General features: G+C 43.4%; 7 protein-coding genes across 13 annotated transcripts; 5 read left to right on the top strand and 2 right to left on the bottom strand.

Moving 5' to 3' along the window:
- Positions 1-22,253: 22,253 nt before the first annotated feature.
- On the bottom strand, positions 22,254-41,259 carry LOC133116618 (ubiquitin-conjugating enzyme E2 E3-like). 2 transcript variants are annotated; one of them, XM_061226386.1, is made up of 6 exons: positions 40,756-41,259; positions 39,247-39,453; positions 37,286-37,336; positions 26,281-26,413; positions 24,419-24,566; positions 22,254-23,867 (listed from the first exon to the last, which is right to left on the bottom strand). In XM_061226386.1, the coding sequence occupies exons 2-6, from the start codon at positions 39,444-39,446 to the stop codon at positions 23,770-23,772; spliced, it is 630 nt and encodes a 209-aa protein (XP_061082370.1). In that variant the 5' UTR covers positions 39,447-39,453; positions 40,756-41,259; the 3' UTR covers positions 22,254-23,769. The 2 variants fall into 2 exon arrangements, with proteins under 2 accessions (XP_061082370.1, XP_061082371.1); XM_061226387.1 differs by lacking the exons at positions 39,247-39,453; positions 40,756-41,259 and adding an exon at positions 37,533-37,730.
- Positions 41,260-56,462: 15,203 nt separating this feature from the next.
- Positions 56,463-96,499, top strand: cwc22 (CWC22 spliceosome associated protein homolog). Of its 4 annotated transcripts, XM_061227137.1 has the most exons (23): positions 56,488-56,567; positions 56,677-56,704; positions 56,912-56,954; positions 77,506-77,839; positions 78,133-78,293; positions 79,762-79,817; positions 80,452-80,598; positions 81,981-82,262; positions 83,155-83,283; positions 83,538-83,706; positions 83,970-84,023; positions 84,274-84,409; positions 84,942-85,148; positions 86,027-86,089; positions 86,509-86,607; positions 87,547-87,631; positions 88,810-88,870; positions 92,693-92,770; positions 92,923-93,075; positions 93,430-93,557; positions 93,660-93,761; positions 94,021-94,196; positions 95,249-96,499. In XM_061227137.1, the coding sequence occupies exons 4-23, from the start codon at positions 77,521-77,523 to the stop codon at positions 96,079-96,081; spliced, it is 3,438 nt and encodes a 1,145-aa protein (XP_061083121.1). In that variant the 5' UTR covers positions 56,488-56,567; positions 56,677-56,704; positions 56,912-56,954; positions 77,506-77,520; the 3' UTR covers positions 96,082-96,499. The 4 variants fall into 4 exon arrangements, with proteins under 4 accessions (XP_061083120.1, XP_061083121.1, XP_061083119.1 ...); XM_061227136.1 differs by lacking the exon at positions 56,677-56,704 and having other exon boundaries at positions 56,463-56,567; XM_061227135.1 differs by lacking the exons at positions 56,488-56,567; positions 56,677-56,704; positions 56,912-56,954 and adding an exon at positions 74,980-75,101 and having other exon boundaries at positions 95,249-95,456; positions 95,517-96,499.
- Positions 96,500-101,589: 5,090 nt separating this feature from the next.
- Positions 101,590-186,564, top strand: LOC133116682 (zinc finger protein 385B-like). The gene is made up of 9 exons (XM_061226529.1): positions 101,590-101,783; positions 127,532-127,828; positions 164,235-164,380; positions 172,085-172,195; positions 179,235-179,394; positions 182,122-182,433; positions 182,737-182,918; positions 183,552-183,653; positions 185,049-186,564. The coding sequence occupies exons 2-9, from the start codon at positions 127,534-127,536 to the stop codon at positions 185,262-185,264; spliced, it is 1,524 nt and encodes a 507-aa protein (XP_061082513.1). The 5' UTR covers positions 101,590-101,783; positions 127,532-127,533; the 3' UTR covers positions 185,265-186,564.
- A 12,501-nt stretch (positions 186,565-199,065) lies between these two features.
- On the top strand, positions 199,066-228,468 carry LOC133117007 (SEC14 domain and spectrin repeat-containing protein 1). The gene is made up of 19 exons (XM_061227061.1): positions 199,066-199,303; positions 201,579-201,641; positions 202,401-202,486; positions 205,549-205,657; positions 207,720-207,810; positions 210,762-210,875; positions 215,393-215,506; positions 215,621-215,715; positions 216,366-216,421; positions 217,218-217,435; positions 219,018-219,140; positions 219,926-220,120; positions 220,779-220,893; positions 221,188-221,347; positions 221,529-221,610; positions 222,877-222,999; positions 223,925-224,116; positions 225,651-225,775; positions 226,359-228,468. Exons 3-19 carry the CDS (start codon positions 202,432-202,434, stop codon positions 226,510-226,512), a joined length of 2,121 nt encoding a protein of 706 aa, XP_061083045.1. The 5' UTR covers positions 199,066-199,303; positions 201,579-201,641; positions 202,401-202,431; the 3' UTR covers positions 226,513-228,468.
- A 973-nt stretch (positions 228,469-229,441) lies between these two features.
- Positions 229,442-235,448, bottom strand: plekha3 (pleckstrin homology domain containing, family A (phosphoinositide binding specific) member 3). 3 transcript variants are annotated; one of them, XM_061227062.1, is made up of 8 exons: positions 234,995-235,448; positions 234,454-234,570; positions 234,114-234,269; positions 233,733-233,872; positions 232,590-232,760; positions 231,506-231,549; positions 231,172-231,287; positions 229,607-230,503 (listed from the first exon to the last, which is right to left on the bottom strand). In XM_061227062.1, exons 1-8 carry the CDS (start codon positions 235,032-235,034, stop codon positions 230,418-230,420), a joined length of 870 nt encoding a protein of 289 aa, XP_061083046.1. In that variant the 5' UTR covers positions 235,035-235,448; the 3' UTR covers positions 229,607-230,417. The 3 variants fall into 3 exon arrangements, with proteins under 3 accessions (XP_061083048.1, XP_061083046.1, XP_061083047.1); XM_061227063.1 differs by lacking the exon at positions 234,995-235,448 and adding an exon at positions 234,799-234,906; XM_061227064.1 differs by lacking the exon at positions 232,590-232,760 and having other exon boundaries at positions 229,442-230,503.
- Positions 235,449-240,518: 5,070 nt separating this feature from the next.
- On the top strand, positions 240,519-255,885 carry LOC133116935 (deoxynucleoside triphosphate triphosphohydrolase SAMHD1-like). Its single transcript, XM_061226957.1, has 14 exons — positions 240,519-240,631; positions 242,443-242,603; positions 244,333-244,448; positions 246,641-246,711; positions 246,873-247,028; positions 247,236-247,336; positions 249,463-249,571; positions 250,657-250,748; positions 250,864-250,979; positions 251,264-251,394; positions 251,598-251,690; positions 253,937-254,041; positions 254,207-254,335; positions 255,853-255,885. The coding sequence occupies exons 1-14, from the start codon at positions 240,617-240,619 to the stop codon at positions 255,883-255,885; spliced, it is 1,428 nt and encodes a 475-aa protein (XP_061082941.1). The 5' UTR covers positions 240,519-240,616.
- A 6,778-nt stretch (positions 255,886-262,663) lies between these two features.
- On the top strand, positions 262,664-287,498 carry LOC133116934 (deoxynucleoside triphosphate triphosphohydrolase SAMHD1-like). The gene is made up of 15 exons (XM_061226956.1): positions 262,664-262,708; positions 263,623-263,783; positions 264,248-264,363; positions 266,645-266,715; positions 266,877-267,032; positions 267,347-267,447; positions 270,589-270,697; positions 272,629-272,720; positions 272,836-272,951; positions 273,224-273,363; positions 273,559-273,651; positions 279,153-279,257; positions 279,403-279,511; positions 287,072-287,178; positions 287,364-287,498. The coding sequence occupies exons 1-15, from the start codon at positions 262,664-262,666 to the stop codon at positions 287,496-287,498; spliced, it is 1,656 nt and encodes a 551-aa protein (XP_061082940.1).
- Positions 287,499-288,358: the final 860 nt, after the last annotated feature.

The following is a 288,358-nucleotide window of genomic DNA, read 5'->3' as shown; positions in this document are numbered from 1 at the left end:
GCCAGTGCAAAAATAACAGCTACAGGGGGAGCGACAGCCATCCTGAATATTTATTTTTGTTCTCCTGGAGCAGAATAAAAATAAAAATAGACTACAGGCCAGCTCTGGGTGATGTTCCAGGCTTTTAGTGAGAAACGAGGGATCTGTATCTGCCCTTTACTCACACGACGAAGGAGAAAAATGCTAAATCCTGCCGCTGTGACAACCATCTTAAATTATCCTGTCTACTGTTGTACTTACGCACCCACAGGGACATGGAGAACAATGCAGGTATATAATCACAGTGTGCGCGCACTGTCACGCACCGCAACAATAATCCTGTGTAATGCCCCTGAGCTGTTTAAATAAAGACTCCATTAATCAAGTGAAATGCAGAATCCTTCATTCTGTCAATGTCAGGAGACCTATGCTACCTGTTTTAACGACAGCCTAATGCGTTTACTGCATTCGGTGGGACTGCAAAATGCTGCAGAGGCAGAATCGCCCTTTATTAGCACGTAGGAGCACCTGAGATGGTTGATTAAGTGAAAACAAAATGCTAAGATGTCACCGCACTCTATAAATATAACTTTTTAAGTTGTTATTTTTAAGAGGTTGCATGTCGGTTTGCGATGAAGGTTTAATCTAAGTTATAGCTGTGTTTTCAGGGGGTAGGAGAGAAAGCTGAAATCACAGCTGGAGGGGGGAGGGGGGGGGGGGTCTTTTCAGAGCACAGAGCACATGTAAGCCATAAACACTCCTGCATGTTCCCAGGACTGTGACACCGCTAGATCTCCCCCTCATCCTGTGCGCAGCAGAGATTTAACAATGCAGGCTTGGGTTCTCCTGGGAGCACTGGATTGGTAAGTAACTCCTGCTGAGAACACAGCTCAAGCTAGGTTTTGAAACAGCTGGTAGTTAGTTGACCAGTTCAGATCAGCTCCCAACTTGACATGGTTTGACCAGCTCAAGCTATGTTTTGAAATAGCTGGGAGCAGCTAGTGCTCAGACAAGCTACCAACACTAGCTGGTTGATCAGCTCTTACCCAGCTAGGTCAGCTTTATGACCAGCTTAGCCATGCTGGTAGACCAGCTTAAGACCAGTTGGCCAGCTCAACTTTCAAGCTGGTCAAGTATATAGCCTTTATTCAAGTGCACACCTGTGTTTCCCAGTTCCATGTCCTATCTCCAGCCCTCAGCTCCTCCTTCGTACTGCCTGCTCTGCATTGCCCTGTTTGCCCAGTTCTCAGCCATCACCTGTCCCATCACTAGGAAATCCCATCAAAGGAACAAAAGAGGGAAGGATTGAATCTGTCTTACAGGCTGATTTGGGAAAGAGAGGGAAAGAGAGAATCGGCCTCTGGACTGATTTTGGATGTTGCTCACTCCGTTCTGGAATGAGGGGGAAGGGCTCCTCGGAACTCCATGATTAGACTTAAAAAATTTTTAACTTTTATTTTTTACATTTCCACCTTCTGACAATACCATTTTTACAGCGAATGACACAGACCCATTAAGTTTTAAGGCTCCCTTGGTGTAGTGTCTGTAGATTTATGATGCCGTCTCGGTCATAGGTCTGTCAGAGGGAGGTCTCACAGGGTTATGAGTCATAATGACAGGATGTCCTGGTCCTCTAAACCACACCCGTCTGGGGGACTGAGATTCGTCAGAGTGAACACAGACCCCTCCCACAGAAAGGGCAATGCTGTGGTCACACACAAACACACACATACACGTACAGGTACATACATGAATCTCACAGACACACATAAATGTACATTTAAGTATGAGCATACAGACAAACACATACAGGCATCTAGCCTACTCTGGATCCCTCCATCATCCAGAACTACCGCCCGGTATCTCTTCTTCCTTTCCTTTCTAAAACTATAGAACGAGCCGCTTCTACTCAACTTTCTTCCTTCTTTTCTAACAACAACCTGCTAGACCCCCATCAGTCTGGCTTCAGATCGGGCCACTCGACAGAGACTGCGCTCCTCTCCGTCAGTGAGTCACTTCATGCCGCACGAGCAGCCTCCCTCTCCTCTATCCTCATTCTTCTAGATCTCTCTGCTGCCTTCGACACTGTGGATCACTCCATCCTCCTGTCTGCCCTGTCAGCAACGGGCATCTGTGGCACAGCCCTGGACTGGATTGAGTCCTACCTCTCTGGTCGCTCCTTCCAGGTTGCCTGGGCTGGTTCGGTATCGACACCTCGGCCCCTCGCCACAGGAGTTCCCCAGGGCTCAGTCCTTGGCCCGCTTCTTTTTTCTCTCTACACTCGCTCCCTTGGCCCTGTGATCACTGCACATGGGCTATCCTACCACTGCTATGCGGACGATACCCAACTCTTCGTCTCGTTCCCGCCGTCTGATACGCAGGTTTCAGCCCGTATCTCTGCTTGCCTGAGGGACATCCAGAGCTGGATGGACAACCACCATCTAAAGCTCAACCCAGGTAAAACTGAAATGATATTCATCCCTGCTAATACCTCTCCCCATCTGGATCTCTCCATTTCCCTCGGGGATACCACACTCACGCCGTCACCCAGTGCAAGGAACCTCGGCGTGGTGATGGACAGCAGACTGTCCCTTTCCGAGAACATTGCGGCGGTGACCCGGTCTTGCAGGTTCTTCCTCTACAACATACGGAGAATCCGCCCCTTTCTCACCCCCTACTCGACCCAGCTCCTGGTCCAAGCGATGGTTCTGTCCCGCCTGGACTACTGCAATTCCCTCTTGGCTTGCCTCCCAGCGTCCGCCATCAGACCCCTCCAACTCATCCAGAATGCAGCAGCTCGTCTGGTCTTCAACCTTCCCAAATACTCACACGTCACCCCCCTGCTTACTTCCCTCCACTGGCTGCCTGTCATGGCTCGCATCAAATTCAAAACATTGGTGCTAGCCTTCCAAGCAGTTAAAGGGTCTTCCCCAGCTTATCTACAAAAAATCATCAGACCCTACACCCCTGCCAGACCTCTTCGTTCAGCCTCCACAGGCCGCTTGGCACCTCCCCCTCTCAGAACCTCCACCTCACGCTCACGACTACTGTCTGTTCTGGCTCCACGGTGGTGGAACGAACTCCCCGTTGAGGTCAGAACTATAGAATCTCTCCCCACCTTCAAGCGCAAACTGAAGACGCACCTCTTCAAGCAGCACCTCTCCCCATCCCTCCCTACCTCCCTGTGAACCTTAATTGTTGTCTCTGTGACTTGCTTTGTGTATCGGTATTTTTAGTTGGCTAGGTAAGCAGTGTTTGGATAGTTAACTTTGGTGACTTTTGCTCTGTTTGTTTGTTTGTTCAAAAAAAAAAAAAAAAAAAAAAAATGGCCCTTGCCCTTATCTTTGTTGTACAGGTAGCAGTTGAAATTGTACTTACCTCTAGGGTCTTTCAGCGAACTTATCCCTGGTTATGGGTATGCACTTTGTTGTACGTCGCTCTGGATAAGAGCGTCTGCCAAATGCCAATAATGTAATGTAATGTAATGTAATCTATGTGTAACGAGTTCGATATTTGCCTGAGTGGGATTTGAACCCCAGCCTTTCACTCAACCTAAGATTTCTTAGACCAATGTGTTACCAGTCAGCAAAAGGTGAACTCTCCCCTAGCCATGGGCAACAACCTGCTACAAACCTTCACTGCACTTCACTGTGCTTTTTACTAGCAGAGCTAACCCCGCTACACATGTGCTATATGTGTGTGTTGTACTTGCACTCACATAGTGCAGATGACTTGTGTCTAGTTTTTACACGTTCTCTTTCACAGCAGTCCTGTGTCTGAGCTGCCATGGGTTTCTCAATTCTCCAAGGCTTCAACTTCTCAGACTTCAGACTCATAACTCACCCAAGAAAAACACCAACAGCCTGGCATGTCCTCCTTTTCCCTCTCCCTTATCTGAGCATATTAAAACATACGGCAGCACTTCATAAACCCCACTTGGCACTCGGTGACATATAAAGGAAGCAGAGAAATATGAGTTTCCCATACGTTTAGGGTTCACACAGTTTTTGCCCTGGCCTTTGGAAAGTCAGGCTCTGTAATTCTGGCTCCCTTCTCCACTTCCTGCCGGATTCCACCCCGTCTGCTGCAATGTAAACTTTCTCACTGGCTTCGCCTGCTCCGTCCGCAGTTTTCACAACAAGACCTTAGACCACTTAATTTAATTTAAAGGTCAAGGGTTAACTGCAGCACCTTTGGGAAAAGTAAGAGCGGGGTCTGGTGCCCAGAGAAGTTCCATTTGCTGCCATAAAGAACCAACACAGGAGCTACACCAGTTCCCTGTGAAGATATCCAAACATCCAGGAGGATGAGTGTACGCACCATGTGTACAGACCCATTAAGAATGTGAGTTTATTTTCTGAGTAAGCCCTTTTTACTCACATATCCCAATGTGAGTTCATTTTCCGAGTGAGCGACGCCCTGTCTCTTGGTGCCTGTGGCCACATCGCTCACTCAACCATCCGTCTTCCTGTCGTTCGCACAGCAACACCCACGTCCCATCACTCATCCATCCATCTTCCTGCTGTTCACACAGTAGATTCATGGACGTGGGGTCTTATGGAATCACGATGCACTCGCTAACCCAGAGGCTCATGGGAAAGGAAGCCCCTGACACCACAAAGACAGGCCAAGCAGCAGGTCACATGCCTAAAATAAGGCCCACGGCGCTGAAAATGGAGAAGAACGTGGATAAATCAGCCTGGTAATCCATTGTGAATGAGGATGTACTGTTTATATAAAGTCTTGGATTATATAAAGCTTTCTGGATGCTGAAGAGAATAGAGTACTATTGTTACACTGCTTAGATTCCACTGCTTCAACACTTGACATCCAACCCAAAATGTATTGTAAGATCAACATATGTATTTATATGTATTCATAACATACTGTATTTTTATAAACACATTTATTAATAAAATTGTATAATTTTATTCATACATTGCTTACTTAGTCCTATAGTGTGCTTTGTTGGGGGGACCATGCTGAGGTTGTGTGTTGTGTGGAAAGCTTTAAGGTCAAAACAGGCCATAATATGCTGGTTTACCTATCTGAAACAGGCCCTGGTGTGTGCTGGTTGTATTGTCTGAAATGGGCCCTGGTGTGTGCTGGTTGTATTGTCTGAAATGGGCCCTGGTGTGTGCTGGTTGTATTGTCTGAAACAGTCCCTGGTGTGTGCTGGTTGTATTGTCTGAAACGGTCCCTGGTGTGTGCTGGTTGTATTGTCTGAAACGGTCCCTGGTGTGTGCTGGTTTTACTCCCTGAAACAGAACCTGGTGTGAGCCGTACTGCGTGTCTAGCTTCTGGGTGCAGACTGTGGGAACGAGGTCATGGCGATCCGTGTGGTTTTTGCTGTTGACTTCCTGTTGGTTTAGCCCCGTGTCACCAGCGTGGGGAGGGTGGTGTATGCCGTGTAGGGCAAACTGGGGGCAGGACGAAGATGCTTTGGGTCAATGGGGCTGCAGTAAAGACTGCTTTTCCCATGGGCTTTCTGTCTGGCATGGGTTCCCCACCAAAGAATCTGCAGATGGAGGGGTCCTTCATCTTCCGATGAGATAAGATTTAAACAGAAACACAAACCCTGCCCACATTTAGAAATGTATATTTATATTAGGATCATTTCACAGGCCATCTCATCCAGAGAAGCTTTGAACTTCAGTATGACAAGACAAGGGTGACTGAGCTCTGCATCCAAATATTAGTGAATAAAACCCTAAATACATAACCACAATCGACACCATTTGGGTTAAGCTTTGTTTTTAGGGGGGTAAGTAAGGTAAGTGCAATCAGGGTAGATAAGGGTCAGGGGAGTTTTAAGTTCAAGTTTTATGAATCGCCAGCCATGGGATCTATAGTACAGGATATCTCCTTCCTGTGTGTGGATCCTCTCCTTCCTGTGCAAGGAAACAGTGACTGACAATCCCCTCAGAAGTAATCTTTAAATTCTTTCACACTAATTACTCTCCTGGGACTGATTTTCATTCTGAGCAGCCCAGAAGAAGAAATATGATTTTTCGAAATAAGATTAGGACTTTAATTCCTATTCATCCTTTCACCCAGTGTCCATGCTCCAGTGGCGGAAAATCCAGGTTTAGTCCTCCCCAGTATTTTGTTCCACTCACCAGGATTAGTTAATTAGCAGGAGGTACTAATTTTGTGAAATGTATATTTCATTGGTGGAAGAAACACATGGCAGGACTTTTACTTTCGGACCGCGGGAGACCGGGGTATAACCACAAGTACCCCACAAGAGCTGGGTACTTGTGGTTATATTCTCAGTTTAACCTGAGGCAGGGGTACTGTGGGTTATTGTAACTCAGCTGGTAACATTTTGGAGGTAAGGAATGTGTCTTGGGGCTAATGGCTCATTAACAATGTAACCGTGATTAAACCTCAATTTGTGGATTGAGTCAACAAATAATCAAGCCCAGGGATGTGAGTTGTGTCTGTGAGAGTTTCAGCTCTAAATTGATTCATTTAAATGACTGAATGGCTGAAGAGTTCACATTTTGTTTCCAAGGTCTTAACCACAAAAACCTGCTGACACTGTAGCTGTCCAGGGAGTCTGATAGCCCTGTTCTTGCTAGGTAATTTGAGGAATAACTGCTACGTAGTTTAGCTGCAAGCCACAATTGTGAAATGGACAAAAAGAGAAATGTACATATAGCTGTAGGATTTAGATATTTTTAGTGGTGAACATCGTCACAACCACAACAAAAGAAAGAAGAAAATTGCACCATTAACAACGTTTTCTAATTATTCAAGTCACATTTCTATAACTGTTTAATCACACACGGTAACTCATGTTTAATCATATGTCAGGAGGATAAGTCAAAATATTTATTACAATTAATTTAAGACAACATCCTGATGCCTGGGGCAGCACAGTGATGGCGCTGTTGCCTCAGAGCAAAAAGGTCCTGGGTTGTGATACTCTGCTTTCCTCCCGCAATCCAAATACCTGCAGGCTAGGTTAATTTGATACTCTAAATCGCCCATACGTACAACTGTGTGAATGTATAACTGTCCTTGTGTCTCCATTTTACACTGATTAAGAGCCTACTCGGCTGGTATTTGTAATGTAATTGGTATTTGTAATGAATATGTAATTGTTATTGCTATTCAAATTGGAAGATGATGAAACTGGGCTGAGAATGGTGGTTAGATTACCATTAGAAGAGTGATGAGTCAGTCAGTATGACATCGCCAGAACAGTAAACCCACAGGGGGTACTTTAGGCTGCTGTTATGAGGTCACATCATGAATTCAAAGGATGCAGAAATAAATGATAAAATATAAGTCAGCACTTGGCTGTCTGATCAACATTTTCACCACCACTTGCATGCAAACCCTTTCTTTTGCTTTGCCCATTTTGAGTTCTTTTGAATGTTTCACTGGCCAAAAAAAAGCATCAATGAATATAAGGAATATAACTGAAATCATAACAGAAACCCTGGAACTTCTAACTATCTAAAAGTTTGTCTATTAAACGTGTTCTACAGAAACAGTTTTGGTATCTGATCCTGAAATTCTTCCCTTGCCTCCTGTCCTGCTCTTAATCAGACACGCACTCTCGCTCTCCAGAGCCAATAAACCTCTCACTCTGCGGGCAGAATAAGAGCCTGTCTCTCACTCCGCAGGGAGAATAAAACGCCCCTCGCCCAGTGCTCATCTCTCTCAGAGCAAGCGTCTCATTTGACGGCGTGGCGCCCGCCTTCATTAGCACATCTGATAGGTCACATTTAAGATGCTATTTGCACCTTTTACGCCGCGGCGTGTTAACACTGAGCACCGACTGCTGGGCTGACGACGATGCCCAATCAGGACGCCTTTCCTTATGACTGCAAACGTGAGGGATTATGACAGATTTTTGCCAGTATCGCTCCGCACTCCGCACCCCCACTGAAAAGGTGCCAAGGTTTACACCTCATTTCATCTCCTCTCCCCGGTTCAGACACTCTGGCTCCGACGTCTCGGCCGTGCTGCAGGAGGCCCCGACACTTAGCTTTCACGTGGAATAGCTGTGGATCCTGCCCCGCCATTAGCTCAGAGCCGGCTGGATGAGCCCCTGTCGGAGGTGGTAATTAATGTGATGAAGCGGTTATTTATACGGCAACGCGAGCAGACGCGCTGCTTGTCTTTTTATGAGGCGGTCTGCGCTGAGCGTCGGCCTGCCTGACTGCCATGAAAGGCGTCCATTGTCAAAGTCTGCCCGTTTTTTCTGCAACACAAAGGCTTGCATTAAAGAAGAACTTGGCTGTCTTTGAGTTGTTTAACTCTGTTCAATTCTCTCGTTCCTCCATCTGCGAGGGCTAGCATGAAAGCCGAACATTGTTATTCGTACCAAATGGTTGGCAGTTATATAGTGCCTTTATACAAAGCGCTGTACAATTGATGCTTCTCATTCACCCATTCATACACACACATTCACTCACTAACGACGATTGGCTGCCATGCAAGGCACCAACCACCTCTTCAGGAGCATTTGGGGATCAGGTGTCTTGCTCAGGGACACTTCGACACACCCAGGGCGGGATCGAACCGGTAACCCTTCGACTGCCAGATGACTGCTTTACCACCTGAGCCAATGTCACCCAATGTACCACTCCTTTGCATAGTTTGAATGAACTAACTTAATATAGTTTACAGTACACTATGTTAGCATGATGTATAATTTAACCAGAGAAGAAGGGCCAAAGTTTCTTTTTAACTATTTATCATGGTATGACATTTTTAACCAGGAAAGCTTTAAATATATGTTAAAATTGAAATAAAATATTTCAATGTCAGCAATAAGACCTATTGTCCTTCATAACTATGGGGTGCGTGATGGAACATTTTTCTGGTGCTGTTTGGGCACATTCGTCCCCATAGAAGGCCCGGTTTCATTTCAATCATTAAATTATGTTAGAGAGAGGTCATCTTCACCCCACGGAAAAACATTCCTGTCCTGCAAAGAGGGGTGCATTCCAAAACAACAGTGCACATACTCCTTTAATCACATACAGAGAGTCCCCTCAGGTTTCTACAACAGTGCTTACCGTACTGTATATAACTAACAAACCAACCATCAATTGACCAACCTACTGTGTCAGGGTGATCACCAGGGTGACTGTTGGTGAAGATGGCATTAAGCTGTATGACCTGATTTCAGCCAGATGGAAGTCCAGCTGTGTTTACCTGGAGAACCCAGTAAAGCTCTGGTGATGTCATGGTGTCGATAGCATTTCCCCTAACCATTGAGAGATCCCTGGTGCACACACAGACCACAGACTGCTATACTGCTAGAGCTGATTTATTTCAGTTCCATATGAAGAATTTGGTCACACTTTACCATAGAGTTCCATGAATTGGCATGAACTAATGTAGCTGTTAACTAACTACTACCGAGAAGTTACTTTGTACAGCTCTGTTAATGTATTTGTACAATATTAATTCATGTTAACAACATGAATAGTTATTGCCAATTCGTATTGGATTGAAAAAGTTAGTTAATGTGTTTATTAATATTATGTAATTCATCCTATGGTTTGCTAATGTATAAATATTAATGTGCAAATAGGTTAGTTAGTTACTGTAGTTAACAAATGCATTGTAATGAAATTAATTTTATGTTTAATTCATGGATTTGTCCATGAATTCATGTTAACAACTACATTAGTTAATGCCCATTCCTGAACCTTTATTGTCAACTGTGACTGTGACCAATAATTTAAACTGATTCAAGGAATTGCATGGTTCCAGACCAGTCAAATGGCAAATAGCCATGCGATAACATTACAGTTACAGTCCAAAAACAACTTAATCTATCTCACATATCTGTTATTTCTGATGGTGTTTTTCAGGCCAATACTAATAACTTAATTTGTAGTGTACTGTTTTTACATGAAGGACATGAATCACAATGACTGACAGGAGAAAAATCTCTGTGAGATTCAAAGTTGTGACATCACTCAAAGAGATCGTTTCTTGCTAGAAATAGAACTGAGAAGCCATTTTGGAAGCTGGCCTAGTTTCAGCCCTGATAACTCATCAGCTGACAGTCCAGTCTCAGCATAAACCGACACACTAAAATGTTTAGAGAAAAACTTCCAGACATCATCTTTGTAGTAACAACCTTAAGCGGCGCATGACACCAAAGATGGTCTCTGTAAGCAATAGCCAAGATGGACGAGCGCACTGGCATGGAATGCTGGGCCCTTGCAACATTACAGTTCAGTCACTGAAACATGCTAAACGTGCTAATAGCTCAAAAATGTAAATGGTGACCAGAGCTCCTTTTTAGGAATAGGGCTGTCTGGTCTCCGTGGCGATAAACAGCCCCCCAGGACCTTGTCTTACCGTGACTCATTACACAGACAGGAATGAGCCCCCCCGATCTGAGGAACAGGGCTAAAGATAACCCTGTCCCTTCTGTAAATAAACACATGCTGCTGTTGTGTGGGACGGAGGATCTTATCAGAACATAATCTTGCTGCAATTACAATGACACGAAACAGTAGAATTACAGCCTGTGTTGGGAAGCAGCCATTTTGATGACATACTGCATGTTTAGTGAAGGCCGGCAGTTTCTTAGGAAACATCATTATTGCCTCCGCTTTGCAGTAGATGAAATCCATGTACAGAACTATATTCCTGTTGCTTTGAGAATGCTGCCCAACCCACTGTACACAGAAAAGCCAACAGGGTTTCCTGTGGTCGATTGATCTTGCCTGGTGCAACCGAGCCAACCAAGAAGACCAGAAGGTGAGGTTTACACTTTCGTTTCACAGGTTCCAGTACACCAGACGAGCTCAGTGTGATGTAAAAAAGTATTTGAATCCAAAATAATTACCTATTTGACCCAAGTCTGCCATGTACCCTGGTGTAAAATCCAGGAATTACCTGCTACTAGCTGTTTCAAAGCATAGCTTGAGCTGGTCAAACCATTTGAGTATGGAGCTGGTCTGAACTGCTTTTTTCAGCAGGGTAGATAACAATATTCCCATTGCTTTGAAAATGTTGCCCACTGTACATGCAGTCTATTCACAGAAAGGCTGTCAGGCTCGTTAGAGACAGGGATAGAGAATTCCTGAGAAAATTCCTGCCCCGCTCCCTGATTGTGCTCATTTCCTGCACTGGTTCCTGTTCTTGCAGGACGCAGTGTGTGCATTGTAATGTGTTGTTGTTTACGGGTCTCTGTGCGTTTCTGCAGCCTATCAGCATCCTGATCAGAGCTGCTCTGCATCGCGTCTCCCATAACCGACCCTGCATTGTCCAAACACACAGGAAGAGGAACAGGGTCAAATAAACAATGGCAGAAACAGCCTCTTTAAGAGGCACAGCCTCTGTATTCTTTCCACAATGACTTTGTGTCCTTCAAGATTTTAATCACTCACAGAAAGTGTAGGATGCTGAATACTATGTGAACAGGATTATCTAAATGCAACAATACATTTTGTTTCAGGGTTATAGACTTTTTTTACATAGCCCTTTCCTAATTGCTTTCTAAAAGATTGTTCAGCGTAATGAAGTCCTCAATCGACCACAAAAAAAATTTGCCTCTCCTGATAATTTCAGTTCCTTTTTATTTACTTTTATGATTTCATGAAGTATTCAGCAAAACAAATGAGTCACTCTTTGGCCCATACCAAGTAAGCTTTTGATCAAATCTTGGTCAAATTTAACGCTTTGCGGCGGTTATCTCGGCGACACCAGGCCAACGTTGGTAACCGCGGGAAACCACAATGAGTCCCAGATTTCAGCAGGGAACATGCCATTCCACAGCTGATTGGTGTAAAATGCCAGACCACCGGCATCTCGAATGGCTTGATTGTGGCATTTTGATCACTCTGTTGTGGGGTCTTGGTTGCTCGACTGAGCCCGCCTAGGTCAGACAGCCAGTTCACCTGTTTCTGTTCTTACCCTCTTTCTGTTACGTCCAGTCTCTACCAAACAGCCAAGATGAGACCAGACGAGAGAAATCTCAGAAAGCCTGTGTTTAAATCTCAAAACGTCCGCGAGTATGGACAAGGCAGTCCACACCAAAGCGGCAAGTAAACAAATAAACGACTGTTTCCATCCCGAGTTAACAAATCAGTAATTGTTCTTTAACTCTGGGCTTAAGACTTGACATGCTCAGGTTTGTTTTTTAGAAAACTGGACAGTTCACACAGATAAAACTTTCTTCTAAAGACATTCTGAAACCGTTTCGTCTCATCTCGGCTGTTTGATGGACTTGGACTGGGCTGTACTCTTCAGCTGCCAAACTCCACCTCCAGCTGGCTGCGGGGTTCTGAACAGGCCTCAGATGCAGACTCCTGTACATGTTATCATACATCATCCGAGAGCGGGCTGTTTAACGGTGGGATTTCAGCAGGTTTTCACCACTTCGCAGAACTTCAGAGAAAATATGAAACTTAGGATGTGTTATCGGCATAAAAAGGGTAATTTGAGCTGTCACACAGGGCTGTGTTTACAGCGGGGGTACCCACTTTGGAGGGGCCCATGCTCTGTAGTACTAACTGCAGCAGTAATAACGCTAATCCAACACATAAGCACTTAACACAGCAATCAATGTGCATACAGTACTTTCTAAGCATTAATACCAGCTGTTGGGCCAGGCTCTCACTAAGACCTCTCTAAACTTGAATATATGTTCCTGCAGTACAACTGCAGTTTGAGGACTATTTATAGCACATTAAGAACATTTTGTTTGTAGATCATCTCAGGTGAGATGGAGGTTATTCCGCAGAGAACAGGACCCTATTCAGCACACTGTTTCTCTGGATTATCAGCTGGATTCCCTGTTCTCTCCCTTTTAAATTTCAGGCACACTAAACTAGGGTAGAATGTGCGGCAGGAGACCACTTGACTCTGTGAAAACCGATAAGTTAAAGTGACAGGAAAGATAAATCCATCAATGCCTTCAAACAACATTGTATGGAATTATTATTATGGTATGCATTAAGCATCAGCAACAGTAGAGACATCAAACGGTGGTGCAGTGGATAACACTGTTCCCTCACAACAGAACATCCTGCACTTGAATCCTGACCAGCTCCTTTCTGTGTAGAGTTAGCATTTTGCTATTTTTCAGCTCATAATCCCTCTACCGACCGTATCCCTCTCCCAGTCTCCCACCTTCTCCCTCTCCCAGTCTCCCACCTTCTCCCTCTCCCAGTCTTCATCCTTCTCCCCCCTTCTCCCTCTCCCAGTTTTCCTCCTACTCCAATGCAATTTACTTGTGGGAGGAATTGAGGAGGAAGATGGGGTGACAAGGCAGCCCATAAAATCCAGAATTTCCTGTATTTTCAATACGTGTTAGTTATTGACGTCAGCGTTGTCTTCCTGGTTTTAGTATCTAAAACACCCACAAAGAGCGGGGACGTAGGTGACACTGCCCCCAGAGCCCAATTCCCCCTCCCCTTCCGCCTCCTGTGGTCAGCTCTCTGTTAACATTTAGCAATGTCATCTGATAATTGTACAAAAACATGTTATGTCACGTGGGAAATCTTTTTACCAAAAGCTCAGGAAAATAGCAGTAAGACCCTAAAATAGGCATACATCTACCAAAAGTGCAATTGTTTTACTTGGAACAGGTATGGAACACAAATCTCCACAAAATGGAACACAAAAGCTCCAGAAATAATATTTGAGTGGGCCTTTAAACATTGTCCCCCCCACCTCTCCAACCGCCAGCGTCTCTGCAGTTTCCTGCCATTGTGGACATAAGCCCCCTCACTCTGCTAACTCATCTGGGAGGCCCCACCCCATCTCTTCCTGAAAACCAAACTGTCAGCCCATCAACTGCCACTGCAGAACCGCACAAACCGCTGCCAATGAAAAGGCACAAACCCACGACGTAACAAAACCAGATAAAACAAGACGCAATGAAACCGCAGACAATACAAGGCAATGAAACCACACAACACACGACGAAACAAAACCACTTTTGTTTAAGAGGTTTTCAGACGTCCCTAGAGCTGTGAAGTGTGGCTTTTCAATGCTCATGGGAGTGAAAGCACAACATTCTTAGAATTTTTCATTGTTATTGGATCACATTTCTTCAGCTTCGCACCTAACAGACAGCATTTATGTTTTGAGCGCCACCCATGACAGGGTGCTAAATACATTCCTTCAGCTCCTTACGCAAGCACTCTCCCCAAGGGATTACATTAGGTGAGCAAAATGGCAGGAGCATTTACTGTAACTGTCATTAACCTATGGAAACATTTCATACGAACAGAGACAACTGCCATTTCGACTTTGCAAGCATCCTCTTCAGTCTGGACAAAAATGTGGATGAGTTCTTATATACCCTTGTATTATACTATTCCAGAATTCAGGCCAAATCTACTCATATCATGGAGATTCTTTCCTAGCTGCTGGTTCAGATGTGCAATCGGCTACATCTGGGAAACAACTGTATTAATTGATTTACGTAACAATGGACACTACGATTCAACATGACTAATCTTCCTTTTCTTGATTTTATTAACGTCAGAGTTGACGGGAATGGATCAAAGTATTTTTACCGTAAGTGTCACAACTGTAACAAATTAGAGGGGGGGGGGGGCTGATTGGACAATGGCCCACTGGCCCCCCCTGTTCGGAACCACTATTAGGGATGCTTTCGTTTATTAGCTCTCAGAGCACCAGAGTGCAAAAAAAATGGCTGAAGAGGTTATTCCTGAAGAAAAAAAAGAAAAAAAAACAGCTCAAGTTCGGTTTGAAACAGCTGGAAGCCGGTTGACCAGTTCAGACCAGCTCCCATCTTGACATGGTTTAGCTGGTTAACCTGTTCAGACCAGCTCCCAGTCTGACCTGGTTAAGCCGGTTAACCTGTTCAGACCAGCATGGTTTAACTAGCTCATTAGCTACCAGAACTAGCTGGTTGACCAGCTCATAACCAGTTAGACCAGCATTATGACCAGCTTGGTCATTTTGGTTGACCAGCACATAGCCAGCTAGACCAGTTGTATGACCAGTTTGACCATGGTGGCATAGCTGGATTTTACAGCAGGGTTGTTGTTTGTAAATAAAGGGATTAATGCCTGCTCTATGACATTTGAATCACAGAGCACGTAAACACAAACACACCTGAGGCAGGACGTGGCTGCAGCAAGCTCATTCCCATGACAGGGCCGGTGGAAACAGGAATAGAACAGCGCTCCTGTCTGAGGATGCGGGGCCTTGTGTTTTCACAGGAAGACCGTCGTCATGGAGAGTAAACACCACATTTGAGCCCCGCGCCATCACGAACAGGGAACCGGAGGTTCACAACAAACACGCAACGCATTGTTTCGCTCTCCGCACACGTGAAATAACCAGGGAAGCCCACCAGCTGCCTAGTTAGTACTGTAACCTCACATCAGAAAATTCTGTGTGACATCTGCTGGAACACTTGAAAAAATCTGTACTCTTCTGCAAGATCTGCCCATAACAAATGTGAAACATGCTCCTTTTCTTACTGGGGGGTACAGCAGGCATTAGAACATGATTTATTCATTATCTCACTCATGTGGGAGGGTAGCCCCTCCCATCGCCTCCCATCCAACCGAAGGAATCCTCAAATCAGTCTGCCCTGCTGAGAAAAAAACAGCTCAAGCTAGGTTTTGAATCAGCTGGTAGCTGGTTGACTAGTCCAGACCAGCTCCTTAGTCAACATGGTTTGACCAGCTTAAGCTATGTTTTGAAACAGCTGGTAGCTGTAACTTCAAGATGGATTTTACACCAGGGTGTAATACTGCAGTCAGAATGAGCACCCTGGTCCGTATCAAATCTGAGTACTCTGGAACATTCTGTGTGACACAGCTGAGAGACTCTGCCTCTGTTTGAAGGCAGATGCCAGAGTTCAGCACCCGGGAAGGGATCGGAGAACAAGGGGTGTGGGTGGGTGGGGGGTGGGGGGTGGGGGGGGGGGGGGCAGCCCCTCCTGCCTGGAGCCCCCGCTGCTTCTCAGATAATTGTGGGTGTGGTTGTGTGTGAGGGGTCTGCTAACTGCTAATGGTGCTACTCTTATTCAGCTTTCAGGGAGCCAGGGAGCCACCCAGACACACACACAGGAACACCCACCAAGAGTGTATGCTTTTTCACAAACACTCGCCAATGCACACACACATACACATGCACTAAGACGAATCTGAGGAGTTTCTCTCTTATCTGACTTGCAGGAAAAGTGATCACAGTTGCTGTGTCATATTTCCGCTGCTGTCTCAGCGCCAAATCATTATCCCAATAAAATCCCAGTAACATCCCAACAGTATCGCAGTAATACCCCAATAATATCCCAATAACATCTCAGTAAAATCCCAGTCATATCCCTATAAAATCCCAGTAAAATCCTATGGGATTACTTAGCAAGGCATTTGACAGCATCATGAAGACAGACATTTCATTTGCGTCCATGAGCAGAAATCATAAGGTAAGTAAACACGATAAAATAAATGAACAAATCAAGGACACAGTGTGGATGTGGAATAAATGAATAGATCAAGGCCACAGTGTGGATGTGGGATAAATGGATAGATCAAGGCCACAGTGTGGATGTGGGATAAATGGACAGATCAAGGCCACAGTGTGGATGTGGGATAAATGGATAGATCAAGGCCACAATGTGGATGTGGGATAAATGGACAGATCAAGGCCACAGTGTGGATGTGGGATAAATGGATAGATCAAGGCCACAATGTGGATGTGGGATAAATGGACAGATCAAGGCCACAGTGTGGATGTGGGATAAATGGACAGATCAAGGCCACAGTGTGGATGTGGGATAAATGGACAGATCAAAGCCACAGTGTTGATGTGGGGTAAATGGATAGATGGTGTGCTGTGGCAAGATTGCAACATTTAGAGTAAAGTAAAAAACTCCAAATACAAACAGTGGGGAAAAGCTTAGGCATAATAAATGTGTCTAGAGAGGAGCAGTAGAGAGGGGCTCAACCTAGAGGCGAAATTGTTCCGTGCTTAAATCTGCTTATGCAGACAATGGGTCCCTATGGGAAAGCTTCTTACTTTGTGCTGTTACTCCATACTTTTTGGGAAGGGGGGTGGGGGTTAGTGGTGGTCACAGGCACTAGTCGTCAGACAGCCTCTCCTGTCTTTCAGGGGTTTGGCTTTGATCTTTCCAGAGGACCATCCACAAAGAGAATTGCCCACGGATCACTTCATCTTCATTATCTCTCTGACTGCTACTTGTGAAGGCAATGAAACCACAGGGACCAGAGCAAAGGAAGCTCTATCACACACTACCCCCAGCACCACCCAAACCCCACCTCAGTTACACACTACCCCAGCACCACCCAAACCCCACCTCTATCACACACTACCCCAGCACCACCCAAAGCCCACCTCTATCACACACTACCCCCAGCACCACCCAAACCCCACCTCTATCACACACTACCTCAGCACCACCCAAAGCCCACCTCTATCACACACTACCCCCAGCACCACCCAAACCCCACCTCTATCACACACTACCCCCAGCACCACCCAAATCCCACCTCAGTTACACACTACCCCAGCACCACCCAAACCCCACCTCTATCACACACTACCCCCAGCACCACCCAAACCCCACCTCTATCACACACTACCTCAGCACCACCCAAAGCCCACCTCTATCACACACTACCCCCAGCACCACCCAAACCCCACCTCTATCACACACTACCTCAGCACCACCCAAAGCCCACCTCTATCACACACTACCCCCAGCACCACCCAAAGCCCACCTCTATCACACACTACCTCAGCACCAACCAAACCCCACCTCTATCACACACTACCTCAGCACCACCCAAAGCCCACCTCTATCACACACTACCCCCAGCACCACCCAAACCCCACCTCTATCACACACTACCCCAGCACCACCCAAAGCCCACCTCTATCACACACTACCCCCAGCACCACCCAAACCCCACCTCTATCACACACTACCCCAGCACCACCCAAACCCCACCTCTATCACACACTACCCCAGCACCACCCAAACCCCACCTCTATCACACACTACCCCAGCACCACCCAAACCCCACCTCTATCACACACTACCCCAGCACCACCCAAACCCCACTTCAATTAAACACTACCCCAGCACCACCCAAAGCCCACCTCTATCACACACTACCCCCAGCACCACCCAAACCCCACCTCTATCACACACTACCCCAGCACCACCCAAACCCCACCTCTATCACACACTACCCCAGCACCACCCAAAGCCCACCTCTATCACACACTTCCCCCGCACCACCCAAACCCCACCTTAGTTTGCTGTTAGTCCTTAGGCCAATGAAAGTCATCAAATTATTCTGTAACACCACATAACAATAAATTAAGCGAAGCCTTTCATGTAAGAATCAACAGAGACATGTGAGGCACGGGGTGTCTCTGATAGACCAAAGAATGCCTTTAGGGTTGACACCATTTCCTTCACGACTTCCAGGGAGATGTGAATGTTTTTTGGAGTCACATTTTTTACCTGGACAGCTGCTCCTGATCCTCTGCGTTCACATTAATCAGCGACCTGGCTGTGGGTGGATGGGGTGTGGTGTGTGTGTGTGTGTGTGGGGGGGGGGGGGTTCAGGGGGAGGTACATCCCAGGCGAATGACCTCGCTCACTTCTGACACTGAAGCTGACCTCATTACTCGCTGCATTTCCTCAGACTTCTAACACGCAGGATTTCCCATGATTCTGCGCAAGATTGACTCTCAGCCATCAGACCGTTTCCCAGGTCACACATTGACTGTTATCTTTACAAAAACTGTCAAAAAGCTGTTTTTCTAAATTATACTCTCACTGTAGAATTAGAGATAGAATTACAGTACACTGAAATATGAATGACGTATGACGCATTCAGAGGTGCTGTACAAAAGCTGTGGAGGTCCTGATTAAACGTCAGTGAGTGACCAGAAATTATGAAGTATTATGATTTCTATATATTAAATATTAATATCTTTGGCCTCATGCCATTATGAAATGCTTTGTGTTATCATCATTGTTATAAAGCCTAAAAAATTCTCCTTACTATAATTGAATGATGTATGCAAATGAATTGTAGACGTTCATGTCATAGAAAGTGTTACGCTATTTTCAATATAAACGATCTATTCATAATTTTAGTAAAAGATGTCCATACAAAGATACAATAATAATGCTCTCACCAGACTTCATAACCCAATATTCACAGGACCTGGTTTCATCTAACTGTGATAAATGAATCCTGAATCTCTCCTCTATATGGTTAACTGTGGCTTTGTCCATAGATTTCTGCAGTCGATCAGTCGATCAATTGCCGCCAGTGTTGCTAGAACGATACGAGACTGACATCTAGTGAGCATATGAGGAGTGTTTTAATATTTAATGTATCTGTATGTGAACTTGTTCAAACAACAATAGTAGCAACATCTCTCTATGTGGGTGTACTACCGAAAACGGTGCGTCTTCATAGGCCTATGGGCAAGAGGTTTTTCGTTTTGCATCGTTCCAAACAGGTCCACAGCATGTATCAAGGCCATGCCATTTTTATGATATTTCTTATTCTCTCTTTTTTTTCTTCACTGGCCAACTTCTCGAAGAACAAATAGGCCCATTTATTTGAAAGCTTCGAGCACTTAATAAACTCATAAGACATTATTATCACCCCAAGCATAAAGCCGCCGTAGCCTAATATTATCAGTAAAGAGATCACTTTAATTGAAGCGCTGCAATGGAAGTCAAATGCTGATCTCTGAATGGATAAACGTGCTTGCTTTCGTTGATAGAAATTAACGCAACTCATAAATAAGGGTATTTAAATAGTGCGGGCATTCGCTTATCTTTAAAACCCACTGTGGCTACGTCACTTTGTCTCCCTCATGTGGTAAAGATAGATGGAATGTCTCGTAAATATTTCCTAGATATCCAACTTTTTGTTTAACTGCTCTTCCGCTTATGTTGTCTAACGTAACCTATTACTTAATTAGCAATCAAATAAAATTACAATTATAGGTTGAAAGGCTCCCCCACTACCCTAAACGTAGCTAAACGGTCAATTCCATTTTTATGCCACGGTTCTACCTGGCCAGTATGCATTTCCAGTTTATTCCCACGGACACACTTTCTAAGAAAGAAACACGTAAAACTAAAGGCTGCAGTGCCACTGTAAAAACTTTAATTCCACCCATTGCTCACATAGGAAGGAACACCAACGGAATCTGTGTTCTGTAGGATGCGGTATAGGAGCACCTTTAATTTCCTCTCCGCATCATACAGTTAACATATCTATTATAGCTTCAATCCAGACTGGCTATAATACATACTGAGCATCAAAATAACTGCGATTATTCTGTTCATGCATGTACATTTGAGAGAGAAAAGCAAAACGCTTTGTCAGACGCAACGTCAGATATTGAATTAAATAATTTGACGTCAATTCCATCAGGAATGTGAGTGAATGACCAATTAATCAATTAGGCACCAGATACTGTACATTTAGCTAATCAATATTAAAACTAAAATGGTGTTTAGTCCTCTGAATAACCGGACTTAAATAGAATAGTGCATTCATTTTGATGTTCAGTACATCGCCAACTTAAAATACAACATTAAACGGGTCAAATACCTACTGTAAACCCAAAATTACGCCCAAAGGGAGCTCAGCATCCAAACATTCCTTTACATTAAGAAGCCAATAAATGAAGACAATACAATACTCCTTTATAATACATACAGTACAATAGTCCTTTAAATGTATGTAATGATGCGCTCGGGAAGGCACGGCTACAATGGGACTGAAGACATAGCTCTCATTCCGGGGTTTATGTTAGTTTTAGCGGATGTATTCATTTGGCTCAGAAGGTTTTTGTGTGCCGTGACGGACACTTCAGGTATTTACAGACTATGCCAGTGTTACAGTGGTAGAAAAAGACGTACAGTATATTGCCAAAAGTATTCACTCAGCTATCCAAATAATTGAATTCAGGTGTTCCAATCACTTCCATGGCCACAGGTGTATAAAATCAAGTATCTAGGCATGAAGACTACTTCTACAAACATTTGTGAAAGAATGGGTTGCTCTCAGGAGCTCAGTGAATTCTAGCATGGTACCGTGATAGGATGCCACCTGTGCAATAAGTCCAGTTGTGAAATTTCCTCACTACTAAATATTCCACAATCAACTGTTAGTGGTACTATAACAAAGTGGAAGCAATTGGGAATGACAGCAACTCAGCCACAAAGTGGTAGGCCACGTAAAATCACAGAGCAGGGTCAGCGGATGCTGAGGTGCATAGTGCGCAGAGGTCGCCAACTTTCTGCAGAGTCAATAGCTACAGACCTCCAAACTTCATGTGATCTTCAGATTAGCTCAAGAACAGTGCGTAGAGAGCTTCATGGAATGGGTTTCCATGGCCGAGCAGCTGCATCCAAGTCTTACATCACCAAGCGCAATGCAAAGCGTCGGATGCAGTGGTGTAAAGCACGCCGCCACTGGACTCTAGAGCTTTGGAGACGTGTTCTCTGGAGTGACGAATCACGCTTCTCCGTCTGGCAATCTGATGGACGAGTCTGGGTTTGGCGGTTGCCAGGAGAACGGTACTTGTCTGACTGCATTGTGCCAAGTGTAAAGTTTGGTGGAGGGGGGATTATGGTGTTGTTTTTCGGGAGTTGGGCTCAGCCCCTTAGTTCCAGTGAAAGGAACTCTTAATGCTTCAGCATACCAAGACATTTTGGATAATTTCATGCTCCCAACTTTGTGGGAACAGTTTGGAGATGGCCCCTTCCTGTTCCAACATGACTGCACACCAGTGCACAAAGCAAGGGCCATAAAGACATGGATGAGCGAATTTGGTGTGGAAGAACTTGACTGACCTGCAGAGTCCTGACCTCAACCCGATAGAACACCTTTGAAATGAATTAGAGCAGAGACTGTGAGCCAGGCCTTCTCGTCCAACATCAGTGTCTGACCTCACAAATGCACTTCTGGAACAATGGTCAAAAATTCCCATAAACACACTCCTAAACCTTGTGGAAAGCCTTCCTAGAAGAGTTGAAGCTGTTAGAGCCGCAAAGGGTGGGCCGACATCATATTAAATCCTATGGTTTAAGAATGGGATGTCACTCACATTCATATGCGTGTGAAGGCAGACGAGCGAATACTTTTGGCAATATAGTGTATTTCATGGTTTGTGAGCTAAAGCAATACAATAAATTCAGTCAATTCAGCTAATATATCGCACTGGAATTCTTTCTGTCAGTGTAGTCCACTCAGGTTGCAGGCACCATAAGAAATGGTTCCAATCAAAAAGAATATTAAACATCACATTTATAAAACAGTTTAATAAATGGGTAATATAGACACACACAACCCCTGGAGGTATAACATTGCTGTACAATCAGCTTTGGAGACATGTAATGTGAATTTTAATGCATTCGACAGCTAACCCCCAAATATCCTTTACCTGCCATTGTGAAGCAAGCAGGTCAATGGTGAAATATTTTATATATCTTTATTGCACACAGAAACCAGGCCGGTGGACACATCCACGAAAACTGAAATAAGACACAGAAAATGAAGTATCCCTTTAAGTTACATAACAGTTTCTGTAAATAGCAGTAATGCACCAATCTCATGTTGTTTTTACAGCAGTAAATACTTAAAATATGCCCTGAAGGGTGAAGTCCCTGGTGATCCAAACTCCGTACAGTCAACTGCACAATATTACTCTCCATTTGAGGCTATTAATAAACTGCATTAAATGTAACAGTTATTGTAAAAATGTGGCTGCAATGTGCCGAAAGCTTCTGTTCAGAGACCACATATTAAAAGTTACAATTATTCAAGAAATTAGCCAAAAGTACAACCAAAAACTTAAAGTGAATAGAACGTAGATTCAATTCTGCTCCATAACAATGTAATCAGCATAATCATAATGATAATAGTGTAATGAGGTAGACATTCATAAGAATATCCAGAGTTTAACAGTAAAAACAGTTCGCTGCTCACAGATACAGCAGAGGAAATGTGGGTTAGTATATGGCCTACAACCAATCTGAGAGGTATTTGCCTGGCAGCTGTGACTGTCAATCATCCATGACCGCTCCGCACACCTGACTCTGGGGGAGAAGTTTATTTTGTTTGTGGGAGGAGTTTGTTGTGTTTATGGTGAGGGGCTTATTGTTTGTGGGAGGAGTCGATTGTTTGGGGAGGAGAAGATGGCATTTGGGGGAGTTTGCTATACAGTGGAGGGGTTTGCTGTATAGTGGAGAAGTTTGCTGTAAAGGGGAGGAGTTTGTATGTGGAAAAGGGGTTTACTCTGTTTGGGGGAGTTAGACTTTTGCTGGGCTACAAACGGGTAAATTAAATGTCTTCATTACAAACTGACGAAGGTCAAGCAGAGTTCACAACAGCATGAACCACATAACCGGAAATGGATCTGGCTTTTATATAAATGACATTTCCTACAGCTAGGTTTTTTTTTCTTCTTTTTTTCTTCCCTTAAATTCATACAGATAATGGTTGAGGCTAAAATGCACCATAATATTTGGTTGACTTTAGGAACGGTTTCCTTATTACATCACAAAATACATTTTTATATCCCAAAGAAGCAAGACTTGCAAGTAGGCATTTTTATACACAACTAAATCTACATCTACAAAATTCTGCACCCTGTAGCTTTCACCAGCAGAGGGCGTGTGTCCCCAGTCTTGGCAGGGTGAAAGCACAGGGCGGAATCAGTATGACATGTACACAGAAGTCCGTATCGTAAAGGCTGTAAAGATCTGCTGCGCGGCGTTCAGCTCCCTGCGGCACGCGGGGAGGCCTATGTGGCATATCTCTTGGTCCACTGCCGCGCTATCCTGTCGTGTTCTGCCCTGTTGGTCAGATACTGCGTGGCTATGCTGCCCACCAAGGGGTCCGCTGGAGATGCACAGGGAGAGGGCACACGTTACACACCGTCCCAACACAGGGCTACATGCATATATTCACAGTGACTGGACTGGCATCTGCTGACCTTCAAATGACACAGTTATAAAGTGCATCTCTATATAACTGTTCTGCTTTATGGAGATGAACCAGGTGTGTTCTGTCAATTTATGTATGCACTTCTCTTTATGTATGCACTTTTTTTGCATTAATTTGCATTTTGTGAGACCACCTAGGCATACTTGGCCTAGTATAGTTCACACACACACGCACACACACACACACACACACACACACACACAGGTATGAGGGTCCTGACTGACCAAGTGAGTGACTGACTGACTGACTGAGTGACTGACTGAGTGACTTGCCTGACTGAGTGACTGAGTGACTTGACTGACTGAGTGACTGAGTGACTTGCCTGACTGAGTGACTGAGTGACTTGACTGACTGAGTGACTGAGTGACTTGCCTGACTGAGTGACTGAGTGACTTGACTGACTGAGTGACTGAGTGAGTGACTGAGTGACTGACTGAGCGACTCACCCGGGTTGCAGTCTGTGAGCAGGGAGCAGATGGACAGCAGCACCTTGGAGATGGTGAGAGCGGGGCTCCAGTTGTCCTTCAGGATGTCTAGGCAGATCACACCCTGGCTGTTGATGTTGCAGTGGTAGATCCTCGTGCGGAACGTCACCTGATTGGACGGGGGGGGGGGGGGGGAATACATGCTCCTATTAACCAATCAAAAACATTCTGAGGACTCGGACTGCTTCACTGCTGTCTAACACATATACATATTAGAGTTCCTGGAAAAAAATACAAAGGTTTCCTTTCACAGGTTTCCAAACCACAGAATTATAAATTTAAATACTTTACATACTCCTGAGACTTCCAGGCACATTTGCAATGTGGCCTTTGGGGATTTTTCTTCCATAATCCTGATAAAACCTTCATCTCTCAGAAAGGTAGGGTCAGTACTGTGGTTAAAAGTCTGTTTGTAATTCCAGCGGTCAGTCAGCGTGTCTAAACTTCTAACAACCCCTTATCCAGAACTGCAGAGCGATACTGTGACCCGTGATAGTACAGTCTACCCTCAGCAAGATAACGGCTGTCGGCTGCACGACTGGCAGAACACAACAAAAAAAAAGTATGGGGAAAAGTGCAGTGGAACCATATGTGGGGGTTTGGTAAAAGAGTGAGTGACCTGGTGTTTTATGTGCAGTGTAGCTTTGGTAAAAGAGTGAATGACCTAGTGTTTTATGTGCAGTGTAGCTTTGGTAAAAGAGTGAGTGACCTGGTGTTTTATGTGCAGTGTAGCTTTGGTAAAAGAGTGAGTGACCTGGTGTTTTATGTGCAGTGTAGCTTTGGTAAAAGAGTGAGTGACCTGGTGTTTTATGTGCAGTGTAGCTTTGGTAAAAGAGTGAGTGACCTGGTGTTTTATGTGCAGTGTAGCTTTGGTAAAAGAGTGAGTGACCTGGTGTTTTATGTGCAGTGTAGCTTTGGTAAAACAGTGAATGGTCTGTTGTAGTGGCAGTTTAAAGCAGCTCAGCAGCGCCCCTGCAGGAAACGGGTGGAACAGCACTAACTCCAGGGGCCCCCTGCAGAATAACGTTCCAAAAAACCATTCCATTTAATTCCGCTTTTGAAACAGAACAGGCCTGAGCAAGGACAGTAGTGCTCTTAATTATTTAATTAGCTAAGCCATCAACCGGACTGCTCTTTTTTAAAATGACCCCAGTCATTCACCGGAGTCAGATTCACCTTTTTATGCAGATTGCAGGGCATCCACTATATCAGACCACTGAAGAGCTGAAATCGTGGCTTGATGCCGCAGTGAACCTGCACTTGCAGCGCTTTACTAAGCCAGAATAACCACTTGGAACAAAAAGATACAAATCAAAGCAGCAGTAACACAGGTCAAGTGGAGATGGAGTCGTCTGCCTTTGATTATCTGTTCAACATTATGCCAGCGTAAGACCCTGAAATCGGAAAACCATTTCTCTATCACCTCAAGCAAAGACTCAGCCTGACCAGAGTCATATCTTCTAATGTCATTTTATATTATTTATATCTTTTCATTTTAAAACCAATCCAATTTCCAATCGCTGAATGAGGTGTTCCTACAGGATCTGTTTAACATTAACTCTGACTCTATTCTAACTGCTAGGCCTCACACTTCAAGAGCAGGCTGTCATATTATAGCATCAGACATAGTGTTCATAAATCCACTGTTAGTAATTATTGGATTAGAACCATAATATTCAAATAATTTATTAAAAGATGAGTTTTTGGGCCATTACTTAAAGACGGCACTGCATTTTATGACAGGTGAAAGAGCAGCTCATGTGAGGGGGCTAAGGGCGGCTAATTAAACAGGAAGTCAGAGCCATAAATGAATGCAGGCCTACCTTTGGCGGTTTGAAGGGGTAATCTGAGGAGAAGGTGATGTCCAGGAAGAAGACCCCCCCTTCATACACAGACCCAGGGGGGCCTAAGATGGTGGACCTCCACTCGTATATGTTGTCTCCCTTAGGCCCCGCGCTGCAGAGAGAGAGAAACAGAGGGGTGTGTTCAGGGCGTGTGTGTGTGCGTGTGTGCGTGTGTGTGGTGCATGGCACACAAGAATTGTGTGTGTATGTGTTTGTGTGTGTGTGGGCCATGGCACACGTGCATTGTGTGTGTGTATATGTGTGTGTGCGTGTGTGAGTGTGTGTGTGTGTGTGTGTGTCTGAGTATGTGGTGCATGCATGTGCATGTGTGTATGTATGTGTGTGTGTATGTTGTGCATGCATGTGCATGTGTGTATGTATGTGTGTGTGTATGTTGTGCATGCATGTGCATGTGTGCGTGTGTGTGTGTGTGTGTGCGCGCGCATGCGTGTATCTATGCATGTGCGTGTGTGTGTGGGTGTGTGGGGTCTGTGCATGCTAAAAGATCAGAAGAGAAGTGTGGGCTCACTCCATTTCCCGTTGATAATGAGAGAGGAGCACAATGTAAAGCTGGTTATGTGAAACGCAGCGTTCTGGGCTTACAGCACAACACATCTGACAGAAGCAGTGGAGCAATGCAACATCCTCGCTCATCTACCAACACTAAACAGCTCCGATCTACTCAGGCCTTTCAGCGCTGAAACTGTCACCACCAGCACAGACTCACATGCCCCAGGAGGGCTGATCTAGGATCAGCTCAGTCGTTCCGCTCATAACACTCTTCATGCATAAAAACTCTACACGTGCTGGTCCTGATTCAGTAATGGCGCCTAACACACTGAGCTCATCAGAGTCCATTTCTCAGGCCTAAGTAACAGACTCTAGAGACCCCAGGAAATGGGTGTGCAAGATAAAGTTAAAATTAAATCAAATCAAAATGAATGTACATAGTGCATTTAAAAAAATAACTTTTCACAATATGTGACGTTTCACAGTATAGCCCTGTCTAAGAATTACTGTCTTGAGGACAAGTACCTTCATATGAATATGAATGTATGGTATACTGTATATTAACCCACAGCTTCCTCAATGTACTATAATAACTAAGCTAACGAATTTCGGTTTGTGTTTCAGTTCATCAAAAATAGTTCCTTTCAGGAAGAAGTTTCCTAATTCTTTTAGATGTTACACAGGAAGGAATTTTAAAAAATTGAACAGGGTTTCCTAAGTGTTTAAAATGTTTTTTAGTACTGCGTTTTCCAGCTGAAAATGTTATTTCAGAGCAGAAACCACGTCCTAAAATACCCAAAGCACAATGTTCCTTTATAGACATGCAGCGTCTCTTACTTTCAATTCAGCCCTGTTTCAGTTCCGCTCCCAAAGCCAAACACTTCCTCCTGCATTTCCTCCAGCCAAAATAACTACTGCCTCACAGTGAAACACACACACACCACCCACACACACACACCACACACCACACACCACACACACACACACACACACACCACAGCACCCACAGCACCCACACACACACACACACACACACACACACACACACACACACACACACACACACACACACTCCCCAGCGTCACACACGCACACACCCCCCAGTGTCACACACACACACACACACACACACACACACACGAGAAGCTATTTATACCTGGCGTGTGAGACTCCAGCCCTGCGGGCTCGCAGCACCTGCTGGTCTGTGAGGCGTTTCGGCACTAAAGTACTTCATTTAAGGCGCTGATTGGTTAAAGAGTCCACACTCCTGGTCTCGAAGGACCGTCCCTGCAGGAGTCTGTCAGGCTGCATTCACACCTTTGCCAAGTCGCAGCGAGCATCTGTAATCTTCAAAGAATCTCCCCGCCCCCCAACCTCACAAGACCTAGTGAACTTCATCTTTGAAATAATTACTGTTTATTTACTGACACATTTCCCTCTCTTGCACATGGAGGTTTATGGAAATCCTGGCTACAGTCACACACCACGGGGAGAAACGCACACGGACAGGCAGGCAGGGTGAAGGCTGTCGTATCCGTCCGCAGTCCTTTCCCTCCCCTGGGCGGCGCTGTGCGATTACCGTGGCGAGAGCCCCTTATCTTAGCGCCGGCACAGGGGCCTCATCTCAATTTCACCCATCATTACCCAGCCTTCGGTGATGCAACGGGAGCCGAAATGGCTGCAATTAATGAGCCAGCGCTCAGGGGTTTGGCCAGGAACCCGCTGATACGGAGACAGTTCTACTTCCTGTCTCACCGAGCTATTATCGGGAGACCGAACGCGGCCCTGACGTCTCCGCGTTCAACATCTGGAGCGGAGCCACCATCGCCCGGGTAATTATGTCACAGACACTACACCGATAACTGTAATCCCGGCTCTCAAAATGTCAAAGCCTGCACAGTTTCCTGAAGAGAAACGGAAAAGGGTATTCAAAAGAACAAGCACGGTTCACGCAAGCCCTGTGCCCTTTGGAACCGGTTTATAAAGTACAAATGGTTTAGAAAGTACAACCGGTTTGGGCCTACGAACGAGGCGGACATGTGATAGCAAGCAGGAGAAAAACACAGCTGCTTTTGAGTCATGGAAACTGCAACATGGAAAAATCAATAACCTACTTTTCCCATGATGAGAACTTATGAGAGCACAGAATAAGCATGAAGGCATGAATGCAATTCACCAAACCAAGGCTGACTTCTGTGAATGCTGTGGGTTTGTACAACGAGCGACTCAATCGTTTCAAAATAAGGCCCAATCCCACCATGAAGTGGTGCCTCTTAAATCTTGTACACTTCTAGTTCCCACAACAAAAACCAACAAACAACAAGAAGGCGTTTAGTATCTTAGCAACCACAAACAAGCTATAACATTTCCAAATTTGCCTAGTTCACACAATTTACAAAACTGAAACAACATTTCCATTTATGAAGCTTTGTAGCATGAATAGCTTTCAAAATGCTCCTTTCCCAAGCAAGGGAGGAGGGCTGTAATCAGGTGTGAAATAGTGGTTATTACACAGCATCATTATGCAGAGATTCACATTCATGCGCTGGATTCACCAACATTACCTCAGCTGAACCCAACAGGACGATGCTTAACCCAGTGAGAGCACAGCACTTCACACCAGCTGAGTAAATATAATCTACATGTAGGTCACTAACACAGAAATCTGTGTTTTCCAGTGTGCTGGCAGCAGTTCAGTGTGTGCTAGTTGCATTTCAGTGTTAGCTCTATAGCAGAAAGAGGCTTGGCCCCAGGTGAACCCACAACGAACATACACACACACACACACACACACACACACACACACACACACACACACTCTGAGTGCCACACACACATGCACACAGGACTGTAATAATATCATGAAATTAACGTGCGACAGAATAAAGAAAATCTATGGACAAGCAATCAGCATCTTTTGATATCCTTTACAAGGTGGACAAATTGGGCAGACAAATTAAGAGAAATCAGTACTTGAGGAGAAATTGTACTGACACAAAATGAAGATCAAGCCCCACTAGAAGAACAGTGCATCATGTAGAGACAGCATCAAAGCAGAGCCACGATGCTAACCGCAGTACCAAAGACTACTAAAGGCTAACCCACAGCCACAAGTTAAAGGTGCAATAGGTAATTTCAGACAGTCAAGAAAGGAATTGTACAAACACCCTCATACCACAATACAGTTTATCCCTTCTCAGTTGAAACCCTCCTCCACATTGGCTGTGGTAATTAGAACCAATTTAATACAAATACAGCAAGGACTATAACGCAGGCCAAGGGTGAGTCAACAGGTCAGTGAGCCTTTTTCACTGATAGGAAGGGATTTACAATGGTTTTGTTTTAACACAAAATTCTTACCTATTGCACCTTTAAACCCTCAGTGAGAATAGGGGGAGACAGGTTTCCTGCAGCCTCTCCAATTTTGGCACTGTCAGTTTATACTGTTTATACTGTCATACTGTTTTGTTTGTTTTACATTACAGGTTTTCCAGCCATAAGTTTGAAAACAAGCAACAACCAATTTTCACACTTTGCTGCTAAAAGTTAGCGATGCCAACCCAGGAACATTCGCCGGTGTTCCCCCTGGAAGTTAAGACAGAATGTGCTTTTTAAAAATAAAATAAAAATAAACAATGACACACTCTTATCGATCATTTAATATCGTTTTTAGTGTATTAACTGCTATAACTACATGCAGGACAATAATTAATGCCATGAATTTAATGCAATTAACGACAACACTCTGGAATTAGAAATTTGTATTCAGCCCAAATTGAAAGAACCAATATGCAGGCAGACAGTGATCTCAAGCGAACACTAGAGTGCACCAGGTGGAGAACCTTCTGCTCCTTCTCAACAAGGCACACACTGTTTCTCTTTATTTCTTTCACATTTCTGCACTCTGAACTTCTTTGTGTTTGTTACTGTGAGCAAAACCCCAACTAAACATCCATACTTTTCCAGGTCAGCAAATCAGGAGGTGAAGTCATAATTCCACACATCTCCATACTTTCCAGACGTGGACAGAACCCTATAAATAGTATGTGGAAATGAAGCTCTTTAAATTGAACGTAACCTCCAGGCTGACCAGCTGATGAACAGCCCGCCATACGAAGGAGGGTTCCCCAGTATTTTCAGTAGCCAGCAAGGAGGTGAGAAAAGTAGCCAGTTAGGGGCTTTGGCAGTAGGGAGACATAATTTTTGCTCAAAAAAGTATCCAGCCAAACAGAGGTGTGTAGTCAGTCATTCAGCTGACAGCCGATGCTTGTGGAACTCCTTCCATTAGTTTCAGAAAGATGAGGGCAAAATCCCACAGCATTTTACTCAAAACCCTCTTTAGTGCTATTGCCACAAAATCTTTAGCGATGCTATAAATTGTAGTTAAGTTGTAATTGTTCTATTCAGCTCAAACATCCCCACCATGTGCTCTGGCACTGAGATTGAAATATATCCAAATGTAGTTTGGTATTTAATAATAAATTGTTAAAAACGTAGTGCGACTATATAAATAACACGCTGCATTAATATTTGAGCTTTTCCGTCATCTCCACAGCCAGACTTGACAGAAAGGATAAGCGCCAACAAAAGGAGGCTTGGCAGGATTACATGCCTTCTCTGAGTGCACACAGTGATTCTTTGAGGAACTTAAGCACTCCTTGTATGTGGCTTTGGATTAAAAGCGCATGCTAAATGAGTAAGATGTAAATGTAATCAAATGCACATCAGTCACAGTCACTGGCGCACTGCGGGGCATGTAATTATGATGTCATAAACAAGCGCCCCCCTCCCCAGGTGAGGGAACCCACCCAATCTCCCTGGTTAGAAGACAAGGTGGTAGTGGAGGAAAGGAGGATAGATTTTTGAGTATTGGGACGCACCCCCAATCTGCAATCACGCACTCCTGTCTACACATCCAACAGGGCTTGAGGAATTTAAAATGGAAATATGCATTTAAAATCCCTGAGTATTTCTGGAGTGAGGTATTTTAATTCTTTTTTTAATTAACCATTATTTAACCAGGGAAAACCCCCAACTGAAATGGAAATATCTTTTGCAATGGGACCTGGAATGAAACATGAAGTCTGAAATGTACAAATATCAAATGAGGAATGAGGCAGAGGTGTAACAATGATTAAAGTTAAAATTAATCGTTAAAATATCTACATTATTTCCAGAGGGAAGAACTACGAAGCATTTGTAGACGAAGAATCTTTCAAACAGACAAGAGTAAGAATGATTTAAAAAACACACACACACAAATGTGAAGAAACTGAAATGAACTGGACAGACCACCTCTAACTGGGCTTCCTCCCTGTCAGAGCAGAAAACAGACTGCAGGGGGCTTCCTCAAAGGTCAGAGCAGTATCTGGGACAGCAACACTCACAACTGGGACTGCCCCGGCGTAATTAATCAACAAATTCATAAATTAGAGAAATAAGCAGACCTCCCCCACGTGGATCACCGGGGACAAACAAAGAGATTTTAACAATATTCAAATAGGGGGCAGGATGTAGGCTAGTGGCTAGGGTCCCCGGGACCCTGAAGGTCGATGAGTCAAACCCTGGCGTATCCACAGCTGCAGCCACAGCTGTTGGGCCCTTGAGCAAGGCCCTTAATCCTGCATTGCGCCAGGGGGGATTGTCCCCTGCTTCGTCTAACCAACTGCTTTGGATAAAAGCATCAGCAAATTATTATTATTATTATTAAATACCATCAGTATTTAGTGTGATTGTTTGGGATCCATATCCTGCTCTAGCTTTGTTTGCTGAGGAGCCGTGTGCAGTGTGGGGGTGTGAGGTGTGACCGCTGGACTGCAGCCGGACTAGGCCAGGTGAGGCTGAAGCACACAGAGCTGAACCCGGCCGGGGCAGCGCTCCCAAAGGGCACGCTAACCGCAGGCAAAGGAGGCCAGATCGGGGTGACTCCCTGCCGCGGCCCGTCTTTCCTGTAATCTGTCAAACCACCGCGGTGACGGCGGCTGGCTCTGAGGCCTACTGACTGGTGAACCTGCATCAGATCTGTATGACTCGCTTTGGCTGGGGCCTCCCTTTACGAAGTGAGTCACAGACAATGGCCAGTGTACAGATCAGGGGGAGTGCACAGATTAGAGGGGGTGCACAGATTAGGGGGGGATGCACAGATTAGAGGGGGTGCACAGATTAGGGGGGGATGCACAGATTAGGGGGGGATGCACAGATTAGAGGGGGTGCACAGATTAGGGGGGGATGCACAGATTAGGGGGGGATGCACAGATTTGGGGGGGAGCACAGATTTGGGGGGGTGCACAGATTTGGGGGGGTGCACAGGTTTGGGGGGGAGCACAGATTTGGCTCTGCCTCATGCAGCATCACAGCTCTCTAATGAACAGCGGAGTCCTGCTCTGACCTTGTGAGCACGTCCAGGCCACACTGCAGAACCCCAGACCTGAAACTGTAGGTTTCCACAGTAATTGGCGGTATAATTTAACAGCATCTCGTTTCCAATAAAGCGCACCAAGGGGGAAGTCAACTCACAGAATTTAACTGTAATTGCTGCTACTTCTGACTTTCAGTGGGAATGTTACCGATAACTTAAAAACGCAAGGATTCATTTGCATTACAATATTCAGCAAAATAAATGGGGCAGATGCCAACAGAAATGCAAGCTTGTTAAATTTATGTTGAGTCGAATGTAACCAATGCCTTTTATTGAGTATAAATGTTTAACCTAATTTACTACCGGCACTCTTTCGTCACCGCTCTGATCTGAAAGGCGGCGCGTGATAATAAACCATGAAACAGCTGCATTCACACGTGCAGAGGCCAATCGCTCGCTGCGAGGGAAAACTGCTAATTAAGCACAACAGCGCTGTTCAGATGTTTAAAAGCAGCTGAACTCCACGATCATTATCCAACCGCTAGTCATGAGAACTCAGCGCGACTAGCTACACACCTGAAGTCCTCTCATTCCCGTAAATACAGACAGGAATAGAATCTTAACGAATCCCACTCTTCAAACGCATCGAACCTTTTCGCGGAGATCGGGCTTGTTCTTCATCCGTCTCCTTACTCCCGTCGTTTGGCATTGTGACTGACTGAGCAGGGAGCATAGTGTATAAACATCAGTATTTGCAGCAGGCCTTGATATTACACACCCTTTCTTTCGTTCTGCAAACTGAGTTACCGGGGAAGTAAACAGACCTGATCGTTAGAGAAATATTCCCCCTGAAGCTGATCTGCGTTAATGGTCCCTTCGGCTGCCTTCAAAGCACGAAGACAAAAAGCGCAGATCACACCAGGAACGACAGGACTCAATTAATTAAAGAGATTGTGTTGCTACTGCAAGAAATAGAAAGGCTTGCTTAACCCTGATATTATGTTTGGGGTCTATTTGACCCCATTTAGTGATACAATCACCGTTTTTATATAAGATTTCTTTGCGGATGATTCTGGTGGCACTTTCCCATACAGGTGCCAAACTTTAACTTCCTGTACCCTTGGCTCTAAAATCAGATGTTTCTCACAGATATTTATGAATAAAATGCTAGTCATTTTGGAATCAATAAGAAGGCATCAACCAAATTGTCAAAATATTTCTATTACAATAATTGTGTGTTTATTTAAACTGTTGGGCTCAATTAGACCCCAAACATAAAAGCGGTCATAAAATCTGAACATAATAGGAGGGAATACTGTGTTGTGTGGTTTGAGCTCTGTCGGGTTATTAAACAGGGAGGAAATGCAGGCCATTTAGCACTTCATCAGAGCCCTGCTCTACCGTGCACTCACAGATCAGAGACTCATAACGCAATGCACAGCACTACACAACACATACGCACACGCACACACGCACACACGCACGCACGCACGCACGCACGCACGCACGCACGCACACACGCACACACGCACACACGCACACACGCATTATTCAGCAGCGATTGCGCTTACGTACGTCCTACAGCTCTGCTCTACCCTGCAGTGTGGCGCACAGGCATCCAATCAGCTTCATCTCTCTCCGCCACCACCCGTTCCCCAGGTAACCACGCCCGACAGCCTGGGGATGCCCCCTTGACCTTGCAGGCTGAAGGGAAACACACGCTACACACGCTACACAACATCTACTGTATACACGCCAACACGCTACATACGCTACACAACATCTACTGTACACACACCAAGACGCTACATACGCTACACAAAATCTACTGTATACACACGCCAACACGCTACATACGCTACACAACATCTACGGTATACACGCGCCAACACGCTACATACGCTACACAACATCTACTGTATACACGCGCCAACACGCTACATACGCTACACAACATCTACTGTACACACGCCAACACGCTACACACGCTACACAACATCTACTGTATACACGCCAACACGCTACAGAACAACTACTGTATACACGCCAACACGCTACATACGCTATACAACACCTACTGTATACACACGCCAACACACCACATACACTACACAACATCTACTGTATACACGCCAACACACAACATATGCTACAGAACACCCACTGTATACACATGCCAACACGCTACACAACATCTACTGTATACACACACCAACACGCCACACAACATGTACTGTACACATGTGCCAACACACTACATATGCTACACAACATCTACTGTATACACACGGCAACACGCTTTATAAGCTTAAGCTACACAACATCTACTGTACACACGCGCCAACACGCTACATACGCTACACAACATCTACTGCACAGATGCACAGTAGCAGTGAGAAACTCCCCGTAACATGCCCCGTTATGTGTGTGTAAACAGACCCTGTTTGTACATAATGTACATAACAGAGACTGAGTCTTCCCAAAGCGGCATGCTCAGGGAGCACACGCAACGCTATGATTCATGTCCTCAGTGGCTGCACGAACACCAGCCAAACCGGCTGTGATTTACACACGTCAACATTAACTCATCACACTGAGGCTGTGGGCAGTCACCCATCGCCACTCAGAGGGCTGACACGAGCAGTGCCCTGCGGAGCTCACAGTGAGCTCAACTAAGTGCAGGGAAATTCTCATGAAGAGGCTTATAGCTGAGCCCACTCAGAAAACATAAACCAGCCTCATATCCGACTCAAAGGAATCTGAAAACATAAAAACTGCTTCATATATCTGACTCAAAGGAATCAGAAAATATAAAACAGCCTCATATCCGATTCAAAGGAATCAGAAAACATAAAACGCCCTCATATTCCACTCATAGGAATCAGAAAATGTAAAACCGCGCTCACATTCGACTCAAAGAAATCAGAACAAATACAAGTGCACAACCTTCATGCATTTTAAAGCTGAAATTGAAATCTGGTTAAAAGCAAGGCATATATGTAACCACTAATGTCTCCGCTTCTAAGCACAGTTCTATGCATTTAGAGCACTACTGCCATGAAACGCTGTTCCCCGTGGCATGTCATGGATCATACTGTTCCACTGTGCCCTATTGTATCGTATTGTATTGTGTGCTTGTGGCAGTTTTATTGCCTTTAAAGGTCCCATATTGTGGAAAATGACATTTCTCTTGCTATGTGGATTTTAAAGGAGTTGAAGGTGTTATAAAAACATGGTGAAAGTATAAAAACGTACAGTCCAGCAAATAAATCCACACAGCCTGTACAAAGAAAATGTGCATTTAAACAAGCTGTTTGGACTTCCGTGAAGTTGTCATTGTGAGGATATGGTCGTTTCATCATGGCCCACCGTGTGTTAAATTCTAAATAAAATAAATACTACTCTATAGTAGTTCCTCCATATAAAAACAAATTCCCTATAAAACATCTATATGGAAATGGCTGCATGATTTATTTGGTGAGATTCTATTGAAATGTAGGACACCCAAAAACAACAGGGAACCCATAAAATTGCTGCAGCGGCAACTATCAACTATCAAATCCAGTGATACATGGACTCATTTTAACTCCAGTGGCAACAGGCCAACTAGTGTGCAAGATGCATTAAATTACAGCACGCCACAGTCGGGTTTGTTTACAAATTACCGAAGGCAATATAATCACTGGCTATACAAACAAGCACAAAGATCAACACCTGGCCTAGGATTAACAGACATTTAAAAATAAGATAAAACACCAATATTTTCTGACTTAAATTTAATAATTTGAAGAAACATTTTTCCCCCTAATCTGACATCGACACCTGTTAACCAAGTAAAACGATGAAGCCAATAAAACTACAAATTCAAATGAATAATTTAACAAATAACACTACAACAGACTTGTTACAAAAATTCACAACTCTTTTACCCGGCTTTGAGGCCAAACAAGAGTATCAACCCGTATTCCACGAAGTCTGATAAACACAATCTTGCAGTAGCCCACACGTGTAAAATAGCCTTTTGCAGCGGTCTGCGAGAGATCATTGTCCAGACGCGAGTCAGGTCACTGGAGCGGAAAATAGCGGAGAGGCAGCGACAGCGGACGGCTCACATACCTGCAGTTCGGAGGGGGATCCAGGGTGATCTCCGCCAGCTCCTTCTGAATTCTGCGGGAAAGTGAGGAAAACGTTGAGTTTGGATAGGCGGGGGGAACACACTGCCCTCTATCAACACAGTGTTAAATACAAGGTTTCCCCGTCAGTAGGCTATGGCTAACATGGCTGCTTCCTCTTTGTTCTCCGAGGTGTACCCCGAACTGGAAAACTTTAACTCTCTGTTTTCTCCTTTCCTCCCCACCTTTACCTCCCCATTGACCGCAACGCCGTAAAGTTCCCCCTCACGGACTGCCGTCTAGCCTGTAATCCGCCCGTTATAGTGCCTTTGCCATGAAGGATTCCCCCCATAAAGCTAATATGCAAATAGCAGCGAAAGAGGGAGGGGGTGCACGGGCAGATCGAGCAGCGAAGCTCCGACGCAGTAACTATACAACACTGTGTGCAAGCGCTGATAGTTTTTACATTCGACCAAGTCTATTTCTATTGACCGTTTTTATTTTATTCTTGTTCGGCTTCTCAGGGAGGTGTCTGCAGCTGTGGCGATGTTGCTAATCTGTTTTTCTCCTTGCGCGCCACATTTCACGGCGAACGTCCAATTTAGAAGTCAGGAAAGAGACTTGCCATTTATTTATTTAAAGGTGCATATTCAACTAATTCTATCGTGGTTCTCTATAAACAATAATTGTTCAGTACAAACGCATTTAAACATAAAAATACACACACAGCACTTTATTAGGAATACTATACTAATACTGGGTAGGGTCTCCCTTTGCTCTCAAAACAGCCTCAATTCTTTGTAGGATGGATTCCACAAGATGTTGAAAACATTCCTGAGATTCCGTTCCATGTTGACATGATTGCATCATGCAATTTCCACAGATTTGTCAGCTTCGACATTCATGCTGCGAATCACCCGTTCTACCACATCCCAAAGGTGTTCTATTGGATTCAGATCCGGTGACTGGGAAGGCCACTGAAGAACATTGAACTCATTGTCATGTTCATGAAATCAGTTTGAGATTACTTTTGCTTTGTGACATGGTGCATTACCATGCTGGAAGTAGCCATTAGAAGATTGGTACATTGTGGCCATAAAGGGATGCACATGGTCAGCAACTATAGCGATTGACCGACTGCAGCCTCAGCTTTCTGTTCTTGGCTGGTAGACGTGGAACCCGACATGGTCTTTTGCTGTTGTAACCCATCGTCCTCAAGGTTTGACGTGTTGTGCATTCTGAGATGCTTTTCTACTCACCACTATTGTGCAGAGTGGTTATCTGACTTACTGTAGCTTTTCTGACAGCTCAAGTCTGGCCATTCTCTGTTGAACTCTCTTATCAACAGGGCGTATCCGTCTGCAGAATTGCTACTCACTGTTTGTTTTTTGTTTTACGCACCATTCTGAGTAAAATCCCAGGAGATCCCAGTAGTTACAGAAATACTCAAACCAGCCCGCCTGGCACCAACAATCATGCCACGGTCAAAATCACTGAGATCACATTTCGCATTCTGATGGTTCATATGAACATTAACTGAAGCTCCTGACCCTTACCTGCATGATTTTATGGATTGCACTGCTGCCATTGACTAATTAGATAATCACATGAACCCCAAAATAAATAATAAAATAAATAAATACCACCAAATTGCATCCGTTAGAAACATGCAGGCGTGCCGTTATAAAGCATCCAAGAAAACACAACTATAAATGATAATGAATGACCGGAGGCTAAAAATCGACTTCAAGCACTAACTACAATTAACACAGCAGTAATGACCAAGCGCAAAAACACTGAACATGATTATTTACACCTCAGCAAATCATTTAACAAGTACTGATTGTGTTCGATCTGAACGCAGTTTCTCTGTCATCCCTACTGAGATGCTATCCAATTAACCTCTGTGCAACCGTATAACTAAATCAGCACAAGTCAGAAATACAGGAAATAACATCGTGATACCTTTTAGCACTGGTAGACAGTTTCGCCGTTGTTTTGCTGGATAGTTTGGTATTCTTCTTTTGCTGCTGCGAAGCGGTGGGCTGTTTCCGCTCCTCCTGCTCTTCGGGTTCGGGTACTGGCAGGTCTCTCTGGTCGGCATCGGAGCTGCCGCTACTGGTGCTGGGACTCTCGTCGTCTGATCGTTGTCTGTCACTGGACATTTTCCCACTTGGAAACCAAAAACAAAGTTCAAGTTCTGAACTTTTACTCAAAATTGGTGGCAATCTTGGACCCTGACTGTAGGCTATGCATTTCATGACACATACTCACTCAAATTACTTAATCTATGGCTACACTGGTCCAGGACCGGAGGATGTTGAGCAAAACCGTTAGGTAACCTAATATAGCCTAATTATTTTCTTCGCAATTATTTGTTAGATTAGCAACTTTTTGGGCTAACTCAAATTATCTGAATGTGTCCACGCTATACAGGCTAAACGTCGTTATTGCAAATGGTAGGCGAAATAAATAAATCAAGAATGCACTCCGAAACTTGATTATTTATTAGATCACGTTACAGCGAGCGACGGTGTCTGTTGGTTGGGTTGAACCGTGAACAAAACTACAAAAATCAGCATGTGGTTCGAAGGAACTGCACCAATGACATATTAATAGACAAAATCTATTTTAGTCATGCTTGCAGTATCTCTGAACAAACTGTTTGCATTCTGAAGGACAAGTGATGCACGCGTTTGCCAAAAGCTGATCTCAAATGCATTTTCTAAACGGATAAACATTTAGTTTATCGATTATACAATATGCCAGCGTTTGAATTATGTGGCTCAAAATAAACAATCAATGCTTGTAAACATTTCGAAACGCAGCCGCCGTGTATCAGATTATTTGACAGTAGCCTAATTCTTTTTTTCACGCTTAGGCTACATGCACGGCTGGATGGATAGTCAATTCTCTTTAAGAATCTTTCAGTTAGTAGTTAGCCTATGTTTGTTAACAGTTACCAGTCTAGCAAATGACTGAAATAAGACGAGCTTTCCTCCCCGCTAAAGCACTCGTTTAAAAGACTGTTGTGTAAAGACATTAAAATCCAGCGCTGTTTTATTTCGCCACATCGCCAGCAGCAGCTGAAAATTGGTGAGACAAGCTGCAGGGAAAGCATAATTGCACCTTTTCTCAGCGAGGGGGGCTAGCAAGCAAAATTAATACATCTAACTGTACAGATGTTTCGCTCATTTACGGAAAGGACGTAATTTCACCGACGAATAAGAATATGAAACTAATCTTGTGGGTTCTGGGAGCAAAGCAGACACAGTAGACCTCGCTTTAAACCCTTTGTAGAACGAAGAGGTTTGTTATGGTAGGAGGTGCTCCAGTATCAGCATGGTGTAGGAACTGATGCGTGAAGTCAGTTTCTAGCTCCCTCTTTATCGACGGCCGCTAAAAACACTACGAAAGGATTACATTCCCCCCGCTACCCCGGACTCTTTCCGCTCCTGAAAGCGTCTTCATTACCTTTAGCGCGTTCCTGTCCTGATCTGGGGCAGTTAGAAGATCTGAAAATCCCTTGGATTTGGAGCCGGGAAGACGACAAGCTCCGGCCGAGCTGTGAACATTGGAGAATCGGAAGGAGAAAGGCACTGCAGTTGCGGATTGGGTTCGACAGATGGCGCTGTGAAGCGGACGAGTCTCGGGACTCATGGGGACGGCTGTTCCACTTCCCTCCCCCCGTGAGAGTGTCTCAAACGAGCGGACTCAGCAATAATGTTACAGGTTGACACAGCCAGCGTTCACTTTACAAGACCCCCTTGCGTCCCCGACGATTACAACAGGGCTGTCGGTGATAAACAAGCCTGGAGCCAAATAGATGGCGCAGAAAGCAAGGAACCCGAAGAGGGACTTGCTCCGAGCATGCAGGCTACACACTCATTCAACTCCGTTACATTGGTAACAAATTAAGTGCTGATCGTTCTGATGGTTTCGATCTTGTACGCTCTGCTCCACCAGATAAATGGCCTATTTATGTCCGAAATCATCACGGGTTAAAAAACAACCCAAACGGAAACTTGTAGAGACACAGAGTGGGGCTTTAGTCTGAAAGGAATATACCAACATTTAGGGATGTATACCTTTTTTCGAACTTTTGTGCATTATCTGGCTCGGTTTCCATGTTAGCACAATGTGTTAGCTAACTTGAAGCCTATAGAGTCAGTAGCCTACCTCCTTCAAAGTGAAGAAATACACTTTACAGCAGCTACGAAGCTGTCTTATTTACACAATGTATCATGTGTTTTACACTTGCAGAAATAAAATGAGATGGTTGGAACTATAACCGCTTAACACACACTCTTTCGTCTTCCGCAGGGTGAGCGGTATCTAGCATGTTTAGAGATTTCTACAGTCTCTCATTTTTACCATTTTGTATTTCAAACAAATCAACAAAAGACAGCTTCGGCGTTGCTGTAAGGTGTATTTTTTCACTTTGAAGGAGGTAGGCTGAGTCCTATAGGCTTCAAGTCTTTATGCTAAGCTAATATGTTATGCTAACATGGAAACCGAGCTAGTGAATGAACAAGAGTGAAAATTAAATCGAACATCTGGTCTAAGTCTGGGTAAGTTCGGGAAAAAAAGGTATATTTCCCAAAATGTTGGTGAATTCCATAAAGAAAGTGTAATACTGGAATGCTGTTGGGGCCAACAGTTAATTTCTGCAACAAGTGCATATGGAGCAGGGAGCTTAAGGATACAGTGGAGCATATTCTTTCATCAGATTAGCCTGAAAATCAGAATGAACTTCATACTTAAAGTCATTGTTTGCTACAGTAAGGCTGGCTAACGATATTTCTGTGTCTGCCATGTTCATCTGTTCTGAAGGGATTCCAGTCCAGTGGCCTTTCTTCAGTTTCAGCAGCCCAGTGTCTCTCAAGATGTCTGCTGGAAGAACAAAGGTTAAACGCTTCCCTGTTTTATACACCTGGTTCATTTTGGATGACATTTAAACCAGGAGGGACAGGGTCTTTTAATGAATGGCTATGCAGCAAATATCATTAAACGTTTAGTTATTGACATAAAAGCATATTTTTATTGATCCAAGGTTTAGTGAACAATGGATTTTAAGGGAAATCTGTCACTGCAGTGGAGCATAATTATTTTTGACAGACACATTTGACCTCCAATGATAAGACCAGCAGCTGCCATTCCTTACGTATCATTGGCCCATAGGGTTTGTGTTTTGTTGAATGGTCTTGTGTCACAGAGCTCCAATGGGAGATACTACTCTGTGAAACTAAGTCAGAGTGAGCTGTTTGAGTGACAGTTGAATGCTCCTCCGCTTCCTAGGAGACGCTCTTTGGCAGCAGAATAAAAGAGTGCGGCAGTGTGTGAGACTGGTATACGCGGGGACCAAGGATTACACCGGAAGGGAACTCTGAGATAAGCTATTGTGACAGGGTTGCTTGGGAGCAGAGGTCTCACAGAAATAGGGTGACCCACTTCCCCCCTGTTAAAAAGATGGCGGATGGGAGGGGGGGCTGGAAACAAGGAAGATAGACCTTCTCAATGGACAGGAACATCGAAAGGGCAATGTGCGCTTGAAAGGGATCCAGCTTTAGGGGTGCATGTCACTGCTCTGATGTGGATTTTCAGTGAGCACAGTTGTGTTTGACTCCTTCTGGTCATTAAAGATCCCATGACACTCTTCGCCAAGAGTAGGGGGTTCCCCGGAATCCTGGCTTAATTCCAAACCTGGTTCTCAACCTGCCACCTAATCACCCATTAAACATTGTTCTCTCCCTCTCCACCTCAGCTGTGGTGAGCATTCTGCTGCAAAATGGCTGCCGTTGCATCACCTAGGTGGGTGCTACACATTGGTGGTGGTTGAGGCAAGTTTCCCCCTCATCACTGTAAAACGCTTTGATTCGCCATCTGGTGGGAAAAGCATTATATAAATGCAAGGAATGATTATTATTATTATTATTATTATTATTAATTATTATTATAAAGGCCCATTCACTAGTCTACATGCAATTATATTAGATGCAGAATTTGATAATCTGATTATTTTCAACCTTAGATAGATGATCGTATAGATTTTCTCCCTCAAAGCACACACTGTCGCAAGTCACACTCACAGAATCGTGCAGTAGCACAGGCATATAATCACAGTGACACAATCACACAGTGGACTGCAAGCTGTCACCAAAATATGCAAAAAGAGCTTTATTAGAAAACTGCCCAAATTCATGCTGATATCAGATTATGTGATATAGAAATTAGTCAATGATCCTTTTGAAGCTTTGTGGTTCTGTTAAAAACACTATTTTTAGAGGAATAGATGTCAGCATGTCACTTAAAATTAACAAAGCCTCTCATTTTTAAATTGACTGCATCCAGTTTTTAGCATTTCAGCCACGCAAGTGACCAGATATTACACATAATTAGCATAAGTGCATTTCATTCATTCATGGAGCTCATGAAGCAAAAGCTATTAGCTTAGCATTAAGCAATTTGATTCTCTGTAAAAATAATTGATCCAATTATCCTGTAACCAAGCGCTTAGATAAATTCAGATTACTTTTGGTTAATTTACTGCATTACTCACTGTATATATCAAATCTGGCTCTGCTTTTCATTCAAAGTTTGTTCGGAACGTATCAGGGTTACATAATAAAGCGACAGTGGAGGTATGTTTTTGTTCTTCTAGAATCATACCTGGAAGTACAGTGATGTTCTTTTTGGGTACAAATGAGTATGTTTTCCCAAGCAAAAAAGGTACAGATGAATGATATATTATGCACCTATATGGTACCACCCCAGCAGCAAGCATTTGTACCTTTTTAGTACACGTTTTCGTTCTTTATTTCTAAGAATGTACCCTCAACATCACAGGTCTTTGAAAATATGAGCCTCTGTGCATGTGAACCTGATAGCCACTCTTCAGGCCTGTAGTGCTGTGGTTATGTTCTCTGGTAATTTACTGCACTGGTTATGAATTCTGAGGCTGAATTCACAGATAGTGCTGTTCATGGTTGTCAGATACAGAATGTGTTCCCCATGGTGTTGGAAGCTGTAATGTGCTTGGTGTTGAAGGCTATAAGTATTTGGTAAATATGTGTGTATGTGACCAGCAGTCCGGATATTTATTTTTCTGATGATGCACTCTGCGGAGTGCACTTACTGACTCAAGAATAATAAGGTGAGGTTGTGGCCTGAAGTCTTCAGGCTGCCGTGTTTCAGGAAACACATTTCTCATATTTGAAATGAAAGGTGGGCAGGAGCACGTACTGGTTACGCAGTGTAAATGGTCAAAACTAAAGCAGAGTTTTTGGAAGTCCCCTTTGGTAGAATGCTTCTGAGTTATATTTTTTATTCATTTTGTTTCATTGGTTCTGCTGGAAGAGGAAAGTTCGGTCCTGGGTGGCAACACCCCCACTGTGAAGCCAGGGTAAGAAAGACATTGCGCAGTTAGTTAGTGTGGTGTAAAACAAAGGAAAGGATTTATTATGAATCCATGCCAGGCCTAACTGGAGAGAAAATGCAATAGATTTAGTAGATGAAAACGTTTGTAGCCATGAATGTTCAGAATGCGAATTGTAGTTATTTAAATCTATTTGTTATATCCGAATATGATCCCCTCTCATTACATCGAATATATCCAATCATCATGCTCTGTTATTATGTTAAATAACATATCCTAATATACTTCGTCATGAAATCAAGTATGTCATATCCTAATACACCCTGTCATTAAATCAACATTTATTAATCATGTGGATAACCAAGTGTGTGTTTCCTGGTACACATGTATGGGGTTGTTGAATAACTAAAGGAAAATGAAGGATTCTGATGTGTTTTTACTCAGTTACTATTTATGGTAAATGAACTGTGCAGGGCATGTACTCCATATTAATTCTGCCCTTAAATCCGTCTGTCTGCTTCATGGAGCTGGGCTTGTGTCTCATGATGGCAAAATTAAAAAGCTGTTTTGTGAATCAGGAGAGCCGATGAAGCTGTAACCTTGTTTTACTTGCCCTGAAAAGTCCAAACCATAACAGAGAAAATTTTTCTGTTTTATAGGTTAAAGGAGAGCAAATTTGTAAATTGCCAGCATGTAGAATTTTAGCATAATTTAATATTAATGCAGCCCAGAGTGTATCAACAAGCTGTAGCATGCAACATCCACTGCTCTGAGAGGCACACAGCCCAGATCTGCTACAGCATCTACTGCTCTGTGGATCTTAGTGTGGCTTCACCAGGGCTTGAACCGCCTACTTTCTTGGTTGGATCCAGTCATGTACCTTAGCCACTAGGCTACAGGCTGCCCCTGTAAAGTGGTGGAGCTCTATTGGAGATTAGCCTGTTGTAATCTGGCCACAGTTCACCGTGCCCTGACATTGGCTGGTTTGAAGACGGCGTGGCTCACACACGGCTGCAATGCCTTCCTCTGCCCTGGGGAGCATTACGCTGACACACAGCATCATGGGATACCATCTGGCAGGGATTCCACTTTCTCTCCTCTCACATCAGTGAGACTCAATGGGTCTGTGATGTTGCGCCTGATCCATTATTAATAGCAGCTTCATCGTTGATGTGTTTGTACATGTGATGCGTATTCTATTGCTCTGCTGTCTCTAATACAGTTTCACATACAGACTCACGGCAACAATAAAGACCGCGAAGCAACTCTTTTATCTCCCCCAGGGAAACGGCTCAGATTATTTTCATGCTGTCCGTTCATTAAACATGGTATTTTGGGAAGCAGGTCCTCACCCTACTTATGGGTGTAACAGTAGAGCTCATTTGGGGATCCTTTATGACTGTGCCTCACTGTTGGCTGGGTTTCGGTCTATTATAGAGGAAAGACTAGCTCGAGGCTCGGAGGGCTGCAAGCTTACCCTGCTGAAAATAAACTGCTCAAGCTAGATTTTGGAACAACTGGTAGCTGGTTGATCAGTTCAGACCAGCTCCCAGCTCAACATGGTTTACCTGGTTGACCAGTTCAGACCAGCTCCCAGCTTGACATGTTTTGACCAGCTCAGGCTATGTTTTCAGACAAGCAACCAGCACCAGCTGTCTGACCAGCTCATACTCAGCTAGATTATTTTATAACCATCTTATGACTCAAATTGGCATAGCTGGATTTCACAGCAGGGTCTGCTACTTCCTTTCAGTCAGCAGACCTTGGAAACAAGTTTAGCCAATCAGTCACTAGTATAATTTAGGTACAGGAACACATTGAAAACCAGCAGTCACTGTAAGTAACACCCTGACTGTAGAGTCTGCAAACATCTCAGTTTGCATTTAAGTGCATATGCATATGGATTACAGTGTATGGATACACTTGTAAGGTCAGTTAATTTTGTTATTCTTTCCCAACATTTCACAAAGGTTAAATACTGATGTAGCTGGAATAAATTGAGACTTTTTTCTTAAACGGTTCATGAATTAATTAGAAAATAGGCACAATACGAAGAGCAAGAATTGTCACAAGGCTTCACTGATAGACACGCACATAGAGAGCAGTCTTGTTATCTTATCTGAAGCAGCACACAGTAGCTTTCATCTTTGACTCCCTGCGGTGTGAATGAACCTCCATGGAGGAAAAGCTTGGCTGTTACGGACTCTGAATCAGGAACGATGTGTGGATGGTGTATGGGGTCAGCCCAGGGGTGGAAATGAGGAGAGATATGCTCGGGTGAAGGGTTGTTACCCGGCTACGGTGTTAAACGCTTTACACTTTCCTATCCGGTAGCATCTGACAGAAGAGCGGGAGAGTGACCTCACAAACCATGCACCAGGAGGCACTCAGCGTATCCAGATAAAGACTCTAGTTTCACGCTCCTCTCTCTCTTTCTCCCTGTCCCTCTCTCTCTCCTCCATCAGATGGAGTGGTGCAGTGAGGGCTCTGTAGAAACACCATCAGATGGAGTGGTGCAGTGACAGCTTTGGGCAATGAGTTTAAATCCCTGTGCTCTGTGAGGGGAAAGTGGAATACAAGAGGTCTCTGTTGGGGTATCTCTCAGCTCAACACCTTTAAGCTCCAGATACTGGCACACAGAGAAGCACACTGACCCTGTCTGCCACATCCCACACTCCTTCAGTCACTTTCAGACTACCCTGAGCAAAGGGACTGAATATCGAGCAGAGTGCATACACTCCCTGTGCATGTTAATTCCCCACTGAAACAGCTGGTAGCTGGTTGGCCGGTACAGACCAGCTGAATTCTCAACATTGTTTGACCAGCTCAAGCTAGGTTTGAAAGAGTTGGTAGATGCTCATTTCAAGCTGGTCACTGGATTTCACAGCAATATAAGGATAATGGATATGTCTCAGATCAGCCATCCTGTACTGAAATGCCTCGTAAACATGGGCCCAGATTGCTTCCATCACTATAGACCTGCACATTAACCAGTTCAGAGCTCAGTTTGTCAGTAGCTATGTTTCCATCCAAATGTTTTGCTAAAGTTAAGCGAATTTCCCCGTCACATAATAATTTGTTGGAAAATCTGTTTCTATCAGTTTCCATTTCCCCTTTTGCATCTCCTCTCTATCGATACACCAACCTTTTCTCCTCGGCCAAGCGTGAATTTTTTTTGCCATTTTTTGCGGTTTTGTTTTTATTTCAGGTGTTTCCACTGCTGTTTTCTTTTGCGCAAATTCTAATTTAGAATAAAAACAGTTGGACAAACCCCAGTAATGATGTGTTCTGTTCTGAAAGGCCTCTGCAAATGTCTATTACTTATAATCTGTTGTTCCTTAGCCAGGGACAATTAACTCTGTTGAAAATACTGAATTTTGTCATCTAAAGTGATTACTTCAAAATTGAATGGAGCAATTATTTAATCTGCACTGTGTTGTTTTAATCACAATTCCGTGGTAAGCATGTGTGATGTGTGTGTATGTGAGAGACAGAGGGAGAGATGGGGAGGGAGAGAGAGAAAGAGAATATGATGGAGTAATGGGGTTCCTCTGTTGTTATTGCTCTGTGGAGGGATATTAATTTGTTCCTGCTTCCTGTGGAAGCCTCAGAGGGTGATTTAAGAACACACAAAAGGAGAAAGTGTGATAGATAGTTGCTGCCTCTCTTTGTAAAGCAAACTCTGTTGTGCTGAAGATGGGCTGTTCCCATCAGCCTCCAGCCCGGGCTCTCTGTCGGCCTGTAATGTGTAAGATGACATCACATCAATCACGTCATTATAATGATTCACTCGCATCATAGTCGGAATGAATAATCCGTCTATTGAGAAAACACATCTGTCTTTAATAGGTCATAAATCTAAACGTGCATGAGTTATAAGCACCATTCATCTAAAGGGCACGGTCCCCGTACGCAATCATACTGTTCGGTCACCGATCTGGCGACGAGGGTCAAAATATCTGTCATTACAGAAGTGTAACTTCTGTTGCTGCTCTGGTGAAATTCAAACTGAAAACTGGCAGCATATTCCATAGCTGTTCAGAACTCCTGTTCACCATGAGAAATTAACACATTCAATCTCCATTCAAAGGTCATTTACTGAAGAAAGTATATTATAAGTGTGGTACCCTGCTGAAAAAAACTGCTCACGCTAGATTTTTAAACAGCCAATAGCAGCTCTGAACTTAACATGATTTGACCAGCTCAAGCTATGTTTGAAACAGCTGGTAGCTGGTACTTTCAAGCTGGTCATAGCTGAATTTTACACCAGGGTAGTTAAAGCAAGGCATTGCAAACACCCATAAGAGTTATAGGCTGGGTGTTTTTATACTTAGTGAGTTAACAATGCTCACTTAATGATACTTATACATATTTAATATCTGTTTTTGTTGTATGAGACCATCTGTTTAAATAAAGGAGCAATAAATAATAATTATTCACAGTACCCCTGCACTGCCATGCTAACACATAGATGGCTGCCATCGCCCTGCATATCGCACAGAGATGTAAATGAGTCCACCACACACCACCGTCGGCTGTCTATGAGCCAGATCAAACCACAAGAGCCTGAGAGATACTCAGTGAATGAGATGTGCCTGCCCATTATGTGAGTGTTTTACTCACTATGTCCGTGAGCAGAACATGGCCTTTCAGTTCTGCTTCTGGGCTTTCCTCCAAAGTGCCTAAAGTCTGAGTGGAAAATGCTTTTTGATGACCATTTCTGATACATTTGTTTTGAATATTTATTTGTATTTGTATATTTATTTAAATACGAGCTTGCATGAGCTTTACAGACTGTGGCTGGGATTTAATTAACATTTATCCTTAGCATTGACTAGCAAACTTTTGACAAGTTGGAATTCCAAGCTAGATTCTGGAATCAATAAGCCAACTCTCCAAAAAGAGCAAATGTTTATTAATTCCCAACCACTGTCACCTAGATGCTGTACAGGAAGACAGATTGTGGAGCCGGCAATGTGAGAATATACATGAAAAGCCTTTGTAGCTTTTTATTTACTGTGCCATCAAAGTGTGAGTTGTGTGTGGAGCTACCCCCACAGACCTGTCAGCCGGGCAGTATGTCTGTGACGTTACATTTCGACGTTTTTTTCACCCTGGTGTTTTACGGCCAGAGACATCCGCCAAGCCCGATATTTAAATGGTGTTCGCGGTTAACCTTGGGGGGCTGGCAGAGATGATGAAGATCCGGAGGCTTCGCCTGAAGCCGTTACGATAGAGACGCTTTCGCAGAGGAGGGGAGCAGGAGGCCTTGACACACTGGCACCATGACTCAGCAACCTCAATTTACTGTCAACATGAACGTCTTCATACACTTCATGCACTTTTGTGCAACAAAATATACTGTATGTGTAACACAGACTAGACATGAAGGTGTGAGATGGCATGTTATGTGTTGTTTAGTTTGCTTTCAGTGAGCACTATGCACTGTAAACGGGACTGTGGGTAGCCGCTGCATAATATTTTTGTGTGCGTGTGTGTGTGCATGTGTGTTAGTGTGTGCATGTATGTGGGTGGAGGGTATGTGTTAGTGTGTATTTGAATGTGTGAGAGTTTGTGTGGTGTATGTGTGTGTGTGTGTGTGTGTGTGTGTGCGTGTATGTGGGTGGAGGGTATGTGTTAGTGTGTATTTGAATGTGTGAGAGTTTGTGTGTGTGTGTGTGTGTGTGTGTGTGTTAGTGTGTGCATGTATGTGGGTGGAGGGTATGTGTTAGTGTGTATTTGAATGTGTGAGAGTTTGTGCGGTATGTGTGTGTGTGTGTGTGTGTGTGTTGCAGGGGTGGGGTGGAGATTGTGACAAACGATAGTGATCCAGCTTCTCTTAGACCATTTGTTCAGCATGCCTCGGGGCCCCTTAAGGGGTTAATTCCATAGCAGGGTGCAACCATAAAACTCTCAACCAACCAAAAAAAGACACCCCGGATGGGCACTGCTAATGCTAACTCCAGACTAGATATTTCAGCATTCGCCTGTGGTGTAACTCATTCACAGATATTTATATGTCCAGTGCGATGTGGGTTCATGCTGGCCTCGCGTTAGCAGCAGTGACGGTGCTGGTGACACTGAACCCTCATAAGCAGTTGATTGATGGCCTCTCTGTGCTCTCAGCTGTATATAGTTCAGTGCCAGCTTTGATTCCACTCCTGCTTTAGCTGCAACCATAGAAAACAAAAAGGCCCCTACTCAGACCTCCACTTCAAAGAGATGATTAGTGACCCTATGATTATATGTCACGTACTAATCCAGACCAGGGTAATATGGCCCGTTTTCACAATGCCTAAAGCCTTATAAAAAAACACATTAACTTAGAGGAGACTCTTTGCCATAGGGCGGCCTGTAGCGTAGTGGTTATGGTAAATGACTGGGACACGTAAGGTCGGCGGTTCTAATCTCGGTGTAGCCACAATAAGATCCGCACAGCCGTTGGGCCCTTGAGCAAGGCCCTTAACCCTGCATTGCTCCAGGGGAGGATTGTCTGCTGCTTAGTCTAATCAACTGTATGTCGCTCTGGATAAGAGCGTCCGCCAAATGCCAATAATATAATATAATATAATATAATATATATAATATAATAATATTGCGGTCTGGTGTTAAAGGGCATTTGTTGTGGACGTGAGTGTCTCATTCTGCACCTTGTGTTGTAAATACTCATGAAGACAGAAAGCAGTCTGGATAAGCCTTTTTCACTCAGTGGAGGACCTGACGGCTCCCTCTGGATTCTGTGATGTTGCAATAATGATGTAATTCTGCCCACCACCATTTCACCCAACCCGGAATGTCTCACAGCGATTACTACAGACTGAATCAAACACATCTCACAGCGATTAATTCAGACTGAATCAAACACATCTCACAGCAATTACTACAGACTGAATCAAACACATCTCACAGCGATTAATACAGACTGAATCAAACACATCTCACAGCGATTACTACAGACTGAATCAAACACATCTCACAGCAATTACTACAGACTGAATCAAACAGGGGCGCCCCACCTCTGTCACCGAGGACACAGATGTTGAAGCGTCGTTTGTAATATCAGAGAGAGATAACACATAACGACAAACCAGCATTGAGGGAGCTTTTTAACCACCATTATTATTATTATGCATGTACAGCTCAGTAACGTGAGAGAAACATATACATTCATGGACGCTTTCAGATTAATTTCTGTTCTCTTTGAATAAAAAAACAAGGTTCTGTTTACACATATTGTGGCAGTGATTTGACAGAATTCATTCACTATGAAATTAGTTTGGTACTTGAGCAAAGTAGTGTTTGGCCAAATTAGCAATTTTATAATACTTTGTAGCACATTCACTGCACTTGTTCTCTGTATGCCATGAGGTGAATGAATAACAAAACTACTGAAATGCACTGCTCAGTCATGTTCACTGCCGTAGTTTAATTGCACAGAACATCTGGTGGTCGATGGAAACTCATTCCAGTCACTTTAAATGAAACACGTTGGAATAAGATCAGCAAATGTGGGATTTTCATTGTTCAATATTATATATTCTATTGAAGAACACAAAGTGATGTGCTTTGTGTGTCGCCTGCTTCAATGAGGCTAAGGCAATGTTCATTAAATGTGAATTTGAGAAGGCAACCATGTGCTTCTTTGAGGGTTTGTGACTGTGGCATCCCTGTGTTGTGCTCTTGGGGGGGGCACAAATGCTCACTGAAGCAGAATATTGCTCCCTCCCCTGTAGATTTTTACATTGTCTAAACCCCCTCCTGAACAATGGAAAGATAGAGTAACACTGCACGTAACCTCCCAGATGTGGCATTTAGACCAGAACCATAGTGAGCATTAGTCTCACAGATACAGTGTCTTCTTCGATTAGATTTAACATTTAAAAATCTTTATCCATTAAATGTATTTTACTGTTACTCTTACCAATATGACAATTTCAATGTTCATTGGTTAGAATATTAACCGATGTGTATGTGTGTGTTTGTGTGTGTGAGTGTGAGAGAGAGAGAGAGAGAGAGAGAGAGATAGAGAGAGAGATACTTTTTTAACCCACTTTTTAACCTACTTTACTCATGTAAAATATTTTGGTAGTTCAGGGTACGTTTGCTGCAGTGTGAATTTCAGGTTGACGTTCTGTTTGGTTTGAACTTTAATTACAAAAGATATTTAATAAAATAGAGTTTTTAATTTAGCCTAATTTCTACATGTAATACGAGTAAGAATTTTTTTTTTTTCTTCCATGGCTGGAAAAAATTCAGGTCTGATGGCTAAACAGGTATTACAGTATTAATGTTCTTTAATGATTACACATCAGTATACAGTCTAAACAGGTGTTACAGTACTTATGTTCTTTAATAATTACACATCAATATACAGTCTAAACAGGTGTTACAGTATTAATGTTCTTTAATGATTACACATCAGTATACAGTCTAAACAGGTGTTACAGTATTAATGTTCTTTAATGATTGCACATCAGTATACAGTCTAAACAGGTGTTACAGTATTAATGTTCTTTAATGATTACACATCAGTATACAGTCTAAACAGGTGTTACAGTGTCAATGTTTCTACAGTTCCTCACCCTCACCGAGACGTGGATCACACCAGACAGCACCAACACTCCTGCTGCTCTCTCATCCTCCTTCTCTTTCTCTCATACCCCCCAGCCATCCAGCTGTGGTGCTGGTACTGGTTTGTTGATCTCCCCCCTCATGGAAATGATCTGTTCTCCCCCTCTCTGAACTGCCCATATCGTGCATCAGCATACAGTTGAACAGGCACTACAGTGTTAATATCATTCCCTTCACCATTTGCTTGACTCAGCAGTGAGCGCATGTTACATATGTATTTTCACCCAAAATACACAATACAACTGCCAAGTGCTTTAGATTTTTTATTCTCACCGAATATAATGACACTGTGAGAAATGCATTTCACCATGAAAAGCTTCAACTAGCAGCAGGTTTTAGTGATGTATCAGTCCTGGAGAGAGAGTCTCTCTCTCTCTTTCTCTTTACTCTCTCTGCCTCCCTCTCCTATTTCTGCAGCAGCTGCACCCAGATCACCCCCCCCCCCATGATTCTTCATCGTCATCGTCATCATCATCACCATCATTGTTACCCAAGAACTGGGATGCACTTCCATAAATCCAACGTGAAGGTTTATGGGTGAAGATCTCCCCCTGGAGTTGAATACCCCAGGGGATTAAAACCAGATCACCTGTGAGCCATACATTACACCCACTGTGCAGAATGCTGAGTCTGTCCCTCCTCTGAGCAGAGCATTACATAACGGCTCCAATGGGAATCTGCCTGTTCACAGAATGGTGCCTGTGAACACCCACCAGAACATTTTTGTGTGCTTTAATACTGAGAGACTAGGATACAATGTCCTATGTAACATATACATAGAGTATATTGAGTGTATGGACCATATCTGAACCACAGCCACCATGCACTGCTTTAAACAAGCAGGACACAGGAATGTTCACACTGCCAAGCATTTTAAATATTAACATGCGCTCAAGTCCTACAATAATAGACTGTATACTGTTGTGTAATCATTAAAGAACATGAATACTGCAATACCTACATTATTCAGACTGTATACTGTTGTGTTATCATTAAAAACGCTAATATTGTAATACGTTTTTAGACTGTATACTGGTGTGTAATCTTTAAAGAACATTGATATTGTAAATACCTGTTTAGACTGTATACTGGTATGGAACATTAAATAACATTGATACTGTAAAACCTGCTTCGTCTGTGTACTGTTCTGTTATCATTAATCATAAAAATCAGTAAAGCACAACTATATATTCACATCTGATGAGTTATGACTCCACCATTGCTTCGCACACAAATTAAATGTTTCGTTTCCAGCCCTGAATCGGTTTCAATTATATCACGTTTACCTCTTCCACCCAATGTCAGCATTTAATCATATCATAACAAGAGCCTTTGAATACACTGAGAACTCCTGCTCAGCTCCTGCAGGGTAACTGTGAATTGAAATAATGTTACAGAGCACACCTAAGGAGATGAGACCGGAATTCACATTTTATTAGGTGAATGTATGTACTTTATTAGGTACTTATTAGACTTATTTGTAGACTTGTGCTGCTGTAGCCTATCCACTTAGAGTTATGATGCGTTATGTGTTCAGAGATGCTCTTCTGCATACCAATGCATGGTTATTTGCGTTACTGTCACCTTCCTATCAGCTTTGACCAGTCTGGCCTTTCTCCTCTGACGTCTCTCATTAACAAGGCGTTTCTGGATTTTTAATTTTCCACCATTCTTTGCAAACTCCAGAGACTAGTGTGTGTGAAAATCCTAGGAGATCAGCAGTTTCTGAGATACTCAAACCACCGTGTCTGCCACCAACAATCATTCCATGGTCAAAGTCACTTAGATCACGTTTTTCCACATTCTGATGGTTGATGCATTAACTGAAGCTCTTACACGCATCTACATGATTGTATGCAATGCATTGCTGCCACACAATTGGCTGAATAGATAATCACATGAATAAGTAGATGTAATAAAGATCCTAATAAAGTGTTCGGTGTGTGTATATAACAGTAATTCTGATGCCTGCCTGGCTGTTGGCTTTACGGAAGTGACCTCAGAGTTTTAGCCTTCCCGGGCTTGGCCTACATCATGTGCCTGTGTGTGATTAAATATGAATGTTTCCCTCAGCTCTTAATCGAGCTATGGGGGTCATTTAAGGTTTTGTACATCTCAGATTCTTGAGGAAACTTTTGTGCTTGTAGCATAAATGTGTCCCATATAATATTCAGGCAGCCCCATAAGCCTTCATATGGCTCTGTACTCTACAATTTTACATTTGTAATCAAACAATTGACACACACACACACACATTATGTACATGAAAGTAGTGATGTTTAGCACTTTGTTGCATAACTGTTCCATGCAATGACTGCTTGAAGTCTGTGCCCCAGAGACATCACCAGGTGCTGAGTATGTTCTCTGGTGATGCATTGTACCCCTGCTTGTTTCGGAGACAAGTTGCCTTTAGTTTTCTCTTCAGCATACGGAACGCATGTTCAGTTGGATTCAGATTGGGTGAATGACTTTGCCAATCAAAAATTTGCTTTGCTTTGGATCTGAGGCAGTTCATTTTTGGCCACACTTTCCTCTTGTCCTCACTCAAGTTTTTCCACAACTCTGCAGGCTCTTTTTGGTGCTTCTTAGCAAACTGTTACCTCTGCATCTTGTTTTTGCAGCTAACTAGTGGTTTGCATCTTGCAGTGTAGCTCCTGTAGATGTTTGTGACGTCTTCTGCTGAGAGTAGCCACTGCCTACTCTCAGCATACCTGCCTCCTGAAGAGTGTTTCTGATCTATCAGACAGGGGTTTGGGGTATTTTTTACATTATGGTGACTTAGGTCATCACCAATGCTCTCTTCCATATTAACAATGTTCCAAACATTTTGGTGATCCTTTGGTTTGTGCTATGGCTTTCTCAACAGACAGTAGGCTTTCTCAGACTTTCATTGGCACAATTCTGGACATCATGTTGACAAATACCAAGGGGAAAAAAAGGGAAAAAATTATAATAATAATGTTTGTCCCAAATATTATGGAGCTCCCTGCATAAAGTGTACGTATATATGTTCTGGTGCCATGTAGTGAAATCAGGGTGTTGTCCACCAGGTGGCAGCATCGGCCCTTCATGCAAGTACAGCCTCAGCTGGCATTCATTGCAATCACTGTAGCTGTGGCCAATTAACTCATTATTGGGCTATATGAAAGAGGCCTTGATGTCAATCCTGAGGAGAGAGACATTTTTGGCACTAGCAGGAGGACAGCTGGTGGGTTACCTTTGGCTTCCTAGTTTTGTTTAAATACGTTTTGCTCTCCTTTTCCCCACTGGATTATTATGGGTGAGCACTTTTAGTTACTGTTTGAAAGACATTTTTGGTTGTTTTTCATTAATAAATGGCGGTAAGCCAATCACCTTTTATGTTTCTGTCTGTTCATCCTGTGATGCAGTGGTCACCCCCCAGCCTGGCATCGCAATGTAAGCTGTACTACTAGAGTTCCTGTATTCATATCAGACAGCAGTAATGCAAGGCAAAAATAGGTGGAAATGTATCCCACAAAATGTATCTTTTAAAATTAACCTTGTATGTTGTTTTAACACATTAAAACAACATACATTGTGAGCATGTGCATTAATATGTAGGCACACCATACCTGAATGCCATTTCTTTTCTTTTTTTTTTAGGATCTACAGAAACCAGCCCGCCAACTGATACAAGGTCCGACAGGTAACGCCTTTCCAAAAGATGTTCGGGTTGACTGATAATATGCCCAGGCTGATGTTACTTTACCCCCAAAACTCAACATAAACAGTTGGATTATCATCTCCTCGAGGCTGTCAGTGTTTCACACAGGAAAACAAACAGGGTGTTGCATTTCGGCTATTTCTATTTTTTCACAGTGTTGATTGCATTCGCTGTTTAATTAGTTTACTGTTTAATTAATGGCAGTCCTGTGGTTTTACCTGCTGTGCCATTGCATCAGCATCCATTATGTGCTACATTGTGTGCATAACAAGTTGTTTGAAAGGGGCACCAGAGAATTCCTGAATCGTTTTAATTTACAAGCAAAACCAAACTCGAAAAGGGCAGCCCTCTTTGAGCTTGTCTGTACAGAAGGCAGAACAGAGGAAGGCAGATTGTATCATTAGAGGACAAAGTTTCTCTGAGGCACAATTAAGAGGAAATGGTCACAGTCCCTGGTGCAAATTAAAAATTCAAATTAGTTACTTTTTTAGGCTTAAGGAAGTATTGAGTCTTCAAAAATTACTTTTATATCAACCATAGTACCTGACCATATAATTCAAGGATTTTGTTCCTGTTAGCTGTCAGTGTCACCTGTTATTTAATTTATTTTATTTAATTGAAATCTTAAGTACATAATGGAGCTGGATGATTTTTCTCAGAAAATTAGTTAGCTAATTCATATATTTTAAGGAAAGATACATGTACTTCTTTTTTTCTCTTATTACACCATTTTTACTAGGACATGTGCGCAAACAGAATTCGTATTTGTGTAAAAAAAAAAACAACAAAATAAATTTTTAATAGTATCACTTATTCCTAATTATCTATTCATTTCACCAAACATTGCAATCGGTGTGTCCAGAGCACAAAGTACAGTAAATAACCTGAGTGCATCCTCTTTATATCCCAGCTTATTTCTCGAAGGCAACCAAGTCCAACATAACAATATGCATCATCTTTTATTTAGTGCAAAATGAATCAAATGAATCTGAAATTACCACTAGAAAACAAAACCAATCAGGACAACGATAAGTACATTTACTATAAAGTTACAAAATAAACATCCATGCAGTGCAACCTATTTCTAGACCCTGAGGGAACCAGAACTGTGACAACTGAAGCAAAATGACCAGTCACATCCCTGTTCCACTGAAGCCAACTTGGGCAAATGCACTCCACGGCTCAAACAACACAGGTACTTAGTCATGTGTGATAAAAGGCAAAGTACTTTAACTCTCTTGACCGTATTAAAATTCAAGCAGGTTACTAAGAATTCTCAAAGAAGCATCCATTTTTAACCATATCGCGATCTTTTATATGATTACACATTTTAGTTTATAATGCGTTTAATTAAAAATTCTCATAGAGTATTAAAAAGTAAGTCTTTGAAATAAAATTTGAGCCAGGGCTGATCCAAGCACTTCTTTCAGGTATGCAGCATCTGAGCAAGGAGAAATGAAATGCGGCCATTTAATAAGACAGAAGTACTTTGACTTTGACTTGTGTTGGTTTTCCCAGAAAATAATGGACCAGACCCCTCTATTTGATCCTAAATATTGGAAAGATTCTAAATGAGTTAGTGAGAAGGTTGTGAGTCATTTCACAGGAATACACAATGATTTCTATGTCACTGTCACGATCCCTGTTAGTGGAGGAGTACCTTCACAGAACTCCATTAATAAAATGGCCGACAGTGTCCCCAGAGAGCTATCTCTTATAAGACCAAGACTGCAAGACACGTTCCAGAGAAACGTGAGCCAAATAACCGCAAGCCCTCTTTGCACTGTCTCACCAAACAGGAAAAACAGAAACAACACAGTTTTACTGTATGTAGTAAATAGTTCTTGAAGCCAATGAAACTCTCTCTTTATTATACACCAAGGAAAGACTTGCCAGCATGTATTATTTAAGGGAAAGGCAAAACCAGAGCAAAAATATTAAAAGAAACACGGCTGGGCCTGAGGTAGGGAAACACTGGAAGACCCGTTTCTGTCTGTTGCATCACTGTGAATCACTGCATCGCCATTCAGGAATCACTGCCATTGCGTTGGCAGTCCAGGTTTCGGCCTGTATTAACACACACAGCGGCTCATTTCTTGAATTCTTTGGCAGCCAGGCATTACAAGGCGATATTCACATTGTGCTATTAGCAAACGATTGGCAGACCGGTAACACTTTAAATGTGAATATGGAGACATGATGATTGTGTAATTTCCAGAACTGACAATTTAATTCCATTAGTCCCTTGGCAAACATACTGTAAAATTCAAACGATATTGCTTGGAGTTGTTCAGAATGCATGTACTGTACAATTCAATTGAGATTTTGAATTGAGCAGTGTTCTACACGAACAGGGCACTGCGATGCATTTCAATGGCTTACCAGCTGTCCTGGGAAGGAAATGGAGAATAAAAAATCCATAACTTTTTCAGCACGCTGTCAGCAGTGAACGGAGAGCTTGGCACCGGTCAGTGCTGAAATAGGCTGAATTAAATATTCATGGCTGTGAAATGGATCCTATAGAGGGAAAAATGAAAGTGAGATCATTTAAAAATAATAAACTGTTACTGAGAATTCGAGAACTTCTCCTGCTGGATCGCGGCGGGTTCAAAATGAACACAGAATGGCTCTCCGCACTGGTAGTAAAGGAATGAGCTCCGGGAAGAATCGCTGTGTCTCATAATCATTTATCCATTCAGCTGTAGTCAGGGAATACTAAGAGAGTGGTGACACTTTACTTGAACCCCTCGCCATAAGGCTGACCTAAGGCTGACAACACTATCATACGCATGACGTAATAGCTGTCACAAGATGGCATAACAGATGATGTCAGCTTATGTCAAATTGCATAAATCTGTCATACTTTTATCGGTAAATGTTATGACCGTAACATCACAGAAGGGACTGTGTCACTGTTTGAACACTGAACACATTTACATTTTAGTCATTTGGCAGACGCTTTTAATCCAAAGCGACTTACAAGTGCATAGGTTCTACCATAAGTCAGAGCATCACATCCAGAAACTAGCAAAATACACAGGAAATGCTGTTCTAAACATAATTGTCATCAGAAGTGCATTTGTTTTTTTTGTTTTTTTTTTGGGGGGGGGGGGTTCGACAAGGATAGGGATATCAGAAAGGAGGGGCAGGGGAAATCAGGAGGGAGGACTATGGTAGAGTTTGAAAAGGTGGGTTTTGAGTCTGCGTCGAAATAGGGGGAGGGATTCTGCTGTTCTGACAGTGTTAGGCAGGTCATTCCACCACTGAGGAACCAGAACGGAAAACAGGCGTGAACGTGCAGCTCGACCGCCAGGTGCACGTAGAGAGGGAACCGTAAGGCGACCAGAGCTGGCAGACCGGAGTGGTCTAGCTGGGGAGTAGGGAGTGATCAGGGATTGTATGTAAGGTGGGGCAGTCCCCTTAGCAGCCTGAAATGCCAACACTAGGGCCTTGAAACAGATGCGTGCGGCAATGGGAAGCCAGTGGACGCCAATGAGAAGTGGGGTGACATGAGCCGACCTGGGCTGATTGGTGATCAGGCGGGCTGCAGCATTCTGGACCAGCTGGAGGGGCTTGATGGCACACGCTGGGAGACCGGCTAGGAGGGAGTTGCAGTAATCCAGGCGGGAAATGACGAGCGCCTGGACTAGGAGCTGGGTGGCTTTCTCAGTCAGGAGATGACGGATACGGCGTATATTATACAGAAAGAACCTGCAGGTTCTGGCAGTGGAGGATACAACACCACCAGTGGATTGGATACTTACATCCCAGGCAATCTCAGAGAACCTCATCTGACTATTTAATGCACATTTATTATCTAAAAGTGATGGCTAATCACACACACACACAGGAGAGCGGTGCATCTGTCTGCTAATGACAGTTTGCTTCTGCTCTTTGTGATTGACAGCTCAAAACAGCAGGTGACAGGTGCCTGCCTCACCTCCGTCTCTCTCTGCCTGCCTGACAGATACAATACAAACATCCATCCACATCTGCCAAGTACATTTGCAATAGGACTCATAGCTTAAAGATGTTGGCCATCTTAGAGCCTAGATCACTTCAATAATGAGTAAATGTAGACTTCAATACCTGTGAAAATGATATGAATATTACATGGGAAGGACCTTTCAGTAGATAAGGACAGGGAGGGTGCACAACTCCGGTCCTCGAGGGCCGGTCTGCGTACTGGTTTTTGTTCCAACCAATTGCCTTGTTTTTAATTTGCTGACAGCTCTATAAATTACCCTGGTCTGTACTTGAGCACAGTAAAATCATTAGGATGCACTTGCAGTCTGCAGCTGTAGCCGGTACTCATACACATGTCAGATAAGATATGATTGATGCAAAATATTGTCTCTACTTACGCCTCAATCTTGTTCCAAAATCTACTCTGAGCATAGGCCCAGGGAGGATGAAGATAGTTCTCTGTGTGAGACTGCAAGTTACATTTGGGCTGCAGGACAAGTCGTTCCTTCCTTCCATTCTTGCTCTGACGTTTGTGGATCATTTAAGACTGCGTCTTGTGGGTTCTATAAGAATATCTTATTTTCTTTGCATTTAACAAAAGCAGTCAGAAAAAAGTGCTTCCGTCTGAATTTGTTTTCTAGTGGGTCAAACTGGAGTTTCCTGTAGAAACACTACAGGATTTTTCTCTGGCAGTCATTTGCCCTGCAAAGCAATCATTCAAATTAACTCCCAACGCAACTGAAGTTCTGTAACTCCTAATTTGGGGAAATTGGGAGTAGTGATATTTAGATTAAGTAAATTCAGTCTGTAGATGTTCTATATAATGATTTATGCTGCTGGAAGTCCCCATATGAAATGAGTTCATCATAGCATATGTCACAGTGGTACCAGAATAGGATAATTTAGGTGCTTCATGATGATCTCAATGGTCGTGTATTATTTATGTAGCTTTTTATTACCATATTCCTGAACTTCATTATATTAATGACAATAATACATACTTTATACATACTGATACTTGACAATTGGGTTACATGAATTGGCATTAACTAATGTAAATAACTAACTACTGAGAAGAGTACTGTACAGTTTTGATAATGTTATGATATGATCAGCTATGATAATAATTCATTCTTGTTAAGAACTACATTAGACAATGACAATTCATACTGGAATGAAAGAAAACAGTTAATGTAGGCTATTAATTAATGGTTAACTTAAATGTCAGTTCATCCTATGGTTTGCTAATATATAACTACATGAGATCAAATACAAATACAATAAGTTCAAATACGTTAGTTGTTAACAAATGCATGAACTAATGAAAACTTAATTTCATGCTTAATCACAGTATTTGTCCATCATTAATTCATGTTACGAACTACATTAGTAAATGGCAATTAATGAACCGTACTGTAAAGTGTGGCCAATGTTTTAATATAGGCTATCCTATAAAAGAGAACTTCTTCCCGGAATAGTGTTAGACGATGCTGAAATCTTTTCAGATCTTCACAATATATTTTATTGAAATGTATTGCAGTATTTACCATATATTGATGTATATTTTATAAGGGTAGCCACTAGAGGGTAGTGAGACTAGATTACAAGAGGGAAGACAAAGTATATCTTAATTGAATTCAATGAGCCGTAGTAATGTTAAGAGCTGCAGCCCGGACCAGTGCGAGTAACGACTGGGTGTCCGTTTGCTGTGCATTCATTTTAGAAGTCCCTATTGTGGAGAATGACATTTCCCTTGCTATTTGGATTACACAGGAACTGAATGTGTTAAACGAGCTGTTTGGAAGTTCGTGAAGTTATGACGGAATAACGATGCGCTTGTTTGCTTCAGCGCGGCTCACCTTATTGGAGCTAGCCCGCCAATCAGAGCAGATGTTCATTAACATTAAGACTCATTAACGGCCTGTTCTTGGTAAAGCTCAGGAGAGGTGCTGGAGAATTGACATGTAAAACTGGATAGAGGTTGTTTTTGGTTCTTAAAACCACACAAACGTCTTCTTATGGATATCAGGACCTAAAATAGAACACTGGAAAGGAGTACAATAAGAAAATGAACCTGCTATTGTGCGCTGACCTTCCTTTGCGCCACGGTCAACGTTGCAATTCGCATTCTCACCGACTGGGATCACATTCACAGGTTGTTAGGTAACGTGAAAGCAATGTCAATTCTTCCTTTAAACACAGTTTTTGAGAAGCTCCAAGAATGAACTGCATCCCTGTTGCAGATGGTTCAGCATTGTGCTGTCTTTTCTACTGGCCCTGTTATTTTCCTGACATGCATTTCCTTATGAACATGCCTATGGCCTATTTATGGGGCTGCTGCATTTTGGATAAATGGAAGTCTTTCAAAATTAAGCACCGTGTTATCATCATAATTATGCTGTCACTTGCAGTGTTGAGCAAACAGGAAATTCTGCATCCCTGTGATATTCATCTTATTTGCCCTAATAAGGCAGTTAGAGTCAGCAAAAAGGATCTCAGCTGCAGATATGAGAAGCTCATCTCAGCCCTGGAGCACTCACCTTCAAACCTGCGGCAATATAAACCATTTAAAGGACCATGTCTGTCCTGCACAGCTCACAATGAACACTTTTCTGTTCTGTGTTCTCATAAGAACATGTCACCCCTACTCCAGATACAGGCACAAAATGTAAAGTTTGCTTTTTACCAATACAGAGGGACATTTGCAACCTTTGTTATGTACTTTGTGTTTATTTTGCTATTTTTGATTTTGATATAGATTATATTTTTCAGACACAGGTCTGTTCTTTGGGCTGAGTCACAGACTCACCAAGCCTGCTCTGGTTAGTGGATTAGTAGCTAGCAGATAGTTAATTAGCAGGTTAGTGGCTAGCGGATGTGGTTAGTCCTGAGAATCAATAAGATATAAGCCTCAGCTCCTTCATTACCCCTGTCTGTGCCAATCAGAAGTGATTGGCTCTCACCCAGCAGCTTGTTGCACTGCTGCCTGCTGGTCAGCAGGGGGTCTGACTGCCAGACATTACACAGACACCCCCCCCCTTTTGATCTGATTGAAAGAACAGAGGTTGAGTGTGTCTCCCTTTTCTGTTTGAGGATTAGACATGGGGGGGTTGCTTTCAAACAGGGGCACAATCAAACAGGCACCCAGCATCTTCGAAAGCTGCTGATGACCTTTTATAACAGACAGCATTCTTTCACATTCCTCCTAAAAGCCAGGCACCCATCTAATCGAACATTGTAAAATCCAGAAACGCTAATTCCTGACAAGCTTGGGCAGTTCTGTTTTTATTTTCTTGTTGCTTCCTTTGAATCTGCTTCTCATATCTTAGTCCATAGAATTGAATAAAAGCATGCCTTGCATTCAAACGGCAGTTTCTAACTCATAACCTGGAGAGGAAGATCTATCTTTGTAGTTCAGTTAAAGACACTGCAACAGAATGAGTGATTAGTGAAGTTTGTTTATCTATTAATTAAGTGTCTTGTTCTGTCTCAGTCACTACAACCATTTTCCAAAATGATTCACATCTGTGTCCAGAGTATAATAGTACCACTAAACTGGAGTTTGTGTCAATATAAAATTGTGTGTCAAATAAGCTTGGAATAAACATATAGAAGCTCTTTAATATTACTCATATTGACAGGTGATACTGTGCATGCCAAATGTAAATTTTAAGCTATACTGCAAGATTAACATAAGTCTCTCCGTTCATTTTATTTTTGGTGAGAATATAATTCTCAGTTAGTGGGCTGTAAATAAAAAAGTTATAAATAAGTCAGTCTTAACAAGTATCTTAGTCTTATAATTACACTTATTTCTTGTTTCTAAATTTGACTAAACAACTGCTAATGAGGTGAGAGTTTGACTCATTTTAAGATTAACCAATGGGGTGAGAAGATTTCACTTGTCAAGCAAACGGTAACATCAAACTAGCTAATATTTTCTACTTGAGAGAAAGGACAGACATTTTCTGCAGTGTAGACAGTGCGAGTCGGGTGTGGGCCTGACAGACACCGGGGGCTCGGTGAGGCATTAGGAGGCCAGGGGGGGTGAATATTTGGGGGACAGGGCAAACACTGCTGCTCCCAGGAGACGGGGCGACCCTGCCTCTCTGTGGGCAGAGCGCAGTGAGAGGGGACAGGACCTGCAATAGTTCAGGAGTTCAGGAGAATAAGCTAATTTGTCCTGCTGAGCCAAGCCCTCTCCCCATGGAGGGGGTGCGGGGGGCAGTACAGGGTGCTTCCAGGCTCTTAAGGGCATTTCCAAAAACCCCAGATCTACAGAACAAAGAGAAGCCTATGTAAGGTACACTCATATGGGAAAACTGGCCTGAATCTCCTCCATATTTAACATTTTGTCCCTTCTCTGCTGCTGCTTCCTGCTGCAGTATGTCTGGAAGGCAAGCAGCAGTGAAGTGGTTAATCTCTTCTGAGTGAAGCTGACATAACATCATGCTCATGGACTCTTACACCCCATTCACACAATGTCCCTGTTTGCTGTCAGTGTGAAAGGAAGGGTCAACCCAGGTTATCTGACTGCAACGACTGGTGAATTACCCAGAATGGACACAGCCCGGCTTTGGTGTGAAAGGGGGAATTCCCATGCTACTCCACCCGGGATTCAATGAAGGAACCTCATTGGTTACAACCGGAGATGCACAGCCATGTTCTTGGAGTAGTGTGAGAACACTGACCCTTCATGTATCATGGACATAAGATTCTCACCTTTCCAGATTCCTGTCCCTGAGTGCAGTTCATAGACGCGACGTCTGAACCCAACAAGCCGGGAAGTCAGGCTTGTTCTGCTGTTCAGGCTGTGTGGAGAGGAGGGCTTGAGACAGGTTGAGCAGCTGCACATTAGGAGTTTGAGATTAATTCTGCTGTACGTCTGGCTGGTGCTGAGGGTGTCATCTGTTAGCTCATATTTAATATTGCGTTTATAATAGCAGAAATGACTGTCTAGAGTACATGTCCCACAGGTTTTTATTGTGGTTGATGACTGGCTTTGCTACTTTTTTTAAAAATGAATGTGTTTATTTTTGCTTCTCCTCTTATTTTGTTTCGGTGCTGATGATGAGCTTACCACTCAGGGGGTGGCTTTATGGGGCATTTTGCCTCATTTTGGTTGTGTTTTTTATCGGGGCTTTCCTGTCTTGCTGCAGTTCACATACAACGGGCTCCATAAGCTGCCTCTGTTTAATTATCTCTAATTGAGCTGAAATGTCAGAGGGCTTGACCACAAACTTAAAGGAATGTGGTGTTTGTGCGCTTCAAGCAATTAACAGTTGGGTTTGTGGTCTCACAGGGGCTCAGTTCTAAAATTGGAGTGTAAAGACATGTGGAGTCACAATATTTATTCGCAAGTGAAATTCAAAGCCTCTAATATTATCTCTGATAAATCCGCTGCTGCCAGCTTGAAAATTAAACTGGTCAAGATGGTCATAAGGTGGTCTACCTGGGTCTGAGCTGGTTAACCAGCATGGCCAAGCTGGTCATACATCTGGTATAGCTGGGTATGAGCTGGTCAACCACCTAGTGCTGGTAGCAGTTTCAAATATAGATTGAGCTGGTCAAACCATGACAAACTGGTCTGAACTAGTAAACCACCAACTAAACCACGTTGAGCTGAGAGGTGGCCTGAACTGGTCAACCAGCTACCAGCTGTTTCAAAACCTAGCTTGATCTGTTTTTTTCAGCAGGGAAGACTGCTACAGGCAAACGTTCCAACAGCCTGGTAGTTTTAGGCAATGGCTGAGCTTCAGGGGGAGTGAATCCTGGACCTCTCCTCCAATCAGCTCCTTCCATGGGGAAGCCGTTTAGAGTGTGAGTGTTGTGCGTTTGCCATGGGCACTGGCTGTTATGATCCATTAGCCAGTGTGTGAAATCACCCCTCCCCCCTCCTTATGGCACAAGGGACCATGTCTACTAAACTGCAGAATGAGACAGTGAAATGGGACAGAACCGTTGTGGTACAGTTTCCCCTCTTCCTCTAGAACAGGAATCTATTCTCCCTGTGATGGAGAAAACTGTTTAGATGTGTGAAAGGTTCATTGCAGCCAATTTTTGTTGAACAAATGAAAAGTTACTTAGTGTTCACTATATATAATCGCTTAATTCATTAATGAATTTTATTTGCCATAAAAAATATTTTTATATTTTATAATTGTTATTACTCTTTGCAAACCGGAGTTATATGGGCTATATGAGACTCCACAGCAGGGGTCGGCAACCCTGGTCCTGGAGAGCTGCAGGGTGTGGTGGCTTTCGTTGTTACTTGGCATTAATTGATCAATGAAAGCCGTTGATTACACAGTTAACTTACCTCACCTGGTTTCTTGGGTCTGAATCGGTTGCTTATTTTAAGGTGGAGACGAAAGCCAGCACACCCTGCGGCTCTCCAGGACCAGAGTTGCCGACCCCTGCTCCACAGGTACATATTTCTCCAATGCATTCCACCTTCTGTACAAGCCTTACTGCTGCCCTAGTGGTGGATTGGTGTCCTGCTCTTGCCTTCCTTTGACGCATCTGCGGTACCCCCTGTATAAGATCCCCTGATGGCTGGGAGGGAGCCTGTTTACTCAATCTTTGGGCTGTATTTTTATTTCCTTTTTTGACTAATAAATTCATTCAATTACAATCATCTGTTTTTGCGTGCTTTATGTTGCGAATTGCTGAGTGCTAACAGCAGACTTTCAATACACTCTGAGTTCCCCTTATTTTTTCATTGGTTTTGTTTGTTAGTCAAACATTTATTTATTAAACCCTTTATCAATGTTTTTATCTTACAAAATTCTGAGCAAAGGAAACTGGACAGTTAAAACTGAAGATTTTTTCCGTCGTTTATATAAATGATCAAAACCTTTTTTTCCTCAGCACTGTCCTTTCCACGTCTCGTAATGCAGTAATTTCGTCTTCCTATTCATCGGAGAGTCGGCCTGGGCTTTAAACGGCACACGACGGCCCGTCCTCCCCTCTCACCCGCTATTCAAAATGTTCAATATATCAAAAAAGGGCCGGACAATTGTCATGGTGATGAATTTTCAAATGAAGCATATTCAAATGCAAATCTTCAAATGGCTCTAATCTATTCCTCTGAATGTGCTATCAAAGTTCATCGCGCCAGACGTGATATTTCAGAACGCGCTCATTGTTCAGGTATAGCCGTGAACAGCGCAGGTCATGTAGATGAGAAACCGTCGTGGTGTCATTCTGCATTTAATGAAAACTGTCCGTTTTATAAACGTGAATATAAACCTGGCTAACGTCTCTATCGAGAAGGGCATTGTGCACACATGGCTTACTTCTATAGCAGCACAAAGTAGGATATTAGTCATACTTAAGGGAGGCAATACAAATGGTTGCATTTCTTTTTATTATTTTTTTGGTAGAACTTTGGCAGAGAACAGTTTGTATTTATGGTGGCTTGAAAATACTCAGGTCAACTTCACCTTCACAAATAATGTTCCCAATCACTGGTATACAGACTAGGGATAATTGTGTTCCAGCATAGACTTTTCTGTACGTGCATGTCTGGGTGTGTCTTGTGACTTTGTTTCTGTGTGTTTGTGTGTGCATGTCTGCATGCACGTGTGTGTTTATGTGTTTGTGTGTATGTGTGTATGTGTATGTGTGTGTGTGAGTGCATATGTTTGTGTGTTTGTCTGTGTGCATGCGTGAGTGAGTGTGTGCGTGTGTATGTGCGTGCGTGTGCATACATATGCATGTATGTGTGTATATGTTTGTGTGTTTGTCTGTGTGCATGCATGCATGCGTGTGTGTCTGTGTGTGAGTGTATGTGCCTGCGCGTGCATACGTGTGCATGTATGTGTGTGTGTGAGTGTGTTATAGTCTGCTGTGTTGTGATAAATCTCAGCTCTTCACCTGCACTGCATACAGATGAGCCGTGGCAGTCTGGGTTGCATCACGCTCAGAATCCACTTCAGTTACAGCCATATATCATTCAGCTGCGCTGGGCATTCATTACTCAGTCTCAGCCACACAAGAAGGTCAAGCCTTATACAGGCTGAACTATAAGAGCAACAAAGAGAAATTTACAGCTGTGAACGCAGGTCCTTGCTGAATTGGCTTTCTGTGGTTATAGATGCCTATCCTGCTCGACGTTAGCTAGCTGGCTGAACCCCAAAAAAGTAGGCTACATGCCTGAGAATGCTTAGCTGAATTTCAGTCCCTCCGTGCTGCTTTATTTTAGGACATCCACACCTCCTTATGCATCTTTGAAAGCCCTACCAGGTTATGGTGAAACAGGATGCATTTTATAATTACTCCATCAAGGTAAAATTCTGGATGTGTTGCTCCTTTGGAGAGAGTTCTGTTTTAATTTTTGGATAACACCTTATTTTACAGCCTGTTAATTATCTAGTATTTACTGGGTAAATGCCAGGTACTTATTAGCTGACCTATTTTGATTTCATCGGTAAGTACTATGAAATGGGCTGTAAAACATATTTACATAGTACTTACATATGGTACTTGTTGACTTTATTTCATAGTACTTACCACTGAAGTAAAAGTAGTTCCCTTGTAATTACACAAGTAGCTGTGTATGTACCAAGCAAATGTTAGATAATTGACAGACTGTAAAATAAAGTTTTACCTTTTTTCTAGCTGTTACAAGAGCACTGCCATTATAACATGGGTATGCATATCAATGAAATGTTTCCACCAAGTGAGAGGTTATTACAGCAGACATACAGTGGTGTGAAAAAGTGTTTGCCCCCTTCCTGATTTCTTATTTTTTTGCATGTTTGTCACACTTAAATGTTTCAGATCATCAAAAAAATTTAAATATTAGTCAAAGACAACACAAGTAAACACAAAATGCAGTTTTTAAATGAAGGTTTTTATTATTAAGGGAGAAAAAAAATCCAAACCTAAAAAGTGATTGCCCCCCCTCTTAAAACATAACTTAACTGTGGTTTATCAAACCTGAGTTCAATTTCTCTAGCCATACCCAGGCCTGATTACTGCCACACCTGTTCTCAATCAAGAAATCACTTAAATAGGACCTGCCTGACAAAGTGAAGTAGACCAAATGATCCTCAAAAGCTAGACATCATGCCGAGATCTAAAGAAATGCAGGAACAAATGAGAAAGAAAGTAATTGATCTATCAGTCTGGAAAAGGTTATAAAGCCATTTCTAAAGCTTTGGGACTCCAGCGAACCACAGTGAGAGCCATTATCCACAAATGGCGAAAACATGGAACAGTGGTGAACCTTCCCAGGAGTGGCCGGCCGACCAAAATTACCCCAAGAGCGCAGCGACAAAAACCACTGCTGAGCAAAAAGAACATTAAGGCTCGTCTCAATTTTGCCAGAAAACATCTTGATGATCCCCAAGACTTTTGGGAAAATACTCTGTGGTCTGACGAGACAAAAGTTGAACTTTTTGGAAGGTGTGTGTCCCATTACATCTGGCGTAAAAGTAACACCGCATTTCAGAAAAAGAACATCATACCAACAGTAAAATATGGTGGTGGTAGTGTGATGGTCTGGGGCTGTTTTGCTGCTTCAGGACCTGGAAGACTTGCTGTGATGAATGGAACCATGAATTCTGCTGTCTACCAAAAAATCCTGAAGGAGAATGTCCGGCCATCTGTTTGTGACCTCAAGCTGAAACAAACTTGGGTTCTGCAGCAGGACAATGATCCAAAACACACCAGCAAGTCCACCTCTGAATGGCTGAAGAAAAACAAAATGAAGACTTTGGAGTGGCCTAGTCAAAGTCCTGACCTGAATCCTATTTAGATGCTGTGGCATGACCTTAAAAAGGCGGTTCATGCTCAAACCCTCCATTGTGGCTGAATTACAACAATTCTGCTAAGATGAGTGGGCCAAAATTCCTCCACAGTGCTGTAAGAGACTCATTGCAAGTTATCGTAAATGCTTGATTGCAGTTGTTGCTGCTAAGGGTGGCCCAACCAGTTATTAGGTTTAGGGAGCAATCACTTTTTCACACAGGGCCATGTAGGTTTGGATTTTTTTTCTCCCTTAATAATAAAAACCTTCATTTAAAAACTGCATTTTGTGTTTACTTGTGTTGTCTTTGACTCATATTTCAATTTGTTTGATGATCTGAAACATTTAAGTGTGACAAAATAAGAAATCAGGAAGGTGGGCAAACACTTTTTTCACACCACTGTAGAGCTTGACTGAAGGGATGTTTTACATGTTTAAAGCCCTCTGGCAAAGCCGGAAGCTTCTGTTGGTACCTCAGTAAGCGTTCTGCCTGCCCTGATTCAGGAAGGCCAGCAGAGTGAAGATGGCTTTTCAGCGAAGGCACTGCCTGTTGTTCAGCCAGGCCTGCCAATGCCCTCCTCTGTGTCCGGCCGGATCCATTAACTGAAACTGCTCTTTTTATTTGTGCCGCAACCTTTCCGGGCTCTTCTCTTTCCTGGTCCATGTCGAGGAGGAGAAGCTCTACGAAGGTCTTCTCAGTCGGGCGGAGGGGGGGGGAATGGCTCTCTCATTCGCTCCCTCTCTATACACTACATAGGGAAATGTACATAGAGCACCAGATAGGGATTCAGTGGTGAAAAAAGAAGACGATTTCAGACATGACAGATTCTGAGCCGGTTACTTAGCAATGCGTCACGCTTGCGTGACAGCTGTCAGTGGCTTGCTGAGAAAGCAAGAAACAATATATACAAGGTTTTTTTTTTTTTTTTTCAAGGGTTTGCCTGGTTTCCTTGTTGAGTCCTTGTACAAATTATGTCTCTGTGATTAATTACTAATAAACAATTGAAGAAAAAAGGCATGGCTGTTATATTTGTTCATGTGAGCATGTTCTGCCTCACATTTGTAGCAGGGTCGGCTGTCGCCATCTCTCTGGTGATCCAGTAGTGTACATTGTTTGTACCCTACACTGTTTGTACCTTACATCATTTTTGCATTGTTCGTACCCTACATCGTTTGTGCATTGATTGTACCCTACATTTTGCGGTGCATTGTGGGAAATATTGAATTTAATACCGAAAATTTGGACACCATATAAAATGGCCGATGCCCTAAGTGGTGCACTATGTAGTGTAGAGGGACCCATTCCAAATGCAGCCTTAGTGTGAAGCACACTCCTCAACATGGCTGCTCGACGCTAAAATTGCACCAAACGACCACGGCTCCTCTCTTCCACAGGGACCCGGCATTTGCAGAATCTGTATCATCTGAAGACTCATTAAAGACAGGCTGCTTCTGCATGAATTTTTAAGACAATGGGCCTCACGCAAGAACATTTTCCTATTCTTATTGTAAATTTCTCATACTTTTTTCCTAAGAGAAGAAGGGCTCATATGAGTCTGCCACGTTGGAATCAACAAATGCTCAACTTCAGAACTAAATTAATCAGTTATACGGTACTGTGGGTGGGTTTTTATTCGAATAGATTGCCAATGGGATTAACAACAACTAGTTGATACCTGATTGGGTAGACTGCTGTTCATTGGTTTTAGCAAAACATAACAATATGGCGGACCGTTGATACTCTTTCTCTTTTTCCTTCTAAACAAATAATCAGTGCAGTTGCTGAATCTTGATTTACATTTGATCTGCAACGCCGAGTTTGAAAGTTTCATCAGAGTTCTGTGTGCCAGGAGACATTCACTGCAAGGGTCCCCATAGGAAATTAATTAAATGCTTTGCTTATATGATTTGTACGACAGGTATGGCAAATGTTGTTCGTACACTTGGTTCTTGCATGAGGCCGAATATTTGCTACAAATGGCAACACGTGTATTTTGTGGGTGATACATTTTCAGGCACTCAAAAAACAAGCTTAATATTTTCACTTTGGTACATTTCAAAGAGAACATGACGGCACATTACTTAAGAGCCTGGCGGTCGCTTTACACCCGTATCTTTGACCTGAGATCCCTGCAGTCCCAAATTAAGCGCTATTCCCTTAAACACCATGATACTGCTCTCAAGACCAGGGGTGTCTGAAGCAGGCTCCATTCCAGGTCTACTGGAAAAAATGTCTTCTGCAGAAAGGAATGCAAAAAGGCGCTGACATTTATGTGAGAACATTTTCCACCTTTCAGTTCTGTGCATCAGCGAACATTTCACCAGGCTTTCAACATTCAGTTCAGGCAGCGACTATTGATCTGTGCCGTCCTCTTGGTGTACGATTAAAAATAAGTCTTAACAGCAGGAAATATCGACAGTGTCGTTCGCTGCTTTGAAAGCATGGAATTTTACTTCACAGGACACGGTGTGTTTAACCAAGCCGAAAGCTTGTGTCTACAGATTCCAGGTCGAGTTAGATTTGACCTCTGGCCGTTCAGGGCTACTTCAGAGGTGCTTCTTTAAGAACACAATGAGATGGAGTCCACTGCTTCTGAACTGAGTGGTTATATGGCGGAAACCACAAAGGAAAGCGTGATGTCTTTGAATGTGAGTTTTAAAAGACCAACTATGCAAGTGCTATTGTTATCATATGTGGGAGGAACTGTCAACAGCTTTTTGTTGTTGTTCTTTTTTGCTTGTGGTCCAAACTTTGTAAAAAATCAACTACATTTACTGGGCTACGTGAAATACCCTGCTTTATTTGGCCAGAAGATAACTCTTATGCATATCTCTAGCAGGTAGTTCATGCGCTATGAGCAGAGAAAATGTGATTGTGCTGGACTGAAAATGTATTCCGATCCATTAGTTTTTTATTACTACATTCCACTTGTAAAAATGTAACTTAACATTTTTTAAAACTTTTTTAAATTGAATTGAATTGAACTCAATTGGAATTTTATGATAACTGCTGCAGCTTTTCTTTTTGGCCAGCAGGGGTCAGTGTTGGAGTTATTAAAACTGTTGGAAGCCGCTTTAGTTGATGACTGACATAGGAAGCACCATCATGTGGTCTCCAGAATTATTGGCAACCTTAATGAAAAAAGAAAAAAGCTGTATTTAGCAAACAACACAGATAATAATCCATATTTTATCTTCAAACAAAAAGGAAAAACTATATAGTTTTATTTCAATAATTTAATCTCATGTTTCAATGTTTTTTTATTAAGTAATCTCTTTTTTCTGAAAACCATAGCTGTCAAAATTATTGGCACCCTTAACAATGATTGTAATTAACGGAATTCAGTTAACTTTATTTAATTTATTCTTATTCTCAATAAACTATATTGTGTCTTCCTGCTTCATTTGAGTTTAAAAATGATGCAACAAGTAACAAAATCCATGGGAAAAGCTAAAGAACTGTCAATTCAAAGAGACAGATGGTAACTCAAGTACGGTAATGGGTACCAAAAAATCCATAAACAGTAAAACATTAATATATATTTTTTAAAGTGAAATATATGGAATGGTTGCAAATCATGTTCTGCAGTGGCCATCTCAGTGCAGACTTAAATCCAATCAAAAACCTGTGGTCTGAACTGAAGAAGGGGGAGCATACACGCAAACCCAAGGATGTTAGGCATTTGGCAGACACTGTGGATAAGAGCGTCTGCCAAATGCCAATAATGTAATGTAATGTTAACGATTCTGATTAATTCTGCATGGATGCGTTCTCTCACCTAATTATAGAAAAGATGCATTGCTGTTGTCTTTGCCAGGGGTGTTTGCACAATGTATTAAACCAGGGGTGCCATTGGACTACACAGGTTTTTAGGCCCATGTAGTTTTGCACTGCTGAACTGCCAAACTTTGGTCTGGTTCTGAATTTCTAGTTCTGAGAGGTTGCATAAAAACATTGATCTCCCCTGACATACTCTATCAGGGCCTGCTGATACATTCTGTACTTCCCACACCTTAGTTCACTACACTCCTCCTGGCACCTGGTGAAAGTGTAAGCATATTAAATCAAAATGGATGCAGAACACAATATCAATATGCTTTTAATAAAAGTTATTTGTTGCAGTATTTAGAATGAAATGTCCCCTTTCCAAGTCTTATAACTAAAAAACTAAATCGCAACTCTCGAGTTATAATACCCCCTTATATTGGTGTAAAATTTTAAACTGATAAATTGCTGAGTATTTATTGTCAGATTGAAATGTGTCTGTTCTTGGTTTGGAGGCGTTTTCCGTTTGCGCACCCCGAACGTCAGGAAACTTCGCGGTATCCGTAGAGCAACAGGAAAAATGGCGGCGCAATCCAACGATGCTGAAGTTGAAAATCAAATTAACTCTACTTCAAAAGAGGAGGTAAAAAATAAACATTTAACTGAATTGGATTACTGAATTACACGGTTAACGTGTTTTACAAACTGCACGTTCAGCTATTAGTATTATATATGCAGTATTTATATTCGTATTTTATATGGTCATTACTGAATACTGTAGTCTAATATCCATGTGTTATGGGCCTTCTTAGCTCAGAGCGGAGTAAGGCCTCGGTAGCACCTCTCCGTTTCACACGGCGATCCAATGAAAATGTTGTAACTATGTATTCGTTGTTTTGTAATTATGTATTTATTCGTTGTTTGTCCGTCAGTCTGCTTCAGAACTGTTACATTTTGACTAGCTAGCTATATTATTAACCAGGCTACCAAACTAGCTAGAATACCTGAAGGCGTAGCTAAAATAAATTTGACCCGTTTAGCTAACGTTAAGTTAGTTGTTTAGCTTAGCTAACTATCATCATTCTGCTCCGGGTCAGTTAGCTCGAGTTGGCTAATAGGTCTGTGACGTTAGCTAGCTGGACGGTTAGATCAGTTGTAGGGATTATCCTAGCCAAGCAGCTGTATTTGATAGTTTCAGTGAGTAACGTTGGGATAGTTAACTTCAAGCAAGTTGGGTCTGTGTTATCCAAGTTAGTTAGCTAAGGATGCTGAGTAGGCGGTACTAAACGCTATAACGGCAGTTCCAGCATTTAAGTATTGTATACATCTAAGCTAACATGGATATTAGCAGCATGTAACTTGTATAGTAGCTAGCTAGCTAATTTAGTGACGCTGTACCATGTAAATGTTATTATTGCGTCCATAACTGCACAATAGTGTTGCCTTATTTATTGCTAAGCCATTTTCTACTTATTAGCATACTGCAAGTAGATAACCCTGTATGCTGCTCTGAAGAGTAGTTGGCACTATTGCCACTGAAACAATAACTGCAAAATACTGAATGATTGCGAGTGAGTTTGATTAGGCTTTTCTGTACCGTTAGTTGGCGCTAGACACAGTAACGTTGCTGATGTGCCTTTATGCACAAATTTGTAAATCGAACTGTGGAATTGCGCTTATATTGAAATCCTCTATATTCAGAAATCAGATATTAGTGGTCATACAGCCGATCTGACTCAGGTCAGTTTGCTGAGGATGAAAATAAGTTCGCTCATAAGACCGTTAATAGGCGCTTTTGCCTCTCTTACGAAGTTAATTTTACGAAGGCTAGCCTACGACCTGCTGCAGTTTGTTATGGTTGTGCCCGGATTGTTGAAAAATGAAAAACTCGCTAGCATGCTATGCTTTCATAATTTCGCGGATCCCTGTTACTATGCAGACCAGGGGTCGGCAACCCTGGTCCTGGAGAGCCGCAGGGTGTGCTGGCTTTCGTTGTTACTTGGGATTAATTGATCAATGAAAGCCGTTGATTACACAGTTAACTCACCTCACCTGGTTTCTTGGGTCTGAATCGGTTGCTTATTTTAAGATGGAGACGAAAGCCAGCACACCCTGCGGCTCTCCAGGACCAGGGTTGCCGACCCCTGGTGTAGACCTATGATGTCGTAGGCGCCTTTATGACAATGAATTTTAGGAGGTTTTTAGTGGTCATGCAATGCAGTAGCAATCTATCACCCTGATCCTGTGCTCATGTATTTTACTGTGCAGGCTGCAGCTGTGGCTCTTACCAGTGTAATTGGTTCGAGCATAAACCAGGATAGAGTATGCAGGATTCTATATATATGTACACACACAGGATACAGACTCCTCAGTAATCTTGTCTCTTATGTTGTCGGATCACACAAACTTGTGAAGAGAGACAAAGCTATACGTGAAATTAGGTGAAGATGGTGCTGGGGAGAACAGCCAGGTGGAGCAGACACTAGATGGAAAGGCCAGGTGAATATGACGCTAGGTGAAATTGCCAGCGGCCTGTATGAAGAAGCAGGATGACTTAGTTAGCTGGATAGCTGCTGTGTAAGAACAGCTCTTTTGGCTAAGTCCATGTCAATTCAACACACTTGGACGGCATTGTCACATTTTAATGAGATTTAGCATGCTGCACCCCTGCACTAGTCTCAGATTGTTAATCTGGGCGATATGGTCTTGCAAAGTTGCACAAATAAGCATGACTTCCACCGCCTCCATTACTTTAGGTTGCAGAGAAATGGTTCTTATCTCACTGGTCTTCACCAGCTCTATCTTTTAAATATGTATTGATGTTCATCCCCAAATGAAAGATAATAAATGAGTGATTATATTCTTGTGATCTGATTTGCAAAAAAACCTATATTTTAAAATGCCACATCTGATCGTGGCCCTGGGCCTGTGGGCACTCCTTGTTGTCGAGGGTGGGTATGGGAGTTGCAGGGACTGCAGTGTTTGAGCTGAGCAGTGCACTGAGTATCAGCCGTTTGATAGCAGCTACTGTGTTCTGTGCCTTCCAGCCTTCTTCTGTGAGCATGGAGCGGCCCGAGAGGGACCGGAGTCAAAGTACGGACCGGAGCCGGAGTAAGAGTAGGAGCCGGAGTAGGGACCGGAGTCGGGGTAAAAACAGGAGCCGGAGTGACAGTAGCAGCCGGAGTCGGGACCGGGACCGGAACAGGAGCAGGAGTGGGAGTCAGGACCAGAGTCGGAGTCAGAGTAAGAGCAGGAGCCGCAGTAGGGACCGGAACAGGAGTCGGAGGAAGAGCAGGAGCCCAGACCGGATCCCGAGCAGGGCCCGGAGCAGGACTCCCTCAGAGCACGAAAATGACGACAAGGAGAACTGCAGTAAGACGGGTAGGTCAGGCTACAGAATGCAGGCTGGAGTCTTTCCTCTGGCTGGTCATTAAACTGTCTGTCTAAAATGTTTTGAGTTTCTCTTGTCACTTGGCATGGCTAGTTCTAGTTTTGTGAGTGAGCCCTGGAGGATGGTAAGAGTTAAATAGGGGTTAAGTGAGAGTGGAGGGTTGGAGGGTGAATCCATTTTGTTGTGCTTGCTGAGCTCGAGTCATACCAGCACACAAAGCTGCTGTTTAGATAAGATATCTAAGTATATCCAGTGCTAAATGGCCTATTTTTCTGACTGTCAGTTGCAGAAAGTGGGGAGGGGGCCCGGCCCAGCCCAGGGAGTGGGAGCTCCAGAGGTGGGTCCAGGGACAGCGACTCGGACAGCGACTCCGGCAGTGAAGAGAGCGACAGTGAGGAGGAGGAGGAGGGCCGTCGGATGAAGAGCAGCGTGGCCCAGATCAGGGTGAGCTGAGCCTATCACTGTGCTCCAAGTGGTCACAATTAAAACTCCTTATTGCTGTACTCCTAGTGGCCACAATTAAAACTCCCATCACTGTGCTCCAAGGGGTCACAACAAAAACTATTATTGTGTTTTTAGGGGCCACAATTAAAACATGTCACTGTGCTCCTAGGGGACACAATTAACACTCCCTATGACTGTGTTCAGGATAGTATCCCTGTTCTCTGTGCATTATCACTACCTGTCTTGTCCGTTGAAAGATGTGTTAACGTGGCAGTTCTGTGCTGCCTCTGGAGTTTATTACATTAAACCACAAACTCCCAGGTCCTTTACCTGGGCCATCAAAAACCAGGATATATCTAAAATATCCTCCATTGCACAAGTGGTTCTGTTCTTTTTCTGCTGTCTGCATACCAGTTTATGGCACACATTATCATTTTAGTGGCAATTGGCAAAAATGAATCGCATCGCATGACAGTTACCTTCAGCAACAACCTAATACAAATCCACTACTGTATGGTATCAATTATTTTGGCGATGATTATATTTGCATTTTCCCTGTGCCAAATTTAGAATCATATTTCATGATCACATGCCTGGTTTTTACTAGTGTCATAAGCAGTCTCCAGGTGTACCTACCTCAACAGACACACAGACACACACTCCTGGGAAATATTTATAACAATTTATTTTACTTAAGATGGGGATGCCTTTGATGCTGGACAGGGGTCTCTGAATCATTGAAAGGTTGAAATCCCCTGTCTTGTGACTGAGCTGAACAGGCTAGATGTACAGTGCTATGGACACACAGCGGTTTCCATAGAGACAAGATGTGCTTTGTTTCCATGCAGGATTTGTGCGAGTGCCTTAAAACACACCAATTTAAATCTGCTTTTAATTAACCACAGTATTTATTTAACTTTTTTCTGAATTACTTAATTCATTGTTTTTATTGAATCCCTATTGTATTACTGTTTGCCTCGTTTTGCTCTTGGTGTTGTATTTATTATATAGTATTGTATGGGTTGACCATTTATATTATTTTATTGCTCTGTTAAGCACTTTGAGTTGCACGCCTTGTGTGAAAGGGGTTCTACAAATAAAATGTATTATTATTATTATCACCATTTATCGCACAACACCTCCTTTTCTGGAGCCTGTGAATCACAGCTATTCTTGTGAATTAGTTTCCAGTTTCCATCTGTTTCCAGTTAACACTTAGGTGATTGGTGCTCATCGTTCACATTAAGCTGTGTGGAAATGGTGTTTTAGGTCACTTTTAGCTGTGTGGACGTGGTGCTTTAGTTCACCTCCAGCTTTGTGGAAATGGTGCTTTAGTTCACATTAAACTCTCCAGAAATGGTGGTTTAGCTGAAGGTAGGCTGGTTCTGAACTCTGTACTTCAGGCTAAATACCCCTGTGCTGGTTAGCTGTCTTGAGGTTGTGCTGACGGCGTTTATGTCTTCTCCAGCGCGGTTCTGACGACGGAAGCAGGAACAGACGCAGGAGCTCGTCTGCAGAGCAGAGGTGGGTACCTGGGCTCCTTCCATTTCACCCAGCCCTTTAATCCTGAAACACACTCCGCCCTGGAGCTTCTGCCTGGCTTCAGTGCCATCTATTCCCGTGGTAGATCTTCTAAAAGAACAGAGCAAACCAGAGCTACGGCCGTACTGCAGTGATCCTCATTCCGCAGGGTCTGCTGCTTTCATGTTTTCGCTGTAATCGCAGCAACCAATTCCCATCCAGGAAAGCTGGTGACGTGCGTTAACTGTGTAATCGACTGCTTTGATTGGCAAATTAAGTGCTGAGTAACAACAAAAAACAGCACACCCTGCGGCTCTCTGGGACCAGGAATCACCATGCCGAATACAGCAGATCTGAAATGAGCATGTGATTGAGTGAAAACGTGTTATTTTTCAATCTAGTGGCTCGTGTCTGGGTGATAGTGTGGTGATTGTGACTGGGGGTTCCTGATTGGGTGAAAGTGTGGTGTTTGTGACTGGGGTCTCCTGATTTGCTGATAGTGTGGTGGTTGTCACTGGGGTCTCCTGATTTGCTGATAGTTTGGTGGTTGTCACTTCGGGCTCCTGATTGGGTGAACGCATGGTGGTTGTCACTGGGGAGCATTGTGTTTGTGACTCTGGCGATGGGTGTCTTCCAGGCACAGAGAGCGGGGGCGTTCCCGGTCTCATTCCCGGTCCCGGTCTCATTCCCGATCCCGATCCCGCAGTCAGGACAGGGAGCGCTCCGAGGAGCGGGGCCGTCGCTATGGCAGAGGTTACTACGGCAGCGGGAGAAACCGTGACAGGTAAGAATAAAGATCGGGACTAGACATGTGATAAACCTTACACAGGGCACCGGCACCGTCCATTATACACATGGATGGTCTGCTCTCTACTATAGGGTTTTCCACTTTCGGCTGGGGAGAGGAGAGAGGGGTTCTGATAGAGCTGAGCTGTGCACCGCCTCCGCTATTGCAGCCTGCATACCTCCCACCAGGGAATAATAAGCTGTGTCATATTTTAAGAACACCACAATGTGGTTTATACATGCGCACACACTCTACCACTATTCAGAAACCGTTTACACAGCCTGTTCATGTGCGGCTATATAAATAGCACGTGGAAAATGTTGGGCCCGTTTGCACCATTTGAAAAATAAAGAGAAATGAATCTGGCCCTGATGATAAAGAAGTCAAACCCACTGGAGACTGTTCGATTCTGTTTATTTGTACGGCGCTTTTTAAAGAAAACTAACAAAGACGCTTTACATAGTAACAGAAGGGCTAAAAGGAATAGGGCAGAGTGCAGGCCTGAATGCCCAAATAGCAAGCACATGAGGTAAAATACTCCCCAGTACAGAGAACAACCCTCAATTAACCCGTCCTCCGCTGGCCGGCAAGTAGAGTGAAGGTAGAATGGATATAACAGAAACGTAGTAAGAAATATGAATTACAGCCATTCAAGTGGGTTGAAGTGGTTACAGTTAAGGTTATGTAAGGTAAGCTAAATGAGGGAGAGTGTAGTGAGCAGTTTTAGAGAGGCAGGCTGGTGCAGTTGTAGTTCCAGGGTGTGTCAATTAAGCAATATCACAGGAGAGGGAGTGCTGTTCTGTATATTGTCCCGGCTGTGATTCGGTTGTTGGTCCGAGGCCGCAGGCCGAGAACTGAAGATAATCAGTACCTCCGGTATGATAGTGCTTTTATACAACAACTCTACAGACAAGGCTATTCAAGTAATGGTAATTTGAGACAATAATTTGAGACTTTATTCAGCAATAAAATAGTTCCTTCAGAATTGTCTTGTGTGGCCAGGTAACACTGCTGCCTATCTAGCTAGTCAGTTTTTGCATTTGTTTATGGAGTTACATACCAACACAAGACATTTGGCTAATTGAATTCGGTAAACCGCGCAGATTGATCCCGGATGGTAGTGAGGTCGGGGTGATGTACTGTATATTGGAACTCGTGGAATGCCTCTTGTCCAATCAAATTACTTGAACGGAACTAGCTGTTGTATAACTGTAGGTAAATGACTAAAGTAGGTGGCAAGTTCTCCTTGTGTATTCTTACGTTCTGAGCCAAAAGAACAGAAATTGTACCACTGTCCGAACGGCACTAGGTTCTAGACCTGGCTGAATGGCCTGTTCTACTCTATTCACTGTTAAACTCCCCACTCTCTGTCCAATCAGGTCGAGGGGGCGGTATCCGAGCAGGGAGCGGTATCGGGAGCGGGGTGACCGGGATTGGGCCGATCGGGATTGGGGGCGGCGCTCCAGTCGGGACAGGGAGGCGGAGCCTCGTAGGCGGGGCCGGTCAGCCTCCCCAGCACAGAGGGACGAGCCCCCCGCAGAGCAGCCCCCCGTCAAGAAGAGGAAGGAGGAGCTGGACCCCATCCTGACCCGCACGGGCGGGGCCTACATCCCCCCCGCCAGACTGCGCATGATGCAGGCGCAGATCACCGACAAGAGCAGGTCAGCAGAGATCGTCAGTTCATGAGCTTCACTGTTTCTTAACTGTCATTTCTGATTTCACCAAACGATGAGGCAGCATTCAACACTCACGCTTGCCCACAGCAAGTTCTGCTGTCGGACTTATAAAACTGGCCCCCGTCTTCCCCATTGGCCTACTGGGAATGCACCTCTCCAACTGACTGTGTTTCTACTGTTCATGTACTGTAATGTTGAGCACTGCATTTCCTTTGTGCAAGTAGATTTCCTTCTGAATACATTATTTGAATTATTCAAAGAGGCTTGGCTGAAGTGGCAGGAGAGGTTTACAAACTCCATGTGTTATTAGGTGTTGGGTTGGAATGATATCACACACATATACACACACATACACACACTACACACACTGCACTCACACACACACACACACTCACACACAACCATTTACCATTTCACACGCGCACGCCCACACACTCGCACACACGGGTTTAGCTTGAGGCCCAGCCCCCCAAGAGAATTTAGGTGAATATAATGAGTTTATTCGTTTTTTTTTTCTCAGGTTATCTTTACTAACCGGGGGGAATGGGTTTTTTAAAATAAGCCCCCCGCCCCCCCGCGCTCTCATGAGTGTGTTAAATCGCTGTTAAATGCTGTGCGTGACTGGCAGCTTCAGGTGGTTTGCAGTCACCTGTTTAATCTCGTTCAGGCTGGTAATCAGACCAATGCCGTCAAACAAGGACAAATGGAAGAGCGAGCTAGCTCCATGTTCGTAACCGCGGGTTTTTGAACACTGCCATCTGCTGGCCGGGTGCAGATTAACAAACAGGAAGCAAAAACCCCTTCTGTCAAAAGCAGGAGAAGTGAAACAACGTTGCGTCCGACGTTTTTTGATTGCCCTTTTTGTGGTTCTTTGCAGTCTGGCTTTCCAGAGGATGAGCTGGGAGGCCCTGAAGAAGTCCATCAATGGTCTCATCAATAAGGTCAACGTGTCCAACATCGGCAACATCATCCACGAGCTTCTGCAAGAGAACATCGTCAGGGGCAGGTAAGCACTGCAGCCTCCTTACAGTGCTAGCCCTGTTAGCTTCAGGCTAAATCCCATTCTGCAGGCTTCCTTACATTGCTAGCCCTCTTAGCTTCAGGTGCAATCCCATTCTAAGCCTCCTTGTGCAGTGTGTGTGTTTGTAGGTGTGTGTGTGTGGTACAGTATATTGAGAGTGCAGTGGGTGTAGGTGTGTGTGTGTGTGTGTATATGTGTGTGTGTGTGTTGTAAGTGCAGTGTCTGTGTTCGTCCTGCAGGGGGCTCCTCACCCGGTCCGTGCTCCAGGCTCAGAGCGCGTCTCCCATCTTCACGCACGTATACGCCGCTGTTGTCTCCATCATCAACTCCAAGTTCCCACAGATCGGAGAGCTCATCCTGCGCCGACTCATCCTCAACTTCCGCAAGGGCTACAGGAGGAACGACAAGGTGAGCGCTGACCGCCAAGAATCCTCACTACAATGCACTCCCCGCTAAAACCACTACCACAGGAAGTTTCTGCAAATTCTTCAACCCCGAGTGCTCACTTCATATATCACTACAAAAATTTATAATTCCCACTGTGGAGTGCTCGCATTGAGTTATTACTGCGAATCCGTCTTACCTGCTCCCTGCTCTCACTGCAAAATCCTCAGTGCAAAGTCCTCACTGGGAAACTTTCAGTTGAATTATTTTTCTCTTTCCTTTCCCAGCAACAATGTCTGACGGCGTCCAAGTTTGTGGCTCACCTCATTAATCAGAATGTGGTAAGTCTTATTGGCTTTGTAGTCATCCTTAAATCAGCAGTGTGTGTGGCAGGTTGTATTAGTATTAGCATTGTGTAGCAGTATTGGTATTCGCATTAGGGGAACAGCCCGAATGATTGAATGTAAATGTGTAGCAGTATTAGCATTAGCGAAGCAGCCCTAATGATTGAACGTAAATGTGTAACAGTATTAGCATTGCGTAGCACTGTTAGCATTAGCGGCGCTAACAGCTGTGTCCCGCGGTCCCCAGGCCCACGAGGTGCTGTGCCTGGAGATGCTGACCCTGCTGCTGGAGCGGCCCACGGACGACAGCGTGGAGGTGGCCATCAGCTTCCTGAAGGACTGCGGCCTGAAGCTGACTGAGGTCTCGCCCCGCGGCATCAACGGTACGCCCACGGCCGCCGTACTGCGCCGTTCACTGTGCGAGTCTCACCTGCATCCAGGACATCCACAAATACAACTGTTCTGAAGAGGGCACAACATGATTATGTCATTGAGACTGCTTTCTGGAGGGGAAGCATGTGATTTAGGTCCCTGTCATGTCATCATTTATCCCAAAATGTTCATTTTCGGTCACCTTTTCCTCCTCAGCCTCCTTCCTTCCTCCTTTATACTTTTTTCTGATATGTTTTTCTGAATTTCAGCCATTTCCACTGCGGTTTTCTTTGGCACAAATTCAAATTTTGAATAAAAACGGTTCACACCACGGACATAACATCAGTCTGCTGCTCTGTAGTTATCACAATGGCTTCTGTATTTATTATTCTATCTATATTATTCTATTCTAAAAAATAGCTTTTTTTTTTTGTTGCTGGCATCAGTCTGGAAAATTATTTTAATGAAGTCATCAAATTGTAATATTGTCTACCCCGAAGGACTTGAATTTGATCCTGAGCTCACCCCAGTCTCTCCCCGCAGCCATATTCGAGCGGCTGCGTAACATCCTGCACGAGTCGGAGATCGACAAGCGCGTGCAGTACATGATCGAGGTGATGTTCGCCATCCGGAAGGACGGCTTCAAGGACCACCCGGTGATCCCCGACGGGCTGGACCTGGTGGAGGAGGAGGACCAGTTCACCCACCTGCTGCCCCTGGAGGACGAGTACAACCAGGAGGACATCCTGAGTGAGTGCTGCTGTCGCTCAGCTCTGCAACCCTGCCCCTGACCCCTTACAGCATACAGCAGGGCCAATCGGCTGCGGCCCTGGGCTGGGCCTGAGACCGTCCATCTTGGAGCGAGGCTGGCAAACTACAGTTCCCAGGGGGCTGCAGTGCACGCAGGTTTTTGTGGTTTCCTTTCAAGCAGCTGCTAGTTTAGGCCTTGGGGGGAAAAAAGGTGTCTGGATTCTTTAGACAATCTATCCACTGGTCCCAAAATGACCGTGGGAAAAAGTAGTCAACTGTGCACTAGAGTGTCATCTAATTGTTAGAAATTGTCTGACACCCTAGATAGTGCAGTATGTAGGGAAGTAGTGGGCACTTTTAACACTCAGCCCAGTGGTCCTGCTGGTCTCACTCCTCCCCTGTATTCAGGAGAATCAGTGACATTAGTCAATGAATCAAATAACTACCCGGTTGAAAAGAAATCCTGCAATTATATTCCTTCTAGAATGCTAATCTTTCTTAATAAATGACCTTATGAAGATGAGTATTTACCATGTTTCAGAGTTGTGTTGTTAAGAACCGTTTGAAAATAGACCGACAAACAAGGTGAAGTTCTGATGCTGAGACCCAGCACCCATTAGATTTTATTAGCGTTTGCTTTGTTTGCTTGGTGGCCATTTTGTGTGAGTGGCTCCAAAGACAAACTTCTGTAATTGGAAATGCACATTAGAGGCATTTGGGTCGCGTAGTTGCAGCTTTATGGCCTTATGAATAATGCTAACACATTGCAAGCGGCGTTATGGGTAATTGGTCCTGATTACATCTCGCTTGCAATGACTTAATTGCTGTAGAATGTGTAATTGGGAGAAATGCTCACTGAAAGCACTCCTTTTTTCCAGATGTCTTCAAGATGGACCCCGACTTTCTGGAGAATGAGGAGAAGTACAAAGCCATCAGAAAAGGTGAGGCAAAACCGCGGCTGATGCTAAACGCTCGACATCTGCGCCCGTTGCTTCATTGTCCTCTCATAATTGCAGCCATTTTGTAATTTGAGTTCGAGGCAACCAAGCAGTAAACAATCCTTTCGCTATACGCATGATAATTGTGGCTGTTTGTGGAGTAAATAATGGTGCAGTTCTGAACAGAGGTGTTAATGGACTGAGTGACACAAGGTTCACCGTCCTGACTTTAGCTGCAGCCTTTTTGTAGCCCGATGTTTTCTTTTAAATAATTAGTTGAATGTGTGCGCATTTTGTTTAAATAGTTTTGACCTTGGTAAGCAAAACATGTTAATTTATGTCATTATGGTATTTCATTATGAAATAAAAAGAAATATAAAGTAAATAATATTAATAATACTCTGTGTTTGGGTGATGCACAGAAATCCTGGATGAAGGCAGCTCTGACTCCGGCTCCGGGGACGAAGCTGACGGCAGTGATGAAGATGAGGATGAGGAGGAGGGAGAGGCGGGAGAAGACGGTATGTGCCCACACCGTCACGGCGAAATTGTCTCTCTCTCTCTGCGTTCTTCTGGTTTCGCTGGCTTCGAGAGGGCGCTACACTCTGCTAATTACTTCAGCACAGAAGCCTCCTTCGCAGAGTAAAAATAACTCTCAGAGAGACTAATCTTCCACAGGAGCAGTATCATTGTTCGGGATGAACAATATCGACATTCTGTGGCTGATTTCAGTAACTGATATATTGGGCGATGCAGATGCCTCCCACTTTTACACCGGAGCTCAAATGCTATCTGCAGCCAAAGTTTCCACATTCCTGGAAGAATGAGAAGAAGAATTATTTATATCACAAAATAGTTCATTCTTACTTTCTGACTTTATTGTTAAGGTGAGGTCCTATTGCTTTCCTTGTGAGTTTGACAAAAAAAAAAAAGAATTTAAGTGCTATGTGCTGTTCAGTTGGTTTGGCCGCTTTTCAACTTGATGTTTCCTCTTCATTTATGTCATCAGTGATGCTGAATGCTGCGCCGTCATAGCGGCCATAGTTTTATTTATTTAGGAAATACCCTTAATTTTGTTTGAAGCTCTATTTTGGCTGATACCCGTACTCATATTATGCATCCACAATAATTTCTTCAGCCTTTTCTCCTCCTGGTCTATATTGACACTTCAAGGTACAATAAGTGATTTTGTACTTCTAATGGTCAAGAGAGGTATTGCTCTGGCATTCAGAACCAATTTTCAGCCAATGTACTTGAATTATTGGACAGCTGTACAATGTTTTGGTACAGTGTCGGTCCGTCTACTGTATATTTTGAAACCGGAATTTAAGGACTATAAACTCAGGCAGAGGGTAAGTCAACGTCAGTGAGCCTTTTTCAGTGATCGGAAGGGATTTACAATGGTCTTGTATCAATGATTTAACAGAAAAATCTTACCTATTGTACCTTTTGTTTTGTAGAGCAAGAGAAGATCACCATTTTCGACAAGACTGAAGTGAACCTGGTGGCGTTTCGCCGCACGATATACCTGGCCATCCAGTCCAGGTGTGTACCCGGTGTCGGTTTGGGACGGTGGCCAAAAGGGTGTTATTTCAGCGGGATCTGACGAACGTCCGCTCAGCATAAACCAAGCCTTCAGACTAGATTCGGTGTCACTGCCGCAGAATTTCCTGCCCTATTAGACGGAGAGTCGTCATTACACTGGAACCGGTCCAGCAGATAACTATTTAGAGCATGTCGGTTGGTGCCTGAAAACAGTGCTGCGTTGTACTGTAGTCTGAGGGGTGTATTTGGGTTGTTTTTGCCAAGTGGGCCAATGTCACAGAGTGCCCTTGGACTGCAAGGTGGCGAAGGCCGTTGATGGTTGCCGTGGTTCCATTAACGCGCGCTTTACGGGGTCGTCAGCTCCTGATTGCCGCTGCTTTATGGCGAATTAATTAGCCTCGTCAGAGAGCTCGTCAGGCCGCGCCACCCGATTGTAATCTAATCACCGCTCCCGTAACCGGTGGGGCCGTAACGGGGGCGCTAACGCGGGCGACTAGCACGTTTTGCGCCTCGCTCTCCGCCCATGCCTCTCCACATGTGGCCTTTAGCCTTCCACAGCTGTGCTAACGAGATTAGCCACACCAAAGCGCCCAGAAGAAAGCCCTAGCAGATGCTTCATCAAGTTACACTGCATTAGCCCAGGTGGAACACGACAGGCAGGGAAATATTGTGGGGGGGGGAAATGTATTTGTCAGCGTGTTTGAAAATAAAATGGCATCTGGAAGAGCACGGTCCATTCAGTGAGGTTTTTATCGAGCCTTGCTTTTGTTTGTGTTGTATTGATTCGCTTGTGCGGGCTGGAAAAGATTATACAGGGCCTGAGAGAGTTTACAGAGTTGCAGAATGTTTGCGGAGCTGTAGCTGTGTGCAGAAACTTTTTATCAGAGTGTGTCTGTTTTCTTTGTCTGATCCTCGTCTTAACCTTCTTCAGATGAGAGTAATTTGGTAATTAGGTTTGCTAACTGATTATCTGTAAAAAAAACTTAATCTCAAACATGTTTTGGTGATTTGTTGTCTCTAATTTTTCCATCAGTGCTCCCAAACCATACTTTTTCAATAGCAGACTGTAGAAAGCGGTTTGTAGAGGGAGATGATATAGTCCTTTGGAATTTCATAATGCTGTACATCGTGCCCATAGGGCAAATTATTCAATTATAATTTTGAATTTGTTTCCACAGCTTGGACTTTGAAGAATGTGCTCACAAGTTAATCAAGATGGACTTCCCTGACAGCCAAACAGTAAGTTGGCCTAGCCCTGTTAGCATGTCCACTGGCCTAGCCCTGTTAGCATGTCCTCTGGCCTTGCCCTGTTAGCATGTCCTCTGGCCTTGCCCTGTTAGCATGTCCTCTGGCCTTGCTCTGTTAGCATGTCCTCTGGCAAAGCAGTGTCCTTTCTCCGTATAAAGCGCTTTACTGGAACGGTGATGTCACTTATTAGGGGTTTTTTACATGGCAGCTTTAGCATAGGGGGCTATTACAACATTATGTTACAGCATTATAGACAGAGAGAGAGACAGAGTGAGAGAGCAAAGTGGCCCCTAACAGGCCCTTGACCTACATTGGCCACACTCCTGAACCTGACTGACCAAAGCTGCATTTCAGTACACACTCCATTACCAGGGCATTATGAAGGATGACTTTCATTCCCACATCTGGCATCATCACATCTCTCTCCCCCTCTCTCTCTCCCTCCCCCCCTCTATCCCCCCCCCCCCTTCTCAGCCCTCTCTCCTCCCATCTATATCTCTAATTTGAGGAACACAAGAGCCTATGTGTGAACCCCACGTTGAGGCTATCTCAGTTCTATTTTGGGGAGTGTGTAGTACTGGCTGAGAGGCCTGTGAGCAGGGCACACATGTCGACCTGTGGTCTTATCTCCTACAGTGTGTCTCCTGGGGCCTGCTCCCTGGAGCTGATGGGAAGTCTTTCCTTTGAAATGCAGATGAAGGGATCACACATTCTGCTGGTGGGCTTTAGAGGGTGGGTTGGGTTTAGCTTCAGGAGTGCTGGCCTGAGCTGAAGTGTTGAATCTGTGAATTTTTGCCCTGGAGGGAAATTGGAACCTCACTGGCTGCACTGCTGCGTGATGCAGCTTGAATTCATAAACTGGATTGGTTATGGCCATGCTCTATCCATTCTAGAGTGTGCAGTCCATGCTCTATCCATTCTAGAGTGTGCAGTCCATGCTCTATCCATTCTAGAGTGTGCAGTCCATGCTCTATCCATTCTAGAGTGTGCAGTCCATGCTCTATCCATTCTAGAGTGTGCAGTCCATGCTCTATCCATTCTAGAGTGTGCAGTCCATGCTCTATCCATTCTCGAGTGTGCCGTCCATGCTCTATCCATTCTAGAGCGTAGAGGCCGTTCTCTGTCTATTCTGCAGTATGGAGCTTTTTCCGTTTATGTACGCTGTTGGTTATAGTCCTCTTCCTCACACAAGTCGTTGATTTCTACTGCAGTGGTTCATTGAGAGGCATTGCACGGGCTCATACAGAAACACACAAAATGTGGTTTTCATGGATACTGTAAATATGCATGGAATATCTCTCCAGCCGATGCACTCCAGCTGATTACACCACACGTCCCAGTGTGCCTATCCTTTAGCTGTTACTCTGCAGGGCTCTTCTGCAAACCAATCCGAGGTTGCTGGCCTTGGAGAATTAAAGTGAGTTAAAGAGCATAAACCCGTCCATCCATTCTCTGCAGTGCTAATGGGTAGTAAATGGAGTGCATTACACTTAAGCCCCTTTTTAGCGAGAAATGCTGCTGTACAGCAGGCCCTCCACGTCCAGGCATTAGAGGCGCTCAACAGTCTGCACGAAACCAGCCGCGCTAACCTGAGGACCCTGCTGCCGTTCTCCTCTGTGTGAACGGATGGACTTAGGCAGGCGTAGACCAGGGCCAGGTCACCTCAGCTGGGGCTGTTTGGGTGAGGCAGGCTGGTGCTGATTGGCCCCTGGCTCAGGTAGGCTTGTTGTGATTGGACCCTGGGTGAGGCAGGCTGGTGCTGATTGGCCCCTGGCTCAGGTAGGCTGGTGCTCATTGGCCCCTGGCTCAGGTAGGCTGGTGCTCATTGGCCCCTGGCTCAGGCAGGCTGGTGCCCATTGGCCCCTGGCTCAGGTAGGCTGCTGGTGATTGGCCCCTGGCTCAGGTAGGCTGGTGCTCATTGGCCCCTGGCTGAGGCAGGCTGGTACTCATTGGCCCCTGGCTCAGGTAGGCTGGTGGTGATTGGCCCCTGGCTCAGGTAGGCTGGTGCTCATTGGCCCCTGGCTGAGGCAGGCTGGTACTCATTGGCCCCTGGCTCAGGTAGGCTGGTGGTGATTGGCCCCTGGCTCAGGTAGGCTGGTGGTCATTGGACCGTGGGTCCGGCGCGCTGGTGCTGATTGGGTCCTAGGTCAGGCAGGCTAGTGCTGATTGGGTCCTGGGTCAGGCAGGCTGGCCATTTCACCGGTGGAATTAGGCTTCCTGTCCCCATATGTTTTACACATGCATGAACACGCCCATTTTACTGACCGAAAACAAGATGGAAAATTGTGTATAAGACTATTTTATCAAGACCAGTCTTGTTTGTATAAAAAGCCCAAATTACAAGGCTGTAGAAGCTCTCTTGCAAGTATAATACATGGTGTTTGTCCTACAGTAGGCTGAATAGATGTTATCCTACATTCAGTGTCTGACACTGCAATGGGGTGAAGGGATATTTTAGATGTACGTTTGGAAACACTTCCTGTGTTTGGGCATTAGCCATGTTAGTGGATCTTCCAAAGGGAGGAACTGCGGTTTAAAATACAGAATAGTAGCCAAGTTGTTGAACAACTTTAATGTGTCAGAAAAAGAACCACTGTACTTGGCTATTAATGCAAATATTCTTTCCCCTATCACCAAAGTAGCTTTTTGAAAAGAGGGTACTTCATTATTTATTTATTTTCTTTCATGAAAAAAGTGATTTGATGTGCTGGCTGGCTTGTGGGACTACTTCTGCTCGTTGTCTGGTGCTGTTCTTTACAGAAATGGTAATGAGCCCAGTGCACTCTGGGAGCGGTGTGCTGGGGCATGTCTGAGCCTGCTTCGAGACTCCCATGGGGGGGGGCTGGAGCTCATCCCTGTCGTTTGAACGGGTTTGGGGCGGAGATGGGCTTGCTGGGCCTTCCACAGGGACCCAAACTTGGTCCCGGTGCTGTTCCAGCCATTGGTCCGCTGGTCTTTTTATTCGTATTCACTGCACCCGCTTCGTAGGTCTAAAATGGCTGCTTGTTTCAGTGTGAGACCCTGCGGCTCTCCTGGGCTAGCTCTGCTGTGGTGGTGAGTGTGGTGCGGTGTGCAGCGTTTCTTCACCCAGATTCAGTGTGCAGTGTGGTAATCTCTCCCTTCTCACAGTTCTCCCCAGAATTTTTAAGGGGAGTGGTTTTCAGGCCCTCGTGTCTTCCAGGCAGACATGCGGGTATGGGGTGGGTTGTTTATGCAGGGTTCTTATATTGGGGTGAAATGGAGGTCATTTACTGCATTCTGGGGAATTAAAACCACCCCCAAAAAAGCCTTTCCACAATGAAGATTTTACCAGTCATCATTTAGGCTTGTGATCAAAGTAATCATACATTTTATTTTCATCTGAAAAGGACTACCGAATATAAATATTTAAGAGAAACTTTTAATATAAGCATTAAAAGTGAACGCTGAATCTCTCACATCAAGGTTTATGAACTTTTAAAAAGCTACTTGAAGAAATATTATGAAATTTCAAAAAGTCCAGACTGGGCTAAATGTGTAACCAGTAGGGGTGTAACGAACAGAAAAATGTTGGTTCGGTATGTACCTGTTTTTTCGGTACTGCATAAAATATTTAAATATCAACATCCTTTTATTCATTTTTCATTAAAATTTAAAGAGTAATTCCTTGCTGAAGGCATTAACGCCAAGTTCCCCTTCAAAGGCCTCTTGTATTGCTCTTGCTCAGTCAGTGCTAACGTTATGCATCTGTCCCTTCAGGAAGAGCTAACACATTGTTCGTTATATACTTCATACTCCCCAGACAGCTAATATGTGTTGTGTTTGTCTCCTCAGAAAGAGCTGTGCAACATGATTCTGGACTGTTGTGCCCAGCAAAGGACCTATGAGAAGTTCTTTGGCCTCCTGGCTGGGGTGAGTTTCAGCACTAGTGCCGTTCGCAGAACTTTCCAGACCTTTCCGAGACCGGATTAAATAAAGACTGAGAAACATGTGTGAAACATTTGAAAATAGCGGCAGGTGTCTTCCTCTTTTTATACACCCTCCCTCATGCTTTGTGTTGGCAGAGGTTTTGTCTTCTGAAGAAAGAGTACATGGAGAGTTTCGAGGCCATATTCCAGGAGCAGTACGAGACGATTCACCGCCTGGAGACCAACAAACTGCGCAACGTGGCCCGGATGTTTGCCCATCTCCTGTACACCGATTCCGTCCCATGGAGTGTAAGGACCACCAAAATGTCCAATATTCCTGATCTAACATCTTTCGGGCAATTCCATGGGTATACGCTACAAAAGCAGTATATCTGCATGCTAAAGTCCAATAGAGTTTCATAAGAGACAGACAGGGTGATTTGCTTCTGATGGTTGTAGAAGCTTTTATCAGTCTCTATTATGTAGTTGTATGTAGTTTTAATGCGTATTACCATGTATTGCCCTTACGCATTCTCATCTTTATCTAACTATAGAAATGGAATCACACCATTTCAACCATTTCAACTTCTCGTAAGATCGTTGGTGCTTTAAATATTGCATGGCATTTACAAGCCGGTGAAAATAGTGGTTTCCCTGCTATAGGTCATGGAGTGCATTAAAGTCAGCGAAGACACGACTACGTCGTCCAGTCGAATTTTCGTCAAGATTCTGTTCCAGGAGCTGTGCGCCTACATGGGCCTTCCCAGACTGAACGAGAGGCTGAAAGACCTGTAAGTCCGCTCTCCTTCCGTCTGGTTCCATGTCCCTCGCTGTGTCTGAAAGAGGCCGGGTGTTTGTGACCGATTCCTTCTAACGTTCACTTTGCTTTGCAGCACGTTGCAGTGCTTCTTCGAGGGCCTCTTTCCTCGAGACAATCCCAGAAATACCAGATTCGCCATCAACTTCTTCACCTCCATCGGCCTGGGTGGTCTGACGTAAGTGCCCAACCCGGCCCATGGAGTCTTTGCTCGCTCACTTTGGGGTATTCGCTCACTCACTCACTCACTCACTCACTCACTCACTCACTCTCTCTCTCTCTCTCTCTCTCTCTCTCTCTCTCTCTCTCTCTCTCTCTCTCTCTCTCTCTCTCTCTCTCTCTCTCTCTCTCTCTCTCTCTCTCTCTCTCTCTCTCTCTCTCTCTCTCTCTCTCTCTCTCTCTCTCTCTCTCTCTCTCTCTCTCTCTCTCTCCAACAGCGATGAGCTCCGTGAGCACCTGAAGAACGCCCCCAAAATTATCATGACGCAGAACCAGGACGTGGAGTCGTCGGACTCCGACGACTCCTCTTCCTCGTCTGATGACTCCTCTTCCTCCTCGGACAGCGAGAGCAGCAGTGACAGCGAGAGCAGCTCCGACTCCAGCAGCAGCTCAGGTACTGACTGACTCATCATGCACTGACCGACTCCTCATGTACTGACCGACTGCTCACGTACTGACCTACTCATTTTACCATTTTTTATTATTCCATTGAGGCAGTATTTCCAGTGGTGTTTCTGGTAGTAAAATCCTGAAGATTTTTTTATTTGAAATTCCAATTAATGAATCAATTCCAAAATTGTGGACTTTGACTTGCCCATACGCCTGGTGTCCTGGGCTTTCCAGCGGCTGACTGCAGCAGACTACTGTAGAGCTGGGATTAGGTCCTCTCTGCTGGTTGGACAAGACCTTGCTGCTGTAGGGGTCGCCGCCCTTTACTGCTAACCCACCCAATTATGTTCCCGTTCCTGTGGGGTCAGGGTGTGGGACGGCCCTTTTCCCACAATCCCGCTGTGAGAGGGGTCCCCTGGAGGCCACCTGCTCGCAGGATTATCGTGCTCCTCTTCCTCAGCTCTCCCAAATTCGCTTAATTAACCACCCTGTCCTTCACAAGCCTCGGAGGAATCGATTCTTTCACTTAAAAGTTTGAGTGCGGAGCCCTTCTGTGGGAACCGAGCGTCTCCATGTAATTACATCTCACCTTTGTGGCTTTAATTGGACTGTGTCCCAAAATGGAGCTCCTTTATTTTACAGAATCTCTGCGCTGTGTGCTTGTCTGTGTAGAACAGTTACAGTGTAGTCCTGTACCATTTCTCTGTACTGTCCACTTGATTGGAGGGTATTTACATCCATATTGGTTGATCCGTGTAGGAATTTTTATACATTGCCAGCCAATTTAAGGGGACCAAAAGCGTTTGGACAGTTGGCTTTGCAGCTGCTTCTGATTAGTGCAGGTACAAGAGAACTTTCAGGATCTAGTTTTGATTCTAGGCTTTTGATTGCCTTTGGAGCCCAGACCACACAAGGAAGTACTTCTGCAATAAGGGAGTAATTGAATACACCCGACTCATCAAACTGTGACCGTTTGATTTGCGCTGAAAGTCTGAAGTCTTTTCTTGAGTTGGTTTTCTGGCTGCAGAAATGCATTATGGGTGTTCCTCTCTGCAGATTCCGACTCCAGGCGGAAGCGGAAGGAGGCGAGCTCCAGGAAGAAGGACGAGCGCTTTGGCAGGGATTCCCGTACGGAGGAGCGCCCTGTGGTCAGGCGCGAGGCCCGGCCTAGGGACAGCAGCCCAGAGGAGCGTCACCGAGAGCCCCGCCCAATCGACCGCGACCGTGAGCGAGATCTCCAACCCAGCGACCGCGAACGCCACCGGGAGCCGCACCCAAATGACCGCGATCGAGATCTCCAACCCAGCGACCGCGAACGCCACCGAGAGCCCCGCCCAATCGACCGCGACCGTGAGCGAGATCTCCAACCCAGCGACCGCGAACGCCACCGGGAGCCGCACCCAAATGACCGCGATCGAGATCTCCAACCCAGCGACCGCGAACGCAACAGAGAGCCCCGGCCCAGCGACCGCAAACGGGACCGGAGCCCCAACCTCAGCCGCAAGGACCGCGACCCAAACCACAGCCCTAAGGACCGCACCCGCGAACGTGACCGTAGCCCCAAAGACCGCGACCGCATGCCCAACCGCGAACAGGATGACAGCCAGCCGGATCCCGGCAAACGCAGGGACGGGGCGAAAAACGGCTCCCAGCCCGAGCAGGACAGGGAGAGACGGCGAAGCCGCGAAGACCGACGCCGGGACCGCTCGCCCTCCGGAGAGAGGAGGCGCAAGGAGCCGGAGGGGAGGCGCAAGGACCCGGACCCCAGGGAGGCGCACCGGAACGGGCTGGAGAGGGCAGATAAGGAGAACAGGCACTCGGACAGACACAGAAACTCCGGGAGGGGGGAGGAGAGGAGCAGGGACACCTCCCCAAGGAGGAGGAGATAGCTCCACTCTCAAAGGGAGGCCCACGCGACCAGCCAGTGGCATTTAAAAATCATTTCTCCTGCTGCTCCCTGGGTGATTATGTGAAACTAAAACAGGACCGTTATCTCTCACTGAAGTAATCTGGTAAAGTCTTTCCAAAATGGCCGCTTTCTCACAAGTGGATCCTTCTGGTGGTTTCTTCTTTCTGTTTAGCCTTTTTTTTCTTCGTTTTTTCCCCCTCTGAATAATGTTTTTGTTTCTGTTTATTTTTGGAGTTATGTAAAGTTTATGAGTTAGGAAGGCTTATGTATTTGTAACACAATGCCAATTTGTATCCTTCATGCAAATACGTTTCCAGTGATATTTTTGTGTTTAAAACATGCAAAAAGTTTAACTGCTGATTGTGACATGCTGAATTTATTAAAGCTGAGATTTTGTAGCTTGTCTGTACCAAAAATTCTTACTGGTAAAATCATTGAGTGTGTTAACTTTCAGCATTTAACAGGTATGCAAATAATTTACACGGATTGCTATGTACTGAAGCATTTCAGTTTGAGGACCGTAGTTCAAGGGTACAACTACACAGCCTCACCTGGGGAATTGAACCGGCAACCTCTGACTTACCAGCCAAGTTCCCCAACTGCACCTCAGCCTCGTCATAGCTGTGCCTCACAACTCTTTCAGACCAAACCCTAATTGGTGTGTATACTTTTCCCCCCTCCCTACACTTTACAAATGGAAATCAATGTGTATTTCAAATAAAAGCAATGTTCATTCTTTCTTTGGGAAATGCCTCTCCTGGCCTTTTGATCATTTTAGGTTTTGTGACATACAGATGTCCTTATAAGAACTTCTAGGTGTTGGGCTTCACTTTTTTATTTTTTATTGTTCTGTGGTATTGTCATGAAATGTGGGGAAGAACGGTGCCAGGTATGAGTGTTCAGCTTTCCAAATGGCAGATATTGAAACTGTCAAAAAACATGCATTCATGTTCTGATGGTACAAAGTATTCGTAAGTAGTTTTTAAAAACTGGTGATTCGGCCATCCAGCAGTTAATTTGCATCGGAGCTGCTTGTCACGTGGAATCTAAAAGATCAGGAATCTAAAAGATGAGGTAGTGTTTACCTAGTGGATGGATTACCAAACCCCATGGACAGATTTCACTTCCTGTTGCAGCTGATTGAGAATCAAGTCTGGCCCATCTGAACTCTCATTGGTCTTTGGAAAACCATGAGGAGAGATGCCTGAGTGGATGTAATATTAATGCTGGGTGTTGAACATGAAGACTGCCGAAATGGTGCAGGAGCAGAAGAGTTAAAGGTCAGATAGATAACCGCATGGACTCTACAGTGGATCCCTACATGCAGCGAATCTCTACCTGCAGTGGATTCCTGTATCACTCCACAGCCATATAAACTGAATGAATTGCAACGTCTCTGTTCCATTGTCTGTGTTTTTGTTTTTTTGGAAATTAAATGGTTTCTGTATATTTTCTCTCATTGTCTTCCTCCCTCTCTTGATTATGTTAGAGAAAGTACCCCTGGACACTGAACTAAGCCAGTTCCTGGGTTTTTTTTCCCACAAAATTAATGTTTTTTGCTTTTTTTTTACTCTGACGTTATTGTTTGTAGTGTTTTGTGTACATTTTGCGATTAGTAATTTGGTTACACAGGTCTTACAGCACAGTGTGCATTGTTTTTGTTTTTTTGTTGTGGCTTAATTAGTTGAGTTTCATATGTACAGCTGGGATTGTAGGGACAGTCTGGCATCTTTCCTCTAATTAAAGATGGACGTCATCGACGTTTTCCTGCGAGTTTGGGGTGCCAGTGGAAATGCAGGGAAAGTCTGGTCTGTTATTAGGACAGACTTCCCGGTCGGTGGAATACAGAGGGGAAGTAAAGAGGCTGTTGCTGACAGGGGAAGTCTAGCCCGCTACTCTCCTACTCTTTGAACCGACCGGCATTTCAAGCCAAGGAAACGTCACCCCTCATGTTTATGGTGAATTGATCAGTCCACCAAATGATAATGTGCTAAAAAATACTCTTAGTTACTAGGGATGGTCATGGTTAATCGATTAATGGTTAACCGAAACGGACACTTCAGATTGTACAGCCTATTACGGGAGTTCTAAAAATAGATTTTTAATGGGTTAAATTATTAAATATCGGCAGTTAATCGAAACAAAAATACAGAAAATGGCCATCCCTATTCTTGTAGCAGTCATTCAGATGTCCTGTCATGAACTCACGTGCAGTTACACCTCCACTCTGGCGTACTCCAGACGCGCTGAGTGGCCTGATCTCATTGCTAAACATTAAACAGTAAACATGCGTTGGATGCCAGGGGATTTAGATCTTGGAGCGTAGCAGCTGAATTGGTTATATATCCAACCTGTACAGTGGGCATACCACACACAAGTATAAAGGACAGAAAGCTGGTGGTTTCATCTCTGGCCCAGTAAGAGCTGTCTCCATGCTGGCCCTCCTCAATTATTTAGAGTGTGTGCACTCTGCACTCTGCCCCTGTAATGGTTCTCTCTCTGTGCTACCTTCCCACTCTTACAAGCAGCAGTGGTCTAGCCTTGAAGAGACACCGCACACAAACTTTCTCCAGAAACTTTAGCAGTGACAAAGGTTATTTTACAAGTCCTGAACCCTGCCCCCAGATTCCCCTCCCCCTCCTTTGGTCAGCTCTAACATTTTGCCAGGTCACCTGATAATTATGCAAAAACATACGTCATGTGGGAAATTGTTTTCCAAACAGCTCTGAAAAATAGCAGTTGGACCCTGAAATATGCATGCTATCAACACAATTTCAGTAGATGTACTTGGATCAGTATGGAACTCAAAACTCAAAAGCTCCAGGATGATACGAAAAGCTGGAAAACACGAAGCATGTTCATGTGGGTTCAATTCAACATCATAGTCCGTCCTGACTAATCCTCAGCAATGCAACATCCACCCATTCATTCCCCTCTCCTGCGACTTTCTGAAACGCTTCTGGCGATGTGATGATGTTCGTACCCTGATGTTTTCCGTCTTCGTTTGGATGATTAAAGAGATCGTCTGTGGGCCGAGCTCATCCAAAGTGGCAGAGGAGGGAACTTATCCAACTCTGCCGACGGTCTAAGATTCAAAGATGTTTTCATATCTGGACATAACATTATAGCGGTTTTTGCAGTAGTTTTTCATAGCCGGTTGAACTCAGCAGTGGACATATGGGCAGGTCTGTTCCCGTGTCGTCAGTTTACCGCTGTGCCGGAGGAGGTTTGCCTTCATTGGATCTGTGTAAGGGAAGAATAAAAGATAATATTCCTGCCCTTGATAAAATTTGCAATGTGCCAGTAGGATAAATGCTGTGTACTTAAGCACATCCACTGGCCCTTCCTCGATCCTTTGAGAGAATCCTGATTATCTCTAATGACCAAGGCCGGTCTTGTCTTCCGGCTTATATTGAGCTGTAACTGTCATACCACGGAGGGGAAAAAAGGATAATCTAGCATTGTGGGTAATGGAATATAAAGCGGCCTCCTTTGGGACGGGCAGCTCTGGGAAACGACAGCAGATTCACCGCCTGTCCTTTTGACACTGGCTCACAGTGTGAACAAGCTCCGGCCCTCGTTATTTCTAGCTGAGAATCTGCACGCCCCAATGAGTTGGAGAGATTTCAGAAACAGACTGCGAGAATATTATTTGCTCGTGGATCCATCCGCTCGGTTTTCGTTTTGTTTTGTAAATTTCACATTTGGCCTGATTGTCTGCGTGTTTTCTGTTAACGTGTTAAATACTACAAATAATGACGGTTGATAAAATGTTCAATTAAAGCTTTTAAAGCTGAAAATATTTTGTAACAGGGATCCCTGATATTTCAGGGAAATCAGTCAAGTGAACTTCTTGTCTGGTGAAAATAATATGCTGTAGATTGACGCAGGGAGAAACTTCAATAGCCTTAGGTTATATACACCGAGCATTAAAAGTAGGCCTGGAACAAATCCTCTTTTTTGTACTTGCGAGCCTCGGAGAGGGGAGAGGGATAGAGTGAGCGAGCTGTAAAGGAATGTCACACTTCAACGCGAGGAGTTAATTGCTGTAGCTGTGACCGCTGTCATTCACGCCCATTGTCTAATTGACAACTATGACTCTAAAAATACGCTGTGCTATTTCTCAACTTTCTTTGGTAATAACCAGTTTTTTATTTCTTCACAATTCTGAATATGTTCTCATCTCTCCGCTCTTTTTTGCCACTTTAAATGTTGAATTGAGTCTACTTCGACTACCTGCATAGCCATCCAAAAATGCAGTAATGTTATACATCGAATAGAGTAGTGATCTTGTCTTCGATGCTGTATCGCCCTGTATCACCCTTGTGAGATTTAGTTACCTGAAACCTGGCGTCTCCTGCTGAGGCGTAATGAATAGATACTCAGGCAGATCGGCCCTGACCTTGGGGGGGCTCCGAAGGGGGTGACTCTGCTGCCCGGGCATAAGACGCTCCCCTGCTGCCTGAGAGATTGCACAGCCCTGCCTCCCTAAATCATGCGACCTCCTGCCTTCACTTCTCTATCCCTATCCGTCTAGAACACCATTAGTGCGCTTTTTTAATTACGCCGCCGACTATCAGAACAACTGTTTCACGTCGCCTTTCTCCTGAAAAGCGGCAAGCTGAAGGGATAAGCACTACGGGAAAGTGTGGATGATGCTGACAACAGATTTTAGTTATACATTCATTTATTTTGAATTTATATTGTTTTTGTTGTTGTTGGGGTGGGGGCGTTTGTGTTTTGGAAGTTGTTAAATAAATACCAGAAAGATTAAAGAATGCGGTGTAGTGTCACCACAGGGGGTTAAACTGCAGGGTGTGGTTGGCTTTGCGTAGCCCTTCATTTACACTCTAAAAAGATCTTTTACTGGGTTACCATGACTGCAGCGTGCAATTAAGCGTCCGGAAAAGGGTTCTGCATGCAGAGTAGTGCGTTACAGCTGTCTGACACGAGCTGTAGCGTCAGAAACTGTACGAAAATTAGATTACGAGCAAATCTGCCGAAGTGGCTGGAATATGAGGAGTCATTGGCACGCACGAGGAGAGGGGCCGTTTATGCAAGATCCAATGCTCCTCAGTGTTTTAATGTCCACTTTCGAAGTGTAGTGAATGATTGCTCATTGAATAATCTTAATTCGACTCCCCCCTGATCGGCATATTACATATTTCCCTGATGCTTTGATAAATATCTTGCATCAGCGCTCAGTGTTATCTAATCCCCATGATTCGTGTTAGTTATCACCCTTGCTCACCTCTCGATGAGTAAGAAAAGCAAATATTTGTAATGGAGTATGTTACTTGTTTGTTTACAGCCACGACTTGCTTTAAACTAATCTGTTTTCGGAAATCTGCTACAAAATCCTTCAAACATCGCGTTAGCGGTTACAACTGTATTGGAGAGAGTTGCGCAGACCGCTGCGTAATTCCTCACTGACCAGAGAACTAGCGCAACAGAGCGAGGCTCTAGCGCCGTGAAGATGAGAAAGTAGGACATGTGTGCGTTCAGGTTGCCCCTCAAGGCCTCGGGATGAGCATGCGTGAAGACAACCAAGACTAAACAGAACAGGGCACACCGCTGTCAAACATTCCGAACGCAGTAGCGAAGAGACGCTTCAGTCCACTACTTGGAAGAACAAACTCCGTTTAACTTCTGTTGCCAGTGTTTGCACCGTATTAGCGAGAGGTAAGGAAGCGATATAACCCGATGCGTACACCGTTCGCGTGTTATTTATAAACAACAGCGGTCTGCAGTGATGTTAAGTTGGGGCACTTTGCTACGAAGCGGATTTGGACATTTTTGTGAAACAGAAGTAGGCTATCAGAAACAAAATTTGACAGATGCGCTCTGTCCGATGCACAACAGATGGGAGGACACGGACAGAGCTGTACGGATGCTATTGTTTACTGAATGCTGTTTTCAAATACCTTGTGTATCTGGCACGAGGATATGCATTAGATTTGATATTTTACACGCTGCATAGAACCCACTCAACATGAATGGCCTCTAGGCTAGAAAATAGGTGTGCATAGATCTTGCTTCATAAAAAGAATAGCATTAATCACGACGTAGCTATACACTTGGAGGACTCGTGACTTGCGCGCGGGCAAATCTGTATAAGATAATTAATTAATTTACTCCAAAGTTGTCTTTCAAGTTACGTATCTGCCATGTGCTATTTAAATATTTTATTTAAACATTTCATGTGTCCGGTATGTTGCCTATCCTATTTATACAGTTGTTTGCGACAGAGGGCTTTATTTCATTTTGTTCTTTAAGTTTGAATGCAAGTGAGATATAAAACGTTACACGCGCCGTTCTTGTTGTAATGTTATCTAAAACTCTACGGTGTACATAGTCATATATTAGCATCATGTTACAGATATGACAATACTTTTTCAGTGGAATTACATTTCAAGATTCGCGGATAAGCCTCCCGCGCCTAATCGTAATTCCTTTAGCAGTAAATTCCTGCATTTATTTTTCCATTTTATTTAAAAGCTTTCCATACGGAAAGAAGAAATGTAAATAGCCTATTTAATTTCAAAATGAGCTCTCACTGACTGGTTTCCTACCGCGCTTCATATCTCATCCTCCGTGATCTTGTATCGGGCGTACCACTCTGTCTATATATAGTGAGGGATGAAACAAGACAAAGTGACCTGTCGTTAAAAGCATTCCTGCTCAGCGTTCATACGTTAATGCACTAGGATGTGCAAGCTTGCGTTGTTAATTCAAGAATGCTGATATCGTAGAGTCCGACAATAAAGCGCTTTGTTTGCTCGCTCTGGGTCTCGGTGTAAGCCCTGGAAAATCCATCATAGTTCTGCCTCCACCTGAACAGGCACGTGCTGCCCCATGGACTGAATCGCACACGTACATTTTTCTGGCACCGTGAATTAAGTGGCTGTACGCTTCTATGTCTGCGTTCTCATTTCCATTAAGTGTTGAACAAACGAGATAGGAAAAATTATATAGGCAAATGCCCGCTGCTTTCGCAGTAACCTCTCTGAACGTCCGCTGAGAACACAACCTTAAATGACCTTGTGTGGTTCTCACGTTTGTTTTATATTTTAACACCCTAGATAGGCTTCGTTTCCACTTTCATCTGGATTTATTTCACCGTAGCCTATTAAAATGTTCATGCCTACACACATTTAGTTAGGAAGCATTTCTCTGTACATTCATGTATTGTCATCAATTGTACAAGTTTAAAACAAATTTGCACCCTTCTGCTATATTCGTCATCCTAGTTAGTCAGCAGTGGATGCAGATTGAAATGGTCAAACAAAAATGGGCAATATACACTCAGTGAGCAGCCGTTCTGCAGACAGAATGAGAGACGTCAGAGGAAAAGGGCCAGACTGGTCAAAGCTGACAGGAAGGTGACAGTAACACAAATAACCGCGCATTACAACAGTGGTATGCAGAGGAGCATCGGATAGGCTACAGCAGTGGAATACCAGCAAGTAAGAAAAATAAGTCTAATAAATACAAAAAATAAAGTGCTCAATGCGTATCTGTAGGTTTTAAAATTTGAAAAAAAAGATAAATAAGCTGTGAGTTCCTAGTTGGTTCTGTTTGTCAAAAGAGTCATTAAAGAGACTGGTGTGGTGTTTTCACTTGATTGTATTATACTAATAACTTGTGGGAGGGGCAACGTGATATCTCCCATGTAATCACAGTGACTTTCAGTTCCACTGGAGCTTTATGGGACGGATGCCCATATCATCTTCCATAAGCTTGCCAGCTGCTCCATTTTGGCTCTTTCATACCTCATTTCGCACTGTGTGGGAGCTCTGTGTTCCTCCCTCTGCATTCTGAACTTGTGTGCAAATTTCACAGGTACTTGTCACCTACTCTGCATTTAGCCTGTTAGCATGTTACCTTGAATTGGAACAGAAGCCTCTGTTATTTGGGTGTAAAACTGCACGCAGTAGCTTATGGCTTCTCATTAACTGTTAGGCAGAAGTAAAATGCTTATTTTGACATTTAAGTTGAATTTCATAATTTGTAAGAGGGAATTTTCCATTGCCATCAAAGCAGTGGCACCAGAAATGAAATCAAATTAAAAAATCTACAATGATCTACATGGCCATAGGAAATAGGGACCAGAACAAGTACAATATTCTGGTACTATGTGTGTGTGTGTATGCGTATGAGAGGTGTGTGTGAGAGTGTGTGTACAGACATACTGGTACTATGTGTGTGTGTGTGTGTGTGTGTGTATTCGTATGAGAGGTGTGTGTGAGAGTGTGTGTACAGACATACTGGTACTATGTGTGTGTGTGTGTATGCGTATGAGAGGTGTGTGTGAGAGTGTGTGTACAGACATACTGGTACTATGTGTGTGTGTGAGAGTGTGTGTGTGAGAGAGTGTGTGAACAGAAATACAGGTACTATGTGTGTGTGTTTGTGTAGGAGAGGTGTTTGTGAGCGTGTATACAGGTATTGTGTGTGTATGTGTGTTTGCTTATGAGAGGTGTATGTGAGAGTGTGTACAGGTATTGTGTGTGTGTGTGTGTGTTTGCATATGAGAGGTGTGTGTGAGAGTGTGTGTGTCAGTGTGTGTGTGTGTGTGTTTGCGTTTGAGAGGTGTGTGTGAGAGTGTGTGTACAGGCAAACAGGTGCAATGTAGGCCTAGGCCTTCTCCTCAGTGATGGCTGATACTCTTATGCACGTTAGATACTCAGAAAACTGACGTCCAGTCGGACTGCCCAGACCGCCCAGCATTCAGTCTTTCGACATTTGCTTTCAGCTAATATGGCTGACATGGCTCATTCTCTTGCTGCTGTGAATTATGGGCATGTGTTTCACAATGTATGTTTGTCCACGAGAACAGCATTATGAGCTAAGCACATTTAGTGGACGTAGCCTAGGCTCCTATCCGGTGGAAACTGGTTGTAACTGTTTTACAGTGATTGATTTCTGACATCCAAAACGCACACGAGTGTGTTTATTGGTAGGAACACAGAGCTCTGCGTTTAGGTTTTAGTGGTGCCCGCAGCCACCGAAATAAACACGATGAGTCCTGCTGTTTATTACACAAGGTGTTCGGCTCAGTCTGAGTGGGCACCTCGTAAAAAAAACCACAAAACTGGTATACACTGCCAACTTCATTCCTGGTTACAATATGTTTGAAGGAGGTAGTTCTAATTTTTAGGATATTTTTCAGAAAAAAAGGTTTAGATTCTTGCACCCATCTTTTGAAATGTCATCTGAAAAAACCAGATTAGGGTCAAGGACAATTACATGACATTATTACATGTCATTTGGCTGACACTTTTATTCAAAGTGTTTTACAGTTGATTTAGACTAAGCAGGAGACAGTCCTCCCCAGGAGCAATGCAGGTTTAAGGGCCTTGCTTAAGGGCCCAACGGCTGTGTGGATCTTATTGTGGCTACACCGGGGATCGAACTGACTACCTTGCAGGTCCCAGTCATGTACCTTAACCACTACGCTACAAGAATACATTTCATTAGATACAGTGTCCTGTGAGTGTTTAAATTTCCCTTGAGCCAGAGCTCAGCTGGTATGAAAAGGTTACGCACCGGGACGACTGACGGAGATACAGAATAATGTGCCATGAGGGGATGTTTTGGGGTCACTTCCATTATTTCATTATATTTATTTTCCAGATTTAACTTTTTAGATTGTTGTTTTAGCCCTGTGTGTTTTTGTACCACGAGATTGCTTATCATTATGTGGCTATTAAGGCCCATCCACACCAAGAACTATAACAATAACCATAACCATAAGCATAACGATGTGAGCATCCTCACTGCTGAACGATAGCATTCTGTAAATAGTCTCTCTTCTGCCATTTTTAACGTGAAGCCCCGTAAATTTGGTTGGATTTTGATTGCCTGTGAGTGTTTTATCATTCATGCAGCTGTAAAAATTCAACCCAACCATATCACTGTTGTTGATGTTATAGTTGTGGTGTGGACTCTGCTGTCCACTTGAGTTAGAACTATTTTTAAAACAATGGATTTATAGTTCTTGTTCTTGGTCTGGATGGGCCTTTACCCTGACTATTAGCTGTGATAGCTACCAATCACTTCTTAGATCAGAAAGCTGCAGTTTGAGAGAGTGAGTGTGTCCTGGGTCTAGCCATCTCTCCCCTCCCCCCTCATTGAGGAAGAACACACAGATTTTTTGCAGTTGCTGAGGAGAATTCTTGAACAGAATCTGGGGACATGAACGTTGCCTCTGCTCTGGTGTGAGATTAGTTTGAAAGCAGGCTTTTCAACGCCTGTCTCTCGTGTGTACTACATTGTTAATGATGATCTGAGGAGGCCTGCCTGGTTCACCAGTTAAAGACATAAATGATTGTGTGTGTGTGAGCGTGTATGTGTGTGTACATGTATATGTGTGTGTATGTGTGTATGCGTGTATATGTGTATGTGTGTATATGCATGTGTATGCGTTTATGTGTGTGTGTATGCATGTATATGCGTGTATATGTATGTGTGTGTGTGTGTGTGTGTGTGTGTGTGTGTGTGGGTATGCGTGTGTAGGCGTGTATATGTGTGTGTGCATGTGTGTGTTTACACTCATTTATCTCCCTCTTAGCATCACTCTAGCCTTCCTGTCTCCATCTGAGAGTTGGCCTGGGATGTGTGGATGGTTTGGGGGTAAAACCATCACTGCTGTTTCTGTACCTTCTGTGTAGCCAGTATCAGTGTGAATGCTGTGTATGTGCAGATGAATCTGAGAGCAGTGTGAAAGTGCAGCTCCAAACCCCAGAGTCCCAGAGAGACCAGCTCTCCTAGCACACCTCATCTCTCTCTCTCTCTCTCTCTCTCTCTCTCTCTCTCTCTCTCTCTCTCTCTCTCTCTCTCTCTCTCTCTCTGCATTTCTCTGTCTCTCCATCTCTCTCTTTCTCTTTTCTCACTCTGTATTTGGATTAAAAGTGCACTATTTCTTGATTGAATATCCACATTGAATAAACAGTCAATGAATTGCCTATGTAAGCTGTTGTATTTCTCACAATTATTTATTATTAGTTGTGTTAACTAAAACGGTTTCATTGCTGCTTTCGTTTGGCTATGTCAGCTGTTTATTGTAGTGACTGCACAAGTGTATACTTGTTTTATTACTAGTGTTGTGTTTGCTAAAACAGTTTCATTGCTACTTTCGTTTGTTTCGTCTCACCAGATTAATCTACAAGGTCAAATTTCTTATCTATGTAGTCTGTCCGAGCACTTGGAACTGCACTTCCCTCTGGGTCCTTTGGTGCACTTGTCCCTGGATATGGTGATGTACTTTGTTGTGTACGTCGCTCTGGATAAAAGCGTCTGCCAACCATCTAATCAGTCTATCATGTTGCAGCAACACAATGCATAAAAACGTGGAGACATGGTCAAGAGGTTCAGTTGTTCTTCTGACCAAATATCATAATGAAAAAAAAAAAAACATCCATAGAGTGGCAGTTCTGTGGCCAAAAATGCCTTGTTAATGACAGAGGTCGGATGAGAATGGCCAGAGTGTTTCAAGTTGGTTCAAAATTTGAACACACAACATGTTGAACCTTGAAGTGGATGGGCTAAAGCAGCAGGAGACCAAAAACTACATGCATATTGACTTGCATGCCTTTCTAACTATAAAGGAGACAGCAATTTGCTATAGATATTCATATTGATATTTCCTATGCATAAACACTCTTATTTCCTTCTGTACTTATTAGCAATAGCTTGTATGGAATAGAAATGTATTCTGATTAGATTTTTATTTTTATATTTTTTAATCACAATTTCACTCCATTAGCAGTGAGACTTACAAACTGTTAAAAGTCATGTTTCATTTTCACAAAATGGCCACCCGCATTCGATCTGCAGGAAGCGGGTTTGGACAGTAGAGGCACTTATATCAGATGTCTCATTCATTTGCTATGTATGTGACTGGAGGGGACATAGCTAATTTATTGACGCTGATATTTCCCTGACTGGAAAATTGTACTTTAATTAGCCATACTCATGCGTTAATCTACTTTTGAATGGTGTCTTATTGGAGGAAGCCCATGTCACATTCTGTAATGGACTCTGACTGGGTGTAGTTAACCCTCCGATTATGTTCAGATTTTACGATGGCTTTTAATGTTCGGGGTCTAATTGGGTCTAGTTCGGGGTCTAATTAACAGTTTAAATAAACACACAATTATTATCATACAAATGTTGATTGTACTCTTCAAGGGTTCTGATTATCTGTATGTTTACACTAGGACTCGGAACTGTACTGTCCTCTCAGGTCCTCTTAGCACTCATACTTGTGTTTGATTTGCACTTCATTGTACGTCACTCTGGATAAGAGTGTCTGCTAAATGCCATGTAATGTAATCTATGTAATTTTGTCACCTTCTTATTGTTTCCAAAATAACTAGCCTTTTATCTATAAATCTGTGAGAAACATCTCATTTTCGAGCCTAAGGTACAATAAGTGAAAGTTGGCATCTGTATGGGAAAGTGCCACCAGAATCATCCGCAAAGAAATCTGAGATAAAAATAAAAATGGTTGGATATGTTATTACATTTTATAGATTTATAGAGGGCCAAAAGAACCCCACACAACAGATTTGTATGCAAAGTTGGTACAGGATTTAGCATAACACTATGTCATTTAGTCCCACCAAATTAGAAAGTTGGAAAAATCATACCGTATCAATATGAAAGACGGTTAACTGAGTTTTAAGAGATGTCAAATGCTAAATGGGGTCAAATTCGCTCCAAACATAGGAGGGTTAAGGGAGGATAGGGGGAGAGCTGGTAGTCATTGTTCCAGTCAGTTACACATTTCAAAACCCTTTTATGGGCGTGGAACTTGACAAGATGAGAAACGACTGCACATATACGTGGTGTAAAACTGCATTGTCATGATACTTTTAAATATGATTCTGAGGGTTATAGAGATAATAATAATAATAGTAATCATAATACTTCATACTAATTATAATAAATAATAATGTGTATCATATGGATATGCGTGTTTGTATTTATTTCTATTATGTCATTAGAAAAATTAATGTGATGTCGACCTTCAGTTTGAATTGTGATTTGATGCGTGTTACTCAGTTTTGTTTTCCAATGCATCCTCCGTCTCACTGATATTTTCCTATAGCAGCCGGTTGTGTTCGTACACTACAATCATTTCTGCTCATTCTGTCCCCTGTGAATAAGGACTGCACACTGTACTGAGAATGTGATTTATGGAGGTTGAGACAGAAATCTGTCATTTTTATACATTAGCTCTGTCCAGCCTGCATTAATCACGTCTCAAGAGAGAGTGAAGGGTACTGATTAAGTACATGTGTGAGTATTTGACATGTTAGTGTGTGTAAACATGCTTTAATCTGCACATCTATCACCTATTTTATCCTGTCCTCCTTCTGTTTCATTGATACATTCGGAATGTAAGATGCCCCACTTAAGCAGGCTGCACAAACCTGTTTATGCTTCTGTGTGTGGAGTACATTTCTTCTGAACAATGAAACTTGGAGTTCATAAGTCAGCATAACTTCAACGCAGGCCATGAACATTTGCCTAGTCTTGGTTGCATGCTGTAGTAGCACGTGGACCTTTGCTAGCCTGCAGTAGAGGGTCTTGCCAGTTTAGCACACCCGGGCTTGTACTGGTGCCCATTTGTTTTGTTTGGGAATTAGCATTTTAATTCTTGGAAGAGCCTGGGGGCTTCAGATCGGAACAAGGTGGAAATGAGGCAGGAATAAATTGGCTGGATGTCGAGGGCGTCTCTACGGAGTTAGAAAAAAATGAGCGCTGCAGCCAGGAAGGAGGATTTTGGGAAGGTCAGCTGGCGCTGGTAATTAGGCACAAGGACAGCGCTGGATGGTAGGGGGGGAGAAAGGGAGGCGTCTCTCTGAGAGGGCCATGAATCATCCCCCGGTGTGTTTCTGACAGAACTGGGCCTGTGTCATGGGTAACGGGAACAGGAGAGGGAGGGTGTGTCCCCTAGAATCCACCTCAGATTGTGTATGAGATCCCCTAGAATCCAGCTCAGATTGTGTATGCAGTCCTCTAAAATCCACCTCAGATTGTATATGCGATCCTTTAAAATCTACCTCAGATTATGTATGTGAACTTCTAAAATCCTCCTCAGATTATGTATGAGATCCCCTAAAATCCACCTCTGATTGTGTTGGGATGTGAGATTCATTTTTTGTCTTGGATATCAAAAAGATTTTGCAGTAAAAATATTTCCTAAAATATGAGTTATTTCATTTTTATCGAATGTCCCTTGTAGTGTAGGTTTCAGCACAACCGACACTCACTGAGAACCTTATTAGGAACACCTACTTAGTCATGCGATTATCTAATCAGCCAATCTAATCTAATCATGTGGCAGCAGTGCAATGCATAACATCCTGCAGATACAGGTCGGGAGCTTCACATCAGCCATCAGAATGGGGAAAAAATTTGATCTCAGTGATTTTGACTGTGGTATGATTGTTAGTGCCAGATGGGTATTTTTTTAGTATTTCTGCTGATCTCCTGGGATTTTCACGCACAACTGTCTCTAGAGAGCGAAAAACAAAAAACATCCAGTTAGCGGCTGTTGCCTTGTTGATGGGAGAGGTAAAGGGAGAATGGCCAGACTGGTTCGAGCTGACGGAAAGGCTACGGTAACTCAGATAACCACTCGGTACAATTGTGGCGAGCAGAAAAGCATCTCAGAATGCACAACACGTCGAACCTTGAGTTGAATGGTCTACAACAGCAAAATACCAGATTCCACTTCTGTCAGTCAAGAACAGAAAGCTGAGGCTGCAGTGGGCACAGGCTCACCAAATTCGGAAGAAGCCTGGTCTGATGAATCTCGATTTCTGCTGAGGCATACAGATGGTAGGGTCAGAATTTGCTACCAACAGCATGAATCCATTTACCCAACCTGCCTTGTGTCAACAGTACGATGGTGTAATGGTGTGGGGAATGTTTTCTTGGCACACTTTGGGCCCGTTAATACCAATCAATCATCGCTTGAATGCCACAGCCTGTATCCGTATTGTAGATCCCTTCATGACTACAATGTACCCATCCTCTAATGGCTACTTCCAGCGGGATACTGCACCATGTCACAAAGCAAGAGTCATCTGAAACTGGTTTTATGAACATTACAATGAGTTCAGTGTTCTTCAGTGGCCTTCCCAGTCACCGGATTTGAATCCAGTGGAACATCTTTGGGATGTGGTAGAACGGGTGATTCTCAGCATGAATGTGCAGCTGACAAATTGCAGAAATTGCATGATGCAATCATGTCAACATGGGACAGAACCTCATAGAAATTTTTTCAATATCATGTGAAATCCATGCCACAAAGAATTGAGGCAGTTTTGAGAGGAAAGGGAGGCTCTACCCAGTATTAGTATAGTGTTTCTAATAAAGTGCTCAGTGAGTGTATATTATACAGGTCTTAAGGTTAAAAGGTTATAAAATAAGAGATTGACATTACTAATATTTTCTAAAGTATTATATATTTTATTTTTATTGAATGTCCCTAGGTTTCAGCACAACCTGTATTATATGGCCCTTCACATTAATGCCAGGGACCCATGTCCCCTACAGGGACAAAAATGAATTGGCAGGTCTTGGTCATTAGCCGGTGATTTCTCCTGTGATTTTATTTCGCCCCCTCGGCGGAAGGCTGTGGGTTTTCGGGGTCCGTGAGATCCTCCCTGGATTATCCAAGGTCGTTCCCAGCGGTCGGCGCGGCGACGCGTTCGGCAGGCTGTCTGGCGTGTCGCTCACGCTCAGGCTCACTGGCAGGGCTGGACCCGCCGCCCGCCCGAGCGCTGATCTGGATTCCGCGCACGCTCCCGGCCCCCCGCCCATATTCCCGCCGCCCCGTCGCCGTTTTGGCGTGAATGCCGGAGAGTGCTCCCGCAGCAGGCCAAGGTCACGGCGGGGAGGGAGAAGTGCACCTTCATGTCAGAGAGGGGAGGGGGGGGGGGGGGCGTTGGTTTCCAGGACTTCTACTGTGAAGGAGGTTACATAATCTTCCCTAGTGTGGAGCATTATGCAACAGATTGTGTGTAGCATTTTCTATATTAAAATTAGGGAATTAAACGCTGTTTTACAGTGGAATTATCGTGAATAGCTTATCATTAGAGTATGCATAATAGCTCTTCTTAATTAGGGCATGGTGAATAGCGCTTCAGTAGGGTATGGTAAATAGCTCTTCAGTAGGATATGGTGAATAGCTTTTCAGTAGGATATGGTGAATAGCTCTTCAGTAGGATATAGTGAATAGCTCTTCAGTAGAGTATGGTGAATAGCTCTTCTTAGCTTCTGATTTTGGTGGAGTGTGGGTGGAATGCAATTGAACATATTATAAAGAATTGTTAGTCTTGTAAAGTGTACAAATACTTAGTCCACTGCTGTGTATCGTTTTGCATCAGACAGTTGAAAACAGACTCTTCCTCTAGTGGTCACCACGTTTCCACTGTGGTCTGCTGAGTTTTGCCAGACAGAATATTCCATTGAGCGGCTTTCTGCGAAGTAGGGTGTTCAGTCTCAGCTGTGAAACGTTCTCTTGGCTGCTGGATCTTTCCCCGCTGTGCCGGTAATTAAACACTTTCTCAAACAGAGCTTTTCCCCCGCTGCTAAGGTGGAAATGAGAAAGCAAAATCCCAAAGAGTTGCCCTTAAAGGCTTGCCCCCTGAATCATTCTGTCGGAAATCGTCGAGACGCAAAGCAAACAAGTTGGGATGGTGGCTTTTTTCAATCCTGTCCAAGAATCACGATGACATCATCCCGGTGAACAGCATTTTCGAAAATCTCAGACAGCCACCTTCCCCAACCCCTTCCATCCTGTGGTAACTAGGGTGCATTCTCTTGAGTGACAGGCCCAAACCGAAGCCTGCTTGTTGTTTTGTGACGGGTCAGGCTGAAGCGTTGTCCAAATACATTTAAATTTAAACGCCTTTATCTTATAAGCTGTAGGTTTGAAAATTCCTGCAATCCGCAAATGTAAAAGTGGTCATAAAATCTGAACATAATAGGTCTGTGGCTGTTTAGTCAAACTAAAACATTGACTGTCTTACATATAATTTATTTGCTTTTGGTAATTATTTGGTAATCACGCCCAATATGTTTTTGTAGTTGTCTCATTCCTTAGCCGAATTCTCTGTTAAAAAGGGGAGAACATTTGTATCTGCAGCATCCAGACCATGAGAGGAAAGCTACCTGAATAGTTTGTCTTTGGTCTAGTGTCTTCTGATAGAGCACCTTAACATTGTGTTTTTATACAGTCTCTGGCCTCTGCACTAGGAGACAACTTATGCTCATTAAAAATGAATGCAGAGCTAACAGGGCTATCTGTTCCCATCAAGTAATGACAAATCTGAGAATATGACAGAAACTAGATGCACGGAAGTATTTCAGGTTGGACTACAGTCAGTCCATTAGACTTTGTGGCAGTATTCCTATATTATCTGATACATTCTGCCACTCCTATTGTTTTGCATTCAGCTGATTCTAGTTTGATTTGTTTCTACAGAGCTGAATATGTTTGCATTCAGCTGTTTCTAGTTTGATTTGCTTCTGCATAGCTGAATATGTTTGGATTCAGCTGATTCTAGTTTGATTTGCTTCTACAGAGCATATGTTTGCATATACTGATTCTAGTTTGATTTGCTTCTACAGAGCTGAATATGTTTGCATTAAGCTGATTCTAGTTTGATTTGCTTCTACAGAGCTGAATATGTTTGCATTCAGCTGATTCTAGTTTGATTTGCTTCTACAGAGCATATGTTTGCATATACTGATTCTAGTTTTTTCTGCAACTCCAGTGTGATGGATGGTTGATGAGGTCCATTTCCTTAAATGACTGTAATTTCCTGTAAGAAGTTAGAAATGGATTATCTTGCTAACCGTGCCATTAGCAAAAATGAATGTTCTTAAAATGCATAGTATTCTTATTGAATATTGCTGTGGCAATAACACGATGATTTAGTTTATTATGCATTTTTTAAAACAAAATAATATTTTACTACTTTTACCAATCTTACTATTTTCATCAGCCATTCAAGTCGGTGATGATATTTGGCTGTAATAACTCTACTGATGTGCTAGTGCAACATTATTTAATGCAATGTGGTACTTATACACTAGTGCTGCACGATATGAGGAAGATATGCATTATGCGATAACATTGCTGAATATTGCTATGACGATATGACTTGTGATAAATAAACAAATATTGAAGTTTGCGCAGTTCTATTGTCTTACTGCTTTAGGTACACTGCTAACATAGACCCCCAGACAATGAATGGCTTATGCCTACTGAATAGAAAAACAATTTAAATAGTAGTTCAAGCGGTCTTTTGTGATGTGTTTATTGTGCATGTTCATATCGGGACAGCGATAAATATGCCATATATCGTGCAGCCCGACTATACATCACATTATTGTGAATTATTTTTATTTATTTATATTACTTATTGGCCATGTATTACAATTCCATAAACATAGATCTTGTCCTTGTGTTGGGAGAGGATAGCCTCATTGCTATGACGTTCTGTTCAGCAATTACATCATCCATGGTTACATCATTGCTGATCTCTGATAACTAGCTGCCTTAAAGGGATTAAAACCCTTTAAATAAGATATTTAACTTTTCCTCCGGGGTTGAAATGGAGAATGGTGTGCGCTTTCCTGCAGTGGCTTATTCGTGATGATGTGAATGTCCTGAAAACAATATGGTGCTAGTCAATATTTCATATGTACAGATTTCATCATTTAAAGATGTTTTTGGTATTGGCGGATACACCTGATTTGGTGTTTTTGTCAGGGTAAGTGAAATAAAACCTTGAGAATGTGAGAATTAAGAAAGGATATTATATCAGCTGGTACAGTATTTATCTTTCCCATTCGTTCCCAGTGTCTGCTGCAGAGACACACATGATGTTTAGAATGTCAGAGATAATCGTTTAGGACCGTGCACCAGTAGTCCTTGACGTAAATGTTTATGTAAAAACCCGTGGAACTGGAGTTGGCATTCAGACCGAAATGTGGAACAACTTTAAAATGCAGTCATAATTTAGGCTTCAGATGCCAGGCTGACTTTCTTCTGTTTCTGAAGAGGAGCACAGTGAAGCTGGCTGGCACCGTGACTAACATGTGACTAAAAGGCTGTTGAAGTGGAATTGAGTTGAAAAGCAGTCTGTTATGTGTCCACTAATTTTAGAAATGAGAGAGAGATAGAAAAGATAAAAATGGCACATAGCTTTACGGCTTCGCTCGGATGTGCAGTGTGTGATTCTGTGACACTGCAGTGGGGAAGGAGTGTCCATCACATGACTCCCATACAGGCCCAGTGTGTGTGTGTGTGTGTGTGTGTGTGGGAGTGTCTGTGTGTGTGTCTGTGTGTGTCTGTGTGTGTGTGTGTGTGTGTGCGTGCGGGGTGAGAATGCATTCTCACACCTCACGTCATGGACAATAACACCTCTTGACAGCATGACAGAGCTGGAGATGCAGAGATTTTTATAGACCGTATGAATGACATCAGCAAATAACAGATGAATATTGCCATCTTACTGTATCTACTGTACTTCTGACATCACGACTTGCCGTTGATTCGGGGAGAACATTTCAGATAACCCCTTACCACTGTCTGTTTTCAGATATAAAAGGCCACATACAGTGCCTCCTTTCCTGTGGGTCAGCTATTATCTGTTATCTCCCCTCTCTATCTCTGGCTGTGTTCGAAACTGCATACTAGCATGCTACTCGTATTATATTTCAGCATGCTACTCGTTCATTGAAACGTAGTATGATTAGTATGCTAAGTATGCGATTTTGGGCGCCGCCTATGTGTTGAGACTCTTTTAACCCTTTAAGGTCTACTTTAAGGGCTGGTTGGTGCCTTGCATGGCAGCCAATTGCCGTTGGTGTGGGAATGAATGAGTGGGTGAATGAGAAGCATCAATTGTACAGTGTTTTTTATAAAGGCGCTATATTAATGCAGACATTTACCGTTTACCATCACAAAAGTTATGTGATGAGAATGTTCTTAACAGAACAATCTAATGCTGATGTCACAATCAGTACTGGTAACTGAAAACAATGGAGTTCTAGAGCATTGACTTTCTATATAAAAAACCTACTCTTCAAATGGTTAATTTGCCCAATTCAAAGATGCATTAAATGTACTATTTCCATTTACAGCACGTCTTAATGAAATCCCTTTTGCGTTTTCAAATGCATGTCTCTGGAAATGTATTCAGTTGAATATAAATAAAGGGCAGTGGGACCAGTTTCTCAGAGGGATGATGTTTCGGCCTGATCAGTATTAAAGTGTTACTGCCCGGAGTAACATTGCATGACTTTAGAGTTCATATTCAATGAAGTGCAGCCCTATTAATTATGCATGGCTCTCCCTTAGATGAAAGGAATATTTGTTTAGGAAGCTGACTGTCCATTCTTCCATCACATAATTATTCTGGTGAATAATTTCATTGCGGAATCACCGTGGATTTTGTATTGGTTTGTGTCTTGTGTAACCTCTTAAGTAAGAAGAAATACTCACTGTGTAAACATGTAAATTATTTGTGGCAGTACAGTTGCCTCAGAAAATGGACGTTGTTGAGGGTGTTTATTATTTCTGTTTAACCAGGCAGGGAATGAATGTAGTTATGAACCGCATTCCAAACATGCACTTCTGGGCGTGAAAGGCCAGGTGGACAGAGATTATCGGCTGACCGAGGATGCGAGTTATTTAGATTAATCTGAGTGGATGGAGGCACCCATAACAGCACAAAGAACTGGACATGTGGATTAGCTGCCAGGCTTTGTAAACAGCAGCTTTGAAATGATTGGTCCGTGGAGGATTACGAACTCAGATATAACTGGAGGTCACAGCCCAATCCCCCTGTGTCACAGCTGGTGTTTTTAAGCAGTTGTATGATATGAAAATCATTTATTTCCTGAATTGTATGTTGTTGTTGTTGTTCTTTGATGTGGCATATCAAATAACCCCTGATCTGTCATCCACTGGGTCTTTTTCTACACCAGTGGCAAGTGAGAAAGCTTTTTGCTTAACTTTCATAATGTTTGGGGTTAATCTGACCCCATTCAGTGTTTGACATCTCTTAAAAACCAGTTAACCTTTTAATGTTGATACTGTATGATATTTCTAATTTCCTAATTTTGTGGGAACAGTAAACATGAAATAAACATAATGCTATGTTTTCAAAGGTCATTTACACCTCGCGCACTTTGCATACAAAGTTGTTGTGTAGGTTTAGTTTTACCCTCTGTAGCTGAATAAAATGTTTTTTTCTCTGTGGATGATTCAGGGGGCACTTTCCCACACAGGTGTCAAACTTTCACTTACCTCTGGCTTATCTGATTATTTATATTTATGGATAAAAGACTAATCTTTTGGGAGACAATAAGAAGGTGACACGCAAAGTACGCAAAGTATATTTTTGGGTCAATTCAAACTGTTTGGGTCAATTTGTTCCAAAACATAAACGTGGTCATAACCTCTTAACGGAATATGAGGGTTAAACACCCAGAGCAGTTACCAGTCAGGTGACTTTACAAACAGTGGCATCTTAACCCAAATCAGCTAAAGGAGAGGGTGTTCCGTCCTCCGGTATCTCCTTTCCACTTCTTGAGACCGGAATCATCCGTCAGTGACCGAACGAATAACAACGCTGGGTTTATGAGCTCATTTTACGGGCCTGTGAGGCCGATTGTCTCGCAAAGCCTTGTTGACTTTGCCTTAAAGCCAAAGTTGGTAATCTGCCCTTGGAGTTGGCGACTGGGAGCGCACTTTACTGGTGGAGAGCTCTCTGCGGCTTGTTTGCACTGCACGCTCATTTGCATGAATTTCTGAGGGAATAAAACCAGTGCTGCGGCAACTGAGGCACAAAAGGCATGTGCAGTCTGCGTTTTGTGCGTTTCTAAAGGCATGTGCAGTCTGCGTTTTGTGCGTTTCTAAAGGCATGTGCAGTCTGCCCTTGCAATGCAGTGTTAGTGAATCTGGACAAGAGAGCGTTACCACTCAAAAAAGTTGGTTTTATCTGTGTATCCTGCTGAAAAAAGTAGCTCAAACTCTCTTTTTTTTTACTTAACTACTTCAGACCTGCCAGCTGAACATGGTTTTGCTGGTTGATTAGTTCAGACCACCTCCCAGCTAGACATTAAGTAAGAAGCTCAAGCTATGTTTTGAAACATCTTGCAGGTCCCAGTCATGTACCTTAACCACTATGCTACAGGCTGCCCTTATGGTAATTAATATCATGTTTGTGCATACTTTTGACAAAATGCGCGTTTGTTTCTCTCAGCTCTCCCTAGCTTTGTTCTGACTGATATCAGGGGCCAGGTCCAAAAATAGGTCTTCTTATTCTGGTTTGTTCTGTTCTTCTATTCATGTGCAAAATCTTATGTTATTTTTTCACGTATTTCAGCTTTTCATATGATCCTGGAGCTTTCAATTTGTGTTCCATACTGATTCGTGAGCTGTTTGGAAAATTTCCGATGTTACATGACTTGACTTTACATGACACAGAGAGCTGACCACAGGAGGCAGTCAGATACTAAAACCAGCAAGATAATGTGGCCCATTAATTATGTACATATCTTTACTTGGAACACTTACTTCAAGAGTTATACATATATCCATGGCCTCATGGCCATGTTGTCTGCTTCAACATGGTCATCCTTATTTAACCTTCATTTTCCATCCTAGAAATGTTTGCTATTAGCCTAGCCACCGCCTCTCTGTAATGATGCTGTCCAGATAATTATTTTTCTGGCAGTGGCCATCTTGAGTGTGCGGTGTTTCCACTGGATTTAGCCATGTAGACGTGGTGGCGAGGCTCCGACCTGCTCTGGACCGCCCCTACAAGGGTGGTGTGATGCCTGTTCCATTCTCACTGTTTAAAAATGTCCTTCTAAAGGGTGTCACCCACTTTAGATGACTCCAGATAGGTTGTATGTAGTATATATGTACATCTGAGTGGTGCAAAAGGAAGAAAAGAAAGGAGTCACACAACATTGGACCTGTTGCCCACAGGTTCCCATGCTGGACAGAATGTTCTGGAAGTGATCGGAGGCGAGCTCTCCAATGGGGGCCCTGCCACCCCAGAGCCCACCTCTCTCTCTCACACCATTCCAGCTCACAGGGGCTTCATGTGTACTAACACTGCGAACGTGTTATGTGTACTAACACTGTGAACGCTTCATGTATACTACATATGTATACAGTGCATCCAGAAAGTATTCACAGCGCTTCACTTTTCCCACATTTTGTTATGTTACAGCCTTATTCCTAAATGGAATAAATTCATTTTTTCCCTCAAAATTCTACACACAACACCCCATAATGACAACATGAAAGACGTTTTTTTGAAATTTTAGCAAATTTAAAAAAAAATAAAAAACTAAGAAATCACATGTACATAAGTATTCACAGCCTTTGCCATGAAGCTCAAAATTGAGCTCAGGTGCATCCTGTTTCCACTGTCCCAATGAGCCTCCATCATCCATAAATGGAAGAAGTTCGGAACCACCAGGACTCTTCCTAGAGCTGGCTGCCCATCTAAACTGAGCAATCGGGGGAGAAGGGCCTTAGTCAGGGAGGTGACCATGAACCCGATGGTCACTCTGTCAGAGCTCCAGCGTTCCTCTGTGGAGAGAGGAGAACCTTCCAGAAGGACAACCATCTCTGCAGCAATCCACCAATCAGGCTTGTATGGTAGAGTGGCCAGACGGAAGCCACTCGTTAGTAAAGGGCACATGGCAGCCCGCCTGGAGTTTGCCAAAAGGCACCTGAAGGACTCTCAGACCATGAGAAACAAAATTCTCTGGTCTGATGAGACAAAGATTGAACTCTTTGGCGTGAATGCCAGGCGTCATGTTTGGAGGAAACCAGGCTCCGCTCATCACCTGGCCAATACCATCCCTACAGTGAAGCATGGTGGTGGCAGTATCATGCTGTGGGGATGTTTTTCAGCGGCAGGAACTGGGAGACTAGTCAGGATTGAGGGAAATATGAATGCAGCAATGTACAGAGACATCCTGGATGAAAACCTGCTCCAGAGCGCTCTTGACCTCAGACTGGGGCGGCGGTTCATCTTTCAGCTGGACAACGACCCTAAGCACACAGCCAAGATATCAAAGGAGTGGCTTCAGGACAACTCTGTGAATGTCCTTGAGTGGCCCAGCCAGAGCCCAGACTTGAATCCGATTGAACATCTCTGGAGAGATCTGAAAATGGCTTATGCTCTAGAACCACACCCTCCTCCCCGCCGATTGGCTGTTCTGCTGCAGAGCCACACCCTTCTCCCTGCCAATTGGCTGTTCTGCTGCAGAGCCACACCCTCCTCCCTGCCGATTGGCTGTTCTGCTGCAAAACCATACCCTTCTCCCTGTTGAGTGGCTGTTGTGCTCTAGAGTCACCTTGGGCAGACTGAACCCCGATAAGTCTGCAGGATTCACAGAGCTGACACGGAGGAGGGGGCGCACAGGAAGAGGGGCGTGGCTCTGTGAATCCTGCGGACGTATCAGAGTTAGTCTGTCCAAGGTGACTCTGTGTGTTCGAAACAGTACACCTCGCGCACATATCATTACACTGCCAGCAAGCAGAAAATGGGCACAAGGGCACGGCTCCCAGCACAGCTAACAGGAAACGCTCATCAGTGTGTTTTCTCAGGTTTTCTTATCATTGAAGCTCAACTAATGCTGTGAGGATAGATGCTCACTGAAGTTAGGCTTGCACTTTCCTTTGAGATTAATTCTTGGTGACACAGTCTTGGGTAGTGGTTTTTGTGATTAGTTCTGGGTGACAGTGTGTGGTAGTGGTTTTTAAGAGGAGTTCTGGTTGATGATGATAATATAAGAAGAATAATAATAATAATAATAATAATAATAATAATAATAATCATAATAATTAATAATAAGAATCATGAGAACAGTTGCATTTTAGTAGTGAAGTTTCAGACTCAGGCATATGGAAGTGTTTGACATGATGTTCTCAAGTGACTGTGAAAACTAGTATTATCCCCTTTATGGCTTTTCTGCTTGTTTATGGAAATAAGCTTGGCCTGATTCTCGATGAAGGGAAAGGCCCTCTCAGGCTCTCATATGTGTCTGAGACTGGGACATGTCTGATTTTTAAACAGTGGGGAGTCACATATAGGTCAGTTGGTAGCAGATTCTGTGAGTTTGTTTAGCATCTATGAATTTTAAATTCTGACACCTCTGCCCAGTGCACAGATACTAAAGTATTTATCTTTGACACAAAAACAAATGAAGTGGTGGGGTTTTTTTTAACAAGCTATTTGGAAAGTTGTTGAAAAAGACACAACACTTGTACTGTGTTTGTGGACCCGTATCGATTGAATCCCAGCCAGTGTAATCAGTGAAGTTGCTGAAAGGCCGTTTGTTTAATTGCCTCTAAAATACAGCAGAGAGTGAGTGTTACTGTACAGGACTGCTGACGCCAAGGAAATGTGATATCGAAAGCGGTTGTTAATGCTTGTTGTTGATGTTGTGAGGCGTAGTTTCTCATCACGGTTCTCTCTCTTGTGGTCAGAGGGTTATGGGAATAAGGGCTTCGGTCCCAGGAGGAAGATCGTTCACGGCTTTTACATGCTGCCTGCTGTCCCCCAGGCGACCAGCAGGGGTCGCTAGAGAGTGCTGAAACCATACAGCAAACCGACTGGGTTTGAGTTGATCAACCAGCTAGTGCTGGTAGCTTGTCTGAGCTGGTAGCTGGTCTAACAAGCCAGCTCAGCATCTTTGATTTAACAACACACCTGCTCACAACCTGTGAAGAATATAGAGTTTGCATAGACACACACACACATTCAAAATCCCCCTTTCCTCACAAGCTGATCCTTGAAAAATGTTCCATAATTGCATACAGCTCAACCTGTAGTGTGCTTGTAGGATGCCTTCTATCTCCACAGGTGAAACGCGATAGGGAGCCATTTGCATCAGGGGAAGTGTCTGAGCTACAGAACTGCTGGCCACCCGCAGGGGTATAAATATTTAAGTCCAGATGAAAGACACTTTCTGCCTTAGCGCCTGGTTTGTTGGTGAAGCCTGGTGCCTGCTTTGCTGAGTGGGCTGCCAGGGTAGTTTTACTGAGGCCTACTGCATCAGCCCCAGAACAGGCTTCGTAGCATCTGTTTGACCCGTCTCAGGTCAGCACTGGTTGGTGGTCTGTACCTGTTGGATGTCTACCGTTATAACTCCAGTTTAGTGTGGGATCAGAGGGATTCATTATCCTTCCCTCTGACCTGTAGAAACACAGGGGCGTTCATTATCCTTCCCTTTGATCTATATAAATAAGAGGGCATTTATTATCCTTCCCTCTGACCTGTATAAATATGAGGGCATTTATTATCCTTCACTCTGACCTGTATGAATATGAGGGCGTTCATTATCCTTCCCTCTGACCTGTATAAATATGAGGGCATTCATTATTCTTCACTCTGACCTGTATAAATATGAGGGCATTTATTATCCTTCACTCTCACCTGTGTAAACAAAGGGGCATTTGTTATCCTTCACTTTGGCTGGTACAAAATGCTGGGAAATCCATTATCTTTCGCTCTGACCTAACAATTCAAATGTAATGGCATGATTCATCACAATGACTTTGGATGTTTCATATTCAGGTAATTTAAAAAGGAACAAAAACACAAGGCAGTCTCAGGTTAAAAGCACAGGGATCCATTTGCGTTCCCTGGCAGTTATTATTGATTAAATCTTTAATTTACCTTCATGTTAATTTCCAAGGTCAAACGTGTATCCTTGAATCAGCTTAATAAGCAAAATTCTCTAATCTGAGGGGCGTGTCCAGGAGGCCAAGTCAAGCTGTGTATTCTTATGTGTGTTTGTCAGTCGACAGCAATCGCCATCCCAACCAAACGATGCCCCTCCGTTGGATTCCAGAAATCTGCATTTAATTCTGTCAGTTTTAGCACAATTTACCACAATTAATAATTTTTATGTTTATTTCTAAAGGTATTTCTGATTGATTCTGTCTTGTATTTTATATTATTTATGGAATGCCAGCTTTGTTTGTGATAATTTGGTGCATTTCTTGCCAACGATTTGGAATGTGCAGTTAGTACATAGCATATTGCAACACAGGGTTGCAACTGACAGAATTAAATTGAGGCCAGTTTATAGTCAGAGCATCGCTGCAACCGGCAACGTGCAATGGATGTCACTGGCCACAGCAACATCTGGTTTATACTCTGGCCGTCTGGTGTGTATACGTATATTTATATATTTTAGCAGAGGACAAAGACGACAGGCTACGTCAGACTACAATAGAACTTACACAAACGTTCTACGATTTCAGTTGAGGGACTCTGTTGCTGAACTATAAACTGGCCTTTATTTGGAATGTTTTCTTTGTTGCTCACTGTGCAGCACGTTCAGTAGTTACACAATTATTTGTGCTAGTGTGAAATGTTAGCGGAAGACATGTTGCAGACATGTTGTATATCGTATCAATATTTCATCCTCTTGTCCTCCTGTCTGCACACTCTCTGTAGGCCGGTAATGATGAATTCCCATTGGATGTTGTGCTGATTGACTCGCCCGGACGTGGGTGGCAGTGAGGGGCAGGGACGCACTGGTCTTAGTGAGAGAGTGATGTATGTACAGAGGGAGAGACCAGCGCCGTGATCTGCAGGCCAACATTCACTCAGACATTAAGTAGTCTTTCTGTCAGCGAGTGCCCTTATCTCTCGCTTTCCCTGTCCCTCTACATCTCCCTCTTTATCTTTCTTTCTCAAGCTTTCTGCAACCCAGCTCCGTTTTTCCTTTCCCTCTCTTAATCTATTTCTTTATCTTTCTCTCTCTCTCACTCTCTTAACCTACTAACTCAATATGATTCACTCTCTAAAGCTGTAGTGAAAATGTCCCTGAATGGTCTTTGAACACACTTATTGGACAAAAAGAAATGTTATGTATGTCATAGAAAAAAAACCTTCTGGGGCCTCGGCATGTAAACTATTAATAGTAGCATTCCATATAATGGTTGATATCGATGTGTCACATATGATATTATATGAAAAACATGAGGTATGTTTTTACTTGTCTTTCACCATTGTCTAAGAGTTCACCAACTGATTTGTTCAGAAGCTTGCAACATTGGACTGGCTGTTTCTGTTTCTGGAGATTCAGAAGACTCTTGGTTTGTGTGTCTCTGTAGAAACAGAAGGCTCTTGGATTGTGTATTTCTGGAGAGAGATCCAGAAGGCTCTTGGTTTGTGTATTTTTGGAGATCCAGAAGGTTCTTGGTTTGTATATTTCTGGAGATGCAGTAGACTCTTGGTTTGCCTGTTTCTGGAGATCCAAAAGGCCCTTGGTTTGTGTGTGACTGGAGATATATCCAGAAGGCGATTGGTTTTCCTATTTCAGGAGTTCGATCCAGAAGGCTCTTGCTTTGCCTGGTTCTGGAGACCCAAAAAGCTCTTTGCTTTGTTTCTAGAAATCCAGAGAAAGCTCTTGATTTGCAGCTGAAAGGGAGGCCAACGTAGACACCACTTCTGTGGTTCATTAATAGAGGATGATTATTTATCAAGGAAGCACAGTGCCTGGGGGACCTCTTACATTAACACAACACAAATGACGACAATAGACCATTCAGCCCAACAATGCTTGCCTTTACCCCTAAAGAATACAAAAATTCATACGGTCGATCCCCAAAGTCAGGGATCTCAGGACACTCTCTATACATCTCAACATTCAAACCTTTAATGAAAAAAAGTGGAAGGAAGTAGGGGATGTGAGTGGGCCAGGGAGAGGGTTATTATCCTGTAATCGCTGTGTGTCGGAGCGTCAGCCATTGATCCACTCTACAGCGCACTCTCCCCTCCACACTGCTCTCTGGGCTGGGAGCACTATGACACTAGGTTAGCACTTACACTCTGGAATTATGGGAAGTGGGCTGCTCTTATGTTTGACCTCCCGCCTCGGGTGCACTATTAAAAAGACAGAACACTGACACTAACCAATTCTCCCCTCAGTGTAAAACTATCACTGTTTGACTTTTGAGCAATGGGAGCTATTTGTGGGTAAATTAGTGGTATGGGGAGTTCCATACAATTGATAATTTAGTCTGCAGTGTACCCTTAAAAAAACACTTAATGGAACTTAAAAATTGCAACAAATCTGTTGTAGGAGAGAAAAAAAAAGATCAGGTTTGTGTGGTCCTCAGATCAACCTGGACATTAAATGTAATGGCAGAATTTTCCTAGCTAAAGCTAAAGCCCAGTCTACTGTGTACATTTCTATTGCATTTTTGCAGACCTAGTAATGGCACATTGCCAGTGTCAAGTAGAAAATAGGCTTTTTCTGGTGTCGGTGTTTGGTTTGTGGGCTGAAATCAGTCATTGTGGCATTGTCAGTGTTTTGTACTGTGCTGTCAGAAAAGGGCTTTTCTGCTTCTGTTCATGGTTGCATTGGCGTGTTTTTATATAGATTGCTTCATAAAGTCTAGAACCCATTTCCATCCAGATCTCCTCATGACCTGAGGCACTTGCCATTAATGGAATGTGTGTCAGGGTGTATCTGGCCCACTTAGCAGATGCAGGGATCCTATAGTTTAGCACAGCATCAGAGTGGCCCCACACCAGATAACCCTGTGACTAAAAAAACCCCTTATTATAGTCTTATTTTATTTCCCGCCTATCCCATATATCATGCTGGCACCTAGTGTGTGTGTGTGTGTGTGTCTGAGTGCATCTGTCTCGGAGTGTGTATGAGTGTGTGTAGCATATAGTGTGTGTATAGTGTGTGCGTGTGAGCATGTGTGCCTGTAGCGTAGTGATTAAGGTAAAAGGACCGGGACACCCAAGGTCGGTGGTTCTAATCCCGGTGTAGTCACAATAAGATCCGCACAGCCGTTGGGCCCTTGAGCAAGGCCCTTAACCCTGCATTGCTCCAGGGGAGGATTGTCTCCTGCTTAGTCTAATCAACTGTACGTCGCTCTGGATAAATGCCAGTAATGTAATGAGCGGGTGTGCACGCGTGTGTTTGAGTGTGGGTGTGTGTGTGTGTGTATGTGTGTGCCTGTATGCATGTGTGTGTGTGCTTGTGCATGTATATGTGCGCATGTGCATGTTTGTGCGCATGTGTGTGTGTGTGTCTGTGTGTGTGCGCGTGTGGGCGTGTGTGAGCACAGCAGGTGGCCTTTACTCCATTAGTATGGGACGAGATACACAGGACGTCTGATTTACAGGGCAAAACTGGCTCAGAGATGATGAGGAAAATTATTCAATGAAGACTTGCGGGGAATGGAGGGAAATTAAGCAGTAAAATTATTAGAGTGTGGGACTACCATTGGAGGTTAGTGATAATGTGGCAAGCAGATTACAGGACAGAGAGAATACCATAGTGGTCCGGTCACTGGCTTTACTCTCATATAGAATATTCCAGAGGCCATAGTGCTTTACTCTTATTTTCAGTACTCCTCACCTTGTTTTAGATTGGTACTGTTTGTACCCTGGAAACCCACAAGGAATCCAAACCTGCTACAGTGTATATAAGGTGCCTTTAGATGTTTTATATATAACACAGACCTTGGGTTTTTCCATGTTTCTTTTAGGAGTCCTGTCTGAAATATTCCCACCCTTTGCGGTGGAAATTGCACATCGTTTCCAACCTCAGAACTTCTGAAAATTATTACACACCTGTGTTTCGCTTATTAGTCACTGCCCAGGGGTCTGGAACTTTCTGTTCCTGACCTTCAACAGCCAGACGCAAGGCTGCCTGGGAGACCTTCCCATTGATTAATATACTGCTTATATGATGGAGTTTGGTGTGACTGTAGGGGCTATAGGGGCAGTTTGGTGTGACTGTAGGGGTTATAGGGGCAGTTTGGTGTGACTGTAGGGTTATAGGGGCAGTTTAATGTGACTGTAGGGGCTATAGGGGCAGTTTGGTGTGACTGTAGGGGTTATAGGGGCAGTTTGGTGTGACTGTAGGGTTATAGGGGCAGTTTAATGTGACTGTAGGGGCTATATGGGCAGTTTGGTGTGACTGTAGGGGCTATAGGGGCAGTTTGGTGTGACTGTAGGGGCTATAGGGGCAGTTTGGTGTGACTGTAGGGGCTATAGGGGCAGTTTGGTGTGACTGTAGGGGCTATAGGGGCAGTTTGGTGTGACTGTAGGGGCTATAGGGGCAGTTTGGTGTGACTGTAGGGGTTATAGGGGCAGTTTAGTGTGACTGTACGGGCTACAGGGGCAGTTTAGGGGCTAAACTGCTGTAGGGGCAGTTTTGCAAGCTGCACAGGGTAACAGAGTGGGGTTTCATTTTACATGTTAGAAGAAGAGAGATTGGACAGTAATAATGAATATGACAGTATCAAAAATACTAAAGAAGTAAATATGTTCATTTCTGTCAGTGTTGGAGTCCTCATTGTTGTCCCTGTGTACATTACTTTGTAGGTATGAAGAGACCCCTCAGTCCCACACACCTGCTGGAGAACGGGGGTATGTGTGTCCCATTCGGCGCCTACGCGGAAGGGGAAGAGCCTGGGACTAGCCACGGCCACTCACAGCAGGAGAAGAAGATGTTGCCGTTCTCTCTGTGCGAGGTCTGCAACATCCAGCTCAACTCCGCCGCCCAGGCCCAGGTCCACTACAATGGCAAGTCCCACCTCCGGAGGGTCAAACAGCTGAGCAACGGAGACCCCGTCTCCAGCCCCGGCCCCTGCCCCGCACCCCTCTCCACCGTCAGCAGCGGTAGGTGACGAATGCTAACCACTAACTGCTAACAGAGAACCAACTTCCCTTCCATAAATTCCCTAACACAGATCATGCAGTTTAATGGAGGACCAGGGAGGGTGTGAACGACGCAGGCTGAATTTGCCTTTGACACGTACCCGGAGGGGTAGAGAGGATGTCGGCGGTGGGGACAGGGGATTGTGCGTGACCTACTAATATTCACTTCAGTTAAATTTTATTTGTGTAGTGCTTCTCACAGCAGACTGTCCCAAAGACACTTTACACTGTAACAGACGTGACTGTAGGGGTTATAGGGCCAGTTTAGTGTGACTGTAGGGGCAGTAAAGATGCTGTTTGAGGGTGTGTAATGTTTCTGTTGAAGGTATTGGCTGGTGTAGTGTAAGGGTATTTTTGTAAAGTAGCTGTAAAATGGTGTAAAAAATTGGTGCTCGCTCCGAGCGAGGCCTGGTCTCGCTGTGTCCAGATGCGAGGCTCTATAAATAAGAGATGCTGAAAGGGCCAGTGGAAGCAGGAGGAGAGGAGAGGAGCTTACCCAGGTCTCAGCACCACAGCCTCCGCTCCGGCCTCGACAGCTGGTGCTGCTTTTCTGGGCCGGGGGGGGGTCAGGGAGATGGGCGGCTTGGTTGGGGGAGGGGGAGTCCCTGCTCCAGCCCTGACAGCTGGTGCTGCCTTTGTGGGTTGGGTGGTCGGGCCTCGTGTGGAACACCTATTCCGCAGCACGCTGTTGGTTCGCTCTGCTGCTGCGCTACGTAACCTTGGTAAAGCGCAGTTTGACTCCCGGCTAGCAGCGCTAGCACCTGTAAAAATGCTGCAGCTACTGTTTAACCCACCGGGCTGTGGTCAGGTTGTGTGTGTGTGTGTGTGTGTGTGTGGAGGGCGAAGGGAGGGGGCCTCACATGAAACCTGGCGTGTGTGAAACGGGAGCTCAGGCAGAGATGGAGGAACGCATTGGTGGATACAAACTGCTATTTCGGCAAACCGTAGCCTAATTGTTGCGGTGATAGCGTGTGCTAATTCCCGAGCGTGTTGTAAGATATTTTATCTTTCTGTGGCTGGAAAGGAATGTAAGCTGTTTATGAGCAATGTAGAAAAATGAGGTGTCTTCTTGGTAGTATATTTGTTTTTATAGAAACTGCCAGGTGTTAAAAGAAGAAGATATACTTTATTGCAGTGTTTCACACGCACATACCTGATTAAATGACTGAACCAATCAAACTACAAAAAATGCCCTTGATTAGTTCAATCAAGTGTGTGAATTCCTGGTTGCAACAAAAACTTCTGGCAAGTAGGTCATGAGGGCTATTGAGAAACACTGCTTTATTGAACCCTGTGGGGTAATTTATCCTCTGTATTTGACCCATCCTAGTTACTTAGGAGCAGTGGGGAGCCACCGTGCAGTGCCCGTGAAGCAGTGTGGGGTTAAGGGCCTTGCTCAAGGGTACAACAACTGTGTGGATCTTATCATGGCTACACCGGGGCTTGAACCACAAAACGTCTGAGTCCCAGTCATGTACCTGAGCCACTAGGCTACAGGCTGCCTCATTACATGAGTGTCAGATGAGGAGGCATTATAATCCTGATTAAAACCAGGTGTTCGGTTCAGCTTCTTGTCTGTGTTCTGCTCTTTGGTGTCAGCTGACATGGACACAAAATATATTCAGCTGGTTCTGATGCTCAATATATTCAGCTGGGTCTGATGCTCAATTCACACACACACACAAATGAGCATTTATCACTGTGATAGCCTAGAAACCAACCGCACCCCTGAAGTATGTGAAGAGCTATCTTTTTCTGACATTTTCCACTCAACAGTAATTGTACCTGCAGCTGTATTGCACCGTGCAGTGGATTTGTGTGGCGTTTTGTCTTCCACTAGATGGCAGTGTTAACATTTTGAAGAACTTCCCTGACTGGGTGCCTTCGGAACTCAGCAGGCTTTAGCAAGGTCATGGTAAGGGTACGGCAGAGTTTTACTGCAAAGTGATGAATGTCTGACTGCGGAATTGATTCTGAATAATAACTGAATAGAACTTTCAAAGTGAGAAGTGATAGAGGGATCAAAAAGATTGTATTAACTTTTCCCAGAGCCCAACAGTGTTTCTAAGAGATTATTTTAGAGATGGCACTTTTGAGATGGTTCTCGGGCAGTCTAACATCTACTCAGATTCAAACTGTAAAAGAGCCAAAAAGTGATGTTGAAAAGATCCCAGCTGAGTTGACTGTGTTGAAGATGAAGAACATGCCAACACTTACCAGCTTTTCTCATCCTTTTATCCTTTTTTAAGAGTGACATTGGCTGGGCTCTTTTGAAGCTGAAGCGTAGATTCTTTAAACAGCAAGTGCCTGCACTGCCTTACATTGTGTAGTTACCCTCTTAATGAAAGTTCAATAGCAGCCATTTTGAACTGTAGATCCCCAGGCAGTTCTGGTTTGATGGGAGGTGGAAGTGCTGTGCAGTCACTCTTAATCAACCACCCTGTGCGGCTGCTGTGTCACAGTGAACATGAACATCTACTGACTTGCGGCTGTGCTGATTCTGAAGCTGTGCAGATTTTGAGGCTGTGCTGTGGTTGTGATGATTTTGAGACTGTTTAGAGGCTGTGCTGATTCTGAAGCTGTGCTCTGGTGTATGGTGTTTCCCAAATTTACTTATAGAGCTGGAGGAACTTCACAGTTACCATATTATCTGTTGAAAAAACTAAATATGTGTTGCATGAATTCAGTTTGTTCTTTTTGTTCAAGTCACCAAACCTTCAACAGAGAGCTGATTTATATGCATTTTCTGTTTCGAAGCATTCTGGCAATGCAGCTCTCTGAATCTCCTAACATTTGGAATATGAATGGCCTTTGATGAAGAAGAATGAGCATGCATTATTTATTTAATTATGTACTGTATGTTTGTTTGTGTTGATGTTGTTTGTTTTGCCAAGCTCTCTCCAGAAACGGTTCTGTCTGCTCCCTGCTGTGTGAGACACAAAGCAGCACGTTGGGCCGTGTTACTGCTGAGCACACAGCCAGTGGCAGGGAGGGCTCTCATTGAGAGGCTCAGAGTTGGCGTTTCCGTCTCTCTCCCGGTCTGGCAGACGGTGCACTCCTCAGCTGAGCGTGCAGAGACCGCGTGTGCCAACCGCGCTTTGATTATCTCACTCCCCACCCCGCCAAGTCTGCTGCCACCCCGCTACCCGCCAACCTTGGCTCCTCCACGCATCCTCCTGCCTGCCTACACACCGTCGTACCTGCCCATCCAACACACTGTCCTTACCTGCTCATCACTTACCTGCCCATCCAACACACTGTCCTTACCTGCTCATCACTTACCTGCCCATCCAACACACTGTCCTTACCTGCTCATCACTTACCTGGCCATCCAACACACTGTCCTTACCTGCTCATCACTTACCTGCCCATCCAACACACCATCCTTACTCGCTCATCACTCACCTGCCTACTAACACACCGTCTTTACCTGCTCATCACTCACCTGCCTGCTAACACACAGTCCTTACCTGCTCATCACTTACCTGCCTGTAAAACACACCTTCCTTACCTGCTCATCACTTACCTGCCTGTCCAACACACTGTCCTTACCGGGTCATCAATTACCTGCCCATCCAACACACAGTCCTTACCTGCTCATCACTTACCTGCTCATCCAACATGCCATCCTTACCGGATATTCACTCACCTGCCCGTCCGACACACCATCCTTACCTGATATCCACTTACTGCCTGTCCAACAGGCTGAAGGAAGGAGTCAGATATCAGAGTGAGTCGGATATCAGAGTGTGTGTGAATCAGATAAGAGTGTAACTGAGAAAGTAACCTGGAAAGGGTGACAGAAAATAAGCTGAATTATTTTACAACAGTAAAGACCAGGATTCAATCTTCATTCACCCTTCATTTTCACTCTCAAATACATTTAAGAGTAATTTTGTTTTTTCTTTTGTTATTTTCAGTATAAGCACAGTTCTTCCGATGATTGATGATCACTAAACCCATGTGATTGTGAACCTTGTACTCAGCAATATAACATGATTTTAAGTACACATCAAAAGTCAATGTACTTCCTTTCTTTGGAATGAAATTTGTGAAAAATGTCAATAAATTTGGATTTATTTTAATTATCCTTTATTTATCCAGGATAACCATGATGTTTTAATTAATTAGTTACTACAATAACTAATATATTATAGAGCGAATGTTGTCTTAGTTTATAGATTTAGAGACCTTCTGACTACCTCACTGCCCCACCATGCAACCATTACCATTTGAATATATGTGGGGAAAAAAACACTATATGAAATGTTATGTAAACATTACATAAATCTACCATTAATAAGTGCATCTTTTTACTTACACAAAGACAATAGTACATTTAGGCTACAGATTTGTTGAAATCGACAAAAATAACAAACTTCTGCCCCACTAATTAATCGACGTGATATCCATCTCCATGACCAATGATGATTAGAGCTCTAACTGACTTCAAAATGTTTGGTGGGTTAACCCAATTCAGGTTAAATTGTCAGTGAAAAACTGTAAATGAGCTGCCTGGCAGTTGGCTGCAGACTTCAGTGGCCAGGGTAACAGCTTGCAGATCCTCGTACAGTTCAGTATGCCTGCCTGGCCGTTGACTGAAGAGTGCCATTTTGTACCAGTCATTTCACACTTCATTTGTCATCTCTAATAGCGAGTGTTGTCCATCTGTTACGCTCTCTCTTTTTCTCTCAAAGAACGGCAATCTCATCCATTGCTGCGGTCTCTGGAGTGAGTATTTTGTCAGTCTTTGAATTTATCGCTCAATTATATCAAGTCTTCGATTTCTCTACACATCATTTGTGTGTGTGTGTGTGTGTTTATGTTTGCTGTATATGTGTTTGCGTTTTGTGTGTGTTTATGTGTGTGCGTATGTCTGCGTGTATGTGTGTGGTGCATGTGTGCGTGTGTTTGTTTACTGTATGTGTGTGTGCGCATGCGTGTGCATGCGTTTATGTGTGTTGTGCATATGTCTATGTGTGTGTGTGTTTATGTGTGTGTACGCGCACATGCATTTGTGTGTAGAAGGAGGTGTAACTGGAGGAGGTGCACGTGGAACTACCTCTCCTGCTTTTTTCCTCCCCTAACAAACAGGAGGCGGAGAGTGGCTCAGCTCACCTACAGAGCTGACAGAGTGGGGGGGGGGGGGGCTGCTGACTGTGGTGGGGGGGGGGGGGGGGCTCCTAGCCTCATGAACTGAAAGTGAACAGAGCCTCTGATGATAAGGCTCACAGAGACGCTCCAGCTCTCCCGCCCGCACTCCGGGATTCTGTCACGCTATTCTCAGAGGACTCGAACTCGCACTGCCTCCGCGTTAACACCGTGCTAACACTGCGTTACCACAGCCGCGCTGGAGAAGATGTGGACAAGCCTCCTGAACAGAGGTGAGCGCTCTTCTCCCTTACCCAGTATAATACTCTGAAGTATTCCGTTGCCCTGTGGGTCAATAGTGCTCGCTTCTTTTAGAGGTTAGTCTCAGTAACTTGTACAGTGCAGTTTTGACAACTACAGCGTTCTGATTCAGAATTCCATCTCAGCTTAGATGTGTGTAGTAGAGTTGCACAATAATTCAGCCACTAAATTCAACTGTGGAGTGGTGCTGTTTGTTCTCTTTGTCTCTGTTCTTAACTGGCCCTTTACACTGTAAAACAAAAATTAGATGCATTTGCACAAGAATTAAAGCAGAATGTACCCCGGTGTAAAATCCAGCTATGACCAGCTTGGAATTACCAGCTACTAGCTGTTTCAAAACATAACTTGAGCTGTTTTTTTCAGCAGGGTATACATGCAGGCAAACACACACAAACAGGTAGCGCAAGTACCAGGGGCAGTATGTCTATGGCAGAATGTTCTGGCTGTTCTCCTGTACCCACACAGTGGAATCCCCAGTCCTAGTCTCTGGATCTCCTGGGTGGTTCTGGAGTCCTGGAGTCAGCGTCTCCACTGTGCCATCGCTAACGCTCTCTCTGGGGCGGGAGTCCCAAACGCCAGCAGGGCATGTTTGGACAGAGGGATCTGTTTTTAGCGGCGTGGTGGGGTTTGAAGGGGTGGACAGGCAGCTGGGTTCCTCCTCCTTCTCCACAGAAACGCGTGCGGGAATATTAAGAGACGTTCACTGAAGTTTGCTTCCGGAACGATTGTGGAACTGTGGCCATTGTTGCTAGGGAATTTACCGTGTTTGCATTGTGTGGAACAGAAGCCGCGGCTCTGCAGCTCTAGTCCTGACGGCTGTGGATCTAAAGAAACAGGCATCGTGGGGGATTAAGGACAGGGAGGTTGTCGAATACAGTAACGCGAAACCGTGCTCTTCTCTCAGTCACAGAGCAGAGAGCTAGACCTGACGCTTGGAAATGAGAAAAAGTTGTTTTAGCGTTCGCTAATCTATCTCTAGTCCCCCGGCAGCCATCTCAACCCAAGCGTGAAATTAAATTTGTACCCAGCACGTGCTTTCCTGTTTGGGGTCACTTTTTCATCATAATGAGCCACTTTTGGTCGAGTGCCAAGCTTTTGTCTTCATCTGAATGTTGTCTAAGCTTTCCCACTGAGGTAAAAACTCTAATTACACTGAGAAGAGTGCCTACAAGAATGGCTTAGGACCTTTTTTTTATAATCAATCTGGATGCTCAGAAACACCCGTTTGCTCTTTCCTAGTCTACCATAATTGAATGGTTTGGTGTTGTTATGGTGAAGAAGGTGTGTGTGTGTGTGTGTGTGTACATGTGTGGGTGTGTGCGCATTTATTTATAGGTGTGTGTTTGATACATAACATACAGCCAGGTGACAAATAAATGAGTGGAGAAAACTAACAAATGCAGATGCGTGCATACAGGTGTACTGTGTGATACAATTAAGCAATTAAAATCCCATAATGCTCTGTGGCATATATACAAATTCTGAGCAGGCCCAGTTGACCTCGATTTTGGATCAAGATAGCAAGAGGCAAAGATCAAAGTGACTTTGAAAGAGGGTTCATTGTTGGGGCATGGATGGCAGGAGCTTCAGTCACACACACCAGTCAACTGGCTAGTGTTTCAACAGGAACAGTGACTAAAGTGACATCTGCATTATCTATGGGAAAGACATCAATAAATAGGTGCATTGAAGCCTGTCTGGCAGCTTGTGGTTGCCCACCACCTTACTAAGACATTTTAGGTAGGTTTTTCCTGTCTGTATATTTCATGGTTGATAGTTGTGTTGTTTGTGGAAACAGGTGCAGTAGTTAGCATATGTTTACACACTGGCTCTGTTAGTGTCCACTGCGTCTCTCCTGTGGTTCTGTGTAAACCACAAAGGCACAGTCCAGTAACCACTGCCGGAGGTGCACTGCTCCTCCCGAGCTCTTAATTTGGGGGTGACTGTCCCTCCAAGCGCTGTCATCAGAATGAGGCTCCTCAGCCTGACATGGCTGTGATGTTCACAGGGTGCTTCAGTCCAGTGCTTTTTTTCAGTGCGCTTGTAGAAAATGTAGATCCCAGACCTATACACATCATTCTTTCTGTGAATATTCCTCCTGGATGTACAAGCTTTACTCAAAATATCTCAAAATGTCTTTCCCATATCATATGTGTGACCACTCTTATTTCAGTTGTGTGTTTTCGTTTTAAGTTGAGTTTCGGTTTGTTCACAGGTCATCTCAACATTATCAAGGTTTTTCATGGTTATCACTGGGTTAGAGTTCGGGCTAGGGTTGGGGTGAAGGTTACTGTATGGTTAGGGTGAAGGAGAGGGTTAGAGTTAGGATTAAGGTTAGGTTAGTAAAAAATATATATTTCCCAAGTTGTCCCTTATATGGGCCCCTTGGGAAAGAAAGGTTTTCACTGGCCATTCAGAATACTGCAGAGCTCTGTTTAAGTAGGAAGAATTTGGTCCCTCTTGTCTTGAAGTTGTTTGTGCGTTTGTTCAGTCCTCTTGGGAATAAAGTTCTAGAGTCAGGATTAGGGTTAGGGTTAGAGTCAGGATTAGCGTGAGGTTAGTTAAAAATGCCTAATAATATCCCTTATTAGGGCCCCTTGGGAAAGAAAAGTTTGCACTGCCCATTCAGAGTACTGGAGCCTTTAGGTAGGAAGAATTTGGTCCCTACTGTGTTTAAGTTAAATTTGGTATATATTGGAACCTACATTGCGACGTTGAAGTTTTGATGAAGTGCCTGTTGTCACTGACTCATTATAACATTATACCTTCCAAAACCTGTGAAAAATCATTAAAGCACTAAAAACGGGGAACGACACAGAAAGCCAAACAAAGAGAGAGAAAGCATGGAATCATTGACACCTGCAACATCTGTGACAAACACGCAGCCAAAGGAATAATTACTTGTCTGAAAGAAATAAAAGATGAACTAGATGAACACGATGTTCCCATTCCATCCCGCCAGTAGTCAAGCCTTGCATCATTGCTTTATCTCGCATGTGGATCATTTCAATTGACAATTTCTGCCACAGCTGGAATATCATAGTTGCCATTTTGTCCTGCACTGACAGTAATGCTGGACACAGTCTTACAGTATGTTGCACAAGCAGATTTCTCCACAATCAATGAAGATATATAACATTAGTTTTTTTAACTGCTCTGCAAAATGTGATTAGTCGGCAGTCCCTCTCACTGATTGTGTAATTAGCTGTAGCCTGGTTAATTTCATTCAGACTGCATACGAACCACCATACCCTCATCAGGCAGCCTTTTGTGCTGCAAGTTTTATGTACGTACATCTGGCCCATAGTTGGCCCTTTTTGTATTTTACCTTTAAGCCGTAGAAAGGTTTCTGTGTTTTTAATAGCCCCTCATGTAAAATCTAATAATTAATTGTAATCTAATTGATTCATTGTAATCATTAATTGATTCAGTCTTGTAAGTATTGTAGCCATTGGCTAGTGTCTGTTTAATGGGCATCTGGGTGATTAGAGTACATTAAATAGATCTACACTCACCGAGCACTTTATTAGGAACATTTTTACTTTATTACACCTACTTCTTCATGCAATTATCTAATCAGCCAATTGTGTGGCAGCAGTGCAATGCATACAATCACGTAGATACGGGTCAGGAGCTTCAGTTAATGTTCACATCAACCGTCAGAATGGGGAAAAAATGTGATCTCAGTGAGACTTTGACCGTGGAATGTTTTCAATGAATGGTGCAAAAAAACAAAAAAATCCAGTAAGCAGCAGTTCTGCAGACAGAAACATCTTGTTAATGAGAGATGTCAGAGGAGAATGGCCAGACTGGTCGAAGCTGACTGGAAGGTGACAATAACGCTAATAACAACACTTTACAGCAGTGGTCTGCTTTCGTATTGAAAGCCAGTTTTTGCTTGTATTGAAATAATTTGATTTTGTGGCTGTTGGGGCCTTTGTAAATCCAATTTAGAGTTTAAAAATACATTTTGTTGTGTATTGAATTGATATTGTGTGCAGTTGGATGCGGAGACTCTATAAATTATTTGTTTTGGATAAAGAATGGTTTTGTTTCCTCTGTTTTGCGGTTATTAAATATTATTTAGTCCTTATGTGTGGAATAAGACTTAATAACAGTGAGGCTCTGCTCCTTTTGGCTGGCGGCACTTAAGAGACACTTGAGTGAAGTCTTTGCAAAAGAGACGCAATTTTTATAATAGGGATTTATCAAGTTTACAGCCGAGACCTGCATTTTATCTGTTCCACTGTAGAATAAATAGCATGCATCACTTGCATATTAGTAAATTATTCATCTAATTGCTCACTGCTTTGGCACACCACATTTCATAGTCTGTGATTGGCAGGTGTTATCTTGTGTAGATACAGTATGTAGCAGGGAGATTGTGTATTGAGGGGTGGTGGGCGGGGTTCATACAAGCCTTGATACCCAAGAGCTGATGTTTTCATTCAGAGAAATGTTTGCATCTGTTGAATATCAGGCAGTTCTCAGAAACACACACGTGTGTACAGATGCCAAGCTGAAAACCGGAGCTCCGTTTGTGTCCTGAGAAGTGTCCTGGCGGGGGGCACATGACATCAGTGCTCATCCGGCTATCCTTTTGCTGGGATTCAATCAGAACAAGAGTTACGATGCAATCACAGCACAGCCCTGAGTGTGGTCAGTCACTGTGTCACACCTGTCTTTAATGCTGTGAAACCCAGTAGCCGTCCAAAACAACTGTTCTGTCCTATCAAGGACAATAACAAGAAATGACAGAAACATTTATATTATAATAACATATTTCATTATTAAGGGGCGACGTTTGTAAGTTGCACACACAGAATCCTGCTCAATTTTTCCACATTTAGCATCGCCAAGTATAAAAAATGCAGTAGGCTGCACAATATTCGTTTCAGCTTGCCAAATTTAAAGTTCGTTCAACCTAGCCAGCTAGCATGTGACTACACCTGGGTCTGTGCCGATCATGGCCCAAAATGAGCACTGCCTGGGGTGTATTTCTTCCTGAGACTTGGCTAGCTTTAAATGAGGCAGGCTGAAATTAATAAAAAATATAAATTGTTCGTCTATACATACATATTTATATATGTACAAATGCCCAAGTATCATAGAGGTAAAGCTAATGTTACTTTTGACTCCAAATATTTTTACAAACTATGAAACAAAGGCTTAAAACTAGCTCACAGCATTCACTAGCCAAATGCTAACAAAGACGCTAAAGCTAAGATAGGATATGAAAACATATATTTAAGACATTATTTTGGCATAACATGGAAATGCATGTGTAACATTTCTGAACTGATATTTTAAATATCTAAAAATAATCCAACATAAATCATAGGCCAATATGAACTTCAGTTTTCTGCCAAACTATCATGAAAAATAATAACAGGGTCACAGACAAATGTTATTTTAAAGTTTATTTCATACCTACAGCGCTTACTCCAGCTGCAAACACTCCTTCAATGACAAAGGTAAATCTGCCGAGATGAGCAGCCATTTTGAGACAACTCAATCAGCTGCCGCTTGCAGTTTTTGCATGGGTGTGGTTGAGACTGCCTTCCTCCATGCAAACATTAAGAAGCTTAGTCGATTAGCATATTTTCCAAACATTTTGTTTCCACATTTAACATTTACTTTTACATTTAACATTCATATCTATATATAATATATAATTTAGAAATAATGGATTAATGAAAAACATTACTCATTACAATGCTTTGCACCAAACTTAGTGATGCTAAATGTGAAAAGATTGAGAAGGATTACAGTGTGTGCAACTTTTTACAAACAGCACATCATAAATTCTTCTGAGTGATACAGTTTCTTGAAGCATAGCCCTGTTTTTATGAGGAATACATTTCTTCAAGGTTATAAAATCCTGAATAATAGTAACTAACCTTTTTGTGATGAATGCGTGAAGCGCAATGCTTGAAGCTTTGGTGCGGTTTTGACAGCGTCAGGTCTGTCCTATATGCAGGCAAAGGCTCCCTGGGACTTTTTTAAATGCATTACCATTAAAATGACTGCAGAAACTGAACTCTTATAGCTGTCCTTTGTGAGTGCTACATCACCTGCATGGAATCTATTTTCTGAAAGTGTGTTATGATTAATGATGTCACGTTGAAATCCTGCTGCCCTCAGTTGTTCATCTGAGGACCGTTTGGCAGCGATGAAATCCAAACCCATTTTCACCGTCTCCATCAGAGTGATGCACTGGGAAAGTTATGGCGGGGATTAAACTGTCCAGAGGGCGGGCCTAACTGCACCACCTGCTTTTCATTTGACTGAGTCGCCAAATGGGCTTGATCAGAAACAGGCTGAAGTGGCCAAATCCTCCTGTGTGAATGGGGATATGTGAGTGTTGTGTGTGTGTGTTTGTGTTTGTGTTTGCATGCGTGTGTGTTTTTGTTTGCGCGTGTGTATGTGTGTGTGTGCGCATGCATGGGTGTGTTTGTGCGTGTGTTGATACGTGTGTGTATGCGTGGGTGTGTGTGTTTGTATGGGTGTGTGCGCACGTGTGTGCGCATTTGTGTGTTTGTGTGTGTGTGTGTGTGTATTTGACTCTGTGCACTGAGCTCTGTGCTGGTGTCACAAAGGTACTTACACTGCACACCGTCTTACCCAGCGTCTCCATGCAGTGCTGTTTACTGTTCTACTGCGGCAGTCAAAATGCTTTACGGAGCTCTGTGTCAAAAAAACTCCCAACTCCACAGTGTCTAAATCGCTGGTTGTCGTTAGTATTGTTGCGTGTTCCCTTTGTCTTCCGTTCCAGACTAATCCGTCAAATTTGACTCCTGCTATGCGGGGAACCCACAAATAAGTGAATAACGGATTGTAGTGGTTCGGCGTAGACTGTGAGCTGGGCCACTTGATGAGATTCGCATGTCTGGGAGAAAATGTTCTCTGTGTGCATCATTCAATAATATCTACCACAATTTCACAGACCAGTGCCCACCACCCTACAGGGCCTGGGACAATGATGTGACAGTGTGAGTGTGAGAGACTCTGGTTCCTCAGGCACTTACAGATGACCAAAAAAACCAAGTGTGTGTGGGTTAATGACTGGTTGCCCAAAATAGAAAACAATGATTTCACTGTTTATTCTTCTGTCACTTCTATCCATTTCCAACAACTTCAATATGGCAATATGGCAGTGTCTAGCTCTGGCTTGTCTCTCTCTGAAAAAGCTTTGACAGTATTTTGATTGGCTGTTGCATGAAACTAGTCGAGTTGAGATGTTTGCAACTTGCTTCAAGGGGTTCAAACAGTGCAACTCAAAGCAACAAATCTATAGGGACAAAAGGTGCGCAGAAATTGCACCATGTAAAATCGGCCTTAGATCCGTTGCTCAGTCCTCCCATGCAAATTCACTAGGTGGTGCGCTGCCAGTCAGCCTTGAGAATGGCGGCCATATTTGGATCTGAAGCTAATTAGAACTGGGTGACCTTTTATCATTGTGTTTGAATCCACTACCAACATGTGCCATTCATTTTACTGTTTCGGATTGTATTATGTTATTTCATGTGTCCAGACGAAATTAACCTGCCATCATGATACTGTATCTAACTGTGTATTCTTAAAATAGAGTGGCCTATAATAAGCTAATACCCATGGTGCTGTTCCTAGTTGATGATTTGTTAATGCCACCGGGAGGTTATTTCCTGGCGGTGTTGCAAGTTGATCTGCTGCTCAACATTTTGTGAAGAGGGTAAATGCATGTCTGATGGAAAGTGATTACAGCAGCGCTGTCTGGGAATAACAACACATTGAGGAAGCCGGAGCGGAGACCTGGTTACCCCCGGCAATAGCGGAACTCCGTGGCAGGTTTCCGTGTCGGCGGACAGTAGGAGGAAGGGGCTCAGATCAATTAGGGCTAACTTCCCTTGACCCCTCTGTAGGAATATCATTTCATACACATTGAGTTGGGGGTACAATTAGTTGGGGATACTGTTAGCAGACAGCATTATCCACACTACACACACTGCTAATGCTAACCCATGCTAAACAGACTGCATTATCCACACTACACACACTGCTAATGCTAACCCATGCTTAATGCACTGTATTATCCAAAGTACACACACTGCTATACTAATCCACGCTAAACTAACTGCATTATGCATACTACAAACACTATACACACTGCTAATGCTAACCCGTGCTAAATGGAGTTAACATTAACAGTCAAGACTAATCAGAGATTTCATGGGAAAGATGTGTTTCCCCTGGTTGTGTGTGTGTGTGTGTGTGTGTGTGAGAGAGAGGGTACCCCCCGGTTGTGTGCTGTCGAGAGAGTGTGCTTCTGTGTGTGTGTGAGCACCCCCCAGTTGTATGCTGTCAAGACAGTATGCTCTTCTGTGTGTGAACACCATCGTAGTGCTATAGAGAACATAAACACAAGTAGAAATGTCAGGAGCCCGGTCGATGGGGAGCTGGCAGAACAAGCTCGTGGCCTGACCGTGAGGACCATTCTGCCAGATCATGTGCCCTGAAGGCTTTCGACTCCGTTACTTTTGGAGCGGGCCGCTTTTTCCACATCGGCCGGGTCTGGAGTCCCCGGCACCCGTCATCGCCCCTCTGAATGATTAATCTAGCAGCGCTAAAGAGAACGTTCTGGATCCTGCCAACTGGTGTGGAAAGCACGACCCTGACCTCTCTCCTAATGTCCCTTTGGCCGAGCCCAGCGGTCGGGCAGCCCAAGCGCCCGTCACCACGCTCTCTCCCCCCTGCTGTCCCGCCATTACCGGGCGGTTTGTGTTACTCTAGAACTGCCAGCAGAGAAACTCGCGCCTGACGCTGCAGATCCGTCCACCCCTCCTGTGTACCACCACGATTTAAATGTTGATGATGCATACCAAGGCCTCAGTGGTAATATGAATGGTCCCATCTGAAGACTTAACCTTTGTGTTATTATTTTAAACACCAGTTAATCTTTTTTCATATTGATACTGCATGAATTTTCTAATTTGGTTGGATTAAATATGAAACATGCAGTAAATGTAATGCTATGCTAAGTCCTGTACCAACTTAGTAGTGAACTTATGAGCTTACCACATACAAGTGTGTTGTGTGGGGTTATTTATTTTTAAATATATTTTTATTTCTATCTCAGATTTCTTTGTGAATGATTCTGATGACACTTTCCTATACAGGTGCTTAACTTTCACGTCCTGTATCTCAGGCTCTAAAATGAGATGTTTCTCACAGATTTTTCATGTTTATGGTTAAAAGGCTTGTAATTTGGGAAGCAATAAGAAACACAATAGTTTTGTGTTTATTTAAACTGTTGATCTCAATTTGACCCCAAGCATAAAAGTGGTCATAAACTCTTGAGGGGTAAAGCCATGTGACCCTGAGCGTTCGTTAGCATTCATACCTAATGAAGTCTGAAAGTGGGGCCAGTCTCGCCATTCAAAATGGCGGTTGGCCATTTTGAAATGTGTCTGTTGTGAACTGCGGCCTGTCCTCCTCAGATATTAAAGTAGAGCCCTGGAACACTCACAGAGCCTACGGGCTCTGAGCAGCTCTGCTCACTGATTGGCTGATCGGCTTCCTTCAGTGCTGTGTGGAGGAGCTGTGTGAAATCTGTCCTGTTCTCCTGGGCCATTTTACAGCTCTACCTCATATCCATCAGCTTCCTAAACAGGGAGGAACTGTAATGCTTTGAATTAAAAAGCAAGACCTCTCACCGGTGGATTGTGAAGGCAAATGTATTGGGATTGATGATGATGATGACTGATGATGATGATGATGATGATGATGAAGATGATGATGATTATTATTATTATTGCATCCAGTGGGCTGTGACTGTAATAAGGGACATTAGCACCTGCAGCCCTTCCTTGGGCATGATGGTCTGAGAGAGCTGTGTAAAACCAGCTTCCTCATCTTCTCATATAGGATATGAAATATTATATTTTAAAAATGACACTGTATGTGAAACCTCCTGCTGCGTCCTTAAAGCGGGATACATAACTGCAATATCGTGTGAGCTAACAGTGCAAGTAATAAGCATGTAATAAGTGTGAGTAATAGCCGTGTTATGACACTTATGAATTACTTTGCATGCAATGAATGTCTGCTCTCCAAATTTTGAAATATTTTTTTCATTATTATTGCTTCTTTACAGATAAAAATCTAAATGGCCGCATAGCTCTCAGTAAGACTTTCCATTATCCACTTTGTTTTGCTGACTGGTGTGTTACCACAGTGCACATAGCGGTGGGTATGCAAGTCAAAGTGCATGCACATTATGCTAGTTATATTGGGCCATAACTCTATGGGTTTTTTGGTATAGTGTAGCACACAGGAGTGGAGACCTGGACTCGTAACTCTGTGTTTGCTGGTTCCAAGTGAGGCACAGCGAGAGCACCTTTGAGCCGAGGTACTTAACCGTAACCGCTTCAGTAAAATAACTATCTGTATAAAGGGTTTGTATCTAAAAATGTTGGCAGTGTACGTCACTCTGAATGAGAACATCTGCTAAATACTGAAATGTAATAACATCAAATAGTGCTGGAAGTAACATATGCTCTATAATAATGCAGGTTTATAATCATATCGCAGGTGCTGTAGACCTTGCTTCAGACAGGAAGTATGCAGATGTGTTCAGCATTTGTTTTGAGGTTAAGTCACATTATGTATAATCCCAGTCAGGATTTTGGGAAAGCTAATTTCTCACTGCAGAGCTCAGTGCCATACAACAGCAGCATTGTTGACATTTGGGGGTATGGCAGTTTGTTTTTAATTCTGGATTTTTCTCAGTGCTACAAGAAGGAGGAAGGGTGTTTACTTTGACTTTTAAAATGTTTGAATTTTAAAAGACTTTGTTAGGGCTATGCACTGTACAAAACAAAAAAGACACTAATTAATCTCACGTTTATTGCATTTTGTGAAGGCGTTGTAAAGATTACATTTCTGCTACATTGCCAGCCTCCAAATCTTTTTTTAAATTTTTGACTTAACCAGTGAAAAGCTGTGGGTTTCCTCATGATATACTGTAAAATAAATACTATGCTGACATCATTGCTTTTAATACGGTTATTTAATGACATTAACAGACTGTTACAGTTTTTAATGCTCTATAGGATATTTTGGAGTGTTTTCTTGGCAGGATTTACTTTCCACTCCACGAAAGTCTACTTTTATTGTGTAATTTGCCCAGTGCGAGGAGATTTGTGTGTCATATTGCAATGTAGCGGTGTGTACTTGCTATACTTTGTGACCGTTAATCCATCTCCTTGGCAACTATACTTAGCATAGCGGTTTTAAACCCTGGATTAGAGACACCTGTCAGTCGTGTTTACCTCCGCACAACAGACACATTGGTAATTGACTGAGGAGGCAGCTGTTCTGTGTAGCCATCATATCTGTGGTCACCCACTCAACACCTGGGACAAATAGATTTGCCTTCCGTTCGATTTTTTGTGACAGATTCATTGCTAGTCGTAGTGGGAATAGGTTGGGCTCTTTGTTCAGTGGTGTCTGTGCATGGTGTAACACCCACACACGAGAAACAGCCCTATTTTTTACATCAAGACCCTGGTGTAAAATCTAGCTATGGAAGCTTTACCAGCTTGAAAATTGAGCTGGGCAAGTTGGTCATAAGCTGGTCTAGCTGGGTATGAGCTGGCCAACCAGCATGGCCAAGCTGGTCATAAAGTAGGTATGGTATGGTATGGCTTGTCTGGGCTGGTAGCTGTTTCGAAACATAGCTTGAGCTGGTCAAACCATGTCAAGCTGGGAGCTAATCTGAACTGGTTATCCTGCGACCAGCTGTATCAAAACCTAGCTTGAGCTGGTTTTTTTTCATGAGCAGAACTTTAGCCAGGTGAACAGAACCCTGGTAAAGTGCTGACTCTTCCACGTCCCGCTTGTCTGTCATACGGAGGGTCAGCTCTGGATGTTTACGACCCAGCAGATCAGTGTAATTTATTTATACCGACACCGGGACTGAGAGAAGGTTACGGCGATATTGTGTCGGTAATGCGGGCGATCTCTGTAGCGCTCTGTAAGCCTGGTCCTCTGAACTGTAACTGGAGGAGGCCGTTAAACCCCTGTCCCTGAAACACGACATAATGATGGTGCCGTCCCTGACATAAATCACGGCCTCCCGGCAGGACGAGAGCGGTGATAATCAGGTGGACTTTCCGATTATGAGCCGGCTGATTGATGGATATCCCGTTTGTATCGGAGGGGGAATGATCGTGTATCGTGTTGCGGATAGTCTTTCTCTGAATGCTCTTTCGAGGGACGGCGCAGAGCTGGTCGCTGGTGTTGCGAGAATTACTGTCACCAGTCCAGCTCCGGTAGCGCACTGGGGAACCTGACACCCAGCACCGGCCTGAAGGGTGAGCCAGGATATGGCCACTCACACACACACACACACACACCTATGCATACACACAAACACATGTGGAGTATGGATATTGCCACTCACACACACACACCTATGCATACACACAAACACACATGGAGTATGGATATGACCACTCACACACACACACCTATGCATACATACAAACACACATGGGGTATGGATATTGCCACTCATATACACATACCTATGCATACACACAAACACATGTGGAGTATGGATATTGCCACACACCTATGCATGCACACAAACACGCATGGGGTATGGCTATAGCTACACACACACACACACCTATGCATGCACGCAAACATGCATAGAGTATGGATATGGCCACACACACACACCTATGCATACACACAAACACACATGGAGTATGGATATGGCCACACACACACACACACACACACACCTATGCATACACACAAACATGCATGGAGTATGGTTATGGTCAGCCAATAACAAAGTGAGGACCACAAGGATTACTGTCACAGTAAAACTTGTTGTCTCTTATTTTATTTCTGTGTTTTAATTGGTACAGTAGGGTGTAATGTGATTGGGGTTAACAGAGTTTCAGCCCCATGTCTCTGCTCTGTGCTGTGTGTAGTATTAAACATACAGATGCTCACTTCTTCAGACTGAGTGTCCTTTCTTCTCTCGCTGTCAGTAGGACTGACACTGACACACGCACACACACACACACCCAGGCACACACGCACAGTTGGGTGTGTTTATAGTGAACGTATGCGTGTCTGGACGTCACAAGTGTTCCAGCGCAGTAATTAAGTTAATTGCATTTCCCCTGTGAGTCCGGAGGAAGCACATCACGAGAAAGAGTCTTCTGCCCCTTTCCTACACCACAACTGGATTAGGCACATTTTAATGGGTCTCAAAAACAACATGAAATTACCCAATCTGGATACGATGTGGAAAGCAGTGGACCAGGTCCCTGTTCATGCTCAGCACACATACACACACACACACACACACACACTCACACGCACGCACACGCACACACACACGGCCCCTGTGCATTGTGATCCAAGCTTAGCATTGTGCTTTCTGGCCCTGTGCTTCTGTTACACGCATCCAAACACTCACACACACACACACACACACACACACACGGTCCCTGTGCACTGTGATCCAAACTCAGCATTGTGTTTTCCGGCCCGTGTTACATGCACCCACACACACACATGCGGGCTCAGCACTGTGTTTCCAGGCCGGGTCCGTGACTGCCCTTCACACGGTGCCACGCAGCTGCTAGCTGCACAACTCTTACTAGCGCTGTGGGGCTAGTTAGCCTGCACGGTGTGCTGCACATCGAATGGCCAATCCACCCGCCACATTCCTTCTGGCTGATTCACAATCAGGTGCAGCGTGAGTAAAGCATTATCCCACACTCTAACACTCAGCTGCAGCCCCCCAGAACACACAGGAGTGACCTAGTTTCCCCGGGGTTGGGCTTAGCCCCACAGGGTTAGCGTAGTGCCGCAGGTCTCACTTAGCGCGCGTCTCTCCAGCGCTAGTCGCAAACCGCTAACGTGCTGCCGGGGGGGATGGCTGTGAGTTTGTTGGAGATAAGCATGGCAAGCGATTGACACCTCAGCCCAAACAGACCCTTACGAAGAGGGAACATGCTTCTGGGTGAGTCTTCTGTCAGGAGTTATTCCCGCTTTCGTCTCTTCACACAAGCTGCTGCCACGTGTTGCAAGTGATTCAAAACAGTGTTCAGAGCATGTAGGTACAATTTGTAGACATGTGTTTAGAGAGTGGCTCTAGTTGAAGGAAGGATTGTCCTGATTTCAGGGCAGTAACAGTTAAAGGTGTGTGATGTGGTGAGTCTGAAATACCCTTGGGCCTGTTCTACACATACCTACAGTATGTTATAATGCTCTACACATACCTACAGTACTGTGCAAAGGTCTTAGGCATGATAGATTTATTTTATATAAATTTGATCTTCAATGGCGGCGGCACGGATGGTGCAGTGGGTAGCACTGCCGCCTCACAGCAAGGAGGTCCTGGGTTCGAATCCCCGTCGGCCGGGGCCTCTCTGTGCGGAGTTTGCATGTTCTCCCCGTGTCTGCGTGGGTTTCCTCCGGGTACTCCGGTTTCCTCCCACAGTCCAAAGACATGCACGTTAGGCTGATTGGAGAGTCTAAATTGCCCGTAGGTATGAGTGTGTGAGTGAATGGTGTGTGTGCCCTGTGATGGACTGGCGACCTGTCCAGGGTGTATTCCTGCCTTTCGCCCAATGTATGCTGGGATAGGCTCCAGCCCCCCTGCGACCCTGATCAGGATAAGCGGGTTCAGATAATGGATGGATGGATGGATGATCTTCAATGTTTTTTGTTTTCTGCATTCTCAGTTAGAAAATAGCAAATTTGCGATTTACAAACATTTGTTTTCAATACAAACAATACAGTACATTTTGCTAAAAAAGTAACCTATTAAGTAATAGTCCGATAAATAACTTCTTCAAGGCTATCTGGGATTACCTGGAGAGCTAGAAGCAAGTGAGACAAAATTCTGCAGAAGATCTGTGGAAAATGATTCAATAAGTTTGGTACAACCTACCAGCCGATTTTCTGATAAAACTGCCGGACGGTGTACCTAACTGATGCAGTTAAAGGCAACAGGTGGTCACAACACTTATTGATTTGATTTTTGACTGTTCACTGCTCTTTATAGTACATTTACACTGTCAAATGTATTGATATTTAAAACCGTTGATTTCATTATTGTTGAAGGCATCTTTGCTTTACAGAATTTCTTACATGTACTTACGACTTTTGCACAGTACACACGCCTGTTTTCTAACGCTCAACACATGTGTAAGTTGTATGTTCTAATGTTCTACTCATACCTGTGTTCTAATGTTTTACACATACCTATGTTCTAATGTCCTACACATGCTTTTGTTATAATTTTCTACACATGCATATGTTCAACACATGTGCTCAATGCTCAATGCTTGCACATACTTAGTAGGGTAAATTATCGTGATTAGCAGCTGTGAGGTTTGGACCAAACGAAAGGCTATGGTCAGTTGTCCCGGGCATAATGCCATGGCGTCTCTGCACTAAAACAGCAGGAGGGCAGTGTGAGGTCTCTGTGGAGCTGCTGGCAGCTGGGCTTGGTCTCTGCCTGTTCTGTGGAGGATGTCAGCGGTTGACAGACACGTCTCCAGCTGCGCTACGCTAAATTTAAATGCTAATCTGCCCGCTACATTCAAGTCACTCTTCATTTTCTTCATTAAAGATTAATATTTCATTTGCTGCTGTTATTCAAGCAGGTAATCATTTGCATAATCAGGCTTAATCATTTCAGTGTACATCTCATCAAATATTAAAGCCTACAGGTTGAACGTATTTTGCTCTACAAGGAGGGAAGTAATTCATAATTGACAGAGAAAGAAAGAGCACAAACAGTTGCCGTGTCTGTCCTTCTTTGTTATGTGCCCTCGTCATTTATGCATTTATGCATGGATGTGGAATAGACTGTAAATACGGTCTGTCTATCTCCACAGTGTTGTACTGTGTTATACTTTCCCCTGATCAATCCCAGGATTTCTCATGCCAGACTAAAAGATACTATTTTTATTTTGTATTTGTTTAAAACAGGGGAGTTTTTGTTCTAACCAGTTTAGTTTTCTAAACCACTGTGTGTGCTAGCAGACTACAGTTATATAAACAGCTGTGTACTCTAGAGCTTGTTGCCTCCTGTATCAGACCACTGTTATATAAACTGCTGTGTACTATAGTACTGGTCACCTCCTGTGTCAGACCACAGATATATAAACAGCTGTGTACTATAGCACTGGTCACCTCCTGTCTCAGACCACAGTTATATAAACAGCTGTGTACTATAGCACTGGTCACCTCCTGTGTCAGACCACAGTTATATAAACAACTGTGTACTCTAGAGCTGGTTACCTCAGACCACACATACACTCGCTGAGCACTTTATTAGGTAGACCTGTACACCAGCTTGTTAATGCAAATATTTAATCAGCCAATCATGTGGCATCAACTAAATGCATGCAGACATGGTAAAGAGGTTCAGCTGTTTCTCAGACCAAATGTCAGAATGGGGAAGAAATGTGATCTAAGTGAATTTTGGCTGTGGAATGATTGTTTGTGCCAAACGTTGCACCTTCATCACATTTTTAAATTCAGGGAATTTCAATTCACTGCACTGTGCTCAATTATCGCGCTGACTGTCAACCAGCTATGGGATCCGTGGCTACAGTGAAATAAGCCGTGCCGCTCTGGCAGGAAGTAGAGGATCCGTAGGATATGGGGGGTGAGAGAGGACATGCGAGGGAGGGGCGTCACACAGAGCTCACTCGAGTGGAAACGTCCCCACGTCAATGACACTGCTTTTCCTCTAATCCCGCTCAGCACGGGCGAAGCAACCTGACATCAATACGGCCAGACAAAGGATCGACTTCCTCTTCCCTTACCCACGCACCTATAATTACATGCTCGGGCAGGTTAGGCTGCAGGATTGAGAGAGCAGGCTATTGACCTACATTTACTGTATTAAAGAAAGGCATGTCCTCAGGGAGCGAGACAAGACAGGGGTGTTGGTCTAAATCCTTGAGGCTTTACTCCTTGAGTGGTTCTGTGCCATGTGTCCTTCCTCTCCCTTTTCTGCTCATTTCCTATTTTAGTCTCCGACATGTCAACAACCGTCAAGGTCAGTCAATATCACGCCCTGCTGAAAAAACATCTCAAGCTATGTTTTGAAATGGCTGGTAGGTGGTTGACCAGCTCATACCCAGCTAGACCAGGTACACACGTGGACAAAATTGTTGGTACCCCTCTGTTAATGAAAGAAAAACCCATAATGGTCACTGAAATAACTTGAAACTGACAAAAGTAATAATAAATAAAAATTTACTGAAAATTAACCAATGAAAATCAGACATTTCTTTTGAATTGTGGTTCAACAGAATCATTTTAAAAAACAAACTAATGAAACAGGCATGGACAAAAATGATGGTACCCCTAGAAAAGATTGAAAATAATTTGAACATAGGGACATGTTAAACTAAGGTGTGTCCTCTAATTAGCATCACAGGTGTCTTCAAACTTGTAATCAGTCAATCTGCCTATTTAAAGGGTGACAAGTAGTCACCGTGCTGTTTGGTGACATGGTGTGTTCCACACTGAACATGGACCACAGAAAGCGAAGGAGAGAGTTGTCTGAGGAGATTAGAAAGAAAATTATAGACAAGCATGTTAAAGGTAAAGGCTATAAGACCATCTCCAAGCAGCTTGATGTTCCTGTGACTACAGTTGCACATATTATTCAGAAGTGTAAGGTCCACGGGACTGTAGCCAACCTCCCTAGACGTGGCCGCAAGAGGAAAATTGATGACAAATTGAAGAGACGGATAATACGAATGGTAACCAAAGAGCCCAGAACAACCTCCAAAGAAATTAAAGGTGAACTCCAAGGTTAAGGTACATCAGTGTCAGATCGCACCATCTGCCGTTGTTTGAGCCAAAGTGGACTTCATGGGAGATGACCAAGGAGGACACCACTGTTGAAAGCAAATCATGAAAAAGTGAGACTGGAATTTGCCAAAATGCATATTAACAAGCCACAAAGCTTCTGGGAGAATGTCCTTTGGACAGATGAGACAAAACTGGAGCTTTTTGGCAAGGTACATCAACTCTATGTTCACAGATGCAATGAAATGAAGCATACCAAGAAAAGAACACTGTCCCTACTGTGAAACATGGAGGAGGCTCGATTATGTTCTGGGGCTGCTTTGCTGCATCTGACACAGGGTGTCTTGAATCTGTGCAGGGTACAATTAAATCTCAAGACTATCAAGGCATTCTGGAGAGAAATGAGCTGCCTAGTGTCAGAAAGCTTGGTCTCAGTCGCAGGTCATGGGTCTTCCAACAGGATAATGACCCAAAACACACAGCTAAAAACACCCAAAAATGGCTAAGTGACTATTCTGAAGTGGCCTTCTATGAGCCCTGATCTAAATCCTGTTGAACATCTGTGGAAGGAGCTGAAACATGCCGTCTGGAGAAGGCACCCTTCAAACCTGAGACAACTGGAGCAGTTTGCTCACGAGGAGTGGGCCAAAATACCTGTTGACAGGTGCAGAAATCTCATTGACAGTTACAGAAATCGTTTGATTGCAGTGATTGCCTCAAAAGGTTGTGCAACAAAATATTAAGTTAAGGGTACCGTCATTTTTGTCCAGGCCTGTTTCATTAGTTTGTTTTTTAAAATGATTCTGTTCAAAAGCAATATTCAAAAGCAATATCTGATTTTCATTGGTTAATTTTCAGTAATTTTTTATTTATTATTACTTTTGTCAGTTTCAAGTTATTTCAGTGACCATTGTGGGTTTTTCTTTCATTAACAGAGGGGTACCAACAATTTTGTCCATGTGTGTATATGACCAGATTGACCATGCTGGTTGATCAGCTCATACCCAGCCACACCAACTTATGACCATCTTAACCAGCTCAATTTCCAAGCTGGTTAAGCTTCAGATACTGATTTTTATAAATATTGACAGGCTAATATATTAATGTAGACAAACTGTTGTAGTATTTAAAACTGGAATATGAAATCGGCATCCTTCACTGTAAGCATTCCAGCAATGTGTTGCCTTTTACTAGATGAATTATAATTTTAATATGCCTCTTTCTATACAGTGCACATTATCTTCACATTATTGCATTAACAGCCCTGCTCCCTGGTCCCTTATCAGCCCATTAACAGCCCTGGTGATATTATATATGATATGATATGATTTAAAGCTCTGACATTTTTGCTGTAAACAGTAATGCTTATAGTTCCCATAAGCATTAATGCCCGTAGTTAAATGTTAGTTAAATAGCATCCGGTGAAATTCTCCACTGAAGCAGGCTGTTATAAAGCCTGAGGATTTTAAAGCATGCACCGTAGCTGAAATGCCAGCATGCGGTTTAATTCTAAAGAGGCGGTTAGGGCAACTTCTGCGTCGGTGGAGAGAGGGGTTTTTCCACCAGTCCCACTTCTACTGGAGAAAAACGCCGTTAAGAAATTAACATTTTAAACGGTGTCAGTTTTTCTCTTCTCTGCTGCACGAGGACCCTGTTTCTCCTGTCTCCATGGAAACAATAGAGCTGGAAAAATCAGAAGAGCTCTGGGTAAAATACGTTTATGAAAATAATTTGCACCGGAAGAAACATTTATGGGCTAAAACAAAGTTTTAGCAGCGGTTCGTCTAAACGTTCCGTTGAGTTTTCACATAGGTTAGGTTTCACAGCACGCTCGTTTATTATGTCCCAAGGGCTGAGTTTGAGTATTTGATAATGCATTCTCAGCGCTGTGTTTTTACGCACTGGTCCTGTAATGTGTAATCTTCTGCGTGTATGCCGTTAACTCAATAAACTTGGCTCAAACCCTACTGTGAACCAAGAGAAGGAGCTGTTTTTGCACTCATTCTCATTCTTTCTTGCTACAGATGTTCTACATTTTAGCCAGTGACAGCGATTCACATTTTATTTCCATAACACTGACTGATTTTTAAGCCTCTGTGACTTCGTTTGTCTGTATGCTTTTATAGTCTTGACTTTTTATTTGTTTATGGTTTGAATTCTTGCCCTGCTTTTGATGTTTTTGAAACATCTAACGTCATATTTGTTAGCTTTTTCATGGTGACATGACATTAGCACAGTTGCCTGTGCATTGTTCATAGGCCTGTAGCCCCATTTTGATGTTCACTTCACTGCAAAAACTAAACAAATAAGTCATATTTATTATAAAAATGAAATATGTGCCTACTAGTGTTTGCTGGGCACCCTGAGAGATAATTATAATTGTTTCCGTCTCTTTCAACAGGGGCAGATTGGTACTATGAAAGTAGTTTCATTGTTTTATATGCCGGTTTCAGTACCATAAATTATTTGACTTCACCTCGCTTTCCTCGGGCTGACAGATAATGTGTGTTTATATTTACAGGGAGCTTTCACATATATTCAGAACTGTGGTGGTTTCTCCAACATTCAGACTACACTTTCTCTTGTAACTCAGAGCTAATGAAGTGAGTTGAGCCTGAAGTCTCTGTGTGCGGTAGCAGAAAGCCCCTGTGGACTGTAGCTGAACTCAGGCAGTCCTGTCCTGACAGCCGTGAAGTTTCTCAGGCTGGCTTTGAAGTGCCTCATAAAGATGTGGACATGGCTGCCTGTCCTCATCACCGCCTCCCACACCTGCTGCAGGTGGGATGAGTCACAGGAGGCAGCATGGATTCAACACACACACACACACACACACACACACGCACGCTCATGCAGCCACACACACACACACGCACGCTCATGCAGCCACACACACACACACGCACGTTCATGCAGTCACACACACACGCACACACACGCTCATGTAGCCACACGCACACACAGACGCTCACACGGTCACACACACACACGCTCACACAGCCACACACACACAGCCACAAACACACATGCTCACGTAGCCACACACACAGCCCCACATACACATACACACAAACGCTCAGGCAGCCACACACACATACACACACACACACTCACACAGCCACATACACTCATAGTCACACTCATGCATGCACACACATGCTCAGGCAGCCCCACATACGTACACACACATTCACATAGTCACACACACGGGCAAACTGTAGGTCAACCGAAAAAGTAAGCCCCTCCAAACAATGTCAGCACTTTCCCTTTAGATGTTACATTATAGTTCAGTAACACAATAAATAAAAGAAAAAAAGAAAACAATTGCGGTTACAATGCATTCGTCAGTTCATTTTAGGCACAAGTCAACTTCCGCGATGCTGGGGGAGGGGAGGAGACAGTCTGATTGTTTTCGGGTTTTTGCGCTAACGGAGTGATATGTGCTAAGTTTACTCGTGGGCAGAGATTTTTCCGATCTGCAGCTCATGCAGCCACACACACACACATACACACATGCATATACTTGCACTTGGCAAAGGCATTCCACTGTAAACCAGCTGTAGTTCCGCAGCTGTCGCTGATTATAGGTTAATTTTTCCATGGATTAGTCGGCTAGCAACATTGTGAAGTTAACGGTGAAGTTGTTAACGTGGTAAGTTAGTCGTGTACCACTGTGCCACTTCTTAGCTAAAGGAGAATGAATCAGTGTTTCCATTGCGAACCAGCTACTGTTTCCTTGTTTCCGCTGATTAGTCCAAGTGGATTGTTGAGGCCAATGCACATGTCAAAGGCCTTTCCTGTACCTCAGAGAATCACAGGCTATTCCGCCCAGAGTGTATCTACCTCTGGGGCTGCCTTGAATGATGTACCACTGATGTAACATGTACCATTGTCTGTTTCTATAGGGCAGGGGTGAACAGGGGCCGATCCTTTTCAGGATTTTGTGGTAACTTAATTATTGATTATTAATTGACTCAATCATATCTTATCTGACATGTGTTCAAATACCAGCTACAGCTTGGTTGGAACAAAAAGCAGTACGCAGACCGGCCCTTGAGGACCGGAGTTGTGCACCCCTGTTATAGGGTCAAAGTAGCTGCCCGCCGTGCGGTTCAGTGGCTGTGTTACCAACACCTTTGCAGTCATGGCGTGGACTCTGGGTATGGCTCATCCTTAAAGCGCTGTCCTCTAATGGCCAGGAGGAATTAAAATGAAAAAAAAAAAAAACGGTTCTATGAATTCTGGATGACCGTCCGAGTTCCCTGTCACTCAGAGTCTTGCAAGAAGACTGTAGGAACAGTAGATGAAGTGCGTATTTAATGGGGGGGGGGCTTACTGGCATATTTGACTGTAATTGTGACTTTTTAGTTACAAGGTTTCAACCTGCACTGTCCTCTGACAGTCACCCGGAATTCATAGAACTGTGCCTACAAGCGTAACTCTCGTCTTACACGCTGAGTCTCTAATTATTCTAATGGAAACCTTGGCTCACATGTCAACAGTTCAGAAATTATGGCAAAATTGCAGTCACGTCAAGTTGATGAAAATCTGAGCTGAATCTTTGTTGATATCTTTGCGCTGTGTTCGTGTGGATTCATTTCACATCCTGATGTTTCACAGTTGTTCACATGACATTTGCCCAGAAACCCAAAACGGCTCTCAGTCAGCAGGACTTTGTGTGCCCTTTACGAAACGAGATTGTGTATCAGCGTGTGTTCAAAGCCCCAAATTACGTTGGCTAAAATTGCCAGTGGTTTAATAAGAATGATTATCCGGGATCAAACAGTAATGTGTTGTGAGCAGATGCTGCTGGGCTGTCTGGTGATGTTTCCCAGTGTTGTTTTCCATTCCTCATACTGCCCTCAGCTGGACACTCGGTCCTAAACCAGCGTGTCACCCTCAGCAAACTGGTCCTAAACCACTATGTCACCTCGCACCAAGCCATGTATTACAGGCATAGTCGGGTGAGGCCTTGGTCCTAAACCAGCTCCCACCAAACCTCGTACAGGCGTGATGCTGCTATGTCCAAGGCCTCGGTCCTAAACCAGCATGTAACTATCCAGCCAAACACTGGCCCACAAGTCAAAAACAAAACCTTGCGACGCCCAGACGCCCGTCGTGTCTTCCACTTCTCATGCGGGGATAATTTTTGCTGCCACAAGGACTCGAGTTGACAGGGAGGAGTAATGTAATCTCCGCGCACAGTCAGGTGATATTAATGAAAGCGAATGACCCGGTTTCTCAGACTGTGTTTAAGAGATACAGAATGGCCCCATTCTGTGGCGAACCCCAATGCCCCCGATTGTGCATCTGCATTTAAATTGAATTTCGTGTTTTTATTAGGTTTTCCCAGAAGAGCAGTAGCATGTGAGCGTGTGTATGTGTGTGTGGACATCCTAATGACTGTTCCACAGTGAACACATTCAGTGTTCATACTGTTGGAATTACCCGCATGCTTCAGGAATGGAGTCTATCTCATTTGTATGGAGGGGGTAGGGCTTGAGGATTGATGATTGTGACCGTGTAAGATGGAGGATATGTTTTTAAGCCTACCTTTACCAGAATTAACAGATTTGAGTGACTCAGGGGTCAAAGGTCAAGCATCTTCCCAGTTTTGATTAACAGTCAAACTGAGTCTATGCAAACAGAATGTTGATGTGACAGGTGTGTACACATTCCTGACATATGTGATGATGCACACACACACACACACACACACACACACAGACACATGTGCACACACCCACACATTCACACACCCACACACACACACTTGTGTGCACATCGACACATACATACACATACAGGTGGTGTACACACTCCTGTCAGTCCTGATGTATAGTTGTGCTGCTGTGCTGTGCCCTCCCTCTCTGTATGCTCAAACACAGTGAGTATCACAGGGTGGGAGTACGGTATGCTATTCTCCATGGAAACAGAATCCAATGCCTTTAAATAGCATCATATTAAATATTAATGTAGCAATTCTAATTTTAAAATTGGGCTGCGGTTAGATCCCACAGTTTTATCATCGAATATGAGAAAAGAAAAGACAAAAACACACAAAGAGCTGTTATTCCCTTGCCCCTTTCTTGTCTGTTAATAGCTTGTTATTAAGGGTTATGCATTCCCAGTAATCATATTTCAGACCTTTTAAGCCTCCATTACTGCATTTTGCCTGCCTTAATAAGGTCCAGCCCAGGTTATGGTGTGAATGTTCGGCGCTCTTTGGCATGCCAGGGCAGCATTCCTCCTGGACAGGCTGTGTTGGGATTTCCTCTCGCTGTGAACAGGTTTCCCACAGCTGAAGATGAATTACGACCGTCAGAGCGCTTCCCATTACATCACCTCAGACCCTCATCAGTCCACATCCATTTTCTCCATTCACGCAGGGCTCCGCATTCCCAGCGAACCCCAAACCACTGGAGAACATTCCTGTTAGAATTTGTTATTTATCTGGCGCTTTTATCCGAAGCGACTTACAGTTGATTAAACTAAGTAGGGGACAATCCCTCCCTGGAACAATACAGGGTTAAGGGCTTTGCCCGAGGGCCCAACAGCTGTGTGGATCTTATCTTTGCTACACTGGGGCTTGAACTCCTATTGTAGCGTTATTCCCGTTTTTAACTCTTAGCTCTTATTGTAGCGTTATTCCCATTCTAACCAGCTACTTACTCAACGTGGTTTGACCAGCTCAGGCAATGTTTTGAAACAGCCGGTACGGTAGCTGGTCATTCCGAGCTGGCCATAGCTGGATTTTACACCATGGTCTGGAGAGTGTACCACACTCTTATGGTCTGTCTGGCTGTTCTGATACTGCGTTATGTTTCAGAGATGCGCTATCCTGCAGTAGGGTGAGTGCTGACATGAATACTCTCCTCATAGGAACGACTAAAAAAACACTTCCTGGAACTTATGGGTTCACTTAATGCAAAACATCTGTGGCTTGATTTGGCCCTAGCAAACATTCTGCCTTCTATCAGTGGGGGAATTTCTCAGAATTAAACCACTTAAGTTTAATTCTACTATTTCAACTTAAGGCAAGGACTTATATGGTTCTGTTTTGAACAGTGCACTTCTTAATTTGTGTTGCCAGTTATGCTGAATGCCAGGAGAACAGAAGGAGAGTAATGGCCACAATATCTATTATTCCGTGTGGGAGGACTTAAAAGCATAATATGGGGGTAATGACATTACATTTTGTGCAAGGCTATTTGACATTGCTTTAAAAACCAATTCCAAGCACGTCTCACAGTTGACTTGCGCTAAAGATTGCCTCTCTGAAATCTCAGCTCCTTTTACCAGACAAAACACTGAGGCTGCAGCTTTGCGAGAGGATTAATAGAGCCTTTAATTTGACATTCTTCTTTTAAATCCGTAATGCAACCACAGCTTGCTTTGATGGTTTTTATTTTTTAAGCAGCAGGTGCCAACCTGTGGGTCCTCGACCGGTTGTGCATTTTCTATCTGCTGGTTGTGAATTGCATTTGGGTCCAGTACAGGAAGACAGCCTTGCTGAAGTAAACAGCTCAAGCTAGGTTTTGAAAAAGCTAGTTGCTGGTTGACCAGTTCAGACCAGCTCCCAGCTGTATGTGCTTTAGCTGGTTGACCAGTTTAGACTAGCTGCCGGCTCAACATGGTTTAGCTGGTTGACCAGTTCAGACCCAGCTCCCTGCTTGACATGGTTTGCCCAGCTCAAGCTTCGTTTTGAAACAGCTGATAGATGGTTGACCAGCTACCAGCTCAGACAAGCTACAAGCAGTAGCTGGTTGTCCAGCTCATACCCAGCTATACCAGCTTTATGACCAGCTTGGCCATGCTGGTTGACCAGCTCATTTCCAGCTATACCAGCTTTATGACCAGCTTGGCCATGCTGGTTGACTAGCTCATTTCCAGCTATACCAGCTTTATGACCAGCTTGGCCATGCTGGTTAACCAGCTCATTTCCAGCTAGACCAACTTTATGACCAGCTTGGCCATGCTGGTTGACCAGCTCATATCCAGCTATACCAGCTTTATGACCAGCTTTGTCATGCTGGTTGACCTGCTCATACCCAAAATTGAGCTGGTCAAGCTGGCATAGCTGGATTTTACAGCAGGGAGCTGTGTTTATGAGGAACCTGCCCTCTCTACTGCTACCTCAGCCTCCATTCTCCCAAAGTTCTCCCCCTGCATGCTCGGGGGACAAACTGCACACGTAAAAGTCTGGGGCACCAGGTTTTTCCTGGCCCCTCACAGGACCACCTGTACAGCTCCTGGGCTGGAGCCTCGGCCCTGAAATGGGAACATCAAGAGTCTCTTTCACAAAGCAGCAAGCCTTTGAGCATTGTGGGTAGGATTAAAGGTGGGTATGAAAGTAGCCGCATAAATGACCAGTATGGTCACAGCTATTCATGATCTGCAATTACGATTGGTGTAACGCATCAGTAATCTGTGGCTGGCAGGCCTGGTTTTTCAAAGCACAGATCAAGCAGAGTGGCTGTGGTCTCCCTCACCTTTGTGTAGAATTCATTCACCCAATAGGATCAGTTCATCACTAACAGAAAGGTATTTTCTCACCGGTCAAGACTATATGAATAAAAGGCTCAGAATATATATATGTTTGAAATCCACTCAGGAAAGCTTTAAGTTTGAGATCTGTTTCTGTTAAATGTTCTCCCGCTTATAAGTGTACTTACACAGAGCCACAGAGCTGTTTTCTGACTGTCAGTAAAAGTTTATTATATTATATTCCTGTTCTTCTCTGACGTTATTTGACCTGCTGTGCTCTTTGGTTGATAGTGCTTTTTCACAGGAAGTTCTTACGGCAGCACCTCTCAGAATGTGTCAGAACTGTCAGAAATTACTGATGAGAACTTTTTCATTTTGAAAAAAATGAAAGGCACTCAAAGACATTCTGCAGCTTTCTGCTTCTGACATCTACACGAAGCCTGTCAGGAACAAAATGTATTTGTGTGTGTGTGTGTGTGTGTGTGTGTGTCTGTCTGTGTCTGTATGCATGTGTCTTTGTGTGTGTGTGTGTGTGTGTGTGTGTGTGTGTGTGTGTGTGTCTGTCTGTCTGTGTCTGTATGCATGTGTCTTTGTGTGTGTGTTTGTACGAGGGTGTATGCAAGGGTGTGTGTGAGAGAGAGAGAGAGAGAGAGAGAGAGAGAAAGAGAGATATAGTGTGTATGCATGTATCACAAGAAATTAATCAAATGGCACCTCTAAAGTGAATCATTACTTCCTGTTTCTGCTAAGTCGTGGTACTGGTTTCCTGTACTGTAAGGAACTTTGAGGGATGGGCTCATTCAACTGACTTTATTTCTGCTTTTCACTCCACTTGTAAACTGATTGGTTGGGAGATAGACATTTATTTGAATTATCATGAAACTGAAATGTACCAAGAAATGGTGGCCGCCTGTAGTGTAGTGGTTAGGGTAAATGACTGGGACACGCAAGGTCGGTGGTTCTAATCCCGGTGTAGTCAATATAAGATCCGCACAGCCGTTGGGCCATTGAGCAAGGCCCTTAACCCTGCACTGCTCCAGGGAAGGATTGTCTCCTGCTTAGTCTAATCAACTGTACGTCTCTCTGGATAAGAGCGTCTGCCAAAATGTCAATAATGTAATGTAAAAATGTTAATTGAAAAGGTATTTGTGACTCTAACCAGAATGATCTACGATACGTTTTGTGTTGACTGCAGTCACTGGATTGTAGTCTTCTGAATTATACTACAGCTGGGATAGGAGTAGGATCTTTTACTTTTGGATGACTTGTCTCCCTGATTTGAGTTTGGCTTGATCAGAGTACCTGAAGTATCTGATTTCAGGTGTTCAAGGAGTGAATCTCCAGCTACTTTCAAAGTTACATTGAGCTTCTCCATTTAGTGTTTCTACATAGCACTCAAATCGAACATGACATGTAAGGTCTACGACATTCCGAATGCACTGCCTCAAGCCTCCACACTACACTGAACACATTACACTGACGGTCTGCAGTTTTTCTTTATCTATCATTATTTTTAAAATGGTAGTGTAATGAAGTGGAGAGAAGGAAAATGAAGTCCTTATGGTTTTCATCAGAGGGGTGTCTGTTCTGGATGTGAATGCAATTTCATGTCACCTTCTTTTATGGAGAGCGTAATGAATTTCATGCTTAAAAAACAAGAACTATTCTAATTCAATTACATTTTGAAAATGATTGTACACTGGTATGTTTACATACATAGATGTAAATGGACATGAATTTGTGGAAAGCACTGTTGCCCAGGTAACGGATGAAACGAGGCTCTGCTGTCCTTTAAATCAATAAGGGAAATACATTTATCCAATCAGGGATTTGTTATGGGTTCACTATCCATATGAGGACACACTTAACACACCTGCCACATATGCACAGACATTCACACGCTGAGTGCGCACACACATTAATGTAATGGCATACTATATGCACATGCACACACATACATGCAAAGTCAAGGAAACTCAGATGTAAGCAGCTGCAAACGCGCTGATACATATGTATGTTCACACATGCATACACACATGCATGTTCATATGCACATGCATATTCACATGGACTCAAATGCGTACACGCATGTGTGTATGCACATTGAGTCATGCATACACACACTAAAACATACGCTCACTGAGCACTTTATTAGGAACACCAACTTAGTCACGCGATTATGGAATCAGCCAAGCATGTGGCAGCAGTGCAATGCATAGAATCAGGCAGATACGGGTCAGGAGCTTCAGTTAATGTTCAAGTCAACCAGAATGGGGGAAAAAAAATTTTTTCTCTGATTTCGACCGTGGCATGATTGTTGGTGCCAGACGGGCTGGTTTGAGTATTTGACCAGCCATGCTTACAGCAGTTACAATCATACCCATCTCCATCGCAGCCATATAAAGGTCAGCTCTGCTCGTTTTGCAATAATCACCCCGTATTTGCCCTTGTACTCCGCTGGACTGTTTGAAGTGTAACATCAAAGAGAGCATAAATCCATGTTCTGTGGAAGAGAAATATGTGCGTTCTCTTTTGATTCCAAGATTTACGCTTTAACTTTGCCATTCCAGATCTGACATATTGCCCTGCAAACTTTCTATTTCTATTTCTCCCAAACTTCAGTAAGAAAACACAGAATGATTTTGTTGTGTATGTTTAAATCAGTGTAGGGGGACACTGATGGCAGTTCAATGGGCCGGATCGCACATGTTTCTTGTTGACGGTTATTACAGTTTTTTCACAATCACTTTTGCGTTAATCTCGCAAGTTTGTGCTCAACTCAAAACGGTTAGCTCTTGTAACACAGTTTGTCCACCTGTTCAAAACCTTGCATTGTGCATTCAAGAAATCTTGCATTTTCAAACTCAAGGAACTAATTTATTGCACAGTTAGCGCAGCACTGTATGTGCATTCAATCAACGCATTTTTCGCAAATCTTGAATTCATTTCTCAGTCAGGCTCAACTACCAAAAAAATGTTCTACTGCCCAATTTGCTAATGTTTGCACACAGTAATTCAAAACTGATATGTAACATACAGGCTAAAATCCAAGTGGATAGCAATTTACTAAGCCACAAATACTATATTGAATACATTTAAAACCCTAAAATATCATAATAGTTATCGAAATAAATTGCTGATTGAAGTTGATGGAGATTATGCTTTTGATTGCAAATTAGATATTGAATCGTGGGTAAAAGAGGAAGACAAATGGCTGGATGATGGAGGGGGAGCGGGAGAGGAGTACAGATTTGTGGTGCCGTTCATCATAGATGTATCATTACATTACATTACATTACATTACATTACATTACATTAATGGCATTTGGCAGACGCTCTTATCCAGCGCGACATACAGTTAATTAGACTAAGCAGGAGACAATCTCCCCCTGGAGCAATGCAGGGTTAAGGGCCTTGCTCAAGGGCCCAACGGATCTTATTGTGGCTACACCGGGGATCGAACCTTTTGGGTCCCAGTCATTTACATTAGCTACTACGCTACAGGCCGCCCGTAGGTGATTGCTGGGGTGGATCAGGTATGCACAGAGGTTCTTTCCCCAATGTACTCTATAGTAAAGAGGATGTCCTGGGGTGACGGCTCAAACCTACAAACTGGGGGACACTTGAAAGTTGAAAACCGCTGTGATAAAGGATGGTGATGAAATATTACATTCAACGATAATGTGGTTAATGTTCCAAAGTAATTGGTGTCAATAGATTTCCTTATCCTAAAACATTCATGATCTAAATATTAAACGTTGTTACAGTACTCAGTTTCCATAAAACTATGCTTTAGGAGTAATGTTACGGTTACTTATGACTTTGAGAGTAACATTGATAGTTAGATGCATTGTAATGAATGAAAAGACAGTCGTATCGTATGTAATGTGTCTATTTCATTTTGAAAGGCTAATACTTTGATGTTAATTTGTGTCAATGTGAACAAAGGATTTGGTTCAGTGAACAAGTTATTTTTGGTTTATATATATTGTATCAACGCAATTGAATAAAGTGTTTAGAGTTTTTTGAAATTTTGATTATCCATTTTCAGTTTTGTGTCTTCAGTTTTGAAAAAAAAAAAAAAAGGTTCTGAATTTAGCGTCAAAGTGATTGTAAAAAAAACAGTATGCTGTCAGCAGTCCCGTTCAGAAAGGCATGCCACTACACTGTGCACACACACTGCCCTCGGCATCAAAGAGCATCTTACATTTCATCACAGCAAAAAACTAAGTAATGCAATGCAAAGTAGAACACTCTCATGCCTGTTCCAATGGTGCTGGTGTGTATGTACAGTCGGGTTGGGTGGGTGTGTTAGCGCTCTGCCTCCTCCCTCTCCCTCGCCCGCCCTGACCCTCGAGCCAAGCGACCCTCTCCACAGCTCTGTGACTGCGGAGCGTGTTCGCCATCATCACCAGCTCATGAGTTACTTTTCCTCTGGTGTCTCTTATTGCATTCAAATGAGAGCGAAAAATAGATTTCTGATTCCCTGTGCTGAATACAATTATTTAATCTCTCTCCTTCTCTCTCTCTCTCCCTCCCACTCTCTCCCTCCTACTCTCTCTCTACATATTTATCTGCCTCTCTCTCCATCCCTCCCTCCCTCTCTCTCCCTCTCTCTCTCTCACAGGAAGTTCGTGCCACGGCAGTACCCTCCCCGCCCTGGTGCGGAGCCCCTCCCTGATGCCGCCCCAGTGCATGCTGGACGTGAAACCCTTCCTGTCCTTCTCTGTGGACAGCGCGTCTCCCGTTGGACTCTTCCCCAACTTCAACACAGTAAGCCTAACTTTACAGGAGATACAGTGTGTACCTGCTGTCATCTGTTGCTGTATGGACCCATTAGCCGCCTACCGGTGGGTAGGTTTCTCTAAGGCTAGTGTGCAGTGTATCAGGCCTGGAAGACAGGAACATGTCCTTTATCCAGCCCTTTCGTTGCTTTCCCTGGTTTGGGATTTAAGCCTGATACAGTGACTCGGACTGGCTGTGAGGGTCTGAGTGATTAGCATTCTGCATTAGCGCTGACAGTGTGCTTGTGCCTATTAATGCAGCTCGATGTATCATTACTGCAAGCATTTCAGAACAGGAGGGTGTGTGAGTGTGTGCGAGTGTGTGTGTGTTTGTTGTGTGTTTGTGTGTGTATGTGTGTGTGTGCATGTCAGTTTTTTTTGTGTTTTGTGTGTTTGTGTGAGAGTGTGTGTGCGCATGTGTATATGTGAGTATGTGTGAGTATGTGGGTGTGTATGTGTATTTGTGTGCGTTTGTGTGTGTATATATGTGTGTGTGTGTGTGTGTGTGTGCGTGTATGGTGGATATGTGTGAGTGTAAGTGTGTTTTTGTGTGTGTGTGTGAGTTTGTGTGTGTGTGAGTGTGTATGTGTGTGTTTGTGTGTATGGGGGTTCTCCAGTGTAAAGCCTACACACACAGGTGCAGTTCTCTCCCCCAGCTGAAGCTCTGAGGCCTGTGCAGACGATCGATCGGGTTTTATCTCCCCAGCAGCAGCTCCAGGGCGGCAGTGGATTGCAGGTGGAAAAGGTCTGGAGCAGATAACAGATCAAGGACTTCTGCTCCCTTATTAACCCTTCCATGTCAGGGATACTTACACCAGCAGCCTCCTGAACACAGGCTAGCTTTACCACACTAGCCACACTAGACTCTTTCAAAATCAGAATGTTGTATTAAAAGAAAGAATAATAAATAACGTCATTATGTGTGGACCGAGGCTTAATTATGAATGAAAGCTTACTAAATTAAGTACTGATTTCATTATCATAGCTGATGAACATCATTCTCTTAATGGAGTGAGCTCACAGATCATTTACTTTAAGGAGCTTATCTAGAGTGGCTTACTGTACATTCTTTAGCATGAATGTACAGTAAGCAGCGATTCAGGTTAGCTACCATAACTCAAGCCTGCAACCATCCGCCCTGAAATTGAGCCTACAGTACAACTTTCCAGATACATGCACACAGCTTCCTGGTCATGCTACGCTGCCTCCCTTTACTTTTACAGGTCAGACTTTCTGCAGTAAACTGGACACAAAGGACCCTGTTCTATTAGTACAAACAGACTACTGGATTACATTTGTCGTGCAAACGTTTAGGATAAAACAAACAATTGTAGGATTCAGTCTAGACCAGTGGTCCTCACTCCTGGACCTGGAGAGCCGTAGGGTGTGCTGGTTTTTGTTGTTACTCAGCACTTAATTGATTAAATTAAAGCAGTTAACTCACCTCATTTGCTTTCAATCAGTTGCTGATATTAGGGTGAAAACAAAAACCAGCCACTCCCTGCGGCTCTCCAGGACCAGGAGTGAGGACCACTGGTGCAGACCCTGCACTTAAAATCAAATGTATCATGGATGGATGGAAATCTCTGAATTTCTCCAGTCGGTCACAAAGATTTATTTTATTTTATTATTGAAGCATATGTGAGTCAGTTGCCATGCTCAATCTCGCAGATAGAAGCTTCTCCTGGTGCAGAGTGAGGAGTGCTGAAGAACTCCTGGGTAGTGCTGGTCTCGCGCAGGTGTAAAATCGTCCTCATATACGCTGCCCAGTCGTATCACTGCGATGTGAGGTGTGGTCGTAGAGCAGTGGCCTGTGTCTCCCCTGAGGGGTCACAGGGTCACGGGTTCACAGCCAGGGCAGGCTTTAGTTCTTCCTATGTGGTTAACTACTCCAATATGCAGTAAATTTAGGCAGTCCGTCCACCTCACCTGGATTCTCAGATCTGATATGGTGATGAACATTTTAAGATTGACACAGAACACAGCCAGACCAGGGTTGGGGGCCCCAGCAGACATTGTGACCCTCAGACACCAGGGTTGGGGACCCCAGCAGACAGTGTGACCCTTGTAGTCCAGGGTAGAGTGTGTGTACTGTATCCTGATCCTGTGGAATAATGACTTTTGTTATGTGCACATTCCCTTCATATGTACTGTAAATAGTACAGAATGAGATAGAAAACGATGTGCGCAGCAGTATGGATGTGTCTGAATTATATAAGTCCTGAATCATCATGTTGCCTGCAGGTGAACACATTTCAGCACATTTGAAATACCATCAAACTCACCTGCGATTTGAGCGTGATTATCCAGCTGTAAAACCCCACACTAACCCAACGACGGAATTTAGCGAGGGCCGAAGGCATCAGCATGCTTGTCCTTCTGGACATATTAGTAGGGTTAAATATTAGTGGCCCCTATGCGGAGAGTCTAGATCAGCCAATAAATAAACCATGATACAAAAACAGTAGTACCACTCTGCCTTCCGCTCTTTACTGGTCCGGGCTGACCAGGAATCTCCGCAATGGGGCCAATACATTCACCTTCGTTATATCTGACTCCATTTGAATAATAATTTAGATTAGTTATCTACCTTTGGTAGATGTCTTATTTATAATTTTGACTTGATCGCTATAGGAATCCTGTACTGAGATTTACTCTTCTGAACAGTTCTCTGCTGGTACCGCTGCATGTCACATTGCGCGTTATGTGCACGTCTCATGAGCTGGCTAGATACCTGCAGTCATTACAGAGGTCGCAGGAATAGCTACTTTTGGGTATATCTGTTTACAGCCTAGGGACCCAAGAAGGCCAACAAGCTACGGCTGTTCTCGACATTAATGAACTACCAAGCGGAGGCGAGTGATTTACCATCAGAGGTCTACGGGTGCTATACGCCGTGATACATTAAATGTAAATTTACATCCTCACTAGACCAGTTCGAGGGGGTAACTAAGCATTCCCTGTGTAACATTGAGTGTCAGTAAGCGAAACCACACAGATCAAGTTTTAACAATTTATTTTACCAGGCAGGTTACATACATAATTACACTAGTTCCAAATAAAATATACATAAAAGTACTACAAAGGAAACCAAATTACGGAGTCTTAAAAGTCATACCTGGTAATAAAAGCTACATACGGGAGTCTGGCTACAGACACCCTGTACATAGAAGTGACATGCACGGTGTGCATGGGAGTCTGATTGCATCCTCCCCGATTGCTTGGTTTGGTCTCCTTAAATCCAAAATCAGGCCTTTGATGTTGACCACTCAAATGGGTCCACAATGAACCGATGAACCATCTGGCGTTTTATAACCATTTGGAATTTGGAGCCAGGCTTCCCCAGGAAAACGAGTCAGTGGGGTTGAGGCACATGGCTTTGACTGGGGCAGAGCTCCACACAGTTTCTCCTTGGTTCCTGGTTGGTTATGGTGTCCAAGGTTTGCTGTTGCAGAAATGAAACCATTGCACCAGTCGCACTGAATAATACCAAACATGAATACTATCTAAATTGGCTTTGTCATGAAACATCCGATGCTTTATGCATTCTTTCAGGGAAACTGAGGAATGAGGGAGATGTGAGAGGGAGGGAGTAAGGAAGGGGGGGTCCAAGAGAATAATGACTGGGCCCAAAAGGCCGTGCTTCCTGAAACCTTCCCGTGCCGTAAAAGATGTTGCACCCTGATACCCCTGATTTACAGTGCATGCGTTTTCCCTCCACAGGCTCCTGCCCGTATGGGTGCAGAGACGATGGGGGCTAACGGTGTATGCTCCTGGGGTTAAATTACTCTACAGCCACATATTGCCACCGTACCAGAGGATACCAGCAAGCTGACCAGCGCACTGAGTGACAATGCCAGATTTTAATCATTTCCGCCTTACACAGCACTAATTACCTCGCAGTAGCAATCGGAACAGTGTCATTGAGCGGAACCGTAATTAGACATTTGTTTTTCTGTGCTGTTTTTGTTCTCGGTTTGTCCTTAAAGTAGAGCAGTCTGCCCTGTTTTCCTCTTCTACTCTTTTGATTTATGGAGATAGGTTGAGAGCAGGGAGGGTGACAGGGAAGGTGCCATAGCGGGGTCTCAAGCCCCTTCCTGTGTGGGGGGGGGGGTCTTGTATATAGGTCAGGTGCCCCCCACCCTTACGGACTGTATGTCCCGTTTCACCTTGTGCACCTATTTTTAATATATCGCTCTTTTTCTGTTACTGTCTTTTTTAATTAGCCTTGGGTTGTCAACAGTTTGTGTAGGGTGCAGCTTGTTTGATGCTTGTTTTTAGTTCAGCAATGATAAAATTATTTCTCATTTAGTCAACGCTTTTATCCAGTTGATTAGGGTAAGCAGGGGGAAATCGAGAGCCCAGCAGATGTGCAGATCTTATCGTGGCTTAAGCACTGGTGCTTGAACCACCAACCTTCCGGGTTTGCCACTAAGCTACAGGCTGCACCAGAAAAAAGGAAATGGAAAAAACAGAAATATAAACATAAAATAATCGATAAATAAAATAAACATATTCTTTGTGATCAACCAGCACCAACACACTGAATACCTATTACAAGTTATTCATGTAAGGACATACAGGTATGAGGGATTATGTAGTGCTTATGGCAGGGTTATGTAGCTCCTATGCAGGTTCACTGGTGATGATTGTGTGTGGAGTGATGGAGCATGCCGGGGCCCATCAGGGCTCTGTATTGCTGAGTGCTGTCAGGTTTTATTGCTGGCTGGCTCAGAGATGGACATGCTCCAGAAGCTTCTGGAATGCTGCTAAAATGGGAATGTATCAATGCCAGGCTCCGTATGCTGAGCAGCCCTTTTAAGGGCGCTAGTTAAATAACATCGCATTTTTATAGGGCTTTTTAACATGAGTTAATGTGTACTGTGTCACTGGCAGCCAGCTCACACTCGTATTACAGACTAAACAGACAGATAGAAGTCATCCGTGTATACGAAATAATGGCTGTGTGTGTGTGTGCGTGCATGTCTGTACCCCATGTGCCTCCAGTGGTCTGTACCCTCTCACCTCTGACCCCTGTCTGTACTGAGGTCATTAGAGGCATCTGTGAGGGTCAGAGGCTCTGGGTTATGGAGCTGAACTCTGACCTCTGACCTCTGTCTGTACTGGGGTTATTAGAGCCGTCTGTGAGGGTCCGAGGCTCTGGATTTTAGAGTCAAATTCTGACCTCTGACCCCTGTAGGAATAATTCAGGGAGCTGAGGTATCACACTAATGCCCTGAGAATTCTGATATCGAGGCCACCCTCTAATTAAAAGCACCCTGATTGGTTAACAGATGGTGAAGAGCTGCCCTCTGAGTGGTGGTAATCCATCCGGGCTGCTTTACTTAATTAGACGTGCATTCTTAATTAGACATGCATTCTTAATTAAGCTGCTCTGGGTTCTCAATGAGACCGGACGTAAGAGAAACGCTCATCAGCCATTCCGCACTGATTAGGCTGTGTATGAGAGAGAGATAGAATATGTGTGTGTGTGTGTGTGTGTAAGTGAGTGAGAATGTGAGCGATTACATGTGTGTCTCTGTGTGTGTGAGAGAGAGAGTGTGTGTGTGTGTCTGTGTGTGAGAGTGTTTGTGTGTGAGTGAGATTGTGTGAGTGAGAGATTGAGTGCACGTGAGAGTGTGCGTATGAGTGTGCATGTGAGTGTGTGTTTTTTTTTTTTTTTTTTTTTTTTTTTTCTTGGGCTTTTTGTTACTTTATTTCTAAACTTGAATGCTTTTTAAGTTGTTCAGCTGTCAAGCAAGTACAGCATATTTCATTATGAATGTCAATTTGAGTGACAGAGGGGGAGAGAGGGAGAGCGGTTGAGAGAGATGGAATAAATGGAAGGTGGAAGGGACAGGGCAAAAGAGAGAAACAGAGAGATGTAGAAGGAGAGGAACAGAGGGAGTAAGACTGTGAGACAGCGGGAGCGAGAGAAAGAGAGCCAGAGGGAGAGAGAGAAAAACAGAGGGAGAGCGAATGAGCGTTCACACTGCAGATGCAGCACCGCTCCTGAGTCCTGCACAGACAGCGTCACACACACACATATACACACACGGACACACACAGCCGCTGAACAGGACTCGTATTCTGCGGAGGTGGAGAGATGGAGACTGTAGGCGTACTTCAGGTACTGTGCGCTCCTGTCTCCCGTTTGCTGAAAAGCTCCAGCGACTGCGCTGCGTTAGCTTCGTCCGCCAGCTCCGCATCCACAGGTTTCCGGGCTGGATTTCTCGAGCAACAGAGCGGGAGCAAGACGGAATTCCGATCGCGAGTGAAGTGCAGCACGTGTGTGTGTGTGTCTTTTCTTTAATAGCACGTGTGTGTTTTTATTAGCAGGGATCTCTCAGTTACTGCTAAGAGGTATTTAATGCCTTCAGTTCCCGCAGTGATGTACTATGCGTAAAAGCTGTAAAAGACTCGTTTAAACTTTGATCCGTGTCCGCTAATGTTTTCGCTCATATTGTGTTCACATTGCTTTTAATATCCGCCGTCTGAGTGCGAGTGTGGTTCGTGTGGCCAGTCTCTAAAAGGACAGGAAAGAGAGCAGCATCCTGCCACCAGACGTCCAGAGCCTGTTTTTCTCTGATCTGTGTGCTTCTCTGCTCTAGGGTCCGTCCGCCAGACGTCAGCTCAGAGTTTGGGGCAGTTATTCACGTTTGATTTTAAGCCGAGGCTTTTTTTTAGTGCAGGCTGTTTGTAGGATTACGGCGATAAGCCCTTCAGATACAAGTCAGCGTTTGTAATTGATCACAGGGGTGCGAGAGGGAGATCGATGGAGAGTTTTATTTATGTCTAATGCCAGTCGCCTTGGTGTTTGTGATCGGTAGCACTGCGAGTCCTTTCTGCTCTGACCCACGCCTCACTTGTCCTGCGGTCACCAGAGTGGGAGCTATTTGTGAACGCGCGCGCGCGCGCGTGTGTGTGTGTGTGTGTGTGTATGTTTAAATACAGCTGTGTATGCATGTATTTATGTACTGTATGTGTTGTCTGTGTGTTTGCATGTGTGTGCTTTTCTTTGTGGTTGTGTGTGCAGAATACATTTTATATCCTGTATATATTTGTGTGTGTGTGTGTGTGTGTGTGTGTGTGTGTGTGTATATGTATATACCCTCAGTGAGCACTTTAATAGACTTATTTTTTAGACTTCTGTAGTCTATCCACTTAGCGTTATGATGCCTTGTGTGTTCAGAGATGCTCTTCTGCATACCACTGTTGTATGTATGGTAATTTGCGTTACTGTCACCTTCCTGTCAGCTTTTACCAGTCTGGCCATTCTCCTTTGACGTCTCTCTTACCAAAGTGTTTCTGTCTTCAGAACTGCTGCTGATTTTATTTATTTATTTTTGCACCATTTTCTTGCTCTCTAGAGACTAGTGTGTGTGAAAATCCCAGGAGATCAGCAGTTTCTGAGATACTCAAACCACCCTGTCTGTCATCAACAATCATTCCATGGTCAAAGTCACTTAGATCAATTTTGTTCCCCATTCTGATGGTTGATGTGAACATTAACTGAAGCTCCTGACCCGTATCTACATGATTGTATACGTAGCACTGCTGCCACACAATTGGCTGATTGAATAATCGAATGAATAAGTAGGTGTAATAAAGTAAAAATGTTCCTAATAAAGTGCTTGGTGAGTGTATATTTGTGTATTTATGTGTATTTATACTGATGCTGTTTCCCTCTCAGATGGACCCGGTGCAGAAGGCTGTAATTAACCACACGTTCGGAGTCTGTGTCCCACCAAAGAAGAAGCACGTCATTTCCTGCAGCGTCTGCCAGCTACGCTTTAACTCCGACGTGAGTAAGAGGCTCTCTATATGTGTGTATGTGCTTGCATGTGCCATACTTAACTTTAAGTGTAATGATTTAAGACTAAATATATGCTAATGGTATCTGAGTCATGCTGGGCAGCAGTTGAATGTCTCTCCTTATGGATGGGATTAATTTCTGCCACCTGTGTGATTTGACATAATCCATTCCTTGATCTCCAGTGCCACATAGTGTCACACTCTCTGTCCACTTATAATGTGTCTGCGTGTGTGTGTGGGTGTTCACGTGCGCAGTGTAAGCGGCTGCCCACTCCATGTGCACTTCTCTCAATAAGGCTCATATGCAGTGTGTTTTAATGAGATTCCGTCTCTGTGTGCTCTCTGCTGTGAGTGTCTGTGGGCTCTCTGCTCTGAGATGCTGTGTGCTCTCTGCTCTGAGCTGCTGTGAGCTCTCTGTGGTGCTGTGTGCTCTCTGCTCTGAGCTGCTGTGTGCTCTCTGTGGTGCTGTGAGCTCTCTGCTCTGTGCTGCTGTGTGCTCTCTGCTCTGCAGTTAGCTCTCTGTGGTGTTGTGAACTCTCTGCTCTGTGCTGTTGTGAGCTCTCTGTTCTGAGCAGCTGTGTGCTCTCTGCTCTGGGCAGCTGTGTGCTCTCTGCGGTGCTGTGAGCTCTCTGATCTGCGGTGCTGTGTACTCTCTGCTCTGAGCTGCTGTGTGCTCTCTGCTCTGAGCTGCTGTGTGCTCTCTGCTCTGAGCTGCTGTGTGCTCTCTGCGGTGCTGTGTGCTCTCTGCTCTGTGGTGCTGTGAGCTCTCTGCTCTGAGCTGCTGTGTGCTCTCTGCTCTGAGCCATTTTAAACAGGTGTGCTGTGTACACACAGCTGTATGCAGCCCACGGAGAGCCTGCCTTCAGAATGACTCACTCCAGGCTGTGTGGCTGTGTTTGGCTGAGGTTTATGGGGCTGTGTTTTGCGGAGGAAGGATAATTATACTATCTCCTTCTTGTTACACTGTCTCAACATTGATTAAGCCATTTCATTTAAGATGGAGGCAGTCGGTGGCTTTGGGCCCAGATAGACAGCCTCTTCCCACTGAGAGATTAATTGGGAAGCTTTTCAGTTGTGTACGTGCATGTGTGTGTGTGTGTTTCTATGTGCAGTTTTGTTTCTGATACTCTTGTGTGTGTGTGTGTGTGTGTGTGTGTGTGCGCGTGTGTACTTGTGTATGTGTGTGTGTGTACCTGTGTGTGTGTATCTGCAATGCTCTCAGCAGTGACGGAGCTCTTCTCCTAATCTGAGCAGTATTTTCACAGTGTATGTGGGGGAAGGATTCACAGTGGGGCCTAGTGCATGAAACAGGTCCCTGGATGTTTGCAGAAAGCTCAGACAATAAGCCGGAAGGTATTTTGACAACCCTGCTCTTCCTGCTGTGTGTAATCTGTTGATACCTTAGAAACTTTGGAATTCGTATTTCTAGGAAGCAGTTCTCTGCACAGTACCGCAGGGGGTGAAATTAAGATGCTTTTCTATTTATCGCATATATATTTCACCCAGAATACAAAGGCAAACATCCATTTTTTTAGAGCTCTCTCGCTCTCTCTCTCTCAGGAAACAATGCTTTTATGCAAGCTTTGAGAGGTGGCTGCAGGAGCTCAGTGTGTCAAACAGGAGTGTGTTAAAGAGCAGCAGTGTGTTAACCTTGTGTGTTGACATTTACATTACTAGCTTGAAAATGACATACCCAAAATAAAATGGTTACTATTCTTGAACACTTTTGACTACAGGCATAATCCATGGTCCTCTGAAAGGTAACCCTTTGGGGTTTGCTTTGTGCACCTTTCAGAGGTGATGGTTTCCCAAGATTCAAGTTTCAATTGAAAAAATTTGGGCCAAAAATCTAAGAAGGTATTCAGTATTCAGCTACGCTTGTGACCTATAGACCAATCAGATGACCTTATTTGACCACATTTCTGTAGTTGGGGTGGAAAGGACCAGCTAGTTCCTCTTCAGAGTTTAGTCAGCATTGTGGTGACACTCAGAGGTATCTCATGTCATTATGTTTGTTTATTGTAAGATGCAGTCATTGTATCCTCCACCCCTTGGTGGAACCTTCCGGGAAGACGCAAAAATACCAAATTTGGTAGTGAGAAGTAAGCAGTGCTGTTGCTGAATCTTGATTCATATTTGAGTTTGAGAGTTTGATCCGATTCGGTGTGACAGGCGAGCTGCGCGGAGCAATGCTCCTGTTTACATGACTCGTATGAAAGGTCAGGGCCACTCATAAATGTTGTTCCTATAGGAACAATTCTAAGTAAGAGAAAATTGGTGGATGCGTCAGGTTCTCTTAAATCACTCATTTTAAGAGATTTAAGCGATTTAAAAACAAATCTGTTCGTACGAGTAGTTCTTGCATGAGACCCATTGATCTCATGACCAGTAAAGAAAGGCTCCTTAACACCAGGGTTTCAGAATGGGAGGTCTCATGTGGTTCTGCATTTGACAGACGTGGATACTCACCAGAATATATGCATCTCAGTTTTAAATATGACATTTTTTAAGGGTTTTTATTTTTAAGAGCACCCTCTGGCATTCCTTTGTGGGCCCTTAGGGGCCCCAGACTGCAGTTCGAGAGCCCCTGTTAAGTAACACATTTGACTGTAATAAAATGTGAATGTATGTTTTTGTTTCCAGTAAGAGTATGCCATCCTTAGGGAAAGCATGTTAGCATAGATTTGCTTTAATATTACTTAAAATAACTTAAATAATACAAATAATTTTGTACAGAAAAATATGAGCCCCGAGAGCATCTCTCGCTTTTACTTTTGATCTGAGTTTTTTATCCTTGTCAGGAATGGCAACTGCCAAAAAGCACTTCAGAGAGAAATGCCACAACCTTCTCCTCTCCATTCAGAAATCTCATTTGCAGGAGAAAGCCCTCGTGAGGCTTGTTTTCAAGGATGGCCTCTCAAAATGCAGATTTGCATCTGAGGACACACTTTGAACTCCATGAAACATACAAATGCTTCCCCCTGTGGATCCATGATTAAGAGGCTCTCTAAAGTAAACATGCCCCAGTTTCTCATTAGCCATGTGCGTTTAATCCAGCAAACAGACTGGGGGCTAAGCCAGGCCCTTAAAAATGCATTTAGGTTTAATGAAACCTTGAATTTAATGCTGACCCACTTGTCCATTCAGAGGGGGGGGGGAGGAGGTGTGGTGCAGGATTCACAGTAGGGGGGCAGTATTCACAGTAGGGGGGCAGTATTCACAGTAGGGGGGCAGTATTCACAGTAGGGGGGCAGTATTCACAGTTGGGGGGCAGTATTCACAGTGTGGTGCAGTATTCACAGTAGGGGTGCAGTATTCACAGTTGGGGGGCAGTATTCACAGTTGGGGGGCAGTATTCACAGGGGGGCACAGTATTCCCAGAGGGGGGGCAGAATTAACAGTGTGGTGCAGTATTCACAGAGGGGGGGGCAGAATTCATAGTGGGGGTAGTATTCACAGTAGGGGGCAGTATTCACAGAGGGGGAGCATAATTCCCTTTTTAAAAAATCAGCACTTACTATGACTATTGTTTTTGTTTATGACTGCTCTACACGCATTTTTTTTTTACTATTCAGGGATTTGATGCTTTTCACTTTTTTATGCACTTGAAAGTTGCATTGGATTAAAAACATCTGCTAAATTACTCAAATTAAATGTATCCAATGAGACGCTGCAAAACTGGGGGCGGGCACAGGTTTCCATGACAGCGGTGGAGTACATTCTCAGCTCATTCATAAACTCATCGACACTCCCCCCGCTCTGCCAGCTAGCTCGTCTCCATCCGTCTCTGCGTGGTGTGGATGCACCATCGGCCTCTGGGCTGCTAAATGCTCTTACTGAGATGGAACAGGCTCAGTGTTCGGTTGAGGGATAGGGCTCTGGAGAGAGACAGGTGTTATTAGGGCAGTTGAGCCTGGTCTACTTCAAACAGCCGACTTGAGACGAGACAGAACAGTTTTAGAAGGAAGTTATAGTGGTGAGTACTGTCTAGTTTTAGATGCTCTCGTCGGCTAGTGTTTCCGAAACTGACCTTGTGAAGTCTCGTCTCAAGTTGAGTGTTTGATGTACACTGGGCTTTACAGAGTGGTAGATTAGATGATCAGACAGCCTGAAACAGGCTGGGAACCTCACTAGGACACCAGGGAACATTTATTTATTTTTATATTTTGCACAAATGTACAATTCAGGACAGTTATACAGTAAAAATATTGCATCAGTGTGCAGGAGAGTTTTGGAAACTCCAGGGGGCTTATGCTAGAAGCTCACTTAAAACGTATATATGCATTATTTTAATTGAAGGATACAAAGTTAGGCATTACATTAGAAGACTAAATAGAAAGAAATTCTATTGATCAGCTTGAAATGACCAGCTACCAGCTGTTTCCAAATATAGCTTGAGCTGTTCAAACCATGTTGGGTATGGAGGTGGTTTGATCTGGTCAACCAGCCACCCGCTGTTTCAAAACATAGCCTCAGCTGGTCAAACCATGTTAAGCATGGAGCTGGTCTGAACTGGTCAATCAGCTACCAGCTGTTTCAAAACCTAGCTTGAGCTGTTTTTTTCAGCAGGGTTGCGCAGCAAGCACACTGTACTCTGTGCTGTAAGTGCAGTGGGACCTTGGGCACGGTGAGTCAGTGCCTCTCATCTGTAAGATGATGTCTCCTGCAGTGCAAAAGGTCTGCATCAGCGCACCACGACATTAGACTGTCTGCGGGAAACTGTGCTGTTCTGGATCAAAAAACCCACCTCTGTTCCCACCGAGCACTAATGAAGCTCAGCCCCGCTTTGCTTCAGGCATAAGGCTGGTAATTACCCTGCTGGTTTCCACCATTTCGGCTCTTTGCCTTGGACGGTAAATGATTTGTGTGCTTTTCCCTTTAATTGTGTTTTTTTATTGTGGGTGTTGTAAGCGGGGATTTTAATGCTTTGCTGTGCCCGAGCCTTTAAGCTCCTGCTGTGGGGTAGAAACCATGGCCTTAGGGTGAAGCTACATCAGAGAGGGGGCTGATTGAGTGATGAACAATATTTAATACACAAAGGTCCACTGCGGGCGAAACCCTCGACTCACTACACTGGCACCCTGCTGTAAAATCCAGCCATGAAAATTGGCTGCTAGTGCTGGTAGCCTGTCTGAGCCTGTATGTTTCAAAACATAACTTGAGCTGGTCAAACCACTTCAAGTTGGGAGCTGGTCTAAACTGGTCAACCAGCTACCAGCTGTTTCAAAAACTAGCTTGAGTTTTCTTCAGTAGCTTTTGTCCCAAAAGTGGGCTCCTTGTACAATATTTGGATTTGTGCATTCACAGTTTGTATTTACATGTGCATTTAACTGCAACATGACCTATAAGGGTCCACAGTTACCTTGAAGAGATCCTAGTGCTCTGTTCAGGCCAACAAAGCTTCACGGCTAATCTGTCTCTGCTGTGACCATGCTAGTCTACTGAAGGGCTTTGGTTTGTTGTGTGGCCACAGTTTTTAAATGATTCATATTTGGCCCACTGGTTTAGCCTCTCTGTTTAAAGACCCAAAGTGGCGAACCCAATGGTATATGTCGGGGACTGTCGAGTCCTGCTTTGACAGCTGGCACTAATCAGCAGAGCATCATGTAGCATAATTTAGCATGTCCAGTCACTGCAGAACCCTGTCATGCTCACACCATATTTCAGACTTCAGATAGACACGTGTTCACCTTCTGATAGAGGGAGAGAGAGATGGGGGGAGAGAGATTAAGAGAGAGGGGGGAAGATACTGAGAGGGAGAAAGAGAGAGAGGGGGAAAGAGATTGGGAGAGAGATTGAGAGAAAGGGAGAGTGAGAGAGTGAGGGGGAGTGAGATTGAGATAGAGAGAGGGAGAGAGATTAAAAGAGTGGGAGGAGAGAGATTGAGAGAATGTGAGAGGGCAAGATAAAGACAGATAGAAAGAGAGAGAGATGGAAAGAGAGAGTGAGTTAAGCTGAGAGTGTGCAGGTGTAAGGCTGTAATTGTGTGCAGGTGTGTTTCTCTGTTACAGGTCTTTTTATAGTGCATGTGTTTTTGATGAATGGTGTCAGAGGCAGCTGCAGGATGAAAACTGGCATTGGCTTTTTCATACATCAGCAGAATGGCTTCACAGCTAGTACACATGTAAGGTTTATTGGGATGGATGTATTCTACCACTGACCAATGGACCAATCCAGTAATGGCAGAGTATATGACTGTGGAATGTAGTGTGCTGGTCAGTTATGTTATATTTGAGTGAATATAGGTGTGGTATATTGGTCGGTTATGTGTTTTATTTGAGAGAGTGTGGGTGTGCTATATGGGTAGGTTATGTGTTATATTTGAGTGAGTGTAGGAGTGGTATATGGGTAGGTTATATGTCTTTCATGAGGTTTATACCACCATACACAAGTGGTTTCTTTGGATCAGTATATCTTTTTGTTTGTGTAGAAATGGTGAGATTACAGCTAGCATTCTGTTTTACTGTTCTGAGAAAATCATGTTTTAACACAAATCATGTTTTAACAGCTAAGAAGGACATTTCATGTGTAAATAATTCAGCTCTTTAGTTCAACTGGAGATATGCGCTCTTTCAGCAGCAGAATGAATGAGAACCCTTTTAAAAATATAGGCCCTTTGAAGTAATGCAATAAGAGTACAGTCCCTGCTACTGAAGCGTCCGCTTTCATCTCATGAAAATGAGGAAGCGAGGCCACCATGCAAACGAGTTTGAATTTCAAATCGGCCTTATCCAGCGACAGCCTTTTCACTCAAAAGCCTGTGATTTTGTGACAAGCCGAATCCGTTGTGTTTTTTGTAACTTGCAATTCACCACCAATAGCAGGTATATTATTTTATTCTCAGCTTCCCGAAAAGAAAATGTGTCTTTATCCTCTCCTCTTCAGCGGAGAGCAGACTCAAAGTCGGTCTTTAACACGCCGGTGCCTGTGTGCTGGGGGGGCTGTGCGTTCACACTGCGGTCACAGCACCTGGCGCTAGCTCCAACCCCAGAAATGAACCCTAGTGTCTCCTTCCTTCTCCTTTGTAGAGCCAAGCAGAGGCACACTACAAAGGCAGTAAACACGCCAAGAAGCTAAAAGCGCAGGACTCCAGCAAGAGCAAGCAGAAACCCGCGGCCGGCAAGGACAGCGCGAAGACCGTCAGCACCTGCTCCTCCACGGCCACCGGCAGCAGCGCTGAGCCTCTGGGTTTGTGTCTCTTTCTGCTCTTCTTCTTCCTTTAGCCTTATTGCAAGGCTTTTAGAGGCTTTGTGCTTTTTGTTTTTCTCAGTTCACCAGCTATTTGTGTGTGTGTGTGTCTGCTTGTGTCCATGCAGGCATGTGTGTGTCTGTGGTGTGTGTGTGTGTGTTAGTGCGTGTGTGTGTGGTGCGTATGTATGTGTGTATGTATGTGTGTCTTAGAGAGGTCTTCCTACTAGAAGTAGGCTGTGCCTTTGATTCTAGTTTGAAGGAGGCATATCTAAGGAAACATTTAAAGTAGCAGCAGTAGTAGCAATGTCAGCTCATAGTTTTTATATTTGGGAATTTATGCCATGTCCACAGGCTAGTGGTCAGAGGTCTAAGATTTATCGGGCTGGCTAAATGGAGAGCAAAGCGTCTAGCAAAATATTGCAGTCTGCTCCATCATAGGCAGTCACTGTGTATGGAGATGAAGATATTTCTTATACTCACAATGTTTCCTGCTGGTGAAATTGAGATGCAAATGTTTCTTCTGCATTTTGATGGTATATCCATACTGTTATACCTTCTGCTACTAAGTGAAGGACATCAGATTGCAACTGAAATTTATTTGGAGACTTATAATGTATTTTGTAAATGTGGACCAACAGTAGGTAAAGAATTCAAATGTGTGTGTGTGTGTGTGTGTGTGTGTGTGTGTGTGTGTGTGTGTGTGCTGATAAGAAGGGTACACTCATACGGAGAAGTGGTTGAAACCAAATCCCCATTGAACATGACTTTATCCTCAAGTACACACAGATGAAATTACCTCATTCTCAAGTACACAGACAGGAAATGACCTCATTCTGAAGTACACACAGAGTAAATGACCTCATCCTCAAGTACAGACAGAGGAAATGACCTCATTCTCAAGTACACACACAGGAAATGACCTCATTCTCAAGTACACACACAGGAAATTACCTCATTCTCAAGTACACACAGAGGAAATGTGATCTCTGGTCATTGAGAGGGACTGTCAGACTGCATTTCCATGGATGCTACAGCTTTGTGCGGCTCTCTCTGTGAAGTCGTTGTATTAGCATAAGCCCCATGCTTACATCCCGTCTTCTGTCTGGAGGACTGTAACTGCTCTCAAAAGCTGAGCCTGCAGAGGATGAAGTCAGATTTAGTTTATACCGGGAAACTTAAGGAACAAAGCGGTAAAATTGCCAGCCTCTGTAATTTATGTGACTGATGCCTTTATGGAAGGGCTTGCAGAACCCCTGGTTATCTGTCCTAATTCTAAGAACTAATGCATCAGTTTATATTGCAGTCTCATAGTTTATACTGCAGCCTGTGTCTCACAGTTTATACTGCAGCCTGTGTCTCACAGTTTATACTGCAGCCTGTGTCTTGTAGTTTATACTGCAGCCTGTGTCTCATAGTTTATACTGCTGCCTGTCTCATAGTTTATACTGCAGCCTGTGTCTCATAGTTTATACTGCAGCCTGTGTCTCATAGTTTATACTGCAGCCTGTGTCTCACAGTTTATACTGCAGCCTGTGTCTCACAGTTTATACTGCAGCCTGTGTCTCATAGTTTATACTGCAGCCTGTGTCTCATAGTTTATACTGCAGCCTGTGTCTCACAGTTTATACTGCAGCCTGTGTCTCATAGTTTATACTGCAGCCTGTGTCTCACAGTTTATACTGCAGACTGTCTCACAGTTTATACTGCAGCATGTGTCTCATAGTAGATAATGAACTGTGGTTTGCTTTTAACTCAGGTCTGACGTTTTCAAGGCAGCAAATTTTAGCTAATGTTCAGCAGCATATTCAAATGTTCTGTTTGCCACAAGCGGTAGCTATCAGTTTGAAAAGGTAGTGCGCAGTGAACAAAACGGCCTGCTGATGGGGAAAATGCTGAGAGAACAAAAGTTGACAATTATTTGGCTGTTAAAATACACTTTCATCAATGTAATATTAGTTCTTACCTTTAAGAATAAATAACAGGTAAGCAACGGATTATCTAGTTGGCATTGGTAGACCTAAGTCGCATCCATTTGTAATGAAAAGGTGTTGGTGGTGAACCTAGTGGAATGTTAATTTAAACTCGTTCAACAGTAACTGTAACAGTAACGTTTACAGCCTGACATGCCGCTTTAGTTTCTCTGAAGTAGCACGCTGGTGCACCGGTGCGTGGTGCTGACAGGGGTAAGCCTTAGTGCTGAAATTAGCACGGCTCTGTAGCACCACACCTCTCTCTGACTGAGGGAGAGAGCTGTGGGGCTGGGGTCGAGCTGCTCATGTAACAGCAGGAGAGAGTGATGAAAGCACCCCCTCTCCGGGGTCTGGCATGGGTGGAGTATGGATGGGGGAAGAGGGGGAGGTGGGTTTGAAGTGTTTCCCAGATGAGCTTCTCTACCTCCTCTCCCCGTCATGTGACATGCGAAGGAATCACACCCCCTGCCATGCCCTGATTCTGCCTTACACAACCATACAAAACTGAGCCACATCTAGGCAGTCCTGGGTCAAATACATCATTGTTTTGGATTCAAATACTTTGCTGTGCTCGATTGTTCGCACTTTTTGAGAGTATTTCATCGGTTCCAATTCCCCAGACAAGCTCAGTCAAGTGCAGAAAAGTATTTGATTCCGAAATTATTATGTATTTCACCTAGATCAGCAACTATTTGTCCTTATTTTTACTGCCTCACATTTCCTAACTGTTGCAGTGTTTCTCTCCCGCTCTCAGACAACAAAATGGCCGCCCCGAATGTGCTGAAAACTTTGGCTCCGCCCAAATCTCCGGTTCCCACAGCGACAGGCGTGTCCTTGCTGTCCTGCCTGTCCAGGCCCGTGTCCCTTCCGACGCCCGGCAACGCTCCGGCGGAGACGGCCAATCAGGGGCCAGCTGCGAGGAGCGGAGCCACACCCCCAGCCACGGCCCCGACCACAGCCCCGCCTACGGGAGAGACGGAGGAGGAGAAGGCCAAAAAGCTGCTGTACTGCTCGCTCTGCAAAGTGGCCGTCAACTCTCTGTCTCAGCTGGAGGCTCATAACACAGGTGTGCCCGTGTGTCTGTGCTAGGGCTGTAGGGTCAGTACTGAGGGGAGTGTGTCTGTGTGTCTGTGCTAAGGCTGTAGGGTCACTGCTGAGGGGAGTGTGTCTGTGTGTCTGCCCTGGGGCTGTAGGGTTAGACGCCTATAGCGTTTCGGCCTGGTTTTATAATACAGTTCATTCTTTTTACTCTTATGTGCTTTTATTCTGTTATGACCAAACTGCCTTTTGCAATGTTTTTGCTGCTGACAGCACTTGGCAGTAGTGTGAAAGGCTGCCATATAAGGGCTGTTTCTCTTTCTCTGTCGAGGTTCGAAGCACAAAACCATGCTGGAGGCCCGAAACGGAGCAGGCCCCATAAAGGCCTACCCCAGGCCTGGGGCCAAACTCAAGGTCCAGGCCACTGTGGTCAAAGGCTCGGGCCTGCAGAACAAGACATTTCATTGTGAAATCTGCGATGTGCATGTGAACTCAGAAATCCAACTTAAACAGGTAAGTCACTTCAGACATCACTGGGCCCTCTATGTTTGCAGCAAACAGATACTGTTTTATATGATTTTAAATGAACATTTAATTTAGTTCACCAAAAAAATGCCTTTTTAATACAACTGTTACATTAGGTGCTCATCTCTGTTTTTTTTTTTTCCAACATAACAAATATTGAATTGATGGCATTATATCAGCCAAATTATCTGTGTCATCCCCATCGGCAGCCATTTTATGCCACACACTATTTTTTTTAAACTGTAAGCTAACATTAGCTAATGTTTGTAGCGAAACAGAAAACGATTTGAATATGTTAGCTAATGTTCACTGTCTTGCAGTATTGACCAGCAGTATTGGTCAGTATTGATCAACAGCATACATACAGCTCAGCAGTATTGACCAGCAGTATCGGTCAGTATTGATCAACAGCATACAGTACTGAGCAGCAGTATTGACCAGCAGTATCGGTCAGTATTGATCAACAGCATACAGTACTGAGCAGCAGTATTGACCAGCAGTATCGGTCAGTATTGATCAACAGCATCCAGTACTGAGCAGCAGTATTGACCAGCAGTATCGGTCAGTATTGATCAACAGCATACATTACTGAGCAGCAGTATGTGCTCTGGTGTTTTACAGCACATCTCCAGCAGGAGGCACAAGGACCGAGTGGCGGGGAAACCGCTGAAGCCCAAGTACAGTCCCTACAGCAAGCAGCAGCGCAGCGCCACAGTCCTGGCGGTAAGACACACCGTCTACATTAGCACAGTCCTGGCAGTAAGAACAACCGTCTAAATTAGCACAGCCCTGGTGGTAATAACAACCATCTTAATTAGCACAGCCCTGGCAGTAATAACAACCATCTAAATTAGCACAGCCCTGGCGGTAATAACAACCGTCTACATTAGCACAGCCCTGGCGGTAAGACACGCGTTCTGAAATAGCACAGCCCTGGCAGTAAGAACCGGCATTTATCCAGAGCAATGTACAGTAAAACGGACATCAAACCCAGGAACAAGTGCATGTAAATTAGCACATCCCCGGCAGTAAGACCAACCATCTAAATTAGCGCAACATAGGCAGTAAGAACAACCATCTACATTTATCATCTAAATAAATCTGCAGGAACCCCCTGTGACACTTATTTTCTTCTTTTATGAAGTGTTTCTCTTCTTGGGGCTTTACATCTTTACATATAGTATTCACATCTCACACAAAGCCCTGATACTCCAAGTACTCCAAGTACTCAGCTCCTGAATGGCTAATGTCTCTGTTTTTGGTTATTACTGAACCTGCTAAATATAAAGTGTTGTGGATTTGAGTGTGTCTGGATTCTCGAAGTGAATCTGGCCTTGTTTATAAACATCATCTGACTGGACCACTGAGCCGTCTGTGATGATTCATATTTATATAACCACATGATGAGAGCAAGCTGAAGTCACAGAAGGACACATTAGTATGGAACTTCTTCTCCTGTGAATGTTAGCTTTGAGAAACCTTGCCTTTGAGAGTTATGTGTTCTCAGAAAAGGGCTTGGGGCAGTTATGATTTAATAACTTCTGGTTCTATTTTTAAAATGTTTGTTTTTTTCTGTGCAATTTGGAATGGCCAGTCATACTCACATTGTAGTGCTCATCACAGCCTCCACTGTTGATTCAGGAGATTACCCTGAAAGAAGTGTGTGATGTCTACTTCTTATCACACCATTGTTCACGAGTCAGATCACACAGAAAGGAACTTCACAAACCAGACTCAGACAGGAACTTCACATGCCAGACTCAAACAGACAGGAACTTCACATGCCAGACTCAAACAGACAGGAACTTCACATGCACAGACAGGAAGTTCACATGTCAGACACACAGACAGGACGTTCAGAAGTCAAACTCACACTGACAGGAAGTTCAGAAGTCAGACTCATACAGCCAAGAGGTTTACAAGTCCCCCATTCCTGCTGAATGAAATCCTCCCATCCCTGGGCTGAATCAGACTCACTGTAATAGGGCTTTATCAGGACAAGCCCCAGCTTCCCTGACTGTCGCTGTTGAAATTAACGCTGCTGCTTTGTGAACTGCACGTTGAGGAGCTGCTAATTTTATCCTTTATTTTCGCTCTCCCCACCCCACCCCCCTGCAGGCGAAATTGGCACTTCAGAAGGACCTGGTGAAGCCGCTATCGCCGGCGTTCATTTCCAGCCCCTTCTCCCCCACAAGTGTGGCCTCCCTCCCCCTCCACGCCCGGCCCAGTACCCCCCTCTTTCAGACGGCCACCCTGTCCGCTCCCTTCCTGCGGGCTGCCCCAGGAGCGATGCGACCAGCTGCCGGGTCAACCATCCTGTTCGCCCCTTACTGACCCGGAGCCCCGGCTCAGCGGAGGTGAGCCCTCAGGGCCCTGAACAAGGCCTGGCACAGCAGAGCCAAAATGGCGCCCTCAGAGCCCTGCACAAGGCCTGACCTTGCAGAGCCAAAATGGTGCTCTCAGGGCCCTGCACAAGGCCTGCCCCAGCAGAGCCAAAGTGGCGCCCTCTGGCCCTGCACAAGACTCGCCCCAGGAGAGCCAAAATGGCGCTGTCCGCCGAGAACTTACATACGTGAAAAAACACATATTTATCAAAGAGGATTTACCTGCAACTGCACCCAGCAATTCCAGCGTCTGAACAAGAGAGGACCCAGTGCGAGTTTTTGCATCGCATACAGCGTGTAAGTGCTGAAAAGCATCAAACTTCTTCCTGAATGACTTGAATTACCAGTCTTCCTAAGCAATGAAAAGACATCTCCGACTCGGAGGCATATTTCAGTGTTGACGAAAGCCTTTCTTCAGGCTAAGACGCTACTTTCAGTTAGGGCTGGATGTGGTCAGAGACAACGCTGTGGTTTCAGCCCCAGGTCTGTTTATTATGCAGGTGAAGAGCTGTGATCACAGCTTAGCTAATGCTGACTTGTGTTTAGCCATCTGGATAATTAGTTTGCAATGGTGTTACATTTCATCCAACTTTTTATCTTTCATCTCTGAATAGAACAATCCAGAAAACTAGAGATTAATCATTTCTCAGTGGCTTTACTTTTCCTAATCTGTTTTATCAAACATTTCAAGTGTTTCTGTTTGTGGTTTAGTGCTGGAGAGGCCTACACCATCGCTCTGGGCCTCTCTCACTGTTCTTCAGCAGATTTTTTTCCCAGAGAAAAACATGATGTAAAATTGCACATGCACTCTTAATCCTGCCTGTTCTTTGGCAGAGAAGTGGTGGCCCTTTCCCATGTGGTAACGGAGATGCATTACGCTATGGCAATAATGGGTGTTTGATATTTACATTCAGAACAGTAAGGCAATACCAACTGCATTGTATTGGGAGAATAGTACATAGAACATAGATACAATGCTTTGTATTTTTAGAATAAAAAAGCAATCCACACCAAGAATGACATAGAGTTGTTCATTAGACTGTAGGGCAGGGATCAACAACTCACAGTCCTCAAGGGCCAGTAACTGCTGGTTTTCCACCCTCCCTTTACCCGGGAGTCAGGTGTGAAGACAGTCTAGCCAATCAGTAGCACGAACAGAAAAGAAAACCAGGGCTGCATTTGGATTTGAGGGCCTGAGTTTATGATCCCTGCTGTAGGGTACTGGTTTAATGCATAGTATGTATGTATAATAGAAAAGTCTGTATATAAAAATGTACCTTTTTAATAAAAACAATAATATATTTAAATGAGCTGTTCTCTTACTGTGCATTGTTTTTTATTAAAACATCAGATGAGATACAATACACGGGTATTTTAGATATTGTATGTACTGGTCGACAATTTTAATCGCAGAAACACTGGATCGTTCTCTTTTGTGTGCCTGTGCCTGAGGACCCAAATCTCCATTGATTCCCTTAACTGTAATGATTCAAACAAATGTTTTCTCTTTTCCGACAAAAAGAAGTATATTCCATCATCCCATTTTCCATTTGGATAGAATAGACACTGTTAATTTAACGATGTGCAGAAAGTGCCCTATTGCTACTCTATATTGCAAACACATTATGTAAATTGAAGTTACGAGTTCCACTGAAGACATACAAAAATCTTTCACAACACCTCTTGTATGATAACGGAAATGCCTCTGTTGGACGGGTAACTGTTTGATGTTTATATACGGCATAAAACAGACAGAAAATTATGTTCTGAAGGATGGAATTAGAATCCCTTTACCTTACTCCTCGCCGTTCTGTTGCATTGTGGGAATGAGTTTGATGAACTCATGAACCCATGAACTCTATAAAACAGAAGGAAGACTGCAGTGTACTGTGTAGTTAATCCTGTCTGTAGATCTGAATCCTCTAAACTCCTCTGACTCCAAAGTGGAACAATAAACTCTGTGACACCAGTCAGACAATAACAATACATACATAGTTTAAAGAATACTGTCTGTATTGTTTGGGTTCAATTCAATAAATGATGACACTTTCCTTAGTTTTGAATGTATTTATGTATATTAATTCCTCAAACATCCCCCCCCCCTTGGTAGTCTTGATAGTCACCAAAATAAATAGAATAAATAAAAAGCTAATATATCGCAGCTTTAGTGAATTTTTTTAGTGAGTGATTCACGGAGCAGTCTCATTTGGCTGACCCTTTCTCGGGGTTTCTCTGCGAGACACTGATGAATGTGTGCTGGGACATCGGCCTGGGCATCACTGCCAGATCTCATTTGGACACCATGTGCTGCTCTGTCAGTTCCAAAAGCCATCGTTTCCTGCAATCATGGCGTCCATAAAAACATCAGGCTGAAATCTCACTCACAAGTTCAGCAGTTCGTCATGAATAATGCAGCGGAATATTCAGCAGATTTATGCTCTGGTTACGGGGAAGGTTGTGTGTGCGGTCCAGGCCTTTGTTAAATCAAAGCTTCTGCTCTAGCTGATAATCAGACCAGAGAGATATTGCCGAATTTGAACAGCATATATATTCTGGAAGTTCACCAGAAGTGTGTCCTTTGTCACGTTGTTCTTATTAAAATTCTTTTTTAAATTCAAAAGCAGTGAAAGCTGAAGATAAAACCAGGGGAGATGATTTAATTTCCCTGAGTTTGTATTAAACTATTGTATTAACTGGATAATCCATTAAATGTATACCATAAGGAATGTTTTTTCGATGTTGTATTTAAAATGTTTGTAAGTGTTTAGATTGACAAACTCTTGTTTGATCTTCCTGGCACCCATGTTTGCAGGATACATCCATGAAACAGGACTTGAAAAGGGTATTGACGGTTAATTCTGACATATTAAATTTGGCTTGACTATTAATAGCTTTACAAATGCGCCAAAACATTTTATCTCAGCGTGTTTCAATGCAATAGTTTGAGCGTTCTAATGCTGACAGGCCTATGAATCAAATAAATCATTAAATGAATTTGCTTTAATTTCAAGAACCACTTAAATGTTCAAGGCAAACTACTTTGCATGTCATTAGTGTTCCAATAGTTGTCTGTAAAATACATACAAGATTGCTCTATTTCTGCATGTTAATACTGAGCTATTCTTGGGCAAAGTTATACAATTGCTATAATCAACCGTTGATTAGAACCAGAATGCATCTACCGCAGAATCTGCACACAAAGAAGAACGTGTAATTATTCATTAGAACTGATTTGAATTATTTTCACTCTTTTTGTAAATCACTCACTTTCATGAAAACAGTTTTATGCTTTTATGGAAATGTAGAAAATGAAAGCAATTTTCTTTTAATTTTCTAATTGTTTTATTGATTCAATTGCGTATCATCACCCGAATATTCTCTAAATACACAGCACAGTTTATTTACTCTGTGGTATCCTTCCATCTGTCATAAGATTTGTATCATGTTCATTGTCGCCAATCTGCTTGTAAGCTGTCTATTGTTCTTACAGAAGTGTTTATCGTTCTATTGCATTGTGCTGAAATAGTTCTAGATATAATCCATTGTCCGATTTATCAAATAGGGCCCAGGCCTTATCTTTGCTGTACTCTTAGCACTTGAAACTGTACTTCTCCTCTAGGGTCTTTCAGAGCACTTGTTCCTAGTGATGTGTTTGCACTTTACACTTTGTTGTATGTCGCTCTGTATAAGATAAGATAAGATAGGATAAGAGCGTCTGCCAAATACCAATAATGTAATGTCGTGTCATGTATTAATAGAGATAACTCAGCCACCATGGAGACTAACACAGGAACTCACAATGACAAATGCATCCTGCTTACCAAATACTGACCATTTGTAAAATGCTTTAAAAGGAGAGACAAAGGCATCACGTCTTTTCCCACATTGTGTGTAAGATGCATAGATATAATTGTATATGTGAAACTCTCTTTTGTGTGTAAGTCTACAACTGATCCAGAACGCCGCAGCCTGTCTGGTATTCAACGTTCCCAGACATTCACGTCACCCCCCTGCTCAGCGACCTCCACTGGCTGCCTGTTATTGCTCGCATCAAATTTAAAACTTTGGTGCTCGTGTACCAGGCAGTTAAGGGATCAGGCCCTGTATATATTCAATCACTGCTGTCTGTTCTGGCCCCACGGTGGTGGAATGACCTTCCTGTGGATGTCAGAACAGCAGAGTCTCTGACTACTTTTGTGTTGCATGACATTGGTTAGAGTAAGTTTTGTGGTTCCACTCTCTTAGAGTATGTAATGTATAGACAGAGATGCCAATATAAACCGATGGGGAAAAATTCCACCACACAGGGCAGCAGGCTCTCACTGCTCATGCTAATTTGTGTCCTTGGTCACATGCCTAGTTTAAAAAATAAATAAAAAATGCACTTCTGATGACAACTATGTTTAGAACAGCATTTCCTGTGTATTTTGCTAGTTTCTGGATGTGATGCTTTGACTTATGGTAGAACCTATGCACTTGTAAATCGCTTTGGATTAAACGCGTCTGCCAAATGACTAATATGTAAATGTAAATGTAGTCACATGCCGAATGAAGAAGACACAGAGTCAAGTAGTCAACACTACTATGATTAGCCATGAGTATGCCATATTTTATAATAGCATTTATGTATAGTTATTGTAGTATTCAGGGTATTCTAGCTGCCAAGTTGATGTACTCTTCAAGGGTTCAAGTTGTATCTATGTGATCACTCTAGGACTCAGAACTGTACTTTCCTCTAGGGCCTTCAATGCACTTGTCCCTGGGTTTGATTTGCACTTCATTGCCCTGCGATGGACTGGTGACCTGTCCAGGGTGTATTTCTGCCTTTCGCCCAATGTATGCTGGGATAGGCTCCAGCCCCCCTGTGACCCTGTTGAGGATAAGCGGGTTAAGATAATGGATGGATGGATGGATGGATAGATGAAACCTGAAGTGGAGTCCAATGGGGAAATAGGCTTTTTGAATATAGGTATCACTAGGGGGTGACTTCATATCAAGTGGCGAAATGAGTAGCTGGAAATCTGGCCCCTTGGTGTCTCTCAGCTGGACAAGAAGGAAATAAAAATGACAGACTAAAGTGTACTTAGAATTTGTCACAAATAAGTGATGACCTGTGATGTTTCTGTGATATCTATTGTCAAAATGAAGTAAATAATTAAGATATCTCAGGTCAGTAAGTTAAGGTTCAAATTTGTGACCTTGATGTTTTTATTTTGTTTCACATGATTGAATATTTATTGATTTATTAAATATTTCAAACTTATGACAGCAAGAAGATAGTGTGAAGTTTAAAAAATTATGCTGCTAATGAAGCACTTTGCCACCCATGTCTATAGTGCGAAAAGGCCCAGCTCAGACCAAGGGTGTTATTATGGGTTGTCTAGGAGAGTGATGGGTTCTATTAATATCATTCTGCCAGGTCTCACTCTCTCATCCTCTCATCCTCTCATCCTCCCTCTCACAGTAACCACACAGCAAACCACAAGAAAGGCACAAGAGTTTCACAAAAAATGTTCATAAATGTTCTAATGGTGCCAGTATGCACAGCCAAAATTGAAAGGCCTTACCGTGAACAAGGATTGGCTGTGTACCGGCCAACCAGGACATGTTCCACATCCTTCAGTTTCTGGCCAATCAGGATGCTTTCCACAGCCTTCAGCCAATCAGGCCACTTAACGCATCCTTCAGCATACAGCATTCGGCTGTTGACTATCCTTATTCAAGTATTAAATTACGTTCTACAATATTTTTAAAGGGCTGTAATGGTTGTTAATTGATACGTTATTGAAATGCATGCTTCATTGTTTGATGCTGGTCGTCAGTGATAAGCCTGCACAAAACCCAAAAAAAAAAACCCAAAAAAGAAAACGGTGTATCTTGGTTGCAGAAGGAAAGATTTCCCATTGGAAACTTGTCAGACCTATCACTACATGATGCATAAAGGCCGATATGTTTGAGTGATAGCTTTTTATTTTATTTTTTATTTTTTTAGTTTTCTTTCTTTCTTTCTTTCTTACCTCGAAGATGTCCATTTGCATTGCCATAAACAGCACTTCTGGACACCTGACGTGAACATACAAGCACTCATCTACAGGCAGGCAATTTAATATCAACAGAAGCCAGAAGAGAGAGTGAATCTAATTAAGCTTCTAATTAAATTTCTCTGCAAAATAACAGAGTTGGTCGATATAAATGCAGTCATTAGAAGTGCAATCTGTTGCATTTATTGATGTGAAAAACCTCAAATGCCTGCGTTTAATGGCATCGCATAGCATACTATTGATGGTTGCATTTTAACCAGCTGGAAGTTATCCTTTCATTTAACTGTAAATTTGCGCCGTGGCTTCACGAGGAGCGCATGTTACAGTGTCTACAGCTCGCGTTCGACAGAAACGAGGAAGATCAAGGCGACGTCAGACAAGGATAGATTTGCATGGGACTCAGTCATGGAAGGCAACGCAGCGGTAGGATGTTTCAAAGCTGCTGACTCTATTCCGAGTTGAAACAATGAAACACCTTTCTGATGCGTGTGAGTCGTACTGAAGACTGTCAGCTCATCCGCACGAAGTTGTCCGGGGCATGACCACGGGGGATTACCCCTTACCGCGATTACTGCCGCCCGTCACCGGAAACAACGATCCCGAGTGATCAAAGCCAGCCTCGCGCCCCGTGGCTTCATTACTGCAGTGAGCCTCCTATAGCCTAAAGCATCTGCTACAAAGCACCCCATAGTCGCCTGTAGCGCTTACAAATGAACTTATTGTCACGGGTATCCATCTACCTGGCTCATTCTCATTATACACACTCTCATAAATAAAGGTATGAAGAGTGCCCAAAAAGGTACAAATTCTTGAGACTGCAGCGTTACCCTACAGGTACATAACATTGTACCTCTAGCCAGTATTATATAACTAGTTAGTGCCTTTATTGCTTGGAAAGTGTACTAATTTGAACCCCAAGAGTACAAAGAGAACTTTACATTGGGAAATGTAATCCTTGAAGAAAAAATGTACCCCTGTCACTTTATTCTTGAAAGTGCAGCTACTACATCAGTAACATCAGTATTGCCCTAATTATTACTTTAAATTAATGCCCATAACTGATATTAGACTGATATGATGGTGCAGTGGGTAGGTCCTGGGTTCGAATCCCCGTCGGCTGGGACCTCTCTGTGTGGAGTTTGCATGTTCTCCCCGTGTTTGTGTGGGTTTCCTCCGGGTACTCCGGTTTCCTCCCACAGTCCAAAGACATGCAGGTTAGGCTGATTGGAGAGTCTAAATTGCCCATGGGTATGAGTGTGTGAGTGAATGGTGTGTGTGCCCTGCAATGGACTGGGGACCTGTCCAGGGCGTATTCCTGCCAATGTATGCTGGGATAGGCTCCAGCCCCCCCTGCGACCCTGTTCAGGATAGGCGGGTTAAGATAATGGATGGATGGATGACCTACCCTCAGTGACCACTTTATTCGGTAGACCTGTATACTAGCTTGTTAATCCATCCATCCATTATCTTAACCCGCTTATCCTGAACAGGGTCGCAGGGGGGCTGGAGCCTATCCCAGCATACATTGGGCAAAGGCCAGGAATACATCCTGGACAGGTCACCAGTCCATCGCAGGGCACACACACCATTCACTCACACACTCACACACACACACCTATGGGCAATTTAGACTCTCTAATCAGCCTAACCTGCATGTCTTTGGACTGTGGGAGGAAATTAGCTTGTTAATTTGAATATGTATTCAGCAAATCATGTGGCAGCAAGTAAATGTATAAAAGAATAAGGACATGGTCAAGAGGTTCAGCTGTTTTTCTGAGTGACTTTGACCATGGAATGATTGTTGGTGCCAGACAGAGTGGTTTGATTATCTCAGAAACTGCTGATCTCCTGGGATGCAGAAAAGCATATCTGAACACACAAACGCGTCAAACCTCTAAGTGGATAGGCTACAGCAGCAGAAGAATTAATCAATTAAAGTCTAAAAAATATGTTTAATAAATATCTAATGAAGTGCTCACTGAGTGTACACACAGATAATATCACTCTGATGTCAATGTTATCCAATATGCAGATTTGGTTTCTCTGTGAATTCAATAGGAATATGAACACATATTCATATATTGCATGTGAGTAGGCCACATAAGTCTTATGAAATCAGTAGCAAACCCTGGAACCTTTGCGATCAGAACAGCCAACATTTTCACTGCTGCTTTATTAGAAATTTGTCAAACAGAGACATCTAGTGGTGATTTGTGGACCTTTTTTTTTACATTAATTACATTCTAAGGTAGAACACCATATCAACTGAAGAGTGTTTGGGGGCATTCTGACATGTTTTGAAACATGTTAGTTCTCGGTTGATGGATTTTCAGTGTAATTTTGAGCAAATTAAATTAAGAAATTGTGTTGAGATATACTGAACATCAGCTGTGCACACTGTCACTTAACTTACTGATGGAAATACAGAGTGCCTGAACACACACACACACACACACGCACACACACACACACACACACACACACACACACACACACACATTTTTATTAGTCATACTGTAGATTAGACATTAAACTAGAGGTTTCATCTGTAATGATGAATAGATTTTTGTTCAGATTTGTTCAGTCATTTATAGGGTTATGATTTCTTTTACTCATTTAATAAAGAAGCTGGTTAGCCAGTTTCTTAGTCAGACACAAAATAAACAAGAGGTAACTGTCAGAAGTGGAAATGAGCTGAGGGAACAGACTTTGGGATACTACTCAGGATACCTAATGAAGACAGAGCAAAATGGAGCGCTGTTCAATCCTGTTCACACACAGCCAGCTCTTCTGTGTTCGGGTTGTTTTGATTGTTGACTTTCTTTGCAACTTTTTGTTTTATATTAGGTCCCCCTTATGGTCATGTTAAGCTATTATACTACAAATAGATTTTTCTAGTTTAAGTTCAGTTTAATATTCCTCTCTTAGTGAGGGACAGAAACCCTGCTGGAAAAAACAGCTCAAGCTAGGTTTTGAAACAGGTGGTAGCTGGTTGACCAGTTCAGACCAGCTCCCAGCTCAACATGATTTAGCTGGTTGACCAGGTCGACCAGCTCCCAGCTTGACACGGTTTGTCCAGCTCATGCTATGTTTTGAAACAGTCGGTAGCTGGTTGACCAGCTAAACGGCTCAGACAAGCTACCAGCACTTTGCAGGCTTGACCAGAAGTACACAAACACAATTTCACAGTGTGTGAGAGCACATTCTCCTACAGATATGCATAGCAATCAAATAATGATTTATCTGAAGATCAAAGTGTGTTCTATAATAATAAAAAAAGATAAAATAAGAAATTCTGACAGTATCTAGGACCATTACAACTGTTGAATTAAATTGTAAATTGCCAATAGTTTTTGCTGGCAGCTCATAGTTGTTCAGTTTTGCTGTGCTTGGTTAATACTTGGAAAATGTTGATTGATTCCCAGCCAATATGCGTTCCTCTACTAATTATTAATTAATAGTTTAACAAAAAAAATGTTTTTTTATTGAGTTAAGTCATTATTCAATCTGCATATTTCCTGGTGTCATTCCCAATGAAATACACAGGCTTGGCTTAGTTACATTGGCTTGGCTTAGTTATAAGCCCTCCCTGATAAATCTAGCTAATTACAGGCACCAGGAGAACTGGCACAAAATACCAACATTGTGTTCTTTTCCAGTTGGCTGTAGATGGGCACAGTTTTGAGCTGTTTCCCCAATTTTACACACATAGAATATTGGTTCTTTTGAGGCTACACTGACAGAAGGGCACAACACAAGGGAACTTTTTCCCAATTAATACATTTTGCATTCAGAGAGGGGTACAGATAGAGATTGAATCACAGTAGATAGAGGATTACAGATGGAGACAGGATCACAGTACAGAGAGGGGTACACATAGAGATGGGATCACAGTACTGAGAGGTACAGATAGAGATGGGATCACAGTACAGAGAGGTACAGATAGAGATGGGATCACAGTACAGAGAGGGGTGCAGATAGAGATGGGATCACAGTACAGAGAGGGGTACAGATAGAGATGGGATCACAGTACAGAGAGGGGTACAGATAGAGATGGGATCACAGTACAGAGAGGGGTACAGATAGAGATGGGATCACAGTACAGAGAGGTACAGATAGAGATGGGATCACAGTACAGAGAGGTACAGATAGAGATGGGATCACAGTACAGAGAGGTACAGATAGAGATGGGATCACAGTACAGAGAGGTACAGATAGAGATGGGATCACAGTACAGAGAGGGGTGCAGATAGAGATGGGATCACAGTACAGAGAGGGGTACAGATAGAGATGGGATCACAGTACAGATAGAGATACAGATAGAGATGGGATCACAGTACAGAGAGGTACAGATAGAGATGGGATCACAGTACAGAGAGGTACAGATAGAGATGGGATCACAGTACAGAGCCTGTAGCAGTCATTGTATTGCAAGGTCTTCCTTGGGCTACTAGCCCCTTTGAGTTCAAAAGTGCTGTCTTTCTTCTTAATGATGTTCCAAACAGTTTATTTTGGTAAGCCTCTAGTTTGGCCTATGTCTCTGGCTGTTTTTCTTATTTCTCAGCCTCAAAATGGCTTCTTTGGTTGTCATTGGCACAATTGTGGTTATGTTGACAGACACCAGACAGACTCCAAAGGCAATGAACAGGCTTGAATGAAAAATACATACTGAAAGCTTTTTTTATACCTCTGATAAATAAACTTGATTAATCAGAAACAGCTGAGATGCAAACTGTCCATTCACATTTGGTCCCCTAAAAAAAAGGGGGGGGGGGTGATCTATGTATGTAATTCCAACACTTTCTTTCATCCAATGTGCTGAAGTACAGAGCCAAAAGAACCACAATTGTACCACTGTCCAAATACTTACGCACCACACTGTGTTTCCCTGACAAACCTTGACAGAAAGTTATTAGAATAATGCAATGTTCTGCATTATGCAGTACATCATGATGCAAACCTAACCAGAATATTCTGCAACATTCTAGAAACACTTGGTGTAGCAGAAACAACTACAGAAATGCTTTCACCACTGTCCCCGTGTTTCTTCAGCTTGCCATCAGGAGAGAACGCAGCTCCTCGACCATTATGAGTGTGAAACTGGTTAGTGTCAGCACATAGATCAGTGTGATTAAAGTTTGACAGTATCCTGGTAGTATTGTGTATAAATGAGGCTAGAACTCTGATATGACTGTAACTATACCTCTCTAACTCTTATGACTGAACTATAGCTCTCTAACTTGTTTGACTGTGATTATACCTCTCTAACTCTTATGACTGAACTATATCTCTCTAACTAGTTTGACTGTGACTATACCTCTCTAACTCTTATGCCCGTAATTGTGCCTCTCTCTAACTCATTTGACCATATCTAACTGTTATGTTATGGTGTTCACTAATTACACAAACTGTTCCTTCATCTCCTGTTCTTTCTCCATAGTGCTGACAGGAGCCATCAGTGACTTCACCAGTTTGTGGTCTAAAGGAGAAAGTATGATTCAGTAACTCCAAAGCAACTGTTACAATGACATTATGCTTCCAGAAGGTGAATTAGGCATAGTGCCCACTGTCTTACTTTCTTCTAGAAACTCACTGTATGTAATTATATCAGCCATTGTACATTGTACAGGCTACAGCTCATCAGAAACTCCTGCATATACAGACAATATCCTTTATTACTCACAATATATATATATATATATATATTTAAACATTTATTTCCCACACAGATTTCAGTGAAAGGAAGAATGTGAAAATTTTAACTGTTAGTAAGGAATAAGTGTGGGAGTGAAATATTCGTGATGATGTAGGCTAATCAGTCGGAAGTAGAAAAAGAAGAAGCAGATAAGGAAGAAACATAAAATAACTCAGCTTGGTTTAGAGTGTTTTTGTGCGTATGGGTACGGGGAATAGTCCACATACTCTATACTGTAGGTATGGGGAATAGTCCCAGTACTCTATAGGTATGGGAAATACTCCCAGTGGTCTATAGGTATGGGAAATACTCCCAGTAGTCTATAGGTATGGGGGATAGTCCCAGTAGTCAATAGGTATGGGGGATAATCCTAGAAGTCTATAGGTATGGGATATAGTCCCAGTAGTCTATAGGTATGGGATATAGTCCCAGTAGTCTATAGGTATGGGGGATGGTCCCAGTAGTCTATAGGTATGGGGGATAGTCCCAGTAGTTAATAGGTATGGGATATAGTCCCAGTAGTCTATAGGTATGGGGGATAGTCCCAGTAGTCTGTAGGTATGGGGGATAGTCCCAGTAGTCTATAGGTATGGGATATAGTCCCAGTAGTCTATAGGTATGGGATATAGTCCCAGTAGTCTATAGGTATGGGGGATAGTCCCAATAGTCAATAAGTATGGGGGATAGTCCCAGTATTCTATAGGTATGGGGAATAGTCCCAGTAGTCTATAGGTATGGGGAATAGTCCAGTACTATTTTGGTATGGGGAATACTCCACCAACTAAGCCATAGGTTGGTCAGTGCTATGTCTGTCCCCAATCAATGAGATTGTGTAATAGAGTCAACACGCTAATTTTGGTGTTGTTTTGCCAATAGGTGGCACTGTAAGAGGAATATAAATAAAAATGCCTCTAACTCCTGAATTGCTTGACCAATCAAGTTGAGACCATGTCGACTGTGTCTTTGTGTCACCTTCCAATTGGATATACAATGATGAAGTTATGTCTGCAAAAAATATGGCCGCCATCAGCCAATCAGTTTCATGAGAGGCTCAGCAATGGCTGATCAGCTTGAAACCTGTACTATGATGACGTCTAAGCGGGAGAATACCATGTAAACTTTTGGGACAGAGACTCAAATTTGTTGTATCATGAATGTCACTATGTGTCTTCATGGGTTACAAATGTATAAATGGTGCATGCTGCTTAATGACCCTGTTAATTCATGTGTATATAATCACAATACTATTTATTATTATTATTATTATTATTATTATTATTATTATTATTATTATTATTATTATGCTAATAATATTACTATTATTAAGTGATGTTCCAGTGCAGGCCAAAACAGAAATAACATTCAAATGTCTTTTTTGATTAGTCATATATTTGCATGGTTATCCACTGATTCATATCACCCTGCAACAGAACATTTTTGTTATGAAAGTTGCTTCAGGGTTATTTTGGTTTGCTGGAACAGACTTGTACACAAAGACACTGTATGTATGTTAGTGTTATAAAACCAAAGTAAAAATAAATGTGATAATTATTTTACAGGACGTTGGAACTGCAGTTATGTAGACCTGCTATTCCAAGCTATTCATACATTTAGCAAATCGCTGGGAACGGCTTTCACTTTTTCCCTTGATGGTGCTGGAAGTTATTAAATGGAATAGATAACGTATCGTTAAAATCAAGACATTATCAGCCATATATTTTTCGGTCTATTTTCATGACTTTTGAGTCTATTTTCATGACTTCTAATGGCCTGAGTGAATGGGAACTGAAATACCGTTTATACGAGTACGTCACCACGGTAGTACTCTCGACAATCCCAGCTCCTCTCTAAAGTTTTGGTCGGCTGCGACTATTACTAAAACAAAGGACTGAAAGAAGAGGACCCAGCGGTTCTCACATCCGCCTCCTATCCCAACCTCGCCGCTTCCACGCCTGCATTGTTCATTTGGGAGTGGCTTCGTCGGACGGGTCCAGCCCCCCAGAAAAAAAACAAAACATCTGCAGTTGCAGTTTCTACGTCCAGTCTCAGGGAAATAGAGCACTGTCCCAGTCTGCAAAAATGCTAACATTAGCATCTGAAACGAGCGACTATAAGAAGTGACGCCTGGCAATTCGAGAGATATTCTCTGCGGAACTGAGCGGAGAGGAAACGGGATTCTGTCCACGCGCACAGAAAGCCCGTCCAAACCAACACGACGCTCCATAAAGAAACCACCACACACCGTCGCCCGAGGTATGTGTCTAACTAAACAGCCCCCTAGCCTCCATACATAACCTATTTGTCGCGTAGCTGATTGAAATGAAAGTGGTGAGCGCAGTAGGCAGAATATAGGTCAGTGTGTCTGCATGCATGCTGCAGCAGCAGCGAAATCCTGTCCTGTTGTATGGTTATATGGAGTGCAGGGGTAAAGGAACCTCGTGTAACTGGGGGAAGCAGCGCTTCCATGCTGTAGCGGCTTAGCGTCGGACAATATATAGTTTACACTGGCGTACAGGCATTTTAATGTTCACATTTCAACGATTCTGTTAATGAGCAGGCCGAGGAGGTGGGTCTTCTAGCGGGACACAGTGGCTTTTGTTCCCGTGGCTACTGCGCCCTTCCGTCAATACGACTACAGACGCAGTTCTTTTGATATAATGGATAGTGAAATGTTTTGAAACGGATTAACGACAGCTGGTTTAATGGTCAGATATTTGACAAACGCTGATGTGTCGTCCAGCAATGGATAATTTCAAACGGCTACCTTATGAAGAATGTGCTCGTTTAGATCTGGCCGTGACGCTATCGATAGGTAATTTAATGTACCGTATAACCCCATTTTTCTCAATGGGAGAAACCTACAGGAGGCATGACAGTTGTGTTCAAAATAACCACGGTATAAATAGCTAATGCTCTGGTTAATGGGGAGGTGTATAAACTGGTTTTCGAGACAGATTGACCGATTACCTCCAGGCCTTTAATCAAGGTGATCTGCATGGGAATCGCAGACAGCACCAGTTAAAGCCAAATTCCGAATCATGTTTGGCATCTTATTTACTTGAAGTGTGTCACAATATTATAGTACCATACAATGGTAGTGTGGGTCATAAAGTCTGATTTGTCCTGCAGGACTTTAGATTACCAACTACTTGATTGAATATATAACACTTTTTGGTCATTTTCTGGCAGGACCCAAATTTAGCATTGTATAATTCTTTAATTAATGATCAATTTCACTCTATTTCCCCTGTAGCAGTTCTTAAAAATATCCACTCAGAAGTTTGGAAGTCATACACTAAGTGGTGCTGATGTAGTAAGCCATCAAATATTGAAACAAAATAGCCATTTGAGTAGTATTATGAAAAGAGTTCTAGAGTTCATTCTAAAATCCGAGTACACATTTTCAGGTTTTTCCCTGCTTTAACTATATGATGCTTCAAATTTGACACACCCAAATTTCCACTCGCAAGTGACTTTTTGGGTGCCAACCTCTATCTCTAGAACATATATACACAGTCCAAGCAAAATTGGTCACCAAAGAAATCAACACTGGTTGATTTTTCAGAGAATGACCCCTTAGGTAAAGTACATCCATGACCTCTGCGATACAGCCAGAATTTCCGACATTTGATACAAAAAATAAAAATAAAATTCCCAGCACAGCAGATTTTGGCAGTGAGAAGCATGCCGATTTGCTGGTGCTTAACTGCAGTGTATCCAGGCCTGGGGACTGTGAGTTACAATGGATGCATTAAACTTTGGCCTTTTATCGGTCAGCTGCTCTGAGAAATCTGCCGGAACTTATTCGGAGTATTCACAGCTGAGGGTGTGTTTTAGCTCATGTCTGTGTGGATTGAGTTTCATTTGCTTCAATTGGTCTGGCGGTGGGCTCCTTCTTCCAAAAGGACAGCCTGGCATGTTCTTGAGCTTAACGACCAACCAGTCCGCAGTTCACAGGGAATCGCGAGAACAGGCTGAGACTCTTTTTCATCCAGTAATAATATATGCGTTTTTCTTGTCTCGATTTACCCTTGTGGTAATGGCCAGAATGGTGCGTAAGGCTGGATGTGAGTTCTTGTTGATTATTGGAGGCTTACACAGGAATTTGCTTTCTAAGCAGTTTAGCTGTAACTCGCATTGCCCTGATTTATAAATCACCGTGTTCAACATTTCCTGATGATAGCTTTCCCTGTCCAAAGCCGTGTCGCGTGTAGCTAAGGGCTGGTTTACAGAGGTATTCTCTCATGTCCTCTAAAAATGGCTGCTTGTGGGACAATTTTCATTTGCAAATGGATTTTAATTCTGAAATGGATTTTGCAATCGGTGATGGATTATGTTCGTAGGATTACTTTTATTTTGTAAAGCATTTTGTGTGCTATGGAAGAAAAGCACTGTACAGATGGTTATTATTGAAGAAAAAGGTTGAGGAAAGCAAATCCTGTAGCAAGTTATTATTGTAAGTTATGATGATGATGATTATTATTATCATACTCACACATGATTCTTTGGTATGTGTCCCCTCTTTCAGAATATGGGACAGGAGGGAAGTGTCTGAAGGGGGAAGGCACACGCACTAGCACTGCTGTTTCAGGTAAGGGAGCTTTCTGCTGATGAAAACAAGGAGCTTTTCCTTTAGGACCCTTTGGGGGCACTTTACATGATCTTTAAATTGTTTTATTTAGATCTGTAGTAAACTGAGGATTTGCCCTGTTTTAACCACACTAAAAAATACTGAACAATACCGGTATTTTGGTTAATAAATGGATATATTAACTGCAATATTTTGCCTGCACACTCCCAAATTTGGCATCTGGATGCATGAATAAAATATTGATTTTGTTTTTGTTATGCTCGCATAAAAAGTGCCGGTGTGTAAAAGGGTGCGGGTTTCAGCCATTAGTTCATCATTGGTGTGTAAAGACTGCCACTTCCCTGCAAGAAATATACTACTGAAAGCTTTTGCTACTCTTTATTGCTGCAGCAGTGGTACAAACAAAATCCTACATTCCCTTCATTCTACATCTGCGTTTGTACCATACGAAGGACACCCGAGATCAGTCTAGAGGTGTCTCAGATTGATGACATCTCATATATTGGAAAACCAAACGAGTTTGAGAAAGGAAATACTCTTTGGAGGGTTTTCCAGAAATTCCACCGCGTGAAGGATATCAGTTTGTGTTTAAAGTCTTAGGAAGGGCTTTGGCCAGTTTGCTCACTTTTGGCAAACAAGTTGGAAATTAGGATTTATGTCCCACTATGTCAGAGCAGCGAGGTGTCACTGCGGATTCTTCTGGGAAAAAAACAGTCTCACTGAAGCAGATGTTTAAGAGAGAACTTGTCTTTTTTCCAGTTTTAGGTTTTTAAGGTTGAGACCCAAAAACATGGAGGCCACAAACATCCTGCCCCTTCTGAAGAAAAAACTGGCCTTTCTGTCAGGTGAGCAACTCGACAGGACACATGTTTCAGAGGAGGGCTCATGGGAAGGTCTTCTGAATAGTTATGGTTTTTAACTTTTACTTATTTTGTACTTATTTCTATTGGCCCTGTGTATCAGTGCAGGCACATTTAGAAGGATTCATAGGAATTTAAATAATCTTCTGGGACCACTTGCCAGCGGATGTGCTGTGTGTATTGTAGCGCGCAGTGGTGGAAACGCCTGTGCTGTTTGTGTTCATTATGAGAGTGATCAAGCGCGTGTCTTGTGATGCGTATACCCGCCGCAGGGCTTCCTGGTGAGGATGGACAAAACAAACAACCCTCATTTATTTAGAAAAGAAAGCTTTGTGAAAATGTACTATAATTAAGTGTGGTTATGGGCTCCGGGGCAAACACCAGCTTTGACCCACATAAAGCAGTGTCTGAAACCTGGCCGCTTGGCTGTGTGAAACGGAGAGCTGTAAGGCAGGTCGTTTCATACTCTTTCCTGGAAAAACCGTCAGTCTGAGCTGCGTGTTCACGGTGGTGTGAGGGTCTCTGAAATCTGCTGGGAGATGCTGTGTGTGCATTGTGTCCTGATGGGAGGTGCTGTGTGTGCTTTGTGTCTTGATGGGAGGTGCTGTGTGTGCTTTGTGTCCTGATGGGAGGTGCTGTGTGTGCTTTGTGTCTTGATGGGAGGTGCTGTGTGTGCGCTTTGTGTCCTGATGGGAGATGCTGTGTGTGGGCAGTTCCATGTCACCTAAGCACACGTTTGGATCGCAGCAACACAGATTTTAATGATATTTAGCATGCTGATTTGGCCTTAAAAGAAACCCCATGAACTGAAATTGTACTCATCTCTAATTGGTAATCTGGGAGCTATGGGATAACAAAGTTATCCATGACTTTGACTTGCCGTATCTCCACTACTGTAGGTTGTAGAGAAGTGGTTCTTATATGACTGCATAGTTAGTCAGCATCATCATTTATATCTATATTATGTTCAAAATGAAAGGTAACAGACTTATGAGTGATTCGAATCTGATTTGCGAAAAACCTATATTTCTTTAAAAGTTAAATGTCATCACCATCTCCAGAAAATTTGGTCTTGGATATTTGAGTCATTGGTGAGATGTCATTACATCATTGTAGTAGCATCACCTGGATTTGGATCACAGGTTCCTGGTTTTCCACCCTCCCTTTATCTTGGAGTCAGTCTGAAGACAATCGGTAACAGTAATTACCCGGGAGGAAAGAAACCAGGGCTGGTTTTGGATTCCATCAATTCCTACCCCAGAAATACATACACAGAAAGGGTCACCCCGCAGATTGAACCATCTAATGAAGTCTGTTTAAAATCAGCACTAAATTACTGTAGAATCTTTGTGATAATGTTAGAATAGGATCGGTTCATTCATTTGATCCCCTTTGGAAGGTGCCGGACAGCAAGCCTGTGCGGTGGCAGACTCCCTGTATCAGTGACATGATTGCAGCCCTCGCCTGTGACAGTGTGCGTTCGTGCTAACGTGCTAACAAACACCAGCCTGGCCTGTTTGAATGGGACGCATTGATTCTGCGAGTGGGAGGAGAGGCAGGAGATGTATGCCCAGAGACATAACGCTGGAAAACACAGAGCTCCACGACATGCACCAGGGGCCGCATGAACAAGCCCGGCGCTGTGCTGTTCAGCACATGTCAGTAAGCGTGTGCTGTTCCGCACATATCAGTAAGCGTGTGCTGTTCATCACATGTCAGTAACAAAGCGTGTGCTGTTCAGAACATGTCAGTAAGTGTGTGTGCAAAGTGGCGTACTGTACACTCTGAGCACTTTATTAGGTGGACCTGTACACCAGCTTGTTAATGCAAATATTTAATCAGCCAATCATATTGGCAGCAATTAAATGCATAAAAGCATGCAGACGTGGTCACTGGGTTCAGCTGTCGTTCAGACCAAATGGGAAAGTCAGAATGGGTAAGTAATGTGATCAAAGTGATTTGACTGTGGAATGATTGTTGGTGCCAGACAGGATGGTTTGATTATCTCGGAAACTGCTGACTGTGATTTTCACGCACAACGGTCTCCAGAGTTTGCAGAGAATGGTGCGAAAGTTTTGTTCAGTTACATTTTGTCATAAAAAAAGGATGGGCCTATGGTTTTTAAGCTTTAAGCGGCATAGTTTCCTACTAGGTTCCCTTTGCTCATTTATGATTTTCTATTGTGTCAGGACTGAAGCCAGTAGCCTGTGTACGCTTGCAGATTTCACTGTGTGAGCTGGTGTCAGCTTCTGACCTCCATCAAAGTGACTCCACCACTAAGTCCCCTTGGTGACATCATAGAGTTACAGTTCTCTTCTGTTAAAGTGGTAACTTTTACCACCTTTCACTGTAAGGTAGGAATATTAAATGTCAAGTGCTCTGAGCTCTATATGTTTCAGTCAGAGGGACTCTCAGCATTGCTGTTGTTAACAAGGGTCCATTTATCTAGTGTGAAGCCCCATCCAGACCAAGAACGATAACTATAAACATGTTAAATCGTTCTCACTCAAGTGGATGATTGAGTCCACACCACAACTAGAACTACAACGTTGGCGAAGAACGATATCATCATGGCGATGCATGAATGATAAAACACTGGCAGCCAATCAAAGTCTAACCAAATTTACCCAGGGTTGTGCAAAATGGCAGATGGCATTTAGAGAACATTATCGTTCGCCAGTGTGGACGCTCGCATCGTTATGGTTACAGTTATAGGTGTCTGTCTTGGTGTGTATTCTCCCTTTCTGTCCCAAGCCCAATATGAAGTGCCTCTGCCCAAATCTCAAGGGGTTTTGGCTGAGGAAAGTTAGACAGTTGAGACAGTTTAGGAGGGTTTTAATAGGGGCACAAAACAATGGTATATCAGTGACTGACTGAAAAGGTATAAGGTATGTGGCACTCTTGGGACTGAAAGGGTCTGGCATGCTGTCGTCTTGGTCCTGACCTGCTCTGGGCTCCAGAGGCTGGTTGGGGTCTGGTCTCTGCGGCGCTGTTGTGTGTTGTGAGTAACGCTGATTACCCGCGTGTCCCTGCTCTTTGGGCTCCAGGGGGAAAGGACCGTCGCAGTGGGCTGATCCTCACTATCCCCCTCTGCACGGAGCAGACCAGCATGGAGGAGCTCAGCGCCACCCTCGACTACCTGCTGGCCATCCCCAGGTAGGTCGTGGGAAGTCTCTGCTCCCTCACCAAACAGGTCGCCCAAAACACGCACCCACACCCACCCACACACACACACACACACACACACACACACACACACACCAAACAGAAGCCACGCAGTCAGACTCTTGCTATCGGAAACACGCAGCGCTCAGATGTCTGATAGATTGATCTCATTGATTGGTATTAAACGCTGCTCTTCATCTGTGGTATTGTAACTGTAGAGCCCTGCATGGAGGCGGAAAGCTTTCATCGGACGGGCATTAAGAGTCCACACACACAGGCATATCGATCTCGGGTGAAAGACATTTTGGCTCCACCTCTCAGAGAAGCACTCTATCAGAGTCATGGGACTGTGCGCTTTATGGAAGAGCAGGCTGTTTGGGTGGAGAACGCTGGGGTCATATTAACCGTGCCACCTGCTCTCGTGCATCTGTGCTTCATGGGGGACGGGGGGCGGGCGGTGTCCGGAGCATATGGGGGTTATTGAGCACAGAGATATAGTTCACCCAGTTTAATACTGAGCTCTCTGAGACCCCTCCCTGTCCCCACGGTGGGCTGAGGGCACCGCTCAAACCTTAGGAAAATTCGTTCTTAATGTGTACCTGACATGGGGGCTTTGCTGCCATGGTGACACTGCCAGCTTCCTGCTAATGTTTTCATTATTGTAAAAAACAAACAAAAAAAAAACCCCTGTTCCGATTGGATTTTTCTGCCAATTGGTTAATAGTGCAGTGTTTAGTATGTGCACGTAACATGTATTTTTTACATTAACCTAGCACTTTTGAGTTCGTATTTCTTGGTAATGTAGTTTCTCATTGTAGTTGTCTTGGTATGGTAGTCACAGACTTGGCCTATCTAGCTTGTGTACTAGACATGCGTACATTACATTACATTACATTATTGGCATTTGGCAGACGCTCTTATCCAGAGCGACGTACAACAAAGTGCATACCCATAACCAGGGATAAGTTCGCTGAAAGACCCTAGAGGGAAGTACAATTTCAACTGCTACCTGTACAACAAAGATAAGGACAAGGGCCATTAAAAAAAAAAAAAAAAAAAAAAAAAAAAAATTATTTTTTAAAGGTGGACATAGGTTTTGTACGTTGCTTTGGATAAAAGCGTCTGCTAAACGTAATGTGACGTAACGCAGTGCAGAAGCGAAGGGGTAGAGACGCGGCCGAGTTAGGGACCCGCGGTGATCTCTGACGACCTGGCGTGTCTCTTCTGCGTTCACATCGTCTCTGAACCGGCAGGGCAGACTCATATCAGCCCTCGCTCTGACATTCGGCTAATTGGCCTCCTCCCAGGAGCTTGTGGATTTTTAACGAGCTTTAATGTCATTTCTCACCCCCGGTGATTCAGAAGAGTCGTCAAACGGCCAGGAAGTCCTGTCCGTTTAAAGGGGATGCCGTGCCCGGGCTTTCTGACTCTCTGTTGGTGATTCAGATTTGAGAGCGTATATCTGGAAATGCTGCGCTGTACTGTGACAATATCGTTCTCCGCATCTGCAATTTACGGTTCCTTTAGTCTCCCTGTGTATGACGCTGAGAAACTCCTCATAAGTAAACCCTGTGTCTATTTCAGAACATCCTGTACAAATCACAGTTAAACAAACCTGAGTTACTTAAGTAAGCAAATGATGATATAAGGCCAGTCTTGTCTTTTAAAGTTTGGCCATTAAGACAAAGTTATGTATGTATAAGATATGTAAGATAAAACATGTGCATTCCCCTAATTATAGCAGTCCTGTATTTTTAAAAAGCTAACAGCGGAAGAACTACGTTGCAGACTACGAAAATTTTAGCGGAAGCCATGCAGTGAATCTCTAGTTAGATCAGGAATGAGGCCGTGTAGTGGTGGCTGTCCTATCCATCCAGCGGTGTTTGGAACAAATTTGGCTTGAGTTTGGCTTCACACATCACTAATTAGTGTAATACATGTCATATTACTTTCATACCAGTTGCCTAAGAAGTATCTTTATACTTCTTATGCTAACACTGCTCCGTGACGTTGTGAAGGTAATTTCTCACGTCCTGTGTGTGTGTGTCTCCAGTGAGAAGTGCAAGTCGCGGGGCTTCACGGTGATCGTGGACGGGAGGAAGTCTCAGTGGAGCGTGGTGAAGACTGTGGTGCTGATGCTGCAGGTGAGTGTTCAGGCCCTACACCCAACTCCTTTCATCTCCCTGTGTTCAGCCCCTATGCCCAACTCCTTTCATCTCCCTGTGTTCAGCCCCTATGCACAACTCCTTTCATCTCCCTGTGTTAAGCTCCTACCACCAACTCCCTTCATCTCCCAATGTCCAGCTCCATACAGCCCCATACCTTAATCTCCCAGTGTTCAGCCCCATGCGCCCCGATACCTTCATCTCCCAGTATTCAGCCCCATACGCCCCGATACCTTAATCTCCCAGTGTTCAGCCCCATGCGCCCCGATACCTTCATCTCCAAGTGTTCAGCCCCATGCGCCCCGATACCTTCATCTCCCAGTGTTCAGCCCCTTACGCCCGATACCTTCATCTCCCAGTTTTCAGCCCCATACGCCCCAATCCCTTAATATCCCAGTGTTCAGCCCCATACACCCCAATACCTTAATCTCCCAGTGTTCAGCCCCATATGCCCGATACCTTAATCTCCCAGTGTTCAGCCCCATATGCCCGATACCTTAATCTCCCAGTGTTCAGCCCCATACGCCCCGATACCTTAATATCCCAGTGTTCAGCCCCATACACCCCAATACCTTAATCTCCCAGTGTTCAGCCCCATACGCCCCGATACCTTAATATCCCAGTGTTCAGCCCCATACACCCCAATACCTTAATCTCACAGTGTTCAGCCCCATACGCCCCAGTACCTTAATATCCCAGTGTTCAGCCCCATATGCCCTGATACCTTAATCTCCCAGTGTTCAGCCCCATACGCCCGATACCTTAATCTCCCAGTGTTCAGCCCCATACACCCCAATACCTTAATCTCCCAGTGTTCAGCCCCATACGCCCGATACCTTAATATCCCAGTGTTCAGCCCCATACACCCCAATACCTTAATCTCCCAGTGTTCAGCCCCATACGCCCCAGTACCTTAATATCCCAGTGTTCAGCCCCATATGCCCTGATACCTTAATCTCCCAGTGTTCAGCCCCATACGCCCCGATACCTTAATCTCCCAGTGTTCAGCCCCAAACGCCCAGATACCTTAATCTCCCAGTGTTCAGCCCCATACGCCCCGATACCTTCATCTCCCAGTGTTCAGCCCTATATGCCCCGATACCTTCATCTCCCAGTGTTCAGCCCCATACGCCCTGATACCTTCATCTCTCAGTGTTCAGCCCCATATGCCCCGATACCTTAATCTCCCAGTGTTCAGCCCCATACACCCCAATACCTTAATCTCCCAGTGTTCAGCCCCATACGCCCTGATACCTTCATCTCTCAGTATTCAGCCCCATATGCCCCGATACCTTAATCTCCCAGTGTTCAGCCCCATACACCCCAATACCTTAATCTACCAGTGTTCAGCCCCATACGCCACGATATCTTCATCTCCCAGTGTTCAGCCCCATACGCCCCGATACCTTTACCTCCGAGTGTTCAGACCCTACGCCTGCTCCCTTCATCTCCAAGTGTTCAGCCCCTATGCCCCGATATCTTCATCTACCAGTGTTCAGGCCCTACGTCCCGATACCTTTATCTCTGAGTGTTTAGTTCTCGTCTTATTGGCGGGAAGCAATTAATTGCGCTGCTGCTTGACTATCCCCTCGAGGCCCCTCACCGCCAGAATCTACGTCCTGAGCATCTGGCACTGCCGCTATGCTAATTAGCCATTAGACTGATGAATATCCATGGCGATCAGTGGAAAATGCAGAGCTCACACTCTCACACAGTTTCTGATGTGCTGCAATGAAGAAATTCACTGCAGAAAATAGAGGATTAAATAAATGTATGTATGCTATTTGATATTAGTATTAGCCTTCCGTACTCTTGCTACATCAAAGCGGTGGCCTCAAGTATATTCCCGTATTTGTCTGGTTCTGTCCTTATAGGGTCTGTTTGTTTGAAGAGTTTGTTTTCTGGCTGCTTACAGCTCTATGAAGGACAGAAGTGCGCACTGCTGTGACTCTCCTGGATTTGATTTGACTTGACTTGAGCTCCCTTGTCCTCTTGCAGCCAGTCATCGCCACTGTTTTTAGACTTTCCTCCATTACCACTGAAGTGTTTCCATCGCTCAGTGGAGTTTTTACAAGAATAAAATGTTCCTTCAGAGCCTGAGAAATGAGTGACCGAGACCAACAACCAATTAGGGCAGCTTTTTGAAGTCCGTTGGTTCTCATAATTACGGGCCATATCCTTTGAGCCCTGTAAATTATCCTGCTTCTGCCAAGTTTGCATGAAACCACTTTCTCACATTCATCTTTCCTTTGTGTCCTCTGGCTAACGCTGTGAATTTGGCCGTTGGGTGGTGGGATGGGGTGGGACGATGCCTGCTGCTCCAAACCTGGCCTGCTTACGTTGGGAGAGGGGAGAGGTCGAGGGTGTCGCGTATAACCTGCTTTCTGGATAATTCCCCACTTTCCGCAGACCTTCAGAAGGGATTGAACTGCGGTGTAAAAATCTCAGAGCCGCCCCAACGCTGATCTCCTTGGCTAGCGGGATTATTTCAGCCCCGGTCCCGCCGTGTTTGTGACTTGACGTCAAAATTCACCACGGCTTTAGAAAAACTGCGTCCGTAACCCTTGCCCACAGTGGACCCTCCGGGATCATGGGAAATCTGCATTCTCCGCCCAGCTCATTTCAGAACTGGCCGTTTTTTCTGCACGCCCTACTCTAGAGGATTCAGACCTGGGGCATGGACTGTGCATCTTGTCCAACATCACAACATCTGCAGTTAAACTGCTTTTCTGGCCAACTGCGATAACTCCTAATGTTGTGTTATGACATATTTCATACTTTGCCCGAGTTATGTTTCAGCATATGCATCTAAATAAAAGCCATGGAAATTGAGAATGTCAAATGTTATGTGAGAATGCCTTTGAATTTTGCCGAAAATAGTCTGACTAGAACTGGCCTTTAAGCAGATCAAATGTGTGGTTGTTTTCTAGAATGTTATTCCACCGGAGGTGTCCTTGGTATGCGTCGTCAAGCCTGATGAATTCTGGGACAAGAAGGTGACTCACTTCTGTTTCTGGAAAGAAAAGGACCGGCTAGGCTTTGAGGTGAGCCACACACACACACACACACACACACACACACACTGTCCGTATTCCACACATTCATACGGTAGTCACTCGCATCTCCCCAACCCATGAGTGTCATTCTCATCAGAGAATAAGCCTGTGGAATATGACATCATATTATTCTTCTGTTATCGACAGGAATCATCTCATATTTGACGATGATAAACAATGAGAACAGTGTGGTTCTGAACCTTCCTTACTAGATATGCTACTGAAGTTCTCTCTGCTGTGTGTGTGAGCAGTGCATGGAGCTGTCAAGTTTAGGTTGTTCCATTTACCTACTTTCCATTTTTTAAACCTCAATCTGTCGATTGTGAATAGGTGGCTCCTTTAAATTTTAGAATATTGAGTCACGGAGTGCTATTTTTTTTTTCTCTTTTACTGTAAAGTTGCAATGCAGTGTGTGGTTATGGTATGAATAATTATACTGAGAGCATTATTTTGGAAAGTGGAAGCATTTACGGCCTTGCGTTACTCATCACAGCTTTTTCTGACCCTCCGGTCTCCGTAGTAACAGCCAGACATATTGGGCGGCTTCATTCATGCACGTGGGAGTGAACTTGCGGAGATAGGGGTGACTAAGCTAGTCTCGACTGCTGACGTTGCGCTGGGACTTTGCGGCTGAATGTCAAACCAGTCCTGATCGGCTGAGAGTCTGTAACTGCGTCTATGTGGATCAGGACTATGCAGTTTGATTCCAGGGCTCATGTACCTCCCATGATTTGCGGTCTTCCTCTGTCGTTGTCCTGTGTTGTTCTGTGCTCATTTTCACAGTTAAGAAAGGAGCCCTGTTTGATGAAAGTTTTGTTGGGATTACTTATTCATCTGGTAATTGGTTGTTGCTGTTGAATTAGAAAACGGGGAGTGTCTCTGCTTCTCATCTGGATATTTACGGCCTAATTAAAGTGTCAATGGCAGCGCGAGAGGAAGTGGATTGATTGGCTGGGCTGGCATGTGTCTTGGAATAATAATGTGTTGCCTGGCAACAGTGATGTAGATCTTGAGCTGAGATTGATGACGGGGGTCCACAAGAAGGACAGACGGACCGCTGTCTCACACACCGAGATGGAAGTGTGTGTGTGTCTGCGTGCGTGCGTGCGTGTGTGTGTGTATATATGTCTGCGCGCGCGCGCGCGAGTGAGTGAGTGAGTGAGTGAGTGAGTGAGTGAGTGAGTGAGTGAGTGAGTGAGTGAGTGAGTGAGTGAGTGAGTGAGTGAGTGAGTGAGTGAGTGAGTGAGTGAGTGAGTGAGTGAGTGAGTGAGTGAGTGAGTGAGTGAGTGAGTGAGTGAGTGAGTGAGTGAGTGAGTGAGTGAGTGAGTGAGTGAGTGAGTGAGTGAGTGAGTGAGTGAGTGAGTGAGTGAGTGAGTGAGTGAGTGAGTGTGTGTGTGTGTGTGTGTGTCTGCATGTGTACATGTGTGTATGTGTATGTGTGTCGAGTCTGCAACTGGCAGGAATACCTGTACCCCTAATAATCCTGAAGTGTCCATGGCATTATTCTGTACTGTGTGTCTATATTGTTTATGTCCCTTATTGTTACTTTGATATGTGGACTTGAATAAAAGTATGAAAATGTGTGTCCGTGCGTGTGCGTGCGTGCGTGCGTGCACCCACCTCCTGACAGTGGTCTATCGGGCTGTGCCACACATTGGAGTGTCCTGTTGGAATCTGGGCCGGCAGCTGCCTCTGGGCCAATCAGAACTCTTCTGCTTGTGGTCTGGGTTAAAGCACAGGGGAGACGGGGGAGATGGGAAAATTAAATATATTTCTTGTTCACTTTCTCACAAGGAGTTGATGGGCTGTTGTGGTTGTGGTGATGGACTGCTTGGATAAGTGAAGGATTTCTCTGACCAGGCATGCAAAAGTGCCCCAGGGGTCTGTTTTAGGGCTCACCGCCACCAGCAGTTTCTGTTTGAAGCTCATTTACTGGTCATGCTGAGAGACGGCGTTCACTAGCGACACTGCGGTTAGCTCCAGTATAGGTCTTTCAGACCCATTTTCAATGTAAAATCAATGGCACATTTGTGGTCAATACAAAGTCAATATAGGTTTTTTCACACAAGAAAATTACTGACAATTTGTGTTTTTTTTGTTTTTTTTTCTAATCTGATGTGCCAATTTCTGTTAGTTATTGTGTTATTAGGACAATACAGCAATACTTTATAGACAAATTGGGGACAGACTACGTCACTATCTTATATACTTACGGGAGCCACATCTCTGCCTCCAAATTGTACAACATGGCAGTGTCTGTAAACTGGTCTTCCCGGGCATCTAAACGTTTTTTTAAGGGCCCATGGATAGTCAGTGGGTGACATAACAGGCACTTTATGGACGATGGACTACATAGACTTTTCTCCAGTCTATGTTAACGATGAGTGGCTATGCCCTGAAAATCCTATTCTCCATGACAAATTGTTTTAAAAACAGGAGCTCCTGATTGGTGCTGTTGAGCTCTGAAACACCATGTTCTATGTTAGCTGTGCAGATCATTGCTCCCAACCTGATATCTTTTCGCTGATTTTGAATGTGAGTTTATTAGTGGCTAGCTTTGTAGCCTTTCTAAGGAGAAGGGAATTGCTACATTCACTTTGCTGGCCAATAGTGCATTTTGGTCTAGCAATGACAGTCTTCTTTGGTGGTGTTTACTGTTCTCATGTCGTTGGTGTAATGTTATACGGATGTGTAGTGTAGTGGTTGGGGAGCGGGACTCAAATGCAGAGGATGCAAGTTTGATTCCCCGGTGCGGCAATGCAGTTGTACCCTTGAGAAGGTCCTTACCATGAACTGCTTCAGAAAATGTCAATCCGTGTAAATGGATAATGTGTTAAAATGATAAGCTGCTCTTTTCTCTGGATAAGAGTGCCTGCAGTATTTAATGTGAATGTGATGCAGTTGATTCATGGTGCCACGCACTGTTTGCACAAGGTTGTTATGGGATTCATGTTGCTATAGTAATGCATTATAATGCAGTGTACTGTATAATGTTGATTTGATGAATCTCTTCTCCTTCACTCCAGGTCCCTTTTGGTTGTGTTTAGGTTGCTAAATGTACTCCTATAAATGGGTATAACCTCTGGCTTATGTGGGTCTTGTGTGTTTAGCATCCAAGCGCTAACCTTGTGGATGTGTGAAAGGGTCTGGCACGCACCCAGACTGCTGGGCTCCAATCCTCTCCCCGTTTGTGCTAATGCTAATTCTCTTCAAGGTTAGAATGTTCTAGAGGAGTAAAAAAAATGGATGTATTATGTTTCCGTTTCCTTTTTTACTTAACTGATGGTGGCCCAGGCTGGACTGTAAGTATTTGCACAGTGGTACTGTTTCTGTTATTTTGGCTCCAGGGGATTTGAAATGAAACTATGAATATGAGGTAAAGTCCTTTAATTTGAGGCTATTTACATCCTCCTGTTGGTATTGACTATATTGTTTTGAGTTGTTTAGGGGATTGGATGTGTTTTGAATGGCACTGTTTATGAGACTGGATGTTAACCCCTGTCACAGGTCCCAGGCTTTTGGTTCTTCCACCTGCTACTGAGGCTCCTGACTGTTTGTTCAATGAATAAAGCATAAATTTACCAATATGTCTTGTTTGTTCATCCAGGCACATTTCACTTGGGAAGTGAAAAAGATACAATGCTAATTATACAGTGATACCAGAGATATGATCGACCAAACACACACTTTGAGGAGTTTGCGTGCTATAAAGGGTATTTTCTGGGGTTCAGTGTCTGCTATATGAGGTCTTAGTCATTATTCTGTAATCTCAGGGCAATGTGGTTTACTTGTCCTTGAATCAGAGAGAAACCACCAGGCCTCTGGCAGAATGTTTACACGGTGTCATCGCACCAAAAGGCCTCACAGAGGCCACGGACATTACTGCCATTACGCGTGGCCAACAGTTACTCACAGTCACTGTTCTGCTGGATGCGCACACTGCCCCCTGACTTTCTCTCTCTGTCCTGCTGCGTTTCCTTTGTTTTCTGGAAGGTCCCCCCTGTCTGTATTGACTCAGCTGCGTTTGTGTGTGGCTGTTGCGGGTCATGTTGCAGACGGGGCAGTCTTAACAGGATGCGATGGATGAGTGTCCAAGCTTAAAGCTAGTTTTTTGGAGGAGAATGTCAGTGTGTGTTCTGCTCAAGTCCATGGTCTAAAGATATCAAATACAGGGCCTGTGAAGCTGCTCTTAGAGCAGGCTTGCTGGTCACGCGTGTTTAACGTTCATCAGACAAACGCTCATTTGTTTCATACTCAGGTATTTGGGTTTGGCATTGACAGATGGGCCCAATCCAATTCCAATTTAGTCAACTCCAGAAATTAACTAAAATTCCAATCAACATCAATTTCTCCAAATGTGTGACATGGATTTTACCATTAATTAACTTAAGTTCAGTTTGGAAAGAATTTGTCTGTTTTCATTCTATTATATTATTATATTATGGGAGTGGACATCTAGGAGCCTTTGAAATGCATGGTTTTAACATGTCTCTCCGCTGTTTCAGGTTATTCTGGTTTCAGCCAATAAGCTCACACGCTACATTGAGCCCTGCCAGCTGACCGATGAGTTTGGAGGAACTCTCGTCTATGATCACGTGGACTGGCTGAATAAACGCCTGGTAAAGATGTCTCTTCTGCTGTAAAATATCTTCCATTTTAGGTTTTTGCTGAGTGGATGACTTCCTGACTTTTTATTATTTATTATTTAAAATACATTTCCCATGTCTGCTCAGGTCTTTGAGAAGTTCACCAAGGAGTCCACATCCCTCCTGGACGAGCTCACCGTCATCAATGAGAACGAGAAAGTGAGCCAACCTGATAAAGAACGGTATGAGTTCTCCATGGACCTCAGCTAGAGCTCACCCTGCTGAAGATTCCAGTTTAAACTGCCCTAAACCAGTTTAAGCAGTGTCTTTGACACCAGCTGACCAGTCTGTATACTGTAGGCCACAAATGCGCCAGTTTAACCTGCTTTGACCAGCTTTGTCCAGATATAGACCAGCTTTGACCAATCAAGCTATGGCCAGCTATAGACCAGCTTTGACCAACCAAGCTATGGCCAGTGATAAGTGTTAAAAAAAACAAACAAAAACAACAGCGTAGATTCCCAACTGTTCTTACATGGAATTTTCAGCAGGGCAGTTATAGAGCGTCACTGTGCAGGAAGGTCACACCATAAACCCAAGTGGTGTAGTGTAGTGTCCATTCAGAAGGCATAATCTACAGTAAGTGGTCTCACAGATTATTCCCTGAGGTTAGATTGATGTTGAACAGTATGCCACTTGCCTTAAACTCTAATGGGCCTCTTCTTATTTAATGGAAACCTGGTAGTGAGACAGATTGTTTCCTAAGAGTTATAGGTTGACTGACTAGCTCCTTGTGTGTTGATGGTGTGTATTGAATTTTTAGGTGCTTTGAAGCAGTCTGGGTTAGTGACCGCCAGATACGCTTACTGTATGTCTCCTGTTTTATCCTCAGACCTGCAGACTGTGGCTTGCTGCCCTCTCTTGACCCTGAAACAGTGCTACAGAACGGTGAGCGAAGCTTTTTGCCATTATATACGCTGCACACAAGCTTCCTGGAACAAAAAGTTGATTTGATGCTGGAATTTAAATGCCACCATCTGCCAGCAAAGATATTTTGAATAAACGGACGGCTTGTGGTTTTATTTACCAAAATGTCCTCCGTGTGCTTGTAAATGTTTTTATCTTTGGTCAGGGAAGGTGTTTCTGTATTCCTGTTCCTTGTTATGAATATTTACTGCTGAAAGGCTGCAGTTTGGTGTTGAATGTAAATGTGGGATTATAATCGATGGCAGCTGTCAGTTTTACCCTGAGCTGCATGACCTGTGTTTCCCCTCAGCAGCAGGGAGAATACCACCCTTCTCCGCTCCTCTCCTGTTTCTCTGCACTCAATCATTTCATCTTTGTCCTGTTTGTCTTTGTGTTCTCTTTCCCTCTCTCTGTCTCTCTCTCTCCCCCTTTCCATCTCTCTCCCTTTCTCTCAGTCTCTCCCTCCCTCTCTCAAATGGCTTTATTGCCATGAATAGAAATTGGCCATTTCTGCCATAGCACGTACAATATATACGTAATATACTACAGTACACAATAAGCAGCATACTATATACAGTAAACAACACATTCTTATAAATAATAAAATGCTAATAAAAAAATCAATAATAATAATTCTGGAATTGATCAGATGTATTATTATTAATACATTTCTGGAATTGATCAGATGTATTATTATTATGAATAATAATAATTCATTTTCTGGAATGGATCAGGTTATTGTTATTAGTATTATTATTGCTCTCTCTCTCTCTCTCAGGTCACGAGCTGCTGTCAGAGCTGCAGCAGCGGCGTTTTAACGGGTCTGAGGGGGGCACGGGGACCGCCTGGTCCCCCATGGACGACGAGCTGCTGGCCCAGCCGCAGGTGATGAAGCTCCTGGACTCTCTGCGGGAGCAGTACACCAAGTACCAGGAGGTCTGCCGGCAACGCAGCAAGCGCTCACAGCTGGACGAGATCCACACCAAGGTCATGCAGGTATGCGCATTTATGCGCTGTCAGGAATATCGTATTCATGGGTTGTGTATATGAACAACCACACAGTCATAATTATCAGTAGGGAGTTTTTTTATATTACCCCAGTTATAGAGTTGGATGCATGTCCTTGCAAAATGGTGCAAGCAGTAAAGCCATGTGAAGTTAAAAGTAGGAATTATATATGGTGTGTTAGAACCTAACACTTTACAACCTAACTTTTACTTCGCAGCTAGCCTGCTACTAACCAGCCAAGTCATGTCAATAAAGCAGTGTATACATGAGCATACTGTTTATATGTAGTTTTCATGTTTCAGCGACCCCCAAATGCGCAAGATGTTGATTGAAACAATGTCTGCGGTGCTGCTTGTATTCATAAATGATGCACTAGCCACAAAAACTTCCACAGTCCATTTAGTTTTTTCTTTGCTTATTTCCGACCAAGAGCACTTGAAAGCATGACATGTCGTAATTACGACTTCCGAACTCGGAAGTGGGAGCTTCTGAGGAGCACATGAAAGCAGCGTGAAGCCATATCCCCGTGGTTTGGTCCTTCCTTATTGCCGGGTAGCGACTGCTCAGTAGCCTTTCACAAATTCTTTGAGGCCTTCCCGGCCTTCTGGAAACCAACACACACTCTCATCCTGAATCACACCGAGTTTAGCTTTGAGGAGCCATTCAGGGGAAACCATTTCTGTTTGAAGGGTTAAAAGGGTTTTCCACCCTCCGTGTTTTTGCGCGTGTGGGTTTTCCAGCAGACTCGGTCGGTCTCTGCTGTCTGCGTTTCTCTGGAAAGAATCCTCAGTGTAGAAATGTCACCGTGGGAGTCATTGTGTGTCGGCAACATTGTGGTGTAGGACACGCCCTGGTTTCACTCCTACACACTCGTTTCACCCTGTTAAATGAGGCCAGCTTCACCCTCTCACTCTCTCCTGATGGCTCTCTGTTTACCAGAACATTGAGCAGAAAACCACTCTGTACCTGTAAAAGAAAAATATAATCTCCAGTTTTCGCCAACCCTTTTGTGTTGCGGTCAGATTACGAGCCATGGCTGTAACAGTGTTAACAGCGCCACCCTGTGGACATTGCTGACAGCACCTGCAGCCCAAATGCTGTGCTTACTCTTCCACATAAAACCGCTAAGTGAATATTGAGCTTTTTATACAGTATATATGATCGTGACTGTCGGCACAATCTTTTATTCTCATGATCGCATTATATTTACTGCACCTTGGCGGTTTGGAAAATGCTGCACAAGTTTATGGTGCAAAGAACAATAATGCAATCTCAGAATAAACTGGTCGGCTAATAATTGTACCTATTGGTCTTTGTTATTGAGCGAGAAAATGTATTTCATCAGGCAATAAGTAGGGAGGGGGGACCCTGGTTGCTTCATCACTTTTCTGCTTGCATCGCCATGTATCCCAAAATGCCTTGCACACATGAAAAATCTCCCATTGCAAATGAATGGGAGTGATGTCATCATCGCTTAGCTTGTGTGGCTTCAGCGTTATGTTAAAGGGCCGGGTAGTATCTGAGCTGGGGCAGTAATTGAGGGGGTATTAACACTTCCTGTTGTGTGCAGGTGGTGAACTGGCTGGAGGGGCCAGGCACGGAACAGCTCCGCACACAGTGGGGAATCGGCGACTCCATCAGGGCCTCCCAGGCCCTGCAGCAGAAGCACGAGGAGATCGAGAGCCAGCACAGCGTAAGGACCACTGCCCTGCCCTGCCAACCCTCCCCCCAGACCACTCCCCTCCTTTCATCATCACTCACAGTCATGTGCTTTCAGCCCTGTTACCTGAGAAACGTCATCTCTTACAGCTCACCTGCTGCCTGAGTGTTCTCTATGTAAGGTCACATTCTAGTCATTGGCTGAGTGTTCTCTCTGTAAGGTCACATTCTAGTCATTGGCTCACTTCCAATACTTTCAAGTAGGAGGTGATAAGTGAATGAAAGGAGGATACATTTTTTCAGGTATTGGGACACACCCACTGAGGTTTATAAATGGATCGGCAGAATTTTGTATGTAAATGTGTGTATGGTGTGTTTGGTACAGGAGTGGTTTGCGGTACGTATATGTGCGTAAATGTGTGTGTATGTGTGTCTGGTACAGGAGTGGTTTGCAGTATGTATATGTGTGTGTATGTGTGTCTGGTACAAGAGTGGTTTGCAGTATGTATATGTGTGTAAATGTGTGTACGTGTGTTTGGTACAGGAGTGATTTGCAGTATGTATATGTGTGTGTATGCGTGTCTGGTACAGGAGTGGTTTGCAGTATGTGTTTGTGTGTAAATGTGTGTGTATGTGTGTCTAGTACAGGAGTGGTTTGCAGTATGTGTTTGTGTGTAAATGTGTGTGTATGTGTGTCTGGTACAGGAGTGGTTTGCAGTATGTGTATGTGTGTAAATGTGTGTGTATGTGTGTCTGGTACAGGAGTGGTTTGCAGTATGTATATGTGTGTAAATGTGTCTGTATGTGTGTCTGGTACAGGAGTGGTTTGCGGTGTACGTGGAGCTGAACCAGCAGATCGCCGCCCTGCTGAACTCTGGGGATGAGGAGGACCTGGTGGACCTGAAGGGGCTCCAGCAGCAGCTGAGTGACGTGTGCTACAGACAGGCCAGCCAGCTGGAGTTCAGACAGAACGTGCTGCAGTCCGCCCACGACTTCCACAGCACCGCCCAGGACGTAAGCCCCACACCTGGTCCAGGAGAGCCACGATGGGCTGCTTTTCACTGTTACTCAGACCTGGACTGGTCAAGATTAAAGATGTGCTTCATGGTCTGCAATGAGAAATTGCTACTGCATAGATACAGTACATATCAATGATGAGGGATGCAAGAACAGACCCTATCATACACAGGCCTTTTGGTGGCACAATGGCCCCTGTGAGTCCCTACCTACTGTTCTTAAGCAATTTAAGTGACAGGTACATGAAGGAGTGCCTGTATCTCAAAAGCAGATTACTGATAGTTGCCTTGGTTAACTCATCTCAGCTGGTTTCTTTGGGTCCAAATTGCTGAATTTATCTCATAATATCACTCATGAATGCGCTGAGAATGTTACCATGGTGATGTCACTCATGAATGAGTATAGTGTTACCATGGTGCTGACACTCATTCCATTACATTAGTTATTTAGCTTATCCAAAGCAACTTACAGTTGATTAGACTAAGCAAGGGACAGTCCCCCCTGTGAGGAGACAAAACAGCTGCACGGATCTTATCATACACCTGGGATTGAACCACTCGGCTACGGGCTTCCCCTTAGTAGATGAATAAGTACAGTGTGTTACCGTGGTGATGTGACTCAGAGAGTGGTCCCACAGTGTTGTCCTCTTGCTCAGTTGTCCCAGCAGTTGGACGGGCTCCTGGGCATGCTCTGTGTGGACGTGGCCCCAGCCGATGGAGCCGCCATCCAGCAAACCCTGAAGCACCTGGAGGAGAAGCTCAAGAGTGTGGGTGAGGAGGAGTCATTTCAGGAGGAGTCTCCCTCCATAATCGACTGCTCCTCTACCATTCACTGCTCCCTATATCATCTACTGCTCCTCACTGCTCCTCTATATTCCACTGCTCCTCTATAATCTACTGCTCCTCTCATACACCGCTCCTCTATAATCTACTGCTCCTCTCATACACTGCTCCTCTATAATCCACTGCTCCTCAGTAATCTACTGCTCCTCTCATACACTGCTCATCACTGTTCCTTTATCATCCACTGTTCCTCTATCTGAAACAGCTTTAATACATTTTCAGAGGGAACTTTGCAAGGCCTGAGGGAGAAAGGACAAGTTCTGCTGGACCAAATCTCCACCCAGACGTCCTGGTCCTACGGGAAGGATGTGAACGTTGAAAACAAAGAGAACGTAGACCACATCCACAGTGTCATGGAGGACATGCAGCTTCGGAAACAGAGGCAAGTCTCAAATGGCAAACTTCCGCCATTGGAAACAAAGCCAAGCCTTTGGTCACATGCTTCATCCGGGTGGTTGTTGGCAGGAAGGGGCACTTGCTGCAGCTGGAACCTGACCCTCTTTGTGTGTGAAGGTGTGAAGATGCGTGTTTGGGTGGCTCCTGACCCTCTCTGTTGTTTGAAGGTGCGAGGACATGGTGGATGTACGGAGGTTGAAGATGCTTCAGATGGTTCAGCTGTTTAAGTGTGAAGAGGACGCTGTGCAGGTCAGTCTGGCTCCCTGGGCTCTCTGTCTATGAGTTCTCCCAAAGTGGGTTCTCTCATTCAATTTAATAAATTTTAGAGAACTCTTTTAGTCACAAAGACACTTAACTGTGTAACAGACGTGCAAACACCATGTCAGAACCCCAAAATAGTAAGTACAAAGGGTTTTCTCCAAAGGACTCCTGCTAAAGGGAAGCTCCACCCTGAGTTCTCCATCTGAATTCAGCTTTTCCTTCCAGCTGATCCCCAGATCAGTTAAAGCAGGGGTTCCGAACATTGGTCTAAGAGGTACTCCTGATTTTACATTTTTTTAACTTAAAGTCAGCAGATAATATTCAAGAAGAAAAGTGAGTTTGAGTGACCTTTAAATAATCAATTAAGTCACAACTAATCCTGTGAGTCTCCAGAAACAGAGTTAGGGACTTTAAATGAAGAAAGAATTCTAAATGAGAACTTTGTTAATGAACAAATAAATGAACAGACCAAGTGAAGTCAAATATGGGTGTGACTTTATAGATAGCACTTTTTTTTTCTTTCTTTTTTTTCTTTTAAGAATGTCAAAGTTGAAAATTGACGTTAGTAATAACTCACCTGTTCCTCCATAATGACATCACTTCAGACTTAACAGCAATTTGAGCTGCTGGAACCCTTTCAAATACACCCCAACTATAATCGCTCTAACACCAGTGATGTCTCCTCTTTCAGCCATGTTAGTCATAATTACTGCCACCCAGACCTGTTCAGCTTTTCTGTATATAACCAGGTGCATGCAGGGACATAATTTAACTAAATTAAGGGATGAGTCACACAGTGCATATTATTTGTTGTTCCTTGTTGACCTTTTTTCCCCCACTACCTGTATGGTAAAACAGGTTTGGCTTTTTTGTACTTGCTTTGTCTGCTGGCATTGTGTGGATATCAAATAAGTGTATCATCTTTCTTAAGGAATCACAACACACGTTACCGCAAATGAAAAGCATTAACTGTCAGAGATATGAATGTATGGAATACAAATGTATGTCTGACCTAATGTGCTGAATCATTTGTTTTCAGAAGGGTCCACAATTAACAGCCTGTTACACTTGAAGGATTTCTCTTATGGTTCGAACAAGAGCCGGAGAGGCCTCGTGCCAGGACTAATCCTGAGAGCCTGTGGTCTGGAATGAATAGCTGTTTTGTACGTGGCCGTGTACTGTGACCATGTCGGTTTCCCCACACTGAGAGCAGTCTGCCAGCTTGCCTTGCTGATGTCATTGTTTTGTCACCAGGCAGTGGAGTGGCTGGGGGAGCTTCTCGATGCTCTGTTGAAGACCCATGTCAGACTAGGAGACGATGCTCAAGAATCAAAAGTGCTTCTGGAGAAACACAAGAAGTTTGTGGACGTCGCTCAGGTAGGTTCAGGATTGCTGGAGTGATCTTCAGACCTTAACGTCACCCAGACTGCACAGTGGTCCAGAACATAGTGATTTATTGTTGATTTGTTCATTTTAATGTTGTCCTCATTGCTGATCCGGTTTGGTAGTAAATCATTTCATTGAATACGATCAGCGATATGCGGATTTTAGCAGCATTTGAAGATAATACTCACATACACACATACAGGTCTGGCTGCCCCTGCTGTTGTATATGAGGCGATAGAGTAGATTGATCAGATAGATTAGATAAGATAGGATAACATGGATACCTTATTTTAGCCAATTGAATTAGGGGATGATGAGGTGACAGGTTGAAAGAGCCAGGTTGGAAATTTAGCCAAGTCACCAGCAATATGTATAATTATTTTACTATTACATTAAATTATTGGCATTTGGCAGTATTGGCATTATCCAGAGCGATGTACAGTTGATTAGACTAAGCAGGAGACAATCCTCCCCTGGAGCAATGCAGGGTTAAGGGCCTGGCTCAAGGGTCCAACGGCTGTGCAAATCTTATTGTGGCTACAACAGGGATCGAACCACCGACCTTGCGGGTCCCAGTCATGTACCTGAACCACTATGCTACAGGCCGCCCGTATTATAGCTACCAACCATGGTATGCTACTTGGAAAGTTGATTTATTCTTCAAGAGTTCAAGTTTTATCTCATGTGATCACTTTAGGACTTGGAACTGTACTTTCCTCTAGGGTCCTCAACGCCCTGGTTCTGATTTGCACTTTATTGTACGTCGCTCTGGATAAGAGCGTCCGCTAAATGACTGTAATTTAATGTAATGTAATGGAACGTAATGGAACCCCCTATTCTTTGCAAAGAGTATCATGGGATCTTTAATGACCACAGTGAGTTGCGGTGCTAACAGGCGTGTCTCTGTGACCCTCAGAGCACCTACGACTATGGCAGGCAGCTGCTGCAGGCCACCGTGGTGCTCTGCCAATCCCTGCGCTGCACCACGCGGTCCTCGGGCGACACCCTGCCCCGCCTGAACCGCGTGTGGAAGCAGTTCTCCGTGTCCTCGGACGAGCGGGTCCAGAGGCTGGACATGGCCTCCTCCTTCCACCGCGTGGCCGAGAAGGTGAGCCCGAGGCTGGGCCGTAACCGCTACACCGAGCCTCGCCCAGGGACCCGCCAACGGGGCAGTGTGCCCTTCCGGCTCGCTGAAAGAAGAGAGTTATTAACGACATGGAATCCATAATGAGGAGAACATAAGAACACATAATGAAGCCATTCAGTCCATCTAGAACGTAATAACACATAATGAGGCCATTCAGTCCATCTCGAACATAAGAACACATAATGAGGCCATTCAGTCCATCTAGAACATAAGAACACATAATGAGGCCATTCAGTCCATCTAGAACATAAGAACACATATTGAGGCCATTCAGTCCATCTAGAACATTAGAACACATAATGAGGCCATTTAGCCCATCTAGAACATAGGAACCATTAATGAGGCCATTCAGTCCATCTAGAACATAAGAACACATAATGAGGCCATTCAGTCCATCTAGAACATAAGAACACATAATGAGGCCATTCAGTCCATCTAGAACATTAGAACACATAATGAGGCCATTTAACCCATCTAGAACATAAGAACACATAATGAGGCCATTCAGTCCATCTAGAACATAAGAACACATATTGAGGCCATTCAGTCCATCTAGAACATTAGAACACATAATGAGGCCATTTAGCCCATCTAGAACATAGGAACCATTAATGAGGCCATTCAGTCCATCTAGAACATAAGAACACATAATGAGGCCATTCAGTCCATCTAGAACATAAGAACACATAATGAGGCCATTCAGTCCATCTAGAACATTAGAACACATAATGAGGCCATTTAACCCATCTAGAACATAAGAACTGTATTTATGTGTCCTTTTCCCCCAATTTTTCCCTTATTTTCCCAATTTGGTAGCCAATTATACCCTATCTAATCCAATTAGTGGGGATACACCGCCTTACGACCCCGTCCCTCGGCGGTCCAGTAGGATCTTGCGACCCTGAGAGTGACACGCCTTCTCCAAGCTGTCTCGTCTCAATTAGACTGTTACTCCGAGGTGTCCCACTAACCCCGCCAAGTCCCTCCCTCTGGAGCAGCGAGCCAATTATGCCGCTCCACGAGAGCCGGCCAAACTCGGCTTTTTGGTAGGACCAGGAATCAAGCCCCTGTCCTCTGTGTGCAACTGCAACGAACTGCAACCGCAAGTCCGCTGCATCTTAGCCTGTTGCGCCTTGCCTCAAGCTTTTCAAAGCATCTCTTTCCGTACAAAGTGAAGGCTTGCATTTTCATGAATGTGTGAGTGTACGTTGCTAGTTTCTCCCTTTCCTGTATCATTTCCAGTGATTTTCTCTGGTGTAGATAGGCAAAGGAGCCATGCTTATACCTATATGAAATGTGTCTGGGGTAAAATGTCACACTTTTTTCTGGAAAAGTGATGGTTAACGTTTATTCATGTGTTCTAGCGATTAACATGGGGAGACCCTAAAAGTCTTATGAAGACGCCTTTTTCACACCATCTTGTTGTGAAAAAGAGAACTTCGACACGGTGTCGGTGTCTGTGCTGTAATCTCCCTGCGGTGCCTGGTTGCTGTAGGTGCTGAAGGAGGGAGCAGAACAGGGAGATGACTTTGAGGGAGACTTTGAGGCCTATGAAGAGGTGGAGACCATAGGGCGGACTCTGCTCGACAGGCTAACAGTCCCTGTGGTTTTTCCTGATGGGTGAGTACTGTGGAACATCTACAGGCGTAATCCCTGTGTGTGCAGTAACTGACCAGCACACTGTGCTTCATTTACAGTTCTGCACCAATTAAACCACAGTTAGCATTTAGATTGCCTGTTAAAAAGGATTGCATATTTGAAATATGAAGCTTGCCTATGTCTGATATGGTGCATTTCTAATCATGCAGTCATTAGTCTTGTAACAAGACTTAAAATCTTGTATCTTTCTCTCAAGTAGAACAAATTAGCCTGTGTACTGTTTGCCGTGTCATTTTGAAATGTTGTGAATCCTACTGTACGTCCCACAGTCCCCCAAACACTTAATGTTTCAAACATTGTGAGATGGTCATCTGGATATAATCAATGTTTCTTTACAAATAACTTTTATTTACACATACATTTTAATAATTACTCTCCTTACAAAGATGAGATGGCTCAGTTGTGTGCTTATACACTGAACGCTGGGCGGTCGTGTACTCATACAGTGAACGCCGTGTGGCCGTATACGCTGAACGCCGTGTGCCCGTATACGCTGAACGCCGTGTGCCTGTATACGCTGAACGCCGTGCTCCCATGTCCGCAGGAGCGAGCAGTACTTTGGCAGCCCCGGTGACATGGCGGCCTCGGCCAGAGCCATCAGGGACAGGATGAAGCTGGCAGAGCTGAAGAGGATGCAACAGGAAGAGGCGGAACCTCCGCAGGAAGACGATCTGGAGACGGCCCCCCAGGACAGCTAATGAATTCTCCCAGGTGCTTCCCAGGAGCCAGGACTCCCGTAGACCCCATACCCCCCATACCCCCCTCCACCCCCATCCGTCAGACCCCCAGAGCCGTACTACTGTACCCTGCTCAGCTACGGAGCCCACAGCCCTCTGCTCCTGCTATCATACTGTATACATACTGAAAAAACTATCAGAAAAACACATCTCCGCTGCTTCTGGAAGCGCAGAATGCCTGGAGAACTTCTTCATTTAGAGTCCCTAACTCCTGCTTTCTTCCGTGTTCTGCGGCACTCCAGACTTTCTCGGCCTTAGGTGAACTTCCTGTTTGTAGACAGTGAGAAATGTATTTCCTGTCCTTTCCTGTTTTTAAATAGCCGGTGGCCAGCACATCTTTTTTTAACAGTGCCAACGCGCAAAGCCATCCTGAAGCCCTTTTGTACTAGCTGAAACTGCCTAACCCACCATTTTTAGATTGTTATTATGAACTCATTATGCAGGTACGTAAACCAGCTTTTTAAAAAGGCCCCGATTTACTGTGGTACATTAATGTTAAACATCACCTCAAAGGCTTTGTTCCAATCCTGGGCTAGAATGAAAACTTAATAGAATTACAATGGACATTATTTTTCAGAATTCCAAATTGCCATTAACAGTATATGTTTCCTGTATCTTTAAGTACGCTCTTAAAATGTCAATACAATATTTATTTCTTGATTTTGTTTTGCTGTAGTTTCTGTAACAGATATTCCTATGACAGTTTTGCATTTGCAGGTATAATTATGTATTTTATTCAGATCTAGGTCATAAAAAGATTTTTTTATAATGATATCCCTTAATGATCAAGCCTGTGTAAAGGGCAGATTGTAACTGTGTACAAAAGTCAGAAATGATTAGTGCGGCATTTAAATATCATACAAGTCCTGACATTTTGTGGTATCAGTGTGATATTTATTTCTAGACTGAATGAAATGTATTCATTCAATGTCATTTTGCAAAGGAAATGCATCATTTCGAAAACTGAGCTGGGAGCTGTGGAACCATCAAATGTAGTGCAATGATGTTGTAGTGTGAAATTTGGCCACAAGGCGGCGCAAACGTGCCTCCGGCATTGAGTGGAAATTCCGTGGTAGTTTTGGTAAGGGGGACAGTGGAAGCTGGCGAGTAGAAATGGTGGATTTCCAGTGCTTTGTTTGGCTCTTGCCGGCTTTAGGAGTCCTCTGTTCATGAAGTGATGTGTAACTGTGCTTTCATTTGACTGGAAGTGATGTCTGATGCATGGCAAGTAGTCTCAAGTCTCAGCTCTTGTTGTAGAAATGGTGATCTTCACTCCTGGTCCTGGAGACCCGCAGGGTGTGCTGGTTTTTGTTGTTACTCAGTACTTAATTGATCATTTAAAGCAGTTGTTCAATTAACTCGCCTCGCCTGGTTTCTTGAGACTGAATTGGTAGCTGCTAAGACAAAAACCAGCACACCCTGCGGCTCTCCGGGACCAGGAGTGAAGATCAGTTTTAGCAATGTGGCATTTGTAGCATTTAGATATTTTATAATGCCGTTTTATATATTATCTTAAAGCTGCTGTTTTCTGAATGTGAAATGAGCTCCATAAATAGGTATGAGCTTTTACATAGATTTTTTTTTCTTTTTTCAAAGTGGCCTTCAGTTAGTATATATCGTTTACGATTTGCTTAGCGAAGGATCTGAGAATATAGCGATTACCTTGAATTCTGCAGATCTGTAATATGTGCTTACTGGACGCTTGTAAATGATTAACTGATGGAATATGAAGGGAAGTTATGATTTATTGTGACCCCCCCTGATATCTCTCAGTGTCGCTGCTGCTAATTTCTGTGGAATACTTTATAGCATAACAACCCACCCCCCACCCCTTCTCCTGTGATCCTAATACATGGAACAGTTTTACACCATGTTGTACAATACAGCAAACTCAAATACAAACGTACTTCCTGAAAACGAGATGGTGGTTCTGCATGTTTCACCTCATGTCTGAATGCACGTGTCCACCTCGGCACAACAACGACAGCAATATCCCAGCTCGGGTGATGCTGCTGGTGAGCTATGCTGTCTGGAGAGGAGGGATTCATTACCTTAAAGGTACAGCAGGTAAGATTTTTGTAACATTGTTACAGGACCACTGTAAATCCCTTCCTATCATTTAAAAAGGCTCGCTGACATGCCTGAGTTTACAGTCCTTAAATTAGGGTGTTGAATTATACAGTTGACGCAATGACACTGTACCAAACCATTATACAGCTGTACAATAATTCAAGCTCATTGGTTGAAAATAGATTCCAATTGCCACAGCCAATGGTGTTTCAACGTTCACAGAGAAGGGGGGGGGGGATAACTAGTAAGATAACCAGTGTTGTGGTTTGAGGGTGCAATTCCTCTCTTGACCGTTAGAGTCCGAAATTACCTATTGTACCTTTAAAAGCCTTTTCTTTTAAGACCACCAGGTAAATAGCCTATGTTTAAAGACACGCTTAAACGAAAGTTGGAGTAGGACTAGTTTCCGCGAGTGAAACTGCTCTTTCAAGGGGGGCGGATTCTTGGAGGGCGGGGAGTTGGTTTGACTGACGTTAAAGGATAGTGATTGGAAAGAACGAGAAATCGAAAGACATCTGATTAAAATATACACCTGCTGCCACGGTGACGTCAAATGTCATTTTCCAGGAAGCGGATGGAAAAAAACTAAAGTATGAAGATACAGCGGTATAATTTTTTGAACGTATACTTTAAGACGTGTTGATATGGTTATGAAGAATTGGCTAAATTGAGGAAAAGGTCAATTTTGATTTCAGCGTGTCTAAGTGTTTTACGCAAACCTGTCATAGGGCCTGTATGTCAGTCACATTTTTTTTTTCAGAACAGCAGCTGAACCTTGGTTTCCACCCTAATATTGGGAATCAGGCTGGAATGCATCCTCTTCAAAACGAAAGCTATTTTTATTCTGAAGGTATTAGAAATGATAATGCGTAAAAGCCCACTATGTGCGAGTAGTATTTCAATCAAGTAAATACTTGCTCTCGTCTTAACCATTGCAGACTGCAGAAGATTATAATCGCTTCCTGCTTATTCCAAAACCAGACACTTATATTTTTATGACTTTCGTATAATTGTCATTTGATGTAGCGCAAAAATGTGTGACCCAAAACTTACATCATACATCACTTGGTCATCAAGCTCTGTTCATATTACCTTCAAATGAATCTTCCCATAACAGGAAGTTTGTGGATAAAAATTATTCATGATCATTTAACTACAATATACTGTAGCGGTCGCTCAGGGCCCAACAGACTGGCACTTTCTACTGCACAAACGTAAAGGGATGAGTTCTGGTTATCGCACACATTGTAACATACTGTCGACCCCTTGATTCTTCTCCTAAAATCACTGTTAAAGCAGGTTTTAATGGTGGACGTGAAAATCATGACTTCATTCTCTTACATACAGTGAGGAGTGCAAACTGTGGCATGCCAAGGCGTACGAACACCAGTCTCTCAGGCACGGTTAACGTCACACGCCAAAGTGGACGTACCCATTGGCATTGCGCTTTGGCGTAAGACACGGGAGTCTCACGTCTTCAAATTTCACTGTACTCAGTAAAACCATACCATTATCTCACAGCTTACACATATTCTGGCATATCGATAAATGTAAAAAAAACTAAAAAGAAAAATAAAAACACAAAAAAAAGAAAAGTTGGCAATATTAAAATAAGATTTTTTTTTTTTTCTTAACATACATTATTTAAAGTGCAGAGAATGCGCATACAGGAAATAGGACTACTTCCCGTAGTATCAGTAACGTGATGCAATCGGTGACTGCACAGCAGTGTGTTAAGGGACGGAGATCACATGGCTCGGACGGACGGACGGACAGAGGGGCGGACGGGCGGGCGCTCAGATCCTGGTGCTGGGGCTGGTCTCCTCCGGGATGACGGAAGAGGAGTCTCCATTCACCAGGGCTTTGGAACACAGGACGTGTCCTACGCGGAGAGGAGGGGACAAGAAGAGGTCACCCTCAGCTAGCCATCCAAACGGTTTGTGTGTGAGCAGAGAGACATTACATTACATTACTGGCATTTGGCAGACGCTCTTATCCAGAGCGACGTACAGTTGATTATCGTACGAACTTATCCCTGGTTATGGGTATGCACTTTGTTGTACGTCGCTCTGGATAAGAGCGTCTGCCAAATGCCAGTAATCATTAATGTAATGTAATGATTAGACTGAGCAGGAGACAATCCTCCCCTGGTGCAATGCAGGGTTAAGGGCCTTGCTCAAGGGCCCAACGGCTGGTTTCATGATGGTCACCTGCATTTATTTTTTCATGCATGTTTTTTGGTCACATTATCAGCATGTAATTAAAAAAAATGTATAACTTGCCTAGGGATATTGAGTGCAACTTCCAAACTGTGGAAAGGCTGGAGTAAATGTGAGTATCGGTCAGTGTGGAAAGGCTGGTGTAAACATGGTGAGTATCGGTCAATGTGGAAAGGTTGGTGTAAACGTGAGTATCGGTCAATGTGGAAAGGCTGGTGTAAATTTGGTATCGGTTAGTGTGGAAAGGCTGTGTAAACATGGTGTCAGTGTGGAAAGGCCGCTGTAAACATGGTGTCAGTGTGGAAAGGCTGGTGTAAAAGCTGAGACTCACGGTCCAATTCTTCTGTGCAGCCGTCGCTGAGAGACTCTGTGTCGGAGTGCGTGCGCGATCGCCTTTGGGCTAACCGCTGGTGAGAGGACACAGGCTCCTTTGGGGAGTGACTGGTCCTGCCAACAGAAGAGCTCATCACTGACACATTTTACACCACAGTTCGAAGAGAAATTAAGTGCATCTACAAATTACCCATAATTTACAAAAACAAAAAAATTAATTGGGAATGGAGGAAAAAGTCAGACTAGAAGTTGGGAAATACATTAGTTCCTCACTAGTGCTCCTTTTTCCATAAAATGTAAACGGTGACCTTTCAGATTAAGTGTGACTGTACCTGTCAAAACTGTATGTCCCTGGATGGCTGATGGACCGCTTCATCTAAAACGATGTAAAAATAGAATAACAAATGAAACACATAATACTTAAAAACAATTGTCCCTATATTCAGGAACAATTATGGGAACAGTCAAATAAAGCCAAGGAAGGAATAAGCCAAGGAAGAAGCAACTCGCAAGCAAACAGGAATTACATGTGTTCAGATTGAAGAAATATCACAAGGGCTCTAATTGACGTGAAGTTTGCCTGCTTGGTGACTCATATGTGTACACAGCCTAAAAATAATACTAACAGCAACATGTTTCAGTGAACTGGCCTTTCTGTGAGCCGAATGAAGGGGATGCAAGATTGTCCATGGTGGATAACACAACCTGTGAAATAGTTTTTTAATTATTAACTAAATAATTTCCACTATTTAGTACATACTAAATCCTCCTAAATACCTGGGAGATTGTGTGGATCCCCATGCGTGACCTCACTCCCTGTGCCGGAGAGAGGAGGCTGGGTTCCCCCTTTTCAGTTTGATTAATCCACATTTAGTTTTGGCTCACATTAGTATGGGGGGGGGGGGGGTCTGCTGCTGTAAAGCACACTGTGGAAAATGTAGTGTGAAACGTGCAGTGCAAATACAGGCTATTTGATTGGATACACTAAGCACATCTGCTCACTCGCCTTTACCTTGCAAGCGTGCAGCTTTCTGAAAGAACATTAATGTTTAACATGTGGCTGCAGTGTGAGATACAGGTCTAGCGTGTGAGATGCAGGTTTAGCGTGTGGCTGCAGTGTGATACAGGTTTAGCGTGTGGCTGCAGTGTGATACAAGTTTAGCGTGTGGCTGCGATACATGTCTAGCGTGTGAGATACAGGTTTAGCGTGTGGCTGCAGTGTGATACAGGTTTAGTGTGTGGCTGCAGTGTGATACAGGTTTAGCGTGTGGCTGCAGTGTGATACAGGTTTAGCGTGTGGCTGCAGTGTGATACAGGTTTAGCATGTGGCTGCAGTGTGATACAGGTTTAGTGTGTGAGATGCAGGTTTAGCATGTGGCTGCAGTGTGAGTGTTTACAGTATGAGACGCACTTTACCCGTGCCGTATGCAGGGGGGAAGACGCAACGGGAGCGATGACTGAGGCCGCAGAGTTGGAATGGTACATTTCTGGCTTGAACTTGGCATTGGCAATTTTCATACATTCCTCCAGTGTCTTAATAAACGTATTGCATGTGGCACTCAGTAAGGAAGAGGCATCGTTCAAGGTCTGAAAGATAAGACGAATAGAAGCTGCCAATTTCAAAACGTAATGGTACTCACAACGAGCGATTCCGATTGAACTGATCAATATGGCTCATGTCAGGACTTAATTCCAGGTCTTAAAAACCAAAACAAATCTGTTTAATATGAAAAAACTAAATATACACGGCACTCAAATCTCGGTTACAAAAGTTAAAATACGTTTTTTCGCTGTAGGAGCAAACCTACGCGTGTTTGTAATTTATTGTCTTGCATTTCTTATTTCTTATTTCTTAATGTATTGCATTGCTTCCCTGTATCACATGGGAGTGTTCTACAGGCTACTTGTATGGTGATCTGATTGGCTTCCAGCATTTGATGGTATGATGTAACGCACCTGTGAGTGAACCCTGAGGAATGTTTGTTCCTACAGCCATGAAATAAAAGCTTTTTAACTTTTATAATGAAGATTTGAATGCAGTGTTGTTTATTTTTTTCATATGGACTAGCAGCCCATGTTACACTGAGCACCTCTCCAATTCATTTCAAGTAAGCTAAGGTTTTTGCTATTTTGTAAACCTGTTTAGTAGCTTAGCCCAGGGGTACTCAAGCTTGCCCAGAAAGGGACGTGTGGGTGCAGGCTTTTGTTCCAAACAAGCAGTTACACAGCTGATTCTACTAATCAAGATCCTTAGCAAAGACTTGCGTGGTTGATTAGTACAATCAGGTATGTAACTGCTTGGTTGGAACAAAAGCCTGCACCCACACCGGCTCTTTCTGGTAAGATTGAGTACCCCTGGATCAGCCTATGCTGCCAAAAGATAAATCCCCTCAGTAAAGGGCATTTCACTGCAGCCAGCATTGCCAATGTGAATTCAGCCAATCTTTCGTGGTTCCTCTTTGCCCAAGTGAACTGCACTAACATTTGCATAACACTTAAGTGTCAGTAATGTAAGAACTTTTCCCATATTGAACACGGCATTCTGAGTGTTTGGGTTACCTCAGTGCTGGATGTTGTGTGGTCAGCTTCCTCATAATCCGCAGATCTCTGTATGGTGTGGACCTGCTGTGTGAGCAAATCGCAGTATAGCCGCAGTTCTGACATCTTGGTTTTTAAAGTCTCTGTGGTTTCTGTGATGTCTGCAAAAAAGATTATAAATATACATGAAACACGGAAGTCTACATATGTCAGCTAAAAGGGAAACACTTTACCTGCATTAGGCAGAAGCACTATTTTTAACGATATTAACTGATCAAATGATTTCAGAGCACACGCGAAAACAGACACAGCTCGATGACTGAGCGTTCCGCTGTTAATCACAGATGTATTTTGCTACTGAACCACGCAGTACTGGTAGTTCTCACTGCCTTGGGTCAGTACCTTTTTCTTTTTTCGTTCTGGTGTCGATCAAACAGGCTTTTGAACTTCCTAGAACCACGAGCCACTTTTGCCTCTCGGCTGCATTGACAGCCTTCACGTAAAAATGCTGTTCTCCCGGAATAATGAGCTCCAGTCTGGTATTGTCAGTTGGGTGAACTGTTGGAAGAATGCACGGAAAAATTCCGTGAGACAAAGAAATGTACCCTGAAGCAAAATGGTGTAACCTGCTACAGTATAATGGAGTGAATAGTGTATGCGAAACTACTGTCTATAGTTAATGTGTCTATGTAGCCTATGGATTAGTTATGTGCATAGCATCCTATACTAAACGTAATCTTACCTTTAATTTCACAAACCGACATTTTAATACTTCCTTTGCTGCCTTTACGGACATCATCCTGAGAATCATAATATGAAAGAATACCATTGCCCAGTACGAACCAGCGAGGTTGCCAACCTGAAACCAAATGTAATTTGAAACTGTTATGTTTGACAGCACTGAATAAGGATGAAACATGCAACTTTAAAATGCCACACTGGTTAACTGCACGTTGGCTAACTACACAACCTATAATAATCTGATGGACGCGCTATATCACAACCAGAACAATATAATGCAGTAAAGGGCTAATCTGTGTTTAAACATGCAGCAACTGTAAGATAGAAAGGAGTAGTATGAATTTACTGTAGATAGTTGACACTTGCCACACAGACGGCTATTGCCAATCCTGGCGAGGCCACTTGCTAGTGTTATCTACGGTATCCATCATCATCATTCGCTGCATTAGCCACATGGATAATGTTAGCTATCGCGTAAAGCTAGTTAACATCTACAGCTCTCCCCAGCCACACAACATTATTTATCCAATAGAAACACTCACCAGTGATGTAATTTGTCCATTTGTACAGAACTCCCTCCATAATTTATGTAGCTAAATAAATACCGAAAGCTCCCGCTGTGAACCCCAGCTTCAAAAGATGTTTGCTAGCCAGCTAGCTCCAGTTATCTATTTTGGCAAACTGGGAAGGTAGGTAACCAGCTACGTAGGCTAAGGTTAAACCTTAGCTATCCTTTAGAATTTTAGCTAGCTCAGATATCCTAAGATGCGACAGCTACAAATATTAAGCCAAACGACTGACATTATGAATTGCGATAGGCTGTGGCACAGTTCTGTTAGTCCGTGTTCGTTTTCTTAGCTAGCTAGCTAGCTATATTCAATTCATTAAGACCTAGCTATTTAGCTAGCTAGTAAGCAATATATTAAATCAATTCAAATACCAATCTACAAACAAGCTAGGTAAATAACTCTCCCATTGACCCTGACATGTTGTTAACTTCCTGTTTGTCTGGGACTCTAAAGTATGCGGATTGACAGCTTACCAGCCAATGAGAAATAAGAGGGAGGAGCCCAGTGCGGTTTAAAGGAACATGGCTCCATAGTTTATTAGATTTTCGTAATTTTCGTAATATTTTTCAGGTTCCTGTTCATGTAAATGTGGTGAACTATGACGAGTGCCAGATTTGTCATTGGGTTTATTTTACTTGGTAAATCTTTGCAATAATTACATCATAGCATGCATTATTCGCAAGAAGTAATTACAGCAGAACTGCTGTTTAGATCTGAAAATCCTCCTTTTCTCTCCTCTCTGAGCACCTGTCCTCTTGACCCCATCCCCTCTCCCCTTCTACAATCTGTCTCTAATGACATTCTCCCTTTTCTCTTCTCTCTAATCAACACCTCCCTCTCTTCCGGCACCATGCCCTCTTCCCTGAAGAGGGCCAGAGTCACTCCCACTACCGGCCTGTCTCTCTTCTTCCCTTTATTGCTAAAACTCTGGAACGGGCGGTGTACCCCCAACTGTCCATTTATCTTCTCCAGAACAATCTCCCAACCAGTCTGGCTTCAAGAGTGGCCACTCCACTGAGACTGCCCTGCTCGCGGTCACTGAGGCACTCCACTCTGTTAAAGCCAAATCCCTCTCCTCTGTCCTCATCTTCTTCGGCCTGTCGGCCGCCTTTCATACAGTCAACCATGAGATTCTGCTCTCATCGCTGACTGGGATGGGTGTCACAGGATCTGCACTGGCATGGTTTTCCTCCTACCCCTCTGGTCGTTTCTACCAGGTGACTTGGAGGGGCTCAGTCTCTGACCCTCACCCCCTACAAACTGGAGTCCCGCAGAGCTCAGTTCTTGGTCCTCTTCTCTTCTCTCTATACACCATGTCTCTTGGTTCTGTTATCTCTTCCCATGGCTTTTCTTACCATTATTACGCCTTCCCCCCCAATACCCAGGTCACCACAGATCTCTGCCTGCTTGGCTGATATCTCTGCGTGGATGACTTCCCACTACCTGAAGCTTAACCTTGCCAAGACTGAGCTTCTCTACATCCCTGCTAAATCCTCTCCGACAATCAACCTCTCACTGACTGTTGAGGACTTTGTAGTATCCTCCTCCCATACGGCAAAGAATCTTGGGGTGACTCTAGATAACAGCCTCACCCTTGCTCCACAAGTATCCTCTACTGCCAGAACCTGCAGGTTCTACCTCTACAATATACACCGTATCCATCATCTCCTGACGGAGAAAGCCACCCAGCTCCTAGTCCAGGCGCTCGTCATTTCCCGCCTGGATTACTGCAACTCCCTCCTAGCCGGTCTCCCAGCTTGTGCCATCAAGCCCCTCCAGCTGGTCCAGAATGCTGCAGCCCGCCTGATCACCAGTCAGCCCACGTCGGCTCATGTCACCCCACTCCTCATTGGCCTCCACTGGCTTCCTATTGCCACACGTATCCGATTCAAGGCCCTAGTGTTGGCATTTCAGGCTGCTAAGGGGACTGCCCCACCTTACATACAATCCTTAATCACTCCCTACTCCCTTATGGTTCCCTCTCTACGAGCACCTGGTGGTCGAGCTGCACATTCCTCAGTGGTGGAATGACTTGCCTACCACTGTCAGGATAGCAGAATCCCTCCCCCTATTTTGACACAGACTAAAAACACACCTTTTCAAACTGCACCTTAGTCCTCCCTCCTGCCCCCCCAGCCCCCCCCCCCCCCCCCCCCCCATTTCGATGCAGACTAAAAACACACCTTTTCAAGCTGTTCCTTAAAAATTTGCACTTATGATGACTGTAAGTTTAGAGGTTTAGAAAAAAAACAAAAAAACATTTCAAATAGGCCCTGGTCCTTACCTTTGTTGTACAGGTAGCAGCTGAACTTGTACTTCCCTCTAGGGTCTTTCAGCGCACTTATCCCTGGTTATGGGTATGCACTTTGTTGTATGTCGCTCTGGATAAGAGCGTCTGCCAAATGCCATTAATGTAATGTAATGTAATGTAGAACAGCACTTCATGTGTATTTTACTAGTTATGGATGTGATGCTTTAACTTGTGGAAGAGCCTATGCACTTGTAAGTCGTTTGGATTAAAAGCGTCTGCCAAATGACTAAAATGTAAAATGTAAAATAACTGCTGTTCAGAGCAGAAACACACATGTCATTTGAATTGCTGGCTTTGGGAGGATTTTAGAGCCGGATATTATTTTATTATTATTTTTTATCAATATTATTTTGTAAATGCTCACTTGTTTTGTTTTGTTTTGCCCTCAGAAAACATACATTCAAATTCCATGTTATGTATTAAGGCTTCAATATGATATATTTGATTATTCACACTTTGAAAGCAGATGCAGGTTTATCAGTAAGTATAATCTGGAATGGATTGAGCTTTAGGTTCTCTAATACCTCTTTGACCAAACTTAATGTTTTGAATAGATAATCCAACCATTGAGGCTATTGTAAAATTTGGATTTTCTTGTACATTTCTTGACATTCCCTTGTGACATACCAAGTGAAGATCCACTTGTGGTCTGTTTTCATTCTCGTATGAGTCTGTGTTTGGCTAAAATGTTGGGTTTTAAATGTTGATTTTAACAAGGGTCCCAAGAAGCTCATTTATCTGAACCCCAAGGGAATGATGGTTGTTTGGGAAACGAAATGTCCGGTTAAGTGAAACATGAATAAATATAGATTTAAGACTGTTCCTAAATCAATCCTAGTCATTTATTTTAACTTTGCCACAAAGAATCATACTTTGCAGTCTGTAAGTATTTGGACAGTGACACATTATTTTGTTTTTGTTTTGTACTCCAGCAAACAAACAGTTGAAATAAAATTATCACTATGTGGTTAATGTGCAGACATTACTTTCAGGGTTTTTATATCCATAGTATTGAACAGTGTAGGAATTTTAGCCTTTGTTATACATAGTCTACCCAATTTTAGGGGACCAGAAAAATAGGTTCCGAATTAATGAAAATTGCCAAAATTCCTCAAAAAGGGAAATTTTCCCAGAACTTTACGACCCTTTGCATCTCCCTGTGGAGTTACTGGGCATGGTTCGGATTCGGCCACAAGGCTCCTCCTTATTTGATTGAGTCATCAAAGACAAATTTTTCAAAAATTACAATTTATCAGCATCCATGAGAAACGCAAACATGCCATACAGGAAGCAAAAATAATCTATGCATTGATGAGAACCATTCAAAGTGGGTACTTTTGACAGACAGGAAAATGACAACATTTTTCCACTGGAACAGGTTGCCGGTTCGATCCCGCCCTGGGTGTGTCGAAGTGTCCCTGAGCAAGACACCTAATCCCCAAATGCTCCTGAAAAGTTTGTGCCTTGCATGGCAGCCAATCGCCGTTGGTGTGTGAGTGTGTGTATGAATGGGTGAATGAGAAGCATCAATTGGATAACAAATATATACAAATGCCAACCATTTACCATATCACAGTAGTTCCTAAGCATCATGCCATATGTAGTCACATCTCAAAAGGATGTAGACTCTATCTATGGCCACACAAGCTGTTATTGGCATCTCAGCACAGAACACAACAACATAGTGTGTGGACAGGGGCAGTACTGTACATCCCCAAATTGGGTATTCAAGTTTTTTGGGTCCTCTCAGGAGTAGACTCAGGATGGGCCTGGGCTGCATTTCATCCTCCTCCTCCAACTGAGAAGGTGGAGACTGGGACAGGGTCGCAGACCTAGGAAGAAGTGGCTAGGAGTACATACAGAAACACAGAAAGATGCACTTCCCTTCACTATCTGAAGCCATCAGAACGCAGTCTGAAGTCCTATAAACACTGTATTCACTCCTCAATCTACAGGAACTGAGGCAGAGCAATTAAAGAATTGGTCACTATGCGGCATAACTGTTTCTTTCATAGATCAATCATTGTCTGAATTATCTGTTACACATATCTATTTAAATTATTCAGACACCTGTAGAGTTGAGGAAATGACATTGCAATTCCTCAAAACAGCCACCAGATGGTGATGGAAATTGCATTTTGAACTTGAGTTTTAGTCTGTTGGGCACATCCTAGCTTGAACTGTAATATTAGAGGTTTCTGAGAGTTCTGAGAGCTGGCCTTCAAATAGCTTGTCTCTAGATCCATACCCTCAGCTTTCACTGGTCTGACTGTCACAGGCATCAGCATTAACCCCCCCAGCCCCTCCAAAACAGAAAATGGAAAAAAAGAATAATAATTTGTACCAATTACCAGACTTGTGATGGTCAAGCACCTCCTTTCTGTTATGAATTGACAGTTCTTTGGCTTTCCCCATCCTGATGGATGACAAAGGGATTTTGCATACATGTTACCTAATTTTTATACTCTAGTCACTAGAGTCTAGTGAAACAGGAAGTGATAGAATGACACAATATAGTTCCATTAGACTGAGATGAGCTAAATTAAGTAAAATTGTATTGCCAAAATAGGTTTTCACTTTGTTTGATTTTATTTACAAAAATTGTTAGGGTTGCCAACCTTATACCTGTGGTATTCAGAAAACATGAGAGCAAATGTGTTGAAATAAAAGGATATAGCTTTCCCCGACATAAGATATAGATAATCTTCCGTGTTGCTATGGAATCCCTGCCCTGCATGCATATGTGCAGCTCTGGCTCCTGACATTGTCCTTTCCCAGTAGAGGGGGTTTGCACACCATGGACACTGCTGGCTCTCTCTGGAGCTTTTGTACAGAAGAAGAATAACGTTGTGTTTTCTCCTCCAGCAGAAAGTGAGGCCTGCTGAATGCTCATAACTCATAGCAGGGCGGTAGGATCTCGCTCCTGTGATGCCCCTGTGTAGGACCGTCTTATTTATTTGGAAATAATATATATGGAAATAATATATTTATTTTGTGTTGCTATGGAAATGTGTTGCTAAGGAAATAATATATACTCTGTTGGGACTTTGAGCCACACCCTTGAAAGCTTGAGTTGACAAGGGACGCAGCATCTTTCGACGGTTGCTCACCAGTCGACCAACAGGAAGACGGATTACACAGCATTTAAAAAGCCGGTGAGAAGACTTTATAAATTCGACAAGACTTGTTCTACAAAACCCAAGCATTGGATTCGGCTGCCACGGACAAAGTCGTGTTACTGTATGTGAGTTACTTTCTGCATTCCTTGGCAATCGACAATCAAGATGCAAGACAACAAGGTAAAACTGTACTTTTTGCTCAGATGAGCAGACATTGAATACACAAGAGAGGAGAGTGATTGTTTATTGTGTTTGAAATGGTTCAAATGTACAGTAATGTGCAGTGATGATTATACACCACCACGTTTGTCTAAAATGGGTCCTAATATATTACTTCTTCAAAATGTTTTGGTGAAAATGTATTGAACAATACTATTGTAGGCAAAGAGAACAAAAAAATAAATTCCCACAATTACATTGGGGGCGACATTGGCTCAGGTGGTAAGAGCAGTCGTCTGGCAGTCGGAGGAGTTGCCGGTTCGATTCCCACCTTGGGCGGGTCGAAGTGTTCTTGAGCAAGACACCTAACCCCCAAATGCTCCTGACGAGCTGGTTGGTGCCTTGCATGGCAGCCAATCGCCGTTGGTGTGTGAGTGTGTGTATGAATGGGTGAATGAGAATTGGATAAAGGCGCTATACAAATGCCAACCATTTACCATATCATAGTAGTAGTGTAGTAGTGGCATATCAAGCATCATGCCATATGTAGTCACATCTCAAAAGGATGTAGACTCTATCTATGGCCACACAAGCTGTTATTGGTATCTTAGCACACAACACAACAACATCATGTGGATGACTGGGTGAATGAGAACGCTTCAATTGTACAGCGCTTTGGATAAAGGCGCTATATAAATGCCAACCATTTACCATTTACATTGGGGTAAAAGTACGGCTAATAAACAGAAACACAGAAAATTTAATTTTTTTTGAAAAATGTTTACATTTTTATTTTTTGACTTTTGCATAGCATGAATGCATGTTTGAAGGCTCATTCCATGATTGTTGATGATAAACAACTTGTTTAAACTGGCTTGAAGAAACATTATTCTGCAATATTACTTCTGATGGTCAGCTGTTCTATGAAAATAATCATCTGGTGACATAAAAGTTATGACTTGGCCTGCTCAAAGTCCAGACCTTAATCCGATTGAGCAAATCTGGGATTTGCTGGATACCAAGATGAATACATCTGTTGTAACATTGAAAGAATCTATTTGGAATGAGCTTCAAACCATATGGAATGGTTTAATAAGTGAAGAAATATAAAAAATATGTGTACGATTAAATGCAAAGCAAGGGTAAATGCAAGGGTTTTCACACTAGATATTGACTTTTTTCTCCAAAAGAGACTATTTTTTGTTTTCACAATATATTGTCATCTATTTACTTATTTTCATCGACATGAACCAATATTACGTGAAATAAATACTTGAATAGTACTTGGTTTATGATTTATTCTTCATTGTGTTAAGTGTATAATCATCACTGCACACTACTGTATTCATGACCTTCTACAGCACTACTTGTGTGTTACCCTTTCTCTATATTTGCTGTATGTACAGTGTTGTGCAAAAGTCTTATGCACTTGTAAAAAAAACATCTGGAAAGCGAAGATGGTTTCAGAATAATGAAATTAAAAGTTTCTAAATATTGAAAAATGTATTATAAACAGTTAAACTAAATCAATATTTATTTTGACCACCATTAACCTTTAAAACCACATCAAATCTCTGAGGTAAACTGTTTTGCACTTTTATCAGAAAATTGGCTGGTAGGTTGTTTTGAGCAACCTCCGTAACATTTAATCTTTTGGATAATTAATGTTTGTCTCAAATTTGTTATTTTCTACTGACAAACTAATGTAGAAAACATTAATCTAGGCTTTAGCACACTACTGTATTCCATGCCAATAAAGCAAACTTAAGTTGAACTCAATATGGATTGGTCTTCAGCATTTTCCTTTGCTCTGATTCCTCACATCCTTATAGGTCTTCAATGACCCTATCCACGGCTCTATTGAATTGCACCCTTTGCTGGTGAGCATTATTGACACACCTCAGTTCCAGCGTCTGCGCCACCTCAAGCAGCTGGGAGCCACAGACTTTGTTTTCCCGGGAGCCTGCCACACCCGCTTTGAACACTCTATTGGGTACGTCATGTTCCCTTTAAAAGGGCTCAAATGCCATTTGGGTCTTGCATGGCAAAGGTTTTTATTACCTTAACCAATTTTAACATTTTATTAGTTTGGAAATGTTCAATTAATAGCATTTTTAAGACAGTCGTGAATGAAGCATGAAACATAACAATTATGCATTGAAAAATAAAAGTAGGGTTTGATTTGGCTCTGGGTATCCACTGTCGTGAGCCACGGACCCCTTGCCGAGCTCAGACCTCACGTTCCCACGAACTCAAGTACTCCGAACGTCCTGGAGCCCTGGTAAGTTCTACTGAACTTCCAGCCCAGTCTCGAAGTGAAGGGTGTGATGCAAATCTGGTAATCGATGTCCTGTATTCAATGTATTCCTCTAAAGACTCTTTATCACATATGATTATAGTAAGATATACTTTATTATAATCAATCAAAAGAATAGAGTTATACAGATTACAGTGTACATATCATCTTTTGCAGTTTGCTAATCACATGCAAGTTACATATACCCCTCTTAGCTCTTTCTAAATTACCTTTCCACCACGATGTTTAAAAATCAAGGTACACCCTTCCTATATCCATCCTCTTTGGCCTTAGCCTTATCCTATAGCTCCCCCTTCTTGACGTTTAAAAAGAAACTATTCCTAGAATATTATATTTATCTAAATATGATAACTTCTCTACATTTTTCTACTTTATATAGTACCCTAATGAGAAATAAAAGATATATAAAAGTAAACTTATAATATGTTACTTTTCCTACTTCTACAAGTAATATAGATTATAATTACCACTCCAGCTTGGTTATAGTTGTTCTGCGTGGCTCTTTCTTCACCAGCTCGTAGATATCTTCTGAAGCCAAATTCTGGGATCCTGCTCTAAGGTCTAAAAGCTTATTCCTTATATATCTTTTTTGCATACAAAAGTGTACCATTTTTGATATGAAATGCCCCCAATATGTCAAGCGGGAAGACATTTATCTCTTATATAACCTGTTTTTTAATGACCATATTAATTATTTCTGTTTTTCCAATTGTCATTTTCTCATACCTCAAAAGAACTGTCCCCAATATTTTATTTCATGGGCCCCTCTGGTTTGGGAATTTCCACCATCTTAATATATGAGTGGAAAAACACTAGCCCTTATGTTGTTTTTAATGAACCTATTCATCACTGGTGTCTGTGTCAGTTTCATAATCTCTCCTTGACTTCCTCCAAACTTTGATCTCATGCAAGCCAGACGTTAAAGCCTGCCACCATCTCAACACCCTCTTCAGGTGCCCCTTTTTGTGGCGCCTTAAGGGATCTACAAAGGACATCCAGCCAATAGCTGAGTGTAAATCATCCGCCGTTAATCATTAATTTTCTTTCGGTATTGACATCCCTTTCGTTTTCCTTATTTTTGTTTTTCATTGTGCCCCTCCCCTGTAGGGTTGGGGTATTTTCAGTCAGAACTTTAACCTTGCTCCTTAGAACCCTAAATCTAAGTCCCCCGACTTCAGACTCCTCTACTGACAAGTATGGCTGCTCATTCTCTGAACCACATATTTTTCTTCTTACGGGCATTCTTACTACCACCTCGATGGCGTGTGCGAGGGGTTAACAATGCATTCCTTTCGAACCCATCCCCCGTCAATCTCTCATCAGGGGGGCCTAGGGCCGGGTCCTCGACACCACTTACCAAATAATGTACTGTAAACAATGTCAAAGAATGTGTTCTTTCTGGCAGGGTGTGCTACCTGGCAGGCAAACTGATCATTGCCCTGAAACAGCGCCAGGCTGAGCTGAATATTACTGAGAACGACGTACTGTGTGTCAAGATAGCAGGACTGTGCCATGACCTTGGTATGTTTCACAGCCCCTCCGTCAATACATCTTCCTCTTACCCTAAACAGTTGGTATTGTCAGGGACCAGAACAGTAACCCAGTAGCGAGACCACAGGAGTAAGCTTTCAAGTCTTAATTTTCTTTGCAGCAGAATAAACAGGCGAAGGTCGATAGCCAGCGAAAGGTAGCAACAGAGAACAGGCAATGGGTCGGTACACCAGCAAGCCGGTATATCATGGATAATCCAATATGACGTCAAAGTCACAGGCAAAGGGCTGATAACACGTGGGCAGTCCAAACAAAAACAGAATCCGGAAACAAAAACCGAGAAGCCAAACAGGGCCGAAAAACTTTGGGTCAAATCAGTACAGAAAGATAAATCTCGAGCTGGAGGTCTAAGACAAAACAGGCCGCAATGGCAATCAATCAGAAATAAGAGAGTATGGTCAGGACACATAACAATCTGGCAATGAAAGACAGAAACAAAGGGAGTTTAATACATGGACATAACAAGCATGATAACCAGGAAGTTAGTGGAATGACAGGAGACAGAAAGGAAATGCATGTAAGGACTGGGAAGGCGGAGACACAAAATAAAACACAGATGAAATGAATGAATGAATGGAATAACTAGGAAACAGACTATGGTAAATACAGAGGGAATGAATACACGGAAAAGCTAACAACTTCGACAAAAACTGACAATGAAAAACACAGAACCTGACAGGTATTGGCTTTAGCCATAAGTAAATATAATGCCAGTCAGTTGCCCTCACCAGTACAGGGAATGCACTGCAATACAATTCTGTTATTGTCCCTCGAAGGGCAATTTGCAGAAAGGTTAAAAAGAACACAGAACACACAAGTTAAAAGAACACCTAAAATGACTGGTCTAAGGTAGTCAACAATACATACACTCACTGAGCACTTTATTAGGAACATTGTTACTTTATTACACCTACATACTCATGCGATTATCTGATCAGCCAATCGTGTGGCAGCAGTGCAATGCATATAATCATGTAGATATGGATCAAGAGCTTCAGGTAATGTTCACATCAACCATCAGAATGATAAAAAATGTTATCTAAATGACTTTGACCGTGGAATTGTTGATGGCAGACAGGGTGGTTTGAGTATCTCAAAAACTGCTGATCTCCTTGGATTTTCACACACACTAGTCTCTAGAGTTTGCAAAGAATGGTGCAAAAATAATAATAATCCAGTGAGCAGCAGTTCTGCAGACATAAATGCCTTGTTAATGAGAAGAGAATGGCCAGACTGGTCAAAGCTGACAGGAAGGTGACAGTAATGCAAATAACCACACATTATAACAGTGGTATGCAGAAGAGCATCTCTGAACACACAGCACTAAGTGAATAGGCTACAGCAGTAGAAGTCTAAAAAATAAGTCTATTAAATACCATATAAAGTGCTCGGTGAGTGTAGAGCTATAGCCATAGAGTTAATTGGTTCTCTTGTACTTGAGCTTGGGTACCCTGAATCCACGCCAAGTTGGAAGGACCTCAAGCTTACTGTTCACCACATTCTCAATTTTCATCTCCTGCAGCCCAACCATAGTTTTCATTCCATTCCAAGCCAATCTCAAATTTGAACCAAGCCTACCCTCAATTTTTTCCTTATACATTCGTGGTTTCTCTTTCGGCAGCCTCATCATTAGAATGCTCTTTGGCCAATAAACCCTCCAGTGACTTATTAACCTAAGGCTTATTGTTGGGATAAATCTTCTCTAGTTTTGAAGGAATCACAGCATCCTCACAAAAAGCAACTGTAAACCACATACAATATGTGAGTTCATCAATATTGTCAGAAGAATCCTGACGCATTCAGAATCCTGTCCAGTCGAAACAGCCCTGTTGGTGCTGGGTGCGGTCATCTGTCCAGACATCCTCAAATCTGTGTCCGTGTCTGAGCCATAACATGCATCTTCTGTCAGGTTGAAACGGAACACTAATTAGCCTACACTGTCTGTCGATTTGCATCTCTTTCGGTTGGAGGATAATGTAGTCACGTTATGATTTTGTTGCTATCTTTAAAAGTTGAAAAAAGTGCTATAAGGAGGGTCATCTTCCCTATTGTAATATATTTTATTATTCTTTGGGTTTTATTTTTCCCCAATTGTTATAGTATATATTTTTATTCTGAGTGACAGTTCTCATCCCCTCTTTCATCCCTCTTGCTGTGGTCAGGACATGGCCCTTTTTCCCACACGTACGATGGAATGTTCATCCCAAAAGCACGCCCGGGTTTGGGGTGGAAGGTATTTTTCAACTTCTACTCTTTTGTGTCCTGTTCTTTTGTTGCCTGTATTTTTGCTTTTACATTACTCTATAAACCACACAATTCGTATCGGTTCATGCTGGTGCTTATGCTTATGCTTATCCTTAATGCTGTCTGTCCGTCTGTCTGTGCGTGCTCTAGCATGAGACTGCATCTGTGCAAATGTTAGATCACCTGCTCGACAAAAACAATCTGAGGACAAAGCTGCCGGATCATGGGCTGAAACTGCCTGAGGATTTGGTGTTTATTAAGGAACAGATCGCCGGACCCCTGCGGAACCATGTTCCTCCCGGCCAGGTGCGTCTCTACGATAACCCGGGGCGGCCTGTGGCGTAGTGGTTAAGGTAAATGACTGGGATAGGCAAGGTTTTAATCTAAGGTGGTTCTAATCCCAGTCTAGCCACCATAAGATCCACACAGCCATTGGACCCTTGAGCAAGGCCCTTGACCCTACAGGGGAGGATTTTCTCCTGCTTAGTCTAATCAACTTTCTCATCTCTGCAGTGGCCATATCAAGGAAGACAGGAAGAAAAATCTTTCTTGTATGAGATTGTGGCCAACAAAAACAGTGGCATTGATGTGGACAAATTTGATTATCTTGCTCGGTGAGTGATTTGGATGGAAGTGCACTTTATGGAAATTCTGGGGCTGATATCAATATCTTCTCATACACGAGGCTGATTTCCTGCAACAAAGTTCCCACCTTCTGCACTACAAGAAAGATATAGTGGTGCTCGAAAAGGTTCAAAGAAGGGCAACCAGATTGACTTAAAGAAAGATTGACATCAGAAAGATTCAAGATGCTTAATCTCTTTAAGATTGGTAAAATTGGAGACTTAGGGGTGTAATAAGGACCCATTACTCAGACTTCATGGGGACTAATAAGGAAAGCTAGATCATGAGACTTAGGGGTGATTTGATTGAGGCTTTTACATTTCGTAAAGGGATTAACTAAGTACAGGCAATTATTCAGGAGTTTGGTTAGCAGAACGAGGGGGCATAATTGGAAATTAGAAAATAATTTGAAAAAATATATATTTTTCACACAGAGAGTGTGTGGAATAGCTTGCCATGACATAGTGTAGTGGAGCCAGAAACACAGGGTTTTGAAGGCCAGGATTTATAAATAGATACTATTTAGTGGTACTATTTACTGGCAGTCTGGAGTTGCTTGTGAAATGACAATGATTGGACTACTCATATCATCATGGTCCATCATACACATTCCCCCCATTTTAAAAGACCAAAAGTAATTGGACAGTTGGCTTCTCCGCTTTTTCTGATTACTTGTGTGTTCAATCACTTCCTAAGTGCAGGTATAAGAAATCTGGCATTATCTAGTCCTGATTCTAGGATTGCCATTGGAGTGACCATGAGGACCAGAGTTAATGAGCCAGCACGCTTGGCAGCCATGTATGCCCAAATGGTACCGCCTGTTTACAGTCCTCACTTAAAATATATATACAGTTGTGTCCAAATAAATAGCAGTTAATTTAAAAAAGTGAATAAAGTGCAGATATTTTTAAATAGCTTTTAGTCGCATATTTCCAAATCAAAGCATTAACAAACAAAGTCTGCATTATTCTTTTACAGGAAGCAAAGAAAAGGAATATTAATCTCAACATTTTTCTCTTCAAACTCAACCACTTACTGTATAAACAGAATAAACTTTTCAAGATTTAACTTCACTTTAAATGACTGAACTAATATTTAGTTGCATCACCATTGTTTTTGATAACTGCTGTCCATCTGTGTTGCATCGAGTCAACCAACTTCTGGCACCTAGAAACAGGTATTTCAGCCCAGGATGAACAAACTACATTCCACAGTTCCTGTGAATTTTTGGGTTTTGCTTCAGAAACTGCATTTTTAATGTCACACCACAAGTTTTCAATGGAGTTGAGGATTGAGCTGGCCATTACCTCAATCCTTTTTGTCTGGAACCAAGATGTTGCTCACTTACTCATGTGTTTGGGGTTGTTGTCTTGTTGAAACACCCATTTCTGAAGTACTGTCGATGACCACTAGACCAGAAAATAACAATTTTACTCTCATCAGTCCACAGAATGTTACGCCATTTCCCTTTGGGCCAATCGATGTGTTCCTTGGCAAATTTTTACCGATTCTGCACATGCGGTTTTTTCAACAATGGTGCTTTACAGGGGGCTTCTTGATGATAGCTTAGCTTCGATCATACGTCTTCTGACTAACAGCACTTGTAATTGTAGATCATCTTTGATCTTTCTGGAACTGATGAATGGCTGAATCTTCGCTATTCTGACTACACTTCATTCCATTTTAACAGTAGTTGCTCGTTTTCTTCCACGTGTTTCAGGTTTTTGTTGCCATTTTAAAGCATTTGAGATCATTTTAGCTGAGCATCCTATAATTTGCTGCACTTCTTTATATGTTTTCCCCTCTCTTTTTAATTAAATGACGTTGGTCCCGCGAACAATGTTTCTTTGCAATTCAGAAGGAAATATATTTTATAACAATGTGCGAAACATTTTCTTCCCTTCTTCCTTAATAAAGGACAATTAATGACATCTGTTTTTATTAAAATCCACACTGCTATTATTTTGAACACGCCCCTTTCAATGAATGAGTCAATTACTCAGAACAAGCAGTGTGCATGTCATGACAGTTGGGTCTGTTTGCCAGTTACTGATTAATTTTATTACATTTTTTTAACCAATATCGAATCTTTACAAACTTCTCTTTTTGTCATTAGAGACTCCTACTACCTGGGCATGCAAAATAGCTTTGACCACCAACGCTTCCTGAAGTTTTTACGTGTGTGTAAGGCGGGCGGAATGAAGCACATCTGCTCTAGAGACAAGGTACTGGTGCCACCGTGCAGAGAACGACCCCACACACCACATTGTGCGATGGGATCTATTGTATCTGGAATAAATGTGTAAGCCTTGCACGAACCCAACGACAGAATTTAGCGAGGGTGAAGGTATCTGTGTGCTTGTCCTTCTGATCTGAATGAGGTTAGTAGGGTTAAATGTTAATGGTTAATGACTAGATCAGCCAATAAATAAACCAAGTTACAAAGACAGTAGTACCACTCTGCCTTCCGCTTTCTACTGGTCCGGGCATCTCCACAATAGGGCAAATCTACCTTTGTATTTATTATCTGACTCCATTTTAATAATAATTTATATTAGTTATCTAGCTTTGGTAGATTTCTTATTTATAATTTAGACTTGATGGCTAAAGGAATCCTGTACCGTAACGGACTCCCTGAACAGTCCTCTGTTGGTCCCGCCACATGTCACATCGGCCGTTATGTGCATGTGTCACAAGCTGGCTAGATATCTCCAGTCATTACAGAGGTCGCAGGAATAACTGCTTTTGGGTGTAGGCGATGGCGGCTCAGGGACCCAAGAAGACCAACATTAGCTATGACTGTTCTTGACATGAATGAACTGACTAGCGGAGGCGATTGATTTACTGCCTACGGGTGCAATATGCCATGATACATTAAGCGTAAATTTGCAACCTCCCTAGACCAACTCTAGGGAGTAACCAACAATGTATTTTACCTGGCAGGTTACTTACTTAATCACATTAAATTCCAAATTAAATATAAATAAAAGTTTTACAAGAGAAACCAAATTGCAGAGTCTTAAAAGTCATACCTGTCAAAGGCTATATGCACTATGTGGGTCTGGCTATAGACACCACAACAAAAATCTACATGCATTATGTGCATGGGAGTCTGACTACATTCTCCAGTATATAAAAACTACACTAAATAAAAGCACAAACCAGGCCTTTGATTTTTGATAGGATTCGATCAGGGGGGGTCGAGGGAAATTACTTTCACTAGGACAGATACTCGCCATACTTGCACCAAACCTCCCTTTTGCTGATTTGCCATTATGATGCGTATGTTAATAATTTCTGTTGGTTCCAGGAAGTGGGAAATTTGTACGACATGTTTCACACACGGTATAGCCTTCATCGGCGGGCCTACCAGCACAAAGTGGGAAACATCATCTCAACAATGTGAGTACCTTCACACTTTTCCAAAAAGACCCCAGCTCATACTGGGGAACCATGTCCAATATTGCTTTGCCATAATGATATGAATGCAAACAGTGATGGTTTCTCTTGTCTACAGGATAACAGAGGCTTTTGTGATGGCTGACAACCACATTCAGATCATAGGCTCCAATGGCCAGATTTTCACCATCTCCACTGCCATTGACGATATGGAGGCTTATACAAAACTCACCGGTTAGGCACTTTACATACCTGTTATATAGTGATGGAAGGCTCTCATATTGCCGAGATTTAACGGAAGAGCTGCAAATTAAGTGCCTGTTAAAACACAATGGTAGCTAATTTACTAAAGAGCAGGTGCTATCTGCATCGGCTATATGCAGCCCAAGTTGTTGAAAGTTGTGTAGCTTTTGAGAACGTTTAGGCTTAAGAGTACACCTGATAATAATAATAATAATAATAATAATAATAAGAACCCCCCCCCCCCCCCCCCCCCCTCCCCGCCAATCCCTTTTCAGACTACATCTTCCAGCAGATCCTGTACTCCTCGTCTCCAGAGGCTCGGGCCATCCTGGAGAACATCATTGATCGCAAACTCTACAAATATTTGGGCCAGGTCCGGCCCAAGGATCCTGTGGCAGACACATTGGTGAGATTAACCAGTCTGTAGACGCTGTAAAAAGGGGGAGAGAGTGAAAGAAGCAGATGGTGGGAATGACAGGGACCCTTGACGGAGCATATGAGTCGAGCATTTCTAACACAATCAGTGCCTTTATACCACTGTCTACTTTGTGTCACTGTTCTGTAGTAGGTCTTTCATCACTCTGACTCGGGTGGTCCATTTTTCTTCAGGATGAGTGCACCAGGATGGCAGCCAGCATTGCTCAAGCCTTGCCTGACGGCAGAACAGGTGTAACACTTCAGGCTGAAGATTTCGAAGTCACTGTGAGTCAAATGTCTACAATAATGCCTCTTTGCAACTGTTCTCTGATTGAAACCTTATGTACACCATGCAAGTCAAATTATTATTATTATTATTATTATTATTATTATTATTATTATCATTATTACAAATACTTTGTCATATCAGTGACATTAACTTGGATCCTAATTGTGTGACATTGGAATAAACAACTGTTCATGATGCCATACACACGTAATGACCACTGTATTCAACCTACAAATGTTCATGAAACAAAACCACCATCCCCTGCCTTATACAAAGTAACAGCATCATGGCACTATTGTATTTAACAATGCAAATACCTGTCAACCATTTACTTTTACATTTCTGCTTGGCCTGCGTTTAACCATGTTTTGAAATGTTCATGTTTGTCAGCCTTGACTGTGGTTACCAGTCAAGATGCTAAGATGCTATTCTAAGTTTATCAAGATATGTTTATCAAGCATTGTGAAGCACACATTTCATCTCTGTTGGATTAGAGTATGGCAAGGTGAGAAACAATGTTTACATTGAGAATTGATTTCATGGCATACTCTTTTCAAGGTTCAGATACTCTGTGCTGTGAAGGGTAGGTTATTTTCTGCATGAACACAGCCACACCACATTGTAAAACTGGGCTGTAATCCAAATCCAGCCCTGGTTTTCTTTTCTCGTGGTTAATTAGTGCTACTGATTGGCCAGACTGTCTTCACACATGATTCCCAGGTAAAGGGAGGAAACCCAGGAATTGGTAATCCAAAACTGTCTGATGCTGCTTCAGTAATGATATCTCTGCATTGACTCAAATATCCAACACCAAATTTTCTGGAGATGGTGTTGACATTATAACCTAAGTTTGGTCACAATTTAATTGTTTTTTTCATTTTGGGGACAACATAAATGATAGAGCTGGTGACAACCTAAAATACATTGATCAAATAACTATCTCTCTTCGTCCTACTGTAATGGAAGTAGGGCTTGTCAAATTCCCTGCCCTAGAGACAAGTGCAGAGACCAGGACCCCACACACAACATTGTGAAATGAGGTCTATTGTAACTGGAATAAATGTGTAATTTTGGTTCCAAGGGCTTTCTTATAATGCCAAATCAGTATGATAAATATTAAAATCTGTGACAAAGTGGTCCAAATGTGTGTGTATAATCGCTTCGTCATTAAACTGCCAAATTGTGGAGTGAGAGCAGATTTTCAGTTCTGTCTGTCACATCTTGCCAATTATGCTTATTTTGTGCTATAGTATCCCATATCTTTTTAATGTTCACCTACCAGCCATATTTCTAGCACCTGATGTATGTGAAGTTTCCATTTTGAATAATCATGGAAACTTGAAAGTGTTTACATTTTACTGTGGAAAAAACCTAAAGGTGCGGAAGAAGTTAATATGAAGAGGTGAAGAAATGCTCAAAGAACATGCCCACACATGAAATACTGTAATTATGGCTGTCCCATATGCTCTTTGCATGTGAGGGCATTCATCAATACCTGTACTAATACCTGTCCATTCACCAATGTAACTGAAAACAATTACAACATCGAGTAATCCAGCAATAATGTACATTGTAAAAAAATTTGATACCATGTCAATGTGAATGGGAGGCATGACAAGTGTGTTCTATAATTTTTTTAATTTGAAGCAAAAGTCAAATTCTTTCCAAGTATCAGAACAACAATGCTACCATATATAAAGCTTTTAGAACCACCTTTTTAGAACTTCTTGAGATTTAGTTTTTTTCAGTCCTATAGTTTTTTGTTTTTTTATATATATTATTGGTCACTGTTCTTGGTAGTGTTATTTTTACAGAGACTGAAAAATTCCTTATTCCTTATAGTCTCCGTTTCATGCTAATAACACTATTTTCCCTCCGGAGGCCAGAGACACCTAGTGATGTCACAAAGGAATTTGTTGCTGCAAATGATAGTCTGTGGTTTGTGGACGGGGTCTGTAGTGTAGTGGTCAAGGTAGATGACTGGGACTCGCAAGGTCGGTGGTTCGATCCCCAGTGTAGCCACAATAAGAACCGCACAGCCGTTGGGCCCTTGAGCAAGGCCCTTAACCCTGCATTGCTCCAGGGGAGGATTGTCTATTCAACTGTATGTCGCTCTGGATAAGAGCGTCTGCCAAATGCCATTAATGTAATGTAAAAATGACTTGTGTGAAACTCAGACAAGTCTTAGTAACCTTGGCATGCTTTCTGCTTGTGCTCTTTTGTTCCCTTTTTACTCCTGCAGATTATTAACATGGATTATGGGAAGAAAAAGGATAACCCGGTCAATAACGTGTATTTTTACACCAAGAATGACCCCACAAATGCCACAAAGATCAGCAAAGAGCAGGTAGGAGGTTATTTGGGCTTCTGTATAATTACGGTTTTAGAATCAAGATGAAAAACTTTGGATCGACAGGAAGTACTCTGAGGATGAATCCTATTTTCCTTAAATCATGTCCGTCCATCATTTGTGCATTTCCTGATGCCTGGCAGTGGACCGTCTTGCCCACAGGTGTCCCTGCTCCTTCCGGAGACGTTTGCTGAACAACTGGTCCGGGTCTACTGCAAGAAGACTGACGAACCAAGCTTTGAGGCAGCCAAGATCTACTTTAAGGAGTGGCGTCCCCCCTTTGAGCTAATGGTAAACATCCACCCTCTTGCACAGCCCTTTTCCCCACCAATATGTGCCTTATCCACAGATTATCATTTGAAAATAATATAATAAATATAATTATCTTATGTATTCCTTTTGGGGGAATGAAGTTTCAGATTGGTCGGCTGTACATCACGACCAATGACAGAGTAGACCGGGCTTCTTAATTCCCTTGAAGATATGACATCACTCTGATGAATAGCCTGTTTGCGTGACACAGCACTCACAATGGTGATTTATTGAATGGGAGCCTTGCCTGTTACATTACATTACATGGCATTTAGCAGGAGCTCTTATCCAGAGCGACGTACAACAAAGTGCAAATTAAACACAAGAACAAGTGCAAAGAGGACCTGAGAGGACAGTGTAGTTCCGAGTCCTATTGCAGCTAGAATACAAAAAATAACAATACCTATACAAGTAACAATATCTATACAATCTATACATAAGTGCCATTACAGTCTAAGGCTAATCATGGTGGTGAGTTGGGGAGGGAAAGGTGTAGCCTGAAGAGATGGGTCTTCAGTCTGCACTTGAAGGAGGTCAGAGACTCTGTCATTCTGACATCCACCGGGAGGTCATTCCACCACCGTGGGACCAGGACAGACAGCAGTCGTGAGCGCGAGGTGCAGGTGTGGCAAGGAGGAGGTGCCAGACGGCACGAAGTGGCAGAACGGAGGGGTCTTGTCGTGTTGTGTATAAGTCTTGATAAGGGATTGAATATATACAGGGGCTGATCGTTTAACTGCCTGGTATGCGAGCACCAAAGTTTTAAATTTGATGCGAGCCATAACAGGCAGCCAGTGGAGGTTGCGGAGCAGGGGGGTGACATGTGAATGTCTGGGAACATTGAATACCAGACGGGCTGCAGCATTCTGGATCAGTTGTAGGGCTCTGATGGCAGATGCTGGAAGGCCAGCCAGCAGAGAATTGCAATAGTCCACACGGGACAGGACCATTGCTTGAACAAGGAGCTGAGTGGAGTAGGTGGTGAGAAAGGGTCGGATTCTCCAGATGTTGTACAGGAAGAACCTGCATGCCCGGGTCACCGTTGCGATGTTCTCAGAGAAGGATAGCCTGTTGTCCATCACCACTCCAAGGTTTATTGCACTAGGAGATGAGGTCACTGTGGTATCCCCTAGTGAGATGGAGAAATCAAAGAAGGGAGAGGTAAAAGCAGGGATGAAGATGACCTCCGTTTTACCTGGGTTGAGCTTTAGATGGTGGTTGCCCATCCAACTCTGGATGTCTCTCAGGCAGGCGGAGGCCTGTTGTTTGACTTGTAGTATCTGTGTCCAAATCCATGAATGCATCTTTGTAAACTCTTTGAAAATCAATGCATTTTTGAAGCAGCCTTAATTGGGCAACATAAATTGTATTGGTAGACGCTTGACAAGGCTGTCCTGGAAAAATGCTAGTATTAGGAATGTGAATCATATAACAGTCATTTAGTTTAATGCAGTAGAATAATTGCATCCCTCACTGACATTTTGTCACTCGTTTAGGATCAGCTTGGCCTGGAGCTGATGGAGAGCTGAGATGATGATGAAGATGAAGGTGGTAGTCTGAGGGGGCATCTTATTTACATATATATTTATTTGTGTTTTTTGGGGAATAGTGCCTTGACTGCAAAAGTAAAACTCTTCTATATAGCAGGTGGTGGTGTTCAGATGGGAGATGGCTGTTCATAAACTAAAGGGAAGATTATAAAGAAGATGTGCTAAGCGACATATGATGCATTCTGCCCAGGAAACATGTGCCGTATGTATCAAACTGCCGCACGGGGCTAGAACCGCAGCACGCATGTGAGCTAGGTGACTCACTGTCAACTGCGCTTATGTTAGTGTGTATGCATTCAATGGTGGGTCCCGCGAATAAAGGGAGGAGATATTATAAGTGTGGCTGATTCTGTATTCCGTTGAATTTACAAAAGTTAACCAATTGTACCTGAAATTTCTCCACCTCTAAAGAGCAAACGTAAACTGAGACACAAGACAGAAACATAGATATAGGCTGCGAAGATATACTGAAATAATCTTCACAGCAAGAACACTATTTCAACCCCCAGAGCAAGAAATCATCAAACAGATTAGTAATAGTAAATATTATTTAATGATGTCAGCCAAGCAATAATTAAGGCTGGGTGTTTGTCACAGAAAATATTTTATTAAATTGACCAATATCTCATGCAAGGCAATTGGAAGCGACTGGAATAACGTGCTCAACTGTAGTGACAGTAACTGAAGTAAAAATAAATCCATAAATAAATGTCCATCACAGAAAGAGCGTGAGTTTGTTTTGATTAGTTATCCTCGAAAACAATCGCGGAGAAGAAACTGGGAATTAAAGGGTCCGAAAATCACCTGTGACTTCCATGACAAACACCCAGCCATACAAATAATTACACTTCTGTGAGAAATCAAAGATGTAGTGGAGTCTCTCACACGACGTTCCCATTCTATCCCGGCAATAGTGAAGCTCATTGCAAAGATACATGCAGAATATACGCTTTTACGATAAATGGTTATCACCACACGCAGTGAAAATATTCAAAGCACTAAACACGTGTTTTAACTGCGCGGTTTAAGATCTGCCTATTTTGCAAAATGCGGTTCCTGGGCAGTTCCGTTCACTGATTACGTAATGAGCTGTTGCTCATTTGTGTGTAATTTTGTTTTGTTTTTAAATCATTGTAATTCACAAAAACAGCAATATACTTCTTCTTTTTTAAACATTCAACTCACTCTCACAATTATAGCAAGCTTTTTTGAGTCTAGGCTCCGAAAAAGGTGAAGGTTCTTTTCTACATATCAGCTTTAAACTTTAAATTCAGCTAATAGGATAGTAAGCAATCCCTAAGGACATTATGTGTGGGCATCTTGAGATAAGGATAACTTAATAAATTTCAGCTAAAATCTGGTTTACATTTTGTGCATTTGGAGTGACTGTAATGTGGTGTTTTTGGTGTGTTTTTATTTTATTTATATATTTATTTATTTATTCTTGCTTTGATGTCTTATTCATTGTTCTCATGTGGTTCTCATGTAGTTGCTACTGATAACCATCTTGGTTGAGATCCACAATAAGCTATGGTCAGCACTTGATTTTTCATGCTTGAAAGCAAAGCTCCTTGAGATTTTTATTTTGAAAACCATGAGAATAAGAACTTTGTTGGGGGCATCTTATTTACATTTATTTGTGTTTTTTGGGGAATAGTGCCTTGACTGCAAAAGTAAAACTCTTCTATATAGCAGGTGGTGGTGTTCAGATGGGAGATGGCTGTTCATAAACTAAAGGGAAGATTACAAAGAAAATGTATCATTATCACATTATCATATATTTCATATATGTCTGTCTGTTTTGACTCTGATGTACATGTAACTGCAGCTGGGAAATAAATACAATTACACTGATTTAGATTCGACTGTTGCCTGTATTTTTATGTTTTTTCACTTTCATTGAATGCCTGACTGCTGTTTGGTTATACTCAGTTGTCTCTTTCACCATTACTGAACTTTGATATTATTTTAGCAGTTCAGCTTTCCCAGATTTCTAAAGTATTGTACCCTTGGTGTATTAAGGTTTCATAATTATTGGTAATCATTTACTATTTATAACAGCACAGAGTATTTTCCTGAAATGTGGAACACATTTCTCTTTCCATACTTCACCACCTGGACCTTCCCTCCCTCTCCAGTTCCAATTGGCGGTCTGTGTGTGCACTAGTTTTGTATATACATACGAACTTATAAGGTGTGGAACTTACTTCACTGCTATAACTGGACGCTGGCTATCACATTTACACATTGACAGTACGTTTTCAATGTGTTTCTGTGCACGTGTAGGCTATTTTTTTGTATCTAAACAGTCGTGTTAGTTGGAATGGTTGAACGCTAATGTCTAAGCGTATGTGCCTGATGCCGTTTAAGTGCGGTAAAGTTTAATATTCAATTTTCGGACTGAAGCTATTAAGCTCTTCCACAAAACACTGTGCACAGTGCTCAAAATAACTGTTTGTTAATCAATGGAGCCCAGAGGACGCGGCGCAACGCTTTTTTCATCGCACTTTTAATTCAACAATATATTTCGTCAATAGCTTCAAAATGACAATGGTAACACATTCCAGAACAACTGCGTTATGATGTGGGACCGTACAACATTAAGGCATAACATTTCAGTTACACATTAGGCATATTATTTATTCTTAAACAATATTTATATGTTCGCAACGAATTGTCATTTTTAGGCCATCTGAAAAGTGCTTTGTTGTCTGAAAAATGGTTATCAAGTAAAATTATAAAATAATCCACAGGGAACCACAGGGCTGAGAGTGTTCAGACAATGTATTTAGGATCAAGAGGATCCCCCCAGGAGTTCATGTTTGAGTTTTTACAGATGTTTCAAGTATTATATTAATATTCCAATAGCTTAAAAGTCACATAACCAATTGACTCCAAACCAATGCCAATTAATTCAACTATTAATGCCACATAGGGTACACCGCTTTCTATTGTCAGTCTGTGCATCTTTATGTTTTATTTAAAGGGAAATAATAATATTTCAGCAAGCTGATTGAAGTAAAGCATCTTGTGTAACCCCAACTGAAAGCAAATGCTTCCAGGCATTGTCTTGCTGGTTGACAGCTTGCCTATTTTCATCTTATCTCCAAATTTCGGTACAAGCCCCAGTGTAGCCACAACAAGATCAGTGCAGCTGTCGGGCCAATGAACAAGGCCCCAAACTTAGTTTACCCCCCTGCTTTGTCTAATCAGCTGTAAGTCGCTTCGCATAAAAGTGTCAGCTAAATGACGGCAAATGTCAAATTTCCTTTGCAACCCAAATCTTGGCACAATGTGATGTGCATTTGATTGATCTGCACTGCAGGACACAGGCATGCCTGACATACTGCAGAATATCAGCCAGTGAGGGAATTCTAATGTTGTGATAGAATTGATGATGATGATGATGATGATTTCAAAAACAGGCATCACTTCACATTTCTCAGGAAATAAATCACAAAACAAAAAATATCCTACTACAAAGTCACAGACATTACATCTGTTGGTCATGTTTTTGGCACCCTTTGTCCCTCATGAATATCCATTGCCAACACTGTGGTAGTGGGGCAGCAGTGTCTCCGACTGTGCACAGTGTGTGTGTGTGTGTGTGTGTGTGTGTGTGTGGATGCCTCACTGTCTGCACAGTTTTGTGTGTGTGTTTGTATGTACTCAGTGAGCACTTTATTATGTCTACCTGTACACCAGCTAAATGCATAAAAGCATGCTGATGTAGTCAAGAGGTTCAGCTGTTTTTAAGACCAAATGTCAGAATGGGGGAGAAATGTAATTTAAGGGGACTTTTTGACTTTTGACAATAATTGTTGGTGCCAGACAGGGTGATTTGAATATCTGAGAAACTTCTGATCTACTGGGATTTTCACACACAACAGTCTCTAGACTTTGCAGAGAATGGAGTGAAAACTAAAAATATCCAATGAGCAGCAGTTCTGCAGGCAAAAATGCCTTAATTAGAGAGGTCAATAGAGAAGGCTGCAGCAGCAGAAAGTAATAAATACCTTATAAAGTGCTCACTGAGTGTATATGTCTCACTGTTTGCACAATTGTGTGTGTGTGTGTGTGCGTGTGTGTGTGTGTGTGTTGCATTTTTGTAGGTGTCAAAAGAGCCATCCCAATGCCTCACATATGAGTGGAAGGAGCTACATGCTTGAACACTTGTCAGTTTCTGAAGTTAATATATAGGAATTTTAAATTAATTTTAGAATGTTCTGTTTTCTTTGTGCTATGGATTGAGGCACAGGTTGAGTCTCTAGCTTAGACCTGGCACGGACACGCCATTTAAATGTGTACTCCTTGTTGCCGTCGTCCATGGAACCTTCCAGTCCTGGATCTCTCTTCAGTGCGGCGTCAGGAGTCTCTGGGCGCTCTGTGCCTTTGGCTTCGTTGGTGCGGTAGGTTCCCTTGCGCTGGTGTATGTAACAGAGGAGCACGACAGCCAGGCAGATCAGCACCAGTATCACCGCGGCGATCACCCCTAGGGAGGGTGAGGTCACAATTCAGGCACAACATAGAACAGAACTGGAGGAACAGCCACTTCATGATTACTTAAAGCCATTTAGCCAACAAATGTGTTCCATGCTGTATCAGCATAATTTACAGCTGAATCTAGTCCCACCCCCCAATTGCCATAGAGATCCATTCAAAATTTAGTGAACAACTCAGATAATAATCCATACTGTATTTTATGTTCAAGCTATTTCAATACATGTATTCTCATGTTTCAATGTTTTTTAATGAGGAATTAATGTCATTCCATCACAGACAGATGGCAATTAGCCGTCACAAGTCACAATTATAAGGTGCCCCTGCAAAATTCATTAGTGCCCCTGCAAAAAACATCCATTGTATTTGACAGGTATGAGGTGCTTCTCCTTGTATGCATTCCGTTTTGTTGCCAAAAATGTTGATGGTTCACTATGTGGCCTCATACAGGCATAACTGTTTTTTTCATAGATCAATCAATGTCTGAATTATCTGTTACACATATCTATTTAAATTATTCAGACACCAGCAGAGTTGAGGAAATGACATTGCAATTCTTCAAAACAGCCACCAGATGGTGATATAAATTGCATTTTGAACTTTTGGTCTGTTGGGCACATCCTAGCTTGAACTGCAATATTACAGGTTTCTGAGAGTTGATATTGGTCTGACTGTCACAGGCATCAGCAGTAACCCCCCCCCGCCCTTCCAAAACAGAAAATGAAAAAAAATAAAAATAAAAACAATGTACTAATTACCAGACTTGTGATGGTCAAGCACCTCGTTTCTGTTATGAATTGACCGTTCTTTGGCTTTCCCCATGCTGATGGATGACAAAGGGATTTTGCATACATGTTACCTCATTTTTGTACTCTAGTGAAACAGGAAGTGATAGAATGATACAATATAGTTCCATTAGACTGAGATGAGCTAAATTAAGTAAAATTGTATTGCCAAAATAGGTTTTCACTTTGTTTGATTTTATTTACAAAAATTGTTAGGGGTGCCAACCTTATACCTGTGGTATTCAGAAAACATGAGAGCAAATGTGTTGAAATAAAAGGATATAGCTTTCCCCAACATAAGATATAGATAATATTCCGTGTTGCTATGGAATCCCTGCCCTGCATGCATATGTGCAGCTCTGGCTCCTGACATTGTCCTTTCCCAATAGAGGGGGTTTGCACACCATGGACACTGCTGGCTCTCTCTGGAGCTTTTGTGCAGAAGAAGAATAACATTGTGTTTTCTCCTCCAGCAGAAAGTGAGGCCTGCTGAATGCTCATAACTCATAGCAGGGCGGTAGGATCTTGCTCCTGTGATGCCCCTGTGTAGGACCGTCTTATTTATTTGGAAATAATATATATGGAAATAATATATTTATTTTGTGTTGCTTTGGAAATATGTTTCTATGGAAATAATATATACTCTGTTGGGACTTTCAGCCACACCCTTGAAAGCTTGAGTTGACAAGGGACGCAGCATCTTTCGACGGTTGCTCACCAGTCGACCAACAGGAAGACGGATTACACAGCGTTTAAAAAGCCGGTGGGAAGACTTTATAAATTCTACAAAACCCAAGCATTGGATTCGGCTGCCACGGACAAAGTCGTGTTACTGTATGTGAGTTACTTTCTGCATTCCTTGGCAATCGACAATCAAGATGCAAGACAGCAAGGTAAAACTGCACTTTTTGCTCAGATGAGCAGACATTGAATACACAAGAGAGGAGAGTGATTGTTTATTGTGTTTGAAATGGTTCAAATGTACAGTAATGTGCAGTGATGATTATACACCACCACGTTTGTCTAAAATGGGTCCTAATATATTTCTTCTTTAAAAATGTTTTGGTGAAAATGTATTGATCAATACTATTGTGGGCAAACAGAACAAAAAAATTCATTCCCACAATTACATTGGGGGCGACACTGGCTCAGGTGGTAAGAGCAGTCGAGAAAGCTTCAATTGTACAGCGCTTTGGATAAAGGCGCTATATAAATTCCAACCATTTACCATTTACATTGGGGTAAAAGTATGGCTAATAAACAGAAACACTGAAAATTATTATATATTTTTTTAATTTACTTTTTTGACTTTTGCATAGCATGAATGAAGGCTCATTCCATGATTGTTGATGCTAAACAACTTGTTTAAACTGGCTTGAAGAAACATTATTCTGCAATATTACTTCTGATGGTCAGCTGTCCCTGTATTTAAGGTAACACAAACTTTGAGCAGTGTCACAGTGTTAAACACGATGGCACGACGGAAGGAGCTCTCTGAGATTGTTCGTAGCCGCATTGTAGCCTTACATGATGCCGGTTGGTCACTTGATGAAAATAATCTTCTGATGACATAAATGTTATGACTTGGCCCACTCAAAGTGCAGACCTTAATCCAATTGAGCAAATCTGGGATTTGCTGGATAAATACATCTGTTGTAACATCGAAAGAATCTCTTTGGAATGAGCTTCAAACCATATGGAATGGTTTAACAAGTGAAGACATATAAAAATTATGTGAACGATTAAATGCAAAGCAAAGGGTTTTGGCCACACTAGATATTGAATTTTTTCTCCAAAAGAGACTAATATATTGTCTTATCTGTTTACTTATTTTCTTCTACATGAACCAATATTACATGAAATAAATACTTGAATAGTACTTGGTTTATGATTTATCTTCATTGTGTTAAGTGTATAATCATCACTGCACACTACTGTATTCATGACCTTCTACAGCACTACTTGTGTGTTACCCTTTCTCTATATTTGCTGTATGTACAGTGTTGTGCAAAAGTCTTATGCACTTGAAAAAAAAGTCTGTAAAGCGAAGATGCTTTCAGAATAATGAAATTAAAAGTTTCTAAATATTGAAAAATGTATTATAAACAGTAGTAAACAGTTAAACTAAATCAATATATATTTTGACCACCATTAACCTTTAAAACCACATCAAATCTCTTAGGTAAACTGTCTTGTGCTTGAATCAGAAAATTGGCTGGTAGGTTGTTTTTAGCAACCTCCGTAACATTTAATCTTTTGAATAATTAATGTCTGTCTCAAATTTGTTATTTTCTACTGACAAAATGTAGAAAACATTAATCTAGGCTTTAGCACACTACTGTATTCATGCCAATAAAGAAAACTCAAGTTGAACTCAATATGGATTGGTCTTCAGCATTTTCCTTTGCTATGATTCCTCACATCCTTATAGGTGTTCAATGACCCTATCCACGGCCATATTGAATTGCACCCTTTGCTGGTGAGCATTATTGACACACCTCAGTTCCAGCGTCTGCGCCACCTCAAGCAGCTGGGAGCCACAGACTTTGTTTATCCAGGAGCCTGCCACACCCGCTTTGAACACTCTATTGGGTACGTCATGTTCCCTTTAAAAGGGCTCAAGTGCCATTTAGGTCTTGCATGGCAAAGGTTTTTATTACCTTAACCAATTTTAATATTTTATTATTTCGGAAATGTTCAATTAATAGCATTTTTACGACAGTCGCGAATGAAGCATAAAACATAACAATTATGCATTGAAAAATAAAAGCAGGGTATGATTTGGCAGCTCTTAAAAGTGTCACAGTAAGTATATTTTTGAGTGTGGGTCAAGAGCTTATAGCACAGAGTAGCAGTGTGTGCTAGTTGTCAAGAAGGTGAGTTTGTAACCAAATGATTTGATTCCCAGGGTGGGCCTCTAAAATCCTATCATTGAAAATTGGCATCTAGCTGTGTAAATTGGGTGGATCCACTGGGTGGATCCAATTTGCCTCTGGGTATCCACTTACCAAATAATGTACTGTAAACAATGTAAAAGAATGTGGTCTTTCTGGCAGGGTGTGCTACCTGGCAGAAGAACTGATGAATGCCCTGAAACTGCGCCAGACTGAGCTGAATATTACTAAGAACGACATACTGTGTGTCCAGATAGCAGGACTGTGCCATGACCTTGGTATGTTTCACAGGCCCTCCGTCAATACATCTTCCTCTTACCCTAAACAGTTGGTATTGTCAGGGACCAGAACAGTAACCCAGTCGCGAGACCACAGGAGTAAGCTTTCAAGTCTTAATTTTCTTTGCAGCAGAGTAAACAGGCGAAGGTCGGTAGCAACAGAGAACAGGCAGTTTGTAAACGAGAGTCCATGCAATGGGTTGGTACACCAGCAAACCGATATATCAGGAGTAATCCAATATGAAGTCAAAGTCACAGGGAACGGGTTGATAACACATGGGCAGTCCAAACAAAAACAGAATCCGGAAACAAAAACCAAGAAGCCAAACAGGGGCGAAAAACTTTGGAGGATAAATCTAGAGCTGGAGACAAAACAGGCCGTAATGGCGATCAATCAGAAATGAGAAAGTATGGTCAGGACACACAACAATCTGGCAACAAAGGACAGAAACAAAGGGAGTTTAATACATGGACATAACAAGCATGATAATGAGGAACAGGTGAGTGGAATGACAGGATACAAAAAAAAAGTACATATAAGGACTGGGAAGGCGGAGACACTAAATAAAACACAGATGAAATTAATGAATGAATGGAACAACCAGGAAACAGACTAAGGTAAAGCTATGGAAAAGCTAACAACTTAGACAAAAACTGACAATGAAAAACAGAGAACCTGACAGGTAAGTAAATATAATGCAAGTCAGTTTCCCTCACCAGTACAGGGAATGCACTGCAATACAATTCTGTTATTGTCCCTCGAAGGGCAATTTGCAGAAAGATTTAAAAGAACACAGAACACACAAGTTGAAAGAACACTTAAAATGACAGGTCTAAGGTAGTCAGCAATACATTCACTCACCAAGCACTTTATTAGGAACATCGTTACTTTATTACACCTACATACTCATGCGATTATCTGATCAGCCAATTGTGTGGCAGCAGTGCAATGCATATAATCATGTAGATATGGATCAGGAGCATCAGGTAATGTTCACATCAACCATCAGAATGATATAAAATGTGATCTAAATGACTTTGACTGTGGAATTATTGGTGGCAGACAGGGTGGTTTGAGTATCTCAAAAACTGCTGATCTCCTTGGATTTTCACACACACTAGTCTCTAGAGTTTGCAAAGAATGGTGCAAAAAAAAAATAATCCAGTGAGGAGCAGTTCTGCAGACATAAATGCCTTGTTAATGAGAGGAGAATGGCCAGACTGGTCAAAGCTGACAGGAATGTGACAGTAATGCAAATAACCACACATTATAACAGTGGTATGCAGAAGAGCATCTCTGAACACACAGCACTAAGTGAATAGGCTACAGCAGTAGAAGTCTAAAAAATAAGTCTAATAAATACTGTATAAAGTGCTCAGTGAGTGTAGACCTATAGCCATAAAGTTAATAAACTGAATATGCACAAGTTCTCAAAGTTAATATTAAGTTTATATAATATGTAGGGTGCATTATCAATAAATAAAATAATGAAATAAATAAAAAGTATGATTACTTGTGCTTGTTCGGCAGATTAATGGTTCTCTTATACTTGAGCTTGGGTACCCTGAATCCACGCCAAGTTGGACGGACCTCAAGCTTACTGTTCACCACATTCTCAATTTTCATCTCCTGCAGCCCAACCATAGTTTTCATTCCATTCCAAGCCAATCTCAAATTTGAACCAAGCCTACCCTCAATTTTTTCCTTTTACATTGATGGTTTCTCTTTCGGCAGCCTCATCATTGGAATGCTCTTTGGCCAATAAACCCTCCAGTGACTTATTAACCTAAGGCTTATTGTTGGGATAAATCTTCGCTAGTTTTGAAGAAATCACAGCATCCTCACAAAAAGCAACTGTAAACCACATACAGTATGTGAGTTCATCAATATTGTCAGAAGAATCCTGAAGCATTCAGAATCCTGTCCAGTCGAAACAGCCCTGTTGGTGCTGGGTGCGGTTATCTGTCTAGACGTCCTCAAATCTGTGTCCGTGTCTGAGCCATAACATGCATCTTCTGTCAGGTTGAAACGGAACACTAATTAGCCTACACTGTCTGTTGATTTGCATCTCTTTCCTTATTGAAGTTGGAGGATAATGTAGTCACGTTATTGGTTGATTTTGTTGCTATTTTTAAAGGTCTGCTATAAGGAGCGTCATCTTCCCTATTGTAATATATTTTATTATTTTTTCGGTTTTATTTTTCCCCAATTGTTATCGTATATATTTTTATTCTGAGTGACAGTTCTTATCCCCTCTTTCATCTCTCTTGCTGTGGTCAGGACATGGCCCTTTTTCCCACACGTTCGATGGAATGTTCATCCCAAAAGCACGCCCGGGTTTGGGGTGGAAGGTATTTTTCAACTTCTACTCTTTTGTGTCCTGTTCTTTTGTTGCCTGTATTTTGGCTTTTACATTACTCTATAAACCACACAATGCGTATCGGTTCATGCTGGTGCTTATGCTTATGCTTATCCTTAATGCTGTCTGTCCGTCTGTCTGTGCATGCTCTAGCATGAGACTGCATCTGTGCAAATGTTAGATCACCTGCTCGACAAAAACAATCTGAGGACAAAGCTGCCGGATCATGGGCTGAAACTGCCTGAGGATTTGGTGTTTATTAAGGAACAGATCGCCGGACCCCTGCGGAACCATGTTCCTCCCGGCCAGGTGCGTCTCTACGATAACCCGGGGCGGCCTGTGGCGTAGTGGTTAAGGTAAATGACTGGGATAGGCAAGGTAGCCACCATAAGATCCGTACAGCCGTTGGGCCCTTGAGCAAAGCCCTTAACCCTCCATTGCTCCAGGGGAGGATTGTCTCCTGCTTAGTCTAATCAACTGTACGTCGCTCTGGATAAGAGCGCCTGCCAAATGTAATGTAATGTAACCCAAACACATAGGCCTGCTCTCTATTCTGACATATCTCTTCTCTATGGGCTTTTTCTGTGCTAGGTTCCAAATATTGTTTTTTCTCATCTCTACAGTGGCCATATCAAGGAAGACAGGAAGAAAAATCTTTCTTGTATGAGATTGTGGCCAACAACAACAATGGAATTGATGTGGACAAGTTCGATTATCTTGCTAGGTGAGTGATTTTGGTAGAAGTGCACTTTATGGAAATTCTGGGGCTGATATCAATATCTTCTCAGACGCTGATTTCCTACAACAAAGTTCCCACCTTCTGCACTACAAGAAAGATATAGTGGTGCTTGAAAAGGTTCAAAGAACGGCTACCCAATTGACTTAAAGAAAGATTGACATCAGAAAGATTCAAGATGCCTAATCTCTTTAAGATTGGTAAAAGGAGACTTAGGGGTGTAATAAGGACCCATTACTCAGACTTCATGGGGACTAATAAGCTAGATCATGAGACTTAGGGGTGATTTGATTGAGGCTTTTACATTTCTTAAAGGGATTAACTAAGTGAAGTACAGGCAATTATTCAGGAGTTTGGTTAGCAGAATGAGGGGGCGTAATTGGAAATTAGAAAAGGATAATATATATTTCACGCAGAGAGTGCGTGCAATAGCTTGCCAGGAAATAGTGTAGTGGAGCCAGGTTTTGAAGGGCAGGATTTATAAATAGATACTATTTAACTTTATGCCAGGTTTTGGCTTCTCCGCTTCTTCTGATTACTTGTGTGTTCAATCACTTCCTCAGTGAAATCGGTCAGTATCTAGTCCTGATTCTAGGATTGCCACTGGAGTGACCATGAGGACCAGAGTTAATGAGCCAGCACACGTGGCAGCCATGCATGCCTAAATGGTAACACCGCCACCACCATGTTTCACAGATGAGGGGGTTTGCTTTGGATCGTGGGCAGATGGTGGCCACTTTTGGCCTACTCCCTTTTTGCCATCACACTGTTACAAGTCAATCTTGATCTTATCTTTCCAAAATACCTTTTTCCAGAACTCTGCAGTCTCCTTTAGGTTCTTATTAGGAAGCTGTAATCTGGCCATCCTGTTTTTCCTGCTTACTAATGGTTTGCATCTTGCAGTGTGGCCTCTGTATTTCTGTTATCTTCTGCAGACAGTAGTCACATCCACACCTGCATGATGAAGAGTGTTTCTGATCTGCTAGACAGGTGTTTTTTTGGTTTTTCTTTATTTGGTCATCAACTGTACACCCCTTTCTTCTTCGGCAGCTCCTTTTACTGAGCTCACCAGTTCTTAATTATGTTCCAACTAGTTTATTTTGGTAAGCCTAATATATCTCTGATGGACTTTTCCTATTTCTCAGCTTCATAATTGCTTCTTTGACTGTCAACTGTCACTGACAACTCTGGTCCTCATGTTGACAAATTCCAATGACAGACTCCAAAGGCAATCCAAAGCCTATAATCAAGACTTGATACTGAAATCTTTCTTATACCTGCACTAAGGAAGCGATTGAATACACCTATCACATCAGAACAGCTGAGAAGCCAACTGTCCAATTACATTTGGTTTCCTAAGATGGGGGAACTATGTATAAAAAAGGATGCAATTCCTATATAGATCACCTGATGACGTACATACAGTACCTTCAAATTGAAGGTGACAGTCTGTATTTTAATCTCATTTTATTCATTGTTTCATTTTAAATCCAATGTGCTGCAGAGCCAAAAGAAAATCAATTGTGCCACTGTCCAAATACTTACAGACCTCACTCTACATAGTTTATACTTGGTGGGTCTCTGAGAAATTACACAAAAAGTACTTGCTGTGTTTTAACAAAAATATAGCTTGAAACTAAATGATTATTAAGCTATTATCAGTTCATAACTATTCAATGATGATGTTATTGTTCATCCCCAATTTAGATTATTTTTTATTCATATGGAACTAGTACTTTTTTGGTTATTTCTCTGACAGTAATATTCAATTATAAACTATAGTTCTATCCATCCCAGAATAATCAGTTGATGACCACTTTAGAACTGCCTGTTTACAGTCCTCACTTAAAATATATATATACAGTTGTGTCCAAATAAATAGCAGTTCATTAAAAAAAGTGAATAAAGTGCAGATATTTTTAAATAGCTTTTAGTCCCATATTTCAAAAGTATGCATTATTCTTTTACAGGAAGCAAAGAAAAGGAATATTAATCTGTCTACATTTTTCTCTTCAAACTCAACCACTTACTGTATAAATTGAAGAAATCATTCAAGATTTAACTTCACTTTAAATGACTGAACTAATATTTAGTTGCATAACCATTGTTTTTGATAACTGCTGTGCATCTGCGTTGCATCGAGTCAACCAACTTCTGCCACCTAGAAACAGGTATTTCAGCCCAGGATGAACAAACTACATTCCACAGTTCCTGTGAATTTTTGGGTTTTGCTTCAGAAACTGCATTTTTAATGTCACCCCACAAGTTTTCAATGGGGTTGAGGTTGGGGGATTGAGCTGGCCAGTCCATTATCTCAATCCTTTTTGTCTGGAACCAAGATGTTGCTCACTTACTCATGTGTTTGGGGTTGTTGTCTTGTTGAAACACCCATTTCTGAAGTACTGTCGATGAACACTAGACCAGAAAATAACAATTTTACTCTCATCAGTCCACAGAATGTTACGCCATTTCCCTTTGGGCCAATCGATGTGTTCCTTGGCTATTTTTTACCGATTGTGCACATGCGGTTTTTTCAACAATGGTGCTTTACGGGCGGCTTCTTGCTAATAGCTTAGCTTCGATCATCCTGACTAACAGCACTTGTAATTGTAGATCATCTTTGATCTTTCTGGAACTGATGAATGGCTGAATCTTCGCCATTCTGACTACTCTTCGATCCGTTTTAACAGTAGTTGCTCGTTTTCTTCCATGTGTTTCGGGTTTTTGTTGCTATGTTAAAGCATTTGAGATAATTTTAGCCAAGCATCCTATAATTTGCTGCACTTCTTTATACGTTTTCCCCTCTCCAACTTTTTAATAAAATGACGTTGGTCCTCCAAACAATGTTCCTTAGCAATTCAGAAGGAAATATATTTTATGACAATGTGCGAAACATTTGCTTCCCTTCTTCCTTAATAAAGGACAATTAATGACATCTGTTTTTATTTAAATCCACACTGCTATTATTTTGAACATGCCCCTTTCAATGAATGAGTCAATTACTCAGAACAAGCAACGTGCATGTCATGACAGTTGGGTCTGTTTGCCAGTTAATGATTAATTTAATTAAATTTTTTTAACCAATATCCAATTTCCATAATCTTTACAAACTTCTCTCTTTGCCATTAGAGACTCCTACTACCTGGGCATGAAAAATAGCTTTGACCACCGACGCTACCTGAAATTTTTACGTGTGTGTGAGGTGGACGGATTGAAGCACATCTGCCCTAGAGACAAGGTACTGGTGCCACCATGCAGAGACTAGGACCCCACACACCACATTGTGAAATGGAATCTATTGTATCTGGAATAAGCCTTGGACGAACCCAGCAACAGAATTTAGCGAGGGTGAAGGTATCTGTGTGCTTGTCCTTCTGACCTGAATGAGGTTAGTAGGGTTAAATGTTAATGGTTAATGACTACATCAGCCAATAAATAAACCAAGTTACAAAGACAGTAGTACCACTCTATGTGGTGGGAATTTTAATTTATTCCTGTAAGAAAACACTCAGAGACAGAGACAGTACATAAAATCCAATCTGTACTATGCGCATAGGGTCCAAGTTACATGCAAAAACAAGGACAAAGGTTTTTCTCCTTTGTCTGGATATTTGTATGTGCAGAGCACAACAAATGTACGCCCCCTTTGAATATTAATATTCCCAATGATCAATATTCAAAGACAATCCACCACTCTTCTCCTTACAACAGATTGTTTATTCATATCTCCCCCTTCAAGGTACTGTCTATGCAGATACATGTTCTCAAAACATTCCAGCATGATGTATACGCAGGGGCCTGTGCAATTAACTGCGCGTCTGAGAAATCTATCTTATCTTGTTTTAACTCCCTATTTCCAGGAAGATAATCCCCATGGTAGCTTCCGTCATGAGGTCTTATGTTTTTGGTTCTGCAGGCTCTCAGGCACCAAGACAAGATAGTCCAGAACACACAGTTAATGGCCGTGGCCTTGGAGGCCCATGGTACAGACAGGGAGAGACATCTCCACTCACACAGTTACAGAAAATAATATTCATTAGCACAAAGAAAGTTATGGTACTTTAACAATTATGTATGATCTGGATCACTCCAGCATAAGCAACAATAATAGGATAAGTAATTAATAATAAAATAATCACATGAATATATAATTTCAACAACACTCTGCCTTCCGCTTTCTACTGGTCCGGGCATCTCCACAATAGGGCCAATAAATCTACCTTTGTATTTATTATCTGACTCCATTTTAATAACAATTTAGATGAGTTATCTAGGTTTGGTAGATTTCTTATTTATAATTTAGACTTGATCGCTAAAGGAATCCTGTACCGTAACAGACTCCCTGAATAGTCCTCTGCATGTCTTACAAGCTGGCTCTCCGCTTAGCTTCCCACGCTACAGCATGTCTCACAAGCTGGCTAGATATCTCCAGTCATTACAGAGGTCGCAGGAATAACTGCTTTTGGGTGTAGGCGATGGCGGCTCAGGGACCCAAGAAGACCAACATTAGCTATGACTGTTCTTGACATGAATGAACTGACTAGCGGAGGCGATTGATTTACTGTCAGAGGCCTACGGGTGCAATATGCCATGATACATTAAGCGTAAATTTGCAACCTCCCTAGACCAACTCTAGGGAGTAACCAACAATGTATTTTATCAGGCAGGTTACTTACTTAATCACATTCAATTCCAAATTAAATATAAATAAAAGTTTTACAAGAGAAACCAAATTGTCTTAAAAGTCATACCTGACAAAGGCTATACGCACTATGTGGGTCTGGCTATAGACACCACAACAAAATCTACATGCATTATGTGCCTGGGAATCTGACTACATTCTCCAGTATATAAAAACGACACTAAATAAAAGCACAAACCAGGCCTTTGATTTTTGATAGGATTTTATCAGGGGGGTCGAAGCAAATTACTTTCACTGGGACAGATACTCACCATTCCCATCAGAAGCTGAAGACCTAGTTTAAGTATCTTTGTATTTTAGAATCAAACAAGTCTCATGCATTGCACATGGATTATACTTGCACCAAACTTCCCTTTTGCTGATATGATTTATTATTTTGATATTATTAGGACTTTTGATTTGCCATTATGATGCATATGTTAATCGTATGGTTTTGTGAGCACCTTGCCAATTTCTGTTGGTTCCAGGAAATGGAAAATTTGTACGACATGTTCTACACACGGTATAGCCTTCATCGCCGGGCCTGCCGGCACAAAGTGGGAAACATCATCGCAACAATGTGAGTACCTTCACACTTTTCCAAAAAGACCCCAGCTCATACTGGGGAACCATGTCCAATATTGCTTTGCCATAATGATATAAATGTAAACAGTGATGGCTTCTCTTGTCTACAGGATAACAGAGGCTTTTGTGAAGGCTGACAAACACTTTAAGATCATAGGCTCTGATGGCAAGACTTTCTCCCTCTCCACTGCCATTGAGGATATGGAGGCTTACACCAAACTCACCGGTTAGGCACTTTACTTACCTGTTATTTAGTGATGGAAGGCTCTCATATTGCTGAGATTTAATGGAAGAGCAGCAAATTAAGTGCCCTTTAAAACACAATGGTATCAAATTTACTAAAGTGCAGGTGCTATCTGCATCACCTATATGCAGCCCAAGTTTTTGAAAATTGTTTAGCTCTTGAGAACGTTTAGGCTTAAGAATTAAGACTACACCTGATAATAATAATAAGAAGAAGAACCCCCCCCCCCCCCCCCCCCCCCATTCCCTTTTCAGACCACATCTTCCAGGAGATCCTGAACTCCTCGTCTCCAGAGCTGGCTGAGGCTCGGGCCATCCTGCAAAACATCAATTGTCGCAAGCTCTACAAGTTTTTGGGCAAGATCCGACCCAAGAATCCTGTGGCAGACACATCGGTGAGACTAGATGAACCAGTCTGTAGACACTGTAAAATGGGGGAGAGAGTGAAAGAAGGAGATGGTGGGAATGACAGGGAGCCTTGACAGAGCATTTCTAACACAATCAGTGCCTTTATACCTCTGTCTACTTTGCGTCACTGTTCTGTAGTAGGTCTTTCATCACTCTGACTCGGGTGGTCCATTTTTCTTCAGGATGTGCGCGCCGCGATAGCAGCCAGCATTGCTCAAGCCTTGCCTGACAGCAGAAGAAGTGTAACACTTCAGGCTGAAGATTTCGAAGTCACTGTGAGTCAAATGTCTACAATAATGCCTCTTTGCAACTGTTCTCTGATTGAAACCTTATGTACACCATGCAGGTCAGTTATAATTATTATAAGAATTCCATTTCCAAATACTTCATACTACATCATGGCACTATTGTATTTAACAATGCGAATACCTGGAAACCATTTACTTTTACATTTCTGCTTGGCCTGCGTTTAACCATGTTTTGAAATGTTCATGTTTGTCAGCCTTGACTGTGGTTACCAGTCAATATGCTAAGATGCTATGCTAAATTTATCACAATATATTTATCAAGCATTGTGAAGCACACATTTCATCTCTGTTGGATTAGAGTTGGCTTTGAGCATACTTGGTCATATGGCAAGGTGAGAAACAATGTTTACATTGAGAATTGATTTCATGGCATACTCTTTTCAAGGTTCAGATACTCACAGCCACACCACATTGCAAAACTGGGCTGTAATCCAAACCCAGCCCTGTTTTTATTTTTTAAATTATTTTTCTCATTTGGCAGACGCTTTTATTCCAAAGCAATTTACAAGTGCATAGGTTCTTCCACAAGTTAAAGCATCACATCCATAACTAGTAAAATACACATGAAGTTTAGAAGTTGTTCTAAACATACAGTCATCATTGAAGTGCAATTGTTTTTGTTTTGTTTTTTTTGGGGGGGGGGGGGCGTAGACAAGAGGGATAGGGATATCAAAAAGATCTACCAGTTTTTGGGCAAGATCCGATGCAAGAATCCTGTGGCAGACACATCGGTGAGACTAGATGAACCAGTCTGTAGACGCTGTAAAATGGGGGAGAGAGTGAAAGAAGGAGATGGTGGGAATGACAGGGAGCCTTGACAGAGCATTTCTAACACAATCAGTGCCTTTATACCTCTGTCTACTTTGTGTCACTGTTCTGTAGTAGGTCTTTCATCACTCTGACTCGGGTGGTCCATTTTTCTTCAGGATGTGCGCGCCGCGATAGCAGAAAGCACTGCTCAAGCCTTGCCTGACAGCAGCACAGGTGTAACACCTCAGGCTGAAGATGTCAAAGTCACTGTGAGTCAAATGTCTACAATAATGCCTCTTTGCAACTGTTCTCTGATTGAAACCTTATGTACACCATGCAGGTCAGTTATAATTATTATAAGAATTCCATTTCCAAATACTTCATACTACATCATGGCACTATTGTATTTAACAATGCGAATACCATTTACTTTTACATTTCTGCTTGGCCTGCGTTTAACCATGTTTTGAAATGTTCATGTTTGTCAGCCTTGACTGTGGTTACCAGTCAATATGCTAAAATGCTATGCTAAATTTATCACAATATATTTATCAAGCATTGTGAAGCACACATTTCATCTCTGTTGGATTAGAGTTGGCTTTGAGCATACTTGGTCATATGGCAAGGTGAGAAACAATGTTTACATTGAGAATTGATTTCAAGGCATACTCTTTTCAAGGTTCAGATACTCACAGCCACACCACATTGCAAAACTGGGCTGTAATCCAAACCCAGCCCTGTTTTTATTTTTTTAATTCTTTTTCTCATTTGGCAGACACTTTTATTCCAAAGCAATTTACAAGTGCATAGGTTCTTCCACAAGTTAAAGCATCACATCCATAACTAGTAAAATACACATGAAGTTTAGAAGTTGTTCTAAACATATAGTCATCATTGAAGTGCAATTGTTTTTGTTTTGTTTTTTGGGGGGGGGGGCGTAGACAAGAGGGATAGGGATATCAGAAAGATCTACCAGTTTTTGGGCAAGATCCGATGCAAGAATCCTGTGGCAGACACATCGGTGAGACTAGATGAACCAGTCTGTAGACGCTGTAAAATGGGGGAGAGAGTGAAAGAAGGAGATGGTGGGAATGACAGGGAGCCTTGACAGAGCATTTCTAACACAATCAGTGCCTTTATACCTCTGTCTACTTTGTGTCACTGTTCTGTAGTAGGTCTTTCATCACTCTGACTCGGGTGGTCCATTTTTCTTCAGGATGTGCGCGCCGCGATAGCAGAAAGCACTGCTCAAACCTTGCCTGACAGCAGCACAGGTGTAACACTTCAGGCTGAAGATGTCAAAGTCACTGTGAGTCAAATGTCTACAATAATGCCTCTTTGCAACTGTTCTCTGATTGAAACCTTATGTACACCATGCAGGTCAGTTATAATTATTATAAGAATTCCATTTCCAAATACTTCATACTACATCATGGCACTATTGTATTTAACAATGCGAATACCATTTACTTTTACATTTCTGCTTGGCCTGCGTTTAACCATGTTTTGAAATGTTCATGTTTGTCAGCCTTGACTGTGGTTACCAGTCAAGATGCTAAGATGTTATGCTAAGTTTATCAAGATATGTTTATCAAGTATTATGAAGGACACATTTCATCTCTGTTGGATTAGAGTTGGCTTTGAGCATACTTGGTCATATGGCAAGGTGAGAAACAATGTTTACATTGAGAATTGATTTCATGGCATACTCTTTTCAAGGTTCAGATACTCACAGCCACACCACATTGCAAAACTGGGCTGTAATCCAAACCCAGCCCTGTTTTTATTTTTTAAATTATTTTTCTCATTTGGCAGACGCTTTTATTCCAAAGCAATTTACAAGTGCATAGGTTCTTCCACAAGTTAAAGCATCACATCCATAACTAGTAAAATACACATGAATTTTAGAAGTTGTTCTAAACATATAGTCATCATTGAAGTGCAATTGTTTTTGTTTTGTTTTTGGGGGGCGGGGGCATAGACAAGAGGGATAGGGATATCAGAAACGGGGGCGGGGGAAATCAGGAGGGAGGACTAAGGTACAGTTTGAAAAGGTGTGTTTTTTGTCTGCATCGAAATAGGGGGAGGGATTCTGCTGTCCTGACAGTGGTAGGCAAGTCAATCCACTACTGAGGAACCAGAACGGAAAACAGGCGTGAACATACAGCTCGACCACCAGGAGCTCGTAGTGAGGGAACCATAAGGCGACCAGAGCTGGCAACTGGGGACTTGGGGACTAGTGGTCTAGCTGGGGAGTAGGGAGTGATTAAGCATTGTATGAAAGGTGGGGCAGTCCCCTTAGCAGCCTGAAATGCCAATACTAGGGCCTTGAATCAGATGCGTGCGGCAATAGGAAGCCAGTGGAGGCCAATGAGGAGCGGGGTGACATGAGCCGACCTGGGCTGACTGGTCATCAGGCGGGCTGCAGCATTTTGGACCAGCTGGAGGGGCTTGATGGCATAAACTGGGAGACCGGCTAGGAGGGAGTTGCAGTAATCCAGGCGGGAAATGACGAGTGCCTGGACTAGGAGCTGGGTGGCTTTCTCCGCCAGGATATGACGGATACGGCGTATATTGTAGAGAAAGAACCTGCAGGTTCTGGCAGTGGAGGATACTTGTGGAGCCAGGGTGAGGCAGTTCAAGAGTCACTCCAAGATTCTTTGCCTTATGGGAGGAACTAAAAAGTCCTCAACAGTCAGTGAGAGGACAATTGTCAGAGAGGACTTAGCAGGGATGTAGAGAAGTTCAGTTTTGGCAAGGTTAAGCTTCAGGTGGTGGGAAGTCATCCACGGAGAGATATCAGCCAAGCAGGCAGAGATCTGTGTGGTGACCTGGGTATCGGGGGGGAAATAAAGAAAATAAAGAGTTGGGTGTCATCGGCGTAAGAGTGATAAGAAAAGCCATGGGAAGAGACAGAGTGTATAGTGAGAAGAAGAGAGGACCAAGAACTGAGCCCTCTGGGACTCCAGTTTGTAGGGGTTGAGGGTCAGAGACTGAGCCCCTCCAAGTCACCTGGTAGGAGCGACCAGAGAGGTAGTAGGAAAACCAAACAAGTACAGATCCTGTGACAACCATCCCAGACATCGATGAGAGCAGAATCTCATGGTTGGCTGTATCGAAGGCGGCCGACAGGTCGAGGAAGATGAGGACAGAGGAGAGGGATTTGGCTTTAGCAGAGTGGAATGCCTCAGTGACCGCGAGCAGGGCGGTCTCAGTGGAGTGGCCACTCTTGAAGCCGGACTGGTTGGGATTGTGGAGATTGTTGTGAAGAAGATAAGTGGACAGTTTGGAGCAGACCGCCCTTTCCAGAGTTTTAGCAAGAAAGGGAAAAAGGGAGACAAGCCGGTAGTTGCTCAGAGCAGAGGGGTCAAGAGTAGGTTTTTTTAGCAGGGGAGTGACTCTGGCCCTCTTCAGGGAAGAGGGCATGGTGCCGGAACAGAGGGCGGTGTAGCAGCAGGGTTGTAGCAGCATCGTCGGGAGACAGTCGAGAGAAAGACTCCGCGGATGGTAGTGAGGAGAGGATCGTAGATGAGAGGGTGGACGTAGACAGGTGGCATAGGTTCCGCCAACAGGTGATAGTGGATGGTGGGAGAGATGGATGGGTGTTAGAGGAGAGTGGAAGAGAAAAAGAGATGAAGGAGTGGTCAGATATATGGAATGGTTTTACAGAGAGGTTGGTTGTAGTGCAGCTTGTGAAGATGAGGTCAAGAAGGTTGCCTGCTTTGTGGTGGAAGGGGAAAGTGTGAGGGTAAGGTCAAAAGAGAAAGGTGGACTGGGGGACTCACCCCAGGTTGAAGTCACCCAGGAGGATCAGGGGAGTGCCATTGACTGGTGAGGAGCTAAGGAGGATGTCCATCTCATCCAAGAAGCTCCCCAAAGGACCCGGGGGGCGATAAACAACAATAATAAAGAGTTTGCATGGGAAAGTAACAGAAACCGCATGAAATTAAAAAGAGAAGAAGGAGAAGGATGAGGAGAAGACACTAGATCTCCATGAGGATGAGATTAGGAGACCTGTGCCACCTCCTCTGCCAGAGGTTCTGGGTGTGTGGGAAACACAGAAGGTAGAGCAAAGGGCAGCCAAGGTGGCTGTGTTCTCTGGTGAGAGCCACGTTTCAGTTAAAGCAAGAAAGTCAAGGTTGAGGTGGGAGGCATAGGCTGATATGAAGTCTGCTTTCTGAACGGCGGACTGGCAGTTCCAGAGGCTACCAGCCACACAGAGATCAACACCAGCGGATCTGGGAGGGAAGATGAGGTTCAAGATATTCCGGCCATGTTGGCGCGAATGTGTGTATGTGTGTGTATAATCTCTTTGTCATTAAACTGCCAAATTGTGGAGTGAGAGCAGATTTTCAGTTCAGCGCATGTCTGTCACATCTTGCCAATTATGCTTTTTTTGTGCTATAGTATCCCATATCTTTTTAATGTTCACCTACCAGCCATATTTCTTTGTTTTATAATTGGGTGAAGTCTCACTCTCTGTTTTCATCCGAGTGATTTCATTGTTCTTGGCAATGTTATTTTTACAGAGACTGACAATATACAGAGTCAATTCCTTATCTGTCCTCTGGTTTTCTTTTTTGAGAATGTTGTTTGTTCACAATGCAGCTAGAGCCAGCCTTGGCATAATAGTCTCTGTTTCATGCTAATAACACAATTTTTTGTAATTTTGGCATGCTTTCTGTTTGTGCTCTTTTGTTCCCTTTTTACTCCTGCAGATTATTAACATGGATTATGGGATGAAGAACCATAACCTGATCAATAACGTGTATTTTTACACCAAGAATGACCCTAAAAATGCCAGAATCATCAACGAAGACAAGGTAGGAGGTTATTTGGGCTTCTGTATAATTCTGGAAAATTTTTGGATAGACAGGAAGTACAGGATGAATCCTATTTTCCTTGAATCATGTCCGTCCATCATTTATGCATTTCCTGATGCCTGGCAGTGGACCGTCTTGCCCACAGGTGACCCAGCTCCTTCCGAAGAAGTTTGCTGAACAACTGGTCCGGGTCTACTGCAAGAAGACTGATGACATAAACTTTCAGGCAGCCAAGACCTGCTTTGAGAAGTGGAGTAAATGTCCCCGCTTGAGCAAAGGTTACATTTACATTTACATTTACATTTTAGTCATTTGGCAGACGCTTTTAATCCAAAGCGATTTACAAGTGCATAGGTTCTACCACAAGTCAAAGCATCACATCCAGAACTAGAAAAATACACCTGGACTGCTGTTCTAAACATATAGTCGTCATCATAAGTTCCTTTTTTTTTTTGGGGGGGGGGGGGGGGTTAGACAGGGATAGGGGTATCAGAAGGGGTACCAGAAGGGGGGGGCGGGGTAAATCAGGAGGGGGGACTAAGGTAGAGTTTGAAGAGGTGTGTTTTGAGTCTGCGTCGAAATAGGGGGAGGGATTCTGCTGTCCTGACAGTGGTAGGCAAGTCATTCCACCACTGAGGAACCAGAACGGAAAACAGGCGTGAACGTGCAGCTCGACCGCCAGGTGCCCGTAGAGAGGGAATCGTAAGGCGACCAGAGCTGGCAGACCGGAGTGGTCTAGCTGGGGAGTAGGGAGTGATCAGGGATTGTATGTAATGTGGGGCAGTCCCCTTAGCAGCCTGAAATGCCAACACTAGGGCCTTGAATCGGATGCGTGCGGCAATAGGAAGCCAGTGGAGGCCAATGAGAAGCGGGGTGACATGAGCCGACCTGGGCTGACTGGTGATCAAGCGGGCTGCAGCATTCTGGACCAGCTGGAGGGGCTTGATGGCGCACGCTGGGAGACTGGCTAGGAGGGAGTTGCAGTAATCCAGGCGGGAAATGACGAGCGCCTGGACTAGGAGCTGGGTGGCTTTCTCCGTCAGGAGATGACGGATGCGGCGTATATTAAACAGAAAGAACCTGCAGGTTCTGGCAGTGGAGGATACTTGTGGAGCCAGGGAGAGGCAGTTATCAAGAGTCACCCCAAGATTCTTTGCCGTACGGGAGGAGGAAACTACAAAGTCCTCCACAGTCAGTGAGAGGTCGATTGACGGAGAGGACTTAGCAGGGATGTAGAGAAGCTCAGTTTTGGCAAGGTTGAGCTTCAGGTGATGGGAAGTCATCCATGCAGAGATATCAGCCAAGCAGGCAGAGATCTGTGTGGTGATTTGGGTGTCAGGGGGGAAGGAAATGAAGAGTTGGGTGTCATCAGCGTAGGAGTGATAAGAGAAGCCGTGGGAAGAGATAACAGAACCAAGAGACATGGTGTATAGCGAGAAGAGGAGAGGCCCAAGAACCGAGCCCTGCGGGACTCCAGTTCGTAGGGGTTGAGGGTCGGAGAGTGCGCCCCTCCAAGTCACCTGGTAGGAGCGACCAGAGAGGTAGGAGGAAAACCAAGCGAGTGCAGAACCTGTGACACCCATCCCAGACAGCGATGAGAGCAGAATCTCATGGTTGACTGTATCGAAGGCGGCCGACAGGTCGAGGAAGATGAGGACAGAGGAGAGGGATTTTGCTTTAGCAGAGTGGAGTGCCTCAGTGACCGCGAGCAGGGCGGTTTCAGTGGAGTGGCCACTCTTGAAGCCAGACTGGTTGGGGTCATGGAGATTGTTGTGGAGAAGATAAGTGGACAGTTGGGAGCAGACCGCCCGTTCCAGGGTTTTAGCAAGAAAGGGGAGAAGAGAGACAGGCTGGTAGTTGTGCAGGGCAGAGGGATCGAGAGTAGGTTTTTTGAGGAGGGGAGTGACTCTGGCCCTCTTCAGGGAAGAGGGCATGGTGCCGGAAGAGAGGGAGGTGTTGATTAGAGAGGAGAGAAAAGGGAGAATGTCCTCAGATATAGATTGTAGGAGGGGAGAGGGGATGGGGTCAAGAGGACAGGTGGTTGGGGGGTGGGAAGTAAGGAGTTTCAGCGTGTCGGCGTCAGAGAGGGGAGAAAAGGAGGTTAGGGAGTTGGGGAGGGTAGGAGGGTCAGCAGGGGTGGAGGGTTGGGAGAAGGAATTGCGAATAGCATCGACCTTCTTTTCAAAGAAGGAGACAAAGTCATCAAATAACACTGACGCTGAATACAGAAAATGCAACCAACCCACTGCAGAACACTAATGCACACTGAAGTGAGTTCAGGTGTGCCAGTAATTATACCCTGAGCAGGGTGCAAAGTATTGGCTCCTCCTACAACAAAAGCTGTGGCCTGCCAGCCAGTAAAACAATAGCCTAACTTAATAGCCTAGCTTACCTGAGAGAAACAAACACCTAACCCAGTTTCACTGAATCTAAATAAACACCACTTGTAATAGCTAACAAACAAACAAGTACACAACAGAACACTATAATGACAACTAAACTGAATTTAGAATCAGCAAGCAAACAAATAATACTTAACTAATCCAGGAGAAAATGCAACCAACCCACTGCAGAACACTAATGCACACTGAAGTGAGTTCAGGTGTGCCAGTAATTATACCCTGAGCAGGGTGCAAAGTATTGGCTCCTCCTACAACAAAAGCTGTGGCCTGCCAGCCAGTAAAACAATACCCTAACTTAATAGCCTAGCTTACCTGAGAGAAACAAACACCTAACCCAGTTTCACTGAATCTAAATAAACACCACTTGTAATAGCTAACAAACAAACAAGTACACAACAGAACACTATAATGACAACTAAACTTAATTTAGAATCAGCAAGCAAACAAATAATACTTAACTAATCCAGGAGAAAATGCAACCAACCCACTGCAGAACACTAATGCACACTGAAGTGAGTTCAGGTGTGCCAGTAATTATACCCTGAGCAGGGTGCAAAGTATTGGCTCCTCCTACAACAAAAGCTGTGGCCTGCCAGCCAGTAAAACAATAGCCTAACTTAATAGCCTAGCTTACCTGAGAGAAACAAACACCTAACCCAGTTTCACTGAATCTAAATAAACACCACTTGTAATAGCTAACAAACAAACAAGTACACAACAGAACACTATAATGACAACTAAACTGAATTTAGAATCAGCAAGCAAACAAATAATACTTAACTAATCCAGGAGAAAATGCAACCAACCCACTGCAGAACACTAATGCACACAGGTTAAACATCCATCCTCTAGCACAGCCCTTTTCCCCACCAATATGGTGCCTTATCCACAGATTATCATTTGAAAACAACATAATAAACATAATTCCATCCATCCATCCATTATCTTAACCCGCATATCCTGAACAGGGTCGCAGGGGGGCTGGAGCCTATCCAAGCATACATTGGGCGAAAGGCAGGAATACACCCTGGACAGGTCGCCAGTCCATCACAGGGCACACACACCATTCAGTCACACACTCATACCCACTGGCAATTTAGACTCTCCAATCAGCCTAACCTGCATGTCTTTGGACTGTGGGAGGAAACCCACGCAGACACGGGGAGAACATGCAAACTCCGCACAGAGAGGCCGACGGGGATTCGAACCCAGGACCTCCTTGCTGTGAGGTGGCAGTGCTACCCACTGCACCATCCGTGCCGCCTAATAAATATAATTATCTTATGTATTACTTTTGGGGGAATGAAGTTTTTTTAGTTTTTTAACTAGTGCTAGTTTCAGATTGGTTGGCTGTACATCACGACCAATGACAGAGTAGCTTCTTAATTCCCTTGAAGATATGACATCACTCTGTGTTTGCGTGACACAACACTCACATTGGTGATTTATTGAATGGGTGCCTTGCCTGTTGTTTGACTTGTAGTATCTGTGTTCAAATCCATGAATGCATCTTTGTAAAGATCAATGCATTTTTGAAGCAGCCTTAGTTGGGCAACAGAAATTGTATTGGGAGACGCTTGACAAGGCTGTCCTGGAAAAATGCTAGTATGAGGGATGTGAATCATATAACAGTCATTTAGTTTAATGCAGTAGAATAATTGCATCCCTCACTGACATTTTGTCACTCGTTTAGAATGTAGATGTGCCTGGCCTGAAGCTGATGGAGTGCTGAGATGATGATGAAGATGAAGGTGGTCGTCTGAGGGGGCATCTTATTTACATATATATTTGTGTTTTTTGGGGAATAGTGCCTTGACTGCAAAAGTAAAACTCTTCTATATAGCAGGTGGTGGTGTTCAGATGGGAGATGGCTGTTCATAAACTAAAGGGAAGATTATAAAGAAAATGTATTCAGCGACATATGACGCATTCTGCCCAGGAAACATGTGGCGTATGTATCAAACTGCCGCACGGGACTAGAACCGCAGTACGCATGTGATCTAGGTGACTCACTCCAAGCTGAGCTTATGTTAGTGCGTATGCATTCAGTGATGGATCCCGCAAATAAAGGGAGGAGATATTATAAGTGTGGCTGATTCTGTATTCCGTTGAATTTACAAAAGTTAACCAATTGTACCTGAAATTTCTCCACCTCTAAAGAGCAAACGTAAACTGAGACACAAGACAGAAACACAGATCTAGGCTGTGAAGATATACTGAAATAATCTTTGCAGCAAGACCACTATTTCAACCCCCAGAGCGAGAAATCAAACAGATTATTAATAGTAAATATCATTTAATGATTTCAGCCAAGCAATAATTAAGGCTGGGTGTTTGTCACAGAAAATATTTACCAAATAATTTATTAAATTAAGCAATATCACATGCAAAGCAATTGGAAGCGACTGGAATAACGTGCTCAACTGTAGTGACAGTAACTGAAGTAAAAATAAATCAATGTCCATCACAGAAAGAACGTGCGTTTGTTTTGATTAGTTATCCTCGAAAACAATCGCGGAGAAGAAACTTCCGGGTACAGTGGTACCCATTGTTCTATGAGTTATTAGCGAGCTTTAAGCTCTATGGGAATTGGATTTTATCCAATCTCGAGACTGAAAACGATCTACGCAACGCCATCTTGATGGCCAATCAGGGCAAAGATGCGCTTTAGCGACCGAATTTGCATACGGTGGCTATATAAGCGACATCGCAGGCCGTCATTCTTTCTTCGAGACAAATTTTCAGCGAAGTAAAGAGACAGGGCCTGTGAAGCTTAAAGCTCGCTAATAACTCATAGAACAATGGGTACCACTGTACCCGGAAGTTCTATTTCTTTATTAGCTTCACTTTAAGCTCTATGGGAACCCTATAGCCCACGCCCTGTCGTCAACATCAGCCCCCTGATGCAGAACAACAGGCGATGGCAGTGATAGCCAATCAAGAGGGGCTCCCCTCAATAGCCAGCCCTTTTTTATGCATGAAAAAAAGGGGGACTGTATAAACCGAGGAGCCACAACCATCCCCAGCGCTCGGTTCATGTAAACCAGCTACCGAATACCCAAGCCGGGAGATGGCCAATATATACATGCACGCCTCTAGCCACCGCGTAGAGGCGTTGCACATAATGTGTTTGAGCAGCAGCTACGTCCGATTGGACGCTGAGCTCAGGACTGCATGCGCCACCGACGGTGTCGATGCATCCAGCAGATAGAAACGCACAAAGGCGCATGGCGAACTCCATGACGCCGCTGTACAAATGTCCTGCACACTGACCCCTTTAAAAAGTGCCCGAGAAGCTGCCATGCTTCGAGTAGAGTGGGCGCGAACCTCCGACAGAGGGGGCAAGCCCATACACTCATACGCCCAGTTGATTGCGTCAGTAAGCCAATGGGAAAATCTCTGTGCCGTAACAGGTTTTCCCTTAGCAGCAGCACCATAACAGACAAACAGCTGATCTGCTTGTCGAATAGGCTGCGAACGTCGTACGTATATCGACAGAGCACGCACTGGGCAAAGTTTATGCAGCATAGCATCCTCCTCGTCGTCATGAGGAGGGGGCTTGAAAGCCACCAGGTCCAATACCCGTGAGCGGAAGGACGTGGTGATAACCTTCGGGGTAAACGCAGGGTTCGGTCTCAGCACGACTCTGTCAGATCCTGAAAAGGAGAGACAGTCCGGGTGCACAGACAAGGCGCATAAATCGCTTACTCGCTTAGCAGAAACTAGCGCAGTAAGCAGCGCTACCTTAAGGGACAAAGCTCTCCACTCAACGCTCTCCAGCGGTTCGAAAGGAGGGCTGCACAAGGCTTTTAGTACCACCGTTAAGTCCCACTGCGGAACACGGGGTGGGGCCACGGGTTTCAGACGCCGGACGCCCTGGATAAAACGCTTTACCAGGGGGTGGGCAGCCACCGTAGAGCCACTATAGCCAGTATGGCACGCAGAAATTGCGAAGAAATACCCCCTTAACGTGGACAAAGATATAACCCCTTATCAAGTAGGCTCTGCACAAAGTTGAGCACTACGGATACAGGGCACACCAGGGGGTCCTGAGAGCGTTCGAGACACCAAGTCTCGAAGGCCTCCCATCTGCCTTTATAAGCCATTGTAGTTGAGATAGCGCGAGCATGCTGTATAGTATTTACAGCTGCCTCGCTCAATCCCATGTTCACGAGCCTGCTCCTAACAGGGGCCAAGCCGTGAGGCGCAGCCTGCTTGGGTGGGGATGAAAAATGGTCCCCGCCCCCTGAGACAGGAGGTCCCGGCGCTGGGGAAGTCGCCACGGGACGTCGGTCAGCAGCAGGGCTACATCGGCCATCCACTGTTTGTGCGGCCAATCTGGCGCGATCAAAATCAGGGGTTTCCTCTCCTCTCTCGCTTTGGCTAGTACCTGCGGTACCAGACCAAAGGGAGGGAAGGCATAAAGGAGGCCCTTGGGCCAGCAATGGGCTAGCGCGTCCACTCCCAGTGGGGGCGAGCCGGTTGCTGTCATCGAAAACCATAATAGGCAATGCGCATTCTGTCGGGAGGCGAATAAATCCACTCTCGCTTTCCCAAAGCGTGACCACACCTCCGCTACCACGAGTGGGTGAAGACACCACTCTAGGGGGGAGGGACCGCCCCGAGACAAGAGGTCTGCGCCGCAGTTCAGCTGCCCCGGGACGTAGAGCGCCCGTAAGGAGCGAACTCGCGGGTATGCCCAAGTCCAGATCCTCACCGCCAGCCGGTGTAGATGTGGACATTTGGTGCCGCCCTGTCGGTTTACGTAAGCGACTGTCGCTTTGTTGTCGCTTCTGATTAGAACGTGTCTGCCCCGAAGAAGGGGTTCGAAACGTTGTAATGCAAGCCATACTGCTGTGATCTCCAGCACATTGATATGAGGCAGAGGAGGGTTCCACAACCCGCTCGCCATCATTCCATTGCAGACCGCCCCCCACCCCTTGGTGGAGGCGTCTGTGTATACAGGGACATGAGTGGAGATAGCGCCCATTGGCACACCGACACTCAGCATTCGCCCATCTCGCCAGTGCGAGAGTGCTCTCACAACCGACTGCGGAATGCGAAACAGCTTTGCGCGGTCTCTCATTGGATCGAAATGCATTCGCTTGAGCCAGAGTTGCACCGGTCTCATGCGTAGCAATCCCAACGGAACCACGGCGATTGCTGCCGCCATTAAACCCAACAGGCGCATAATCGTGATTCCACTGATGCAGCGACCTGGGAGAAATCGGCAAGCGTGGCCTCTCAGGGAAGCAATTCTCTCCTGAGAGAGACGCGCCGTCATTGACAATGAGTTCAGCCGGAGCCCTAGGTACTGAACACACTGGCTCGGGGTGAAAACACTCTTGTCGCGGTTGATGGTGAAACCCAATCCTTCGATGTGGGTTATCAGCATCTCTGTGTGTTTCGCAGCCAACTCCCTGGAAGGGGCTAACACAAGCCAGTCGTCCAGATACGTTAAAACACGTATGCCCTGTTGTCGCAACGGGGCGATAGCAGCCCGCGCCACCATTTCGAAGGTGCGGGGTGCCAGGGACAGACCGAATGGGAGTTTGGTAAATTCGTACGCTCTTCCCAGAAAAGCGAAACGAAGGTACTGCCAATGGCGCTGCACAATGTTCACATGGAAGTAAGCGTCTTTTAAATCTACGAGCGTGAACCAGTCCCCTTGGCTGATTGAGCTCATTACGCGCTTGTGCGTTAGCATCTGAAAACGTCGTTTCACCAAATGACGGTTCAGAGCTCGCAGGTCCAGTATTGGTCTCACACCGCCGTCTTTCTTTGGAACGAGGAAATAAAGGGAATAAAACCCTCGCATTTCGTCGTGTTTGGGGACTAGGCGGATCGCGCTTTTTGCCAAGAGAGTCTCTATCTCTTGGGAAAGTGCGCTGTTTAGATGCATGGGCATATTCGTTTCCCTTACTCCTACAAAAGGAGGAGGGGGGACAGCGAACTGTAACGCGTAGCCCGCTCTGATTACAGTACTGAGCCATGGCGTCAGCTTGCACTTCCGAGTCCAAGCACAAAGGTTGAACGCGGACCTGGTTGAAAGCAGTGCAGACTGTACCACGGGCTTCTGAATCTGCAGAAGCCCGGCTCTTAAGTGGGGGCGGGGTCGAATTCGAACCAGCGACCTGGTGCTTATCTGTGATAGGCCGACGTAGAGTCCTGGCCGGCTTCGATTCTGAGCCGGCGAGGACTCCAATACTGCCTGAATGTCGGGGAAAAAGGCCCCTTTTGACTGAGAAATCACCAAGCGCTGATGCCAGCTTTGAGGCAGAGGGCAAGGGAAATGTTTGTGTAACAATAGGGGGAGTGTGCTTCGTGACTGTAAGGGCGAAACTCGCTCCCGAGTAGGCGCTAGTAAAGTCAGTGATACAGGAGGGGTGTCCGGTCCACTCGACCGGATCGCCTCTATGACACTCTCCCGCGGAGATTCAGGAACGCTTCTGGGCTTTCGATTGAGGCGGGTGAGCCCTGGGTGCAGCAGGGTTGAACGGCTTCGTCCAAGCCTTGCCGCTAGCAATAGTGGTAGCGTCTCTGCGGCCACCGGGCTGCTCCTCAATTGAGCGCCGGGCTGACGACACAGGAGTGCGGCGAGTCTTAGACCACGAACGGCGATCCTGGCGTCTTGCATCTGAAGCAAGAGGCAGGTGCTTCTGCAGAGTGAGTCTCTCCTCATCCAGTCGCTTAAACCTC

Source organism: Conger conger, chromosome 17 (assembly GCF_963514075.1).
Source record: "Conger conger chromosome 17, fConCon1.1, whole genome shotgun sequence".
Classification (NCBI taxonomy): domain Eukaryota; kingdom Metazoa; phylum Chordata; class Actinopteri; order Anguilliformes; family Congridae; genus Conger; species Conger conger.
Note: the sequence above shows the minus strand (reverse complement) of the source record. Positions and strands in the feature narration are given on the sequence as shown.

Excerpts from the sequence above, each read along its gene's own strand:
- LOC133116618 (XM_061226386.1), bottom strand. The coding sequence starts at position 39,446 with ATGTCCAGTGACAGACAACGATCAGACGACGAGAGTCCCAGCACCAGT. Across the intron at positions 24,567-26,280 it reads ACCCCTTCAAACCGCCAAAG|GTGACGTTCCGCACGAGGAT; the intron begins GTAGGCCTGCAT and ends CCGTCCAATCAG. Across the intron at positions 23,868-24,418 it reads GCTCACAGACTGCAACCCGG|CGGACCCCTTGGTGGGCAGC; the intron begins GTGAGTCGCTCA and ends GTGCATCTCCAG.
- cwc22 (XM_061227134.1), top strand. The coding sequence starts at position 75,039 with ATGGCGGCGCAATCCAACGATGCTGAAGTTGAAAATCAAATTAACTCT. Across the intron at positions 77,840-78,132 it reads GGAGAACTGCAGTAAGACGG|TTGCAGAAAGTGGGGAGGGG; the intron begins GTAGGTCAGGCT and ends TCTGACTGTCAG. Across the intron at positions 82,263-83,154 it reads CAGATCACCGACAAGAGCAG|TCTGGCTTTCCAGAGGATGA; the intron begins GTCAGCAGAGAT and ends GGTTCTTTGCAG.
- plekha3 (XM_061227062.1), bottom strand. The coding sequence starts at position 235,034 with ATGGAGGGAGTTCTGTACAAATGGACAAATTACATCACTG. Across the intron at positions 234,571-234,994 it reads ATGGACAAATTACATCACTG|GTTGGCAACCTCGCTGGTTC; the intron begins GTGAGTGTTTCT and ends ATTTGGTTTCAG. Across the intron at positions 233,873-234,113 it reads CAGAACGAAAAAAGAAAAAG|ACATCACAGAAACCACAGAG; the intron begins GTACTGACCCAA and ends TCTTTTTTGCAG.
- LOC133117007 (XM_061227061.1), top strand. The coding sequence starts at position 202,432 with ATGGAGGCCACAAACATCCTGCCCCTTCTGAAGAAAAAACTGGCCTTT. Across the intron at positions 223,000-223,924 it reads AGTTTGTGGACGTCGCTCAG|AGCACCTACGACTATGGCAG; the intron begins GTAGGTTCAGGA and ends TGTGACCCTCAG. Across the intron at positions 225,776-226,358 it reads CCTGTGGTTTTTCCTGATGG|GAGCGAGCAGTACTTTGGCA; the intron begins GTGAGTACTGTG and ends CCATGTCCGCAG.
- LOC133116935 (XM_061226957.1), top strand. Across the intron at positions 251,395-251,597 it reads ATCCTGTGGCAGACACATTG|GATGAGTGCACCAGGATGGC; the intron begins GTGAGATTAACC and ends ATTTTTCTTCAG. Across the intron at positions 254,042-254,206 it reads CAAAGATCAGCAAAGAGCAG|GTGTCCCTGCTCCTTCCGGA; the intron begins GTAGGAGGTTAT and ends TCTTGCCCACAG.
- LOC133116682 (XM_061226529.1), top strand. The coding sequence starts at position 127,534 with ATGAAGAGACCCCTCAGTCCCACACACCTGCTGGAGAACGGGGGTATG. Across the intron at positions 127,829-164,234 it reads CCTCTCCACCGTCAGCAGCG|GAAGTTCGTGCCACGGCAGT; the intron begins GTAGGTGACGAA and ends TCTCTCTCACAG. Across the intron at positions 164,381-172,084 it reads TCTTCCCCAACTTCAACACA|ATGGACCCGGTGCAGAAGGC; the intron begins GTAAGCCTAACT and ends TTTCCCTCTCAG.
- LOC133116934 (XM_061226956.1), top strand. The coding sequence starts at position 262,664 with ATGGCACGACGGAAGGAGCTCTCTGAGATTGTTCGTAGCCGCATT. Across the intron at positions 279,512-287,071 it reads GACCTGCTTTGAGAAGTGGA|CCAACTCCCTGGAAGGGGCT; the intron begins GTAAATGTCCCC and ends TGTGTTTCGCAG. Across the intron at positions 287,179-287,363 it reads CCCGCGCCACCATTTCGAAG|CATCTGAAAACGTCGTTTCA; the intron begins GTGCGGGGTGCC and ends CTTGTGCGTTAG.